The sequence below is a fragment of the Lepus europaeus genome, chromosome 9 (assembly GCF_033115175.1).
Source record: "Lepus europaeus isolate LE1 chromosome 9, mLepTim1.pri, whole genome shotgun sequence".
NCBI lineage: Eukaryota > Metazoa > Chordata > Mammalia > Lagomorpha > Leporidae > Lepus > Lepus europaeus.
Genome location: NC_084835.1, coordinates 713,485 through 1,001,842, shown reverse-complemented (window position 1 = coordinate 1,001,842; position 288,358 = coordinate 713,485). Strand labels below are relative to the sequence as shown.

At 51.4% G+C, this 288,358-nt stretch overlaps 1 protein-coding gene across 1 annotated transcript; it reads right to left on the bottom strand.

The window, feature by feature from the left end:
* Positions 1-86,000: 86,000 nt before the first annotated feature.
* Positions 86,001-207,962, bottom strand: CNTN6 (contactin 6). Its single transcript, XM_062200334.1, has 22 exons — positions 207,953-207,962; positions 207,745-207,871; positions 202,679-202,854; positions 171,166-171,261; positions 162,509-162,712; positions 160,740-160,842; positions 137,568-137,752; positions 133,880-134,016; positions 132,658-132,787; positions 131,010-131,160; positions 113,373-113,500; positions 100,520-100,695; positions 100,061-100,178; positions 99,397-99,555; positions 99,153-99,302; positions 96,975-97,045; positions 95,589-95,823; positions 95,390-95,505; positions 93,480-93,666; positions 87,569-87,681; positions 86,759-86,927; positions 86,001-86,104 (listed from the first exon to the last, which is right to left on the bottom strand). Exons 1-22 carry the CDS (start codon positions 207,960-207,962, stop codon positions 86,001-86,003), a joined length of 3,045 nt encoding a protein of 1,014 aa, XP_062056318.1.
* Between the last annotated feature and the right edge of the window lie 80,396 nt (positions 207,963-288,358).

Below are 288,358 nucleotides of genomic sequence, written 5' to 3'. Positions count from 1 at the left end.
TGGAGTTACAGTACGTAGAACTTCAGGAGAACATGGAGTTATCATATGATCATATGTAGAACTTCAGGAGAATATGGAGTTACCGTATGTAGAACTTCAGGAGAACATGGAGTTACCGTATATAGAACTTCAGGAGAACATGGAGTTATCGTATGTAGAACTTCAGGAGAACATGGACTTGCCATATGTAGAACTTCAGGAGAACATGGACTTGCCATATGTAGAACTTCAGGAGAACATGGAGTTACCATATGTAGAACTTCAGGAGAACATGGAGTTACCGTATGTAGAACTTCAGGAGAACATGGAGTTACCGTATGTAGAACTTCAGGAGAACATGGAGTTATCGTATGTAGAACTTCAGGAGAACATGGAGTTACCATATGATCATATGTAGAACTTCAGGAGAATATGGAGTTACCATATGTAGAACTTCAGGAGAACATGGAGTTACCGTATGTAGAACTTCAGGAGAACATGGAGTTACCGTATGTAGAACTTCAGGAGAACATGGAGTTATCGTATGTAGAACTTCAGGAGAACATGGACTTGCCATATGTAGAACTTCAGGAGAACATGGAGTTACCGTATGTAGAACTTCAGGAGAACATGGAGTTATCGTATGTAGAACTTCAGGAGAACATGGAGTTACCGTATGTAGAACTTCAGGAGAACATGGAGTTACCGTATGTAGAACTTCAGGAGAACATGGAGTTACCATATGTAGAACTTCAGGAGAACATGGAGTTAAAGTATGTAGAACTTCAGGAGAACATGGAGTTATCGTATGTAGAACTTCAGGAGAACATGGACTTGCCATATGTAGAACTTCAGGAGAACATGGAGTTACCATATGTAGAACTTCAGGAGAACATGGAGTTACAGTACGTAGAACTTCAGGAGAACATGGAGTTATCATATGGAGAACTTCAGGAGAACATGGAGTTACAGTACGTAGAACTTCAGGAGAACATGGAGTTATCATATGGAGAACTTCAGGAGAACATGGAGTTAAAGTATGTAGAACTTCAGGAGAACATGGAGTTACAGTACGTAGAACTTCAGGAGAACATGGAGTTATCATATGATCATATGTAGAACTTCAGGAGAATATGGAGTTACCGTATGTAGAACTTCAGGAGAACATGGAGTTACCGTATATAGAACTTCAGGAGAACATGGAGTTATCGTATGTAGAACTTCAGGAGAACATGGACTTGCCATATGTAGAACTTCAGGAGAACATGGACTTGCCATATGTAGAACTTCAGGAGAACATGGAGTTACCATATGTAGAACTTCAGGAGAACATGGAGTTACCGTATGTAGAACTTCAGGAGAACATGGAGTTATCGTATGTAGAACTTCAGGAGAACATGGACTTGCCATATGTAGAACTTCAGGAGAACATGGAGTTATCGTATGTAGAACTTCAGGAGAACATGGAGTTAAAGTATGTAGAACTTCAGGAGAACATGGAGTTACCATATGTAGAACTTCAGGAGAACATGGAGTTACCGTATGTAGAACTTCAGGAGAACATGGAGTTATCATATGGAGAACTTCAGGAGAACATGGAGTTACAGTACGTAGAACTTCAGGAGAACATGGAGTTATCGTATGTAGAACTTCAGGAGAACATGGAGTTAAAGTATGTAGAACTTCAGGAGAACATGGAGTTACAGTACGTAGAACTTCAGGAGAACATGGAGTTATCATATGATCATATGTAGAACTTCAGGAGAATATGGAGTTACCGTATGTAGAACTTCAGGAGAACATGGAGTTACCGTATGTAGAACTTCAGGAGAACATGGAGTTATCGTATGTAGAACTTCAGGAGAACATGGAGTTACCATATGTAGAACTTCAGGAGAACATGGAGTTAAAGTATGTAGAACTTCAGGAGAACATGGAGTTATCGTATGTAGAACTTCAGGAGAACATGGAGTTACAGTACGTAGAACTTCAGGAGAACATGGAGTTATCATATGATCATATGCAGAACTTCAGGAGAACATGGAGTTATCGTATGTAGAACTTCAGGAGAAAATGAGTTACCATATGTAGATCATCAGGAGAACATGGCATTATCATATGATCATATGTAGAACTCCAGGAGAAGATGGAGTTATCATATGTAGAACTTCAGGAGAACATGGATTTATCGTATGTAGAACTTTAGGAGAACATGGAGTTATCATATGATCATATGTAGAACTGCAGGAAATCATGGAGTTTCCATATGTAGAACTGCAGGAGAATATGGAGTTTTCATATGATCATATGTAGAACTCCAGGAGAACATGGATTTATCATATGTAGAACTCCAGGAGGACATGGATTTATCATATGTAGAACTTCACTTGTTTGGAGACAGATCAGCTTTTGGTGACTGCCTTAGCGACCTTACTGTGTGACTTTGAAATCTAGAGTGGGTTTGGTTATGAGCATTTGGTTTTGTTCAGCTTTTAGCAAGATAGTTTCCTTGCTCATTTTCTGAGACTGAACGCACCAGCAGTTGGCTGCTAGCTCCCCTGCAGTGGACAGGGATCAGCAGGGCTGCAGATAGCCTGGCTGCTAGGTCTATAGCGGATACCTGTGGGAGTTGGAATTGCGAGAGGTCTTTCCGGGGACATTCTGCAACATGGGACTTAGGCCATTTCACCCTTCTTTAAGCAGGGCTCCAAGGTGGAAGAACACTTTGTCATTTTCCTGTCTGGGTTTCAAGCTGAGTTAAGGATTCCATTTCCATATGAGGTTGCAGGAGGCAGTATGCAAATGCGGTTCATGTCTGTAGGGGAGAAATCACAGACAGAAAAGCATGGCCTTGGGTGTAGAGGCAGGAAAGCGCCACTCTGTGGTCTCTGAGTGTGTGCAGACTTCCACTTCAACACTGGCACGTGTGTCAACACAGGGCCTGCTCCTGAGGCTGTGGGTTACCTAAGCCCAGTCTCTGAAGAGCGCTTTCCTGCACAAAACATGGTTTTATGTCTGTAGCTCATTATACTGACAGTGTTGTCACTAAAGTGAACTAAGCTGAACTGACTGTGTAGAAATGTTTGCAATGGCAAAAAGAAAAAAAGGAATAGTGATCCTCGGATTACTTGAAGTAGTTAGTTTGCTTCTGGCCTGAGCAGGCCTGTCTGTGTGAGCACCCACGGGCTCCATCGTCTGTGATGTGACTCCATAGAGCAGGCCTGTCTGTGTGAGCACCCACGGGCTCCATCGTCTGTGATGTGACTCCATAGAGCAGGCCTGTCTGTGTCAGCACCCACAGACTCCGTTGTCTGTGATGTGACTCCATAGAGCAGGCCTGTCTGTGTGAGCACCCACGGGCTCCATCGTCTGTGATGTGACTCCATAGAGCAGGCCTGTCTGTGTGAGCACCCACGGACTCCGTTGTCTGTGATGTGACTCCATAGAGCAGGCCTGTCTGTGTCTGCACCCACGGGCTCCATCGTCTGTGATGTGACTCCATACTCCATAGAGCAGGCCTGTCTGTGTGAGCACCCACGGGCTCCATCGTCTGTGATGTGACTCCATAGAGCAGGCCTGTCTGTGTGAGCACCCACGGGCTCCATCGTCTGTGATGTGACTCCATAGAGCAGGCCTGTCTGTGTGAGCACCCATGGGCTCCATCGTCTGTGATGTGACTCCATAGAGCAGGCCTGTCTGTGTGAGCACCCACAGACTCCGTTGTCTGTGATGTGACTCCATAGAGCAGGCCTGTCTGTGTCAGCACCCATGGGCTCCATTGTCTGTGATGTGACTCCATAGAGCAGGCCTGTCTGTGTGAGCACCCACGGGCTCCATCGTCTGTGATGTGACTCCATACTCCATAGAGCAGGCCTGTCTGTGTGAGCACCCATGGGCTCCATTGTCTGTGATGTGACTCCATAGAGCAGGCCTGTCTGTGTGAGCACCCACGGGCTCCATCGTCTGTGATGTGACTCCATACTCCATAGAGCAGGCCTGTCTGTGTGAGCACCCATGGGCTCCATCATCTGTGATGTGACTCCATAGAGCAGGCCTGTCTGTGTGAGCACCCACGGGCTCCATCGTCTGTGATGTGACTCCATACTCCATAGAGCAGGCCTGTCTGTGTGAGCACCCATGGGCTTCATCGTCTGTGATGTGACTCCATAGAGCAGGCCTGTCTGTGTCAGCACCCACAGACTCCGTTGTCTGTGATGTGACTCATAGAGCAGGCCTGTCTGTGTGAGCACCCACGGGCTCCGTTGTCTGTGATGTGACTCCATAGAGCAGGCCTGTCTGTGTGAGCACCCATGGGCTCCGTTGTCTGTGATGTGACTCCATAGAGCAGGCCTGTCTGTGTCAGCACCCACAGACTCCGTTGTCTGTGATGTGACTCATAGAGCAGGTCTGTCTGTGTCTGCACCCATGGGCTCCATTGTCTGTGATGTGACTCCATACTCCATAGAGCAGGCCTGTCTGTGTGAGCACCCATGGGCTCCGTTGTCTGTGATGTGACTCCATAGAGCAGGCCTGTCTGTGTGAGCACCCACGGGCTCCATCGTCTGTGATGTGACTCCATAGAGCAGGCCTGTCTGTGTCAGCACCCACAGACTCCGTTGTCTGTGATGTGACTCATAGAGCAGGTCTGTCTGTGTGAGCACCCACGGGCTCCGTTGTCTGTGATGTGACTCATAGAGCAGGCCTGTCTGTGTGAGCACCCACAGACTCCGTTGTCTGTGATGTGACTCATAGAGCAGGCCTGTCTGTGTCTGTACCCACAGACTCCGTTGTCTGTGATGTGACTCATAGAGCAGGCCTGTCTGTGTGAGCACCCACGGGCTCCGTTGTCTGTGATGTGACTCCATAGAGCAGGCCTGTCTGTGTGAGCACCCACGGGCTCCATCGTCTGTGATGTGACTCCATACTCCATAGAGCAGGCCTGTCTGTGTGAGCACCCACAGACTCCGTTGTCTGTGATGTGACTCCATAGAGCAGGCCTGTCTGTGTGAGCACCCACGGGCTCCATCGTCTGTGATGTGACTCCATAGAGCAGGCCTGTCTGTGTGAGCACCCACAGACTCCGTTGTCTGTGATGTGACTCATAGAGCAGGCCTGTCTGTGTCTGCACCCACGGGCTCCGTTGTCTGTGATGTGACTCATAGAGCAGGCCTGTCTGTGTGAGCACCCACGGGCTCCATTGTCTGTGATGTGACTCATAGAGCAGGCCTGTCTGTGTGAGCACCCACGGGCTCCGTTGTCTGTGATGTGACTCATAGAGCAGGCCTGTCTGTGTGAGCACCCACGGGCTCCATTGTCTGTGATGTGACTCCATACTCCATAGAGCAGGCCTGTCTGTGTCTGCACCCACAGACTCCATTGTCTGTGATGTGACTCCATAGAGCAGGCCTGTCTGTGTCAGCACCCACAGACTCCATTGTCTGTGATGTGACTACATAGAGCAGGCCTGTCTGTGTGAGCACCCACGGACTCCGTTGTCTGTGATGTGACTCATAGAGCAGGCCTGTCTGTGTCTGCACCCATGGGCTCCATTGTCTGTGATGTGACTCCATACTCCATAGAGCAGGCCTGTCTGTGTCTGCACCCATGGGCTCCATTGTCTGTGATGTGACTCCATACTCCATAGAGCAGGCCTGTCTGTGTGAGCACCCACGGGCTCCGTTGTCTGTGATGTGACTCATAGAGCAGGCCTGTCTGTGTGAGCACCCACAGACTCCGTTGTCTGTGATGTGACTCCATAGAGCAGGCCTGTCTGTGTGAGCACCCATGGGCTCCATTGTCTGTGATGTGACTCCATAGAGCAGGCCTGTCTGTGTGAGCACCCATGGGCTCCATTGTCTGTGATGTGACTCCATACTCCATAGAGCAGGCCTGTCTGTGTGAGCACCCACGGGCTCCGTTGTCTGTGATGTGACTCATAGAGCAGGCCTGTCTGTGTGAGCACCCACGGGCTCCGTTGTCTGTGATGTGACTCATAGAGCAGGCCTGTCTGTGTGAGCACCCACGGGCTCCGTTGTCTGTGATGTGACTCCATAGAGCAGGCCTGTCTGTGTGAGCACCCACGGGCTCCATCATCTGTGATGTGACTCCATACTCCATAGAGCAGGCCTGTCTGTGTGAGCACCCACAGACTCCGTTGTCTGTGATGTGACTCATAGAGCAGGTCTGTCTGTGTGAGCACCCATGGGCTCCGTTGTCTGTGATGTGAATCCATAGAGCAGGCCTGTCTGTGTGAGCACCCATGGGCTTCATCGTCTGTGATGTGACTCCATAGAGCAGGCCTGTCTGTGTGAGCACCCATGGGCTCCGTCGTCTGTGATGTGACTCATAGAGCAGGCCTGTCTGTGTGAGCACCCACGGGCTCCGTTGTCTGTGATGTGACTCCATAGAGCAGGCCTGTCTGTGTGAGCACCCACAGACTCCGTTGTCTGTGATGTGACTCCATAGAGCAGGCCTGTCTGTGTGAGCACCCACAGACTCCGTTGTCTGTGATGTGACTCCATAGAGCAGGCCTGTCTGTGTGAGCACCCACGGGCTCCGTTGTCTGTGATGTGACTCATAGAGCAGGCCTGTCTGTGTGAGCACCCACGGGCTCCGTTGTCTGTGATGTGACTCCATACTCCATAGAGCAGGCCTGTCTGTGTTGCACCCACAGACTCCGTTGTCTGTGATGTGACTCCATAGAGCAGGCCTGTCTGTGTGAGCACCCACGGGCTCCGTTGTCTGTGATGTGACTCATAGAGCAGGCCTGTCTGTGTGAGCACCCACGGACTCCGTTGTCTGTGATGTGACTCCATACTCCATAGAGCAGGCCTGTCTGTGTGAGCACCCACGGGCTCCGTTGTCTGTGATGTGACTCCATAGAGCAGGCCTGTCTGTGTCTGCACCCACGGGCTCCGTTGTCTGTGATGTGACTCATAGAGCAGGCCTGTCTGTGTGAGCACCCACGGGCTCCGTTGTCTGTGATGTGACTCCATAGAGCAGGCCTGTCTGTGTGAGCACCCATGGGCTTCATCGTCTGTGATGTGACTCCATAGAGCAGGCCTGTCTGTGTGAGCACCCATGGGCTTCGTCGTCTGTGATGTGACTCCATACTCCACAGAGCCTTCCCGTCTCTAGGGACCATGGCTTCTGAGCTCTTGATGGCTCCATGAAACAGCTGTGCAGCAAACCTTCTGGAGCAAAACGCTCAAGCAGGAACGGTGGAATTAACTGTGGAGAATACAAACTAGCTACCAGATTTACTGCTCACGCTGCCATGATAAACAAATATTGATGACTTCCTGTGGTGCAGTGCATCCTCCCAGAACTCAAAGTTTCTTCATTTTCTCTTCATTGCTCTGGATGTGAGAATCAGCCTGTATTTCTTGAAATATTAGTCTGTTTACCGTCTCTGGTTACCCTACAGATTGCGTATCATTAAAGCAGCTCTCTGATGGCCTTCACAATCGATTGTTCTTTTTCATTTTATATGTTGTTTTTCACTTCTCCATATTTTAAAAAAAGAAGAGGGGCCGGCACTGTGGAGCAGCGGGTTAACGCCCTGGCCTGAAGCGCTGGCATCCCATGTGAGCACCGATTCGAGACCTGGCTGCTCCACTTCTGATCGAACTCTCAGCTGTGGCCTGGGAAAGCAGTAGAAGATGGCCCAAGGGCTTCGGCCCCTACACCCACATGGGCGACCCAGAAGAAGCTCCTGGCTCCCGGCTTCAAACTGGCACAGCTCCGGACGTTGCAGCTAATTGGAGAGTGAACCATCGGATGGAAGACCTCTCTGTCTCTCTTTCTCTCTCTCTCTCTGCCTCTCCTCTCTCTGTGTAACTCTGACTTGCAAATAAGTAAATCTTTAAAAAAAGAAGAAAATAGACAGAATCTTTTTACATAGCAATATGTTTTGATCACAATTTTTCATTTCAAAAATATAACTGGCGTGGATAAAAAATATGAGCTGTTCAGTGTAAAAGCTTTTGCCCTCAGTTTCATTTAGTTATAGTGGAACCCACCACAGGGAGCATGCCATCCTTTCTGTTTTACCACGATGGGATTGAGAAGGCTACTTTTAAAAAAAAGATTTATTTTATTTATTTGAAGGAGTTACAGAGAGACAGACAGAGACAGAAAGAGAGAGAGGTCTTCCATCCACTGGTTCACTCCCCGGATGGCTACAGTGGGCTGAGCCAAGCCTAGCCTATCCTATTCAAAACCAGGAGCTTCTTCCAGGTCTCTCATGTGGATGCGGGGGCCCAAGGACCTGGCCCATCTTCTACTGCTTTCCCAGGCCATAGCAGAGAGCTGGATCGGAAGTGGGGCGGCCAGGACTTGAACCAGTGCTGGTGCTGCAGGCCAGGGTTTTAACCTGCTACGCCACTGCGCCAGCCCCGAGGAAGGCTACTGTCTTCTGAATTCTTTTATTTATGTGAATTAGATTTTCACATTTCTCTATCATGAACAAGACAGTACTAGAGTATTTAAGAATGCTAAAGGCAGCGTCTTGATGTGGAAGTCGTGGATCGAGCTCGCTTCCTCCTTTCCGTGCTGGTTGTCGGTTGAGCTGACTCAGCTGTGCCCTTTTGGATTCCACAGTGGAATCACAAGAACGTCTGTCCGCTAATATTTGTAACTGAACTGAACATATGTTGGTGTTTGCACTCATCTGCGTTCTGAAAGATCTCTTTCTACAGGGCTCCCGGTTCTAAATTCTCATTACATGTGTCTTATGGTGGGAAATGGCTTTTAGGCCTGGTGCAGTAAGGGTCTGGTAGTCGCTGTAGTTGGAACCCACAAGTATGCCAGCATGAACTTTGTAGAGCGGCGCACGTTTTCACCATCGGCTCTCCGCTTGCCGCAGCTGAGGATTTTGCCATCTGATGTTGCAGCTCAGCACCCGAGAACCCCCACCGGCCCCTGCTCCTTGGTAATAAGATGTGGGGGAGGCCCACCCAGTCTCCTGTGAAGGGCGTCATTGGCATTCTGTGCCCTAGTATCATTACCCGCTGTGCCATACTGCCAGGCACCAACAGGTAGTAAGGTGATTGGTAGGATGTTCACACTTGGGTCAGAAACAGTTTGGAAACAAACTGCATATGACATGTGAATTGACCCAGCCTCACGTATCCAGGACCCGCACGAGGGGACCTCCATGTGCCAGGGATTGGCAGAATGGCAGAATGGCAGAATGGCAGAATGGAAGAGCTAGGTTTTGACTCAGAACCCCCGGAGTTTGACTTGGGTCTGCTGTGTGCTGTGCTGGACGGCAGGCAGACCCCACGCCCTCTCTGCTCTGCAATTCCAGCCCTTGTGAAGTGTGATGCAGAGGAGTTCACAGGCTCATTGTGTAAGGCAGTGCACAGGAAACCCGCTGCAAGCTGTGCTTATATTATGAGACAGAATCTCAGTGTGGGTATGTGCGGTGTGCAGGGCCATTGCCACATTCTCCTGGCCACAGTTCCTACCCTGCAGCACTGAGTCCCTCCCAGGTACAGGGAAGGAAGCACAGGACTGGGTCAGAGGACAGCGAGGAGCAGAGGAGGCATCCCCAGTACCCCGGGACACTGGATGTTTTTATTTTCTTAGGTAAAAATGAGAAAAAATAAACCTTTATAGCTGCTGAATAGACTGGAAATCATGTGCTGTGATAGAACAGCTCCTGCCATTGGCAGTGACTCTGTGCCCCATCTTGCTGAGAAGGGGTGACTGCAGCCATACGTTGTTATCCGGAGTTTGCTGTTCCCCCTCACGGCTCCGGTGTAAAAGCACAGAGGGGCCTGGTAAGGCAGCTTCTCTCTGTGACCACATTCTTGTAGGGCAGTCCAGAGCCCCACAGCTGAAGATGTGGTCAGCTGTACACACTCCAACCTTGTTTTCTCGGTGCTGGGTATCCTGCTGAGGGGTGCAGGGCTGTCCTGTTGTTACATTCCTGGGGTTTCATCCCTGGAGGCATGCGCTTTGCTAGGTCATGGACTCTGTTTATTACATCTGAAGGATTCATCCCCTCGAGTCTCAGTGTTGAGGTGGACTGTGCTGTGCTGTTGCACTCACATATCATCTGAGCAGGTTCTGGACTGTCCCACTGCTCCATACCTGATGACGTCATCCGCTCGTGTGGGGGTGGGCACCTCTGAGATCACTTGGTCTGGCCCTGTCCACACAGCCACAGGTGGGACTTGAAGTTCAATGAATCTGCCATTGGCTGAGTTGTACATTTATAGCTACCTGTGTCCTGCGAATGCTGCTATAAATATCCATTTGCCAGCAGCAAGTTCTCCCACCCCTGCCCTAGTGGAGCACTGGGAGGTACAGTCATTCTCTATGCTCGCTTATCACACACACAAACACACACACACACAAAGTGACACAGAGCGACATGGACACACCCACAGATGCACAGATACACACAAAGAGACACAGAGATGGACACATACATAGAGTGACACAGATACACACAGACACACAGATATACACACTCACATAGACAAACATACAAGTGGCATGCACACACAAACACCGCGATACAGAAGCACATTGTGACACACAAGCGCACATGGAGACACACACAGACACACAAAGAATGACATAGACACAAAGAGACACATAGAAACAAAGAGTAACACAGATATACACAGTGACACACAGAGGCAGAGACACACAAACACACAGACACACAGCAATACAGATACACAGACACAGAATGACTTGCACAAACACACAGAGATACACAATGATGCAGACACAGTGACACAAGCATAACAGAGATACACAAAGAACAACACAGACACAGGGAGACACAGATACACAGAGACAAACACATAAACACACAAAGAGCAACACACACACAGTGGCACACACATAAACACAGTGATGTGTACACACACAGAGACACACAGTGATACAGACACAGTGATGCACACAGGCATAAGCAGACATACAAACAGCGACACAGACACACACATATGGTGCCAGAAACAGACGCACATGACAGTTTTCGCAGGACTTTCAAGTGGTGTTCACCTCAGTGACTTCTCTGTGGTAAAGGTGAGCAGTCTGACTCCGAGAAGGGAGGTGATTTTCCTACATCCAGCACTGCTGAGTAACAGAACAAGGAGAGGAACGAGTTATTTGCCACTCTCTTCATTTTGCAGTATGCACTAGATAATCCCGGGGATTTAGTTAATAGTCATATACTTTACTGACAAATGTGGAGATCTATGTTTAGGCTTAAAAATTAAGTATTTATATGCACTGTTAAAGAATTTCAAATCAGATTGCTCTAACTAGAGTAACTTCTAAAATCTTTTGGACACTATGTTGCAATGTCTGCTACATTGTTCGCTGTAATTCATCAAGATTATGCCTGTGCCTTCTAACTACTTAAGGTGGAGGGCTTGTATAATTTACTGCTTCCTGACTGTTTCTTACAAAACCAATTTGCTCAACAAACTGAATGTCATAGGACCTTTTTTCTTTTAACTGAGTTGCTGGAATTTCATGTTTTATTTAAATTTGTAATTTCTTCCTGCTAAATTGAAACCTTTATCATTATTTATTATTAATCTGTGCTTGTGCTGGTGATGAACTGTTATGGTTATTGATTCCCTGAAATGCCATTTTTTGAAGATTTTTTGTATTTGAATGGCAGAATGATGGAAAGACAGTAGAAGCAAGAGAGAAAGATGTACTGCTCCCTGGTTCACTCCCTCAGTGAGCACAGCAGCCAGGGCTGGGCCAGGCCAAACCCAGGTGCCAGGAACCCCAGTCCTTGTGCCGCCCTTGGACCCACTGCTCCCCAGATAGCTTAGCAAGATTCTGGACTGGGAGTGGTGTATCCAGAACTTGAACTGGCACTCTGATACCAGATGTGGGCAGCACAGTGCCAGCCAAATCCCCTGTGCCATGCACCCAGCCTTCAAATGCCATTCTTGACATATTTTCCGTGGTTGGAGGAAGCAAGGTTGCCGTATCCTGGGCTTTCCCAGGAGCCCAGTCCTAGTTCAAACTGCACTGTTTGCTTGCTGTGCAAACCCCCGGAGAGGTCCCTGAGTCCCCTGTCTGACACTGGTTTTTCTGCCGCTCGTCAGCAGTACCCCATTTGGGCTCCCATCTCTCAGGACGTCATGAGGTGACCACTCCTCTGCTCCCCACCCCGTGTCTCACCTCGAGGTAGGGGTTCGGCAGGGGCCCAGCCTTGCGGTAGAGCCCTGTAGTGATGGAGTCTTCCCCCCACGCCCCAGCATCTGTCACTGTGGGGGTCGGGAGCTGTCAGTCCCCTTATCTTCTGCTTCTGTCACGCTTTGTCCCTTACCGCAGGTCACCCCTGAGTCCCTCTTCCGGGTTCAGCCCGGGGGGGGGGGGTAAAGGAGTGAGCAAGGCGGCGGTCATGCTTGCTGCGCGAGCTTACGTTGTGGTTGGGGGATGGCAGCAGGTTGGGCTGTGCTCTGTGAGTCGTGGGCGTGGAAGGAGCGCCTGGCCAGGCTGTGTGCTTTACTAGTGGCAGAGAATGCAAAGGGGCAGCCATTCAAAGGCCTGGGGGGAGAAATGGGTGGGAGCCCTGGGCCAGGAGACCGCTGGTCAGGACAAAGGGCTGCCCTGGCCCACAGAAGGCTCTGGGTGTCCTGGTGGCGCGGGCATGCCGTGGCCTCGTGTGCGGCCTTGGACTGCGTTCTCACCGCACTGAGCAGATCCTCAGTGATTATGTAGATTTACTCTTTTTGTAAATTTTGGCTAAAGAGAGTGGATTCCATGTATTTCGTAGGTGTAATCTAAGAAGGTAAGCACGCTTCCCTCCCTCGCTGACACTGAGAGAGCTACTCCTGCTCCTTTTTCATTTCCGTTTGCGTGGACTATCTTCTCCATCTGTGACTTCCAGTCTGTGTTATCTTTGTTGATGAGGTGTGTTTCTTGTAGGCAACAGATGAGTGGGTCTTGCTTTTTAAACCATGCAGCCAGTCTGTATCCTTTAACTGGAGATTTCAGTCCATTTGCTTTCAAGGATTTCATTGGTAAGTAATGAACTGCTCTCGCCACGTGTGTGTAAATATTTCAGTTGTTTGTTTTGGATCTCCTTTGGATTTTATGAGGAGGTTTTCTGCCTTCTACTTTCTTTCACAGTGTGGTTCCCTCTGTTTCTGTGTAGTACATCCTTAGGTATCATTTGCAAGGCTGGCCAAGTGGTGACAAATTCTTTGTATTTTTGTTTGTTTTGAAAGGTCTTTATTTCACCTTCATTTATAATTAGAGCTTTGCTGGGTACAGTATTCTGGGCTATTTTTCTTAAGTACTTGGACTATGCCTCTCCATTCTCTCCTAGCGTATAGGGTTTCTGATGAGGAATCTGCCAGCAGTCTAATTGCAGATCCTTTAAAGAGAATCTGGCATTTCTCTCTTGTACATTTTCAGGTCTTTTCTTTGTGTTTTACTTTAGAAAGTTTACATAGAATGTGTTGCGGTGAACATACTCTGAGATCATGTCCATTTGGGGCTCTGTGTGATTCCTGCACTTGGATGTCCATAACTCTGTCCAAATTGTCTATGGTTATTTCACGCAGTAAGTTTTCTAAGCCACTCTGCTTTTCCATTCCTTCAGGAATGCCTAATATGCATGTATTTTGTCACTACAATGCGACCTTTCCCAGGCCATTAGAAGGGAGCTGGATTGGAAGTGGAGCAGCCAGGACCCAGAACGGTGTTCTTATGGGATGGTGGCACTGCGGGCACTGTGCCCCGTGAACAGTGCTTGTCACAAGGCATCTACTCTGAGAGCAGTGTGCTAGGCCTGGTGCAGAGTGCCTTCGGCAGCCACGGTTGTCTGCCCTGAGTCGCTTCCGTCTCTCTGGGTGGTGACCCAGTGTGGGCAGACGTGGGCACATGACCCTTGTTGAGACAGACTCTTGTGTCCCCAGTCCTTTTCTTGGGGAGTGCTTTCCCTGACACCTGCAGTGCCTCCGGAGATAAAAGCAGACATGTAAACAGTGCAGAGATGAGGGGCTCGGAGCTGACATCAGACAAACCTGAAAACTCGGGCGGTTCCTTGTTCTTGGATCTCAGTGTTCCCTGATCCGGGAGCTTTCTTGGTTCCTGCCCCTCCTGATGCCATCTCTCCCTCTGCACATTGTCTTGCTCAAGATGAGTCACATTATATTTCTGCCCACCAGCAGAGGAGGGCAGATCCACCCCAGGTCTCCCTGCGTTACCTGGTTCAGTGAGCACCTTCTCTCACAGTTCACAGAACAGGAAGCAGAACTCAGAAGCCTGGGGGAATCGTCCAACACACTCACCTGTGGTTCTCACCTGACATCTGCACAGGCAGCCAACCTGGGAGTTGTGGTCATTCTGTGTCAGTACCAGTGCTGCTACCCCTGTGTGATAGGGGGCCCTGTATACCAAGTGAAAATGGGTGTGTGTGGTCAGTGGGGGAAGAAGCAAAACCCAGGCAGGGGTAGCTCCTGGCCTCGGGGACATCAGAATGCCATAAACACAGCCTGTAAATGATAACGGAGTGGACAGGAGGTCAGTGTGGTGGTACAAGTACGGTGGGAGAGGCGGGGAAGGGTGACTGACCTCACACATGACATGGGCAAGGCCTTTTAGCTGGATCTCTGTGTTCGCAGGTCTCCTGTGGTGTAGCAGCTCTGATTTTTCTCAAAACACACCCAGCTTCGGTGGGTCAAGTGCAGGTTGTCCTACCATTTCTCCTCCCTATGTGGGCTGCAGGCTTGAATCCCACTGTGTGTGGGTCCCACATGGGAACCCTGGCAGCCACCAGCTCATTGGACCCAGGGCGACCAAGGGAAGGACCCTCAGAGCTGCACCTTCTTCTGGGGGAGAGGTGAATTCTCAGCTTCCCACTGACCTTCATAGATGATCTCCCACAGCAATCTCTTGTCTCAGTCTCCACTGTGTTTCTCATCTTCTGCTGCTTTGCTCTGTTTGTGATGCTATCTCTGTGTCTTTCTCTTTGCAGTGTGTGCTGACTGTGCTGACTTCTCGGGGTGATGCCTGGACAGTGGTACCAGCTCTGTGTAGGGCAATGGCAGTGTACGACATGGTGTGATCTGTGCTAAGGGTGACACTGAGTGTGTAGGATTCATCATACAACGCAGCGTTATCTCGGCTAAGGATAGTGGTGGCTCTGTGTAGGGTATTGTCGTCATACAAAATGATGTCAGCTGCGGATAGCACTGGCTCCGTGTAGGATGTTGTCATACAAGGTGCTGTGTGTGCTAAAGAGAAATGAGAAACCACACGTGAAGTGTGAAATTTCCTTCATCGAAATTTGACAGTTTACGTATTTTTCAAAGGTTACCCTCCCAAGCAAGTTTTCAGTTTTGCCTCTGTCACTGATTAATAATAATAAATGTTAGCAATTGATACAAAGGTCCCTAGATCATCCTGCACATCTCGCATTGCCCCTGGCTTCCATGGGTGACCCCATTTTGTGCCTAAGTTTCAGATTCTCCTGAGGGGAGGTGAGGACAGGAATTGCTCCTGGGACTTTGTGGACAAAGAGCAAACTCCCCCCACCAGGCGACTGTCTCTGCTGCCGCTCTGCTGTTGTCCTTTGCCCCATCCCTCCCCTGCCTGGTGACTGTCTCTGCTGCCGCTCTGCTGTTGTCCTTTGCCCCATCCCTCCAGGACTCCGTGCTCTCCAGCCTGTTACTCTCACGTGATAAAATTCCAGTCTTCCTCTTTATGACACAAAGTCCGACCAAGCGATCCCCGGATGCAGACTCTCAGGAAGGGGCAAGATAGGGGAAGGGTGCAGGAGGATTCTGAGTGTCTCCCGCAGCACCTGGCCTGTGTCGCTGCCCTGCTGTCCTCCGTACAAAGCTCGTGCACAGCTGGACCATCATGTCGTGTCACTGGTGTTTGGGGTGTCAGGAAGGCAGTGTGTCTTCCACTCTCCCAGCCACCCACCAAACAGAAGTCATGCTTTCTCCTCTTTCTTGCTGACTGCACAACTCTCTATCATTGCAGTGAAGTAGAGAAGGGTGGAAACTGGGCTTTCTGGGTTCTTTTCTACACATAGTGAGAACCTAATCCTCGCAGGAACTACTCGCGGATCCCTCAGAAACGGTTCTGAATCTTGCAGTTGAGCCGTTTCCGCGCTGTTACTTCAGTGGATGAATCCTCCTGAGTCGGCCCTCGCTTGCTGTGGTGGCCTGGAGTCGCTCTTCATCAGTGGGTGGACAGCAGAATATCTGTCCAGAAAACGCACTTAGCCTGTGGACTCACTTCACCCTGTGTAAAAGCTTCGTCTTGTAGCCAAGAAGAAGAAATGAACAGGGGTGGGATTTGACCTGGGGCCAGCCTTGGACGCTTCCTGGGGTCTCCATCCCACACTGGGCCGAACTCTGCTTAGCTCTGGGTCCTCAGGAGCCTTCTGGGCCTCGACTGCGCCCAGGAACCTGGACAGCACCCATCACAGGGTCACATTCTCCATTTTAGGTATCTTCTTTTCCCAAAGATAAAATACGTAGGAGAGGTGTTCTGTTTATCCACTTCCATGGGATTTGCTTACCTAAACTGGCTCATTCACATGTCATATGGAGAAGGAAGTTAATCTTTGACCCTCAGCTCACTCCAGGTCTCTGCAGTTGGTAACACAAGTGTAAAATACAGACCCCAGACAAGCTGACCCCAAAGCACAACACTGTCTCCTCCAGGATGTGGCTTGGAAGGCCCCACCTGTGGCCTGCAGCAGCACCTGTGAATGGGATAGTGTGTTTGCATCTAGTGAAGCGCTGCTGGTTCTTAATAAGGAAATGCAGATTAAAACAGCCGTCAGTTAGCAGCTCACACCCACTTGAATGGTGAACGCAGAACGACCGTTGACCTGTGTGATGGGGATGTGGAGGGCCGGCAGCACTCACACCTTGATGGGGGCACCAGTGGTCGGCCCCTTGGGAAGAGCCATGTGGATGGTGGATCCCTCAGAGATTCGTGCACAGACTTAGCACACGGTTTCCTCCTGGGACGAGTGGAAACGCACAGTGCTTACATGAAAACATGAGTGAAGGGTCGTTCGAGGGCCCCGGGTGGGGAGAGATGAACATCACGACGGAGTACACGGAGCATGGCACCTCTCGTGACGGAGCACTGGCTGTCACTGCTGACCGTGCTCCAGCAGGGGTGGGCCTGAGAGCATGCTCAGTGACAGAGCCAGGTGCTGCAGGTGACAGGTGGAGAAACCCCGCTCAAGAAACGCCCATAGCCACGTTGACAGAGACGGCAAGGGAATAGTGGCTGTGTGCGGTTGGGGTGGGCTGGGGTGCAGTGGGGGTTGCCTGTCACCGGGTATGGGGGCCTTTTCTAGGGAAAAGGCCATGCCCCAAATCCAGACTGTGCACTTAGGAAGGTCCGGACTGCGGCCTGTGAGCCACAGTTGGGTGAAGCTTCAGCACAAAGGCTTCTCTACACCCCTGTGCCCCCTCAGCCTCACACCTGCAGGGCTCTTCCCAGCAGAGCCTGTTCCCTGGGTCACCTGCCCGCACTGGACCGTGGCCCGGGCACCCTCCCCAGAGCAGCAGGTAATTAACGCTTGCGGCTTTGTGGGCCAGCTGGCAGCTCTGCCATCGCGGAGCAGAGGCAGGCAGGGCAGCAGCTCTGGTCAGGCTTGAGGGGAGCCGACTCTGACGGGAGCTATTCCGGGAGACAGACTCAGCCCCTGCTGGAGACTGGGCTCAGCACCCTAATCCAAAACACCCTCACAGTCGGAACTCTAAACAGCAGCATGACACCACGAGTGGAAACTTCCTCTCCTACTTCATGGGATGGGTCAAATCGCCTCCCAGCCGTGTGGAAAGGTGTGCACGGAGCAAAAATGTGCTTCTTCATTATCTGGTACACAGACATCCCCAAACCCTGAAGCATGTGAAACCCTGAGCACGTCTGGTCCCACGGGTTCCAGGTAACAGCTCCCAGCCTGGGGCGACCTTTGACCTCGGGTAAGAGCTGAAGCTGTGGAGGATTCTGTCCCAGAGCCCCAGGGAGCGGGGGCCTCCCCCGAGGCTCGCAGTTGTGCCTGGTCTAGTCCCCGTGCCCTGCACTTTGGGGAGAGGTTCCAGGACTCCAAGGCTAGCGTGAGGGCAGGTGTCCACTGCTGCATGGCCTCCAGTGGCCTGGCCCGTCTCAGGACACCGTGGTCATCACCTCTCTGCCACGGGGAGGGCTGAGCTTTCTCAGCCCGTGGCTGGGAGGTGGTAGGAGCAGGACACAGGCAGGACGGGCTCACGCCAGCAGCCGCAGCGCCTGGGCACGGCACAGCTGCACACTGGGCCTGACGGGAAGAACATGAAGCGTCTCCTTGGGCCCTGTGGTTAGGCCCTGGGGCCTGTCGAGCCTCATGCAGGCTGGATTTCCGCTGAGTCAGCTCTGCTCCTCATTAGGGCACTCCTTGGTTCTCCAGCGAAAGGCACGTGAAGGTGGGTTTTGGGTAAGAGAATGAATTGTGATTTCAGCCATCGGTCGACTGCTTGGGAGCCGTCGTCTGCCTGGCTGTTTCCAACGTGTGACACCTTAGTGCCAGCCAGTCCTCGCTGCTGACGTGGGACAAGTGACCAGTTCCAAAGCAGCTTGGTTTCACAAGCTCCAGCATGGGTTAAATTCAAGAACACACCTATTTTGTTTACCAGACACAATTGGATATTTGTAAGTCATTCACGAAATGAAGCATCCCCAAGGCAGTGTTAATCCTGTGATGTGAGGTGGGGGGGGGGGGGGGCACTGTGCCGTGCAGCACAGTGGTAAGGCAAGCGTCCAGGGAGGGAAGTGCTCGGAGCCACAGCGGGCTTGTGGATCGGACCCAGATGTGGGACAGGAATGTAGCCAGTCTTCTGGAGGGCTCCCGTTGTTAACATCTGTGTCAGTCTGTAAGAGGTTGTAATTAATGGGCCAGTACTGATGTACCTGACATCCACAGTTTATGTGGGGTTTTCTCCTTATTTAAAAACATAGTTTCATTTTATTTGAAAGGCAGACAAATAGAGATATACCTGCTAGTTCACTCCCAAATGCCCAGAACAACAGAGGCAGGGCCAGGCTGAAGCTGGGAGCCAGAACTCTATCAGGGTCTCCCATGGGGGTGGCAGTCAGCCGAGTTCCTGCGTCCTCACTGCTGCCTCTCAGGGTGCCCGTTAGCCGGCAGCTGGATTGGAACTGGGAGGAGTCCTGATCCCAGATGCTCCTAGAAGGGACCTAGCATCAGCAGCAGCTGCTGAGCCTGCTGGCCCACAATGCCTGCCCCTTGCATGTAGGTTTTTATGTAGGCTATTTCAGTGCATTTGCTCACTTGCTAAGGATGACGTATTTATGTTTAGATTAGAAAATGTTGTTAAAGCTATTCTAACAAAACAGAAAAGACGTCAAAATGAAAGCACAGCTCAGGGGCCTCCACAGAGCCGGTCAGCACAGTAAGCAGCCTTGGGTTGGTCCACTGCCTAGGGACAGGTCAAGTTCTTACCGGAACAGGTAAGAGAGCTCTGGAGAACCCGGGCATGTTGACAAAACCAGCTGACTGCGAGAGTTCCATTTAGCAAAGAAAGTGTAACCAGGGTGCGCTGGGGTGCACTGATTCAAAACAACAACTTGGTTTTAGCGAGGTCCGCCAGGCCCCACTTCCTGACCTCAGCGTGGGGTACCGCATGGGCAGTGCAGGCCAGGGCCCCTGACCGGAATCCTGCTCCACTCCTGGTCCTGCCCAGGGTCCAGCTAAGTGGTGGTCTTCTCCAGTTTCAGTTGGTTTTAATCGGTTGTTCACCACCTAGGATGTATCTGTCTTGTCCTCTGGAGAGTCAGCAACTGAGGAATTTGGTGCAGGAGAGCGTTTCCTGGGACGTCCCGACGCCCCTTTGTTCCAGGGTGTGCTGACCTTTAACCTCCGTTCTCTCTCTAGTGCTCTCCGTGGCAGTGGACGGTGAGTGTGTCAGGAGCACTGCCCGGCCCAAGAAGTCCACTGTGCCAGCCCACACCTCCACTTTCTGATGGTGTAATCCCTGTTGTAGCATGACATCATCCTGTTAGCAAGAGTAGCCAGTTCTCAAAGGTAATGAAAATAAGATTGGAATGACCTTGTGCCACACCAGCTGTGTATGTTTTTCAGAAAAGAATTGGAATTAAATGTAGGCATGTCTATTTTCACACTCAGAGGCAGAGTTTTATTTTTAAAAATTTGGATCCAATTGTTTTTCACACTTTAATTGAATATTATCAAGTCTCAAACTATTTTTAAAAACATGTGATGTGATAGCTTCATACGTTTCCCATCATCCAAATAAGTCATAATTTTGCCTCCATACTCTACTGATGGAAATCAGATAATTGCAGTGGTTTATTGGAGTAAAAGCCCAGGCATACCCTGTTGTTTTTCTGTGTGTAACTTCCTGAGAATAGTGTTTAGAGTCAGAGTAGGGCTGTTGTGTGCAGTGTCTGCACCCAGACAAAGCCAGTTCTGCCCTGGTCACAGGACATTTGCCCTCGATTAGTAGGGAGATTGTGTAGTTGAATAACGTTGACACAAACTTACTGCACAGCTTCTTAATTAGGGGCTGGGTTATCTGCTTTATACGCGAATCACATGCCATTCCTGACAAACAAAATGGATACTTGGCACCTGTCCACTCTGTTTCTGCCGCAGGCTGGAGAGAAGGACCTGGAGATGCACAGGTGTGGGGGAGCCTTGACTGGCGGTGCCGGGGGCCTCAGCAGCTGGGCGGTTGGAAGACCTGACCTGAGCAGAGTGGTGCTCGGGTGGGAGTGCGGTCAGACACAGCCTGTACTCCCAGGAACCACTGTCTGCTTGTGCCAGTTCCACACGCGTGGCTGTGTTCTCCCCAGCTGTAAAGGTCACATGACTCCTTCTAACACTCCCCAGCCCTGTTCCATGAACTTCAGGTCAGGCAATTAACTCCCATGATTCACTACATAGACATTCTCTCTGCATTTGTACCGAAAGGTGTTTTAATTATAAATTCATTGTCGGCAATGCAATAACAAATCTAAATAGAAGGTATCAATGCTGGTTACTGTGGCTGTAACTCAGCACCTCTCCGAGTGAGTTTGCATTTTATGTTCAGTATGAATAAGGGACCTCCTTGAGTTCCTGTGCCCTAATGAGCTACAGCTTGACAAATACTGGTTGGAGAAACAGACAGAAGTCAGCATGCAGCCCTCGGGGTGAGAGGAGCTAGAATCCTCAGACATCGGCTGCTGCATAAAGCAATCTAAGGTTTAGCATTGCTGGGAGCCCTCATGGCCTGCAGCACTTCTCCAGGAATTTGATAATCATACAGTTCGACACACTTTGCGTGTTCGCACTTACATGTGGGAACAAACTCAATGTTTGGTTTTGCCATTTGTGAACTAACATGTCCACAATTGGAAACAAGGTTTTAAATATATTACTTTAATCTTTCAAATAAGAGAGTGAATTTTATTTGTTAAACTTCATTTTTATTTGAAAGGCAGAGTCCAAGTTACAGCTTAACTTGCTGTGCCTCCAGTCCACCCCGAGTCTCTGTTTTTATAGGACTCAGCCTCTGTCTTCTCATCTGAGAATATAAATGGTGGTTTGTGTTATGATTAGTTGTGGAGTTGTTGTCTTTTCTGCCAAAATGCTCCTTTTACAACGTTACACACAGAGTTACAGATTTGTTTTCTTCTGTCCTGCAAAGCTATCAGCACATGGAAAGGCTTCATTCCTGATTTTAGAGTTTGTTGTGTTCGACTGCAGATCTGGTTTTTCCGCTTTCCTTGACGTACATTCCGTATTAGAGCCCAGCGTGAAAGTCTGTATCAGGTGGATAATGAACATCCTCTGAAGCAGTGAAACAAGGGTTCAGGCCAGCGATTCTTGAGTGTTAATCTGTGCACCTCAGTGGGTGGAAATGTTATGGAATTCCAGTAAGATATTTTGAATTTAGGGCATACATGGGCCTTCTAATATCTCTGATAAGAAATTTTCCAAGAGCGGTGAGTTGTTGGGGTGGCCACCATATCCTTGACAGGGGTGCCCGCTCCGTCGTGAAAGGCAGTCCCAGGGCAGAGCAGAGACCTGAGCGCTCTCTCCCGTGGCCCTTCCTCTCCTTGGAGGCCTTGTTGAGTGCCTCCAACACTGCTCTCTCTCTCTCTCTCTTTTTTTTTTTTGGTTGATCTATCTTTAATATTGTAAATAAATTTCATCTCTACATCTCCTCAGCTTGACATTTTTATTCTTTTTTTAAAAACTTTTGTTTAGTAAATATAAATTTCCAAAATACAGTTTATGGATTACAATGGCTTTTTCCCCCCATAACTCCCATCTCCCACTCTGTCTCCCATTTCATTCACATCAAGATTCATTTTCAATTATCTTTGTATACAGAAGATCGATTTAGTATATATTAAGTAATGATTTCATCAGTTTGCACCCACACAGAACATAAAGTGTAAAATATTGTTTCAGTACTAGTTATAGCATTAATTCACATTGAACAACACATTAAGGACAGAGATCCCGCATGAGGAGTAAGTACACAGTGACTCCTGTTGTTGACTTAACAATTTGACACTCTTGTTTATAGCGTCAGTAATCTCCCTAGGCTCTAGTCATGAGTTGCCAAGGCTATGGAAGCCTTTTGAGTTCGCTGACTTCGATTTTATTCAGACAGGGTCATAGTCAAAGTGGAAGTTCTCTCCTCCCTTCAGAGAAAGGTACCTCCTTCTTTGATGGCCTGGTCTTTCCACTGGGATCTCACTCACAGAGATCTTTCATTTAGGTCCTCTTTTTTTTTTTTCCCAGAGTGTCTTGGCTTTCCATGCCTAAAGTACTCTCATGGGCTCTTCAGCCAGATCCGAATGCCTTAAGGGCTGATTCTGAGGCCAGAGTGCTATTTAGGACATCTGCCATTCTATGAGTCTGCTGTGTCTCCCGCTTCCCATGCTGGATCATTCTCTCCCTTTTTTATTCTATCAGTTAGTATTAGCAGACACTAGTCTTGTTTGTGTGATCCCTTTGACTCTTAGACCTATCAAGTATGATCAATTGTGAACTGAAATTGATCACTTGGACTAGTGAGATTGCATTGGTACGTGCCACTTTGATGGGATTGTATTGGAATCCCCTGGCACATTTCTTTTTTTCTTTTCTTTTTTTTTTTTTTTTACAGGCAGAGTGGGCAGTGAGAAAGAGAGACAGAGAAAAAGGTCTTCCTTTGCCGTTGGTTCGCCCTCCAATGGCCGCCACGGCCGGCACACTGCGCTGATCCAAAGGCAGGAGCCAGGTGCTTCTCCTGGTCTCCCATGGGGTGCAGGGCCCAAGTACTTGGGCCATCCTCCACTGCACTCCCGGGCCACAGCAGAGAGCTGGCCTGGAAGAGGGGCAACCAGTACAGAATCCGGCGCCCTGCCCGGGACTAGAACCCTGGTGTGCCAGCACCGCAAGGCGGAGGATTAGCCTATTGAGCTGCAGCGCCGGCCATCACATTTCTAAATCCACCATTTGGGGCAAGTCCGATTGAGCATGTCCCAAATTGTACATCTCCTCCCTCTCTTATTCCCACTCTTATATTTCACAGGGATCACTTTTCAGTTAAATTTAAACACCTAAGAATAAATGTGTGTTAATTACAGAGTTCAACTAATAGTATTAAGTAAAACAAAAAATACTAAAAGGGATAAAGTATTAAATTGTACATCAACAGTCAGGAAAGGGCTGATCAAGTCACTGTTTCTCATAGTGTCCATTTCACTTCACCAGGTTTCCTTTTTGGTGCTAGTTTAGTTGTCACCAATCAGGGAGAACATATGATATTTGTCCCTTTGGGACTGGCTTAATTCACTCAGCATCATGTTTTCCAGATTCCTCCATTTTGTTGCAAATGACCGGATTTCATTGTTTTTGACTGCTGTATAGTATTCTATAGAGTACATGTCCCATAATTTCTTTATCCAGTCTACTGTTGATGGGCATTTGGGTCTTAGCTATTGTGAATTGAGCTGTAATAAACATTAATGTGCAGACAGCTTTTTTGTTTGCCAATTTAATTTCCTTTGGGTAAATTCCAAGGAGTGGTATAGCTGGGGTGAATGCTATGGTTATATTCAGGTTTCTGAGGAATATCCAGACTGACTTTCATAGTGGCTTAACCAGTTTGCATTCCCACCAACAGTGGGTTAGTGTCCCTTTTTCCTCACATCCTCTGCAGCATCTGTTGTTGGTAGATTTCTGAATGTGGGCCATCCTAACTGGGGTGAGGTGAAGCCTCATTGTGGTTTTGATTTGCATTTCCCTCATTGCTAGTGTTCCTGAACATTTTTACATGTGTCTGTTGGCCATTTGGATTTCCTCTTTAGAAAAATGTCTGTTTAAGTCCTTGGACCATCTCTTAAGTGGGTTGTTTGTTTTGATGTTGTGGAGTTTCTTGATCTCTTTGTAGATTCTGGTTATTAACCCTTTATCTGTTGCATAGTTTGCAAATATTTTTCCCATTCTGTCGGTTGCCTCTTCACTCTCCTGACTGTTTCTTTTGCAGTACAGAAACTTCTCAATTTGATGCAATCCCAAATGTTAATTTTGGCTTTGACTGCCTGTGCCTCCAGAGTCTTTTCCAAGATGTCTTTGCCTGTACCTATATCTTTCATGGTTTCTCCAGTGCTCTCTAATAATCTGATGGTGTTGGGTCATAGATTTAGGTCTTTAATCCATATGGAGTGGATTTTTGTGTAAGGTAGGGGTCTTGCTTCATGCTTCTGCACGTGGAAATTCAGTTTTCCCAGCACCGTTTGTTGAATAGACTGTCCTTGCTCCAGGAATTGGTTTTAGATCCTTGATCAAATATAAGTTGGCTGTAGATGTTTGGATTGATTTCCGGTGTTTCTATTCTGTTCCATTGGTCTGTCCATCTGTTTCTGTACCAGTACCATGCTGTTTTGATAACAACTGCCCTGTAGTATGTCCTGAAATCTGGTATTGTGATGCCTCCGGCTTTCTTTTTGTTGTACAATATTGCTTTAGCTATTCGAGGTTTCCTGCATCTCCATATGAATTTCAGCATCATTTTTTCCAGATCTGAGAAGAATGTCTTTGGTATTTTGATTGCTATCACATTGAATCTGTAAATTGCTTTTGGGCGAATGGACATGTTGATGATATTCATTCTTCCAATCCATGAGCATGGAAGATTTTTCCATTTTTTGGTATCCTCTTCTATTTCTTTCTTTAATGTTTTGTAATTCTCATTGTAGATATCTTTAACATCCTTGGTTAAGTTTGTTCCAAGGTATTTGATTGTTTTTGTGGCTATTGTGAATGGGATGGATCTTAGAAGTTCTTTCTCAGCCATGGCATTGCCTGTGTATACAAAGGATGTTGATTTTTGTGCATTGATTTTATATCCTGCTACTTTGCCAAACTCTTCTATGAATTCAAATAGTCTCTTAGTAGAGTTCTTTGGATCCCCTAAATAAAGAATCATATCATCTGCAAAGAGGGATAGTTTGACTTCCTCCTTCCCAATTTGTATCCCTTTAATTTCTTTTTCTTGCCTAATTGCTCTGGCTAAAACTTCCAGAACTGTATTGAATAGCAATGGTGAGAGTGGGCATCCCTGTCTGGTACCAGATCTCACTGGAAATGCTTCCAACTTTTCCCCATTCAACAGGATGCTGGCTATGGATTTTTCATAAATTGTTTTGATTGTATTGAGGAATGTTCCTTCTATACCCAGTTTGCTTTGGGTTTTCATCATGAAAGGGTGTTGTATTTTATCAAATGCTTTCTCTACATCTAATGAGATAATCATATGGTTTTTCTTCTGCAGTCTGTTAATGTGGTATATCACATTGATTGTTTTGTGAACATTGATCCATCCCTGCATACCAGGGATAAATCCCACTTGGTCTGGTTGGATGATCTTTCTGATGTGTTGTTGCATTCCATTGGCCAGTATTTTATTGAGGATTTTTGCATCTATGTTCATCAGGGATATTGGTCTGTAATTTTCTTTCAATGCTGCATCTTTTTCCGGCTTAGGAATTAAAGTGATGCTGGCTTCATAGAAAGAATTTGGGAGGATTCCCTCTTTTTCGATTGTTCTGAATAGTTTGAGAAGAATTGGATTTAGTTTGGCTGATTTTTTGTAATATTTTTTTGGATTCAATCCTATTGATTTCTTCTCTGATTTTAATTATTTCTCTTCTACTAGATTTGGGTCTGGCTTGCTGCAGTTTTTCTAGATTCTTGAGATGCTTTGAAAGCCCATTTATTTGGTGCCTTTCCAATTTCTTGATATAGGCACCTATTGCTATAAACTTTCCTCTTAACACTGCTTTTGCCATATCCCATAAGTTTTGGTATGTTGTGCTGTTATCCTCATTTACTTCCAGAAATTTTTTTATTTCTTCTATGACCCAGTGTTCATTCAGGAGCATGTTGTTCAATCTCCATGTGTTTGCATATGTTCTAGGGATTCCTGAGTTGTTAATTTCCAACTTCATTTCACTGTGGTCTGAGAAGCTGCATCGTATGATTCTAATTCTTTTGAATTTGCTGAGACTTGCTTTATAACCTAGTATGTGGTCAATCCTAGAGAAGGCTCCATGTACTGCTGAGAGGAATGTAAATGTTTCTGTGTAGGATGAAAAGCTCTGTAGATATCTGCCAGATCCATTTGGGCAATAGTGTCATTTAAATCCACTGTTTCCTTATTGATCTTCTGTCCAGGTGATCTGTCTATTTCTGAGTGGAGTATTGAAGTCCCTCAGTACTATTGTATTAGAGTCTAAGTCTCCCTTTAAGTCGCTTAACAAATCTTTTAAATTGGTGCCCTGTAATTAGGTGCATATATATTAATAATCATTATATCTTCCTGTTGAATTGATCCCTTAATCATTATATAGTGCCCCTCTTTGTCTCTCTTAACAGTTTTTGTGTTAAAGTTTATGTTGTCCGATATTAAGATGGCTACACCTGCTCTTTTTTCATTTCTGTTAGCATGGTATATCTTTTTCCAGCCTTTCACTTTCAGTCTCTATGCATCTTTGTTGGAAAGATGTGTTTCTTGTAAGCAGCAAATAGATGGATTTTTGTTCCTCAACCCATTCAGCCAATCTGTGTCTTTTAACTGGACCATTCAGGCCATTAACGTTCAATGTGACTATTAATAAGTAGTAACTTTGCCCTGCCATTTCCCAAAGATATTTTCTAACATATGTTTTGAGCTTCCTGTGATCTTTTGCTGTGAGGTTTCCTTCCTTTACCTTCTTTCATATTGATGACCGTGTTTCTGTGTTTCTGTGTGTAATACCTCTTTAAGCATCTTTTGCAGGGCTGGACGAGTGGCGACAAATTCTTGCAATTTCTGTTTGCTGTGAAAGGTCTTTATTTTACCTTCATTCACAAATGAGAGCTTTGCAGGATATAATATTCTGGGCTGGCAGTTTTTCTCTCTTAGGACCTGGGCTATGTCTCGCCATTCCCTTCTAGCCTGTAGGGTTTCTGATGAGAAATCTGTTGTGAGTCTAATTGGAGATCCTCTGAGAGTAATCTGATGTTTCTCTCTTGCACATTTTAGAATCTTTTCTTTATGTTTCACTGTGGTGAGTTTGATTACTACGTGTCATGGTGAGGATCTCTTGTGGTCATGTTTACTAGGGGTTCTATGAGCTTCCTGTACTAGGATGTCTCTGTCCTTCTCCAGACCCAGGAAGTTCTCTGCTAGTATCTCACTAAAAAGGCCTTCTAATCCTTTCTGTCTCTCCATGCCTTCAAGAACTCCTAGAACCCGAATGTTGGTTTTTTTAATAGTATCCTGTAGATTCCCAAGAATATTTTTTAGATTTCTAATTTTCTCTTCTCTTCTCTTGTTTGACTGTATACTTTCCTGTGCTCTGTCTTCTAAGTCTGATATTCTCTCTTCAGTTTCACTGACTCTGTTTTTAAGGCTCTCTAATGTGTTTGTCATTTGATCTATTGAGTTCTTCATTTCATTTTGATTTCTCTTCACTATCACACTTTCCTGTTCTACTAGTTTCTGTGTTTCATTTTGATTCCTCATTAAGATTTCATTTTCTTGAAGGAGATTTTCTATCCTGTCCTGTCCAGTAAGGATTTCTGTAGTTCAATAATTTGTTTTTGAAAACTTCTAAATGTTCTTATCATAAATTTTTTGAAATCCATATCTTGCATTTCTTCCATCTCATCATCTTCATAATCTTGGCTTGGGGTGTCTTGTTCATTTGGGGGTATCATAATTTCTTCCTTGTTCTTGTTTCCTTGGTTTCTGCATTTGTTGCTTGGCATTGTAGAGATATTCTTTGGATTCTCCTTCCCTCACTCTGGTGTTTCTTCTTGTTATACTATGACTGTATTAAGTGGACTGTCTGCTTTTGGAGGAGCCTTAGAGGCTTGAGATGGGTGTGGCCAGAGAGCTCTGTTTGGTTCCTCAGTGTTAAGGGTGTGCCAAAGGTGACACTCCCAGGTTAGGCGTGGTAAATTCTCTCTCTCTCTCTCTCTCTCTCTCTCTCTCTCTCTCTCTCTCTCTTTAATTCAGAAGGGAAGTAATTCCTCACAGCTGAGCGGAATTGAACGTAGTCAGCTTCCATTCTCCTTCCCAAGGACCACACAAACAATCTGTGCTGCTCTCAGTGTGGGCTCAAATTCTCCTGCAGTTTCCCACTGAGTTGCCAAGGTTACTGAATTGTAGCGTCTCTGGAGAGTACTCACATGAACTCTGTGAGTTCCCTCCGCTACCGTCTCTTTTTTCACAGTCTCAGTTCATTAGCTGCACACATTCACTAGGTCCTAACCTCCTGTTATTTCACCCGCCCCCCAGAGTCAGGTTTTTCTGCTTGGCTGAGGGTAGGCACAGCTGAGGTCACACAGCCTTTACATATGTCCAAAATGGCACCTGCTCTTTGCCTTGCTTGCCTTTGAGAAGTGAGCAGAGAGAGACTCATGTCCATACCGGTACCCCCCCCCCTTTTTTTCCTCTCTCCTCTAGTTAGCCTGGAGAACTTTACCCCATGGGGCTTCAAGCCTCGTTCCCTCTAGGCTCCTCCTTCCGCTTTCCCGCCGGTGTCTAGGGCTACTGAGGTTCAGCTCACCTCGTGTTCCAGCGCTGGTGCGTAGATTCCACAGCTGGTGTCCGGAGCTGTGGGCTCCCATGCCCTCCACGCAGGTCTGCTGTGAATCACTAGTTCCTGAAGAGTTTCCTCTGCTGTTTCTTCCCCAACTCTTCCTTGAACCTGTAGTCTCTCAGCTTTTATTAAACTGTCTCTTCCCGGACTCTCAGTGTGCTCCCTTCCTTTTCCGCCTTCTTGCCACTCTCCCTGCCTCCAGCACTTCTCACCACCACCCTCTCTCCTGCTGGCAGAGAACAGCACCAGCGTTTCCCAGGACACACAGGGTGGAGTGCCTCCCTGGAATATAGCCCTTGGCAGTTAGGGAAAAGCCCATTCTGCAGTCGCATGCGCTGTACGAATTCCAGTTAGCATGCGTTTGCTTGTATTGGCAGTGCCTGCATGGACTTTCCCTAAGCAGTGCTCAAATGAAAGGATCTTTCTTAGAAAGTGATCATTCAGCCCGTTTAAAGTGTGATGGTCAACATGTGTTTGTATGAGATTCATGACAGATATCTCGTCACTGCCCAGTCGTTGGATTTTGTGTGATGGGAGTTAATCTGCTCTCTGGCATTGCCTTACAAAAAGCCAGCGCGCTGTAAAACCTGCACCTTTCATAGGCCCGGGCGGGGCTGCACTGTTTGGAATCCTCAGAGAGCTGAGACTCAGGGCAGGTGACCCCAGGGTCCTTCTCTACAGAGCCCGACTCCGTTCTTCTGGGGCCCCCAGCAGACCGGAGGGGCAGCCACTGGCTTGCCGTTCTATCCTCAGAGACACAGTGCTTCTCGTCCCAAAGCAAAGCAAATAAAACAGGAGCTTATGCAAACCAGGACTTCATGATTTCATTGAGAAAAAGTAGTTGATGTGTTTGTTGTCGCATATTTATGGTTTAATAGAACTTGCCCTAGAAGTGATAAAACAATTTAATCTTTGTCATGTGGTAAATAGTACATAATCTCACTCAAATTCCAGATACAGGCCTTACAGTCTTTACATCAGTCTTAGAGATGTTGGCGCACGGCCAGTTAATGCGCCGTAGCCTCTGGGGTTCCAGGTGATGGTCAGGGTTTCCACAACCACGCAGCCCTGCTCTGTGCCGTGAGATGCCGTTGCCTGATGGTGGGCCCGCCTGTCTGGAGGGCGTCCGAGCAAGCCCTACACCCTCCTCCTTCAGACTGTGGGTATCCGAGAACGTGCCCTTCAGGCAGCCTCTCACAGTCTGAGTACGTCAGGCTTGGTAAATTATTTCATGAAACACCTCGTGCAGCACATATTGGATAAACCAGTAGCGCCTGGGCTTGCAGCTGGGGGTTTGGGGGCTGACTGTTCCTGCCTGGCTCAGGAACAGGCCCCTGTGAAGGTGTTCTGGCCAGTGGCCTCAGTGGTGTGGAGGGAACCACGAGTTTGTCATGAGACCCTCTGTGGCCAGCTGGGGTCCCCTCAGGCACCTGTGTCACCGTCTCATTAGGATGTACAGGAAACGTCTGCTTGTTCGTCAGCGGACAGTGTGGCAAGATCTAGGGTGAGCACTCGCACAACCATGCTAAAGCAGCTCCCAGGGGGAAGAGAGACCTGTTCAGGGCACCCAGGTTCGGGGGCAGCTGCTCACCCCGTGGGAGGCAGCGTCATTAGTGCTGTGCTCTCCTCTGCTCAAGCCCTGGGTTTATTCGTTAGGATGCCATGCGTTGATGGGACATACGCTTCCCCAGCTCCAGCACAGAGCCCCTAAAACCGGAACTTCTAAGGATGGGAATGAGAGGGTGTCCCTTGGAGTCTTCATAAGCCTCTTTGACAACACCTGAGGTTACTCAGAGCTGGTGACTCTGTGTGACCCAGGTGGCTTCAGGCACCACAGCCCAACCATTGTGTGTCAGCTGTGTTCCTAGGGAACGGCTCTCCACCTACTGTGAAACAGCCAGAATGCAGACCTGACACCTGCTCAGATCCCGCTTCACGTCTTGGCCTCTCCGCTCGCCCTCAGCAGCCTGGACGGTGAAATCTGAAACTTCTCATTTTTGTGTTCTAGGCTAAGCAGCTTGCCTGCTTTCTGAGATAGAGTTTGTATGAAAAAATGTACATTTAAGAAATTGCAATGGATTTGACAGAATGATAATGCCATACAGATATTTATTAAATCCTAAGTGTCTTTAAGAATGGGTTTACCTAAATGTTGTTATACAGTCAATGGGATGCAATGAAAACATTGAAACTAATGGTGTAGCACACAGTGAGACACATGAAAAGGTGTTAATAAATAAGTTTTGTTTTACTTAAAGATATTTTCCCAAGCATTTGGGGAGTGAACCAGCAGATGGAAAATCAGTCTCTCTCTGTCTCCCTCTCAGTCACTCCACCTTCCAAGTAGGTGAAAAATAAACACTTAAACATTAAAAAAAGATTTTTTCCACTGAATTGTACACTTCAAAAGGGTGATTTTATAGTAAGTTGATTACCTGTCAACAAAAAGTGTATTTTTGATTACAAAAGTCCATTCTTCTGTGGCACAAATTAAAACAGGGGAATGACTGACCGAGCTATTAATTACAGAGTTTGCTGTAAGGCCAGCATGTGGCATAGTGAGTAGGCACTTCCTGCAGCACCAGCATCCCATGTGGGCGCTGGTTCAGGCTCTGGCTGCTCTGCCTGTGATGCAGCTCGGTGTTAATGTGTCTGGGAAAGCAGCAGAGAATGGTCCAATTGCTTGGGCCCCTGCACACACATCAGGGACCAGGATAGAGTTCCTGGCTCCTGGCTTCAGCCTAGCCCTGCTCTGGCCACTGTGGCTATTTAGGGAGTGAATCAGCATTTAGAAGATTCCTCCCTCCCTCTCCCCCTCCCTCCCTCCCCCCTCCCTCCCTCCCTCCCTCCCTCCCTCCCTCCCTCCCTCCCTCCCTCCCTTCCTTCCTTCCTTCCTTCCTTCCTTCCTTCCTTCCTTCCTTCCTTCCTTCTTTTCTCTTTCTTTCTGCCTTCTCCCTTTTTCTCTCTCTCTGTCTCTCTCTCTTTCTTTGTTTCTCTCTCTCTTTCATTAACTCTGCCTTTCAAATAAATAAATCTTTAAAAAATTAACTGAACCTTTCTGTCCATTTACCAAATGGGATGAGATGACCTCACAGTTTTGTGCTTGGCACAGGACACACCCGGAGCGCACAGGTAGAAAGAACACCACAGTTGGGAAGAGCACCGCGTGGCGCCGTCTGCCCCCCGTCCTGGAAGGCTCCTGTGTGACTGGCTATTTTAATTTCCATGTAAATCTGCCTTCAGCTTTTTGATGTTGTCATTCTTATTAAGGAATATATTCTGCAAAATTCTGTTTTTCTCGTAAACCTTCCCACCAGAAGTTCTCGCATTGCTGGGAGTGGGATCCTCCATCATGGAGGTTTTGTTTATTTGCTCTTTTATTTATTTTTTAACTTTTATTTAATGAATATAAATTTCCAAAGTACAGCTCATGGGTTACAATGGCTTCCCCCTCCCAAAACTTCCCTCCCACCCACAACCCTCCCCTTTCCCGCTCCCTCTCCCCTTCCAATCACATCATGATTAGCATTTCTAGTGTTTTGCCTAAACGAACCTGGCAGTGCCTGTCTGTTCTGTGGCCAGACACAGGTGACCGCTGGGGCAGCGGTGGGGAGGGGGATGTGGCAGGGGCCACATTCCCCACATCCCCACATGGAGCTCATGGCCCCGTTCTCTTCTCTGTGCCTTTGTTTGCAGCAAATAACAGACAGACTTTGTCCTTACTGAGCTGGATTCTCTGAAATTCTTCTATTGGGCAAATTCAAACAAGGGGACAATCCTGGGAATTACTCCTTTTTCCTGCTTGGAAGTAACGAGTTCATTGTTCCTCCTGATCTGTAATGGGAATTAAAAGCCATGCATCCCAGGATGAGCTGGGGTTTCACCGGAAGCCGTGTGTGTCAGGGGTGCTACCCGGGTGCAGCTGCTCAGCTGCTCCGGTGCTCAGTTCGGAGTGCGCCGTGGTGGGGACGGCAGTTGGGCCCATCTTAAGAGTCCTTAGAGTCTCCTTTGGGACACCCTGAGAAACGTGGCCTCTGCACATTAACCCTTGGTGCTTCTGTCTTTTAAAAGTTCCTGGAGTTAAAACTTTCCAGTGCTGGTCCTTAAATTATGTCTTGAAAAGCCTTCACTGTATCTCGGCTTCATCTGCAGAATCATTTAGAATTCACAGTGCCCTGCTTTATCGCACATCAAATGTCACAGTCTGGCACTTAATCTTGCTGAAAGGTTAGTTATGTGCAGCACCTGCAAAGGTGTCTGAACCGCCGAGTCCCAGGATTGGATGGTAAGGTGGGGATGAGGGGAAAATTAAGTTGGGGACTGAGAAGGCAGCGTGATGTACCTGACTCCGGGTGTCTCAGCCTTGTGAAACTTCGGCAGCAGTTCCTTGGTTGCCAGTGGCAACCGTAATGCCAACATATGCACAAGAGACTGACCTTATCTTTCTAAAAACAAGGGGGCGTGTGGGCTTGCTTCCTTCTGCATGGTTTTGTAACACTGAAAGCTGTCATTAGACACTAATCTCAGGGTTTCTTCTCTGAGGACATAGAGGGCTGTGCACCCTCAGTTGGAATGTGTGAGTGGGGCCTGGGCGCAGGGGAGCTGCAGCGTCAGCCTGGCGCATTGCACAGGGTCTGCGGCACAGGTGCTCTGGGGATGTCGTTCTTGATGTTTGACTCACTCCAAATAGAATTAGGCTGTGGGAACCGGGGGAAAGGGCAAAGCAGCCCTTCAGGACATGACTTAGGGACACAAGTGCCAAGGACAGGCCAGAAGCAGAAGTGTGGTGGAGGCCCGCCCTGGGGTGCGTGTCCCATCCCGTGGGCCTGGCTGCCCCCACTTCCATTCACATGAGCAGGGATAGGAAGCCACTATCCCTCCTTGAAAACAGCGTGAAGGTTAAGTCCAGGCCTGGTAGGGACGGAACATAGCCCACAGCTCCCGAAGGCTGCTCAGAGAGAGGACAGTCCCTGCTTGGTGAGCACTGGGACAGCTCCATGTTCCGTGGGGACGGTTTGCCATGAAGACAGACACTGCCAGTGCTTCACCAAGAGGCCGCCTGTCTCCTCGTGTGACTGAGGCACCAGTGTCCACCAGTGGCCCTGGAGAGGGGACCATGCAGTCCTACCAGGCTACACGCGTCCCTGGGGTGGGGGTCCCGTGTTGTCTGTGCCCCATACACCACCCCTCCCTGCCCAGCTGGAGCCAGAAGCTGTTTCAAGTGCCTGGGACTCCCCGGAGTAAAACTGATGAATATTTTGGTGTTGTTTGAAGACATCTCTGCTACGAGGCAAAACTAAAAAAGCTTTTACGGGGCTTCCCTCGCTGAAAGCGGGAGAACCGAGGCTGCGGATGCCCGCACCCTTGTTCTGCGTCAGGTGCAGCTCCTGCTGCTGCAGCCTCACCCCAGCACCTGCCAGGGCCTGCACTGCTCCCTGCTGACTCCCCAGACTCAGGAGTCCGGAGGGTCCTGTGTCATTTCCCCCCCTGAGTCCGTCCAGCAAAATGCTTCTCTTCACCTTCCTGCTCTGGGAGGGTGGGCTCCCCATCTGGACGCAGAGTGAGTTGTGCAGGTGGGGTAGGGGGTGCGCCCAGCAAACCAGGGCGGGCGCCTCGGGCTCTCTGAATACCCCATGCTTTGTGCACACACAGCTTGGGGCTGCTTCAGCCTGACAGTGCCTCCTGCCTCAGCAATGTCCCCGAGAGTGCACGGGGCTTGGAGATGGCCCAGTGGACTGGCCAGAGGTGGTCAGACCGGAGCACGGGGGCACTCGCCCTCTCAGGGGCAGCCTACCTTGGAGTCACAGACTTGGGGCCCGCGGCTCTCTCTGCCGATCCCTGCCCCCTCCTATTTCTCCTCCTCGGGCCTTTTCTCCAATACATCTCTTGAAGGAAGGGTCTGGCTTGCAGGCATCCAAAGCCATGTCTTAACCACGGCACCAGATGCCTGCCCTTCCTTTGTAATGTGAAGGTCATTTAGAAGTGAAGTAATTCTCAATGCGTGATCTGATGTAAACATCCTTCTATTTTCTTTATAATTATCAGGAAAATTAGGTCTGCAATGAATAGACACCAAGAAAGAGGAAAAAATAGATGGGATTTAAGAAATCATTGGTCACGGCACGGTTTTCCATGGAGGTTCTGCACAGGGCTGTAATTACTGAGGGGGAGCTGGTTGTTGGGGTGCTGTGTCGAGTGCATGGGGAGGTTCTGTTGCCAACTACAGAAGGCATTCAGGAGGGCAGTCGCCAGCAGGTGAGCCGCCTCCAGTGACTTAATATTAGTTTAACCGCTGGAAGGGTCTGGCTGTTTAAATATTAATCCTGTGTTCAATTATTAAAGTCGCCACTCTTTTATGATTATGAGAACTGTGTGGAAACAGCATGAATACCAGGTGAAGCCAGTGTGGCCAGATGCACCTCCGTGCGATGTCACCTGTGTCAGAGTTTCTCTCTCTGGGGCACTAAACCAGGGCTCACCGAGATGGAAATCTTGTGAGAAGGCATTGGCGACCTGCTGCCAGCAGTTTCTGTGGCACGTGGACCGTGCCCAGGAAAGAGGTGCAGGTTGCTGCTCACGGCAAGCCGCCTGCAGGATCTCTTCTTGCCCTCAATATGATAGGAAAGAATTCCCAGCTAAGGAACCCCGGGAAGGAGCCTCCCTAAGGGAATCAAGACCACTCCCACCCCTGCTCTGCCTGGAACATGAGTGAGACTGGCAGTAAGTCCTGAGGGTCATTAAAATGAGAAAGGAGGCAAGGAGGAATTCCTGGATAGTTAACAGTCTCCCATAATTTCAACTCAGACAGGTAATGAATGAAGCTAAATACTTGAGCATCTTTGAACATCATATTATCATGGAATTTAAAAGCCGAAGGGACATACTGAACCTGGAATTACTTGAATGATTTTCACAACACAAGTTCTGTCATCCCAGTGTCTGGTTCCCATAATTCTGGAGCTCCTTGGTATTTCTTAACAGATCACATGACCCATAAATAGACATAAAACCTGCTTGCTTTACTCTGTTCTTATAGAAAATGGGAGAGGGTCCTTTTGGGACACGAGATTCAGAAACGCGCCATCTCGATTCCGAGGCCACTTCCCAGCATGCTCTGCGTGCAGGTGCATCCGGCTGCCTCGCAAGGTTAGAGCAGATGTACTGGAAGCCGAAACTGGAGTGAGGTCAGCCCAGTGAAGAGCAGGTTGTGTGTTGTGTGACAGGTGTTGGCCCGAGCCTTCACGTGTAGAAAAACGTCCAGAGGAGAGATGCTGTGCGCCCCTCCGGGACTGGGCGGTCCACGTCCTGGGTTGAGGACAGCACTGCTGAACCCCAGCCTGCCCTTCGGTCTACACCAGGTGCTCTGGGTGGCCCCTCCCACAGAAGACGGGCTGTGGGCTGAGTGCTCTCCTGTGCCTTCTCACGGGAATATGCGGGCACACAGGCTGGTGGAGGAAAGTGGGACCGAGGGAACAGGCTCTGCTGATGCGAACGTCCCGGCACTGGCCTTGCGAGGCAGTGCTCTTCCTGCAGGACACTGCTGTCGTGTTGACAGTCTCCTGGGTGAGAGGTAACACCCTCTTCCCTTTCCAGGTCACACCGCATGGTAGAGAGGTCCAGCGACATAGATGCCTGCCTGAGATGATGAGGAATTCCTCAGGAGTTAAAAAAGAAAGGAGAGGCTGTGTCTTAGGGACAAAGAATGTGACCATCCCCGGGCTCCAGCGAGCATCCCGTGAGTGAGTGCTTGTTTTGTGCCTTCCGGTTGTGTCTGAGACTGTGCGCTGCAGAGGAGTGGGACAGCACAGTCCCTGCCCCGAGGAAGCGTCCTGTGTGGCCAGTGCTCCACGTGGTGTCCTGCTTCCCTGCAGGGAAGTGTGCAGACAGCACAGAGGCCATGCTGCCAGCACCCAGGAGGGGAGCCTCGTGGCCCAGTGAAAAAGCAGGGACGTGAGAAAGGCCAGGGCTGTTGAGATGCTGCGATCCTAGATGTCCATCAGGGTGCAGAATGGTGGTACCGGACGTCCTCCCCGTTTGCCTCCTAAGACAGCTTCTGGTGTGGTGTGGTGTTGCTGTGCCATGGTAGCACCGCCGTGAGGACTGGACAGAGGCTTGTACTCTGTGACCAAGGTCCCCAGACAGAGCAGCACCTGAGCAGCACACCCCAGCCCTGCTGTGGTTGGCACACAGAGAATCCCTGCTCGATTCCGCATTGCTCAGTCTGTGCCGCCACAGCCAAACCCGGCTGGACCGAGAACCATGACTGACTGGCTGTGAGGCCACTCCCTGCCCCCCTGCGGAGCCTGGGCTGGGTCAGAACATGCCTGTGCCAGAGCGGAGTGAGGAGAGGCGGGCACAGCAGGGGCTCTGAAACACCTCTGCACCTGCAGCCAGCTGGGCTGAGGAGCTGTGGTTCTGGTGAGGATTTTCCACATGAAGTACTGCATGCGTGTTCAGCATGAAGTACTGCATGCGTGTTCATGAAGTACTGCATGCGTGTTCAGCATGAAGTACTGCATGCATGTACCTGAGACGGTGAGAGGGAAGCAGCAGTCCCAAGGGCCCCCTGCCCTCCTCTTCCCAGGTCTCTGCAGTGATGAGGCCTGGGACCCTCCGCTTGTTCTCCTGCATACACAAGCATGTGTGTGTGTATGTGTGTCCCTGTGTGTGTGCAGGTGTGTCCTCCTGTGTGCCCATGTGTGTGTATATGTGTTCCCGTGTGTGCATACATGTGCCCGTGTGTGTATGCATGCCCCTGTGTATGCCCATGTGTATGTATGTGTGTCCCCGTGTGTGTGCACATGTGCCGTGCGTGTATGTGTGTCCCCGTGTGTGCATGTGTGTCCCCATGGGTGTGCACATGTGCTGTGTGTGTATGTGTGTCCCTGTGTGTGTGCCCATGTGTGTATGTGTGTCCCTGTGTGTGCACATGTGCCGTGTGTATGTGTGTGTCCCTGTGTGTGCCCATGTGTGTATGTGTGTCCCATGTGCCGGGTGTATGCATGTGTGTCCCCGTGTGTGCACATGTGCCGTGTGTGTATGTGTGTCCCTGTGTGTGTGCCCATATGTGTATGTGTGTCCCTGTGTGTGCACATGTGCCATGTGTGTATGTGTGTCCCCATGTGTGCATGTTTGTCCCCATGTGTGTGCACATGTGCCGTGTGTGTATGTGTGTCCCTGTGTGTGCCCATGTGTGCATGTGTGTCCCCATGTGTGTGCACATGTGCCATGTGTGTATGTGTGTCCCCGTGTGTGCATGTGTGTCCCCATGTGTGTGTGCACATGTGCCGTGTGTGTATGTGTGTCCCCGTGTGTGCATGTGTGTCCCCATGTGTGTGCTCATGTGCCCGTGTGTGCATGCGTGTCTCTCTGTGTGTGTATACATGTGTGTTCTGGTTGGTGGGCAGCCGCTCAGCAATACTCCCGCTCTGTTGTTTACTGACTCGTCAGTCTGTTCAGTTTCCCCTCCTATTCCCCTGTATTTCATTTCTTTGTTGTTTTTATTCTGCTTTCTGGAACATTCCTCAACTGTGATGGCGCCATTCAGCTTTTCTGCCTGCGTTCCCCATTCTTTAGATTGCGAGAATGGTCTCTGTTCTCTGCTCACTTTCTCCCCCTCTCAGTCTCTTACGCATCCCAGGGTGCAGGTGTGAGCTTTCGGAAGCCTTTGCTCTCGGGTGTTCTGTGTCATCGGCCTTCCCTCTTTCTGGTTTGGCCATTCTTTTTTCCACACTGGAGACTTTGTCTGCTCTTGGTGCTGCGACCTGGGGACCCCTCTTTGCCTTCGAGTAGCAGCTGGTGTGGCCTCTGACTGATGACTCACCTGAGTCTCCTCACTGCGACAGTGCCATGGGCATCAGGGTTATAACTGAGTCTATATTCAGGGCGAAAAACAAGGAGTAAATGTTTTACATTAGGCAACGTGCGTGGGTCATTTTAAAGCATAATTTTCAGGTTTGAAGTCATGTGCACGGCTGATGTTTAAGTGTTAGAACACAGAAATGACTTTTTTATAGTTTGAAAAGTGAATTGAGCCGAGTCCCTGAGCACGGAACATGGAGGTAACTGGGCTCGGAGCGGTAGCTTTGGAGTCCAGTGCTGGGCCTGAATGGAGGCGCTGCCCTTCAGTGGGCGTGTGACCGTGGGCGGGGGGGTCAGTGTCCGCTCTGTGCCTGTTTTTTCTTTGCTCTGAAATGGGGATGAATGCAGTAAAATGCTTCTCCATAGCACTGTGAGGAAGGTTTTCTGAGACAATCAGGTTTGTCTGTAAACAAAGGACTGACGTCAACTGCACGTCAGGAGTCCGGGGTGCTGTTGCTGACAGGTCTCTGTAACGGGTGCCGTTGAGTAGTGAGTCTCTCCTGGATGCTGGAATGGGGTCCCGTGAGACATGAAACTGTTAGGGCACCAGAACGGGCGCCCCGCAGAAAGGCAGCCAGAGCCACTTCTGTGAGGGACAAAGGAACACATCAGCCACGTGCGGTCATCGTTGCACAGCCAGCACTGGGAACTGGGGAGAGCGATTCACGGGTCAGCTGTTCCAGCCGCGGCTCTCGGAGGTGAGGCAGTGTGAGAGTGACACTCAGCTCGCATTAAATCCGTGAGTAGCCCCCGTCGCACTCGGGCTAGGCCAGCATTACTGGGCACAGCAGCTGCCCTGACCATGCAGGAAGCGGCTTCTCCCGTGCTTGGTCGACACCTGCTTTCTATGGAAAACGCTGCTCCCCGGCTCCGTCTCTTCATGTTCACAACTTCAGAATGATCTTGGAAAAGTCGCTATGTCACCATCTCCTGTGCCTTGATGGAGACTGATGGGAGCACTGACTTCAGAGGCAGGCAGGAAGTCCCTGAAAATACAAAATGAGCTAAATGTCAAAGAACAGGAGCTTCAGCGTGGGGTGAACCCTGGTGTGCAGCAGGTGTAACTGCGTGGCTTGGGTGCTGGCTTCCAAGTCACATAGAAGTGACCCAGCTCACGGTCAGCAAGTGTCCCTCGGGGTCTGCTCCTCCCCCAGGGTCCCCTGGAGGGGTGGGGAGGGGGAAGCAGCCATGCCAGTCCTGCAGGAGCCCCGGCCGCCCCTGGGCAGCCGGGATCCAAGCATAGAGGGGGAAGGAACCGCCCCAATTTGAAGTCTGGCTTCTCGTTCCCCAGCTGTGTTTAAAATGTGAGATGGTTCTGCCTCCCATCAGAATGGCAGATCTGGAATAATCCGACCTCCAACTTGACTAAAATCGTTCTGATGCACTTATGACGCTGAGCCCCAAGCAGTATGTTGTGTTTTCTTTACTTCTCGTCATTCCTGGGAAGGGTGTTTGGCTTGGCTCATCGCAGACCCTCAGCCTATAAGCAGTATGTTGTGTTTTCTTTACTTCTCGTCATTCCTGGGAAGGGTGTTTGGCTTGGCTCATTGCAGACCCTCAGCCTGTTTCTTGTACTGGACTGCACTGAGCAGGTGCAGAGACTTGGGAATTAGCCCAGAGTGAACATGGTGGGGGCTGTGTGGAAGCTGGGCGGGGACTGGGTAGACATTTTGTTTAGCAAACTCAAAATGATTGCTATGTGTGTCAGAAGTCCTGCTGCGGCCCCACATTGTGCTTGGTGCTGAGAGAACAGCCTGGAACAAGGCCTGTGAGGCCACTGCTGAGGGTCTCAGGGGAGCCAGGTACCCCAGCATGGCCAGGAGCGGGCAGCCACAGGTGAGGGAGAGTGCTTAGCTCCTAGACTGAGTCCCAGGTGGGGGAAGGGCATTCCCAGAAGAGTGAGCCTGGGCAGCCCCCGTGCAAAGGTATGGGTGATGCACACACCACACGCGTGCTGCAGCGTCCCCGAGCAGAGAGCTGCCAGCGAGGCGAGGTGAGGGCGTGAATGTCTGCGTTCTAGAGAGCGACCCACAGGGGCGGACATGTTCTAATTACTCATCTGACACCTGGCCCTGGCCACGTGGGGCTCGGGAGCACTGGAAGTGCAGCTGGTGGGGCGCCAGGTCTGAATTCTAAGGTAATTTAATTTGGTTTACCTTGTCGTGTGCGGCTTCTGTTTGGGGGAAAGCGTGATGCTTATGGAAGCGTGTGCAGGCAGAAATGGTGGCATAACTGACCACAGCCGAGTCTTCCGTGGTTCTCGGACAGGGAGCTGCCCTCACGGGGGTTGTGTCGTGGCCGAGCTGTGCTAGCAGGAGCATGGCGGGTGGGTCTGGGGCCACAGTGACAGCGATGAGCACATTTGAACACCTGAGGAGAAGGGTGTTTGTAGCAGGAGTGCCGCTGACACCGCTGCTCCTCCAGCCCCAGATAGGTCCTGGCCGAGGAAGTGGACGGCAGCACTGACCTCGCCCCCTTCCAGCGCTTCTGCCGCCTTCGGCTAGAACCACGTGGAACACACGTGGTGCAGGCCTGGTGCCCTTCTGTGCTTGCACGGAGGGCACTCCTGCTTCCTGCTACGGCTGCTTCTGTGCAGGAGCCCATCTTGTTCATTTTTCCCGTGTTCTACTGAGAAAAATGTGAAGTTCGGCACCACTGAATTTATAGTGAGTGTCGTGCAGCCCCCGCGCAGCCGTCTGTCCTGGTCACGTCAGCGCGTGCTCACGTGGTACAGAGCCAGGCCCCGCCCTCTGTTTGCAGGAAGAGCTGAGGCTGTGGCTTAGGAGAGTCAGTGGCAGAGCTGCTGGCTGCATCCAGGCTAGGAGCTGCAGTGGCTGAGCCCTGAACACCCACAGGGAATGGGGGAGCCGGCCCGGCCCAGGACCAGGGCCCTCCCAGGTGTGCAGCCCTCCTCCTGCTGGAAGGAGCGTGCACAGCAGAGAGCGTGGCAACCCCACTGGGGCAGGGGTGGGAGTGCGTAAGGACAGGGAAATCACTGGGTCTGGCCCTGCCAAGGCAACCGCGGGCAGGACTCGAAGTCCAGTCCATCTGCTGCAGGCTGATGTGGGTAATTGTGTATGACCCACACGTGGTGTTGTTGGTATCCAGAGGGTGTGTGAGTGCATCGGTGGCAGGATGACCGTTGTGCACCCCACAAGAGACAGCAGTCCCGGAGGCACACCTCAGAGACAGGGTGACGCTGCCACATGAGCAGGGGGCATTACTCCCAGGGCGACTCAGAGGCCCTCCTTCATCACCTTCCTCCTCCTCTGTGGCGTGGCCCGTCCGCCCAAGCTGCTGCCCCCAGTGGATCCGGCAGCTGCTGCTCTGCCAGGGGCTTCTGTCCTCCAGGATCCCTGGGGTGGAGGCTCAGACCCGAGTGCCCCTGAGCTTCTCCCTGTGCCTGGCGGGTTGGCAGTATCGCTCTCCTGTACTCGCCAACACGTGGAGGGATGCTGGAGCAGACCGCGGTCTCCCCAGGCACCACGAGGGATGCCAGTGGCTCACGGCCGCTCTGAGGCAGTCCTGAGCCTCCGCAAGACAGGATCTGCCAGCAGTGGTCTGAGTGGTCGTTTCCGCCAACTGTAATTCCCATGGAATTTCCTGCTGCTTTTACAAATACCAGAAAGGACTCAGGTTGTCTCAGAGATGAGGAGCCTGATCCGGACATGGCAGCTTCTCCTTACCCGCTTTATCTCTGATCTCCGTCCTGTGCCGTCGCTGGCTTCCCTGACGTACAGTTAATTGTTTTGGGGAGAGCAACCCCATGTCCTGCTTTGCAAAGTCAGAGCAGATGAGGAGCCAGGACCCCTGCAGCACGGGACTCACCGCGGCGCAGAGGGACATGGGTGCCTCTCTGGTCCCAGTGGCCAGGTATTCCAGGGGACTTCAGAAAGTTCGTGGAAAATGGAATTGTAATTTAAGCTCATTTGGGGATAAGAAGTTTTGAAGTCTGCACACAGATGCATTTCCACGAACTTTCTGAAGTCTTCCTGTGTGTGTGGGTTTACTTCTGTGTTCTTGGTACCAAAATAAAGTTGTTTCTAATGCTTTTCCCATAAACATTTGAAGATCCCTCGTATTCCACAGCTTCTTGTCACATGAGTTTTATCCTGTAATTCTAGGCCAAGACAAGAAGCAGAAGTTGAGAAACAGGTGTAGTGAGCTTGGCCCAGATATGCTGGCCGGGTCTGACCTACACAGGGGTTGAATGGCAGTGTCTGATGGCTCGTGGGTGGATGTGCCGTGTGAGCACTGGCTGGCTCTCGGGGCTTTGAGATACAGAGGCCGCCCTTCAGCTGGCTGAAACGCTGAAATGAGCCCGGGAAACCGAACAGCAGGCTGCGGCTGCAGGCGATTTGCACACAGCAGGCCCAGGAATCTCCCTGGCTGCATTTCTGCCTCCACCTCTCATCCCGTTTTCACAGCTTCTCCTCGGGATGCAGAGGCCACCTGCGTGTGGCTCTGATGCCTGTGCAGGTTCCCATCCAAGATCCTCGGGATGCAGGAGGCCACCTACGTGTGGCTCTGATGCCTGTGCAGGTTCCCATCCAAGATCCTCGGGATGCAGGATGGCCACCTACGTGTGGCTCTGATGCCTGTGCAGGTTCCCATCCAAGATCCTCGGGATGCAGGATGGCCACCTGCGTGTGGCTCTGATGCCTGTGCAGGTTCCCATCCAAAGAAAATTCTCCAGCCCAGGCTGTGCATGACCCTGGTACATAGCGCCTGGTACACAGCGCCGGAGCAGAGAATGGGGCACAGGTGGCTGAAGCCAGATTCATGCACTCAGTCCTCCTCAGTGAGGCCCTGCCAGCGTGAGGGCTGAGATTGATGTGGCAAGAGATCAGAGGGCCACGGTCAAGACCTTAGCCAGAGGCAGGTTTGGGCGTGCATGGAGGACCAGGCGAGGGGGACTGTGCACTGCATGGTCGGCAGGGAAAAATGGCTGGAGCCGAGGGCAGGAGGTGGCCATGGCAGAGCTGACCCTGGGACTGAGGGGATGGGCACGCGCCCGGTGAGAGGAGACAACTGGATGATAAGTAAGGAATCGGGGGACACCCAGGACCACCAGGAATTCTGTTGGCATCTTTTCCACTGTCCATCTCTCTCACAGGACAAGCCAGACTAGAGATGTTTCCAGCATTTTCTACTGTGCATGGAGATAGGAAAATGCAGTCACTCCAGCCCATAAGCAGGGTATAAGTTGCAAAGCCAGAGTCCTCACCAGAGGGTAGGGAAGCTCTGTGTGTGAGTCAGGAGCGCGGTGGTCTCAGTGGCTGCGGGTCAGGCCGCTCGTGCTGCTCCTGGTTTCCATTCTCTAGCTGAGGTCGCTGAGCGGAGCTCTGGGGGAGGAAAGGCCCCCTCAGCCTGCAGTTGACGGTTACGCTTCATGGCCGGCAGCCCTGAAACAGCACCCGTGAGGCTGCTCGCAGGGACACAAGGGGATGCACACGGCTGAGTTGGGAAGCAGAGTGAGAGCAGCGCGGACAAACCTGAGCTCCAAACATGCTTCCGTCTCATGGGAACCTGCCCCGTGCACTCCCCACCGCCCACAGCAGCCAGGTGCAGAGCCAGGCTCCACCCTCCACCCATCAGCCATTGGCAGGAAGCACCTCTGTGTCGTGCCCCCGCTCCAAGGCAGACAGAGCAGTCAGGGAGATGAACCCGGGGCAGGGTGCAGCCGCTGGTGCAGGAGACACCGGAGTGAGGAGCAGAGAAGCTGCAGCAGGCTCGGTGGGGTTGTCTCTGGAGCACCCTCCTGTGCAGTTGACACAGAGTTTGGCAGAAAGCAGAGAGTGGAGAACGGGGGCGTGGGAGCTGAAACTGTGGCGTTTGTCTGTGTGGGACATGTCTGAGTCCAGTCAGCACATTTGGGAAATGAGCCTCTGCTCATACTGCTTGGGTGCAGGCCAGCTGTTCTGAGCCCTGACAACCTGGAACTTGCTCAGTAAGGCTCGGAAGAAGTCTCTCCTCCGAGTGGGTGGGTACCCAGGGGTGCTTCATGCACAGGTGGGGCCGAGAGCCCCCGGGTCAGTGGAAGGACGTACGAGCAGCAACTCAGTGGCTTCATTTCTGGCCCAAGCACTGCTGGAACCGCCGCCACCATACATGGGGCAACTGTGGACAGTGCAGGGCTGAAGCAGCTTCCTGGCTCTGCCCGGAACCAGACCTGTCTTCTGTGTCCGTGAGAGAGCCCGGACACGGTATCCTGACACGCACAGAAGATGGTGCAAGGAGAGACGGGACTGGCGCAGGAACTCAGGGCTGCCAGGCACCACCCCAGCACCCAGATCCTCTGCAGGCAGGAGGACTGGGCCCAGGGCAGTGATGGCATGTTCGAGCCTGTTTCCAGAGGTGCACAGTGGTGAGGTTTGTCACGTGGTCTCTTCCAGATACACATGAGCTGCAGGATGCATTGTTGGTTGCTCAGTGTGTCCGAGCAGTGTTGTTCCCTGTGAAGCCTAGGAACCAGAGTGGTCCAGTGACGTGTCTGAGACCACACAGCTGCTTAGTGCAGCTGCTGGGAACCCTCACCGTCAGCCAGCGCCCTGTGTTGCTCAGGCCCACGTGTGTGCACGGGGTCAGGGCCGGTACACTTGGCTGGAACGGCTGCCGCAGAGCCTGCGCTCGAGGGAAGGCCGTGCTGTGTGGGCAGGATCCCTGCCCCTGCAGCCTCTTCCTGCACAGGGCTCCAGGCCATTTCCTCTTCCTGGAGTGCTGCCTCTCACCTGACGTGCTTTCCAAAGGCCCTGGAATCAGCTTCCACACGGACGTGGCTGGAGTGAGCAGAGGACTGTAGGTGGATCTGCTCCCTTGCACACCCGTCACGGCAGCAGCCACTGCAGAGCAGACGATACGAGAAGATAAGACTCCACCACCACGCTGAGCATCTGCTGGAACCCGAATGGGGAGAGCTCGGATCTCTTGTCATTTGGGATTTGCCACCAGCCCTGTGATGGATCCTGCACTCGTGAGTGGTGCTGCCCCCTTCCCCTACTCCCGAGAGCGCTCCAGCTGTGTGCCCTCAGACACACCTCTGCAGTGTTGTGCTGGTGAAGGTGAACACCAACAGCACCTACGGGGACAGAGAATCTCCTGGGCCATCTTTCGTCCGGATGACCCCACGTAACCTGGGACTGGAGTGACTTCACTGGCCCTCTCCTTGGGTACGAGGGGCATCTCAAAGATGTTGGACAGACTCCGTTCTCTGAACCCTCAGAGCAAGAGAGCTGGGCCATGGCAGGCAGATACATGGGACAGGGGCTTCCTGGCAAGACAGAGAACCCCACGGCAGATTCTGCTGATAAGCAAAACCCTCAAGGTCAAGGTATGAACACTTGTATGGGAATCGACTGAGGAACACGTCATCATGCGTGGTCCACGTGTGCAGTCCCCAACACATGAAGAAGCCCGGCTCACAAACAGTCGTATCTGCAGACTCTCATCATGGAGTCGCTCGGGAGGACTCCCAGAGGCACTGACGTCACAGCCGCTTCTCCTGTCCCGTCAGCTGATGCAGGTGTGGAGGGAAGAGTATGAAGACGGGGCATTCGCTGGGTTTACGTTTTTATCTGTGTAGTGAGAACAGACTTCACATACCTCATAGATACAGTCTTAGGCTCGTGACGCTGCTTCCCCCCCGCCCTCCCTCCTCCTTCCTTTCTTTTCTGCTTTTAATTTTTACAGTGACATTCTTTCAATTTACTAGATAGTCACAGGCTTAATAAAGAATTCAACTAAATAAAGAATTCACGTAGGAAGTAGGAAGGCCTCTGTTCTCAGAAGTATCAACAAGGGCTACAAACAGTAGTCACATCTCAAGATGGTAGCTTCACTCATATACATTACATTTTCCATTCTCAGTATGTTAGCTACAGCAAAGGAAATATACAGTGTTCTTTGTGGGACTGGCTCATTGCACTAGGCGTAATGGTCTCCATTCACATTTATTTTGGTGTCAAAGACAGGATTTCATTCTTCTCTTTTATGGCTGAGTAGTATCGCATCGTGTGTGTGTACCACATTGTCTTTATCGGTCATTGGTTGATGGACACCTGTGTTGATTCTGTGTCTCTGTTCTTCTGAGTTGCGCTCCTGTAAGCCTTTCCTGTTCAGGTGCAGTGTCTAGCAGCAGTCACTGTCAGCACCCTGCCCCCGCCTGCTCCCCTTGGGCATCATCGGGGTCCACTTCATGTCTGCCTTAGGGATACGGAGTGAGCATTTGCAACGGGGTTCTGTGGAGCCAGTTTATGAGGAGTTCCATCTGCCATGCTGTATCTGCCTGAACACCCACACCAGGATCTGAGCAGGAGGAAGCTCCCCAAGGCCACATGCTCACCCTAGACCAGGATGAACACCAAGTGAACACACATTGAGTTTATCCAGAAATCAACAGCGACCGTTCTGTGTGCTGCCTCCGCTGCTCCCTGCTCCCCCCGAGACTCTGCCCACTGCGCAGGTGCACAGCACCTCTACTGCAACTAGACCTCCTGGGTCTGCCCCGCAGTGAGATGACCTGGAGTCCTGCAGCTCTCCCACCGTTCCCCTGAGAAGTGCCACCCGGGCCCCTCTTCCCTTCCCCGTCAGACATCTCCCCAGCCAGGGGAGGATGCCCTTGGGATGGCTGCACCCCAAGTAAACATGGCTTCTCCTGCTAGAGCGATTGCAGCTTCTGAGGAAAGTGTTACATGTGATGTGAACACGAAGTCGTTGAGAGGGAGCCGGCAGGTAGCCATCGTGTTGTGTCTTCTGGTGGACCTAGTCCAGATTCTCCCAGGACTGATCGACTCAGCCAGAAATCAGACAGGTTATAAAGCATAGCTACAGAATGGAACCTGCATTTAAAAACATGATTGAGATATCTGACCTTAAACAGTGAATCCGAGGACTAAGATTGATTTATTACAGTCTTTGTAAGTAATTTTAATTCAAGGAAGAATCCATTTATTTATTCAGAAATAGAGCACTAGGCTTTGTTACTGGGGAGACAAGACTTTAAAATTCTACGAAGCTGTAAATGCCAAATGTCCACTTGTCTTCAAAAGAAATCAAATAGATTATTTTCAAGGAAGAAAATGGAAGAAAACACTTTAAATTCTACTTATTCTTTCTTAAATATGTATTCCTTTGTAAGGCAAAAGAATGAAACACTCTGAAAGCCTGCTGGATTGATTCATACAGGGCGTCAAGCTGTTGTTTACTGGCTCCTTGGAACACAGCTGTGGTTGGGATGCACACTTGGGCCCGGGAGCATCTCCAGTCCTCCAGTTCAAGAAGGGGCACTGACCGCTGTCGCTGCACCTTGGCTGGACTGCTGAGGTGGGAACGCAAGGCCCATTCCTGCCTTATTCCTACATAATTCTGGAGCAGATGAAGAAGGAGACCTAGGTACAGCTTGAATCCAGTCCCCGTGTCTGTGGTCAACATGTGGGACAGAGCTCGTGTCCGTGGTGGTCAAGAGAGAGCAGGAAGAGCACTGGGGCAATGCACGCACAGGGGCACAGCCTGGGCCTGGAGCGAGGGAGCTGGCACCACTGGAGCCCAAGTTCTGGCAGCTCTGGGGAGGTGTGCAGGGAGTCGCGCCGTGACTCAGGTAGTTTGGTGTGGATGACTCCATCAGCGTCAGGTGGGGGACACAGTCTGTCCTTACCCTGGCAAGGACGGTGCAGGGCGCTGGGGGTGAGGCTGCAGCAGAATGTACCTGTGCAGTCGGGACATCCTGGTTAGTGGATGGAGACGGGAAAGGGTGGACATGGCCAGGCACTCCCACACATACAGTCACACGCTCACACTCACACAGACACAGCCATACATGCACACACACACAGAGGCCCGTGCTCACACGCTCATGCACACATATGTGCACTCATACACACTCATGTATACACACTGGTATTTGCCCACACTCAGTCACATGTACAGATACGGGTACATAGCAACAAACATGCATGCACATAGGCATATACTCATACAAACATGCACATACACACACACACAGCCACACATGCACACAGTAACAGGCACATGCACATTCATACTCATACTCAAGGTGCACACACACTGGCACATGCTCACACGGAAACAAGTGGAGACAAGTACGTGCTTACACACAAATACACATGAAGACAGGTGAGTGCACACACATAATGAGGCACATACAGGCACATGCACACATGTATACATGGACACATGGATGCACATGTACACACTGATGTGCACAGAGATATGCACACACATAGGCAGATTTCCACAGTCACACAGGCCCACGCACAAGCACACATGCATACACACAGAAGGCACTTTCACATAGAAGCAGCCATGCACTCACTAACATATTCGTACACACAAGGCACACTTGTACTCGTTGCACATGCTCACAGTGCACACACAGAGATGCATGCATACAGTAACAGCCACACAGAGCACACACTCACAGAAACACATTTACACGCATACACAAGCACACACATGTAAACACACATGTACGTGTTCACCACTGGAAATGCAGAGATCAGCAGGAGGAAGGGCTGTTTCACACCGTGGTGGTATGGAGAACTGTTAATTAAGAAAACTGTAGTCCCCGTGGGGTTTCCAGAGTTGATTGTCGACGTGCGTCGTCACGTCGTTGAGTGCGCACACATCATACGCGGTCTCTTGTCTCAGAAGGCCAGCGTGCGCACCACCATCTTCTGACGCAGAGTGAGAATTACCAGGGACTTTGGAAGTGAGTAAATGAGCGTCTTCCCTGACTGTGTGAGAAAGTTTGCTTCTGTGAAATGTCAGAGCCGGGGTGGGCATTGTGGTACCGTGGGTCCAGTTGCCACTTGGCATGCCCACGTCGCACATCAGAGTCCCTGGGACAGAGTCCTCCCCCCACGTCCCTGCCGCTCGGAGAGACTCCTGGCTCCTCGGTTCAGCCTGGCCCAGTGCTGGCTGTTGTGGGCATTTCTCATTTCTGAGTGAACCAATGGAAAGAAGACTCTCTCTCTCTCTCTCTCTCTCTCTCTCTCTCTCTCTCTCTCTCCGTGTTTCTTCCTCTTTTTCTGTCACTCTGCCTTTCAAGCAAATGAATAAAAAGACTTTGAGAAAACATAGCTGCATTTCTATGGCCAAATAAATTCGTTTAATAGTGGGAAAAGATTCTTATAGGATAATTGTAGCTTTATTTTGATCGCATGCAGGGGGTACAGGAGGATCAGCCATGCACCAAGCGCTACTCCCCGGGCGAGTCTGACCCTGTGGGTGTCCAGGAGACTGACCACGTCCAGCATAGCCCTGGGTTTTGGTCAAGTCCAGGTGGCCGTGTTTTACCTCCCAGGCAGCTGTGTGACGGAGACGTGCCGTCTGACTGCCTGAGGGCGGTCAGTGAGGGCAGGCACGAGGTTGAAGGGGAGGTGGGCAGGAAAGGGTTGAGCCCTGTGGACATTGCGTTTTCGCTGATGGAACATAAGTAGCTAGTGTTCCTCAGGAAAGCAGTCACACCCCAACCAGGAGGGCCATGGACACACTGGGCCCTCTGGTGCCTGTGGGCCTCTGACTGGTCCCTGGGTGCCGCCATGCCCAGCGCCTCTCATGGGCCCCACTTGGAAATTCTTTTTTTTAAGATTTATTTATTTATTTAAAAGGCAGATTTATAGAGAGGCAGAGAGAGAGAGAGGTCCTCCATCCACTGGTTCACTCCCCAGATGCCCACAATGGCTAGAGCTGAGCTGATCCAAAGCCAGGAGCCAGGAGCTTCTTCCAGGTCTCCCGTGGGGGTGCAGGGACCCAAGGACTTGGGCCATCTTCTAGTGCTTTCTCAGGCTATAGCAGAGAGCTGGATCAGAAGAGGAGCAGCTGGGACTTGAACCAGTGCCCATATGGGATGCCAACACTGCAGGCATTGGCTTTACCCACTGCACCACAGTGCCAGCCCCTGGAAATTGTCTCTTCCTCACCTGGAGGGGAAGCCCCATGTCACAGTGAAAGAAGAGGCTCAGAGAAGGAAAGGACAAAGAAGGCGGGGTGAGCAGGGGGAGAGAGAGAGAATGGGAGAGAGAGAGAGAATGCAGGAGAGAATGGGAGAGAGAGAGAGAGAATGGGGGAGAGAGAGAGAGAGAAAGCGAATGGGAGAGAGAGAGAGAATGCGGGAGAGAATGGGGGAGAGAGAGAGAGAATGGGAGAGAGAATGGGAGAGAATGGGAGAGAGAGAATGGGAGAGAGAATGGGGGAGAGAGAGAGAGAATGGGAGAGAGAATGGGGGAGAGAGAGAGAGAGAGAGAATGGGAGAGAGAATGGGAGAGATAGAGAGAATGCGGGAGAGAATGGGGGAGAGAGAGAGAGAATGGGAGAGAGAGAGAGAGAGAGAAAGCAAATGGGAGAGAGAGAGAGAGAGAATGGGTAGGCAGACAGTGCTGTGTTCTTCAGGGAGTGTGAGATGCGCCCCCAGTTGCCCCGCCGGATGGAGGAGCAGGCCGCCTCTGCAGACTCAGGAGTGGAGAGCGGGGAGGGGCGTGTTTGGCCTTGGTGAGCATGGGGGTTTGTTCTGTGTCTCAGTGTTTTAGCAGCTGCCTTAAGTACATTCCCCAGAGAATTCCACTCTGTTTGCCGTTGAGTAAGCAGGGTGAGGCACTTCTGCGCTGACCCAAACCACCAAGTGTCACGGATTTCTAAAGAGTCTTCACTGAGAAAGGATGAGAGAGAGAAAACAGGTGTGCGAGAGCGGTCGGGTGGACGTGCTGGGCGCTCAGTGTGCTTCCAGAGCGGTGCTGGCAAACGTGGTCGTCCCCAGACCTGACACAGACGTGGCACAGCAGAGCTGCGGAGGAGCTACAGCCCTCGGAGCTAGACCCTGCCCAGGACGGACTTCTGCCCCGGGGGTGTCCAGGGCTGGGCCAGGGCATCCTTGTGCAGAAGCCCGTGCTGTGCAGCCAGAGAAGCTCAGAAGCCCAGGGAGGGAGGTGGACCAGCGCCAGTGCCCAGGTCGCTCAGCAGGAGATGCTGGAGGGCACCGGGCTCAGCACTGAGCACTCAGCACAGGCGGTTCTGCCTCATTCCCCAGGGGACTTCTTAGGGATTGTAGGGTGGAGGCCGGAAGAATGTTCACCTCGCCCAAGTGCACACGTTCTGTGTCTGCCGGCCCTGTGCTTGCCCTGCCTCTGTGGGGATGCAGGTGAGACCTGGCCCTCCCGGGGACTCCGACAGCCATGGCTCCTGTGTCTTCTCATGTCTGCCATCATGGCTGTGAACTCACAACCTCATCCCAGTTACCTCTCATTCTTTCTTGTCTTAGGAAAAAAACGCCTTGTTCACCTGTCACCAGCAGTTTGTCAGACCCAGAGAAGTGGGTGAAAATGGAGACTTTGGGCTGCTGCTCCAGAACTCTAGTAGTTCTGTGTTTGTGTGGTCCTGGAGTTCGGCCACATCCCCGATGAGGTTTCTGTCTTCCACCCACTGTGTTCACTAAATCCTTCCTTTAGATTTTACTTAAAACTCTGGATTAAAATACAAAGTTCTGTTGCACAATAACAAAGGACTCTGCTTAGCCCAACAAGCAATTGTGAAGAACTCAAGACTAAAGCGGGACAACAGAATTGTGTTCCCCGTGCTCACCGTTCACCTCAAAAATGAGGGGCAGCCGGGAAGACTGTCATTACTCCCCTGTAGCGTTGGCGTCATCACGACTTGGAAGTCTCTAGTGTCTGTGATTACAGGAACATCATGCTGTTTCGCCAGAGTGTTGGGATGTAAATGGCCTCTTCTTAGGCTCTGAGCCGTGTTGCCTTTGGCTGCGGACACCAGCATTGTCCTCCAGTGGTCTGCGTTGACTTTAAAAGACACCTTTTCCAATCGATCTGTTCTTGAAGGACCTTAGCTGACTACTATTATAAAATTCACAGAAAATCTCTTCCACCCAGCAATTGAATCAGTAAAAAGTGGGCCGTGAGCACACGCAGCTGGGGACGCTGCCCCACTGCCTTAGCACCGCCTCCAGCAGCCCCAGGGCGGGCCTTGGTCAGCAGCCCCTGAGGGCCTGACCCACTGATGCGCCACTGCTGGTGGGGGAGGGGAGTCAGGAAACTTGTCCTTTTGGCTTCCTCAGTGTTTTTCGTTCCTGCTCTTTGAACTCTAGTCATTGCGTTAGTCAGCTGCTCATTACTTTAATGTATCTGGAGGAACTTTTTTAGGAAAGAAAAGGTTTATTCGGGCTTACATGTTTGGTTCACAGTTCAGGATTGGTGGCCCCGTCAGTGTGGTGTCTGGGTGATTGGCAGTGGTGAGTGTGTGCAGAGCAGCGACCACACGGTGAGGCTGGGCCACAGCCTCTCCCTTGCCTTGTCCCCAGGCTGACGTTCCATGCTGCTCTGTGCGCACTGGCCAGGTAGGGAGTCTGGGAGGTGCACATTTCAAAGGGAAGCCAGCCTGGGCTCAGCTCCTGTCTTTCCTGTCAGACCCAGCCGGAGCCCTCAGGAGCAGACAGGGGTAGGGCTGTCCCTGTGACACCAGAATCCTCCACGGGGCCTGGCCCAGGGTGCTGGTTGGGAGCTGGAAACACAGGGGGGTCGGTGGGGTCCGGTGTGTGCACCAGGGGCCGTGGTCTTCCTATGTAAGACCCCTGCTAAAAGTAAATATTAAAATAATTTTAGCAAGGGTTTAAAAGTTTGGCTGCTGACAGTAGCCATTCCTTAAGATAACTGTGTCTCCACCTGCCTACAGAATAACCTTGGGAAACTGCCTTGTGAAACTGATCTGTGTAACTGTCTCACGCGATAACACTTGCAGGAGTCCGGAAAAGAGTTGCAATAAGGTTCTGTGACCATTGTATAAATTTACCCCTTCCCTCACTAAAATCGCAACAAGAGTTTGCCCAATCACCAAATGCCCCGCATACATATGTTAATCAGGTGGCTATTGTCTTTAAAAACTGCTGTAACCCCTGCTCGGGGCTCTCTCTCTCTCTGGACTGCCTGAGGTGCTGGGGAGCCCGTTTGCGCAAACGTATTAATAAATATCCTCTTGCTTTTGCATCTACTGGGCTGGAGTTTTGGGTCTTTGGGCGACCACCCAAGCACGTTGGATTCCCAGATTTGGGGTCCTTCACCTGGAGGGCAGTGGGGAGGGGAGGATCGCCTCTCCTTGTGAGCAGGAGTCACTGCTGCCCCAGCTCCTCCACCCCCGGCCCCGGGCTTCGGGGCCAGCTCTCAGGAGCCAGTTTGGCTTTTCTGCGTTGCACACATTGGTGGGAACCAGGCGCCTTGTCACCAAAGCTGAGAATAACATGAAGGGGATTGGTGCTCCTGCTGCCCTTTCATGCTGAAGAATGGGCATTGCACTGTGGACAGCAGTGGCCAAGCTGTGAATCCAGTCAGAGGGAAGCGCAGGGCCCCCATGGATCAGGACTGACACCATGGTGTGGGTGGTGTGGCCCAGCGCCAGCACTCACACAGTGGGCACCTGAGCCTTTCACACCCTGGGCAGCCCGTCAGCTCCCTGAAGGGTCCCCTCTCTCCTTTTCATGATATTGGTCACACAAATCTGGTAGAAGAGGCCCAGCCACCGCTCATCTTTCCAGGTCCTTCTGCTGGGGACACCAGCTACACAGGGGGTCAGGGAGAGCCCACAGCTACACAGGGGGTCAGGGAGAGCCCACAGCTACACAGGGGGTCAGGGAGAGCCCACAGCTACACAGGGGGTTAGGGAGAGCCCACAGCTACAGAGGAGATCAGGGAGCGCCCACAGCTACACAGGGGGTCAGGGAGAGCCCACAGCTACACAGGGGGTCAGGGAGCACCCACAGCTACACAGGGGGTCAGGGAGAGCCCACAGCTACAGAGGGGATCAGGGAGAGCCCACAGCTACAGAGGGGATCAGGGAGAGCCCACAGCTACACAGGGGGTCAGGGAGAGCCCACAGCTATACAGGGGGTCAGGGAGCGCCCACAGCTACACAGGGGGTCAGGGAGAGCCCACAGCTACACAGGGGGTCAGGGAGAGCCCACAGCTACACAGGGGGTCAGGGAGAGCCCACAGCTACACAGGGGGTCAGGGAGAGCCCACAGCTACAGAGGGGATCAGGGAGAGCCCACAGCTACAGAGGGGATCAGGGAGAGCCCACAGCTACAGAGGGGGTCAGGGAGAGCCCACAGCTACACAGGGGGTCAGGGAGCGCCCACAGCTACACAGGGGGTCAGGGAGAGACCACAACGACAGAGGGGATCAGGGAGAGCCCACAGCTACACAGGGGGTCAGGGAGCGCCCACAGCTACACAGGGGGTCAGGGAGAGCCCACAGCTACAGAGGGGGTCAGGGAGAGCCCACAGCTACACAGGGGGTCAGGGAGAGCCCACAGCTACACAGGGGATCAGGGAGAGCCCACAGCTACAGAGGGGATCAGGGAGAGCCCACAGCTACACAGGGGGTCAGGGAGAGCCCACAGCTATACAGGAGGTCAGGGAGAGCCCACAGCTACACAGGGGGTCAGGGAGCGCCCACAGCTACACAGGGGGTCAGGGAGAGACCACAACGACAGAGGGGATCAGGGAGAGCCCACAGCTACACAGGGGGTCAGGGAGCGCCCACAGCTACAGAGGGGATCAGGGAGAGCCCACAGCTACAGAGGGGGTCAGGGAGCGCCCACAGCTACACAGGGGGTCAGGGAGAGACCACAACGACAGAGGGGATCAGGGAGAGCCCACAGCTACAGAGGGGGTCAGGGAGCGCCCACAGCTACAGAGGGGATCAGGGAGAGCCCACAGCTACACAGGGGGTCAGGGAGAGCCCACAGCTACACAGGGGGTCAGGGAGCGCCCACAGCTACAGAGGGGGTCAGGGAGAGCCCACAGCTATACAGGGGGTCAGGGAGAGCCCACAGCTACAGAGGGGATCAGGGAGAGCCCACAGCTACACAGGGGGTCAGGGAGCACCCACAGCTACAGAGGGGATCAGGGAGCGCCCACAGCTACAGAGGGGGTCAGGGAAAGCTCACAGCTACAGAGGGGATCAGGGAGAGCCCACAGCTACAGAGGGGTCAGGGAGCGCCCACAGCTACAGAGGGGGTCAGGGAAAGCTCACAGCTACAGAGGGGGTCAGGGAAAGCTCACAGCTACACAGGGCGTCAGGGAGCGCCTGAGCATTCTAGAACGTGTGTGTGTGTGTGTGTGCATATGCACATGGGTTCTGAGTAGACCTATTCCCTAAAGTGCAGAGTGTTTATTCCACTGTGGGAGGGTGGGCACTTAACATGACAACTTGAATTGGAGCTACAGCTACGTTTGCTCTCAACAAAAACAGGTTTCTCTTTTTCACTCAGGGTGTATAAATTTGAATTTCAAAAACAAGTCATCCTTAGTGTGCTTTGCTTGATTTCCCATGATATTGAGAGATGAGTAAAACTAGATATTGCTGATACTTACTAATCTTCTGGAGTCTAGATACAGAGGGGAACATATTTTCATCAAGATCTTGCAACCTTGTTCTGATTACCTAGTGAGCACGGTTAGTGCTCACTGCCCAGGCACCTGTGGCCCACTCACCAACAAGCCTCCTGCTGCGTGGCACTGGCCTGTTTTCAGTGCACCGTGCTCTTTATGATAATTGATCCTCTTGATGGCAGTCGTCATTGCCGATGTTGACCCCTCACCCCTAGCACGTCAGCTGGGTTACTGAGGAGCGTGTTGTGTTTCTGTGACGACAGAAAGCATGGTGGTTTTGGGCTGGCTCTGGGACCTGCCGTAGTCCAGAGAGTCCAGCTGTGCAGCGAGCGTGCCTGGAAAGGTGCGTCTTCCTGCCTCCTATGTTTCAGTTCCTCACCTTCCATTTTCCTGTACTGCACTAACAAAGACGTTTGCCAGGAAAGTGCCTTCCTGCGATTAACCCTGTTGACTGAAATGGCATCAGCATCTACAGACAGGTTTACTTCTCTCTCGTACCTGAGACAGACAGAAACACAGAGACCTGAAGGGTCGTCTTCAGTGAGTCCTGGTGTCTATGAGGGAACTCCAGACGTCTCATGGAAACTTGGAACTAAAACATGAGTGGTTTTTTAACACAGAAAAAGTTGAAATTCACGCACAGTTCTTTTCATAACAAGCATCTTCCATGAACCTTTTGAATCCCCTACTTGTGTGTGAACATGGGTGTGCGTGTATGTTGGTGCGTGTGTGCACACGTGCCCTGGCTGTTCCCATGACCAAAGTCAAGCTCGAGAAACCGCCAGCCCTGCTTGCAGATCCTGCTACCTGCAGAGCCCCCCTGAACTTTAATCTCCTGCTGTTGATTAATTTTCTACGTTCCTGTGGGACATTAGTGTGTGCATTGATTTGGTTAGCTACTTTGGTTTTAACCTACTGAAGAAGTGAATCCATGTTGCACAGTGAGCAGGGCGCTCCTTTTGTTCCTGAGTCGTACTCTGTTTTATAGATAATTTATTCACCCGCTACACTGATGGGAATTCAGGATGTCAGTCCCGCGAAGCTCTCATAGCAACAGTCTTATGTGCATCTTTTATGGAAGTAACGTTCAGTATCCCCTAGGGACCCATTTACAGGTGCAGTTTCTGGATCCTAAGATGCTGTTTCTGTCAGAAGCTGTAAACAGGTTTTCTGTTGTGGGTGCATCGTCCTACACCCTGTCTTCCTTCTCTGGTTTGCACATCCTCACCAGGACTCACAGTCGTTAGACTTTGTTACTATTAACCGTGCTAGTGGACATGAAGTGATGTCTCCCTTGGGTTTTAGCTCGCCCTTTGCACTGTGAGTAGAGCTACATTTTAACAGAACACAAATTAATGGTGCCAATTGCTAAAACACTGTGAGGGACTAGTGTTCTGCTTTGGCGTTGGGAGAGCAGCTCAGGAGTCTGTGGCCACAGTGAGTGCAGCTGTGAAATCCAGTCCGAGGAAAGGTGGCAGCCCGGGGGCAGGATGAGGTGAGAGGCGGCACTTGCACTCACACGTGCAAACGCACACTTCCACCTGGCTTTGCACCACCACCGTCATAATGAAAATACCATTCTGAAGCGTAATTCCCAAGTGATTGGTGTCTGTGTCTCAGTTACTTGTCTGCACACACGCAACTGCTTTTCTCTTTTCTAACATCTGACGTTCTCTGCTGTCGCCACATGAGCCTCTGCTCCACTCGGACCCCGAGACTGCAGAGCTCCCGGCCTGAGAGCAGGGCTCACGGGGCTGCGCAGGCTTGGGGTGGCTCTGCTCACAGAGCCTCACCACACACTTTGGAAGTTGTGTGGTTGGCTTGTTACAGTTGTTTCCTGCCCTGGCTAATGTGGTCTCCAGCTTAGGGTCTGCCCTTCATTCTCCCAAGTTGGCTTTGTGACCAGCAGAGGTTTCATTTGCTGCTATTGGATTTATCAACTCTCTTCTATGGCTGTTGTTGAAGCAAAATTTTAAATATTTTGTGCCCATGCTAAAGCTGTGAACATCTTCTGTTTGCTTCTGGAAGCGTCCTGGGTTTAGCTTTCATGTTTAGGTCTATGACTGATCTAAAATTATTTTTGAATGGTGAGAAGATTCATATTTTCTCCAAAATATATGTTACTGTGGTGTCAAGTGTCAGCAGAACATTTCATTGATCTATGATGTTGCCTTGATGCTTAGAACAGAATTAGCTCACCCTGGGGGCTGTCCTGTGTCAGCTTTATGTGCCCACGATGACTTGTGCGTCATCACACAGGCACTCACTGCCCAGTGCCCTGGGGCCCAGCAGCTACAGCAGGGCCTCAGTTGGGTAGCATTGCGGCAGCATGCCTCACATGTTCCAGGCACTTCGGCCTTGCATATAGTTGTGACAGTGTGCTTGTTCATTCTATTTTAGGAAGGCCTTTGGGATTTTTATTGGTCACACTGGTTCTGCAGATCCACTTAAGGAGAATTGGTGTCTTAGTATTGAGCCCTGTGAGTCATGCCAGGTCAGTTCTGCAAGTGTTTTGTTCTTCTATCAGTAGTATTTTTGTAGCTTTTTGTATACTGTCTTCTTGCACATTTTTCATTGTTTTTATTCCGACTACACTCGCTTCATTTTTGATGCTGCTGTAAAAGGTATCTTAAAACTTTTTTTCATTTGTTGATTGTATACATGTGAATAGTAAGTCGACTGTGTAGTATATTGTGTGTATAGTACATTGTGTTTTATTGTGTTGTCTATTACATTAGCTGCGTGTGGTTGTCTTTGTGTATTACATTGTATGGTTGTGGTTTTTGTGTGTAGTTCATTGGCTGTGTGTAGTATGTTGACTGTGTGTCTGTTACATTAACTGTGATTTTCTTTGTGTGTGTAGTACATTGTGTGTGTAGTACATTGTGTGTGTAGTACATTGACTGTGTAGTATGTTGACTGTGTGTATAGTATATTGACTGTGTAGTACATCGTGGGTGTGGTACATTGATTGTGTGTGTAGTACATTGACCATGTGACTATTATATGTATGTATGACATTTACTTACTAGGTTTGTCAGTTTGTTTAGATTTGTTTTAATGTACACAATCCTGTTGTCTCCCTGTGTTATAGATATTTGTATTTGCTTTTATATTATCCAGGACTTGCATCACAATGCTTAATATAAGTTTTATGAGAATACATCTTTGCCTTTTTTTGGGGGAAAAAATTGATGTTTCAACATTCAGTGTGATACTAGCATTAGGATATCTGTAGATGCTTTGAAAGCTGGTCTGTATTTTGCTTGCTGAGTGTATTTATTTACCGTGCATAAGCGCAGCATTTTATCAGATGCTTTCTCCCCAACTAGTGGTTTGATCTGATTGTTCCTCCTAACTATGTTAATAGGGTGATTGCATTAACTGACTTTGAGTATTAACCCAAACTTGCATTCCACTTGGTTATACTCATAAACAGCTGTGGACTAGATAAGCTCATACTTTAGTGGATTGTTGTGTCTATGGTCATCAGTAGTCCTTAGTATTCTTACTGTAGTTTCACAGTATATTTTAATGGAACATGTCATAGGTAAATTTCTGTAATTATCCATTGTTACATATGGGGTATGTGGCCAAGTGCTGTGCATGACATTTGTGTTAAGCATACAGAGTACACAGTCCTTTGTTTTCTGTACACTGATCTCATCGGCAGACACAGCAGGCAGTCACTTTCTTCTGTCTGAATAAAGTCACAGTTAGTATTATTATTCCTTAATCATTTTGTGAAGTTGATGCATTGTAGCCCTCAGAGAGCTGAGGAGGGTGAGCCCTGGAGCTGCAGAGCTTGGAGTCTACGTACCCGTGGCATCCGTGCAGCTCAGTGGGGTGCACAGTCACCTGGGCTTAGGATACTGAGAAGCTTCACCTGCCTGGCTACTTCCTTGTCACTTTCTGTTCAAGGAAGAAGTTTGGAGGCTTCCATAGTTGGGTCAGTGGCAGTCCTTGGAGCAGAATAGGATGGGGCCTCAGGTGACTTGGATGGGCTTTCCTGAGAGGTGGGGCTCTCGGAGAAGGAGAGCAAGTGCTGGGGGAGGAGGGGAGAGTCACACTGCGTCACCAATTAGTCTGGGGCTATTTTATGAATAGTCCTGTATAAACCACAATGAACTGTCATGGTTGTGGGAGCTGGAAAGAGGGTGGGGGCCAGGCGTCTGGGGAGAGGGCTCATTTCCATAAATCTGCACTGAGGTGCTAATTAAACCACAGCCATTCCCAAAGCCTTGTTGGTGGGAAATGGTTGTTTCCTGAAGAGGCTGTGTCCGCAGCAGCCACGCTGGAGTATTTGGGTACCCTTAGCAACCTGTGCTTTCCAAACCTCAAACACCTGCAGTGTTTTAATTGCTGAAGTCACTGGAGTTAATTCTCCAGTCACTCTGCAGCCATTGTTGTAAATGCTAATCTCCGTTAATGCAATGACACCAAGCACTAATCTCTTAACTCACAGTGCAGTTTACAAGGAGAGCATAAAGAGAGTTATGCAACAGAAAAAATAAGCTAAACATGTTCTGAACATTTCAAATCTCACATCTAAGAAGAATCTCCCACAGTATTTAAATATTTAATATTTTCATAGCATACATGACACTAAAGTTTTAAAAATCACATTCATAAGAAATGGGTTTTTCACACTCTTTAGTTTTATCTCCCTGAGGCTGTAAATTAACTTTTCTACCAAGCAAGGAATAGAGTCACTCACATTTCAGTCATTCAGCTTTGTGAGGTCTTTGTGAGGTGGGTACTAAGGAATCGGCAAGTGGAGCTAACGGGTCTGGGGTCCCCTGGGACTGCCTGAGGCTCCTGGGTCGCAGGAGTCATGGACTTCGCCAGCTCTCGGTCTGTGCTCTGCCGTGTGGACCCGCAGGCAGGTGAGCCTTCCCAGGGGGTGGGAGTTGTGTTCTCAGTGTAGCTAGAGCCCTGTTCATCATATGACACATCTGTGTGCTCTCAGACTCGGCGAGAAGTCACGGTTGTGCCGTGTGCAGTGCCTATGCTAGCTGAGACAGGATCTTTGTGTCTCATTCCAGCCCTGTTCACATCTGATCTCCAGCAACAGCTGTGGGGATTTTACTGTCATTTTCTTCCTCTGTGATATTCACAGAAAATGGTTTCTCTATCTTTTCGTTTTTATTTATTTATTTTTTATTTGAAAATCAGAGTTACACACAGAGAGAAGGAGAGGCAGAGAGAGAGAAAGAGAGGTCTTCCATTCGCTGGTTCACTCCCCAGATGGCCACAACGGCTGGAGCTGAGCCTATCTGAAGCCAGGAGCCAGGAGCTTCCTCCAGGTCTCCCACTCAGGTGCAGGGGCCCAAGGACTTGGGCCATCTTCTGCTGCTTTCCCAGGACATAGCAGAGAGCTGGATTGGAAGTGGAGCAGTGGGGATTTGAACCGGCACCCACATGGGATGCTGGTACTGCAGGCAGCGGTTTTACTTGCTACGCCACAGCGCTGACCACACAGAAAGTGTTTTGCTTGGACACGGACTTTGGGACCTGCGACACCTCAGACAATGAACAGCGAGGCCAGGCAGGGTATGGTGAGCACCAGCAGCCCTGACCTGGCGTTGTCCCAGGACTGTGGCGTTGAGGTGTCTGAGAAGAAATGCTGTGAGAGCTGGAACCACAGGTGCACCCCGGAAGGCAGGAGAGGACTGTGTGGGCCAGAGGGTGGTCAGCGCCCCTCCTGCTCTCCCGTCAGAGCAGAAGGGCAGCCACAGGGTAGATCCAGCTACAAACCGTTCTAGCTGTTTCTACCTAAATTACATGAAATGTAGGCAAGGACAGGGACTTTCAAGTTTAGACATGAGCTATACTTTAAGAAACAGAGAGAGGCCTATGAAAAAATGAAAAGTTGTCAGACAGAAGATTGGTGATGGGGAGAGCAGCTGAGCCAGCCTGGAAGTCTTAGATTTGGCCACAGGAGCTAAACTCCTGCGTGGGTGGGACCGATGGATGCCCACGCTCATCTTGAGGTTCTCTGGGGCTGTGTTGCAGGAACAGGGTTTGATAACTCTGGCCAGTGTTCCACGACCCCACAAATCTCTTGTCCAGAGAACACTGCAGGGCTGTGTGTCCTCAGAAACGCTGCTGACACAGCCAGGGCTGCGCCCGACCCTGGAGTGTCTGCCACCATTCTCTCTGAGATGACCACCTAGGGCAAGTCCTTTATTCCTCCAAGGTGATTTTTCAATGGCTATGAACTTTTTTTAAAAAACAATTATGTATGTGTTTGTTTATTTACTTGAAAGGCACAGTTACAGAGAGAGGCACTGCTGGTTCACTCCCCAAATGTCTGCAACGGCCAGAGCTGAGCTGAACTGAAGCCAGGAGCCAGGAGCTTCTTCTGTTCTCCTGTGTGGGTTCAGGGGTTCAAGCACTTGGGCTGACTCCCACTGCCTCCCCAGGCCATAGCAGGTAGCTGGATCAGAAGTCGAGCAGTTAGGACTTGAACCGGCGCTGCTGTGGGATGCCAGCACTGCAGGCAAAGGCCTAGCCCGCTACACCACAGTGCTGGCCCCGCGAACTTTTGAAGCAGCAGTGTCTTCCTGTCCATTGTCAGGTTCCTAGGAAAATTCTGATAGCTGCATTGGCACAGTTCTTCGGGGTGTGTCAGTCGTTTCCCCTGTGTCATCCTGTGAGATCCACGACACCACCCCTGTTAATTAAGTAGACAGTAGACCTGACTGGCATTTCAGGATTAGGCAAACAGAGCACATTCCTGAGGGCTGCGTCCTGCGAAACAAAGCCAGCGACAGCACTGAGGCCTGGACCCGCCGGACACAGAGCTGTCTGCTGGGTCACACGGTTTCAGGTGTTTCGCTGCCTGCAGCGTTTTTCAGATGAAACATGCACTCTACAGTTAGAAATGTGGATTTGATTGTATTCATTGTAGGTGTTTTTCTAGGCACCACACAGCTGGTCAGGCCGAGAGCTGGGCTTGGAAGTGAGTGAAGTGCAGAGATTGCCCTGGCTTTCTCGGCCAAGAGAGGAAGAAACCACGACTTGGGCAACTCGGGTCATTTGTGAACTCGTGCTTGAGACAGCGTCCATGACGTGGTCTTCTCAGCCGGTTAGCTGTGAAGATGATGAGGGTGATGATGATGATGTTAGGATTACCTGCATATTAAGGGTGCTGAGGTGGAGGTGGACGCGCGTCTAATTTAAGTCCCATAACTCTTTCCTAAATCTTAGAAAAATTATAGTGCTCACACTGCGATTCAGGGTGCTTAGGGGAATCTTGAGAATGGCCTCCAGGTCTGGAATCCCACGGTAAGACATGGGACATTCACGAGACCACAGCGGCCTGGTCCTCGGCGCCAGGCAGCACCTGTGTTGGAGAGCTGTGCTGTGAATGCCAGAGATGGAAGCCCTGCAGTGGACGTGGGCCACAACGCCTGCTGCTGGGAAGTGTCTGATATCTCACAATCCGCCCTTTGATTTTTCTCTCAGAAAAATAGTGAATAATTTATTCCTCTCCTGTCTGCGGGCATCATTGTGTGATACTTCTGCAAGAAGGGCTGCTCGCTCTTAACCTTTTGCTCTCAGAAACGGTCCAGTGGCACAAGAAGTGCTGCTCTCGGGGCCCAGAGAACTCAAGGCGATTTTTCCCTCTTACTGCCTTTGCCCCTTGCACCAAGGGGAAGGAGGTGGCTGCTGTGCTTCTCTGGGGTAGGCTCCTGGGATCCACGTGGCCCTCGATGATGGAGTCATTAAAATAGTTTTTCTGTTCCAGTGCCAAATGCCAGGCCCTGCAGGTGCTGCAGTTGTGTGAGTTGGGACAGTGAAGGCACTTGGGAAATCATGACCTTGTTCCAGAGAGTCGACACGGCCTTGAGCCTTTAACCGGGAGGGTTCTGCTTGGTGTGTAAGCCAGCACATCTGTGCACCGATCAGCCCTGTGTCCTCTTTCTTCCCTTTGCTTTGTTCAGCACCATGTTTGTCTGCAAAGCTCATGTCCTGAGTCAGAAACTCGGGTCCTGAGATGCTTGTTGTGTGCAGGCTGAGGTGGTCGTCCTCACGTGTGTGCAGGCTGAGGTGGTCGTCCTCACGTGTGTGCAGGCTGAGGGGGTCGTCCTCACTCGTGTCCAGGCTGAGGGGGTCGTCCTCACGTGTGTCCAGGCTGAGGGGGTCGTCCGCACGTGTGTGCGGGCTGAGGGGGTCGTCCTCACGTGTGTGCAGGCTGAGGGGGTCGTCCTCACGTGTGTGCAGGCTGAGGTGGTCGTCCTCACGTGTGTGCAGGCTGAGGGGGTCGTCCTCACTCGTGTCCAGGCTGAGGGGGTCGTCCTCACGTGTGTCCAGGCTGAGGGGGTCGTCCTCACGTGTGTGCAGGCTGAGGGGGTCGTCCTCACGTGTGTGCAGGCTGAGGGGGTCGTCCTCACGTGTGTGCAGGCTGAGGGGGTCGTCCTCACGTGTGTGCAGGCTGAGGGGGTCGTCCTCACCCGTGTCCAGGCTGAGGGGGTCATCCTCACATGTGTCCAGGCTGAGGGGGTCGTCCTCACTCGTGTCCAGGCTGAGGGGGTCGTCCTCACGTGTGTGCAGGCTGAGGTGGTCGTCCTCACGTGTGTCCAGGCTGAGGTGGTCGTCCTCACGTGTGTGCAGGCTGAGGGGGTCGTCCTCACGTGTGTCCAGGCTGAGGGGGTCGTCCTCACCCGTGTCCAGGCTGAGGGGGTCGTCCTCACATGTGTCCAGGCTGAGGGGGTCGTCCTCACTCGTGTCCAGGCTGAGGGGGTCGTCCTCACGTGTGTGCAGGCTGAGGGGGTCGCCCTCACTCGTGTCCAGGCTGAGGGGGTCGTCCTCACGTGTGTGCAGGCTGAGGGGGTCGTCCTCACTCGTGTCCAGGCTGAGGGGGTCGCCCTCACGTGTGTCCAGGCTGAGGGGGTCGTCCTTACGTGTGTCCAGGCTGAGGGGGTCGTCCTCACGTGTGTGCAGGCTGAGGTGGTCGTCTTCACGTGTGTCCAGGCTGAGGGGGTCGTCCTCACGTGTGTCCAGGCTGAGGGGGTCGTCCTCACGTGTGTGCAGGCTGAGGGGGTCGTCCTCACGTGTGTGCAGGCTGAGGTGGTCGCCCTCACGTGTGTGCAGGCTGAGGGGGTCGTCCTTACGTGTGTGCAGGCTGAGGGGGTCGTCCTCACGTGTGTCCAGGCTGAGGGGGTCGTCCTCACTCGTGTCCAGGCTGAGGGGGTCGTCCTCACGTGTGTGCAGGCTGAGGGGGTCGTCCTCACGTGTGTGCAGGCTGAGGGGGTCGTCCTCACGTGTGTGCAGGCTGAGGTGGTCGTCCTCACGTGTGTGCAGGCTGAGAGGGTCGTCCTCACTCGTGTCCAGGCTGAGGGGGTCGTCCTCACGTGTGTCCAGGCTGAGGGGGTCGTCCTCACGTGTGTGCAGGCTGAGGGGGTCGTCCTCACGTGTGTCCAGGCTGAGGGGGTCGTCCTCACGTGTGTCCAGGCTGAGGGGGTCGTCCTCACGTGTGTCCAGGCTGAGGGGGTCGTCCTCACTCGTGTCCAGGCTGAGGGGGTCGCCCTCACGTGTGTGTAGGCTGAGGGGGTCGCCCTCACTCGTGTCCAGGCTGAGGGGGTCGTCCTCACGTGTGTGCAGGCTGAGGGGGTCGCCCTCACGTGTGTCCAGGCTGAGGGGGTCGTCCTCACGTGTGTGCAGGCTGAGGTGGTCGTCCTCACGTGTGTGCAGGCTGAGGGGGTCGTCCTCACGTGTGTCCAGGCTGAGGGGGTCGTCCTCACGTGTGTCCAGGCTGAGGGTGTCGCCCTCACGTGTGTCCAGGCTGAGGGGGTCGCCCTCACGTGTGTCCAGGCTGAGGGGGTCGTCCTCACGTGTGTCCAGGCTGAGGGGGTCGTCCTCACTCGTGTCCAGGCTGAGGGGGTCGTCCTCACTCGTGTCCAGGCTGAGGGGGTCGTCCTCACTCGTGTCCAGGCTGAGGGGGTCGTCCTCACATGTGTCCAGGCTGAGGGGGTCGCCCTCACTCGTGTCCAGGCTGAGGGGGTCGTCCTCACTCGTGTCCAGGCTGAGGGGGTCGTCCTCACGTGTGTCCAGGCTGAGGTGGTCGTCCTCACGTGTGTGCAGGCTGAGGGGGTCGTCCTCACGTGTGTGCAGGCTGAGGGGGTCGTCCTCACGTGTGTCCAGGCTGAGGTGGTCGTCCTCACGTGTGTGCAGGCTGAGGTGGTCATCTTCACGTGTGTCCAGGCTGAGGGGGTCGTCCTCACGTGTGTGCAGGCTGAGGGGGTCGTCCTCACGTGTGTCCAGGCTGAGGGGGTCGTCCTCACGTGTGTGCAGGCTGAGGGGGTCGTCCTCACGTGTGTGCAGGCTGAGGGGGTCGTCCTCACGTGTGTCCAGGCTGAGGGGGTCGTCCTCACGTGTGTGCAGGCTGAGGGGGTCGTCCTCACGTGTGTCCAGGCTGAGGGGGTCGTCCTCACGTGTGTCCACGCTGAGGGGGTCGTCCTCACGTGTGTCCAGGCTGAGGGGGTCGCCCTCACGTGTGTGCAGGCTGAGGGGGTCGTCCTCACGTGTGTGCAGGCTGAGGGGGTCGTCCTCACTTGTGTCCAGGCTGAGGGGTCGTCCTCACGTGTGTGCAGGCTGAGGGGGTCGTCCTCACGTGTGTCCAGGCTGAGGTGGTCGTCCTCACGTGTGTGCAGGCTGAGGTGGTCATCTTCACGTGTGTCCAGGCTGAGGGGGTCGTCCTCACGTGTGTGCAGGCTGAGGGGGTCGTCCTCACGTGTGTGCAGGCTGAGGTGGTCGTCCTCACGTGTGTCCAGGCTGAGGGGGTCGTCCTCACGTGTGTCCAGGCTGAGGGGGTCGTCCTCACGTGTGTGCAGGCTGAGGGGGTCGTCCTCACGTGTGTGCAGGCTGAGGTGGTCGCCCTCACGTGTGTGCAGGCTGAGGGGGTCGTCCTCACGTGTGTGCAGGCTGAGGGGGTCGTCCTCACGTGTGTCCAGGCTGAGGGGGTCGCCCTCACTCGTGTCCAGGCTGAGGGGGTCGTCCTCACGTGTGTGCAGGCTGAGGGGGTCGTCCTCACTCGTGTCCAGGCTGAGGGGGTCGTCCTCACGTGTGTGCAGGCTGAGGGGGTCGTCCTCACGTGTGTGCAGGCTGAGGGGGTCGTCCTCACGTGTGTGCAGGCTGAGGTGGTCGTCCTCACGTGTGTGCAGGCTGAGAGGGTCGTCCTCACTCGTGTCCAGGCTGAGGGGGTCGTCCTCACGTGTGTCCAGGCTGAGGGGGTCGTCCTCACGTGTGTGCAGGCTGAGGGGGTCGTCCTCACGTGTGTCCAGGCTGAGGGGGTCGTCCTCACGTGTGTCCAGGCTGAGGGGGTCGTCCTCACGTGTGTCCAGGCTGAGGGGGTCGTCCTCACTCGTGTCCAGGCTGAGGGGGTCGCCCTCACGTGTGTGCAGGCTGAGGGGGTCGCCCTCACTCGTGTCCAGGCTGAGGGGGTCGTCCTCACGTGTGTGCAGGCTGAGGGTGTCGCCCTCACGTGTGTCCAGGCTGAGGGGGTCGTCCTCACGTGTGTGCAGGCTGAGGTGGTCGTCCTCACGTGTGTGCAGGCTGAGGGGGTCGTCCTCACGTGTGTGCAGGCTGAGGGGGTCGTCCTCACGTGTGTCCAGGCTGAGGGTGTCGCCCTCACGTGTGTCCAGGCTGAGGGGGTCGCCCTCACGTGTGTCCAGGCTGAGGGGGTCGTCCTCACGTGTGTGCAGGCTGAGGGGGTCGTCCTCACTCGTGTCCAGGCTGAGGGGGTCGTCCTCACTCGTGTCCAGGCTGAGGGGGTCGTCCTCACATGTGTCCAGGCTGAGGGGGTCGCCCTCACTCGTGTCCAGGCTGAGGGGGTCGTCCTCACGTGTGTGCAGGCTGAGGTGGTTGTCCTCACGTGTGTGCAGGCTGAGGTGGTCGTCCTCACGTGTGTCCAGGCTGAGGGGGTTGTCCTCACGTGTGTGCAGGCTGAGGGGGTCGTCCTCACGTGTGTGCAGGCTGAGGGGGTCGTCCTCACGTGTGTCCAGGCTGAGGGGGTCGTCCTCACGTGTGTGCAGGCTGAGGTGGTCGTCCTCACTCGTGTCCAGGCTGAGGGGGTCGTCCTCACGTGTGTGCAGGCTGAGGGGGTCGTCCTCACTCGTGTCCAGGCTGAGGGGTCGTCCTCACGTGTGTGCAGGCTGAGGGGGTCGTCCTCACGTGTGTCCAGGCTGAGGTGGTCGTCCTCACGTGTGTGCAGGCTGAGGTGGTCATCTTCACGTGTGTCCAGGCTGAGGGGGTCGTCCTCACGTGTGTGCAGGCTGAGGGGGTCGTCCTCACGTGTGTCCAGGCTGAGGGGGTCGTCCTCACGTGTGTGCAGGCTGAGGGGGTCGTCCTCACGTGTGTGCAGGCTGAGGGGGTCGTCCTCACGTGTGTCCAGGCTGAGGGGGTCGTCCTCACGTGTGTGCAGGCTGAGGGGGTCGTCCTCACGTGTGTCCAGGCTGAGGGGGTCGTCCTCACGTGTGTCCACGCTGAGGGGGTCGTCCTCACGTGTGTCCAGGCTGAGGGGGTCGCCCTCACGTGTGTGCAGGCTGAGGGGGTCGTCCTCACGTGTGTGCAGGCTGAGGGGGTCGTCCTCACGTCCTCACGTGTGTCCAGGCTGAGGTGGTCGCCCTCACTTCTCTGGCCTCTGGCTCCTTGGTGGCACTGCCGGTTTTCAGGCTACGTGTGGACATTTCCATTGCATTGAGTGCACCGCACAGATGGCCTCACTGTCCCCTCATATGCCACCAAGCACACGGTCTTCATGACATGAGCATGTACACAGCATCCCCACAAACCCACACCTCTGCAGGCGTTGTGTGAACAATCGGCCTCACTCTCCCTCCCAGCGGACACCGTGACAGACAGGAATAGGCCCCCCGGCCCACACCCATGCGCTACGAACCAAACTTAGGTGGCCAGGCATCCACCACCACTTCACCCACCCGGCTCCATGTCCTGCACCTGCTCGGTGGCTCCCAGCCCCTGAAAGCCCTGTCATGGCCACCTGCCTAGGTGATGGGCTGTGCAGGTACTGCCACCTCTTTTGAGGTCAACTGCATTAGACTTGGAAGATGATTCGATGCCTGCCGTTGTAAGACCTGCAATACCTCAAGAAGTCCGAGGCTTTGCTCCTGCATTTGTGGGGAGGGGAGTATTGGCATGTGTGTCTATGCAGAGGGCTTGTCACTTAGTAATTTCACAGGTGTGGCATTTTACTGAAACAGAGGTTTGGCTACTACAGGCTGGAAGTGGCACCTCTAGTTGATTATCCCCACCAAGGCCATCTGCTCAGGAGCCCGAGGTCCCTGGGGCCTGGCCCTGCTGACCAGTGGGCATTGGCTGTGCATCTCTCTGCATGTGCAGGTGCTGTCCGCCTTGGACACCTTATCCACCCCGAGTGTTTCCGAGTCACTTGTGAGGGGGCCTCGTCATCACTGCCCTGTCTGCGCGCCGGTCCCCCACGTTGCGTTGAATCCTGGCTTTCCGCACGGTGTGCTGCATCTCCCATTACAGTTGCACTCACGGGCGCTCCTCCTGTTTCTTTTTTTAAGATTTATTTACTTATTTGAAAGTCAGAATTACACAGAGAGAGAAGAGGCAGAGAGAGAGAGGTCTTCCATCTGATGATCCATCCCCAATTGGCCGCAACAGCAGGAGCTGCACTGATCCGGAGCCAGGAGCTTCTTCCAGGTCTCCCACCCAGGTGCAGGGGCCCAAAGACGGAGGCCATCTTCTGCTTTCCCAGGCCACAGCAGAGAGCTGGATGGGAATTGGAGTAGCCGGGACTAGAACCAGTGCCCATATGGGATGCCGGCGTTTCAGGCCCGGGCATTAACCTGCTGCGCCACAGTGCCGGCCCCTCCTGCTGTTTCTCCACACCTCTTGTCAGGGAGCCCATCAGGAAGACTTTAGCAGCAGTCACTAGTTGCAGTGAGCAATAAACATTCCCACTGCTTTCAAAGAAGACACACGCATGTGCACACATGAGGTGAGGTAAGTTCTTGAACCATGATCGGCTGGCGAGCTGAGGACCTCACTGGCACTGCTGGTGTTGATTTTAGGTGTTATTCTGGCAGTGCATTTTAGAACAGGCTGTATAAACCGCGCTTTGTACCACTTTGATTCCAAGTGTTAGGTATGATCTTCCATTACCAGAGTGCTGTTTTCAAATAATCCAACCTTGGCAATGGCGTATCCATGTGTAAACACACACATGTGCATTACACGTATGTAGTACAGCCCCAGGCGTCCGTGACACGGCCCTGTGCATATGTGCATCTGTGCTGTGTTATGTAAGCATTTCCATGTGTGTGCAGTTTTGGCTGTGTTGACACTGGCAGTCCGGTAAACTGTGTTCTCAGCCGGCATTCTGTTTCTGACGAGCCCAGCCCTGTGTGAAGCTGGCAGCTTATCACACCCACTGCTGGGCCCACAGCGTGGTAGCTTACAGAAGCACAAAGTGGGGACCGGCGTAGTGGCACCGTGTGCTGGCATCCCTCATCAGAGAGCCAGTTTGGGTCCTGCACCGCACTTCCACTCCAGCTCTCTGCTGTGGCCAGGGAAGCAGCAGAAGATGGCCCCGTGCTTGGGCCCCTGCACCCACGTGGGAGACCAGAGGACGCTCCTGGCCTCTGTTTTCAGCCTAGACCAGCCCTGATTTTGCAGTCATTTGGGGAGTGAACCAGTGGATAGAAGCACGCTCGCTCTCTCTTTCCCTCTCTGTCACTTTCAATCAATCAATCAGCGTTTTCTTTTTAAAGCACAAAGTGGATTTCCCTGGGTGAAATCAGGGCTGAGGCCACGTCCTCCCGGGACTGCAGATGAAACTGTTTCTCATCCTTTCGTCCTTGGGCTGTGACCCCTTCCTCAGAGCCAGGGACCCTCAGAGCCAGGGACAGCCCCGGCTGTCCCCACCTGTGTCCACCTCCGCAGACCCTGGAGACGATACTGAGGCCCTAGAGTAACCCAGGGCGCACTTCCCACAGCAAGACCCTCATCTACCGCATTGTTAACATCCCTTTGGCCATGAAAGACAAGACACCCCCAGGTTCTGTGTGGGCCACAGGTACCTTCGGGGTGACCCACCACCGTTCTGTCCTAAGACTTCCCGTTGTCTCTCCCAAGTGCACGCTCAGAAGAGAGAGACAAAGCTAAAGACGCTTTGTGAAACCTTAATTTGTTTGGAAGGCAGAGCGACAGAGAGACAAGAGACAAGGAGACACAGAGATAGAAAGAGGTCTTCCATCTTCCACATGGCCGCAGCTGCCAGTTCTGTGCCATGTCAAAGCAGGAGCCAGGAACTCCATCTGGATCTTAGGGTGGCAGGGGCCCAAGTCCTTGGGTGGCCGTCTGCTGCCATCCCGGGCACACTGTCAGGAGCTGGATCAGAAGCAGAATGGCCAGGGCCTGCACAAGTGCTCTGATACGGACACAGACGTGGCACACGGCGGCTGAACCCACTGGGCCACAGTGCTGGCCCGTGAAAGCTTTGGATGACACAGCTTTAGAACAATCTTAAAGCTATTCTTGCTGTGTGGACACAACCAAAGCCACGAGAACAGTCAGGAAGTGGGTCCCCACCGTGTTTCCCTGGTGCAGTTTGTCTCGCTGCGAACTCAAGGAGGGGCCTTCTGCACGTCTTGTCGGGGCTGCACGTCACACCCTCTGCAGGGCCCTGAGCGGTCAGGGACCCTTGCCTGCAGCGCCGTGCTGAGACGCACTCTGGTCACGGGCCCAGGCCGAGTTGCAGGGCAGCTGATGGACGTCTCTGCACTGGACTAGAAACAGCAGTGCATTGTGGGTGAGTGTGGAAAGGGGCCTTTCAGTAACAGGAAGTGAAAACTGCTCTTAGTTTGCACTGTTTTCTGTACTGTAAAAATGACAAACTGCTAGACAAGGTATCTACGTGTTCTGGAGATCGGTCAGCAGAAGCCTTGACTGGAGTCCTGTGCAGTGAGGTCTCGAAGACAAGGAGCAAGTGCTGGTCACTGGCTCCTGGAGCGGCCCCTGCGCTTGCAACGATGTCGTAGATCTACTGTGGGATGTTTGTGATGGTTTCTCATTGTATGTGAGCGAAGCCCATGTGCTGAGAGCTTCCCACTTTATATTATCTCTCTTACGTTTTTTTTCTGAATTGACATGGCAGTTGTATTTGGCTGTGTTGACACTGGCAGTCAGGTAAACTGTGTTCTCAGCCGGCATTCTGTTTCTGACGAGCCCATACGTGTGAATACATATGGACTGACATACGTATTTGTTGTGTACAAGGTGATGTTTTCAAGACTATTTCAGTGTGGAAAGGCTAACCCTGGTTACTTCAGATGATCAGGAATTTTGTGGGGAGGACACCGTACAACTACTGCCTCATTCCTGCCTGACGATGCCACACCTCCGTACTGCAGTCACTGGACTCTACAACTCGTTTCCTTTCCCGCTGACACTTTGTGTCCTTTGTCCTGCCCACACCACCCCAGCCTCTGGCCTCCCCCGTTCTCTCTGCCTCTCTGAGGTCATGTTTGAAGTCCACGTGTGCGTGAGATCACGCAGTGCGTGTCTTCCTGTGCCTCCCGTATTCTGCTGCACACGGATTCCTCCAGCTCCACCCCTGTTGTCACGAGTTACAGGATCGCTGTCTGTGCTATGGCTGAGTGGTTTTCTGTCGCGCATGTGAAATGTTTCTGAGCACCTCGTAGGTGAAATCCGTGTTTAAGCTGGATGAAGTAGGAGAGAGAGAGTACTTGGAATTGTTCTGATGGCTGATTCAGGCTCTCGCAGTATTTGCAGGTTCTTGTCTTAGAGCCCCGATGCCCATCACTTACACAACTTAGATCACACCAAGTTGCTCAGAGTTTGCCAGACCAAACAGTGCGTTATATGGCAGCAGCCTGAGACCTGTGATCATGGCAGTGGTCCACTCAGGGGCCGGGGTCACTGCTCTCCATTAGTAAAGGAGCCAGAGCCTCTGAGGGAACGGATGGCCTGACCCCACTTCGGGGGAGCTGACCCCTGGCATGTACCCCACCCCGCCAGGGTGCTGCGAGAAAGCTTCAGTCCCCACCCAGCGGTGCCCCGGCCTCTTGTGGGTAGCTCTGACTTTTCCACTCACACCTCCCAGACCTCTTGCAGGTCTCCCCAGCTTGCACTGGATGTGACCCCTGACCTCTCAGAGCTCTCTCCACCTTACAGCTGCACACAGAAGTTCTCGATTCCCTTCCCGCTGCATTGCTAGGTGCTTTCCTTCCGTGATACAGTAACACTGAAAATAAACCTCGGGCATCCATCGCCCGCCTTGCAGCCCGCCGGTGGGCGACTCTCAGCAGGTCTGCGGAGTGCATCATAGCACCAGCCGCCGGCCACACTCCTTTATCCTAGGACAGTGCCAAGGTTCGTCCATTTACACGGGAGTGGAGAGGCCCCCTTCTGACTCTCTCCTCTCACACCCACGGTCCCCCAGGAGCCGGAGCGTTTGTGGGGACGGTTCTCCGGAGCAGGCTTCTCTTCTGTCAGTGCCCAGCTTCTTCCACTCGGCCCTGCCTTTGTGCGCAGAAACGTTCCCTAGGCAGGCAGCGCCGCCGTGCAGTGCTGGTCCCCTGCACCCGCTGCCGGCTCTGAATTCCTTCATGTTGGCGACGGCGTTGGCTGGGCCATGACTTGTCCCCGTCTCAGCAGCACGTTTCTCCTCTTTCAGTTTTCTACTGAGCCACGCACAGCGTACAGAACGTGGTAAACAAGGAATGTTTCAGCAGTGTTTATTACTGGGCTTTTGAAAACAAAGAGTATAATTAGGTATTTACATGATTGAAGTGGCAACAGAATCTGTTTGGAAAGTCACCACAGGGCTTCTCCCCATCACCACACTTCATCTGGAACAGTGGATTGGAAGGAACTTGTAGCCATTACACTTGCTCTTTTTAAAAACCACCAACTTATTTATTTATTTGCAAGAAGTAGTGACCGAGCAAGAGTGAGAGCGAGCGAGCGAGCGAGAGCGAGCGTGTTTCATTCCCTGCTTCAGCCTGAGATGCCCACAACCCCCAGGTCTAGGCCAGGCCAGAGCCAGGAGCCAGTCTCCGTTCCGATCCCCTTGTGGCCAGCAAGCTCCCCAACACTTGGGCCGCCATCCACTGCCTTCCCAGGCACGTCAGCAGGTTGCTGGTGTCCCAAGTGCTGGCTCAGCCCACTCTGTCCCAACTCGGTGCTTAGTATGTATCTAAGTATGGATCAAAACCACTTAGACTGTATTGTATTTTATGTTTCCCCAGGACAGTCCTATGAAGTATTACGGAGGAAGGCGTGTGATCCTCACTCGCAGATGAAGAACTGAAGTGCAGAACAAATACGGATCTTGCTTAAGGTACGTGAGTAAGGGTTTGCTACTCCAGTGGCCTTTCTACCATATACAGTGTTGTTGTCTGAATACACTACACGACACACGACGGAGAGTCGGGACTCCGGTGAGTACAGGGGCCAGCTCGGGGTGATGGTGCAGGGAAGAGGATCCCTGCCCCTGGGTGAGGGCCATGTGGGCAGGTGGGATGGTGTGCAAGCTGCACCCAGACACAGAGACGTTCCATCTTCGCACACATACACACGTGCACACACACACTGGAGACTTCTACCTTGGCTCTGCGGGTTCTGGCCCAGGGCTAAAAGTTTGCATCTTCTCAAATGCAGAAGAACTATTTGTTTCTGATATTGTTAAGAAGTCCATCAGCTATTTTCAGCTTTTAAAAATAAAACTGACTGAATCTTATGGTATGACTTAGGGAAGCAGTGCCATGAACAGGCAGGCAGGGCTCTGAGTTACAACCGCCAACTGCAAGTACTCTCCAGACTGACTGGTGGTGGACTTGACATTGAGACATGCACGTTCCGTTCATTGTTGACGCATGCACGTTCCGGTCGTACTGTGTAGATTTTAGCTGATGTCCTTCAGGACTAAGAGCTGGAGACGCTGCACCAGGCTTCCAACCCCAGGGAGCTGCTGTGCGGCAGGCTGGTGTTACAGCTCCAGGGGTCTTGTTTCTCTCCAAGAAGCTCTGAATAGTTTGTGTGATAAAAATCTTGCAGAAGTCGCTTTTATGTATTACATAGTGTTTTCTGTTTTTAAAAAAGTTGCCCTTAAAATTCACTTTAATTTTAGAAGGTTTTAAAAATTAAAATACAGGCAGGAAGGCACCAATATGCATCACATGAAGTGGTAAAATTTCATCACAGAAGCTTTACTTAGAAGGCCGCCCTCTTCAGGTAGCCCTGTGACTTGTAGGGGCGGAGCAGTGAGTCTCTGGTTTTACGCAGAGCTCTCCCTCTGGCTGCTTTTCATTAAGAGCCAGGCTGTTGGCAGGCGCTGGCTGTCACCCTGCCCTGGTGGAGAGGGAGGCAGGGAGGAGTGGGACGCCTGTTCTGGGTGAGATGGGAGATGAACACGCAGGCCCAGCCGTGCCTCGGTCACTGCCGTGTGAGATGGGACCTCCATGCACGGAGCTTCCTGACAAAGGGCATTGACGCCAGACAAACGCATTTTGTTAACTGTTACAAACGTTCACATACTGTTGTTCTGTTGACAAGTTATGAGAGTTCAAATCGTCTTTGGTCGCAGCATTCTTCAGCTGCAGTCTAGCTTGAAACTTTAAGTGGTTGCAAACACTGCCGGAGGCCAGTTGAGCTGCATCCGTGTGCTGGGGTCTCTCGAAAGCCCCCTAAACTGTACTCTCCTAAGGACTCAGAGTCTGGAAACAGCGCCGTGGGCATTGGTTGGCATAAATACACTAATGTAGATGACAGCAGGTAAGAAAAATGATCTGACTTAGAAGGCTGGATGTACTCGGCTGTGCTCTGCTCCCAGACAAAGCAGGCTGAGATCTCCCACTTCACGGTGGTGCTCTGAAGTCCCTGAGAGCAGCCGGTGCCTGTTAGGCCTGTGTGTCATGTAAGGAACACATGTGTCGCTGCTGTTCTTAGTGACATGGAGAGCACTCAGTCACGAGCAGGCGATGTTACTTCAGGTTGGAAGTAAAACTGTTGCCCTGGGTGGTCTGTTAGGAAGTCATCTGGATCTTCATCGTCTCCAAACTGGCCTCTGACTTGAGCCAGGTCCACTTCCTCCGGGCTCAGTGCCTGGCTTCAGTCACGGAAGCACACTGCCCATGGTGCCAGTGCAGAAGTCAGCATTCTTGTGGGGAAAATCACATAAACGTTAGAATTTATGTACTGCTTTTCATCTTCATACTGACTTATAAATATCAGTTGATCTCTATGAGCCAGGACCCTGCCCTGTAGGCCACTCTGCTGCAGGAATAATGGGACAAAGCTGCAGGTATCCCAGCCAGCAGCCTCGGGCAGTGGCTGGCGTGCCAGGGCCCACTGGCCTCTGCACAGCCTCTCCAGTCACCGTGTTTGCTTCTCTGTCGCCCGCAATCTGAACTGAATGAGCACCTCTAAGGCATTGCAAAGAAGATTTTGATGTGCATGTCATCAAAAACCAAAATCATTTGTCATTTCTGGTGTTTTCTCAAAAACTGATATATCCCCAGAATTTTATTTTCATTTCATTTGCTTCAAGGATATGTTACTTCCCAAGCAAAACCTGCAGCTTAGGTTAGCTTACTTTTCAGTCCGGCCTAAAAAAGAGAGTAACTTACTTCCTCAGGAAAACAGGAAACTAAGGGAAAGCAAACTGTGCCCACAATTGGCTAAATAAGGCAGTCCAGAAAGCAGGTGTGTGTTGGAAGCCTCATTCTCTGTCCCCAGGACTTTGTAGAGTGTGCTAACACAGGGTTTTAAAAATATAGCGACTCTCTTGTTTCTTTTCTGATCATGGAAATCTTATACCTTTTAAAAGCACTGGGAAAAATGCTTTTATATTTTTTAGAAAGCTTGTATTTAATAAATATAAATTTCATAGGTACAGCTTTAGGAATATAGTGGTTCTTCTCCCCATACCTGCCCTCCTACCCCAACTGCTGTCCCACCTCCTACTCCCTCTCCCATCCCATTCTTCATTAAGATTCATTTTTAATTATCTTTATGTACGGAAGACCAACTCTATACTCAGTGAAGATTTCCACAGTTTGCACCCACACAGACACACACCGTAGAAAGCACTGTGCAAAGACAGGTTTGACCATTGATTCTCATAGTGCAGCTCAATAAGGACTGAGGTCCTACATGGGGAGTAAGTGACTCCTGCTGTTGATTTAACAATTGACACTCTTATTTATGAGGTCGGTGATCACTGGAGGCCCTTGTCATGAGCTGCCAAGGCTATGGAAGCCTTTTGAGTCCACAAATATTGTCAGTATCTAGAAAGGGCCATAAGCAAAGTGGAAGTTCTCTCCTCCCTTCAGAGAAAGGTACCTCCTTCTTTGATGGCCTGTTCCTTCCATCGGGTGCTCATTCACAGAAATCCTTAATATAGATCATTTTTTGCCACAGTGTCTTGGCTTTCCACGCCTAATTACTCTCATGGACTTCTTAGCCAGATCCAAATGCCTTAAGGGCTGATTCTGGGGTCAGAGTGCTGTTTAGGGCGTTTGTCATTCCGTGAGTCTGCTGTGTGGCCAGCTTCCCATGTTGGATTGTTCTCTCCTTTTTAAGTCTATCAATTGTTATTAGCAGACACTTGGTCTTATTTATGTGATCCCTTTGACACTTACTCCTATCTATATGATCAGCTACACTCTCAAAGTGATCACTTTAACTAGTAAGATGGCCTTGGTACCTGACAACTTAATGGGATTTGGAAAGCTATGGCAAGTTTTTAGCTTTACCCTTAGGGGTAAGTCCACGGGAACATGTGCCAAACTGTACATCTCCCCCCTCTCTTATTCCCACTCTTATTTGTAACAGGGATCAATTTGCAATTGGATTTAAACACTTAAGAATAATTCTTTGTTAAGTAAAGAGTTCAACCAATGGTAATAAGTAGAAAAAGAAAATACTAAAAAGAATTAAATAGTAAGTTATTTCTTGACAGTCAAGACAAGGGATGATCAAGTCACTGTTTCTCACAGTGTCAGTTTCACTTCTACAGGTTTCCTTTTAGGTGCTCAGTTAGTTATCACAGATCAGGGAGAACATATGCTATTTGTCCGTTTGGGATTGGCTTATTCCATTAAGTATGTTTTCAGGGTTCATCCATTTTGCTGAAAATGACCAGATTTCATTGTTTGTTTGTTTGTTTTTTACTGCTGTGTAGTATTCCATACATACCTATCCCATAATTTCTTTATCCAGTCTAAAGTTGATGGGTATTTAGGTTGATTCCATGTCTTAGCTATTATGAATTGAGCTGCAATAAACATGGAGGTGTAGATAGCTCTTTTATTTGCCAATTTAATTCCCCTTGGGTAAATTCCGGGGAATGGGATGAGTGGGTCGTATGGTAGGACTATATTCAGATTTCTGAGGTATCTCCAAACTGTCTTCCATAGTGGCTTTACCAGTTCGCATTCCCACCAACAGTGGATTAGGGTACCTTTTTCCCCACATCCTCGCCAGCATCTGTTGTTTGTTGATTTCTGTATGAAAGCCATTCTAACGGGTGAGGTGAAACCTCATTGTGGTTTTCATTTGCATTTCCCTGATTGCTAGTGATCCTGAACATTTTTTCATGTGTCTGTTGGCCATTTGGATTTCCTCTTTTGAAAAATGTCTGTTTAAGTCCTTGGCCCATCTCTTAAGTGGGTTGTTTGTTTTGTTGTAGAATTTCTTGATCACTTTGTAGATTCTGGTTATTAATGCTTTATCAATTGCATGATTTGAAAATAACTTCCCCCATTCTGTCATTTGCCTCTTCACTTTCCTGTTTCTTTTGTCATACAGAAACTTCTCAATTTGATGTAATCTCAATTGTTAATTTTGGCTTTGACTGCCTGTGCCTCTGAGGTCTTTTCCAAGAAGTCTTTGCCTGTGCCTTGCAGAGTTTCTTGATTTTGTCTGATAGTTTGATGGTGTTGGGTTGTAGATTTAGATCTTTAATCCATGTGAGTGGTTTTTTGTGTAAGGTGCAAGGTAGGGAAATCCAGTTTTCCCAGCACCATTTGTTGAATAGACTGTCATTGCTCCAGGGATTGATTTTAGCTCCTTGATCAAATATAAGTTGGTTGCAGCTATTTAGATTGATTTTCTGGTGTTTCTATTCTGTTCCATTCACCTATCCATCTGTTTCTGTACCAGTACCATGCTGTTTTGATTATAACTGCTCTGTAGTATGTCTTGAAATCTCGTATTGTGATGGCCTCTGGCTCTGTTTTTGTTGTGGAAGATTGTTTTAGATATTCGAGGTCTCCTGTGCCTGCATATGAATTTCAGCATCATTTTTTCTAGATCTAAGAAAAATGTCTTTGGCAATTTGATTGGTATCCCATTGAATCTGCAAGTTGCTTTTGGAAGAATGGCCATTTTGATGATATTGGTTTTTCTAACCCATGAACATGGAAGATTTTTCCATTTTTTTTTGTATCTTCTTCTGTTGCTTTCTTTAATGTTTTGTAATTCTCGTTGTAGAGATCTTTGACATCCTTGGTTACATTTCTTCCAAGGTGTTAGATTCTTTTTTGTAGCTTTTGTGAATGAGACTGATCTTTAAAGGTCTTTCCCAGCCATGGCATTGTCTGTGTATACAAAGGCTGTTGATTTTTTGTGTATTGTCTTTATATTCTGCCATTTTACCAAAGTCTTCTATGAGTTCCAGTAGTCAATTAGTGGAGTTATTTGGATCCCTTCTCTATAGAATCATGCCGTCTGTAACTAGGGATAGCTTGATTTCCTCCTTCCCCATTTGTATCCCTTTGATTTATTTTTCTTGCCTAATGGCTCTGGCTGAAACTTCCAGGACTATATAGAATAGCAGTGGTGAGAGTGGGCATCCCTCTCTGGTACTGGATCTCAGTGGGAATGCTTCCAACTTTTCCCCATTCAGTACAAAGCTAGCTTCGTGGGATTGTCATAAATTGCCTTGATTGTGTTGAGGAATGTTCCTTCTATACCCAATTTGCTTACAGTTTTCATCATGAAAGGGTGTTGTATTTTATCAAATGGTTTCTCTGCATCTATTGAGATAATCATATGGTTTTGTTAAGCAGTTTGTTAATATGATGTATCCCATTGATTGATTTGCAAATGTTGAAGCATCCCTGCATTCCTGGGCTACATCCCACATGGTCTGGGTGGTTGATCTTTATGATATTTTGTTGGAGTCAATTGGCTAGAATTTTATTGAGGATTTTAGTGTCTATGTTCATGAGAGAAATTGGTCTGTAATTTTCTTTCTCTGTTGCATCTTTTTCAGGTTTAGGAATTAAGGTGATGCTGGTTTCATAGAATTTGGGAGGATTCCCTCTGTTTCAATTGTTTTGAATAGCTTGAGAAGAATTAGAGTTAGTTCTTTAAATGTCTGGTAGAATTCAGCAGTGAATCCATCCAGTCCTGGGCTTTTCTTTGTTAGGAGGGCCTTTATTACTGATTCAATTTCTGTGTTGGTTATAGGTTTGTTTAGGTTTTCTGTGTGTTCATGGCTCTATTTAGGTAGGTTGTATGTGTCTAGGAATCTATCCGTTTCTTCCACGTTTCCCAGTTTGTTGGCATACAACTCTTTGTAATAATTTCTGATGACTCTCTATCTCTGTGGTGTCTGTTGTTACATTTCCTTTTTCATCTCTAATTTTATTGATTTGGGTCTTCTCTCTCCTTTTTGTTTGGTTAGTTGGGCCAATGGTGTGTCAGTTTTGCTTATTTTTTTTCGAAAAAGCAGCTCTTCATTTTGCTGATCTTTTGTGTGTTTTTTTAAGTCAATTTTGTTGATTTCTTCTCTAATTTTCACTATTCCTCTGCTCCTACTAGTTTTAGGCTTGGTTTGCTGTTATTTTTCTGTCTCGTTGAGGTGCACTAATAGCTCATTTATGTGGTGCTTTTCCAGTTTCTTGATGTAGGCACCTTTTACTATAAACTTTCCTCTTAACACAGTTTTTGCTGTATCCCATTAAGTTTTGATATGTTGTCAACTTCATTTGTTTCCAGAAAGTTTTTGCTTTCTCTTTTGATTTCTCTTGTGACCCACTGTTCATTCAGGAGCATGCCGTTCAGTCTCCACGTGTTTGCACATGCTCTAGGGATTCCTGAGTTGCTGATTCCAGCTTGATTCCATTGTGGTCTGAGAAGGTGCGTGGTATGATTTCGATGTTTTTTAATTTGCTGAGACTTGCTTTATGGCCTAGTATGTGGTCAATTGTAGAAAAAGTTCCATGCAATACTGAGTAGAATGTGTATTCTTCAAGTGTAGGATGAAAAGTTCTGTAGATATCTGTTAGATCCATTTGGTCTGTATTGTCAATTAAATCTACTCTTTCCTCATTGGGTTTCTGTCTGGTTGATCTGTCCATTGCTGAAAGTGGAGTATTGAAGTCCCCCAATACTATTGTAGTAGAGTCTAAGTGTCACTTTAAATCCTTTAACATTTCTTTTAAATAGCCAGGTGCCCTGTAATTAGGTGCATATACATTTATAATAGTTCTATCTTCCTCTTGAATAGATCCCTTAATCATTATATAGTGCCCTTCTTTGTCTCTTTTAACAGTTTCTGTGTTACAGTCTATTTTGTCTGATATTAGGATGGCTACAGTAACTCTATTTTGTTGGCGTGGAATGTCTTTTTCCATCCTTTCACTTTCAGTCTGTGTGCATCTTTGTTGGTGAGATGTGTTTCTTGTAAGCAGCAAATAGATGGGTTTTGTTTTTTAATCCATTCTTCCAGTCTGTGTCTTTGTACTGGGGAGCTGAGGTCTTTTACATTCAAGGTGACTATTGATAAGTAATGACTTTGCTTTGTCATTTTTCCAAAAATATTCCCATTTTTTACTTTTAATTTCCTTTGAACTTTTACTGAGAGATTTTCTTCCTTTTCTTCCTTCTTTCGTACTGATAACCATGTTTGTGTTTCTGTGTGCAATACCTCCTTAAGCATCTTTTGTAGGGCTAGTCAAATGGTGACAAATTCTTTCAATTACTGTTTGTTATGGAAGGTCTTTATTTCACCTTTATTCACAAATGAGAGCCTTGCAGGGTATAATATTCTGGGTTGACAGTTTTTTTCTCTTAAGACTTGGACTATGTCTCGCACTTCTCTCCCGCCCTGTAGGGTTTCTGATGAGAAATCACTGTGAATCTAATTGGAGATCCTCTGAAAGTAACCTGGTGTTTCTCTCATGCACATTTTAGAGTCTTCTCTATGTTTTACTGTGGTGAGTTTGATTACAGTGTGTTGTGGCAAAGACCTTTCTGGTCGTGTCTATTAGGAGTTCTGTGTGCTTCCTGTACTTGGATGTCCCTTTCTTTGTCCCAACCGGGAACGTTTTCTGCTATTATTTCACTAAAAAGGCTTTCTAATCCTTTCTCTTTCCATGCCTTCAGGAACGCGTAGAACCCATATGTTCGTCTTTTTATAGCATCTTGTAGATTGCCAACAGTGTTTTCCAGTTGTATTATAGCTTCCTCTTGTCTTTCGTTTAACTGTCAACTTTACTCTGCTTTGTCTTCTGATTTTCTTTCTGCTGCTTTGGCCGATTCTGTTGTTAAGGCTCTCAACTGTATTTTTTATTTGTTCTGTTGAATTCTTCATTTCATTTTGCTTTCTTTTTAAGATCTCAATTTCATGGGAGAAAAGTTTCTTTCATGTCCTGTATGGATTTCAGACGTTTGTGCATTTGCTTCTGATTACTTCTGTGCAATCTTACAAATTTTTAGAATTCCACTTCTTGCTTTTCTTCAATCTCATTATCTTCACAATCTAGTATTGAAGTGCCATGTTCTTCTAGGGCGTCACGTTGTTGTCTTTTTTATTCTTGTTTGTTGAATTGGTGTTTGTTGTTTGGCATTTGCAGACAGAGCTACTCCGTTTCTTTTTTTTTCCCCCCTGTGGCTGTTTTTATCATTGTGCTCTGACTCTGTAGATAAGTGGAATGTCTGCTTTCAGTGAATCTCTAGAGGCTTGTAGTGGGTGTGGCCAGAGAGCTCTGCTCAGTTCTTCAGGGTTAAGGCCGTGCCTCGGGTGACACACCCAGGTTTGGCGTGGTCAATCTTCTCTCTCTTTTTTTAATTAGAAGGGAAGTTTATTCTGCTCAGCTGAGCTCCTCTCCTCAGTGGAGACCACTGCTTGAGTGACAGCCCCGATGGGTATAATACTCATGTGCTCTGCCCCAGGACCACACTAAGGATCTGTGCAGTCCTCAGTGTAAGGTCAGTTCCCCAGCAACATCTCTCACTGAGTAGCCAGGAACCCCTTACTTGTGGTGTCCCCACTGAGACTGCCCAAAGTGCCAGCCACACCATGCGCCCTCCCACACCCCCTTGGATTTTCACAGTCCCAGTACAGAAACCTTACACAGGCTCCCAGCCCCCTGTTTGTTCTCCCTACCAGAGTCAGGAGTCTTGGCTGGTTGCTGGGCACAGACACGGGCTGGCGCAGGTGTTACGTATGTCCAAAATGGTGCCCACCACTGTGCAGTGATTGGAGAGTAACATGTCTGTCCTACCTTTCTCTGTTTTTCCTCCTCTAGTTCAGCTGGTACACGTCCCCCCCCATGGGGCTCCAAGCTGGGTTCCCTCTTGGCTCTTCTTGCAGCTTTCTTGGCAGTGGCTTGGGATACTGGGGTCTGGTCTCACCTCACTTTCCAACGCTGGTGTGTAGGCTCTTGGCTGTTGGACTCCCAAGTCGTGGGCACCCACGCCCTCCACGTAGGTCTGCTGTGCCCCTCTAATTTCACTAGTTTCCTCTGCCATTTTCTCCCTAATTCTATCTGAGACGACACTATCTCCACATTTTTAAGATATCTTCTCCTGGGCTAGACCAGTAAGATCCCTCCCTACTCTGCCATCTTGGTACCCACTTTTACATTTTTATAGAAACTATTTTTCCATGTAAAGATTTTGATATTGAGATGAACTACTGAATTTGCTTTAGATTTATTAGAACCAGAGAAACGCAGTGAATTAAAAAATCAGGGCTTTCATTCAGAGCGGCGGAGACAGCAGCTCTGTTTAGACAACGTCCAGTGCCCTGCTCTGTGTCCTGCAATCCCAGTGTTGGCGAAGTGGAGCTGTTCCGGGGCCTGCCCCTGGCTTGCCGGCGGTGGAGGTCTGAAACGAGCCGAGCACATCCTGCTGAACGTTTACGCCAGGTTACATCCTGAGAAGTGCAGAGTGAACTGAGGACATAGCAGGAATCTTGCAGCTAGTGAGTAGATGTAAGGATTCACAACTCACGGAGCAGAGCGCACTCTGCAGACACTAAGAGTTACGAGGAAGAACCACGGCAGCTGTCAGAGCCACGCACACATGCCTGTGCCCCTGACGCACCAGTCACGGGGAGGAAGACACACATCCTGTCTCTCACCACGTATGGACACTGCCTGGGTGAGTCTGGGACAGACAGCAGCTTTTAACACGAGTGTTTGCTCTTGTTGCTTCTTAGTTTGCAACACTGGGGAGAGGCAGGCGTGGAACTTGTGCTGTGTTTGCCGGGCCGTTCCGACGAGGAGCGTGTCCTGGGTGGTTCACAGAGTCGTGGGTACTTTAGAAGTAAAGAGGACAGAATCCAGTGTTGAGAACTGTGTGATCTGAGGGCTGTGGGTACGGTTCAGGTGTTTTCATCATAACTGAAATTTGCACCATGCTAAGAAGGCAACACTAGTGAGCCCACTTCTCACCCGATGCCCAGGACAGCAAAGCTGGCTGTGGGGCGGCACAGCAGGACCCACGCCCTGAGGCACTGTGTAGGAAGATGGTGGCCACAAAGTGGCCTTGTCTAGACCGTCTCCAGAGTGTGTGATCCTGAACACTCAAGGTTAACCCTGGACAGAACCAAGTCACAAAACCCTAAGCTCTCGTTCTTGTTGTCTGTTACTTTATAGCTGCACAAAGGTATTGAGACCAAAGCATAGCAAACCTGGTCCAGTAGTTCTGCTCCCAGACTTCTTTGGTTCATAGAGTGAGGCCACACACTCTGCTCTCAGTTCTTAATAATCGCCTGAGACACATCCATGCCTCTTGTAAGTCGGGAGTGCATGGGGTCAGTGGAAAGCTGAGCTCTGCAGTGAGAAGTGGCCGCCGTGCCCAAGCCTTGCGGGGAGTCTCCAGGAGGTGTCTGTTTCTCCTCACTCGCTCTGCACCTTCGGAAGCGGGTTCAGACGGACGCTGCACAGTGATGGGCTGCCGGCAGTTACCTTGCTGCAGCTCAGTTCAGAGGCAGAAGCTCATCGTGCGTTAGCAGGCTTACATTTTTAAATAATCTCAACTAAAAACAAAGAGTTATACTGTATTTGTGAGTAGGGTGCAGCACGGGGGGTGCACCCCCGGCAGTGGTGACTGGAGACTGAGTTTCCATCATCGCCATCATCAGGGGACACTGAGACCACCACCCCCAGGCTGGTTACCCAATGTCCCAGCTGCCACTGCTCCTCGGGCCATGTGGCACCTTTGGATGTATGCGATCAGAATCCAAACATGTTTAAAATCTGTTTATTAATGTGCCACAGATATTTACAAGATCTTCATAATATACACTTTCTTTCCAAACAAGTCCGTATTAAGAATGTGTCAGAGCTAACTGCTTTCAAAAATGCAGGTTTGTGGTTCATTCGTCAGAGAAGTGGCTGAACAGCAAGACAGCAGGAATCAGCACGGTTGACAGGAGACGGGCACTGGAGCCCAAGACCCGAATTCCTCTGGAACTCAAACCTGCAGAACAGGAAAATCAAACAAGATCATCTTGAGGGAAAGTCAAGTTGCTTGTTATATTCTCTCTAGGAACTTACCCTGTTGCACCTGTTTCATTGGTATTTTATTTAATTTTAGGAAGTGCCTTGACCCTCTGTCCTTTGATATCTGTTTCCAGTATAAAAATGCAAACGAACAACGCCGGCATCGGTACAGTTGGCCTGACGGGCAGTGCCCGTGACCAGCAGGCGCAGCGGTTACCTCTGTACGCCCGCTCTGACTGAGGGTGCTGGCACACTCAGGATTGGGGAGCTGGGGTGGGCTGAGTGACCGCCGTGAGCCAGGAGTGTCGAAGGGGCCTGTGCACCAGGGGCTGTAGGGGTCCCCCGATCCCTGCTCGGGGAGGCTCGCTGTGCCGGTGCTGACAGAAGTCACAATGCTCCAAGGACCCACAGTGGAGTCCCTTAGAGTTGCAGTGAAGACACAGAACACTGGCTGTGTACACGGTGCACACGTGACAGGTCAGTTAGGGGACCAGGTCACTGCCTCCTACACACACTGCGCCTAGAGACACGGACCTCTGACGTTGTCACCCCACATGTAAACACAGTCTGACAGCTCCCAGGGCAGCGGTGTGGATTAGGAACCTGCAGCGGCGGCGGGGGCTGCACTCACTGGACATTCTGGGGATCCTGATCTCCTGGCTGCTGCTCCCGTCCCCACCGTCGCTCACGGTTCTTATTTCTATCAAGTAATCCTCTTCGAAGGGAACCAGCAGCTCTGCCGAGGTGTTGTTGGTTTCCAGAATGTGCATCTTGCTCTGTCTGCTTTGCCTGTAGAGAATCTGAGATGGTGACGTTCTATTAGCATGAGCACGTGGCTGTTCCCGGGGCAGACGAGGCCTCGCGGACGGAGACCTGAGTGTTCCTGCTAGGGACAAGGTTGTCTGCTCAGCCAGTGGCTCCGGGATGAAAGCCGAGTTCTCTCTGTTAGGTGAATAGCTGAGGCCCTCATCTTTGGAGCTTGCTGCGGAAGTGATTACTTGGTTTGGACTCTGCTCAGATGTCCCCATGTGTGCACCTGACAAGAGGTGACATCCATCACCTCCAGTGGAAATGTCTGCTCTCCACTCGTCCTAGATTCCTGTCTTAGTGCTGCTAGAAACTCCATCTGTACTGAGAGGCGTAGCCTCGTCTCTGACCTCATCCTCATCTCCCACCTGCCATCACGTGCACTGCCATCTGTGGCAGGGGGGCCTAACTGGCATCTGCCCGATTTCACTTCATGACGCCAGAGGACACATTACTGGACTTAGCTCCAAAACCTCTCCTGTGGGCACTTTGGGATCAGCAGCGATTGGTATCTTTGACACCATTTGGTAAGGATTCTGATTTCCATGTGCATAAAACCTGTTTTCTGTTTGCTGTGACACTCTTGGTTCTCGAGTAATTTAACGGCTGTATTTAAAAAGAAGGAAATACTCACCTTGTAGCCTAACACTTCCGATTCATTTTCCATGGTTTTCACATGCTCCCAGTTCAAGCACAGTTTAGAGTTTGAGAGCTTCCAGGCGATGTTTGCTGGTGGTTGGCTTGGGGCTTGAAAAAGATAATCAGAGATCCAAATGAATATTAATCAGCTCATGGTCACTGTGTGATGCATCAACATGAAAAGGAGAAACAAGTCCTCAGTGGGTAGTGTAGAAGGAGCTGAAATGTTTTCAGTCATTTGAAATAACATATTAATTCTAATCAGAGGAAGCAAATTTATTCAAATGCTGGTCATTTGAGAATGCCTCATGACAGACATGAATTAGTAATGACTTGCTAAATGTCCAGTGTTAATCGCTGCTGGTGAGCTTGTGTACTGCGTGCACAGCAGTGGGTGGAGGGGCCATTCTGTGCTCCGCTGGATTTCAGTCCGTGTGCAGGAGACGCGCACTGCGGCCGACACTCCATCTAGGACAGGCTGCAGGTGTTCATGCCTCCACACTGCAGTAGTTGGGGTTCTTAGATACAGCTGACACCTCCAAGACATGTCACGAGAAACCTGAGTGAAGGATTCGGGAGCGTCTGCTAGAATCCGTGGCAGAGGCAACAGCGGCTCAGGAGAGGTGGAGACGGCGTCCTGCACCAAGAAGGGCCCTTCTTCCACGGTGCCTACGGCAGGCATCACATCTACCACCACACCTGCCGAGTGACAGCTCCTCTCCCCAGAGGCAGTGCACTCTGCAGTACCCAGGAGACAGCTGATGATTGACACAGTTTGGCCATATGTCTACCTTAGGCCAATCAAATGTGTGTGTATCATAGGAAAGATACAGACCATTTAATATACAGAGAGCTGCTGGGGAAAACGAACACAAACTATCAGTCATCCCAAAGATGCCCACTGCAAATCCAGACTGGCTGTTCGCTCTCTGACATGAATGGAGAGAGAATGGCGAGGAAGGGAGGAAGGACTTAGAATATGCCATTGCAAGCAGAGGACGCGCGCAGCTAGAGAATGGTCATATTTATGTAGAGGGAAGAGACTTGGTGTGTTTCTTATGTACACTTTTAAGTACATAATGCTTTTCCCCACACTTACTTGTTCCCTCCTCTTTGCTTCCTTATTTTATTTGAATTTTTGTGATGACATACTCTCAATGTATCTTGTACTCACAAGTTTCCACTAAATACAGAATTCAACAAGTAGAAAGAGCACGGTCCCTCAGGAATATGGACAAGCGCTGTAAACAGTCGTCAAACCTCAGGGTGTCACTTTCACTCACATACATTGTTGTACTCTATAGTTAGCACACATCAGAGAAAACATGTTTTCTGTCTTTTGGGGGACTGGCTTACTTCACTCAGCATAATGATCTCCAACTGCAACCATTTTGCTGCAGAAGATGGGATTTCATTGTTTTTATGGCTAAGTAGTATTCCCTCGTGTTTATACGCCACACTCTGTCCAGCCATCAGTTGATGGACTTCTGGGTTCATGCCATACGTCATCTGTTGTGAGTTGAGCTGCTGTAACATGGGGGCACAGCTAACTCTTTCATATGCTGATTTAGTTTCCTTTGGGACAGACTGTCTCCCATGGTGGCTGTGCTAGCTCACATTCCCTGCAGAGTATTAGGGCAGCTTCCTTCCACGTCCTTGCCAGCATCTGTTATTTTTAGATTTGTGTGTGACAGCAGTTCTAACCAGGGTGGTGGTTATTTGCATTTCCTTGAGGACTAGTGATCCTGAGCATCTTTGCAGCTTTCCGTGTATCTGTTGGCTATTTGCAGTGCATCATTTGAAAAATGCGTATTCCTATCTTTAGCACATGGCTTTTAAAAAATATGTATTTATTTGAAAGAGTAACAGAGAGAGAAGGAGAGAGCAAGAATCTTTATCTGCTGGTTTATTCCCCCGATGGCACCGGGCCAAGGTGAAGCCAGGCATGTCACATAGGTCTCCCACGTGGGTGGCAGGGGTCCAAGCACTTGGGTCATCTTCCACTGCTGTTCTCAGGCCATTAGTGGGGATCGGAAGCAGAAGTGGAGCAGCTGGGACACAAACATTGGGATACCAGTGTCACAGGGGACAGCGTTATCCACCAGGCCACAGCACCAGCACCCCTTAAGCCCATTCCTTAACTAGATTGTGTTGTTGGTGTTGTAGAGCTGCTTGAGATCTTATATATTCTGGATAGTAGTCCTTTATCAGATTTTGCAGGCGTGGCTTCCAGAGTGCAGCTCAGGACTCTGTGTCTGTGTGAGTGAGTGAGTGGCTGAGCTGGATCTGAGTCGTGCTGCACTGCCTTCCAGCCTGGTGTTTCTCTGGGACAGCAGGCTGCTCTCACAATGCCAGTCCACCAGACTGTTTTTGAAATTTTAAGAAACTGAAAAGATTAACAATAGTTCATCTGGAAAGCAGCAGCAAAGATAAAACTGCCCAGTAAGATATTCCGGGCACCTTTTTTTCAGTTTGTGAGACTGAATGAATGTCATAGTCCACTCATTACCAATGGAAATGGCGACATTTCTTTCCGAGATCTGACGCAGCTGCTGCAAATCTCCTGAGTCCGGTCGTCTCCTGTCTCAGGAGCAGTGATTGGTTATTTGGAGCGTTTGCTTCTTCTGCCAGCTACAAGGTGGAAAGAATAGAGCTTCGCTGTCAGGGAGATCCATTCAGTCTTTTCCAAGGACCCAGGTTTCCCATTTTTGAAGTGAGACTAAAACTATCAAACTGTCCTCACTCAGCAACTGTTCACTTCCTGAGAACAGAAGTTCTCCTCTGTGATGTTAGGACTTAATCAGCTTTCCAACTCTGTTCAAATGGTTTGTTCCTAGTAATCATATTCCGAAGTTTGCAAATGATTTCATTTACTAGTACAGTCAGGCTGGATTCAAGATTGCCCCTTCAGTATATTGCTTTTACTGGGATTCTGTGTGCCTTCTTCAGGGAGATGGAATTGGAGAGTTTCAGCTGAGAGCCCTCGTTGTCCACAGGCTTTAGCTGTATCCATGCTCATCTCTCCCATGCCAATGCCCTACGTGCCCTATTTAAAAAGTTTGACAGAATTCAAAAGGAGCGAATGATCCAACATGGGAAGCAGGATACACAGCAGACTCATAGAATGACAAATGCCCTAAACAGCACTCTGGCCTCAGAATCAGCCCTTAAGGCATTTGGATCTGGCTAAAAAGCCCATGAGAGTTTCTCAGGCATGAAAAGCCAAGACATTGTGGCAAAAAAAAAAAAAAAAAAAAAAAATTTAACCTAAATGAAAGATCTCTGTGAGATCCCAACAGAAAGAATGGGCCATCAAAGGCAGTACCTTTCTCTGAAGGGAGGAGAGAACTTCCACTTTGACTATGGCCTTGTCTAAATAAGATCAGAGTTTGTGAACTCAAGAGGCTTCCATAGCCTTGGCAACTCATGACAAGAGCCTCGGGGAATCTCTGATGTCATAAATAAGAGTGTCAATTGTTAAATCAACAACTGGAGTCACTGGGCACCTGCTCCCCATGTAGGACCTCTGTCCTTAATGTGTTGTATTATGATAATTAATGGTAAAACTAGTACTCAAACAGTATTCTATATGTGTCTGTGTGGGTGCAGTCTGTTGAAATCTTTACTTAGTCTATACTAAGTTGATCTTCTGTATACATGGTGAAGAATGAGATGGGAGAGGGAGTGGAAGATGGGAGGGAGGCTATGGGGGGAAAAGCCGCTATAATTCAAAAGTTATACTTTCAAAATTTATATTCATTAAATCAAAGTTTTTTTAAAAAGCCTCTGAAAGCTGTATTGTAAGGGCCCTCACTTAAATATTAGCTCTATTAGCAGTTTTGGCTTGATGGGATCACAAATGTCTGTTGTGGAATTCACATTTCCATTTCCTTGAACAACCAGAATGTCACCACATGGATAATACGACAGCCACGTCACGATGCCTGTACCAGATGTGTCAGGGGAAAACTCGAAAACAGTTTCGTAAATTTATGTCCTTCCAGTCAATTTCCAAAGACTCAGTTGTTTTCTGCTCAATGACAGAGCAACACACACTGGCCCTGGGCAGCTCTGATGGGTCCCTGTAATCAGGGCCTCTGTAGACGGCATTTATATTCAACCGCAGTGCCCACTGTGAACTCAATTCAGAACCAAGCTCCTGGTGAGACTACGGAGAAACAGCATGGGGCTGACATTTGGGCAGGCGAGAAAGAACATGAGTGTAAGGCAGAATCAAAGCCTAATGCTCCTTTTATGTCTAAATACAGATTGATTGCATATTTACAGCAAGCAAGAATCTAGTGCAGAGTGACAGTCAGTCAACACCAGGCGCCAAATTAAGGCAGGAGCTGCAAACAGCCGCAGTTATTATGTCTGATACTTTTTTTCTGTAGAAGCAGTGATGTGTTTTTCCTGTCTCTCTCAGAATTGATGGAAATATTGTTCTTCCTTGAGTGGAGCCTCTGTGGACTATGGTGTGTGCACAGAGACTCTCAGCTGTCTTTGGAAACATCACTTCCACCAGGCTGCGGTGCTTGTGGTGGAATCACCGTCTATGGGAGAACAACACTGCCACCAGCACCGTCAGCATCAACAGCAGACATCTAGGAAGGGCTGCACCTGCTCTGCTGCTGAGAGGCCCCTACTTTTCTTTCTTCGTCTCTCTTTCAAGAGTTCAGGTTGTTGCTGCGGCTCACTTGGCTAATCCTCCGCCTGCAGCGCCGGCACCCCAGGTTCTAGTCCTGGTCGGGGCGCCAGATTCTGTCCCGGTTGCTCTTCTTCCAGTCCAGCTCTCTGCTGTGGCCTAGGAAGGCAGTGGAGGATGGCCCAAGTGCTTGGGCCCTGCACCCACATAGGAGACCAGGAGGACGCTCCTGGCTTCAGATTGGCGCAGCACACCAGCCGTAGCCGTCATTTGTGGGGTGAACCAACGGAAGGAAGACCTTTCTCTCTCTCTCTCTCTCTCTCTGTCTATAACTCTACCTCTCAAATATCTTCTTTTGGGGCCACCTCTCCCTAATGGAAACAGCCTAAAACCAAGGGTCTCCCTGTGTCATCATCATCTCTCAGGGCCCAGGGGAGGATGACTGGGTGGCTCAGAGACCAGAGAATGTGCTCTGCACGACTGTTGGCACAGGTGACTCCTGTTCATCTCCCATCGATCACACAGAACACTGCAGGTGCTGCCATCCTGCATGGTGAAACCTGACCCAGTTTCTTTCTGTGCCTCAAAGCATGGGAGAGTTGTGCAAAACCAGACTCGGGTACCAAAGCAGCAACAGTCACCATTCACCTCTTACTCAGTAGGTGCCGAATAGGAGACTGACGGTCAGAGGAGAGGAGACGTGTACGGCTCACTGGTGGACCTCAGGCGCCCCCAGGTCAGCCATGGGGATACAGCCCCTAGGAGGGACGTCTGACAGAGCAAGGCCTGCTCCAGGAGAGACATGTGAACAAAACCCAGTGAAAACACACAAGCCTACTCAGTACTGAGCATGAGCTGGCCACTTGTTATCAGACCCCTTCCACAGTGGATGAAACCCTGTGAGGGCACAGCTGCTTCGGGGCCTTCAAGTTCCAGGCGAGGCTGCTGAGTGTCAGGAGGTTAGACCACCACCTGGCATCTCGGGGCTGAGCGCCCCTTGGCTAGGGCAGCAGGACCCGTGTTCTTGAACATGTCCCGCCACTGTCTCTCAGCTTGGTGCTCAGACTGGGAATTCTGGAAAGATCCAAGTGGGCTGACTGATGGTTACCAGAGGGTCAACAGTTATCCTTATGTAAGAGAGAAATCGTCTAATTGAGCCAAGCAGCTGGTACGTGGTGAGGCAAGGGAAGGAAAGGGACGGTGAGCACGAGAATGTGGCGGCCACACTGCGCCGCCCTCCCCAGAGCGTAGCCATACTTACGAGACTTCTTGGTGGTGACGTTGACCGGGGGGCTGGAGGGCCCTGTCCCACCCGTGTTGTAGGCTCTCACGGAAGCAAAGTAGATGGTGTTCGCCTTCAGCCCAGTGATGTTCTTGGTGGTGATGTTTCCACTAACTCTAGCTTTGCCAATCATGGGTTCTCTGGCGTCTTCTGTCCAGTACAAGACCTGGTCATCAAAAACAGACTGTGGGACAAGGCAGCAGCACAAAGGACAACATGCGTTTCTGAACAAAATGTTACACAAGAGTACATCAAAGTCTAATATTTATGAGCAGTAAAATGCAACACAGTGTGTGCACAGACATTCTCAGTGGACAGCAGAGGAAGCGACTCCATGGGCAGCTGAAGTCCCGCGCTCTAGCACGGGCACCGGGAGTCAGGCCCAAGCCGATTTCACAACTCAGCCAGGGATTCCGGCCGTGCCGCTGCCCTTTCTTCCAGAACAGTTTGAATCGTGGCTAATAATCAACTCACACGGACCCCTTCTCCTGCAGTAGCAGTGTTTGAGGTAGATCAGAAAAGGCGAAGAGAATTAACTTCCACAGACATGTCAAGTCCTTTACAGTCTATTGAAGAAGGTGGAACGTGGAGTTAAAGCTTATTTTTGTGCAAAACATTTTGAAATTCACGCATGTGAAGGATCTTGATAAAGTTCGTAGAAAATGTGTATGATGAAACGTTCAGATTTCAACGTTCTGCACAAAAATAAGCATCTTTTCTTTCAGTTTCTCACAAACCTCTCGAATCACCGTCCCACATGGGAAAAGCAAGCACAGGTATACTGCAGAGAACTGGCGGGGGAAGAGTGGTCCGGGAGTGTGAGGGAGGCCGCCTGGGACCGAGCGGGGGCGGGGGGGGGGGGGTTGCAGACGTGTTCTGAGAAGGGAGCCGTGTTCAGACAGGAGCAAGACCTCCCAAAGACGCCCACAGGTGAGCAGGACTTGCTGCCTGGACCAGGAGCTTCCTCTAGAAGAAGTACAGGAAGAAATCTAACAGGTAGAATTAGGCACATTTTTAAATATTTATTGTATTTATTTGAAGGGCAGAGTTAGAGAAGGAGAGGTACTCTTCTGTCTGCTGCTGCACTTCCCAAATGGCCGCCAGGGCTGGGTCAGGCTGCAGCCAGGAGCTTCATCCGGGTGTCCCACGTGAGTGCAGGGGCACAACGACCTGGGCTGTCCTCTACTGCTTCCTCAGGTGCATCAGAGGCAGAAGAGCCAGGACTCTAACCGGGCACCCCATACAGGATGCAGGTGTTGCAGCTGGTGGCTTACCTGGCTACAACACAAGGCACGCCCCAGAATTACTCTGATGCCAAAGGAAACCAAACCATCCACTTTGTGACTCGGGGGACTTGGAATTTCTAAAGCAGGGAGCCACTGATAGCCTTCCCAGGCCTACAAATGTGAGCTGCCTCGGAGTGGATTTAGGAGAACCTACTTTGTTTTTTGTTTTTTCAATAAGCTACTTGACTGCTTTTTGCAGGGTGGTCCAGGTCCCAGAGCAGGTTTGCCTGTGCAATTCTCCAGTGTGTGGTGGGGGGGGGGGGGGGGGGGAGAGTTAGACTTTACCCCTTCCAGAACAAAATGGCCACAATCTGAATAATTAAATAAGTATGCTGCTCCCTTCAAAATCGTATTGTGGTGAGAACACTTCAGGTGAGGTGATCTTAGCAAGCACCCACGTGCAGGGTACTGCAGGGCTGCCGACCACAGTGGGGACACTGTACCGTTCAGACACTGCCCATCTCAACAGGAAATGCATACTGAAGGGGCTGTCATTTGTGAATTTGCTTTCCCAAGATCCCCAGGAAGACCTCCTCCTCGTGCCCCTCTCCTACGGTGCACACAGACATGCACGGTCACAGGACAGCAAAGCTGGGGTGTTACCTCGTAGCCCAGCACTCTTCCCGTGTTTCTGTTCCAGGCAATGGCGTTCCATGAAACCTCCACTTCAGAAGCCGAAAAGCTTTGGACAGAAGTTCCCCGAGGGGCCAGCTGAGGTTCTACCTCCAGAGAAAGACATGGCCGTCTTCAGCACACACAAGTACAGAGACAGAAACCCAGCCCCGAGCCCCAGAAAACTCACCGTCCTCCCCGGAGTAGATGATGGACACGGGGCTCAGCGACCCTTCCCCCTGGTCATTGTACACGCCCACTTTGACCTCAAAGGGAGACAGGGGGGCGATGCTCTCATTCCTGTAGACAAACCTGGAGGATTCCACGGATGCCACACTGGCCTTGGTCCAGGCTGTCGAGCCCAATGGCCGGAACATGACCAGGTACCCAAATCCGTCTCCACTCTGTAGCTCTTCTGCAATGGGCTTGAGAGAGGGTGGTCAGTCAGCCACTCAGCTCTTGAAAAGTCTGTTATTGAGCTGTGATACTGTTTATGGACAAGTTGGCATCCCTCTGCACAAACATATCCTGTTTAATGATGTATTAAAATACTCTTACTTGGAATGTCAATTAGGAAAATGTTTAAAGGACTCAGAAAAATAGCTGAAGATTTCAGGTAGAAATAGAACATAGGCTTTGCATATTTATATCTTTTCCCTTGATCATTCATACAGTGTAATAAAATGGTTTAGAAGATTGCAAGGGTTTATGATAAAATCTGATACATAATTTTGGTATTGATTTTTTAAATCCGACAACATTAACTTACTAGCTGTGTATTTCAAGGCTAGCCCAGTAGCGCTCTGTGTGATGTGGCTGAAGCAGCTTTGCTGGAACAGCAGGTGCTCTGGTGCTCAGAGCTGTGCAGCCCAGCCAGAGGCTTTCTCCACTGCTGACCCCAGCAAGGGCAAGCTCTGTAATAGACATTCACATTTTAAAAATTATCAAAATTTAAAAAAATAGGATTACATAGTCCACCAGAGCTCTGAAGCAGTGAAAAAATATAAATAACCACATAAACGAAGCCAATGAAAATGAATTTGTGCTTTCATTTAGGCAAACATTCCACCTGATTACAAAAAACTTGTATTTAAAAATCAGTGGAATTTGCTTTTTTGAGATGTGCCGTTTGTTTTCCAGGGAGCCACTGGGTCGGTACTGTGGGCGCAGAATGTGTGCACTGTGCTGTTACAGCTCTGTGTGTCTCTGCGTAGCTCTGCAGCACCGGTGGAGCCGACAGCTTACGGGGGCCGTGTGTGGACGTGGAATGGTGCAGTGTTAGAGGGCAGGGGGCAGACATGAGCAGGGACAGAGAGAAAGCAGAACTCTCTACTGGGCAGGCAGCCAGGGAGGAGAGGTGCCAGCGAGGGCCTCCAGGACGAAGCCCGGCTGGCCGAGGCTGCCCCCACTCCAGGACAGACGGCTGGCTTCCGGCGCCTGCTCTCGGGGCTCAGCACCAGGACCGATCGTAGGCGCCTGCGGATTCCCACCAGCGGCCACGTCAGGTGAGTGTTTCCTTGTTCCTGGCCAGCTCAGTCCCCTTCCTTCACAGTAACTCGGTGGGACATGGACTCACCTCCCAGGTGACAACGAGCTCAGAGCGGCTCCCGCCACCGCCTTCGATGTTGACAGGAGCCACAGCAGGCACTGGAGGGAGGGGAGAAAGGGCGGGGTTCTGGAATCTGTCCTCAGAGCGGGGTGGGGGGCACCCCATCTCAGGCAGGCACCTGTGAGATCTGCCCCTGTTACCAGGCTTCCCAGGGGACACAGCTGTGTTGGATGCACAGTGGCCTGGCTCCGCGGCTGAGCGTGGGCGGCTGCCTGGCTCGGGGGCGCTCCCTCTGGCGGGGTGGTGCCGCTGCCACGTGAACCCCGACTGCAGCAGTGCGCAGCAGGTAGGAGGGAGAGCATTGGCTTGCTCGTTACCTTTGTCAGTGAGCAAACTGGTACTCTTCCTCTCTATTAGCCATCAGGATATCTTCCTATTTAAAGCTGAATCCTAGAAAATGTGTAGATAAATTCTCACCCTGCAGCCCCCTCAAGAGGAGCCCAGGGACCCTATGGAGTCCCCTGCAGCATGACTGCTCCCTGTCGCTCTGTGTCCTCGGGAACCTGCAATGCTGATGGCTCCGGAAGAGCGCAGGGCGAGCCGCGCGGCCGAGGGCGCCACGTGTGTGAGCACACACGCCCCACCGCACAGACCGTCGTCCCTGATGCGCTGAGGCAGGAGCCCAGGTCCTGAGGTGTGCTGAGACCTGGCGGCCACAGGTTAAGACACTAACATCTGATTGCTCACTTCAGCCTTGTTCCCGTCATAGGTAGGATCGGAATAAACCCATGTCATTTAATTTATTATTCCCATTTCATACAGATGCTTGGCCCTATACATTAACAGATTATTACGTCACTGTATTTTTTTCATAACAGCATTCATTAGATGTGTTTTCCATATTCAGATTTACCCTTACCTTTGCCTGCTTTGCTATTCCTAAGTGTGTTTCAAAGATCACCTGAATCTAACCCTTCCTTCCTAACTTGGGCAGGAGCAGCAGGAGGCAGGGTAGCTGCTGGGTCTCTCACGCCTGACAGTGGCCAAGGACCCTGTGCCAGGAGCTTTGAGTGGTTGGCTCTGTAAGGAAAATGACTCTGTGACATTTACAGTGTTCTCAGAAAGAGAATGTTTCTTTTCTAATTAACCATGCTGAAATCTAAAAACCGTATTGAGAAGCCAGTGTACCCAGCAGAGCAGCAAAGTCAGAGAGAACCCCTGGGGCAGTCAGGGTGCCTGGCTCCCATCTTCCCACGCTCAGAGGGGAGTGGGGACGGTCAGCAGCAAGGGCATAGAGCTTTACCAAAAACCACCAGGTCGGGACCACCCAGCTCAATGTATCCGAAATACAAATGAGCTGGAGACAGACAAGGAGAACCTGAAGATCGTCCTCCAGAGTCTGGGACAGTGGGCCCGGGCCTGGCCATCTGCACTGTCTCTGGCCAGGACAGACTGCACCCATGTTCAACTGTGAGATTGGGACCTGGAGGTGGGAGTCCAGGGGTCCAGGTTCAAATCCTGGCCCTGTCAGGGACAGTCAGCTGACACCTGGTCTTCATTGTCCACCCCTGTGACAGCACAGAGCTCCCAGCCTGACTGAACCGGACGCCACCGCTGTCACCTTTGGGGCTTTGCCTCAATCCAGGGCCACAAGTGTGACATTGCCTTGACTTTGAACCTATCTGAGCGTGGTGGGCACTCTGTGAGGGAGCCCTGTTTGTTCAACTAGGCCAGCACCAGCAAAGGGGTCCTGGTGCACGGGACAGAGAGAAACCGAACCTGCTGAGCTGCGGCCAGAGGCAGCCCCGGCTCTGGGGACCTCCCCAGGCTCCTCCCACGCAGCTGTGAGGCCGGGACCCACCTCATTTGCACAGGGAGAAGTTAAGTGACTGCTCAGCAGAGCTGTGCACAGCCCAGTGTGGAGAAACGGGTGCACATGTCTAGCTGACGCCTGACCCTCTGTGACCTCTCAGACCATTTTGATAAAAACAGCAGTAACTCCTTGTTATCCTCAAATCCACAGGTGTGAGCAAACAGCTCAGATGCAGACAGCTTCCCAGGAAGCCTTGCTGTGCTACGGCCATGAGTGGAGATGGCCCCTGGGGACCCCACGCCCCGGGGAGCAGCACCGGTGCTGGCTCACTGCTGCGCAGTCGGAAAGCCCCTGGGAATCCTGCTTGTGTTCCGGAGACAGTGAGTGTTTACCTGAGGCTCTTGTTCTCAACAGTTCTGAAGGTTTGCTCGGCTCGCCAATGCCAATGCTGTTCCCGGCAACAACTCGAAATTCGTACTCCACCCAAGGACTCAGCCCCACCACTGTGGCGTTGTACGTCTGCCCGCTGAGGATCTCTGGGTCTACAAAGAGTGGGACACTCACGCCATCTAAGTCAGCTCTAGTCAGAACCACAGACCAGTGTCAGAACGCCGCCCAGAGACGCCGCCGGCTCACCTGTCCCCACAGCCTGCCAGCCCACGGAGAACGGCGTCCGCGTCTGCACCGTGAATATCTGGATGGGGCTGTTGTTGTCGGGGCCTGGCCGCCAGCGAATGTGGGAGCTGGTGCTGGAGACGTGCTCCACGCTCACGCCCTCCGGCGGACCTGGGGGGCCTGGACAAACAGGGCTCCAGTAGCTGCTCAGATTCATGATTTGGGACAAGCTTGGGTTCGTGGCTCATTTTTACTTGTTATGCTTAGAAAACACAGCATTGAACAGAAAGAACTGGTAGCGTGTAATTAGAAATTCAGGTCGTATTAATCAGCTCACGTGGTAGAACACTGACTTAGAAATGTTTTCTTTGGAGGACAGAAAACGCCAGGCACCAGATGGCTGACAACCACCCAGGAGGGAGCCACGCTCACAGACGGGAAGACCTGCGCTCTTTCATTTCTCCTCAACTCTGTCCAGTAAACGCAGGGAGTGTGGCCTCTGCTCCGAGGGAGGGCTTTGTGTTGCACGGACCTGACTCCACAGGCCAAGCATTCACTGCCCACACAGGACCCACACGAGGCAGCGTGCACGCCCTCACTCCACACCCCTCAGTCTGTGGTGAGGCCACACTGGTGCCTGTGACTGGGCAGGAGCACCAAGGTCGCGGCTGCCCCTCCCACTCACCTCTGACAGTGACGTCAGCCGCAGCAGACAGACTTTCCAGGGGCGTCTGCACGGTGCACAGGTACCTCCCCGAGTGCCGAAGCTGGATATTCCGTATCATCAGATCCCCAGCAGATTCCTGCAGACAGAACGCCAGAAATGGATACAAGCATCACTACACACAGCAAGCCCCTTTCTCTACGCTGGATAAATAGGAAACGAAGACGGCTTTGAAATTAGGAGATGGACTCGTGCCAGGACAGCTTCTCCTATCTGATCGCTTGTATTGTCCCTTCTCTTATACTTGCACATAGGAACTAGTATTGCCGTGAAAGGCATAAAATAAACACCAGAAGCAGCTCCGTGAACACACAGCAATTATCCATGCACAGACGACGGGGGAGTGACTATGAATGATGGCGATTCATGGGCCATGCTCAATTCGTGTTACTGGGCGTTTTGAAATATTCCGCTACTCACTCCTCCAACCCTCTCAAAGTGAGTGGCTCCGTCCCTCAGGTCTATGAGGTCGCCGTTGAACAACCACAGGAATGCCACCATGATGGAGGGGTCGCGGGACACCTGGCAGGGCAGGATGATGCTCTCGCCGACGGTAACGTCCATGTCGGATGGCGGCACGGTAATGACGGTCCTCTCTGTGGGGAGAAAACATTCCTTACAAACACATCTAAAACGCCAGCACAGGGACGTAAAGTCACACCTGCAAGGTTTGCAATCCTCTGAAACTGTCCACACAGCAGGGCACTCTACCACGTTCAGCCGGAGAGGCGCCTCGCTGTACTTACCAGCCTGGCTTGTTACGTAGTGGAATTACACACACAGTCCCACTGACACCCTCGGAACACGGCATTCCCTACACGTGCAGTGCACGTGTTCTTGCTGTGTTTGCTTTCTAAATGCGAGGTGCAGCATGACCACCGACACTCAGGTGCATCTCCAGCGAGCCCACGTCGGCTTCACACACCCGCGCCAGAGACAGCACGTACCTTCCACCTCTGAGTATCAGTGCAGTGCAGTGACCCTCTTAATGCAGTTCTGATCAGACTTCCCATGTTAGCTCAAGATGCAACATGCATGGGAAAGACCAAAGTTGCCCATTTTCATTCAGATTCTGCCGTGTTAGAATTTGACTTTCATCATAAACTACTGCCTTCTAGAAACGCCACCTCAGTGTCAAACCCTGTTCCCCACGTGCTGGCCTTTTACTCACGGGCACTTCAAGGGACAATTCTAAGATGTTACAGTTGTACTTGAAGAGTTCTGCGTTGTTTTGATGACTTATTTATTATAAAGTACATGGCTTCATTTCCGGAGCAATGACCACGGAGCAGAAGAGCGAGCCCGTGTGCAGCGGGTGCAGAGCTGAGCCGTCTTACTAAGAATGAAGAAGGTCTTGAGGGATTTAAGGTGAGAATTTAGCTCTAAGGCAAATGATTGTGAAAGAAATACGGTACAGGAAGAAGTTTCAAAATAGGAGGATGACCCTGGAGAACTCCTGTGTCTGCAGAACACCGTGGGATAAAGCCAACACTGCCCGTCCCCCAGCGGCTTCCCACTCTGAACGCCAAACCAAACCAGCACCGACCGGGTTGAGTGCCTGCCTTCTGCCTTCAGAGTCTCCGGTTACCATTCACGTGAGAGACGTCAGCCGAGCCCATCAGAGATCGGGGAAGCAAAGCAGGAGGACTCCCCTTGCTCAGGGCACAGTGGGTAAAGAATGTTCCATTCTGAAGTTAACGGAGATAAAGCTAACTGTTCCTCTAAGCTCTGTCTTCCTGCTTTATTTCTGTTCGATGAACGCACTGTTTAATGTACTGTTTTCTAGGGAGACGTTTGAAGAATGGTTTTGTGGGCGCTGGCCATTTCAAATTCCCAGCTGATTATTCCTCTTAAAGTAAGGAATTACATTATTCCTAAATAAGGGAAATGACATCTGGGGTTTCAAGAGAACCATTTAGACTAGAAAGAATCTTTTCTTCTTACGGGTTCTCGGAAAAAACAGTAACAGTTCTTTCCGTTTATGGAAGGATGAGCAGGCTAATTGGATTGGGGTGTGTTGACAGACCAACGCTGCCCCGATGGACAGTTTCAGATCTGCACTCACAATACTGCTCCTCCACTCAGGACACCCCAGGCTGGCAACACGGAAGGGTTCCCTACACACGTGGCCCACGGGCAGCACAGCAACTATCTCTAAACCACCACGAATAAGGAAGCGTGTGTTCTAGTTTAGACTGCTCGTGCTTCACCGGCTACGTCATTTATAACTTAGGTGAGTTAGTGCCCACCTGAGTACCCAGTGCGTGTCCATCCCTGCCCTGAGTAGTACAGACGCCGTGGTGAGGGAGATGAGGAAAAACGGCACAAAAAAGAAAGAAGTGTTGGGGCTGGCACTGTGGCGTAGCACGAAAAGCTACCGCCTGCAGCGCCAGCATCCCATATAGGCGCCAGTTTGAGCCCCGGCTGCTCCACTTCCAATCCAGATCTGTACCATGGCCTGGGAAAGAAGCAGAAGATGGCCCAAGTTCTTGTGGGAGACGCGGAAGAAGCTCTGGCACCTGGCTTTGGATCAGCACAGCTCCAGCCGTTGTGGCCAATTAGGAAGTGAACCAGCGGATGGAAGACCTTTCTCTCCCTCTATGCCTCTCCTTCTCTCTCTGTGTAACTCTCTCAAATAAATAAATGATTCTTAAAAAAATAAAGAAGATGTGTCTGTTTCACAGTTTATGCCTAGAGAGTGGGGCCAGCATTGAGCAAGTGGGTGGCCTTGGGGCTGGCCTTGTGTTGCAGTGGGTTAGCCATCCGCTGGCAATGCTGGCATACCATACGAGCGCCACTTCAAGTCCCTGCCGCTCCACTTCTGATCCAGCTTCCTGCTAATGCACCTGGGAATCCACTCAGCACGTGGGAGACCTTCGTGGAGTTGCAGTCTCCGGGCTTGCCTGGCCAACCCCAGTCATCTGGGCAGTGACCCATCAAGGAAAGATCTGTCTGTCTCCTCTCTACCTCTGCCTTTCCTATACATAGAGAAATCGTAAACAAAGCGGCCAGCCCCGATCAAGTACATTTTGTAATTCAGAACCCTCTAAGAGACACATAAAAATGTACGGGTTTATGGGATATCTTGCAATGTTCTAATCCAGAAATACCTCCTGCAGTAGCCAATCAGGATAAATGTATCCATTTCTTCAAACATTTAACATTTCTTTAAGAAGAAAATATTCGAAGTCCCATCTTAATATTTTTCATAGAGAAATACACGTTAACATTACAGTCACCCTGCCTGTGCAACACACCCACCACGTCTTGCTCCAGTCTGACCTCAGCATAGGGTCTGGAAGTCAACCTTCCCGTGTCCCATCTCTTGACATGTGAACTTTAGGACATGTTCTCATGGAATTATTTTACCTCAAGAGGTTGAACTCTTCGTATAAATCTGTGTTGAGTACATCTTGTAACTTACAAGCGAAGGTGATGGGACTCTGCTGTGTGCTCTGACCCTGGCTGTGGGGCTGCACAGCGGGCACGGGGCGGCTGCCTGTCCGCACACCTTCAGCTGCACGGAAGAACTCAGAGTTGTTTGCTCTGAAGCTCCGTATACAACCAGTAATCTGTACGTCTAGTTTCTGCTTCCGAGCCAGTGGATATTAGCTTTGCCGTGTTGAAGGAATTCCTGACTCTGGACTCTGAAGGACTGAGTAAGTCTGTGGCTTGCTTTACTGCAATGTCCGTGTGAACACTATTATTTCCTCAGAACTGATTGAAAACTCCTGTCCTGCCACTTGAACTGGAGGAGCCAGCATGTCTGTGCACACTGCTGGCACAGCCCCCAGAGACAGAAGGGCCAGTGGCACCACCCCAGACTCTCACCCTGACCTCTCAGCCCCTCCCTCCCTGGAGCTTTGCTGACGTTCCCTGCTGCTGCCACCACCACTGCCTCCTCTGGGGGCCCAGGCCCTGATGTGGCCCTGCTGTCACCAACTGCTGTGAGATCAGCACCTGCACACCTGTGTACCGAAACCCCATGTGTGCACATGTGCACTCCTGGGCTAGCCACACACCTGCACACCTGTGCCAGCTGCACACCTGTGTACCGAAACCCCATGTCTGCACATGTGCACTCCTGGGCTAGCCACACACCTGCACACCTGTGCCAGCTGCACACCTGTGTACCGAAACCCCATGTCTGCACATGTGCACTCCTGGGCTAGCCACACACCTGCACACCTGTGCCAGCTGCACACCTGTGTACCGAAACCCATGTCTGCACATGTGCACTCCTGGGCTAGCCACACACCTGCACACCTGTGCCAGCTGCACACCTGTGTACCGAAACCCCATGTCTGCACATGTGCACTCCTGGGCTAGCCACACACCTGCACACTTACACACTGCACACCTGTGTACCAAAACCCCATGTCTGCACATATACACTCCTGGGTTAACCACACACCTGCACACTTACACACTGCACACCTGTGCACCGAAAACCCCATGTCTGCACATGTGCACTCCTGGGCTACCTGCACACACTGCACGTGTGTGTGCTGAGAACTCACGTCTGCTTGTGCACTCCTGTGCTATCTGCACTCACACTGCATACCTGCTCTTTGCAGCCCTTTGCATGTGCCCCGTCCTCACCAACACAAGTTCAGAGATGTGACCCTTAGGCCCACGAAGCCCAGCAAGACCCTCCTCAGCAGGGGCCATGCGTGAGTGAGTGGCACTCCAGGAGCCCACCTCATGGAAAGTTCTCACATAACATGAGTCATCGTGCACAGCAGAGCGAGGCAACGGGGCCAGGGCAGGCGCGTGGCTTCTGTTAGCCTGCAGAGGTCAGTTTAAGTGATCTGTCTGGGTGTCTGTTCCTGGGCGTGCACAGGGTGCTCAGACCAGAACATCTCCATCTGCTGCTTCCGTCCTCTGCAAGCAGACTGAAGCCACCCAAGGCGGCTGACGACCGTCCTGAGGGGCTCACTTGCACAACCGAGCCCGGCCCTGGCTCAGAATTCCAAGTGCATGCCCGGATAGACACGCCTCAGAGGCTGGCAGAGTGGTGCACAGGCAGCAGAAACCCACCCCGATGCTCACTTTGAGGGTGTTAACAAGAACTCTGTCCGATTCCATTAATTCACTCCATGCATAGACCATCAGTCCTGGGAGACTCAGGCCTCTGAGAGATGCCTTCACGCCCTCAGATGACCAACTGGGGTGTACACACACAGACCCGCTCCACGCCAGCAGCGTGGACACAGCGACCAGGGGCTCCTGCACATGGGAAAACTTGGTATTTATGGTACGGGAGACCATGAAGCTCTGGCTTACAACACAATATAATGGAGAGAAATCTACCATGCTAGACTTTATCATTTGTGAAACCTTTGAGATTTTTTTAGCCTCTTTCTCATGAAATAAAATAGATCTTTACTCCATTCCATTTCCTTCTTCCTGCTTATTCATGCTGTACTGTAGGAAGGCTGGTGTGATGCTTTCAAAATTTCGGCATGCACCAGAATTCCCTGGAGAATTTGTTCCAAATGTGAATTCTGGGGCTCTTGCCAGAAATGCTTAACTGGTCGATCCGTAGGGGACATGGGAACATGGGCCTGGCCAGGGGGCGGGGGCACTGTGGCACAGGTTCAACTGCATCTTGGGGTGTCCTCATCCCATACTCCTGGGACACCAGGGCTGAGTTCCTGGCTTTGACACCAGCCCTGGCCATGGTGGGTATCTGGAGAGTGACCCAGCAAACGGGAGCTCTCCGTCTCTGTCTCTGTCCCTCTGACTTGCAATTAAATACATTTCACTTTTTTTTAAGTTAATAATGACATTTTCAGAAAAAACAACATAGAAAAATCTGAAATGACTGAAGAAGGTATTCTAGGGCCAAGAAGCATGAGTGTCTGGAGTGGGCCCACCCAGCCCCCACCCAGCGTGAGGGCTGGCAGTGGATGCAGGCCAGCCACGCATGGTCACTGGGTGCAGGGGAGGCCACAGGCACCTCCCGCAGGAGCCTTCACAGCAGCAAAGCGCCCGAGGTTCTCTGAAGAAGAATGATTGCCAATCTGGAATCCTCCCAACCAAACCATCATTGAAATGGAAGCATCGGATAAAGACATCTTCAAACATGAAAGATCTCAAATAGGTGTACAGCTCTTGAATTCTTCCTCCAAAACTCATTGAGAGATTTGCTCTAACAAAATGAAGGGGGCTTTCAGAAAGAGAAGGAAACAGTGTTTGCGCAATGGAGTCCCGACGCACGCGCAGGGCTGAAATCAGAGGCGATGAGGGCAGCTGGGATGGAGCTCTGTGCACGCACAGACGCTGAGCAGCACGCGGAACACAGGAAAATCAGAGCAACCCAGGCGCGGCACAAACCAACCAACGAGGAGACGGAGGAGGATGCCTTTCTTTCCCTCCCCCCAGGATGCAGCAACGGCTGGGGTTTTAGGAAGGAGAAGTACTTTTCCTCTCCATCACACGATGTTTTGTCTCTTAGCCAAGTGTGGGATCACCTCACCTTAAGTACAGATGAAAATCTACACGTGCGCCTGTCACCGTAAACCACCACAGGCAACATATAATGAATTTCAGCGCACAGAACCTTTGCCGTTTACCTGCAGGTCCCATTGCCCATTTATCCTGCACCACAACGTGTAAGCACAGTAGAGAAGACTGCCAAGAACCGCAGAGTGAACGGAAAGCAGCCACGTCAAAGTCGAGATGCCTAGCAGAAATGGGAGTTCGTGCACGGTGGGGGGAGCCTCTGCTGGCTGTAGCACGGTGTGAGGCGGGCGAGCCCGGCTTGGTAAACGGCAGGGCTGAAGCCCCTGCAGGTTTCAAGCTGCTGCCCTGAGGACACTGTCCTTGGGCCTGGCTGTAGGATCCAACAGACTGGGAAGAAAAAACACTGCTCCTTACAGACACAGGGGCTGGGTGGGGCTGTGAGAACCTCTGCTCCCCTCCCCTGCAGTCAGCTTCCACCTCAAAGCACCACCCTGAGGCCTCCATCAGACACTGGCTAAGTGCCTGGCACGCGTATGCAGTCCAAAACGCTGACTGGGGCAGACACAAGGTCCTCGGTGACAGCAACAATCATAGGGACCACACAAGGAGACATGAGCCCTTCGCTAAGAAACAGCCCGAGTCCACGCCCAGGGACACACGGTCGGAGACACGAGCCCTTTGCTAACACACGCCCGAGTCCATGCCCCTGGACACATGGTCCTCGAAGACAGGAGCCCTTCACTAACAGCCTGAGTCCACGCCCAGAGACACACGGTCCTCGGAGACATGAGCCCTTCACTAACAGCCCGAGTCCACGCCCAGGGACACACAAGACACGAGCCCTTCACTAACACACAGCCCAAGTCCACGCCCGAGGACACATGGTCAGAGACACGAGGCGTCTGCTAACAGCCCGAGCCCACGCCCAGGGACGCATGGTCGGAGACACGAGCCCTGTGCTAACAAACAGCCCAAGTCCACACCTGTGGATGCATGGTCAGAGACACGAGCCCTTCACTAACAGCCCGAGTCCACGCCCAGGGACACGTGGTTGGAGACACAAGCCCTTCGCTAACAAACAGCCCGAGTCCATGCCCCTGGACACATGGTCCTCGGAGACCATAAGCGGGGTGGCACCCTCTGAATGGACCCAAGCTCTTCGGGCTCCATGCTCATCAGCAGGGCCAGGCCTTGCGACTCCTGGCTGAGAAGTGACTGGGACCCCCATGTCCCTGGCCCCTCTCTTGGCATATACTCCTGTGTTCATTAAAGCTAAACAATGAAATGCAACTCTTAACCCCTACGATAACGATTACAACAGAAAAGGCACGCATCCCCTCCACACTGGAGAACTCTGCTGTATGGTACACATTCGAAATGTAATCAGAGTGGTGAGAAGCACCGATTTGAGAGGATATGGGCTACACTGTATAAAGGCCAAGATAACGCTGATGCCAGCAGGTGTGCTTACACGGATGCACCTGTGTGCTTGTTCCTGAACGTGCCCTGGAACTCAAGTCTCCGGGGTCCACTGAGCATCACTGTCTGCGTGGAAAGAGCAGGAGCTGCCCGGCCCCAGTGTAGGAATTCCTAATTCATGTTCTCTACTTGAAAATAACTCTCCCCATCATGTTAAGTCAAGGCCCCCTTTCTGTTTAAACGTCCTCGTGAATTCTTTGTAGAACACGGGGCTGTGGCACAGAGAACTGGGGTGGGGGTGGTGGCAGTCCTCAGCGCTGTCCCCCACCGCAGGGTGACTGGTGCGCTCTAGCAGGTCCTCGCCTCTGTGTTACTCAGGCTGGGCTTCCTGACACAGCTGCCCCCATGCTCAAGTCCTTTAGTGGCCACCGGCACAGAGCCCAGGATTCTGCTCATCTCTGGGGCTGCTCCTGGCAGGGTGGCCACCCTGGTGAGGACCCTGGGCCACTGCACAGCGTGAAGAGGCCACTCTCTGTGCTGGTATAATAAAGTCTTCGAGCACAAAGAATAAACAACAAAACGAGCAGCAATAAACTTAATTTGCACATTAGATATGCTTTTCCAAGTTCCGACATTTCAGTAGCAAATAATGCTGAGGCAATGAGCCCTGTAATTGAACATGCAGAACTTCTCCGGTGGGGAGGCACAGACAAATGCTGCCTGCAAACGAGATCCCTTCTACAGCCTGCTGCTACTCTGCTTTTCAATAATGTGCTGAGTGCCAAAGCAAATAATTCCCCCTTTTAGGCGGTTTTCATCTCTCTCTCGCTGTATGCAGACATCGTGATTTCAATCCGTGTCCTCTGACGTGAAAACCCTGGAACGCTGCGTCTCTTCGCGCAGCACACGTCCGTGGGTGCCTCTGGGCGTCTTCCGAGGCTCAGGCAAGCCTGCTGCTAATTGCTCTCGGGAGTCTGCGTGGAAGACGGCCTCGCCCAGCTGCATTAGGGAAACAGACATTCCCGACACGCAGTGCAGAGAGCTTCAGAATCCTCTTAACACAGATAAGCCATATCAGCCAAAAACTAAGCTGCGAAATATCTGACTCTTGTAACTATTATCTTTTTACATGTTATCTAACAACAACATTTCTCGCATGACCGAGGCTGATAAGTAAATTCAAAGAGAGATGATTGCTTTATCAGCTTTACTGAAATTTCTCATTTGCTCCTTAGCACCCTATTGCTGTTAAGGTCATGATGTGATGATTCTGGTTTGAGACTCCAAATTACATTTGACTTTGTTATGAAAATCAGAACGTTACAGTCTGAGAGCATGCACACATACGGCCATCCTAGCACGGAACCAGAAGGCTACTCATGCAAGAGATGAGGAAGTGGTGGAAACATTCCTCCCCAGACGAAAGCTCAGATTTGCAGGTTGCAAATAGGAATTCTTGGATAAGAGGCGGACGTGGGACAGAGGTTGAGACACTGCTTGGGACGCCTGCGTCCTAGGCCGAGAACCTGGATCTGAGTCCCTTCCTGCTGCTGACCCTGTTCTGCTGATGCACACCCTGAGAGGCATCAGGGAACAGCTCGCATCCTGAGTCCCTGCCCACCTGGGAAACAGGGAATGGGGTTCCCGGGTCCCACTTCAGCCTGGCTCAGTCCTGGCTGTTACAGCAATGTGGGGAGTGAACCAGCAGGTGGTCTTCTCCCTCTGTCTCTTTCTCTCTGCCTTTCAGTTAACGAAAGAAAATGAGTGTCCCTGCGCAGGACTAAGCAGCAGCATTCCTGCGTGGGGCAGAAGCAGGTGGCCTCTGGCCAAGAGGAAGTGCGGACAACAGCCAGGCGTGTGCTGTGTCTGCGTGGCGGCCAGGAGGCTGAGAAAGCACAGTGCACTCACTCGTGCTGTGCCCACGTTCTGTGCCCAGATAGATGTTTCATTCATTTGGGTGTTCACATGATGGCCTGTGTACACATGTTCACACTGTGATGTGTCCATGTTTGCGATGTGTGATACGTGTACATGGTTGCTTTTGTGTGATATGCACATGCCTACTTTGTGTAATGATGTGTGTCCATGGTTACTTTGTGTGATGTGTGTATGTTTATGTGGTGTGATAATATATGTAATTTTATATGATGTTTGCATGTTTACAATGTATGATGTGTGTATGTTTATGTTGTAATGTGTGTACGTTTATATTGTCTGATGTATATATCGTGTGATGTGTGTATTGTAAGATACATGCACGTTTGCATTGTGTGATGCTGTGTGTATGTGTTTGCATTGTGTGATGTGTGTCCATGTTTGCACTGTGTGATGCTGTATGTCCATTTTTGCATTGTGTGATGAAGTGTGTAATGTTTATAATACGTGATGTTTGTGATGTGTGTCCATGTCTGCACTGTGTGATGTGTGTACATTTACATTGTGTGATGCTGGGTGTCCATGTTTACATTGTGTGACATGTGTACATGTTTACATTGTGATGTGTGTATGTTTACACTGTGTGCTGTATGTTTATATTGTGTGATCTGTGTATTGTATGATATCTGTGCATATATGCATTGTGTGATATGTGTCCATGTTTGCATTGTGTGATGTGTCCATGTTTGCAGTGTGTGATGTGTCCATGTTTGCAGTGTGTGATGCTGTGTGTAATGTTTAGCATACGTGATGATTGTGACATGTGTCCATGTTTGCGTTGTGTTATGTGTGTCCATGTTTGCAGTGTGTGATGCTGTAATGTTTACCATACGTGATGATTATGACATGTGTCCATGTTTGCGTTGTTATGTGTGTCCATGTTTGCATTGTGTGATGTGTGTCCACGTTTGCATTGTGTGATGTGTCCATGTTTGCATTGTGTGGTGTGTCCATGTTTGCATTGTGTGATGCTGTGTGTAATGTTTACCATACGTGATGCTTGTGGTACGTGTCCATGTTTGCGTTGTGTGGTGATATGCGTAATGCTTATCATATGTGATGGTTGCGATGTGTGATGTGTGCAGCATTATGCTGCGTGGTGTGAGTTCTTGTCAATGGCAAAGACGACAAGGGCTCCACATTCCCTGAGATGGGGAGTGGAGACTTCGTGAAGGTTAAAAAACAGCCAAATTTCCTCCCTGAATTAGAAACGAGTGACCCAGCACGTGGAAACTGTGCACACTGACGTCAGCTGTGTCCCTGAGTGGCGCCGCTGCACGGTGCTGCAGATGGCAGCTCTGCAGCCCCATGAAGCCGTAGGGTCTTTGTGCAGCTGCCCGCCCCTCCCACACCAGAGCACAACCGTGTGGGAAGGCAAAGCGACAGGTCTGCGCTGCTCTTTTGCCAGATGCACTAAGAGGCTTCTACCCTGAGAAACAGGATGGAGGCCACGTCCGTGAGCTCTGGGTGCTGTCCATCAGCAGGACCTGGGCACATGGTCCCCAGGGACATTCTAGACTTGCCACTTATCACCTGTCCCCTGCCCCCTGGGTGCCCTGTGCCTGGTGGGGCGGGAGGTGAACACTAAGGAGGTGGTCGTGAGAGGGTTCAGTGGTCTGCAAGGGCCGGCCCGTGAGCAGCAGGGTGGGCCGGTTCTTTCAACAGCCCCACAGAGAACACTCGTATCAGAACAGCAAGTCGGTTGGTGTTTTCCCTGAGCCATCTCATTTGCGACTGAGGACACAGGGGAGCGCAGAACCCCCCAGACCAGCTGGTCTCCACGGCGAGAGGACCTCACGGGATGCTCTACGCCGGGAATACATGGCGTGCGTCCAGAACCAGCACGGCCCAGCATGGCCCAGCCCAGCCGCTTCCAGGTTCTCGGTTCACGTGTACATGAGTCTCTGCCTTTTATTCACTTATTTTTCTTCACAATTACTGGTGGGCAGCAAACCTCATGTTGGCAGAATCTTTGCCAAGACTGGGAAGGGGGCCCTGCGCCCCGAGGCTGCGCAGTCACTGCTCTGCCCGGCCTCTGGGAAACGGGTGTGGTCACTGGGCTTTGCCGCCTCCTGTGCTCCTGGAGCGCACGCTCTACATGGCACGCTGGCGACCCCGGGGATTCTCCCGACCTGGTGCCTGTAATTGCAGTGCTTTCTGTCTTCTGCCAGTCCTCACCTGCTGCGTAATAAAACGCACGCACACTGCCTGCATCGTCATCACCTGGGGTGACATGGTCCTCTGCATCCGCTCACTGCACACAGTACCATTCAGTCTGCTCACTGCACACGGTACCATTCATTCCGCTCACTGCACACGGTACCATTAAGGTACCAAGGACGCACACCTTTCAGTACGGGAGGCCTTCCAGAAAACTCGGGAGAGATACCCTGTTGTTACATTTAGCCACAGTGGGGCTGTGGCGTAGCGGGTAAAGCCACAGCCTGCAGTGCCAGCATCCCATGTGGGCACCGGTTCAGGTCCCCGCTGCTCCACTTCCCATCCAGCTCTCTGCTGTGGCCTGGGAAGGCAGTAGAAGATGGCCCAAATGCTTGGGCCCTGCACCCACATGGGAGACCTGGAAGAAGCTCCTGGCTCCTGGCTTTGGATCAGTGTAGCTCCGCTGCTGCGGCCACCAGGAACTGAACCAACCAATGGAAGACATTGCTCTGCCTCTCCTCTCTCTCTGGAACCCTAACTCAAATAAATAAATAAATCTTTAAAAGAAAATTTAGCCACGGCACATATCTTGAACACGAAGCCCACCTCTGTGGTAGAAACCGAGGACAACGCAATCGGAGGCAGTGCAGCGTCCGGTGCACCAGGCCGGGGCAAGGTGTGTCAGGCACGCGTGGCTGCAGGTGGCAAGCAGGAGGAGCTCTGTGAGCTGAGCCTAAGTGAACGTGGGGAGCAGCCTCTCTAACCCCAGTCACGCCCCTCAGTGGGGCCTCTGGATGACCCAGGGCGGGCAGCTTCACCGCGGAACCGTGCGGCCTGTCTGCCTGCCTGAGTTCAGCTTTTCTCCCTGACAAGACCTGCTTTCTAACGTGGCAGCATGAGACCCCCGCGCCCCGACTCCAGCGCCTAGGCCTCCATAACTGAGTGAACTGATGACGCACCCGGCACCTTACCAACGCACACGCAAGCATTTCCGGTCACGGGATGGCTTCTGAGTGAGGACCGAGAAAACCATTACCCAGTGATTCTGTTCAACGAGCCCGGTCCACATCCAAGTGGTTTTGGTACTGGTTTTGTAACACTGATGGCACTTCAACTGCCAACGTTCACATCGACCGTGGTACCCACCAGCCCAGGTGCATCCTAGGAGAGGTCTTAGCAAACCCAGGCCTTTCCATGCACAGCATGATGCACTTCACAGGGTCACAGAGGGCACAGCACACATGTGTCTCTGACACGCATGCATCAAGAACAGATCAAGACAACGAAATACCTTTCACAATCAGCTGGCTGGTGTCCCTGGCTGTGCCGAACTGGTTTGTGGCTAGGCACGTGTACGGCCCAGCGTCCGACCTGGTGACGTTGTGTATCTTGAGGCCGCCGTCCTCCAAGAGAAACACCCTACAAAGAAAACAGGCAGTGACCCGGAGAAGGCGCTTCGCGTGGGTAAAGCCACGGCGTGTTCTCAGGTTAAGGCACCACCACACTCCTGGGTGCCTGCAATCCCACAGTCACACCCGTGTTCCTCCTTATCACCTCTGAATCCTTGACTAGGACACTGGGGAGGGAGTCAGCAGACGGGAGACTTTTCTGTCTCAGAATAAATAAATCGTACAAAAGCAAGTGGTTATCTCTTGAGTTCAGTGAGTCAGTGCATCTCAAGTGCCTGCTACTGTTTCAGGATTCAGACAAGTGAAAACCTGCTCTAGCTGAGGCTCTGTGCAGAGCCAGCTGCCCGACTCGCACAACCCTGGTTCTGCATGAGGACTGTGATGCCAGCATCTGTGCTGGGCCATCCCTGGGCATCTGCGCCTGGAAGGGTGGCCTGGTCTCGGGCCCTCCCAGTCATGCCGGCCCCTTCAGCAGAGGCAGCCCACCATGGAGTGGAGCAGTGCTGGGCTCCTCAGTGCGACCCATAAGAGCTCACTTCATTCCTGAGGTTCATCCTATTTCCATAAAATCAATCTGCACAATTTTTTAAACAATAAAAAAAGGTTTTAAATGTTTTATGAAAAACAAACTAGTAACCAATTTCATTTATAACATGTTAGAATGAATGGTTAAAAAAGTCTCTGCTGACCTAGCACATAGAAATCCAGAGATCAAACCATAACGAATTTTATGGCATGCTAAGTTGTATGAATATTGCAATTTATCACTTACTTTTCCTTTAGTTAATAGATGTAAAAAGACAGTAATAAAACTTAATATTACTAAAATGTAAATGGAACAAAACCATCCAATCATTTTCCTAGCTTAATACAAAATAATTAAGCAAAAATACAAAAGAAAAGTGAAAATTTCCTGTTGCTTCCTGCACGTGTCGACATGCGGTGCACAGCTACGATTTACAGAAGAGGAAGAAACACCCTCTAAGATCAAACTGCCCAGCAGCTGGTCTCTCCAGATAGGCAGGGCACACACAAAGAATCAACAGAATGCTGTAATTGATGCTTCTGATGACATTCGTAGAGAAAGATCAAGACTGATCTCCCCACACTTCTTCTGGTATGTTCAAAAGTTTACTACAACGTATCGATAAGCTGTATTGGAATATTCCATCTTCACTACACGTGAGCTTTGCTGGCATTGACAGACAGAGGCCTGCCATGGGCACAGGGGCGCCTGGCTACCTGTGACTGGGAAACACCGCTGACGAGTGGAGATCTGCATGGATTGTTACCAAAGCCAATGAGGTTGTTGGGAAGAAAGTAGAAGGCAATGAAGTGATTGCTTACATGTGTTTTAAGGATTAATGCTGAGGTTATACTACAAAGACAGAACACACATCATAATGTGCGGGTGCAAATACATGAGTGGGCACCTTGGAACTGTGCAGTGGGTTCCAAAAATTTTGTAGTAGTTTGGATATGTGATTGGAAATGTAGCAATGTTGAAATATTGTTTCCATCTTAATTTATTCAGGAAATATGTACTCAATGCCTACAGTGTTTGGTGCAATATGTGTTGCTACAAGGGTATGGAAAATCAAGTGTGACATACCCAGGGGGGCTTTCCCATGATCGGGAGGCGGCACCGAGTAATCACCTGGAGTGAACTCCGCTCAGACCCTCCGCAGAATGGAACGGCTGTCAGCCCGCGAAACCCTGAGAGCACGCACAGAGCAACCAGTGACCCCATTAGCAGTGGGCGGTGCGGGGCTGACTTCTCACCCATCCTTCTCCTCGGGCCAGGAAGCACTCAACTTTGCAAGTGTTTTCTAACTTCAGGCTTCCAAAGCATAGTTTCCTGAGTGTGCCATTAGCAGAGCAGCAAACACGTCACGTGTCTATCACGCACCTGTCATCCATCATCTCTCTCATCTGACAGCTACCTGTTTATCAGCTAGGATTTTATTGCAACGAACGACACTTAATGTTGGACATTCCTAATCTGACCTCCAGGGAGTCCCTCACTTGCCTGCAGTCTGCTGCAGCAGCTGTGTGTGTACAGGAGAGCTCTTCACAAAGGTCTTGGACAGTGGAATTAGAGGCTGTTTATTTCAATGCAAAATATTTCCAAGCACAGAAGGGGCCTCAAAGTTCATGGAAAATCCATGCAGTACAAAAACCTAAATGTAGATTTCTGGATTTTTTCCCATCCATACTCATCTTTTAAATCTAACCTTCCACAACATTTTTTATGTGCATTTTCTCAGGAGTCTTCGGTCTGTGAGGCCTAAGGGCGGACTTGGCGTGCCCATCATGGGGGAGTCTGAGCTACAGAGGTGACTCGCGCGACACTGCTAAAGGTGACGCCAGTACGGAGACTCCCTCCAGTCGTGCCCCACGCAACCTCAGTGCTAGCAGCACAGCAGGGAGGGAGCCTGCTCTGACGTCCAACCGCTCGCAGCTGAATAGGAGCGCTACTATTAAATATCACTGTGTAACACTAGGGCCAAGCTACTTAGCGTCCAGGCCCCGAGTTTACACCCCGTGGCGTGCGGACACACATCTCTGCGGCGTAGAGTCAGGAGGACTGAGTGGCAGCAGCGCTTTAGACGCTCACACTGGACCTGGGCCCCGTGCAGCAGCCAGTGGCCACAACGTCCACGTGGATTCCTCACTGTGCTTTGGCGCTACGCACTGGTCAGCTCCACGCACGGGTGCCTCGCCCTGCTGTGGACATGCGCGTTTCCAGTTCCACGAGGAGCAGCAGCACAGGGGAACACCCAGGCCCAGCACAGTTTGCGCAAAGGGGCAGAGGGTGTAGGCCAGGCCTCGGCCAGGAGCCGGGTACCAGGGAGACGTCCTCAGCACTGGGTTTTCCTGTTCAACCCCTCCCGGGACTCATACACTTGCTGCCAGTGTCCTTGGCGACTGTATCTTTCTGACCCACGTGAAATGAATTAATATGGCCACTCATGCGGTTCTTTCTGTCTGTTGTTAACAGTTAACCTTTGTTCCCCTTGACTCAGCTCCTGTTTCTCATCCTCTTCCGGTTGTAGCTCCTGCCTGAAACCTGGATGTACTGAGCGACAGGTCCCGTGGCTGTAGCCCAGCTGTGGTCATCGTCCCTGGACTGTGCTGGTTTTGGTGTCACTGACAGACACTCGACCCCTCCTTCACCCTGGTCCTTTCTCAGGGCAGTGGCCTTCTTCTCAGCCTGTACCCTCAGCCGCTCAGTGAGAACGTCCCAGCCATTCATGGGCTTGAGTAGAAAACCGTCCCCAGGGACCAAAGCCTCGAATTCTGGAGACGACGCAGCTACACCTGAGACACGGGCACTGAAGGTCTTCCCTGACAGCTAAATGGAAGGATGGTTACACGCGCACATGTTGGTGCCTGCTCACCTGAGGGAACATAAGTTAGCAGCTTAACAGACCACACAGCTCCCCCCATGGCGCTGTGGCTATAAAAACAAGGCATTCAGAATGCCGGTGAACCTGGGCAAGGCTTTGTGTCCGGTGGCTTTGGGAAACGGGCAGGGAGAAATGGGAGCCAGCAGCACACCGCGTGCGGGGGCACAGACAAGCTGGAGGCAGGCTCCACGGTGCCATGGAGCAGGCAGCATGGCAGCCGTCTCACCTTCAGGGAAGGGGTAGCACGAGGGACACAGACGTCGTGGGTACCCTTAGATGCCCGAGTCACGGCTTTTCCTCGCACCTGACGCAGTGAAGGCAGGGAATCCCACCGTGCCCACTTGCCCTACTCCAGGGTATCACACCGTGCCCACTTGCCCTACTCCAGGGTATCACACCGTGCCCACTTGCCCTACTCTAGGGTATCACACCGTGCCCACTTGCCCTACTCCAGGGTATCACACCGTGCTGACTTGCCCAATGCAAGGGTATCACACCGTGCCCACTTGCCCTACTCCAGGGTATCACACCGTGCCCACTTGCCCTACTCCAGGGTATCACACCATGCCGACTTGCCCAATGCAAGGGTATCACACCGTGCCCACTTGCCCTACTCCAGGGTATCACACCATGCCCACTTGCCTACTCCAGGGTATCACACCGTGCCCACTTGCCCCACTCCAGGGTTTCACACCGTGCCCACTTGCCTACTCCAGGGTATCACACCGTGCCCACTTGCCCAGCTCCAGGGTATCACACCGTGCCCACTTGCCCTACTCCAGGGTATCACACCGTGCCGACTTGCCCAATGCAAGGGTATCACACCGTGCCCACTTGCCCTACTCCAGGGTATCACACCATGCCCACTTGCCTACTCCAGGGTATCACACCGTGCCCACTTGCCCCACTCCAGGGTTTCACACCGTGCCCACTTGCCTACTCCAGGGTATCACACCGTGCCCACTTGCCCAGCTCCAGGGTATCACACCGTGCCCACTTGCCCTACTCCAGGGTATCACACCATGCCCAGCTGCGCAGCTCCAGGGTATGACACCATGCTGACTTGGCCAAGCCCTACCTAGAACAGGTGCTTCCAGCCTGGTGCCTTTACACTCTTGCTTTCCTGGGCTGCATGTGAGCTTACTCATCACGAATGAGACAAATATAATGGAGACCAACACTCACAGTATTCATACACAGCTAATTCCATGGAAAGATTAGGTAGGCCTTTCACTTACAGAAGAGTAATCTCTCTACGTCGATGCTAAAGTGTGCAATGCAAGTGAAAGGCTGTGACATGTGTGCCATCAGCCACCCTCCATGACAAAGTTTGAGGGCAAAGAAGTGAGCAACAGCTAAATTCCTTAAAATAAGAAAAATTAGGACACCGAGTGATTCTCACTTCTTACTGCTGAAACCAGAGAACTAGAACAGTACTGCTATTTTTATAGTTAGATTATTAACTGGAGTATTGCTTCCAGTTCTGTCTAAAGATAATACTGTGGACCATGAAATTTTAATTGAATCTCTAATTTCACTGGTATCTTGAAAATGTAAAATAGATTGGATTAAAATGAGTTAGATAAGAAGCAGAAAAGTGTGTATAAATTTTTACTCTTCACAATTCAGGTTTTAGGTAAATGTCCCACTGGAATCCATTGTAGATCAAATATTGATACTGTGTTTTAATGACTTTTGCACCTGATTATCATATTTAAGGTGCAATATCTGTGCTAGTCCCACTATCATTTATAAGCTTTCTTTCAAAAAGTCCTTACTTTCAGAAGCTACAAAACGCGCATGGGTAACATGTTGATCTACAAACAAGGAAATGCACTGGCTCGCTCAGTTCCCCAAGCGTACAGGCTGTCCTTGCCACACTCTTTAACTCAATCATTCACAACAGCATTAAAGGAGGTTCGAGCTTATCTGATGCCTCTGGCCAGGCCAAACTTAACGATTTACTCGACAAATCAATGACCAAACAATTCTTCCCTCCTTATAAGGTCATCAGCGTAGTAAACAGGAGAAAGCCGGGAAGAGGGACGCAGACCACGGGAGGGAAGCCCACGAAGCGTGGCTTCAGCCTCGCGAGACCCCAGGCAGCTCTCGTCAGGCAGGAGCGTGAGGAACAGACCCAATGTCAGGAACACTCGCGTAGCCACGCAGAGCGCGGGTATCCACTGCCTGCATCCTGTCTGACTTCTGGGAGGGCGCAGTCTTTACAGCAAAAGGGTCGTGCGACCTGAGCAGGACACCGCCGCTCGGGGTCCGCCCACCTGCCCCTGCCTCCTGCTGAGCCCGGGGACTCTCCACGCCATCCCCCAGGAGTAGGACATTCAGGACCAGCTGCCCAGAGCGCCTGGCAGTCCCCTCCGTCCCCCAACACAGACCGGGCGGGCGGCCCTGTGGCTCCACATGTCTCACCTGCGCCACTCTTGCTGCCTGCCCGCGAACACGCTCAGGAGCCCAGCTTTCCCGCCACTGCAGCCCTCCCTCCCCCTGACGCAGCAGGTGCTGTGAGCCCACGCAGGATTCAGGACGCCATCACAGCCCGAGCAGGGGGCCTTCCCACGCTTCCTGTTTTCACTGAGTCTGTTCGCTGGCTGCGCTAGAAAGCCACGTGGTTTCCTGTTTGTTTTCGAGGCAGGTGGTCAGGGAAAGGGGAGGCCACCTGAGTGCTGACCTCACACTATGCCGGGGCCACGTCCGGCCCCACGCCGTGGCCACCCACGTTAGGGAGCACCTGGCTGACTGGTGTGTGAACCTGACGGGGGCGGGGGGAGGGCACTGGTCCCATGCTCAGCTTGTTCGCGAAGAAACAAACACAGGGGCACTTGTCCTGCTGCGCTTCTCTGAACGACTGTCATGCGAAAACATCAGGAGAGACACTCCATCTGTACCGAGCGTCTTCTTGTTGTCGTTCCCAAACAACACAGTACCACTACGCACGCAGCACTGATGTTGCATCAGGCTTTGTAAGTACCCAAGAGATGACTTAACACACGTGGCTGCACTGCTGGGCCTCGTGCGAACAGGGGGCCATTTTGCACACACAGCTGGGCACCTATGGATTCTGCTCTCTGTGCTTTGGGGCATCCTGCAGAATCAGCCCTCTGCAGCTACAAGGACGCCTGCATTCAAATGTGTGTGTACATGTCACACATCACATGTTACATGTCATCCATACACCACTCAGAAAATATACCACCAACACGAGGCTGCCCGCATATATGTATGTATGTCACACATCACACGTTACATGTCATCCATACACCACTCAGAAAATATACCACCAACACGAGGCTGCCCGCATATATGTGTGTATATGTATGTCGCACATCACATGTTACATGTCATCTAACACCACTCAGAAAATATACCACCAACACGAGGTTGCCCTCATATACGTGTGTATATGTATGTCACACATCACACGTTACATGTCATCCATACACCACTCAGAAAATATACTACCAACACGAGGCTGCCCTCATATATGTGCGTATATGTATGTCACACATCACACGTTACATGTCATCCATACACCACTCACAAAATATACCACCAACACGAGGCTGCCCGCATATACGTGTGTATATGTATGTCACACATCACATGTTACATGTCATCTATACACCACTCAGAAAATATACCACCAACACGAGGCTGCCCGCATATATGTGCGTATATGTATGTCACACATCACACGTTACATGTCATCTATACACCACTCAGAAAATATACCACCAACACAAGGCCGCCCGCATATATGTGTGTATATGTATGTCACACATCACATGTTACATGTCATCTATACACCACACAGTAAATATACCACCAACACGAGGCTGCCCTCATATATGTGTGTATATGTATGTCACACATCACATGTTACATGTCATCTAACACCACACAGTAAATATACTTCCATCAACACGAGACTGCATTCATATATGTGTGTGTCATATCACACATTACATGTCATCTAACACCACACAGAAAATATACTATCACCAACATGAGACTGTAGTATGTCACATATCACACATACTCCATGTCATCTATATGCTACATAGTAAATATCATACTACCACCAACATGAGACTGCATTCATATATTGTGTGTATATGTATGTCACATACCACACACACTCCATGCTATCTACATGCCACATAATAAATGTCCTATTACCAACACGACACTGCATTCATATATGTGCATATATATCACATATCACATGTTACCTATCATCTATACACCACATAGTAAATATTGTATTACACCTACTCTGCATATATGTCATATATCACACACTCCATGCCATCTATATGCCACATAGTAAATATCATACTACCACCAACACAAGACTGTGTTCATGTCTGCCACATATCACTCATATCCACATCTATATGACACATAGTAAATACACCAACACAATATGAGACAACATTCATACACATGTGCATATGTGTCACATATCATACTCGTTACATGTCATCCATATGCCACAAAGTAAATATACTATGATTCACACAATGAGACTACATTCATGTACATGCACATATGTCACATACCACACCCATGTCATCTATATGCTGCATAGGAAACCTCATACTACACCAACCCAATATGAGACTGTATCATACATGTGCATGTCTGTCACATACCACATGTTACATGCCATCTATTCACCACACTGTAAACACCATACAACATGACTGCATTCATATATATGTGCATATGTCACATGTCATACATATTACATGGCACCCATATGCCACATAGTAAAAAATCATACTATCACCAACACAAGACTGCACTTATATGTATGTGTACTTAGGTCACATATCACACACTCTACATGTCATCTGAATGCCACCTATTATATACCATATTGCCACAAATAGTATCACAAACATCATGTATAGGTCACATGTCACATATCGTACCATCATACATACAGTGTGAAGCCGGGAGGTGGATGAGCGCCCCAGGTGGTAGCTGGTATTAGGTGGTATTTGCATTCTCTTAACACACAGATGTTTTCTGATTGTATTCTCTCAACTATTCAGCCTTTTCTTTGTAGACCCAATCACGTCTTGACTCGTGTTATCACCAGGTCCAGCATAGGACACGCTGAAGACAGGGGCTGGACACAGGAATACACAGCATGCGCCTGCTGGCGTCCTCTGACTGCCAACGCTCTCTGGACACTGATGTAGGAGCTGAAGCAGAGGAATGAATGAGGCAGCAGGAGAGCCCTGAACACAGCAGCTGAGTCCCTGTCACTCTCAGACAGTTCTGACAGTGACACTGAAGGTCCAGCTCCAGCCACAGCACACACTCTGGTGGTCACAATCAAGTGCATTCTGTATGTGTGCAGGGGTCCTAAATATGAAAGTGACCACAGACAGTGGGCAGTGCTGCCCCAGCACACGCCTGGCCTCTGCCCAGCCCCGGGAAGGTGGCAGTGCTGCTCTGGGGTGGTGCACTTAGCCGCACTGGCCACAGAGAGAATCAACCTGCTGGGGCGACGGCAGTGCACACCCACGAGACGTGGTGGTGCAAACAGGTGGCACATAAGCTCAGCTTCCCCGTGTTGTCAGAACACAGGGTTTTCTCAGGTGCCTGTGACAGAACCAGACAGGCCGGGGTGCCTGACTCCACCCCGACACACACCCCGCCCTCCACAGCCGAGAGGAAGATGTACGGTAAGCAGACTGCAGAGCTAAGGGTGCACGCCCCATGCCCGGGGAATCTGGAGATGGCTTAGGTCTTCCCGTGTGTGAGTGAGCAGGCCTCATCAGTGCAGGGTTGTTTGGACGTGCTGTGTGGAGGCCAGAGATGGGCTAAAACTCTTACTGCCGCCTGCGTCTCATGTCTCAGGATTCCTGGTTTCTGCGGTTGGATTTTGTGCCAAATGTGACTTAGCTGCTGTGAGCAGTGAGAAGATTCAAAGGCAAGGCTTGGGCTCAGCTGTGCCGAGTGCCAATGCGGAAGCCAGGCACCAAGTCCCCAGCTTCACAGCTCATCAGCGTGAGCCTGCCTGTTTAACCCACGTGAGTATTCCAGCCTCGGGGGCAGGACACGACCCCGGGGCCGAGGGCGGACACACACCGCCCCTAAATCACATGGGAGCTGGGCGTGGTGCCTGATGTCCAGCCGGGGAGGGACACGTGCAGCCTCGCAGGCCCGAGGTGGGGCAGGGACAGGTCAGGAAAAGCATCCTTGTTGGCTATGGGACCCTGAGATGCCCGACAGTCACAGAGGGGAACGGGCACGGACCCCAGTGCTGAACCGATACAGCTGACGAAGGGCAAGCAGAGAAATGTGAGAGAGAAAACGTACGCCCCTGAAATAACCATAGGAGAACGTACTGGCAAGGCACAGAGCAGGTGAAACCACAGAGCAGCGGGGCATGAGGAGGGCGCGGTGCTGGGAGTCGCGCCGTCTGGCCTCATCTTCCTCACCAGCAAGCCCAGAGCCCGTGAAATGTTAGGGATGCAAAGTGTGGCAGGTGCAGGCTTCAGGACAGAGGCGTGTCAGACACGGCTGGGGACATGGCGGGCTCCCTCGGTGAGCTGGGCTGGAGCGCTCCCGGAGCTCCACGCCATCAGCAAGTGCAGGGTCAGCCCCGCCCTGCTGTCCTGAGTCGGCGGCGGAGGCTGCTGGGAGCTCCAGGGCCAGATGCCACTCGGAGCCTGAGACACAGACGTGGGGAGCAGCTGAGACTAGGGGACGCGCGTGGACCCGGCGTCCCTGTCACAGTCACACAACCAGGTCAGCTCTTTGTTGAATCTGCACAGTCTGACATCAGACATCCATGATGTCTGAGGGTGCAGGAGGCTAACTCACTGAAAGGACTTGTTTACTTATTTCATTGATGTGAATCAGTCAGACTCTCACCAGTATCAGTGTCTGACACCACAGAGACCCAGTATGTCCCTCTTATTGGTACAAGCATAGAGCTTGAGTGGCCGGCGCTGTGGCGCAGCGGGCTAAGCCATGGTCTGTAGTGCTGGCATCCCATACAGGTAGCGGTTCGAGCCCTAGCTGCTCCACTCTCGACCCAGCTAGCTCCCTACTGATGGCCTGGGAAAGCAGCAGAGGATGGCCTGAGTCCCTGGGCACACGGCCCTCCGTGGGAGACCCAGAATGAGCTCCTGGCTCCTGTTTTTAGCCCAGCTCCAATCATTGTGCTTTCTCTCCCTCTCCCTCTCCATCTCCCTCTCCCTCTCCTCTACTCTGCCTTTCAAATAAATAAATAAATTTAAACAAATAGAACTTGACTGCTATGTGGGTATTTTAACAAGTTTGTGGGAAAATGTTTATAAGAATATATTATTTTTGTGTCAGTTTGAAAGCCATGCATAGTTTCTTGTTTTAACAATGCACCATTTTTCATTAACTTTTGCAAGACCCACTATACGGATGAATCTCAAAATACTGTGCACCAGGCTAGAGCTATTTTTAACTGCATTTCCCACAAACATTTTGAAGCACCCTAATACATCAGCACTTGCAGAAGACTTTCTAAACTAAGTCTGGGGAAAAAAAAAAAAAAGAAAGAAAGAAAAAGAAGAAATACTGTGCAGTGTGGAGGCCTGCCTGCAGTTCCACAGACGGCCTGCAGGGCGGCGGGGGAGAGCAGATGGGGCTGTTCCCAACGGCTGCTTTCCTGCTGCTCCCACAACGTTGTGACTGAGAGTGTGACACTCAGCTACCTAAGCGTGAAGGTTTAGTTTTATCCATCTGAAAAGACGAATGCAGCGTCTTAGATGTTACAAACCACATGGCATGGCATGTGTAACATCTACACACGCTGTCTGCTCACGACAGGTGCTGTGCCACCAGATACCATCATGGGCATCACTGTTCTCTGCCTGCAACTCCAGGCCAGGGATGGAGGATGCATGCCAGGTGTTTCCAGGCTTCCCCCATGGAGGCGGCACAAAGCCATGTCCACTGCTTACTGAGCAGGGTCCTGCGGACACGTGTGTTCTCTCGATGCGGGGACATCTCCCTCTGCACCTGCACGGTGTGGCGTTCCCCTCCAGGTGTGGAGTCGCCACACACACGCCTACCCCTCCCACTTCTCGTCATGGGAGGAACTCTGGACAGTGCTTCCAGCGCCAGCTCCGTCACCTCCCGCCAGCTGTGGCTTCTCGGGATCTGGGGACCCGTGAGTGAAACACGCCCCGTCACCCCCGTGGGCGGTATCACCCGGGCTACCACACTGCCTCTCCAGGAGCAGCGCTGGGTCAGGCTCACTGAGAAGCCCAGACCCATCATACAGCCTGGACCATGGGTCTGCCACTGGCTTCCACACGGATGGGCCGCCCAGCACATGTCACTCAAGAACCAGTTCTGTCACTTCAGCGGTCCCCACACCGTGTCCTGTGGAGACCTGGGGTTCTGGGGGCACATGGATGGCTCCAGGGAGGGAGGAAGTGGGAAGGGGCCCCAGACCAGTGCGGTACAAATGCATCTGTGCCTGAATTTAAAACCTGCCCCAGCAAGAACAAAGAATGAGACTGGAATCCCGTGGCCACAGCCAGCACTGTTCTCGCTCCACGAGAGAAAACGAAGCCTCTGTTCTCCCTGGAGAGACGGTGGCAGCGAGGCTCGCTCCAGCGGCCGTGGCCCAGCCGCTGTGCTTGGCGTTTGTTGGTCCGCGCACACGGCCGGGCAGCAGCCCCCGTCTCTGTAGCTGCGAGGCAGCCCACACTCCACTTCAGACACATTGAGGAGTCACTTCCTGTCTCCAACATTAAACCAAGAACAAAAGGTCATTTGTATAAATTACAGGAATAATTGACCTTTTCCGTCTATAAAATTATTGCTGTGGAATACGTATGTAAATGCGGAAGAGGTAAATGTCACTCACAGATTAGAAGCCGGCACTGAGGTAAGTGGACACATCCGAGGGTCACTTACACCCCTACCTTCGGAGGGCAGGTGGCTGGGGGAGGGTGAAGAACGAGCTTCCATCGGAGGGACGCTGGAACAGGAAGCAGAGTGCGGGGGCCGCAGTGGGGGTGAAGCGGCAGCCCTCAGGGGCAGGTGGAGTGCGTGGAGGTCACGTGACGGCCTTGCTGCTCCTGGCGGCAGAAGCGGTGAACTCACGGGGTGCAGCTTCCTCGCCCGGCCTCACAGCTACGGAGTCAGAGCCTGTGCCTCTCCTGGGGTTCTTGTGATGCGAGGCCGAGTCTGAGGTCTGCAGGGATGGACTGAATTCTCGGCTCCTCCCCTGCAGAGCTCGCCCGCCCTGTGTCCGGGGGGGCAGGCTGGGTGTCTGGAGGGTGCCGTGCAAGGCTGCTCTGGCAGAGCTCGGGATGCAGCTGCGCATGACCAACACGTTGGGAAGAGGGAAGCGGCGCCGTCCCCAGCCACCCCAGGCAGGACGGTCTCCAGGTGAGCTTCCTCTGCCGTGAGCCTGTAGGCAGGTGCCGCTGACACAGTGTCTGAAGGGGGAGCGCCCCAGGCCAGGCAGGCAGGTGGCAGAGAGAGGGCAGGGTCGGGCGGCAGCAGCGAGGACCGAGGGCGAGACAGACGGGCACGCCTGGGTCTGGCGGGCTGCCTCTCCGTGGGACGGCTCCTGACGCCTGGACAGGCTCTCCGTAACAAGGCTCTGAGGAGTGGTGGTGAAGAGCTGAAAATGGTATTACCGGGGAGCTGCACAGAGGGAGGCTGCATCACGCAGGCTGTCACTGCTCCTGCGACAGGGCCAGATGGCCCATCTGCCTGGGCTCGTGCTGCCTGACTGTGGAGCACCATGACACCAAGGCGGTGGGGACACAGAACAGAATTAGGTTTGTTCGCTCGTTCCATTAGGAACCTCCACAAGGAGGAGGCAGGGGCAGAGAGGCAGGCCTGTTCTCCCCGCCGCCTGGGGCTCCTGATTTCGGGAAGCTGATGCCCCACGGGGGAAGGTGGATGCACAGGGCTCCAGGGAGAAGGTGCAGCTGTCTGTGCAGGTGTTCGGCGTGCGTGGGAGGGAGACGGACTCCCAGAGTCACAGGGTGGAGCCCCGGCCCCTCTCACCCTTTCTCAGCTGCCGCTGCTGACCCTCCTGGACTAGTGCGTCCCAGAGGGAGGTCCCCCGTTGCTGTCAGGCAGACAGAAGTGACGTTATTCTATTTCATATCCAGGGCTTGAGGCAAGGATATGGAAGGAGCACCACTCACCGCATCACTGAAGATGGCCCCACGGCACCTTCCGGGCTCACCTGTTTACGGCACATGCGTGTGTGGTACCCCAGGGTCTGTGCGCAGATGCTCAGCACAGGGCGGCCGCAGGTGCAGGCGGTGGAACTGGTTCTGGAGCTCCCTCAGCCTGAGAGCAGCATTCCTGAGGGGGTGCGCTGCTTCCACGTGGATTCCAAGGGGACTTTGCAGAGTTTACCCCTTGGGGAGCACTGGGGCAAAAGTCCTACAGACACAGCACACACCACTGCCCCACATGTGCAGCACTGTGAGATGAGCAAACGAGGCCCACGCGCACTGCTGGTCCAGTCTCTGTCGCACGGTCAGCACACGGACGTGTGGTGCCAGGCGTCCCAGCCCACCTGCACCTGCAGTCCCGCAGGCCGTGTGAGGGTCCGCGTGAACAGGACTCTTCTGTGCCAGGGACTCGAGCATCCAGAGTTGGTGTCCACGGTGGGTCCACACCGCGCTCTGACATCTCTCATCTTTAGAAACGCAGGCATTGTGGCCCAGCGGGTTAACTCGCACTCAAGATATCTCCATCCTGTATCGGAGCCCCTGGGACGGAGTTCCTCCTCCAAATCCGATCCAGCTTCCTGTTAACCCTAACCCTGGAAGGCTCAGCAGATGACGGAAGTGCTTGGGGGCACTGACACCCACATGTGAGGCCTGGACTGAGCGCCAGCTCCTGACTTCAGCCTGGCTCAGCCCTGGCTGTCACAGTCATTTGGAGATTAAACCAGCAGATGGGAGATCACTCTCTGTCTCTCTTTACCTGCCAAATACATAAATAAAACTGAAAAACTAGCGCTGAATATGGAAAATGAGCTTCCCTGTTTGAGAGCCATTGCGTTCCCAGTGTACTGCCAGGCACACAGGAGGTGTTCGGCTGCTTATTTTAAATACTGACAATTGGCCTGACATGCGTGGATATGGTTTTATTCTTTAAGGACATAAGGGAGAAATGCTGTGCCTTCTTCATGGCTTTGGTTACTCTTCTTCCCATCACAGGATGAAATTCCCCGTCTGCATTCCTCCTGTTCGGAGTCCACCGTGGCCCAACTAGTTCAGGGGTTGTCTCGGACAATGCCTGCCAGGGCATGGCCTGGCGCTGTGTGTCCAGCGGGTTCACATGTCCTGTGACTCGGGAGCTGATCCCTGCCGAGGCAGCCAGCGGTCGCTGGCCCTAGAGGCAGATCAGGGTCTTCAATGCTGTCGGCTCACCTGCTAAGCAGATCCACAGGAGAAGAAGTGACTGATCACACTCAGCAGATGTGGACGGCCTCCGTCACTGCCTCAGAACGGTGCACATAGAGAAGCTCCATCTTCCTGGGCTGTGGTTCCCAAGTGAGGCTTGGGGTGCTGCTCCGACTGCCAGCGGCCAGCCTGCACAGCTGCGGTCTGCGTGCAGGTGTCCAGGGCAGTGGTCACGGGTGGGCCACCTCCCTTTCACTGCAATGTCACCTGAGTCCCATCAGGTCCCTTGGAAATACAAGCTCTGAGCTGCTTGCTCCGTGGTGACCAACTGAGATCCAATGTGGTTCAAGAACAGACTAGGAGTTATCCATGGAGCGAGAAGGAGAACTGGGGCTGGAGCCCAGAGCTGCCATTGCAGCAGGGCAGGGGAAAGTCTATCACCTCAGCACGGAGCAGCTGGGTCGAACGGGTGCTGAGCAGTTGTGTGCAGTGATAAACACCACAGCTGTATTAGTTACTGAGGCTGTGGGCCCAACTGTGCAGTCTCTACACTCCGTCACAGCAAGTGGGCTTCAACTCACTGATCTAACAGCACAGGGTGTCGGGCTTTGTGCAGGGTGCTGGGCCTCTGGGGAGTGTGCTGTGTCTTCAGTTCTCAGCCACTGTCACGTTTGGCACAGGCGCCTGGTCCACTGAGCGAATCGCCCAAGTGCACACACAGTTATAGCTAAGACAAGCTCGCAGCTCCACTGCACCACGTCATGCTTTCCACTGATTCTGTCTGTGCAGCATGGACGCATGGTTAATTTTCCCCAACGTTGTTTTCATAACATTAACCTTCACATACATCCAACAGTGACTTCCAAGCCATAGGCAGCCTGGCGATTTCGCCAGAGGCCATGCTGCACGTCCACAAGGAGACCCTAGCCCAGGCCCCCTGCACAGCGTGCTGGCTGTGCCCATGGGACCATTCCAAGCTGTTCTCAGTTTTCGTGGCACTGCTGAGCCCAGCGAGGGTGAGGCAGATGTCACGTGGCCACGTTCCCAACAGGAAACCAAGTAGCCTCGGACTGGGCCACACCTCTGCTTATCTTTAGTTCTAGGACAACTTCCTCCCCCCAAAGCTGCTATGCACACAGAGAGCTCCCAGGAAGGCACAGATATTGATGATGGCGCACGGCTAACCAGAAACACATCAATCACTTTGAGATCCACAGTCTGACCTCAATAACCAACTCCCCAGGACAGGGGAAGTGCGAAGGTGGGATGGCAGACCTGGCACCAAGCCAAGCTCTGTCCTCACTGGCTGTCACCTCACGGAAGCCCCAAACACATGCACTGCGCACTGGCTGTGAGCAGACACTCAGTCAGCACCATGGGTGGAGGTCCCCCCAGCCGCCCACACTGTGCCAGGAGAGCTGGTGACACTGCCAGTTCAAAGCAGACAGCACCGTGCTTATAACAGTCACTGCAAATACATGTTTTCCTGCATAGCTATCTCCAAGGCCAAGAGAAAGACCACTTCTACTTGGAAGCATTGTGAAGTCACCAGGTGGGTCCTCACCTCCCGGAACCTCCCCGGGACCAGCTTTCTCTAGAGCCCACAGCCCTTCCCATGGGGGTTTGCTGCTTCCTTGGTCCTGCCCTGGGGAGAGCCTCGGCGCAGGGGCTGCAGGGCACCTGGAGGCGGGCAGAGTGAGGCAGGAGGGCACCAGGGGACGCACGCTCCGTCCGATCAAGTGTGGGTCAGTCCACACCCCCAGGCACCCGCACGCACGCCACACAGCCAGGGCCTTAAGCGGTTTTAACCCGGCTTACTCTCTTCCTCGGCCACAAAGCACTTTTGAGTTTGTAAACAGAGCAGAGTCCCCACTTCCAGCCCCAGGTGTTCTGTTTCTGGCTCATGGGATTCACGACCCACATCCTGGTTTTCCCTGAGATGTCGGAAGCTTGCCTGCTGTGTCTGCCTGCGGCCAACCACAGCAGGTGGCGGGATTCCGAGCTGGTGCCGAACGCACTCTCCTGCCTGTCACAGCCCTCCTCCCAAGACTGACAGCTGCCGCTGCTCAGCACATGCTACTTGCTTTGGTTCCACCTGCCTGGCTAGCTGTGCACACGCTGCACTGAACGAAGGCCCCGTGTCACGTGTGTGGAACGGCGGCCCTCCCTGCTGGGACCGCAGCACACCTCTGGGTGCACAGCAGCGAGCAGAGCTGGGCTGAGCAGTCACGTCTGGACGCAGGTCCAGTGAGTGAAGCAGCGGAGTGTGTGCTGTGGAGCACAGCACCGGCTCTGTCTTGGCTCCCCAGCTGCAGCCACGCCGGGCCCCTGCCTGCACTCTCCCTGTGGAGAATGCGCTCTGCCACCAGGTGAAGGCCATGCGACTCTCTGGAATCGGCAACGCCAGGGAGTACACCCAGGTGAGCCTCCTCTGTGGAACATTCCCACCACTGATTTCTCAGCAGGCTGGGGGAGAAGCCTTCACAGTGAATACAGGAAAGGTTTGATGGGTTTCTGAAACACGTTACGGGCGCGTGCACTGAGGATGTGACAGCAAACGTGCCAGCAGGTCACAGCGTCCCAAGATCCCGCTGTTCTCTGCCCCGTGAAACGTCGGTGTCTCGTGAACAGCTGCCATGGAGAGAGCCTCGGCAGGCCCGGCAAACCCTGCGCCGTGGGAAGATGTCGCCTGGCGCCCACTCACCTCCTGCTCTGTCTCAGGCCCTCTGCCCCTCTTCTCCAGGAGACAGCTGCTCTGGGGAAAGCTCTCGGCCTGCACTCGATGGTGACGTCCCCACCGATGTGAACAACGGAGTGTCTCTTGATGGGATTTCTGGAGAAATCTGGAGCTGAGGCTAACGACAAAATTTACAAATGTCACGTTACTCATTAGTCTAACAGCCACAGACTGAAGCGGTAACTGGGACCCCGGGTGCACTCTCGTAAGAACAACCAGAGCCACCCCAAGCCAGGAGCGGGTCCCTGAGCTAGCCCACTGGGGGCTGCTTCCCTCTGCGACGTGAAGTGGACAGCAGCGATCAGCTCAGGCAGTTGGGGGGCACCGACGACACTCAGCTCACTCACACTCACTCACTCAGTCGTCAGAGCACAGAGGACATTCACCACGCGGGCTACCGGCAACCGCCCACTTGACGATGGAACCGCCGAGCTTCAGATCTGACAAAAAAGCCTATTACGTGGAGTGCGTGGCACGCGGCGTGCTCCCTGACCTAGCCCGCCGGGGGGTGCTGGTGGTCGTGAGGAGGGAGGAGGCTGTTAGGGAGAAGCTTGCTCCTGAAGTGTTTACTGCAGCAGGTGAGGGGACTGTCCCAGAGGATGTTAACCCTGGGCAGAAGGAATACCCGTCAACGTTACAGTCCTGATCGGGGTGAGATAACCTTTTTCTGACAAGGGCCAGGTGGACATTTACAACACCATCTGCAGTCCACTCAAAATTACCCACTTAAAAAGCAGCCCACGCAGACTGGTGGGACGCTGAGTCCCGCCAGCGTCTGCCTTGGCAAGGCCAGAGCACGTGCCCTGCAGGCTGTGTAGGCCCACGGGCCAGACGCCCCACTTGGACCAGATGTTCACACAGGGGAGAGGTAACCACGGAAGCCCCACGCGTTCCTCTAGGTCACCTTCGATCACCAAAATGCAGTCTGTCCTCCGCAGAGGCACAGTAAACAGGGCGGCTCAGCCCTGTCCCTACCCTGTAACTGCTGGACACAGTGCAGCTCAGGTGGGGGAGGGTGTGTACATCGCCGGGCGCATCGAGTCCTCCCACGGCTGTGCACGCGGGACACAGCATCCTGCCTCCATCCCTGACCCTGCCCTGCAGTTCCAGCAGCTGACCTGCAGACAGGCCACGCCCCCGGCACCAGCCTGCCCAGGCCTCGCTGTGCCCTTCAGCTGGCCTGCAGGGACATCTGCCGTGCCCTCGGAGCACAGAGGACGTTCACCACGCGGGCTGCCGACAACCACCCACTTGATGATGGAACCTCCATGCTTCAGATCTGACTCTTCTCACGCCAAGTCACGGGCCCTCTTGTGAAGAGAGAAAATACGTGGGTGCTCTGATGTCACTGTAGACTGTGACAGTCTACCCTTGCTGTAGCAGGTGCTGCTGGGAACATTCCTGATGGACTCCACACCATGGGCCTGGAGCTGTGCCAGAGCCTGGGCTCTCCCGCAAGCCCAAGCAGAGTAACAGCCACCCTGAGTTCAGACGTGGCCCGCAGTTTCCAGAGAAAGCAGCGTGTAAGCTCCAGGAAACAACTGGGTTTAGGTTCTGTCTGCCACAGCTTGCTGAGTGTCACCCTGCGCGCTCTGGTCACAGGGGAACGACTTACCTAAAACCCTCAGCTCCGCGTTTGTGGCGATGACCCCGTGCTGGTTTTCTGCGGCGCACTGGTACACGGCAGAGTCAGACACGTTGAGCATGGTTATGATGAGCGTCCCGTTTTCTATCTGAATCCTCTCCTGACAGAGGACAGGCATGAAGACCACGTGTTAGGCGACATGACACCACGAGATCTCACACTGGAGCACTCGTCCCAAGCAGCTTTTGTGAGGTATTTACTTTTTTAAAGTTTATTTAAGTGAAAGAATTAAACAGAGAGAGAGACAATCTTCCATCTGCTGATTCACTCCCCAAATGGTGCAACAGCTGGGACAGAGCAGGCCAAGCAAGGAGCCCAGCACTCCATCTGGGTCTCCCAAGCAGTTGGACCAACTTCTTCTGCCTTCCCAGGCACATGAGCGAAGCAAGAAGCTCCATCTGAAGTGGAGCAACCAGGACGCTAACCTGCACTCCCACGGGGGAAGCTGGTGTCACAAGTAGCTTAACCCACTGCACCATGACTCCAGCCCCATTTAAGTTCAAAACACAGAAGTACACTTGCCGTAACTTAGTGCTTAATATATTTTACATTATGCCATTTCTCTAAAAATGGTAGCTGTCTCCATAGAATGCACATTAACTCTGTCAGGTGTCGTAGAATAGCATAGCACACTCCACCCTCCCTTAGTGTCACCTTGGTGGCACTGGTGTTGGGTGTGGACACCACGCTGAGGTTGGGGCCTCGCATCCTAGCACTGGGACTCCCGAAGCCTGAAATGTGGTGGCCTCGGCTCGCCCCGAGTCCCCAGCTGGAGACCCAGGAGTCCCTGCACCCCACTATTCTCTCTGCCTGCAGTTGTCCTGACAAGACCACACCCAGCGATTCCACGGGCCTTCTAGGGCCTGTGGTCTGATGTCCCCGACCCCTGATGGGAAGGGATAATAACTGTGGCTCTCTTCTAAGTCGCTACAAGAATACAAGCAAATGCACGAGAGGAAGTTTAGGATAGGGCCTGGAAACCACACAAGTTCCATGAAGTCAGCCGGGATGAGGGTGAGGCTGACATTAATGAGGACGTCTGACCCGCTGAGTGGCCTCCTACGGGTCTCACGCGTCTTCTCTACACTTCCTCTCCTCACCGAAAGGTGAGAATGAGAGCAGGTGCTCTGTTTGCTTGAGGGTGAAGGAAATCTGCGCACCTCCCATGCTTCCGCGAACATGAGCTGCTCACCTCAGGGTGGAGGGGCTCCCCGTTCTTGAACCAGGTGTACCACGGGCTCGGCTTTCCACTTGCTCTGCACTCCCAGAACAAGCTGTCGTAGATGGAGAGGTGTGTATTGTGGATCTTTTGTTCCCATTCTGGAGGGGCTGAATAGAAAAAGGCAAGGGAATTATCAGCTCTAAACTACCTTCCAAAGGCTGTAGACCCTGGCAGGGTAAGGTTCATGGCCGGCGAGGCCACAACCACGCACTGAAGGTAGAACCCCAGGCGCTCCCAGGTGGGCGACAGGACTCCTGCCACACACCTCACTGGGCACTGGTTCACACTAAGTGCCATCTCTGCACCTTTGTAACAACGTGGCAGTGGTGGCAAAGATCAAAATGGAGAAGAGGGCAGAGAAGAATTCTACACTAAATTTAGTGCATGGTCCAGTAGGAAAAGTGACCCAAACCCAGATCCTCGGCAGCCACATGTGGCTCCACCGGACACCGTCACTCCCCACAGCACCACGCATGAACCACCGTGAGCCACGTCACGTTCTGATAGGGTGAGGATTCAGGGCCCTCCGAGATAATGCTTCACAGCAAACGGGAACTTCTGGGGTTGGATCAAGGTTCAGGAACAAACTTTAATTCAGGTCATACATTTTTCAAAATCATGTTTTTTTTCATCTGAGAAATTTCTGCATAGAATGGGGCAAAAGAACAGTGGCACAGCTGACGTGACCCACACACGCTGTTATCCTTAGGTCATCCAGGGGAGCAGGTGAGCGTCGCATGCATCTGAACCCGGGCATCGTCCCCATGGAGGTGAACGGAGACTGCGGGGTGTGCCGGCCATGCTCCCCCTTCCTCAGGCCCCGGGGACGTCCCAGCACCTGGTCTCCCCGTGGAGGCTCAGGCTGGGCCAAGCCAGAGGCTTCACTGGCACCTGAGTCTCCCACAGCCCTCTGCTATGGGGTTTTGTGGAGATACTAGGTGCCCTGCTCCAGGGGACGCGCTCAGAAACTAGAGGATCCCTAGGGTGAGGGACTGAGCTGGCCATCCCCGCGGGCCGTTTCACTCTGTCCCCTGTGAAGAATCAGGAGGGTTAGTAACTGTGCACCTGGGGACGGGGTGGGGGCATTCACTCCGTGCTCCCAACACTCAGCACCTCCAGGCTGGGGCTGCCGAGGGACTGAGCTGGCCATCCCCGCGGGCCGTTTCACTCTGTCCCCTGTGAAGAATCAGGAGGGTTAGTGACTGTGCACCTGGGGACGGGGTGGGGGCATTCACTCCGTGCTCCCAACACTCAGCACCTCCAGGCTGGGGCTGCCGAGGGACTGAGGGGCCAAAGGAGCTGAGAGGAGGCAGGAGGTGCTCGAGGTGGCACCCACAGAGGGCGCTGCTGAGCTGGCCCCCGCTTGGCGGTGGGACCAGAAGAGCACTCATTGCGAATGTGAAGTGGTGTCCGCAGGAGACCCACTTCTGCCTGTCTCCTGGGCATTTCACCCTGCAAACCCCGCCTCCCCTAAGGTAGCAGCCCCTTCCAGAGTCGGGGGAACTGTGCTGTCACCAGGTGTGGGGGGCGGGAAGGAGGTCTTAGGCCAGCTCTGTCCAGTCTCTGAACAGCCTTGAGGGACAAACGAGGAAAGACCCAGAGGAACTGGGTGTATCGGCGACACTGAACCACTCGCTGGATTTTATTAACAGCATTTTACTGGTAGTAGATAGTTTATCTATTTATTTCGAAATGTCCCTAATGTATGTTTGACCTAGGATAAGAAATACATGCTCAGATATAATTTAAATGGCTTACAAAGGTCTGAGATGTACCTGATTTTTTTGCTCAGTGCAGTATTTTAACTTTAAGACATTTTTTAAACACGCACATCCTTTGGTGTCTAGGATCCTGAAGAGCGAAGTTTCAGATCTTCAAATACATGGGACATTTGAGCACCAGCGAGAAAGAACTTAGGATCTGAGGTCTATTAGACAGGCTCGAAGTTTAGATTTCTGTTTCTAAAGTTCAGCTCTCTGAGCGTCCTCTGTATTCTGTCACGCTAAGAGCACCTCATAGGTTTCTTTTAGGGTCTATAAAATACACAATACAGACAGTTATATAAGATTACGTGATTCTGAGTTGTAACGTAAACCCAGTAATATAACAAAACAGAGGGACTCTCTCCTGAATTTTCCAGGTATTATTCCGCTCTGAGGTAATTAAGCCAAATCTCTTCTCTTTCGGGAGCACTTTGGCAAATCAGTGAGCATGTGACTGAGGGTGTAATGATTGTCCTTCTGATCAGTTATCCACCGCTCCCGCAAGGACCACTCGGGCTCACGGGCTGGCTAACGAGGTGGTGGGCCGTGCCGCGTGACTGTGCTGGGACAGCACGCCCGGAAGCAGGCCAGACAGAGGCGCCTCCGGGGCCCCTCTGGGGGCTCACAGCCATGGCGTAGCTCATGCAGGGTCCTCGTCCATTTATCTCCCACAGTTATTTGATAATGCCTCTTAGCATCATCAGAAAAATCCTACGAGTTATTATTTTCAGGTTTCTCTGTGAGCTAATGGTGGCAGGAAGGGTGCAGAGGAAATCCCTCTTCGTGGGTTTCCCGTTTGTATGCACCTGTGTGTCCCAGCGCATCTCTGGGTTCTATCTCTGTCGTTGAAAAGAAACACAGAAAATTACCCATTGCAAACAATCCAAAGCCTTTTAATATCTTGGTTCTCCTGGAAACTCTATGCTGCTTTCTTACTACTTTATTTGCAAACGATGCTGAATTCCAAGGACTTTGCTTAACAAGTAGATATTACTGAAAAGAATATTTTTCTCTCGGCTCATTGCTTAAACTGTAGGGGAATAATTGGTAGGAAATCACATATTGTATATAAAATAGTACTTTTCATTTCAGGCTAAAATTGGAAATTCTAAAGGAAATGGGAAGTAATAGAACCAAGGCGCACAGTGGTCTCCCCAGCAGACGCCCAGCCAGCACTGCGGGGAGGTCGGTATGGTGTCCGACACTTCACTTGTTTTCCAGAAAATGGCTATTTGCTTCAGCTACTTCATCACTGACTATAAATATGTCACACAGAGTAACTCTGACTGTGTGTAACACACGCTTCTAAAACATTCTGGATGCAGGTGCATTGGATTTACTATTTAAAAACACAAAATGTTTTCGTAACTTGGAGGAGTTATGTGGCTTATTTTATGTGAAACAGAACAAAATTTCAGGCAAGGATGTATTTGGTCTGGATGAAGGGAGACGTCAGAGGACTTGTAGACATTATACAGCCATCACCTCCCAAGTCCATGGCAGGCTCAAACACCTGAGACACACAGTGTCCTCCTTTGTCCATGACCTCTACATGGGTGGGCAGGGCCTGCCGAGCAGGAGCCCCTGCTGCACACCACCCTGGGACACCCCTCTTCCTGTCACTTCTCCTCCACTTGTAAATTCTGCTCACTCACAGCTAGGAGCGCCGCAGGCTGATCCACGGGACTTCACGGGATCAGCTTTATAGCCTTATCCCAGCAGCTGGGACAGCACCAGCCCCTGCGGAACACCTAGGCTGAACGCCGCCCCCACCCGCCATCTCGGCAAGGCATCCGAGGAGGAAGTGTGCCTCCCCGAGGCCAGGCTCAGCACTGTCAGAGTGTACTACAAAGGGCAGCACCAAACATTTCGCACACTTTTTGAAGTTCGCTCACCGTAGAAAACCAGTTGACCTTTCGCAAGGTTTCTTCCTCGCAGGTTGCCTGCCGTGCACTCATAGACGCCTTCGTCTTCTTGCTGGAAGTTCGGGATTTCCAGGAGAGCTTGGGACTTGCTGAAGCGGACTTTGCCTGGCAACGGGCTTCCGTCCAACCTCCTCCAGCTAATATCAGGGACCGGACTAAACAGTGAGACCTCATCAGAGCAGAAGGCAGCTTTGTTGTACAACAGCAGAATACAGTAGGACCATCCTCAAAGACGACTCCCAGGGAAACAATTCAACCCACTGCGCTGCCACTCACGCTGGGTCAGGCAGCCAGTCATTCACCATGCACGCAGCTGTGGTTTGCTTAAGCCTTGGTCGGGGCTGCCGTGGGCAGTCACCGTACTGTGGGCAGGGGACACACCCGGTGAGAACACACGGCATGTTCTCTGTCCTCCTGTTTGCTTACAGACCAGGAGAGAGACATTTCCTGGACAAACAATAGAAGCAGATAAATCTGCAAATTGAACTCAGTGATCAAAAGGAAACAGGGTGAAAAGACAGGAGACGAAGTTGGTTTAAATGTGGTGGCCAAGAACATCCTTTGTGGGGGCCAGACATGCCTCTGCAGGTACGTATAGACTCAAAGGACAAGGTGCAGACTCCTCTACAGCTGAATCTACAGGACACGCGCACCATTAGCCGGTCTGCACAAGCTGTGAACAATGTACCCACTGCTGTCCGTCTTGTTACTTTCTTGGAGGACGCCAGTCTCATATCCTCAGCCTAAAGTGGTATCTTCAAAAGTCACGAATGTAAACTTTGTAACATGCAACCAAGTGTCTAACAATAAGCAAGGGAAGCCCACGGTTCGCAAAGCCCCAAACACAGGCCATAGGCCAAGTCCCCACAGGTACACCCTAACAGGTGACGCTTTGTAGGGTGTGGCGGCTGTCTATTTACGCTCTCTTCCTATGGTCAAGCCTTCCCGCACTTCCCTCTAGACCTTCAGATGATGTGAACAGCTCCCCCCAGTGATGATCCTAATTACGCCTCAGATCAATAACAAAGACAGCAGTGAGTTTGCAAAGTCGGCGAGGAAGCCCTGCAGAGGACCAGGGTCTCCTCCATCGTCAGAGGCGGCAGGGGCGGCCACAGCACAGGAGAAGCAGCAGGACCGGCAAGAACCACAGTGGGCAGTGAACGACTACAGGAAGGGGCGGGACCAGACGGGCTCCAGCCGCACCTGAGCTGAGGAAGCCCAGGGACAGGGACTGACACACACAGGGGACCGTGCAGAAACTTCATCACACACATCTGTCAAATATCCGCGTGTGAGAATTAGCAGAGAGTGAAAGACAGAACAAAGCAAATGATCAAGCCAAGTTTAGATTTCGTCCCTTTAGAAAGCCTCGCGGCCCACCGCAAATCCAGGCTGACATTCAGTCAACCGGCATATTCCAGGCAACAGCTACCCTCAGGAACGGATTTTCTTATCCACTGGCTTTACCAAACCTCTAAAGGAAAACAGGCTCCCAAACAGAGGTGTTCACCAAGCCTGGTGAATTCTGCGGCGTGCACGGTGGTGCTCAGCTTTCAAACGCATGTGTGGGCTCTGGGTGTGAACCCAGAGCCGCTGTCAGCAATGGGTGTTGCAATTTCAATGCCTTTTAATTTCCTCTCCGTGCTTATTTCTGCTTCCTATTATGCTCCCACAATGCAAATGCATTACCTGTGTAGTAAAAATGTTCTAAGAGAATCAATTCACCCAGAGAAAAATAAACAGCGGCTCTGAGGCTCGTCTGAATTCATGGTTGTGGTATCTGTTGATGATAGTATTTCTGCCGTTTATGACAAACACAATGAGAATATTTAACTAAAAAGCTTTTAACCTACAACAGTCCAACAAAAATTTAAGTAAAAATTGAGTATTCTTTCCACAGTTGCCTATTTTTATTTTGTTTATTTATTTGAAGACAGAGAGATCCCATCTGTTGCTTATTTCCCAAGTCCCCACAACAAGCTGGGGCTAGGCTGGGACTACAGCCAGGAACCAGGAACTCAATCCAGGCCTGCATGGAGGGGGCAGGGACCCCACTATTGGAACCATCAGTGCTGCCCCCCACCAGGGTGTACACTAGCAGGAAGCTGCGGTCAGCAGCTGAAGCTGGGACTGAATCCAGGCACCTTAGCCAAAACCTACAGGCCCACTGCTCCCTATCTGTAGCCATCTACATTAGGATTGTGAAGACGGACGTCAACTACTTTGCACAAGCAGATACCTAAATAACGGACAGGTACTGTGCCTGTGCAGGCTGCACACCTGCTCTCTCCGTTGCTGCGCGACAGACCGGGACAGAGCTTAACTCAGAAGCTTGGCTGAGGTCAGTCACAGGCAACGCCCACCCCACACCGTGGGTGCATCCCCACAGACTGTGCCAAAGAGGATCTTCACCGTGAGCAACCCACGTGTGCAAGCAAAATGAACGACTTCCACCAGTTCCAACTATTCCCATCTCCCCAAAGAACAGAGCTCGGGGACAGCACTGGAGCCTCACGGACAGGGACCTCTCAGGAGGAGCAGGGGGTGCCCCAGAAAGGCCCACCCCCCACAGGGGAGTGGACAGCAAGGGTCCCAGTGAGCTTTCACCCTCCACAGCAGCACCTGCATGTTCGCCTGGCCACTGCCCACGGGCTGCCATGGTCAGCCTTACCCTCCCAGAGAGCTGAAGGCACCCGGGGTTCAGTGGCCCCAGCAGCCCCTCCTGACAGCCTGGTGGCCTCCTGGGGTCCCTGCTCCACGTCTCTGGCTGTGACCCCTGCCTCGTCCCAGTTCCCACTGTCCCGGGCAGACACAGAGAAGTCTGCAGGGCTGAACTGCAATGTCACACACGACAGCAAAGGGGTAGTACAGCCCTCGAAGGAGCCAGAGGAGCTCACGAGAGACAGTGAGGCTGGAAGCTGGCCTGCTTCGGGGAGAGCTGTGAGAGGGGACGTCTCCCGAAGCATCCGGGCAGCAGTGCCCCTCAGACGGGAGAGCAGCTTCCAAAGCCGGAACTGACACAGAAGAACCTTGGAGTGCGTTCTTCACACACACCTCGAGCAAGTCCTGCCTGATGACAAAGCAAATTAAATACATCTTTCTTTGAACATCTCCGTCAATACATTCCATTTTTGTCTTATGCCCAATTGATTCATTTTCCTGCCGCTCTCAGCTCAAAGAGACCTGGCAAATAGACTCAGAACGCCTCAGTCCAAACACTGGTGAGGCCAGGGTCCGTCGGACGAATGCACCGCCCGGTGTGGGGGCCCCTTCCCTCCTAGGGTTTATGCTCTGGGTACTCTAGGATCCTGCAGCCACTAAATCATCAAAAACAATGATTCAAGAAGCTGTGGAAGACGTAGCAAGTGTATTTAGTGGCTAAATTTCATGGCAAGAAAATATCTAATGGGAGAAAAATTGAGCAGTTTTGAAGATGTCATGGTTCCTAATTAAACATTCAGATGTTTTCTATTACTGCACAATATACATGCCACTTTCTCCTTGACCATCACTGGTAATGCAGAATAGAGAGTAAATGCAAAACACAAGATATTTAAGTGTTTATGCCTTCTAATAAATATCCCACATTTTATCCCCGAGACAACGATGAACTCTAAATTTTGACCCTGTGCTGAAAGACTGCCAAAGGGGAGTGAGGGAGGAATTGGAGCCCATGAACAACTTGTCTCGGTGGTGAGCTTTAACATTTTTAAGGCGGAATTATTTTAAATGCAGAGTGACAGCGAGGGACACACACAGATGCACGAAAGAGAAAGACAGAGAGACGGAGATCTTGCATTTAGCAAATCACTCCCCAGAAGCCCAAAACAACCGGCTCATTAGATCATTAATGCAAGTTAATTTTTCCAAGATTGGCCGTTCTACATAAACAATAATTGTAATAAAGTCCAAACAGTATAATACTAATTAGGTAAGCAGAAGGGATGTGGCTGTTACCCTTAGAGACATTTTGTTGCAGGTTGTACTGAATTTAAAAACCACAGAATGCAATTAACACCACTCAGTAACCCACAGGAGCACTGTGAGGACCGCTAGGTGACCCACAGGAGTACTGTGATGACTACTAGGTGACCCACAGGAGTACTGTGTCGACCACTAGGTAACCGCATGAGCACTGTGAGGACTCTAGGTAACGCACAGGAGTACTGTGAGGACTCTAGGTAACCCACAGGAGTACTGTAAGAACTCTAGGTAACCCCCAGGAGTACTGTGAGGACTCTAGGTAACCCACAGGAGTACTGTGAGGACCACTAGGTAACCCACAGGAGTACTGTGAGGACCACTAGGTGACCCACAGGAGTACTGTGAGGAACACTAGGTAACCCACAGGAGTACTGTGAGGACCACTAGGTAACCACAGGAGTACCGTGAGGACTACTAGGTAACCACAGGAGTACTGTGAGGACCACTAGGTGACCCACAGGAGTACCGTGAGGAACACTAGGTGACCCACAGTACTGTAAGGACTCTAGGTAACCCACAGGAGTACCGTGAGGACCACTAGGTAACCCACAGGAATACTGTGAGGACCACTAGGTAACCCACAGGAGTACTGTAAGAACTCTAGGTAACCCACAGGAGTACTGTGAGGACTCTAGGTAACCCACAGGAGTACTGTAAGAACTCTAGGTAACCCACAGGAGTACTGTGACGACCACTAGGTAACACACAGGAGTACTGTAAGAACTCTAGGTAACCCTCAGGAGTACTGTGAGGACTCTAGGTAACCACAGGAGTACTGTGAGGACTACTAGGTAACCCACAGGAGCACTGAGAGGACCACTAGGTGACCCACAGGAGCACTGAGAGGACTACTAGGTAACCCACAGGAGTACTGTGAGGACTCTAGGTAACCCACAGGAGTACTGTGAGGACCACTAGGTAACACACAGGAGTACTGTAAGAACTCTAGGTAACCCACAGGAGTACTGTGAGGACTTTAGGTAACCCTCAGGAGTACTGTGACGACCACTAGGTGACCCACAGGAGTATTGTGGGGACTCTAGGTGACCCACAGGAGTACTGAGAGGACTCTAGGTGACCCACAGGAGCACTGAGAGGACTCTAGGTAACCCACAGGAGTACTGTAAGAACTCTAGGTAACCCACAGGAGTACTGTGACGACCACTAGGTAACACACAGGAGTACTGTAAGAACTCTAGGTAACTCTCAGGAGTACTGTGAGGACTCTAGGTAACCCACAGGAGTACTGTGAGGACTTTAGGTAACCCTCAGGAGTACTGTGACGACCACTAGGTGACCCACAGGAGTATTGTGGGGACTCTAGGTGACCCACAGGAGTACTGTGACGACTACTAGGTGACCCACAGGAGTACTGTGAGGACTCTAGGTAACCCCCCAGGAGTACTGTGAGGACCACTAGGTAACCCACAGGAGTACTGTGAGGACTTTAGGTAACCCTCAGGAGTACTGTGACGACCACTAGGTGACCCACAGGAGTATTGTGAGGACTTTAGGTAACCCCCCAGGAGTACAGTGAGGACCACTAGGTAACCCCCCAGGAGTACTGTGAGGACTCTAGGTAACCCACAGGAGTACTGTGAGGACCACTAGGTAACCACAGGAGCACTGTGAGGACCACTAGTTAACCCAGAGGAGCACCGTGAGGACCACTAGGTAACCCACAGGAGTACTACTAGGTAACCCACAGGAGTACTGTGAGGACTCTAGGTAACCCCCCAGGAGTACTGTGAGGACCACTAGGTAACCCACAGGAGTACTGTGAGGACTTTAGGTAACCCTCAGGAGTACTGCGACGACCACTAGGTGACCCACAGGAGCACTGAGAGGACTCTAGGTGACCCCCCAGGAGTACTGTGAGGACCACTAGGTAACCCACAGGAGTACTGTGAGGACTTCAGGTAACCCTCAGGAGTACTGCGACGACCACTAGGTGACCCACAGGAGTATTGTGAGGACCACTAGGTGACCCACAGGAGTACTGTGACGACTACTAGGTGACCCACAGAAGTACTGTGACGACCACTAGGTGGCCCACAGGAGTACTGTGAGGACTCTAGGTAACCCGTCATGTACTTAACTCACTGTTCAGCACACGTGAAATCATGTCTGAGTGTTGACGGTTCCACTGATGAAACAGTCCAGGACCTCTACAATGTGACCGCCATCATCTGAAAGCATGGATTGGCTTACTGCATCTACTGTCATGCACTATATGTATTTATATGCGTTTGTTTGCTGCTCTGTTAAGAGCCTCACATGACAGGCATCATTCACAGACTGGAGCCACATCTCCACACCATGAACACAGGGCTACCCATGCTGCTCCCTGCCTGCTGCTGTCTGATGCCATGGCTGCTCTGACACAAGGCCAACACAATGGGCGTGTTCACTGTCCACGGCGAGGGATCCTGGGTGAGACATCTGTGCTGCTATGGAGCACATTACATCCCCCTGGCTGACGGGCTCAGGACTGTTGCCGTGGGCGAAGGGAATGAGACAGGCTCCCCCAAAGCAGAGCACAGCCTGTGCAAGGCGGTTGGGTGTCTTCACAGCAATGGTAACCATGCACTGGGCTGTACTCTGGCCCTGGCTTCATCCTCTTGTCTGAGATGAACACTCCCGGGCAGGTGCAGGCAAAGCTAACGCCCTCTGGGACGGGTTCTCACACTAGACACACAGTGTCTGCCAGTCACCGCCTGGGAGCCCCTCTGCTCAGGGGTGCAGGGCAAGCTACTCTGTGCACCACTCCTGTCCTGGGTGGCACTCCCAGACACTGCTGAGTGTGTCAGCATTCTTGGGAGGCTCAGCCTGGTTTCTCCATGTCCATCTCACCAGCAATACAATATTCACTTTATTTCAGAAAGTTAATGTATTAAGCACACTAAGAGTGCCATGGAGCAAGTGTGAGAGACTACTGACAAGGCTGTGGGAACTCTGCCTGATGGAGCCAAAACACAGGGCTGCTCCATCAGCCCAACTGCAGAGGGCAGCCTTCTCTGCCAACATCCCCCCTTCAGTTCCAACGCCCCCTGCCCCGCACCCCTCCCCGCATCCCCTTTTTTAAAAAAAAAAAAAAAGGAGCTAGGATGCAGATCTTGGTGTAGACGTTCAACCTGAAGCAAGTGTCTCACCCAGCAGTTTGCTCAGACCTTGGATGATGGACTGACGGATTCAGGAGCGTTGTGCTCTCAAAGGAACAATGCGAAGTCCTTCCTGCCTGGGCTCCTACTTTCTCTATCAAGTGTGCCTGAAATGTGAGTCCTCACAGTTGGGAAATCCTGATAGGTGATAAAAACAAGGTTTTCTCCAACTCTGGTGTTGGGCTTCTTAAACAAACAGTGCCATAACTAAGGGCTTCCACTCCTCTGACATCATAACTAAGGGCTTCCACTCCTCTGACATCGCTGCTTTTATAGACCAAGCGTCCTAGTAATGTTATCTGAACACAGGGAAGACATTTGTTAGCCACCTGGCCCAGTCCACCCTGACTTGGAAGTTTAATTCAAGCTCTCCACACTGTAGGAGGAACTGAGCTTCCATTCCATACTTTAAGACCATAAACAGAATTGTCATTGCTAGTGTCATTTGAGAAAGCTTGTTTCTCCCCTGGATTTCTTTCTTCTTTTTTTAAATATTTTTTTATTTTATTTATTTGACAGGTAGAACTACAGACAGTGAGAGGGAGAGACAGAGAGAAAGGTCTTCCTTCCATTGGTTCACCCCCTAAATGGCTGCTACGGCCAGCGCACTGTGCCGACCTGAAGCCAGGAGCTTCTTCCTGGTCTCCCAAGCGGGTGCAAGCACCCAAGTACTTGGGCCATCCTCCACTGCCTTCCCAGGCCACAGCAGAGAGCTGGACTGGAAGAGGAGCAACTGGGACTAGAACCCGGGGCCCATATGGGATTCTGGCACTGCAGGTAGAGGATTAACCAAGTGAGCCCCGGCGCCGGCCCCGGCTGGATTTCTTAAACCTCATTATCCACGGCTTAAATACAGGCCACATTGAGTTTTTAACTAGAGACTGGTACAGAGAACCACTTTACTTATTTATTCTTTTTGTTTGTTTTTATTTTTGACAGGCAGAGTGGACAGTGAGAGAGAGAGAGAGACAGACAGAAAGGTGTTCCTTTGCCGTTGGTTCACCCTCCAATGGCCGCTGCGGCCGGCGCATCTCGCTGATCCGAAGCCAGGAGCCAGGTGCTTCTCCTGGTCTCCCATGCGGGTGCAGGGCCCAAGCACTTGGGCCATCCTCCACTGCACTCCCGGGCCATAGCAGAGAGCTGGCCTGGAAGAGGGGTAACCGGGACAGAATCCAGCACCTCGACCGGGACTAGAACCGGTGTGCCGGCGCCGCTAGGCGGAGGATTAGCCTGTTGAGCCACAGCGCCAGCCTGGGGTTATTCTTAACTTGAATCTCATTTCAGGAAATCCTGTCCGTAGCTATTTTCAGTCTCAGAGAGTGAAACAGAATGACAAAAACCAGCGAAGAATGCCTCTGTTAAATTCTTGGATGTTTCAGCCCTAAGCCTTCATTTCCTCAACTTGAAATATTCACACCCGGAGCCTGGAGTGCAAGGCCGTCCTACGGGGAGACAACGTGGACTCACTCATGAGCTCCACATAGAGCAATCTCACGGCTAGAGACAGAGGACACCACTGAGCAGTCTAAAGGAACTTCTCATTCTGCACTGCTGTGGGTTAAACACTTGTGTGCCCCCACCATGGACAGAATCAGCACCCTTAGGAAGCAGGCCCTGGGTGGCTCGGCACTTCCACCAGGAGGGAATATCTAGAGTAGGCTCTGTCCATGAACGCGAGCAGGACCCTCCAGACTCCGAGCCGCGGATGCTCCGCTCCGGGACTTCTAGTCTCAGAACCATGACAAACACCTTGCTGTCTGGAGACGCCACACAGTGCAGACCCTGCTTCGTGCAGGAGGAAAGCTGACGAGGTGCACGCCTTAGCCTGCACTGGACACCCAGTTCCTATGGACAACTGAAAAGCCACAGATGGTCCACTCAGACCAACAGGGGCAGCAGGACAGCACCGTGGCTGGGAGTGACAGGACGCTGGCGAAGCAAGCGGCTGCTTTAGAGGCATCAACCTGCTCTGAGCCTGCGTTTTCCCTAGACAGCAACAGCCACAGAAGAAGATGCAAAGGAATGACACTGGGAGCACACTCGCAAGGCCACGCTCACCATCTGAAACCTGATCATCATCAACCCTGACAGAGGGAAGCAAAGGAGACACTGCACATGCACGTTCACATTTCCGTGCTCCACCCTTGCTGTATCTCACGTCTTCTGAGCATGTGTCACATGTGAGCACTGTGCCGGGGGCTCCACCAAGACCACACCGACCCCAGGAAACCGAACGGCTGCCCTCGTGTGCAGATGAATGGACTGGGACCAGCACAGAGGGTGATGTGCCCAGTGCCACGGAATAGATTCAGTACAAGAATCTGAGCCGAAGTCTGCCAGTAGATACTGGACCGTAAACCAAGGTTAGCGTGCTCCCACAGGCACTGATGGTTACAGACGGGAGTGAGCCTCACCAGTAAGCATGGAAACCACAGGTGCTTGGCAATCATTCCTCGCCGAATCCACCAGGGTGCTCTGTGACCAGCACAGAGAATTAATTGTGTCCGAGTAAGGATGTGAAGTCATAGAATTGTATTGTTGTTGTTTTTTAAACATCTTGAGACAACTCCAAATTCCAGTAAAGCTGAGAGATGGGCTGCAGGTGAGCTACAAAAGAAGAAACTAGTGGCTTGCTCTTTGCCACATCTTCCAGCCTGGACGTGCAGTCTTTCTCCCCTGCTACTACCAGCATCTTAGAAGGAAAAAGGAGAGAGGAGGAAGGGCTGCTTCTGAATCTGTGTAGACTCTCATTTGGTAAAGAATGTCTCCCATATGAGCACCAGTTGGAGTCCTGGCTGCTCCACTTCTGATCAGCTCCCTGCTAATGCACCTGGGAAATCAGCAGAGACGGCCCAAGTCCTTGGACCCCTGTACCCACATGGGAGACCCAAACGGAATTCCAGGCTCTGGATCCTGGCTTGAGCTGGGTCTAGCCCCAGCTGCTGTGGCGATTTGCAGAGTGAATTAGTGGATGGAAGATATTCTCTCTGTGTCTCTCCCTCTTTCTCTGTAACTCTGCCTTTCAAATGAATCTGAAACAATAATGTCTGACAAAGCAACGCAGAGAAACCTTGATGCGTGCTGGCAAGGAACTGGACTTCACCCAAAGTTACGGGGAAGGCAGGCAGGCCAGCTCTCTCACAGTCAACACCGTGTCGGGGACCTCCCGGTACAGTAGCACAGGAACAGGAAACAACACTACAGACATGGGAGAGGAAGAAACTGAGCTGCTTTTGCTCACAGATGCCAACATAAAGCTCTAGACAGCAACGGAAAATAATTTCAGAACTAATAAGCCATTTTCTCAAGGTCGCAAGATACAAGGTTAATATAACAAAGTCAATTACTTTCCTTTACTCTAGCAATGAACCACCGGAATTTGAATTAAACAGTTAAAGTGCAATTAAAAATACAATTTGTATTAACACTATAAAATAAAATACTTAGGTTTAATTATAACATAACACATATAGAATCTGTATGTAGGAAACCACAAAACGGCCATGAAAGCAATGAAAGAGATCTAATTAAATAGAGAATTACTCTGTGTTCATGAACTGGAAAACTCAATACTGTTAGCATGTTATGTCTTCCAAGCAGATCAATGAATTCAATGCAATTCTAAGCAAAACTCCAGCCACCTATTTTATGGATAAAGATAAAGTGATTCTAAACTCTGCACAAGAAAAAAAACAGCATGAAGAAAGAATGGGCCACACAGTACCACAGAACAATAAACCCGGAGCCCTGCCAGCATTCCGCTGCGAGAACTTCATGAAGCCACAGCAGTGCAGACAGGGTCAGGACAGCAGCGGCACAAGGAGCAGCCCAGGAACAGACGGACACAGACACAGACAACACACATTTGGAAAGCGAGCAAAGGAAGCCCAATGAAGAAAAAAGTTCTCAACTCACACTGGAACAATTAGACGTTCATATGCTGTGAAGTCAGCCTAAACACGGATTTCACATCTTTCACAAAAAAATGCAAAATGGGCCATAGCCCAAGAGGTAAAACACAAAATTATAAACGCCTAGAGGATGACAGAGAAGTCTAGGTGACACTAGACAGTGTGATGAGCTTTTACATTAAATATCAAAATTATGATCATTAAAGAAAAAATGCTATGTTAGACCCCAGTAAAATTTTCAAAAATATGTAGTGCAAAGGATGCTGTTAAGAGAAAGAAAACACAACTCACAGATCAGGAGAAATAGCTGATAAAACAAAGACTTGTATCCAAATATACAGAGAACTCTTAAAATTCGACAACAAGAAAATAAATGGGGCCAGCACTGTGGCACAGCAGGTAAAGCCACCACCTGAAGTGCCAACAACCTATATGGGCACTGGTTCGAGTCCCGGCTACTCCACTTCCTGTCCAGCTCCCTGCTCACACATCTGGAAAAGCAGAAGATGGCCCAAGTGCTTGGGCCCCTGCACCCACATGGGAGACCAGGAAGAAGCTCCTGGCTCCTGGCTTTGGTCTGGCCCAGCCCTGGCTGTTGCAGCCATTTGGGGAATGAATCAGCGGATAAAGATCTCTCTCTCTTTCTCTCTCCCACTTTCTCCATAATTCTTTCAATTAAGTTAATAAAAAAATTTTAAAGAAGTAAATGTCCCAATGAGAAAGTAGGTAAGAAATCTGAACAAACATTTTACCAAAGCAGATCCACAGATGGCAGAGAAGCATATTAAAATATGTTTGACATCCTTCAGCTTCCAAGAATTCCAAATTAAATTAACAGTGAGGAAGTACCCACCCATTGGAGTGAATCAAGTTTTAAAAACACAGTGTGAAAGGCTGGTGTGGTGTGCAGTAACAGGGCTCCAGTTCATTGGGTGTGCCGAGTGGGGTGCCGAGCAGCGCGGCCCTGGGAGTGGACATAGTGCATGTCCACTCTCAGGAGGGAGAAGGGCAGAGTGGCCCCGTGGAGGGAACAGGACTGGAGGCCCAGCAGCAGCGCTGATCTAGCCTACTGCAGCCCAGTCAGCCACGCAGAGACGCTGGCTGGTGTGCGCCGTGACAGGCAGTGCAGGCACACAGTACCCCGCTCTGCCATCTGGGGGGGCACGGAAATGGCCCTGCTTAGCGAAGATGCCAGAGCACCCAGAGACTGGTTCCCAACACCATTCTCCAATCTGTTCAACCAGAGGTCCGGAGAGGTCCATGAGAAATCATGGCTCCCTGTCTGGGGCAGGAAATAAACAAGGTACGCCCAGGCCGACTTGCGGGAAGATCATGAGGGCCCTGAGGGCACCCCCACGGGACCCAGGACAGCAGAAAGGGCTCCCAGCAGCAAACCTGAAATAACCTGAGAAGCAAACACTGGATAATACTGGATCACAAGCGAAGTATGAAATACGTGTTCGCAGGCGAGTCTCCGTGGTAGAGCACTGAGAATCAGCGGGTGGGGGAGACGGACAGCGGTGGGTGGGGAGTGCCAGCTCCCCTCACGAGGTGCGGGCTGCACACGTCACGTCTTCCCAAGCCATCTGACGGTGGAGACCCTGACAGAACTCCTCCCACCGGGGAGCAAGGCCAAGGGCAGTGCACAGGCATCTGCCTGACAGAGCTGCGCCCCTGCGGTGCCTTACCGTGCATCTTCTTCCTCCTCAAAACCTGCTGGAAAAATCCCAGCAGCAGGGCCCGCCTTCCTCCAAAGTGCCACGACCAGGAGAAGCCGATCAGCCAAAGGAGACTTCGGGGACAACTAAACCCTAGGCGGCGTGGGTGGGACCCTGGACCTTCCGCAGCAGCCACGCACACGTGAACAAGCTAGCACGAGTTCAGCTACACAGGCTCATCAGTTCTAATGAAGGCCACACCACGCGTGCTGCGGGAAAGAGGGGAACCTCTGCACTGCTGGCTCGCTCTTCTCCTCTGGAGCTGTTGTCAAAAAGTGTACTCACAGGAATTATTAGGCAAAGGGGAAAAAAGAAAGGAAAAAAATGCCCCTGTGTTAAGATACAAAGGAGCCCTGAAATAACAGCCTGATAGTCACTCTACCCAAGGAGCTGAGAGAGACCTTCACCAGCCTGCTCTGAACAACAGCAGCCTGGGAAAGGGACCCACGAAGCCCAGGGACAGACGCTGGCAGCGCCAGCCGTGAGGTCTGGAAGTGAAGAGCTGCACCCTTGAGAAACACGTGGTCACACGTCGTCAGCATCCGCGCTGCTTCCTTCTGCCGGCACGCCCCCAGGCCTGCACCGACTCTCCATTTCCCAGGGACGCCTGGCACCTCGCACGCCCCCAGGCCTGCACCGACTCTCAATTTCCCAGGGACACCTGGCACCTCGCACGCCCCCAGGCCTGCACCGACCCTCCATTTCCCAGGGACACCTGGCACCTCGCACGCCCCCAGGCCTGCACCGACCCTCCATTTCCCAGGGACACCTGGCACCTCGCACGCCCCCAGGCCTGCACCGACCCTCCATTTCCCAGGGACACCTGGCACCTCGCACGCCCCCAGGCCTGCACCGACCCTCCATTTCCCAGGGACACCTGGCACCTCGCACGCCCCCAGGCCTGCACCGACCCTCCATTTCCCAGGGACACCTGGCACCTCACACGCCCCCAGGCCTGCACCGACCCTCCATTTCCCAGGGACACCTGGCACCTCGCACGCCCCCAGGCCTGCACCGACCCTCCATTTCCCAGGGACACCTGGCACCTCGCACGCCCCCAGGCCTGCACCGACTCTCCATTTCCCAGGGACACCTGGCACCTCGCACGCCCCCAGGCCTGCACCGACTCTCCATTTCCCAGGGACGCCTGGCACCCCCTCGAGGAATCCCTCCATGCCAACTGACTAAGTGAAGAAACACTCAGGAGACACCTGATTCTTACCATAATATCTACCTGCTTAGAAAAAAAGGTCTAAGACCTGAAAAGTGCCCACACACCTAACTCCTCTGAAAACACGAGCATCGGTGAAATAGGAGACATTCCTGAGGCTTAATCTGCAAAACATCCACGCACGTAGGAAGGAAAGCAGGCGCAGTGTTGCAGCTCACCAGGTAAAGCCACCGCCTGCGATGCCAGCATCCCACATGGGCACAGGTTCAAGCCCTGGCTGCTCCACTTCCAATCCAGGTTCCTGTTAGTGTGCCTGGGAAAGCAATGGAAGATGACTGGGGAATGGATGGGAGGATGGAGGATCTGTTTCTCCCTCTCTCTAATGCTGCCTTTTAGATGCAGAAAAGAAGAGGGGGAGGAAGAAGAAGAGGAAGAGGAGGAGGAGGAAGAAAAGCAAACACTGTATGAGTTCCCTGACCTCAGAAAGTTCTGGAACACCTAAAATACCACGAGACTTCAAATGTACTGTTTGGCATTAATGGCCAAGCCGGGTACAACTGTCTTTATAAATAAGAAAAATGAGAAGGACGTAGACGCGCACACGAAGCAGTCCTTGGTGCGAGGTTCCCCAGCACACAGGGACACTCAGCGCAGCTGCGAATTCTACTTACATTCCAGAGCACTGGCAGCAAAGTTACCAAATGAAGATTCTTGAGACCGGAAGCTCCGTCCAGCTGTATACCACAGCAACCAGGGCTACGGGGACACTGATGTGGCTTCTTCATGAAATGCAAAGGCCCACTGTTCCCTCCACGGGTCCCGTCAGTGAGCCTGCCTTTGGGTGGCCCCCGTATGCAGGGTTTCATGGGAAATTTCACAACAACACTGGTTCGCAGGTCGCATAATTAAGAGGCTGTCATGTTAAACCAGTAGGACAAAACCAGGAGTCGTGAGTTCTGACCGTGTCAGCTCTGAAGTCCCAGTGTAGAAAGTGAGCTCCATATCCCTAGAGTTGTGCAAAGGAGGCTCACACAGCTGGAAGTGTGTCTGAGTGAGTTCATGTTCACATTAGGCCTGGAACACCTGAGGCAGGCTCCCGAGGGCTCCCCACTCTGCACTCCCCATCTGCACGTCACAGCCGCCTCCCCTGCCACACACGGTGTCTCCCAGCTGCCCTCAGCCGTATGACACAGTGTCCACTGCCACCCTCACATATAACCCAGTGGGCTGTGTGCCCCTCGGGAGCCCTGAGCAACCCTACCACACACTCAAGGCTTCTCATTAAAACACTGCTTTGAGGTTTATCTTTTGAATTTTTGTTATATTTAATATACAGAATTAAAATTCGCTTGTTGCTGAAATATTGAATATAACACAATTGGTCAACACTTCCATCACCCCATTTCCCAGATAAAAAATGTCTCAATTTTGTGGGAACTTTGAAGCTCTTTCTAGTATCCTGTTTCCACACTGAAGGCCCCAGTACCTCTGCATACGAAGGGCTAACCTACAGAGCAAAAGGCAAATTCAAGGTAAGTGGCACCAGATTATGAGCATGAATTTTGAAGTCAGAATCCAGGAGGTGTGAATTTGAATCCCAGATCTGCGACTTAGGTGTGTCAGTGCACTTTCCTGGTTGCTCTACTTGCCTTCACATTTTTCATTAAAAAAATCATTCCTGACTTTGAGCCCTGTGGGTGCACCTGAGACTGTGCCTGTCCTTGTGCTGCAAAGAGCAGAAAGCGGGCCAGTATGTGAGCCAAAGCCTCTCCAGAGGTGCCACCCCCGGCAGCACGAGGCCGTGGTGCCTGTGGCAGGGAGCAGATGAAGTCCTCGGTGGCCGTGGCTTGCCATCTGGAGGCATTTCGAGACCAGGGTAGTGCCGGATGGCTGCACGGAGTTGTGGAGCTGACCGCAGCTGGGAACTGCAGGACAGAATTGAGGACAGGCTGTGACACAAGGGAGCACATCCCAGAGGGCTGCCCGGGAGTCTCCCATGAAGCACAGAGCTCACGCAGGGCCAGAAGGTGCCAGAGCTCCACCACGCCTAGAAGAGATGTTTGCCAATGTCTGGGGGGGGGGGGGGGCTCAGTGAGCAGACAGCACAGTACATTGCCTGAGCGCTGTCTCTAATCCACTCGGAAAGCTCAGGACCGTCAGGTGGAGGCACAGTTTCCAGATTTTCAATCAGAGCAAAGTTCAACAATCTTATATAAATTAGCCATCATCCAGCACTTAATGACAGGACAATTTGCACATCTATATTGCAATAAAAATTACCAGATATCCAAATGAGCAGGTAAAATGAGACCCATGAGTAGCAGCAAACATAGCCCATGGACACAGACGTACAGCTGCTGGAAATGATGGAATTAGCAAGGCCTTTCTCCTCATCGAAACAGCTCCGTGCGATGGCAAGGAAGCGTAGCTCAGATAACTGCTGTCCTCAGCCTCACAACACAGCACACAAAATCGCCAGTTCCAGAAGAAATTCTAGTCCCTGACACCGCAGCTGCCAAAGACCTCTGCCTGGTGCACCACGTCAGTTTCATAGAAACCTTCTAGGCATGTTGAGGAAAGCTGTCTGAAGAGACAAGGTGGCCATCAAAATCAGACCTCAGACGGGTTTTCCAACGAAATCAGTCATTATCAGATACAAAGTTGCTATTATCAGACACGGCCACTAAAGCTGTTACATTTACCATGCTGTCCTATGGGACGGAGCAGAGAAGGAAACCCTGCGAAAGGACCCAAAGGAGAGCAGAAACAAAATTCACTGCAAGGCAAACCAGGAGAGCCCCTGAGGGATCCGATGGGGCTGGACAGGGGAAGGGGAGCCAAGGGGGAGGAGAGGAGACAGCACTGGAGCTCCCCCAACTCAACTGCAAAACGACAGTGAAGGAAACAAACAACCAGATTACATCTGCACTGGATGAACCACATACTGGGAAAACCAGAGGTGGGAGAAAAGGAGAAAGTAACTACTTGGAGCAATGGCTGAAATATTTCCAAAATTAAAGACAGAGAGATATAAAACCAGGGACCCAGGTAGTGCCAAGAACAGCAAGCAGAGTGAGTGAATGCCGGAACAGGAAAAAAAGGGGTATTTCCTATGACGCGAGCAGATCTGTGGGGAACATGCACTCCCCTGAACTTCAGACTGCTTTTTTTTTATTATTCAAACAAAGCTTTTAGAACACTGAGCTCTGGCACCAAGTCAGCTACCTTTGCCTCTCCCCTCCTGTCCAGGTGCTCACAGCCTGACTTCCTCCCCCTCCTCTCCCCTCCTGTCCAGGTGTTCACACCCTGACTTTCTTCCCCTCCTCTCTCCTCCTGTCCAGGTGTTCACAGCCTGACTCCCTCCCTCCCCCTCCTCTCCCCTCCTGTCCAGGTGTTCACAGCCTGACTTCCTCCCTCCCTCCCCCTCTTCTCCCCTCCTGTCTAGGTGTTCACACCCTGACTTCCTCCCTCCCTCCCCCTCCTCTCCCCTCCTGTCCAGTTGTTCACACCCTTTCTTCCCCTCCTCTCTCCTCCTGTCCAGGTGTTCACAGCCTGACTTCCTCCCTCCCCCTCCTCTCCCCTCCTGTCTGCATGTTCACAGCCTGACTTCCTCCCTCCCCCTCCTCTCCCCTCCTGTCCGCATGTTCACAGCCTTTCTCCCTGCCACTCCTGTCCAGGTGTTCACAGCCTGACTTCCTCCCTCCCCCTCCTCTCGCCTCCTGTCCAGGTGTTCACAGCCTGACTTCCTCCCTCCCTCCCCCTCCTCTCCCCTCCTGTCTAGGTGTTCACACCCTGACTTCCTCCCTCCCTCCCCCTCCTCTCCCCTCCTGTCCAGGTGTTCACAGCCTGACTTCCTCTCTCCCCCTCCTCTCCCCTCCTGTCCAGGTGTTCACAGCCTGACTTCCTCCCTCCCCCTCCTCTCGCCTCCTGTCCAGGTGTTCACAGCCTGACTTCCTCCCTCCCTCCCCCTCTTCTCCCCTCCTGTACAGGTGTTCACACACTGACTTCCTCCCTCCCTCTTCTCTCCTGTCTGGGTGTTTACACCCTGACTTCCTCCCTCCCTGCCCCTCCTCTCCCCTCTTGTCCAGGTGTTCATAGCCTGACTTCCTCCCTCCCCCTCCTCTCGCCTCCTGTCCAGGTGTTCACAGCCTGACTTCCTCCCTCCCTCCCCCTCTTCTCCCCTCCTGTCCAGGTGTTCACACCCTGACTTCCTCCCTCCCTCTTCTCTCCTGTCTGGGTGTTCACACCCTGACTTCCTCCCTCCCTCCTTTCTCCTCTGCCCTCCTGTCTGGGTGTTCACACCCTGACTTCCTCCCTCCCTGCCCCTCCTCTCCCCTCCTGTCCGGGTGTTCACAGCCTGACTTCCTCCTCCCTCCCCTCCTCTGCCCTCCTGTCTGGGTGTTCACACCCTGACTTCCTCCTCCCTCTCCTCTCCTTCCAGCCATCTAATAACATATGCAACCCTTGTTTAGTGACTGTTCCGAGACACCACTGATGCTGGTCGTGAGCTGGTTAGGAAATGTAACGAGAGAAAATACAGCTGATTTCCTCCCCACACAAAGCAATCAATGTCGCTGAGGTCTGAGTTGATGGAGCATCTCTCAGGGGTGAAGAACTTCACTCTGATGGAACAGGACAGAGATGCTCCACATTTGGGGAAAAATACAACCAACGCCAAATATCACACAGTGACATCTTCACAAAGAGATGTCAGAGATAGTGATTTATAACTACATGCAACTGAAACTGAGTCTCCAGAAACACTTGGCAGTAAGCCTGTAAGTGCAGATGTAGAACTGGAAAAGCAGGAAGTATGATTTTCCTATTTTGGGATTGCCAGTTATACCAATAACATAATTTTCTAGCAAATGTGTTGTTTTTAATATTTGTTCATTTTAGATTTGCAATTTTGAAAAAGTTGGTTTACTTGTATTTGGTATATGTCAAAATTTACCATGGGCTAAGAAACATTTTCAGTATTTTTCAATGTTTCAAACACAGTTGAGGTGTTTTGTGAAAATTCTGCACAAGCCAGACAAAACCCTTGGGTGACAGCTCACATTTGCAGGTTTGTCAGAAGACACACAGCATTTTCACACAGCTTGTCCATCTGCAGATGTGAGGACCGCATCTGTGCTCCTGTCCCACGAAGCCCAGGTCTCTTGTGCTGAGCATCTTAGTACAAGCACCTGGCCCAGGGGCTCCCAGGACCTCCACTCTCCATCAGTGATGGAGTCCCAGACGCTGCCAGCACGCATCAGATCTCCAGGTCTCAGGGGCAGCCTGTGCAGCACTGAGTCTCTGGATTGCCTGCTGATGTTCTGTGACGTGCAGGGAGTCTCCGCCAGCATCTTCCTCGACGGTTTAATGTTGCTCCCTATGCAAGGTTCTTTCAGGCTAGGCCCAACAACAAGCGCCTGCTCTATCAACCAGGGTTCCTTTGGACAGATTCATCAGATTTTACGTTCTAAGAGTTCTCTTAAGATAGTATTTTCCCAACTCAAATTTTCCTAGGTCATACATTGCTAGTTCAAATTTTATCAGTAAATTTAGGCACCACCAGAGGCTTTTTTTTTTTTTTTGACAGGCAGAGTGGACAGTGAGAGAGAGAGACAGAGAGAAAAGTCTTCCTTTTGCCATTGGTTCACCCTCCAATGGCCGCCATGGCCAGCGTGCTGCGGCTGGCACATCACGCTGACAAGAACAGGACAAGAACCCGGTGTGCCGGCGCAGCAGGTGGAGGACTAGCCTATTCAGCTGCGGCGCCGGCCACGCCAGAGGCTTTTAAGATTTTAAATTTAGCCGGCGCCGTGGCTCAACAGGCTAATCATCCGCCTAGCGGTGCCGGCACACTGGGTTCTAATCCCGGTCAGGGCACCAGATTCTGTCCCGGTTGCCCCTCTTCCAGGCCAGCTCTCTGCTGTGGCCAGGGAGTGCAGTGGAGGATGGCCCAAGTGCTTGGGCCCTGCACCCCATGGGAGACCAGGAGAAGCACCTGGCTCCTGCCATTGGATCAGCACGGTGCGCCGGCCGCAGCGTGCCGGCCACGGCAGCCATTGGAGGGTGAACCAATGGCAAAGGAAGACCTTTCTTTCTGTCTCTCTCTCTCACTGTCCACTCTCCTGTCAAAAAGGGAAAAAAAAAAAGATTTAAAATTTTACCTTTAGCGAATTAATTGTATGCCAGTTTTTAATGTGTTGACTGTTTCTACCTTCTTTTATTTAACATTTCATTGGAAAACCATATGTTTACCAAGAAATGCACACATAAATGAGCTCTTGGTCCTCTGACCATACTCATATCTACCATCCACCTTCAGATCAGCACTTTCCTTGTCCCCAGGAGTCCTCACCACTCCCCCCCTTCTCACTTCTTCCCAAGTCACTTCTGTTCCTCACATATCCCAGGGCTCCAATGGTCTTCCCTGGGAGGCCAACCCACTCCTCCACATCCTTCCAGAACATTCTTTGTGCTCAGTGTGGGTCAAAACGGGGAAGTCAAAGGGCACTTCTCAACGGCAGGGTCCGAGTGTGCTGGCTCTGTTTTCTTCCTCCGTTCTGTCCCCAATTATACAATTTCACAGCAAGTCAAGCACCACAGAGCATGTGGATGTTTAACAACATTCTGAGGGGAATAAATATATTCCCCAAAGTACTGGCTAAGTTATGACTTGTCACCCATCTGCGCGCGTGTGTGTGTGTGTGTGTGTAGACAGAGAGAGAATGGATATGAATACAGCAGAGTGTCGCAGCCAGCACTCACCTCTCCCATGGGTCTGCAGAATGTGCAAATACATGAGATTACAGGGACCAACGCCGAGCAGGGCCACAACTGCAGCCAGCTGCTCTCGCCTTCTGCTCACCTTTCACCCAGATTCACCTCTGCCCGCCCTGCAAGGTGGTCATCACTCAGGTAATGGAGGAGGGGTGGGCAGTGAGGAGAATTAGAGTTGCCCTAGTCTGATCACCCTGGAACTTGGAGGGAACTTCCCGTCTGGGTTCAGAATCAGTCAGTCCCCACTCACAGCCTGAACCCCAGCCCAGGGCTACAGGGCTCTGCATTCACAGCATGCGTGTAGGTGCCCTGCTGATGCCCGTGGGTTGTGAATATGGAAATTCATGTTTCCCAGCAACCACACAGCTCCTGAGAAAATCAGGAATTGAATCTGCCTCTGGTCATTTCAAAAGCAGTTATCTTACCATTTACTCCAAAGTTCCTAAATTCAGAATTTAAAATCAAGTGGGCCTACACTTGAATCCTTCTCCCTCCTCTTAATAGAAGCAGGAAGCTGAATAGGTTACACATCCATGCAGAGCCTCAGGTTCTCCCATCTAATGAAAGATAACACAGCGCACCCTGCAGGCATCTGAGCAGACACATGTGTTGTCAGGTTTAATCACACGCTTCATGAATGACGCTGTCTGCATTAGACGCTGGAGAGGGGGCCCCAATACTTTCCAAGTCACTGCCTATGTCAGAGCACCCCCAGTAATGTACGCTTCCCGACACCAACTATGATGGAATAAGCTGTGGAAATTCCCTTCAGACGCTGCTTTAAATGAATTTTCTTTTTAAAGGACTCATCTGATTCTCCAAGTATTTTGCTGGCAAACATCTGACATTCTGTCAACCTTAATTTCTAGGGAGGCTTATAAACAGTGAAAGTGCACCATGTCCTAGGAGGCAAGCAAATAAAAACTGACTTAAAAACCTTTAAGTTCCTTTCTTTAAAAAAGAAAAAAAAAGAATTAGTTGTTTGTAAGTCAGAATTACAGAGATCAGTAGAGGGGAGAAACCGATCTTGCACCCACTGGCTCACTTCCCAGATGGCCATAATGGCCAGGGCTGGGCCATGCTGAAGCCCAGAGCCAGGCGCTTCATCCAGGTCTCCCATGTAGGTGGCAGAGGTCCAAACACTTAGGCCATCATTTTTCCCCAGGCCACTTGCAGGGAGCTGGATTGCAAGTGGAGCAGCCAGGACACAGACCGGTGTTCATACAGGATGCCGGCATCGCATACAGTCGCTTTATCTGCTAGGCCACAATGCCAGCCCCCAACTGTCAGCTCCTTAAGAATCATTTAATCAATAAGTTATTACCTACTGGTCAAGTACCATGAGACCAGCACTGCATGAAAATAAAACCCTGTTTCCAAAATGAACAACCTGAGACATCTGATTCAAAGGCACACAAAATTCATCCACAGGAAAGAACTCAAAGACTGAGCACCCAGAGGTACTGGAAGGCCTGAGCCTATCTGGCTGATAAACACAGATCTCTAAGGCTGCTTCCCAGGGTTTGGAAAATAAGTCACTAAATCAGTGTTTCTGGCTGTGAGGGCCACACCTGGGGCTGAAAGACGGCCCTCAAGCCCAGGGGGAGTGGCTGCTCTTGCCACGCGGAGCGTGTCATGTGGACAGTCCCGTCCCTCAGCGTGGAATGCACTGCATTGACAAGCGGTGAGGCTGGCCTGGGAGTGCGCAAGAGATGGAGAAATTAAACCCAGCCGGGGCCCACAGAGCCAGCATCGGAACCAGCGACGTCCCAGTTACCCGCACACGCACACCAGCGCCACCATGGCCAGCTCCAGTCTGTCTGCTCTTCTCCCCTGCTGCCTACTGACCTCCACGGGCATGAACATGAAACCTGAACATCACCAACAGGCACAGAGACATCCTCCATACTCACACGAGACACAGAACCCAGCCCCGTGCCCGAGAGGCGTCTCCCAGAGCCACACACCACGCCCCACAGCCAGGCAGCTGGGCCCGGTTCTCCTGAGGCCCAGCGACCCTGGATTGTTACCAGGCTTATCTTGGAGCTGAGCACTGAGGGTCTGCTGAGAATTGAGAGACAGCCCAGGCCCCGAGTGTCAGGATGGGGTGAGTGCAGGGAAGGGTGTGTGGGAGGCCTCCTGGCTGGCCCACGGCTTACCCAGCCCCCGTGCTCCACCCTCTGCACTCCCTACATGGGTCTCAGCAGCTCAAACCACAGGAAAATCAGCACATGTAAGGGAAAATGCAGCTGATCATTTGCGAAGCATCAGATGCGCTTGTTGAGATTCCAATCAGAAGGCTGCACTGCTGCCCAGCATTTGAAATCTACTCTGATTTATCTTAGACCAATGTTTGAATAACGAAAAGGTTTAAAAAAATTAAAGGAACCAGAAACAAAAAACAAAACCAGAAACCACCTTACTTTCCAAGGGCAAAGCATTCCAGTTTTACAGACGAATCCTTTGCGGCTGGGACAGTGTCGGGAAAACGCACTTCAATCTTTGGCTCATACTCCCCCATCACACCTGTTAAATATCAAAAGAGCTAGCAGCATTTCTGGAGAAGAGAGGTTTTCTGAGACGTAAACGCTTCATCACCCCACATCTGGCCATTTGCTCGTAACAAGAACGTACTTTTCCAATTAAGGACAGAACACATGCTTCTGAGTTTTCAAAAACACTTTTGTCCTGGAGACCCTGGCCTTGATCCCATGACAGGAGCCCGGGGAGGGGCGTCCTGGGAGTGAGGGAGCTTCCCGGGCACCCACAGCAGGTCTGGGGCAGCCCCACTTCATCCACAAGTCAGTATTTCCACAGCAAAGCAGGCAAAGGGCACACAGCCGTCAGCCGTGCACGTGGGGGAGCACTGGGATTTTGCTGCCGATTTTGTTGGCTGTACACCAACAGAAATTTCTATTTCATGGAGGTCTGCCTGCAGCACACATCTCCTCCCAGGGAGGGGTGACGGCCTCCCAAATTCAGCCAACCACAGCCCGAGGTCTTAGCAGCATTTGATCACCACTGGTTTCCAGACCAATCGCCTGCAGGCTTACAGTGAACAGAGTGCTGGGGGCCAGCGCCCTGCAGACAGGACAGAGCGGGGCCCTGGAGTGTCCAGGAGGTCTGGGACTGCCGTGGAGGGAGCTACGTGCTTCAGGTATCGGCAGAGGCTCTGCGTTGGGTGGTGTTTCATTGCCCTGACATCTGACATCTCCTGCACGCTGACGTGCAGAAGAGGTTGGATTTGTTTACTTTCTGTGCAACACTGCCGGCCTGTGTTGACATAAATGTGCTGGAGGGAGCAGAGGGGATGGACGGAGGGATTAAGTAGGGCAGAAAGAGAGATTGGGCAGGGGCGATGAATGATGGAAGAATGGGCAGTCTCCGCGCAGCCTGGAACAGAGGTCAGCAAGGGAGACGGTCACTGAGGAACATGGCCCTGTGATGGGGGGTGGGGGGACAGTGGCCGTGACGGGCTGTCAGCAGACTCCCTCTGGTAGGGAGGGGGTCCACAGCTCCAGCCATCATCAGTGCTATGGCCCTGCTCTGCTTACACCCTCAGACAGCAGGAAATCCCATGTGGTATTGCAGTTCAAGTCCCAAGTCTGACCTCACAATGCACCTGGCGTGCCCACTGTGACTGTTTAATTAAATGATCCTCCTGGCCATCCCAGTCTCCTACCAGCCACCAGTGACTAAGCTACACAGCTCCGTCAGAGGCCAGGCTGGGTGTGTTCCTTCAAAGAAATACAATCAGCGTGAACCTTGCGCCGCTGGTTTGCTTTGCTTTCCTTCGACAGGAACTTTCCCCCACTGTGCCAGCCAGGTAAATCGTAAAAGGAGACCGTAAGAATCAGTGTGTGGAAGAAAGGAGACCATGGACAGGTTGCAGTGTATGCTCCGGAAGGTGAAGTAGACCGGGCGGCACCCACACGTCACACACACAGCCAGCCCCTCCCCAGGTCACTTTCACAGCATGTCCTTGAACAAAGAGGAGGCTCCGGGACACCCCAAGCACGTGGGTGGACCGCAGGCTGCTGCCCCTCCCCTCTGCCAGTGTGCGGCTGCCCTCTTGTCTCTGAGCGTCGCCTACACTCCCGGGTGCTGTGGCTCCCGCAGCAAGAGGGAGCGGACAGCTCTGCACCCCGGCTTTCACAGCCACACGCACAGGCGGGACAACGCGAGCTCTTACCATCGGCTCGCTGCACCAAGGGGCTGGGCGGGCCTCGCACGCTCCTCCTGGCCTCCCTGTTGGTGACGAAGCAGGTGTAGTTGCCGACGTCCGACGGCTGCACCTTGGCGATGTACAGGTTTCCCGTCTGCTGGGATATGAACCGCCTCCTGTCCTCGTGCACACTCAAGGGGCTGTCGTTGAACGCCCATGCATAAGACAAATCTGAAAAACAGAACACATCCTGTTGTCCTTGCTGCATTCGCCCGGATCTGTGATTTCTGTGTCCGGCTGCTCTGTAAGTGGACTAGAACCAGCACCCTCGCGGCCAGGTTATGAGGATCACCTGGCACAACCCCAGCATTCACTTGCATTGCTGTGCACCCCAGGTGGGTGGTAGAGCACCACTCCACCCTCGCTGGCTTCTCCGGGGATGAAGGGGCTGAGGATGGGACACTCAAGGGTGTGAGTGTGCGAGTTCGTTAGGTAGAGCCGTGAGACACAAAAGGGCGCTTCAGAAAGTTCATGGAACGTGCGGGTTTCGAAACATGATGCAAGCAGTTCAACACTTCTCACACAAAAACAAACATGTAACTGTGTTCCCTCTCTCAGGACTACTTTGAAAGCCCCGCACATGAGCCTCATGGACCGGGCCCCTCAAGGCAGCTTGTTCTGAAGCTGAGTTTCCTGCTGTGCGTTCAGAAGGATCCAACACACCGAGGGCACTTGCTCAAGTTCAAGGATCATACCACAGACCTTGGGTTCACTCACTGAACGTTCCGGAACTCCTGAGCGCCTCTTCCGGGGCAACCTGGGGACGTGGTGTGCAGAAACCCGAACCACACCAAGGCCCTGCCTGTCCCTGCCAGTGCTACTCGTGTGCATCACCACGACGTAGAATGAAACGTCCTGGGACAGAGGCAGGGAGCCCAGGGAAGGAGCCCAGAGGGAGCTGTGACCAAGAAAAGGAACCCCATGTTGAAAGCAGCTGGGTGCAGACAGCTGCCCACAAACAGAAGGGCACGGGCCAGAGCCGCCCCCAGGGCTGTGGGGCCGAGCTGAGCGGTGAGGAGCGGACTGAGGGCTCTGCCCTGTGTCCCTCCAGCCCCTCCCCTGCTCCTCAGACACCCTGCATCCAGGCAAGCACAGCCCGACGCCGTCATGACAGTCCTTCACAGCCACCGGTGCCAGGAAGACGGAGCCCGACGGCACGGACACTTCACGGCTTGTCTGAGATTTTCCCCAGCTGCCCTTCTGAGCCTCAGCACTGTTCCTTTTCACTGAGTCGCTTCCGTCCTGTGATGACGTCACCACGTCCTTGGACACATGCCCGGCGTCTGCCTGGATCTTCCACGCCAGGCGAAGCCCGAGTCTCGTCTGAGGCCGTGGGTGCGTTTTCTTCTCTCCTGGGGAAGTGGCCAGCAGTGAGCTGTGGGACCTACAGGAGCTGCCCCGGTGGCCGGGGGTTACAACTGTCCAGGTCCTACAGAAATCACACAGTGTCGTTTTTGAAAAGATTTTTGTCCAGAAATCTCCGCACCAGACAATGTTCTCATACATTACAGCTCTGTACGTGCGGTTCCGTCTGAGGTCAAGGAGATGAGGTTGACTGTGGAAACCAGAGGGCAGGGAGCCAGGTCTACAAAGGGCAAGAACACAGCTGGTTCAAAAGGGAACCCCAAGTAAGTGTGGGGTGGGACCCCGTTGAGGCATGGTCATCAGGTGGAAAGGTCTTTGCCTGGGCATCCACACACAGCTCACAGGAGAGCGGTGTGTGCAGCCAAGGCCTCAGCTCGTGTCTGTCCTCTGCACTTACGTTAAAACTGCACAGAAGTCAGACGCCAGGAGACGGAACACTCCCACCCGGCTTGTTCTTAGTCTCCCCCGCTGGGGGCACAGCAAAAACTAACAATTCTCAGAAGCGTGAGGCTGGGATGCAGCCCAGCAGCCGCTCTGAACCTCAATGAGACCCAACGGAACGCTCAGGGAGGCAGAAGGGGGGTGGCGCCATGTTTTCTCCCTTCTGCCAAGGCAGTGGGAGGGCAGGGATATACATAAAATCAAGAACACTGTGTATGATGTATAATCTGATGTGTAACACAGAGTGTGCACAATACACAGAGGGCGGCAGATTCTATAAAGAAGGAAAACAAGGGGAGGAAGGCGCGTGTCTCCCAAGATAAAGGCGGTTAACCCCTGGAGGAACAAAGGATCCAGCAACAGAAATGCAGTGCACAAACTCCACTGTCTCTCCCAAGAGTGAAGACGACACGAGGTGAGGACACGACAAGGAACAATCGCAGGAAAAGTGCCACTTGGGCCTGAAGTGTGCGAACGCCAAACGTGGCACTGGGCCTACGAGATGGGAACTCCTCATATCAGTACTCACGGCTTTAGTTTTGTAAATTCAAAAATAATCTGAAATAAATTCTGAAATAAAAAATCAGGCCAGGTACCAAAAAAACCAAGTTGTACTGTTCTGTGAAAAGCACTGTAGATCAGGCATTCGCTCTCCCCTTCCTGTTCCCGTCACCAGATCTGGGGATTTCTGTGACTCATCCAGACACCGGAGCAATAAGGAGGTCGAGGGCAGGCTGAAGGCCAGGCGAGGGAGAGGGTCGCCGGTCAGGACTCGGCTTCACCCAGGCCCCAGTTCCCACCCCCAGGTGAGGGAATCTCTAAGGGGATTTGCTCCTGTGCAGCCCGAGCCTCCACACCCTCCCTGGAGACTTCGAGAGGCAGACGACAAAGTGCAGCCGAGGCTACGTCGAGAGGGAATGTGGGAAAAGGCCATCGTGACCCAGAGACAAGGATTTCGGAGAAGGGTACAGCTGCTGTCACGCACAGCAGGGTGCCCAGTGCAGCGGGCGCTAGGGAACCTCTCTGTGCCCACACCCAGCGGGCAGGAGCAGGGCCTGGGGCAGCTGGGCTCCGAACAGCTTCGACCCTCACCACCCTGAGCCTCAGACGCCAGCTGATGCCGGCAGAGTGCGGGTGACCGCAGTGGGAGGCTGGACACAGACACAGAGACTTGGGTTTGCAGCGTGGGAGGTGGGTAGAGGGGTTGGCTGAGGCCCTGTGAACCTCTGACCTGGCTTCACCTCCCTGGACCCCAGGCCACAGGTGCACAGCTGCCTCTCACCCCTCATTCCTTCCACCCTTCCCTGCCCCTGCTCTCAGCTCCCTCCCTGGTGCCCTCTGCTGCGTCATGTCCCAGCCTGTCACTTTGTCCCCAACAGTTGCTCAGGAGGCTTCTGACTGAGGACAGTCTGGACACGGCGCTCCTCACCGTCAGGAGGGGAGACGGGAGTTCCGAGGGCCCTGTTGTCGCTGCCTCCCCGCAGTGTCGACTTCTGTGAAATACAGATGAAGAGTAAGCTCCCGGGCCACGTGTCTGCGCAGGGGGCCCCATTCCATCCCATCTGGCGAGAGTAATAAGGTTCTACTTTCTGAAATCGAACACAGCCCCTCCACGTAACGGAAATTACAGGTTGCCACTGGTGCCTGTGAAACCTTTGTATTCTTCAACCTGCAATCCAGGCCCTGAAGCTGTGATTTCCACCTCTCCCTTAGTGAATTCATCTTTATCTTAGCTGCTAACACTTTTCAGCCCTTCCCTACAGTGGTGTGTCTTTCTTCGGTAGGGGACTATTTAGAACTCACTGGAAGACTCTAGCCATACACTGGGACAATCCCATGAAAAACACTGCTTTGTGGGGTTAACTGGGTATTGCTGACGTGCGCAGTATGCACAGAGGGTCCTGGATCTGTGAGCTTCATTTCCCCAAACTCTGCCATTGGCTTGTTCTGGGTCTTTCCGATGTCAGACTGTTGCTCTCTCCGAGGCCTCTACATGCTCCTGTGCACCAACCCCTTGTCCTCTGTCAGCAACCCCCTTCCTGTCTGTGGTCCCCCTGCCTCCCCTGCTTGTCCCCAAGCCCCCTGGTGGTCCCAGCCCCTCACAGTCAAAGGCAAGGCTGCACAGCCTGTCCACATTGCCCACCCTCTGTCCATCTGCTAAGGCTCTCCTGGACACCCCCCCACCCACCCGCCCCTCTGCCAGCTGCATGGGGCTGTCCCTCTCTGTCCCCATCGCCAACGGCTGCTGCTGCTCCATTTCTGTACGTTTAATGGGAGGAAGAACACTAATGTCCCCCAAACCGGAAGTTTACGAGCCTCCCCACTTGGCTTTTCAGAACTGCTGTGTAAGTCACGAGCGGCTCAGGCTGAAACCCTTGATTTCTTTAGTGTTTTCTCCACCTGAGCCATGAATGCCTGTGACAGGGCTGCTGCAATGACCGAGCAGCCATGTGGACCCTCAGGGTGAGGGTCCCCCGGGTGGTCCTCTGTGGGTCACGCCGATAGCACTCACCTGCACCCTGACGCTTTTGCTGGGTCAGAGATAGCAAAGCTGCAGCGAGTGTGAGCACGCGGCCGACTGTCCATGAGCAGCCACATGGACCCTTGGGGTGAGGGTCCCCCGGGTGGTCCTCTGTGGGTCACACCGACAGCACTCACCTGCACCCTGATGCTTTTGCTGGGTCAGAGACAGCAAAGCTGCAGCGAGTGTGAGCACGCGGCCGACTGTCCCCGAGCAGATGTGGCCAGGACACTTACAGCCCTGACTGCTGCCCTGCGGCAGCTCCAGCACACACACACACGAGACACCCACGACTCTACCCACTACATGGGACGCGGCTTCCGGGAGGGGAATGTGGGGATGGGCGTGGACACCTGCTTTTGGTGCTACAGGATGGACCCGGCAGAGTGGGCAGCAAGTTTCTCCAGGTAGAAAATAAACGAGTAGAATGAAGAATTTGGAGTACAGTGCTGAGCGTTAGTGGACAGATCCCCCTTCGGAATATTCCAGAATGAGTACTTTACTGCAGACCTGGTGCAGTGCTTCAGGGCTAAACACCGGTGCTAAGTCCTGGTTATGCTACTGCAGCAGCAAACCTAACGAAAGCCCAAACACCACGTTCCGGCTGCACTCAGAGCAGGGTCACGACCCACCAGAGACCTGCAACCCACCCACTGTGACGATCCACCCTGTGTGAGTGCACATTCACTCCACAAGGGATCCAGGACCACCTGCATTTCACCCCCATGTACCACACAGCTTTTGAACTGTTCTTATATAGGATAAATTGCAAGTTCATCTCTTCAAACCAGACTCTCAGTAGACAAGTACAAGAAACAAAAGGGAAGCACTTTTCACAGTGCCACAGTTATAATTCAATCATTGATAGCTGCTATTACTAATGGTGTGTTTTCCTCTGACTAATCAATCTCTAGGTGGTTAATTGGATCCATGAATGTTGGTCAATACCCTCCTCAGTTCTGATCTAGGACAGCAATAAAGAACAAAAGAACATTGTTCCAACACTCCTGACCTCAGGAGATCACTCAGGTGACACTGGATGTCACACAGCAATGCACCAGGACCATGGGTAACGCACCTTGTGACAAGCGTATGCTCCATACAATGACAAGTACCCCCAGGACCATGGGTAATGCTCCAACACTGGGTGTCACCAACACTCACAAGTACCCCCAGGGCCATGGGTAACGCTCCTTGTGACATCGGGTGTTACCAACACTCACAAGTAGCCCCAGTACCATGGATAATGTTCTAATACTGGGTGTCACCAACACTGACAAATACCCTCAGGGCTATGGGTAATGCTCCTTCGAACACCAGGTGTCACCAGCACTAACAAGTATCCCTAGTACCATGGGTAATGCTCCTTCTAACACCAGGTGTCACCAACACTGACAAATACCCTCAGGGCTATGGGTAATGCTCCTTCTAACACCTGGTGTCTCCAACACTGACAAGTACCCCCAGGGCCATGGGTAACGCTCCTTGTGACATTGGGTGTTACCAACATTCACAAGTAGCCCCAGTACCATGGATAATGTTCTAATACTGGGTGTCACCAACACTGACAAATACCCTCAGGGCTATGGGTAATGCTCCTTCGAACACCAGGTATCACCAACACTGACAAGTATCCCTAGTACCATGGGTAATGCTCCTTCTACCACCAGGTGTCACCAACACTGACAAGTACCCCCAGTACCATGGGTAATGCTCCTTCTAACACCTGGTGTCTCCAACACTGACAAGTACCCCCAGGGCCATGGGTAACGCTCCTTGTGACATTGGGTGTTACCAACACTCACAAGTAGCCCCAGTACCATGGATAATGTTCTAATACTGGGTGTCACCAACACTGACAAATACCCTCAGGGCTATGGGTAATGCTCCTTCGAACACCAGGTATCACCAACACTGACAAGTATCCCTAGTACCATGGGTAATGCTCCTTCTACCACCAGGTGTCTCCAACACTGACAAGTACCCCCAGTACCGTGGGTAATGCTCCTTCTAACACCTGGTGTCTCCAACACTGACAAGTACCCCCAGGGCCATGGGTAACACTCCTTGTGACATCGGGTGTTACCAACATTCACAAGTAGCCCCAGTACCATGGATAATGTTCTAATACTGGGTGTCACCAACACTGACAAATACCCTCAGGGCTATGGGTAATGCTCCTTCGAACACCAGGTATCACCAACACTGACAAGTATCCCTAGTACCATGGGTAATGCTCCTTCTACCACCAGGTGTCACCAACACTGACAAGTACCCCCAGTACGTGAGTAATGCTCCTTCGAACACCAGGTGTCTCCAACGCTGACAGGTACGCCAGGGCCATGGGGATGCCTCCTAGGACATCACTTGAGGACACCACTCCTCCCACACAAGGGACCAGTGGTCCAGTTCCAAGGTCTTCATGGATGGAGGTATGGGCTGGTCTGGGACTTCGTTTCGTGGCATGCATCTGAGGACACATTCTTGCTGTGCACAGGTGAGGTGGCAGTGGGGGATGCTCTTTGATATGTGTACCTGACTCACGGTACCAATGTGTTATGTTTCTGTTATCCTCGATTAGAGTAAACAACGTTGAAAGCGAGCTCCGAATGCGTCAAGACTCCTTGAACAATGTCAGGGCACAAGTGTCACAGGTAGCACAGATAATTCTGCATAGCTTATCCTTGATGATGGTCCTGGATAAAATACGAGTACCAGCAGAAAGCCTGAGCAACTTGTGCATGTCCCGCAATACAGTTATCCTGAAGACGGCACTGACAGCATGGCTCCTCTCCCTCCCACTTCAGGGAGAGCCACCACGCATACCATGGGGCTAACTTCCAGTCTGCTTCCTTTTCCTTTTGAATTGATATTTTACAATGTTGTATAAAAGTGAAAACATAAGAAATATCTTGTGGGGGTTGGCACTTGGGACACCCGCATTCACATCGAATCCCAGCCTCCGGCTAATGTGCGCCCTGGGAGGCAGCAGGGGACTGCTTCAGCTGCTGGGGCCCTGTCACCCAGTGGAAGGCCTTGACGGAGCTCCTTGCTTCTGGCTTCAGCCTGGCCCAGCCTCAACAGCTGCAGACATTCGGGGAGTGAACCAGTGGGGAGGGTCACTCTCTCTCTCTCCCTGCCACTGCTTTTCAAATACACATACTCTCACACACATGTGTATGTGTATTCTCAGGTTTTTAAAGGCTTAAAAATGATAGTTGAGGGCTGACATTGTGGCGTAATGGTTCAAGCTATTGCCTACAATGCCAGAATCCCATACGGATGCTGGTTCAACTCCCAGCCGCTCCAATTCCAGTGCAGCTCCCTGCTAATGCTCCTGGGAAAGCAGCAGAAGATGGCCCAAGCCCTTGGGCCCCTGCCTCCATGTGAGAGATGCAGATGAGGTTCCTAGGTGCTGGCTTCAGCCTGCCCCAATCCTGGCTGTTTCTGCCATCTAGGAAGTAAACCAGCAGATTGAAGGTCTCTATGTATCTCTCCCTCCTTCTCTCTGTAACTCTGCCTCTCAAATAAATAAAATAGATCTTTTTTAAAAAATAAAATTTGGCTTAATATTACAAAAAAGTTGCCTGCATTTTATTTGAAAACACCTGGCCCGTCTGTTTTGAAAATTTTCCTCTTGCAGAGTGGACATCCACTAGGTCACGGGCAGTGGTGGCAAAGACCTAAGGGCTGGATTTGAAAGCTGGCTGCACTGCCCGGGGGTCCTCTCTGCACTGCATTGCTCTTGCAAACGACCGGCACAGAGTGGCCTCCGAGGCTGCTGTGAGGATTCAGAGTGTGATCCAGGCCCAGTGCTCTGATCTCTGCTGTGTGTGCCCACTCTGCTGTTATCATGGTGTGAACAACAGTGCAGTGCGATTCTGCGGGCACCAAAGGAGACCAGAGTGAATACCTCCTCCAGTTCACTGTCGGGAGTCATGACCCAATTTACCCAATCTCCTGCAATCTGAGAAATGTGGAGCCCCGAGGGGACGAGCACCCACGGAGTCCTGGATCCCTGGCAAGAAGCTGGTGCTTGGAGCAGTGCTGACTCCTCTGGGGCAGAGGCCGGCACAAGCCGCCTGCCAGCCAGCAGAACGCAGGTTCCTGTGCTATGCACGCCCAGCTCCCTCTCTACTCCTGAGGCCAGGTGGAGGCCAGAGTGCACATCTCTGGGGAGCCCAACAATGAGAGGGCCGGGCATTCTTAGTGTTCCTCATGTGATCCAGAAGGAGCACGGGCCTGGGCTCCGTGCCACCCCCGAGCAAGCCCACAGTGCTGCCCAACCCCGGCCTACCTCCGACGTGGGGCGGCTGGCCGCACAGGAGCACCACACCCTGGCCTTCTCGCACGGACACGGCGCTTCTGGCCTTGGCTTCAAAGTCTTCGATATCTTGGGAAACAGAGAGAAGCAGGTTTAGAGTGAGTTTCTCTGCAGAAGAAAGCTGCTGCGTGTACTGCAGCATCATGGGTCACAGATGCCCGTGCCTGGCTGACTACAAGGTTTCAGGGACAATTTGTTTGCACTGATCACTCTGCCTCAACCCATGTGTAGCATTGCACCCTTCCTTCAGCATGAAACGGACGACATGGTCAAGATGCTGTGAGGCCCTCACTAAAGCTCACCACCTGCTCTTCCACACGACCACTGCCCCGTGATCTAGGACAGGTTTGCAGGAAGCTGCTGCAACTCACGGCCGGCTGCTCCGTGGGCACGAGGAGGGGTCTGCGGCGAGAGGGAGGGCTGGAGACAGAACCAATGAGGCAGAACATCTGCTCTCTCCTGATGCGTCCCTTCACAAAGCCACCGTAAGACCTTATGTGGAATACTGTGATTGCCTGTATCAGAAGTCTAAAGTCAGAGTCGAGACAGCATACTGTCTCGTTGGAACACCCACGTTCCTGGAGAACGGTCGCCCAGCCTCCGGGATGGAGATGCTGCTTCATTTCTTAGTTTCTTTACCTGTAAAAAACCTCCCACTCATTCAGCCAATCATCCACTCAATGGGTTGGGTGTCTACCACAAGTCTGGAATGCTTCTGGGAACAAAAACAAGAAAGGCATGCACCTGCCCTTACAGGAGAACCCGACGAGGGGTTAGAACAAGCAGCAGGTCAGCTACACGCTGTGGTCAGCATCCCGAGACGGAGCCTACCACGTGCCCCGCCCACTCTTCCACACGTCCCTTGCATGGCCACAGACTCTGACCATCTCCCTTGCTGACCAGCAGACATCCCCCAGACTCTGGCAGCCAAACCTGGGGGACAGATGAGACGAGCGCAGCCCCCTCCCAGCCCTCCAGCACCACCCAGGAGGCAGTGATGAGGGAGACCTTGGCACCCATTGGCTGGTCTCCAAAGAGCCCGGATACTGGCAGGAGTGTGTGCAGCAGAGCCACAGCATATCCGGAACACAAATCTCGAAGTGAGAGAGACGTAAACCTCTGTCCCACTGCAGGCATTTATCTCAGGGTGACCTCGTCACAGGAGACATCTCAGGAGGAAAACAGAGAACACGGCTGATGGCTGGGGTAAACGGCGCCCAGTCAAAGGCAGGACCAGAGTGCCCCGTGTGGAGAAGTCGAAGCTGACACACCCCGGCCCAGGTTCACTGACAACCACGGAGAGCAGGCAGGGGGGGCTTTCAGAGCGTGGGTGCACTGTGTAAGGCACCGAGGGAAAGTGGGCCTGAGTGACGGCACGTCCAAGCCAACGGCCGAATGACAGAAGGGGACATGAACGAGCCGAGCGCCACCCAGGATCACTGGGGATGTGAACGAGCCAAGCACCACCCAGGATCACAGGGGATGCGCTAGGTCTAAATGAACTGACCTGCCAAGTTCCTAATGTTGTCCTGCTGAGAAAACATCAGTAAAAAGTCTACATTATTCCATTAGGGGGAAAACGGCCGAAATCTGAACAGCAGCTTCTTGTTAGGTTGGAGCAGAAAATTACAGAACGGAGTCTTAAAATATTTTCATCGATTTTCTTAGAGGAGTGGATGTGAGATGTGGAAGTGGAGATCAACAAACCTCTCCCTACACTCGTGCATCTTTCAAAATGTTATAGATTTTAGGTGGGGGGTAGGGTGTGTATATGTGTGTGTGTGTATGTGTGAGATATGTATGTGTGTGGGGTGTACGGGTAAGGGTATGTGTCTGTGGGGGGGGGATGTGAGGGGTGTGTATGTGGTGCGGTGTATGTATGAGGTATGTGTGTGTTTGTATGTGTTTGTGTGTATGTGTGGGATATGTGTATGTATGTATATGTGCGGGGGTATAGGTGAGGGTGTGTGGGGATGTATATGTGGTGGGGTGTATTAGGTATGTGTATATGCATGCGCATTTGCATGTGTGTGTGTATATGTGTGGGGGGTTATGTGTATGTATGTAGGGTGTGTGTGTGTGTGAGGGGTATGTAATGTGTATTTGTAGGGGTATGTATGTGTAGGGGGAGTGTATGTGTGTGTGTGAGGGGTATGTAATGTGTATGCGTAGGGGGAGTGTATGTGTGAGGTATGTTTGTGATGGGTGTGTAATGTGTGTATGTGTGAGGGTATGTGTATGTGAGGGGTGTGTACATGTGCGGAGAAAGTATATGTATGAGGTATTTGTGTATATGTAGGGGAATGCATGAGGGGTATGTGTGTGTATGTATGTGGGAGGTTTATATGTGACAGGTGTGTATGTGTGTGGAGAGTGTGTGTGTGTATGTATGTGGGTGTTTATGTATGTAGGTGGTGTGTTTGTGTGTGGGGGTGTATGGGGTTTATGTGTGTATCTGTGTGGGTGTGTATGTGGCTATATGGGTAAGGGTGTGTGTGTATGTAGGGGAGTGCATGGGTGAGTCGTGTGCGTGTATGTAGGGCAGTGTATGTGCGAGGTGTGTGTGTGTGTGTGTGTGTGGGTATGGGGGATGGTGTCGGGGGAGCGGTATGTGTGGGAAGTGATGTGATCTAACAGTCTTGTGGTCTAACCGGAGTAAATTATTAGCATGATTCAGGAGAACTCAGGAACCCTGTTGGGGACCTCTTGAACGTGTGTTATCCAGGAAGCAGCTCAGGGGCTGTGGGCTGAGTGGACGGCGTTCATCAGTCCACGGACAGAGACTGACGCTGAGGGGCTTGAGGAAGAAGTGGTGAGAGCCGAGGAGCAGGTGGGCAGGGCATGAGGCCGGCGGCCCCAGTGCCCAGGGAGAAGAGGTTCAGGGAGAACAGGTGTGGTTGTGAAGGGGAGGGCCCTCCACTGGCAGACAGGTCCGGGGGAGGAGTGAGACTAAGGTCCTGGTAGAGCCGCAGAGCATGCTGGGGCTGCAGGGCAGGCCTGGTGCAAGGAGGAAGAGGAGGAGGAAGAGGGCCGGGGCTGGGAAGCCATGCAGCGCCGCTGCTGCTGCTGCTGAGCTGAGCACGCAGCACCTGCAGCGCTGGGGACGGGCAGGTGCGACTCTGCGGAAACAGGCAGCACACACACGGCGGCAGTAGACGACCTACGGGGATGTGAAGTCTCTGGGCCGCGGCCTGGGACAGAGCGGTGAGGACCCTGACTGTGGCGCTCTGGGTGGTCAGGGCAAACTGTTTTATTTTTCTCTGACAGAACATTCAGACACACTGACCCACAAGACAAGTTGACTACAGCAGCGCAGGTCTCACAACATCTTTGCAGGGAGATGATTCCATCCGAAATAACCACAACCTGTGACTCCCCTAAGTACAGCATTTCCCAAATAATGTTCACTATCAGCGAGAAGGAGGTTAATGAAGTACATGCACTAGCTCTAAATTTAGCAACTCACATATTCTTTACTTTTTAAAAATATGTACTTATTCACTTGAAACGCAGAGTTACAGGGTGGGGAGGAGGAAGGGGGAGAGGGGGGAGGGGGAGAAGGACAGAGAGGAGAGGGGGAGGAAGAGACCACAGTCAGGGTTCTGATCAGCTCCCAGATGGATGCCCAAGCCACAGGGGTGGCTTAACCTCATGCGCCATAATGTGTGTCCCTCACCCTGCACCTGATTGGCAGTTGTGAGCTTTGACTGGCACCTGGCATACCTGGCCTGTGTCTCGGAGTGTTTCTAACAAATTCTCTTTCTTCTTTGGTTGTGGAAAAATGGAATCAGCCTACACGTGTTGGCTCCTTGCCAGTAGTTCCTCATGCCTTTGCATCCAGTTAAACGTGACCGCTAACAGACACCAGCCTGATCGTATCTGAAATCGGAAAGCCGACCTACGGAACTCTCTGTTTCTATTTCTAGTCATAAGAACAGGTGACGAGGTTAATGTTTTTTCCTTACCATCATTTTTGAAAGGTCTCATTAGATTGTCATTACTTGTTAATTGTAAAAAAAAAAAAACAAAAACAAAAAACAAAAAACAAAAAAAAAACCACTGTCATGTAGAAATAATAAGAAATTGAATGATTCCACGGGATTAACCAGCTCTGGACTGAATTCTCACAATGCCACATTCCCAGGAACAACAATCATGTCTCGGTGTTGATCATAGCACACCGTCGATGAGACCAGGGACCGGTAACCCACTCTGTGTGCAATTCCACCCGGCAGCAGGCCCGTGGGACACAATCGCTCTGGGCCGTGCAGGGCACAACGCTGTTTCCATGGGCTGATGTGAAAGGAAATCCACCTGCCTCATCAGGCACACGAGGCCTGCTCAGCCTCAAGTCCAGTCGTCCCAGAACGCCCCTAGTTGGTGGTGTCAGTGATCGACATAAGGTTGCACGTTGTTTAACCCTTTCCTCACATGAGAGAGAGGCCCGCTCCGATGAGTATGAAGATCCACTGGCTAGAAATGCGGCTAAGCCAGGGAGTTTTTGAGGTGAGGTTACATGAACCACATAGCCACATGAGCATCCAGTGTGGGTTTTCATTGCTTCGAAAATTCTAGATTTTTTCTTCTACAGGAAGAGGCCAGAGACACCCCTGGGTTGCTATTTTTGTCCTATTCATTTTTGCTTAAGAGGAAAACGGCTTTGTGTGAGCTCACTCCCTGTGATGGTCTCAAACCCTGTGATATTTGGAGATATTTCCACAGGCCACAGAGGTGACCTGCCCAGGCTGTGCCTGCACTGGAGCGCGGGTCCTGCCATGCTGCTGGCTGTTACAGGCTCTGGCTGTTGTGGTCGCTCTCATTAAGCCTTTCTGATGGACAGGGCTTACTGGGTCCTGTGGTTTATTGCTGGTTCTGGAGGAAGCATTCGGCAGAAGCGGAAGCAAAACTGCAGTCACACACAGGCTCTGCTCCAAGGGCCAGCAGGAGACGCCAGGGAATGGCTGGTAGAGCAGGTCTGGCAGGCTCACGGGGCCCTGAGCTCTCTCCTGGAGCAGCTAGGTGAGCAGCAGGGGCAGGGCCGCCAGGATGTCGGTGCAAGGCCCATGCCTGCCTGCAAAGCCTGCCTGGACCCTGCCCCGCTGTAACCACGGGGGCACAGGGAATGGACCGTGCTCAGCTCCTCATGTCCTTCTCTGAAGACTGACAGTGCCAGGGAACTCGGGGACTCCACATCCCATGCGACTGACACGGCTCCTGGAGCCCCAGCTGACTCTGCATGCCAGAAATGAGAATGTCGACTTTCTATTGGACACGAGTCATTTAATCTGTTCTAAATTCCCACGTGGGACCCCTGTCCTCAGAGCTGTGTCACCATGGGAGTCAATGGCGCGGTCCACTCCTCACAACTGCCCCCCAGCATGCCAGAGGACACATCCTCATCTCCCACCAGCTTTTGGTGATGCCAGAAGGCCCCACTCTTTCACTCGGCAGAGGACTGCTTGTCCCCTTGGGTACTGTGCTCAGGTTAATCACCCCTAAATCTGAATCTTTCGCTATGATGTTCATGAGTCCTGAGAAATCCCATCTTGCCTGACGCCCCCGCTGAGATCCTATACGGGCGTTAGGGCACAGAGAAGGCTGCACTTGCTGCTCCAGTCACAGCCCTTCCAAAAAAATGAGACAGAAACTCCTCATCAACACCAATATCCCTCGCAACCAGAGCCGGGTAGAGGCTCCAACTTCCGATGGGTGAATTTCACAATCATAGGTCTTCCTTCCCCATCAGTGCTCTCGGCCGTAGTGAGGCTCTCGTCTCCCTCACACACTACATCGATCACCACACGATGCTGCCCAGAGCCCTGGAGGCAGCACATCCTCTCAGTCCTGGCCCAAACACGCCTCCTTCTGCACAACCTTCTGTCCAGAGTCCCCGCTGGGACTCAACAGCTCACCTGCACAGCCCTTCCTCACAGACCCCGTTTGCTGCAACAGCCTTGCCAAGGGCCTTAGGAAGCTCCAGTCAAACCCGGGAGCCATTGTACAGTGCAAAGCTGACAGTCTGATCTATAGTCCCTCTAGGAGAACTAGAAGGAAAACAACTCAGGTTCCAAATTTTAGGGGTGCAGGGAACAAAATGGTTTGCCCGGATGAAAGCCCAGATCTGCAAACAGGGAGTAGGCTACCTGGGCTATGTCCTTAGCACAGAGAATCATGGATTCTCACTTAAATGAATGGAAGCAGTCAAGGACATACCTGATAATGGCAGATTTAGGCAGGATCCGGATTCCAAGATTTCAACTGATAGCAAACCCCCGACGGGAGGCCTCACAGGGCCCGAGTCTGACCCAGAGGCACAAGGCCTTTCGGATCAGCAAGGCTCTGCTGCCAAGGCCCCTGCAGCAGTTTGCTCACTGAGACAAGCCCTGCACCCGGCCAGTGTGCAGAAGGCAAGTGGCAGCCCTGGGTGAACTTACCCCGCACGCGGCCTGCTTGCCACACACACCACGTAGAGCTGGACAAAGTGTCTCCACATCAGCCGACAGGCGCCCTGACTCCTCGGAATCCTTGCTTCTCCAGGCATCCGCACCCTCATGTCAGTGCGAATGTGGGACTCAGCCTGATGCTCTGCCTGCACAGACATGCACCCACAACAGACCGGGGCACATGGAGCACCCCGAGGCATCACCACACACTGTGCCTGTGTCAGGCTTACTGACTTAGGGAAATGCTAGCCCAACATCCTAAAAGGCGGGTGTGTGTCATTCCTCGAAGCCCTCCGCCCCTCCTTTGAGTGCAGGGCTTCTCCTCCCCCATTTGCCTCTCCATCAGCCTCTGCTGCCCCGACCACCTGCCGCTGCCTGAGCCCCTCCCACTCACAGGCATGGAGCCTCCTCCCTGCACCCTGCCTAGGACCTGGGACACTGCTCGGTTTCTGTCTTCCCACATCTCAGAAGCAAAGCCAGCTGTTCATCACTTTGAGGGTATCAGATCTGATCTTCATCTCCAGGGCTGACGTTCTCTGCTTTCCACCCAGTGCCATTTTCCCTTTGAGTGCTTCTCCCTTGGAGAATCTGCCCCCAGCTTCTATGTTTGGGGAGCAGAAAAGGCATTTTTCTGGGCAAAAAAAATGTGAACACCCTGCCCAGCAAAAGACACCACAAAGCCCCTCTGCCTTGCTTCAGTCTCTCCATGATCCGAGTGTAAAGCCTGTAACTTCCTGAGCAGGGGCAGTGGCGAATCTCAGGCCCTGCAGGTGTGCTGTGGGGTCGCTGCCCCACCTGCTGCCCTCTGCTGGAGGGGTGTGTGCTGCTCCTTCCTGCTCCTGGAGTGCTTTGGATGGAGGGGATCTGCAGTTCTGAGTTCTGCATTGAAGGCCTCAGGCGTTCATTAAGTGGCATAGAAAAATGTCTCCACTGAGCCAGTTCATCTCGACCTGGGCAGTTCCTGGGCGCCGCACACTCCCTCAGTGCCCGTGTGTTCCTGCCTTTCCCAGTGTAACTCAGTAACTGAACATGGCATAACCTGACAGCCACAACGCTATCGCCATATCCACCAACAGAGGCAACGGCTAAATCCTGATGTTGGACATTAATTTGAAACGCTCATACCCAGGAAGGAAGTTAGAAGGTATCTTCCGATCTTCAGGTGCCAAATCCATTAAAGTAAAATCCATCCAAGTAAAATTTTCGCCTTTTCTGTAGTAAGAGGATTTTCACAAAACATCATAAATACATGGAGGCTGAGTTGTTCCTTCAGAACAACAAATTCACTGACAACCATTTCCCCATGATGTGGAAGACAAATATAACCATGAGAGGGTGATTCCTCCTTGGGTATCAGCGCAGCACCTGGGTTTCCAGAGAGACAAGCATTCCATATTTAGAAGTAGTGGCCCAGTGCCCAACAATGAAGGCCGCTACCCAGGTAAGCCTAGTGTGCTTTTCCCTGATGGATCCATTGGTCTGCTGAACAGTGGTGATGAGAGCGGGCACCTACAACAAACAGGAACAGAAACCTGACACAAAGTATCCTGCACACCCCATGATTACCCCTGTACCCCTCCAGGACAGCACTGTACCTGCTCCTCACCACACCCCCCCTCCAGGACAGCCCTGCACCACCCGCTCCTCATCAGACCTATACCACCTCAAGGACCGGCTAATCACAACTGCACCTCTCAAGGACAGCCCTACACCTGCTGATCACACCTGCACCCCTCCAGGTTGGTCCCGCACCTCTCACCACACCTGCAACCCTCCAGGGTGGTCCCGCACCTGCTCATCACACCTGCACCACCTACAGCATGGTCCCGCACCTCTCACCACACCTGCACCCCTCCAGGGTGGTCCCGCACCTCTCACCACACCTGCAACACTCCAGGGTGGTCCTGCACCTGCTCATCACACCTGCACCACCTACAGCATGGTCCCGCACCTCTCACCACACCTGCAACCCTCCAGGGTGGTCCTGCACCTGCTCATCACACCTGCACCACCTACAGCATGGTCCCGCACCTCTCACCACACCTGCAACCCTCCAGGGTGGTCCTGCACCTGCTCATCACACCTGCACCACCTACAGCATGGTCCCGCACCTCTCACCACACCTGCAACCCTCCAGGGTGGTCCTGCACCTGCTCATCACACCTGCACCACCTACAGGATGGTCCCGCACCTCTCACCACACCTGCAACCCTCCAGGGTGGTCCTGCACCTGCTCATCACACCTGCACCACCTACAGCATGGTCCCGCACCTCTCACCACACCTGCAACCCTCCAGGGTGGTCCTGCACCTGCTCATCACACCTGCACCACCTACAGGATGGTCCCGCACCTCTCACCACACCTGCAACCCTCCAGGGTGGCCCTGCACCTGCTCATCACACCTGCACCACCTACAGGATGGTCCCGCACCTCTCACCACACCTGCAACCCTCCAGGGTGGTCCTGCACCTGCTCATCACACCTGCACCACCTACAGCATGGTCCCGCACCTCTCACCACACCTGCAACCCTCCAGGGTGGTCCTGCACCTGCTCATCACACCTGCACCACCTACAGGATGGTCCTGCACCTCTCACCACACCTGCAACCCTCCAGGGTGGCCCTGCACCTGCACTTCACACCTTCACTTTTCCAGTTCAGCCTTGGTGACAGGCAGAGCACTGTGTAGCCGCATAGGTTTCCTAGCCCAGGACAGACCCAGATGCCAGATCACATGACTACAACATTAGTGTTCTTAAAATAAACAGATGTACTCTAGACGGGCATGCAGACATTACACAGATGGCCTGCTGAGGCTGTGAGAAGTCGAACGATCAAGGGCACAGGTGTAGGGCCAGATGACGTGAGTGCAAATGCTAGCCTGGCCCTGCTCTCGGTTCCATTTAGGGCAGGCTGGTGCGCTGCTTCTGCTCAGTGCTCCCCACTGCGGAGAGGAAGCTAACGAGGGCACCTGCTGCAGAATGCGCAGACGGACTCGGAGGCTCCCACATGGCAGCCAGGCCCTCACGGAGGACAGCAGTGACGGCCTTCTTCAGCACTGGGCCCCTCAGCTCTGCACTTCATTTACCTTAGGGGTAGAGTAAGTGCAGCCCGGCCAGCCGGTACCAACTCAACCCAAGTATTCACTCGGCAAGTCTAGAGCCTGCGTGGGGGTGGTGCTACTGCGGGTTAAGCTGGGACACCTGCACCCTACACTGGATGGCCTGGGTTCCAGCTGTACCTCTTCTGCTTAGGATCCAGCTTCCTGCGAATGTGCCTACGAGGCAACAGATGACAGTTCAAGTGCTTGGGCCTTGCCACCCACGTGGGAGACCCAGATGGAGTTGCTGGCTCCTGGCTTCAGCCTCGCCAAGCCTTGGCTGTTGGAGGTCCTTTGGGAGTGAACCCGAGATGGAAGAGCTATCGGTGCCTCACGCGTCTCCCCTTTTCCTCTCTCTCTCACTGTAGCTCTAGCTCTCTCCTACCACTCACTCTAGCTTTGAAATAAACAAACATGTGAAAAAGAAAAGGAAAGAGAAACTTAGGCTCAGGATACAGAAAAACCACGAGACCACGAGACAGCCGCTGAACCTGCATGGGGCACTTCACGTTTTCCCACAAGCAGCTCCGAGCCTTCCTCTCCAGCTGTGGGACAAAGGCGGGTTCCCTGCACCGTGACCATGGTCCTATCAGACCTGCCCACGGCAGTCAGTGCCCGCATCCACTGGGGGAGGCCTGGCTGCATGCAGCACCCGGGGTCCTGCCTGAGGTCCCTCAGGGCTGTGCCCTCTGAGACCACAGCAGGCCAGTGAGCACCTCCACCTGGGAAGTGGGGAGAGGGCGGCTCCTGGACGGCGGGGTCACCCAAGGTGCCCTCTTGGGTAGCCAGCTGCAGCGAGGACCCCCTACACCACTTGACCCCTCACCTGGGGGTCTGCCCCCAGCTGCTTGCACACTTCCTGAGGTGCAGCCCAGATGCATCGCGTAACCCACAGCTCTGCTAGATCTGCCTCTAAGGACAGCCGAGAGAAGGCGTGAGCCACAGACATGCACAGCGAGCCTCACCCGTGTGACCAGCAGCTCCATGGTCCCCCGCCCTGCTCCAGCAGCCGAACACGCAGCGACAGGCTAAACGACAACACTGACCCGTCTTCTGCAGCAATCAATGTCGGTCTAATACGTTTTCCCATGGCGCACACGGAGTCTCCTGAAACCCCACACTAAGTCTGAAAGTCAATTTCCTTAATCATTCTTCATAAAGCAGAGAATGTTCGCCACAGAAACACATCAATTTCTGTCTCTCTGTGAATTCTTACCTGAAGCACCAATGATCAAGGGAATGATGTCATTGTGGTTACCATCGTGAAAACGTCCAAGACAGGCAAAGAAACTCACCACGATTCCCTGAGCCCACCTCTGGGTCTCCACGGTGCTCAGCACGGATGCACTCCTCGGCCTGCAGTTGCCGGGCTGCACATCATATGCCGGGAGCCTCTGACATTCGGAGTCGAAGCCCTGTCTGAAAGCCACAGACACACAAGGCAATGGCTTCACCGAAGCCAAGCGTCTCTGATGTTCTGCCTCCGAAGCTCATCACGTCGCTAGAAACCTGGGAGCTGCTTCGAATCCAGGAGCTTCTCTTTCTAACCACAAATGGTCCCACTGTCACAAAACTGCGTCTGTGAAAGCAGCAGACAGGGCTGCACCTGCGTGGGCCTGAGGACATCTCCCCCAGAAGACGGAGGACTGGTCAGATGACCCAGCGAACCCCACGGGCCGCAGGATCTGAGACCTCCTCTAAACACCGGCTGCCAAGTCAAAGCCTTTCACTCAGCATCTTTGTGCAGGACCTCTGCCACTGAAGGAAAAGGTGACTCTGGTGCCACAGGAGCACACACTACAGGACCGAAAGGAGCAGCATGCACAACGCTGGACCCAGGGCCTGGGAGGGTGCGCAGGGGTCAGAGAGAGGAAGGACAGCGGGTGCGGCGGGAATAACCACAACCTGCAGCACAGCAGGGTGCCTGTGGCGGCCCACCGCTGGGACAGCTGGGGTCAGGGAGACTTTGAACATTCCCGATGACCTGACCAGGTCATTATACAGTGGTCACTATACATGCACTAAAGCATCCCACTGTACCCAAGAAATACGCACACTTGCCGTGTCCCAATTCAAGAAGATTACAGGAAATCAAAGGTGACCTTTCAGCACTTTGTGTCCTGTGTGTGGGGACAGGTAGATATTCACCTTTATCTAATTACACAGGCGTGTTCTGTGACCCAGCATGTATGATTATCACTCACTAACCCACCTGCACAAGCAACTAGCCATTTAGTAACTCAGCAGACACATAAAATACTTTTTAATGTAAATATATAGAGCCAGTGCTTCTCGAAGTTCACATGCAATATCATCAAGGCTCTGAGGCAACCTGGCCAAAGCCGAGCATCTCAGAGCCTGCAGCCAGGACAAGGGCCAGCTCACTGCGCCCCGCAGTCCTGTCTCCTCCCATGCGACTTTCCGTGTCTCGCACCAGGTTTTCTGTGCTTCCTACAAGAGCAGGCAGGATGAATCTTCTCTATGTGACCACTTCAACTAACCGCAGTTGGTTCACAGCAATCTAGCATCCTGTGACAATAACCCGGAACACGTGCGGCACTTCATGTGTCAAAACTAAAAAAATATTCATACATAGGAGCACCCTTCCACAACCAGTTTCCACGGAATTTAAATTGCTGCTGGCAGCTGGAGAACCGTGAGGCAGAGGTGACGGGCACAAAGGCCCACGAGCTCTCCCTCGCAGGGCGCGTGCTGTCGGCTCATTTACTAATCTGTAAAGTGGGCTCACGAGGGCGCACACCTTGCAGGTTTGCTGACCGACATGGCACAGGAGACGAAGCAGACCTCTGCAGAAGCCCGGGGGGTGCTGGCTGCCATCCTCGCCACAGTCTGCTCCCAGGCTCAGCAACCTGAACCCAGGAACCACCGCAGTCCCTGCCTTGGCACACTAACCCTGTCGGCATGGAACCACACCACGCGGCTACCTGTGCCCTTCACGCGGAGGCCCTGGGCAGCATCTCCCACACGCTCCTCCTAGCCCCTCGCACAGGAGCCTTGCCTGTCAGCACAGCCCCACAGCCCCATCAGGCTGCCTGCTGGCTGGGGCACGGCCCATGAGAGAAACCAAAGGGATGCTCCCGCACAGGCCCTGACGTGTGCTAGGAGCCCTGAGCCTGGGCAACAGGGCTGCTGGGCACGGGGCTTGGCAGGGGAAAGAGTGGGAGAAGCCGGTGCTTCTCAGGGGTGACTCCAGACACAAACGGAACGTCTTTCCTTTGAGGTTAGGCTGCTTGGCTCACTCTTTCTTCAAAGGCATCTGTCAGCACATGTCCCATTTACGTGCACATAAACCCCACCCCAGCAGAGCCACGGCACCCCCTGGGAAGTCAGATCTACCTGCGTTACGACAGCGAAAGGCACATAAACTGGTGACTTCATTCGTTTCTGTTCCATGGAATCCTCATTTTTATTGCAAAGCTTTGACATGTTTTCAAGAAACCCGACGATCCTTACTCAGCCAGTGACAAAGGGCAGCGCCCCGAGAACCCCGCAGACACAGGGATACAGCACTCAGTAGCTCAGGGGGCTTCAGTCCTCCTCCACAAAGGGCAAAACGGGCTTCAGCGCCACTACAAACCAGTCACCCGCAGTCATCACTGCTCCCTCCCTTCCCCCAGAAGATTAAACTTTGTCAGAATCCACGAGCCGTGCAGCCAAAGCTGGCTCCACTGTGCACAGCATCCCAACCGCACCCAGCGCTGTGCCCAAGTGCAGGGGATAGGTTAGTGACGAGGCTGACAGAGGAGACGCAGAGGGCACACTTGTGGCAAACACAGCACAGGAGCCTGCAGACGGGAGGACGGCTCGCCCGGCCCGACCCGCCAGGTCTGCAGTAGACCAGCTGCCTTTGCAAGCCCCGATCTGAACTCTTCACGGGAAAGCACCCAGACCAAGGCAGCGCTGCCCTAGTCAAAGTTTGGCCCTGAGTTTACAGAAAGTGGGTGGCTTCCTGCCTGCCAGGCCAGGGGAGTAAGTCCCTCACTCCACCCCACTGCCACCAAGGAGCCACGTGGTATCACGTGGGCAGGGGCTGTGTCCACACTAAATAGAGCTGAGAAAGTCTCCCCGTGTGGGAGGAGGCCTGGTGGACGCCGCAGACTCACCAGGTACGTGATGGTGGGAGAAGCAGTTGGTGCAGCAGCGGAAACATCGGGTGGACACCGGCATCCCACACCAGAGTGCCTGGCTTTGAGGTTCCATTTCCCAGCCCCTGCTAATGCGCACCCTGAGAGGCAGCAGGGGATGGGCCAAGTGTTCAGGTCCCTGCCACCCACAGGGGAGATCTGGATTGCGTTAGGGGATCCTGGCTTGAGTCTGACACATCCATGGCCACTGTGGGCATCTGGGGAATTAACCAGTGGGTGGCAGATCAGCCCTTCTGCCTTTGAAATGAATAAGTATGAATAAGTACATGTGTGTATACATACACACACATATATACACACACATATATATACACATACACACATATATATATACACATACATATATATATACACACACATACACACACATACACACATATATACACACACATATATACACACATACACACATATATACACACATACATATATGTATATACACACATACACATATATATACACATACACACACATATATATACATATACACACACATATATATACACATACACACACATATATATACACACACATACACACACATATATATACACACATACACACATATATATATACACATACATATATATATACACACACATACACACACATACACACATATATACACACACATATATACACACATACACACATATATACACACATACATATATGTATATACACACATACACATATATATACACATACACACACATATATATACATATACACACACATATATATACACATACACACACATATATATACACACACATACACACACATATATATACACACATACACACATATATATACACACACATATATACACACACATACACACACATACATATTTAAGTTTAGGTGAATCAGAAGCTTTGACATAATCCATGAAATTGCACAAGTACCTCACAAAAATACTTTCATTATCCTGGGACTGATAAAAGACATCTGTTGTGATAGAAAATACAAATAATAAAGGAAATTAGAGTTGAACTGAAATAAAAAAACCAATTTACATGCTGAAGATTTCTGTATGACAAAAATACCACTAGCAGATTTAGAATAAAAATAGAAACATTTTGCATAATTTATGGCAGAAAAGTATTAATATGTTTAAAGCGTAATTTCTGAAATGAGTATAAAATCTTAAACAGAAAACTAGGCAACCACTGTGTACAGGAGATCCGCGAGCGCATCTGGGACTTCCAGTGAGCACAGGAGAGAGGTGGGATTATATCAAGAACGCAAGGAATCCAAGCAAAAGCAGCAGTCATGCGCCTCTGCCTGTGCAGACCGAACCCAGTGAACAATGAGCCAGGTGGGAGGCCGCTGCTCAAGCGTAATGTGGCACGGCCATGTGGTAGCGCCACGGTGTCTCCACGCTTACATACATCACCCAGTCCTACCAGAGTCAACCTCCCAGCATCTACTCTGAGGTTGCAGTGGCCAGATGAGTAAAGGAACACACAACAGATAATGCTGTCACTGTCTGGAGGAATCCAGGGACAGCCAATTATTTAAAATAATTTTGGTAGAGTCAACGAGTGCAAACATTTAAAGGCACGAGCACAGCTATCTAGATGCTTTGACGTCTAAGCACCACGGTTCTTTTGGATTTATTTCCGGGCCTTCTTTTCTCTTTGAGTGAAAATTCTACTCCAGGTAACAAATGATTCCCCTGGCTGCAGGTAACACTGTCATGAAGATCATGGTCAGGTTCACCCGGCAGAGTGCGGTGACAGAGTGCAGTGAGTCGGATCTCTGCAGAGCAGCCCTTACACCCACCTCCACTGCCCCTGGAGTGAGTGGACGCACGTGAGCGGCCAGCGCTGTTCACACCAGGGAGGAGAGCCTGCGTCAGCGCCTGCACAGACTCAGCTTCTAGCGAACAGAGAGTGCAGGCGCTCCGCTCCGCACCTGGCTCGGGAGGAGAGGGTGTGAGGACCCAGCCTTGCTGCCGCCCTGCTGGGAGCCTGGAAAACAACCCGGGCACCTGGAGGGGCTCTGAGTGCCCGGAGAGTCGGACGAGGACTGGCCCTGTCAGCGGGGCCAGAGCACCCACTCTGGCCAGAGGAAGGAGACGCAGAACGCCAGCACAGGGCCCTCCCGGGGCTGCCCTGGCCATCCTCCCGCTCAGCAGGGATTCCTTGTTCAGGAAGCACCATGAGGGCCTCCCTCCCGCCTGGGCTGGGCCAGCACCAGGAGGACTGGGGTGGCCCCCCTGGGGTTTCCCATGCACCCCTCACCCACTGCTGGGCTCCCTCTGGGGAGTGGGCCATCCTACTCCTCAGTCTGGAGACCCAGACACTTAATCAGCAGACTTGGATTTTACGAGAACCCTAAGCCTTTACTCCCCATGCTATATTAACAATTTCCTTCCTTGTTAAAATGAGAAACTTGTTTTAAAATGTTTATTATGTTATTTTTGTAAAGTGAATGAGTTGTCAAAGATAACACAGATCTTTGTGTCTGTGCGTCTAATTTGCATGAGAAAGAACAGGGCAGAATCTACCAGTGTTAATAATGGTTGTCGCTGGTTTGGGTGAGATTAACAGCTTTTCTTTATTTTCTAATTGCTCCTCACCATCAAGAACCATGCTGGTTGCAGAAACAGACAACCGGGAAGTCTCAGAAGAGGAGCAGTCCTTGGGCATGACCTTGGCGGGTGGGGCAGTGAGCAGGAGTCCTCCCACAACTGCACCTAGGGAGGCAGGGGTCAGCGGCCCCTGAGTGGCAGTGGCGGTTCTAGGTCTATGCTGTGGGACCAGCATGGGCCCAGCACTTCTGGGGCTGGCTTTGTCTGGCACAGAGGCCCGAGGGGGGAACGGGAGGAAGCTGTCTCTGCAGCGCGGGGACAGTAGGGCCCTGGGGCCGCTGCCAGTGGCTGCCTAGGGGCCCAGGGACCCAGAGAGAACTTCACATGGCAGCTAAGGTAGGGAAATGGGTTCAGATCCAGGGCAGACAAGGCTCTGTGTAGACCTGGCCATGGGCCACGAGGACTGAGGTGACACGCTATGTGCCCAGGAGAGGGGCGGACGCCCAGGCGAGGGCGACACGGTCATGTGTGCTGGCAGTGTTTGGCGGCATCCTCCCCAGGCCCCCTCCTCACTCCTGCTGTCAGCCGCAGCCAGAGCATTGGCAAGTCCCCCACTCACCCCGCGGAAAGTGCGGAGAGGGGGGCTGAGCTGACGGAGCCTCGGGCACAGGGCAGGTGCTTCTCGGGGAGATGCTATGCCCTCAGCCCTTGCAGCCAGTCAGCCCCAGTTTGGGTCCCGGCTGTGCCAGTTGCCACGTGGCACCCAGGGAGGCCTGGAGCGCCATGCACCTGCACTCCCACCAACACTGGCATCCGACCCACCTGGGCCCTGTGGCCCTAGGGCAGGGAGACAGCTGCCGAGTCACATCCGGGGCTTCAAAGGTCCCCCAACTCTCGTCTTGTAAGACGAAAACGCTTGGGTTTCCTTCAAAACGGGCACTGGAAACAGGGCGGAGCCTTCCAGAAGCCTGAGGGCTGCAGAGGGGCAGCATTCCAGCACAGCTGTTCCGATCTGATGACTTTGCTGAAAAAATTCACATCCACCCTGGGAACTCGCGGGGCAGACCCCAGCGAGAATGACTCCGGGAGGTGTTTGGGTGGATTTCTGGAAGAATTGGAGGAGGGTTATCAATCCTCCATTCACAAGACAGTTCTGACGGACAGCTCCTTAAACAGGCGCCTGCAGGCAGCTCTCTCGGCTGTGCTCTAGTGTGGGAAATGCTCTGCGACTGACTCCTTACATCCCAAGCAGAGACTGCCTGGGAGCAACGTATTTCTCATTAGGGACTGAATGCTTTATCGATTGCTCCAGTCCACCTGTATCTTCTTTACTACAATGGCACTCATACGTTTGCTTGACTTTTGTTAAGTGCATCTGTAGTTATAGCTGGGTAGATGCATAAACACAGAAGTTAGAATTATTATTCCTGATGTGTAACTTGTGTTTGGGGCACTGTGGCACCGTGGGGTAAGTCCCTGTTTGCCCTGACGGCACCTACACAGGCAGCAGTTTCAGTCTTGGCTGCTCTGCTTCTGATCCAGGTCCCTGCCAATGCAGAAGACGGCATGAGTACCGTGGCCCCTGCCACCCACGCGGAAGACCCGGGTAGAGTTCCAGCCTCCTGGCTTCAGCCAGATCTGGACCCAGCCACCGTGCCGCTGGAGAGTGAACCAGTGGCTGGAAGATCAAGCCCTCTCCTCTCCCTCTCTCCTTTCTTTCACTCTGACCCTTTCAAGTAAATAAAGAAATCTAAAAACAATAAACAAACGTGACTGGCACAGAGAAGGACCTCAGGGCATGCGCATCACTTCACGTGCGGGCAGACTCCGTCTGCAGCGGCAGCCCGACGTCTGCTCTTCCCCTGGACTGCACGGAGCAGGGCCGTGCTGCCCCCCGCACCTCCTTGGTGTCACCCAGCAGAAACATAGCTATGCACTGCTGAGGGCACCAGCCCAAGGCCTATTTCTGAAGCTTTCTGCCGCTCACGGGCCGGCAATGAGGCCAGAACCATGAGCGTCACCGAGGAATGCCTCCTGCTAGCCCAGCCTCTGAGCTAACTGAACCAGAGTTTGACTGGACAGGACCTGTGGACGTGCGAGAAGCTCCACACGCAGAGTGAATCGGAAGCACTGGTCCAACAGCCACACAGCGGTTAGAACGGAGGGGGCAGCAAGCCCCAGCCTCAGCATTTCCTGCTGTCTTGCAGCAAATCCACTCAACGCTCTGAGCTTCGATCTCTTCATGTGTAAGACTGCGGTTAGAACCCGAGGTCTTACTTGGTGTTGTGGTCGGGAGCATGGAAGGAGATAATCCTGCTTAGTTATGACTACCGTGGGAGCTGCGGTTGAAGAAAATGAATCTGCACTGCCAATCACAGGGCACACACCCACAGCATCCATCACTGGGGACACACCCAGAGTGTCCATCACAGGACACACCCACAGCATCCATCACAGGACACACCCACAGCATCCTTCACAGGACACACCCACAGCGTCCATCACAGGACACACCCACAGCATCCTTCACAGGACACACCCACAGTGTCCATCACAGAGGACACACCCACAGCGTCCATCACAGGACACACCCACAGCATCCTTCACAGGGCACACCCACAGCATCCATCACAGGGCACACCCACAGTGTCCATCACAGGGCACACCCACAGCATCCATCACAGGGCACACCCACAGCATCCATCAAAGGGGACACACCCACAGCGTCCATCACAGGGCACACACCCACAGCGTCCATCACAGGACACACCCACAGTGTCCATCACAGGGCACACCCACAGCATCCATCACGGGGGACACACCCAGAGTGTCAATCACAGGACACACCCACAGCATCCATCACAGGACACACCCACAGCATCCATCACAGGGCACACACCCACAGCGTCCATCACAGGGCACACCCACAGCATCCATCACAGGGCACACACCCACAGCGTCCATCACAGGGCACACCCACAGCGTCCATCACAGGGCACACACCCACAGCGTCCATCACAGGACACACCCACAGTGTCCATCACAGGGCACACCCACAGCATCCATCAAAGGGGACACACCCACAGTGTCCATCACAGGACACACCCACAGTGTCCATCACAGGACACACCCAGAGTGTCCATCACGGGACACACCCAGAGTGTCCATCACAGGACACAACCATAGCGTCCTTCACAGGGCACACCCACAGTGTCCATCACAGGGCACACCCACAGCGTCCATCACAGGGCACACCCACAGCATCCATCAAAGGGGACACACCCATAGCGTCCATCACAGGACACACCCACAGCGTCCATCACAGGGCACACACCCACAGCGTCCATCACAGGACACACCCACAGCGTCCATCACAGGGCACACCCACAGCATCCATCAAAGGGGGCACACCCACAGCATCCATCAAAGGGGAAACACCCATAGCGTCCATCACAGGACACACCCACAGCATCCTTCACAGGGCACACCCACAGCATCCATCACAGGGCACACCCACAGTGTCCATCACATGGGAAACCCACAGCATCCATCACAGGGCACACCCACAATGTCCATCACAGGGCACACCCACAGCATCCTTCACAGGGCACACCCACAGCATCCATCACAGGATACACCCACAGTGTCCATCACGGGAGACACACCCACAGTGTCCATCACAGGACACACCCACAGTGTCCATCACAGGACACACCCACAGTGTCCATCACATGGCACACCCACAGTGTCCATCACAGGGCACACACCCACAGCATCCATCACATGGCAAACCCACAGCATCCATCACAGGGCACACCCACAGCATCCTTCACAGGGCACACCCACAGCGTCCATCACAGGACACACCCACAGTGTCCATCACATGGCACACCCACAGTGTCCATCACAGGGCACACACCCACAGCATCCATCACATGGCAAACCCACAGCGTCCATCACAGGGCACACCCACAGCATCCTTCACAGGGCACACCCACAGCGTCCATCACAGGACACACCCACAGTGTCCATCACGGGAGACACACCCACTGTGTCCATCACAGGACACACCCACAGTGTCCATCACAGGACACACCCACTGTGTCCATCACGGGAGACACACCCACAGCGTCCTTCACAGGACACACCCACAGCATCCATCACAGGGCACACCCACAGCGTCCATCACAGGGCACACCCACAGCGTCCATCACAGGGCACACACCCACAGCGTCCATCACAGGACACACCCACAGCATCCATCACAGAGGACACACCCACAGTGTCCATCACAGGACACACCCACAGCGTCCATCATAGGACACGGACACCCACAGCATCCATCACAGGGCACCTACAGTGCCCATCACAGGGCACCCACAGCATCTATCATGGTGGACACACACAGTGTCCATCACAGGACACACCCACAGTGTCCATCACAGGACATGGACACCCACAGTGTCCATCAAAGGGCACCCACAGCGTCCATCACAGGACACACACTGCGTCCATCACAGGACACACCCACAGTGTCCATCACAGGACATGGACACCCACAGTGTCCATCACAGGACACCCACAGCGTCCATCACAGGACACACACTGCGTCCATCAGGGTGGACACACACAGTGTCCATCACAGGAAACACAACGTCCATCATGGGGGACACAGCCACAGCATCAATCACAGGACACACCCACAGCGTCCATCACAGGACACCCACAGCGTCCATCACAGGACACCCACAGCGTCCATCACAGGACACACACAGCGTCCATCACAGGACACACCCACGCGTCCATCACAGGACATGGACACCCACAGCATCCATCACAGGACACCCACAGCGTTCATCCCGTGTGCTCAGCGTCACAGCACTGGAAACACTGCTTCACTGCTGCCAATCCCCCTCAACCCGCCCCCACACAGAACGTGGTGGCCGTCACAAACCCGCATCAGCCCTGGCTCAGGAAGCTGAGCACCTACCTCTCCACAGCACCTCCCCCAGGTGTGTGGACAGAGGCCTGTCTACAGCAGAGGGATGCCCATGGGCAATGCTCTAGCCCTGGTTTCCAAAACCTGCAGGCAGAAGCTTATGTCAGCCACTCGCGAGTGAGCCTTCCACCACGACAGGCCACATCACAAGTAAGTAAACCAAGCACCAGGCGCACTGGATGTCTGATGGACGGAGGACGCATCCCTCCCACCTGTCACGTGCAGGGTCTACTGATCCTTTGACAGGTGCATCTGGGAATTTGTGGGTTCCCAACAGGGCATGGCCCTGGCCACAGTGGTGGAAAACTAAGGCACAGTTTGGGATGTCACATAACAAATATCTTGGCTAAAGCTTAACAAGTACCTAACAAACAGTAGCTATTAATTTCCACATGTGACAGAAGTAGCCACCATGAGACCCAACACTGTGTGTCTTGCCATGTTAGCAAGGGGCCTCTGCCCCCTGAATCGCCCTCTTTGCTCTGGGTAAGGATCACAGGAGAAATTTTTCCCAGGTTTGGAGTCCTGGCGACCGGGCTCTCAGGGACAGCAGGCCTATCTCCCATGTGAGATAGGTACCCTCTTTGCCTTGGTCACTAGGAAGCTCAAATTTAGCAAATCATTATCACATAATGGTAGAGACTTCTGTTTTCCTTTTATTCTCTTGATTTCTTCCTCTATGGCTTATCTTACAATTGAATCTCTTTTTAAAAAGTAATATTTACTTGAAAGGTAGAGAGAAAGACAGATAGAGCTCCCATCCACTGGTTAACTGCCCAGATGTCCAAAAGGGCCCTGAGCGGAGCCACGGGAAGGACCTGGGATCCCAATCCTGCTCTCGTACAGGTGGCTGGGCCTCAACTACTTGACCAGCAGTGCTGCCACCGCGGTCTGCACTAGCAGGAAGCTGTAGTGAGGATCTGCTGCCACACTCAGATCCTCTGATACAGAATGTGGGATCGTAACCCGCAGGGTAAACCCTGCCCTTAAGCCTCCTTGTCTTTTCTCCAAGTCACGTGACCCAATAGTTCTAGTGCGCCTACGACTGCATCAAGTAGCTTGGCATAGAATCTGAGCCAGCACAGACACATTCAGCCAAGGAAGGGAGGGGGGAGGGACAAAGCCTGCTCCACAGCCACGCTTGCCTTCAGAGGTGGCACTGGGGGCCACACGGCTGAGACTCGCTTCTGGTGTGAGAACTGGCTCATTCAGGTCTCTGTGAAACCACCTCCAAGCACTCACCAGCCACAGATCAAAATACTTGCACAAGGGAAGCTGCACCTGTAGTGAACACAGGCAGACATGTTTCCTTGTCAGCATTCCCTAACAACACAGTACAACACCTATTTACACATTGTTCACACTGTCTCAGGCACTGCAGGCAATCCAGAGATGATATGGAGCGCAAAGGAGATGTGCGCAGGTTCTGTGCAAATCCTGTCCCAGTTCACAGCGGGGACTCGAGGAATGGCAATTTTGGTTTCCACGGGGATCCTGCAATGGATTCCTGAGAGACAAGACAAATACTGCATATTGAACTAGTCTCACGTTACACAAACGTGATGTCAGGTGCACCGCCATGTTAAATATCAAGGACAAAACACTACGACCTGCACTACAGAAGACACACACGTATCTTCATGCTCTCGGCGTGGGGAGCCACCTCTCAATGTTTATATCACAAATATCAACCTATATGGTAAAAGGTCACTAAACTGGGCTATCCTGGCTTTTAAACTTTCTGTTTACCAAAAGGTCTGATTGCCTTTTAAGAGTAAAAAGACAAAAGGCAAAGTGGGCTTGTGTGTGTGTGTGTGTGTTGGCTTAAAAGCAACAATGTGCTCGAATCTAGAATCAACATGCAGGGATTTTTCTACAGAAAAACAGAAAAGTAGTTAAGCTGTCTCTATAACAGGCACCAGGGCAGGGCACACACCAGCATGTTCACAGAATTGCACCTCACTGTCCCACAGGTAACCTGCACTGCTGATGGCAGCCGCAGTCACGTGTTCACACACGAGCATGCTTGGCAGCCACGGGAGCCAGGACCTGCCGAGAGGACGGAGACCCTGGCAAACACCGCTGGAAGCCATGAAGGAATACGTACTGTCGGGTTCGCAGTAAAACATTCCAAGAGCCACACATCTAGTCAAACGTTCACAGGTCCAGCAGACTCATCTTTGGGGCGGAAGAACACAGTAGCGGCTGGAAGGGGCGAAGGGCAGCACCCAGGGCTGCGGCCGGCTGTGCTACCCCTGCACCTGCCTTCGTGACGCTTTGCTGAGCTTCTCTTGTGCTCTTTGCACATATCTGTGAGCGTGTCAGCTCCAGGACAAAGTAGGCTATGAGTTAAAACCTTAAAACACAAGGGTGATTTCCAGGGCTTTACAGTAAAGCTCGAAGCTATTCTTAAGCATATTTTATACATCTGATGCTAACTAAGCTTTTAGATAGCATCTGATACGCATTCAAAATATATGCTGGGAACAGCACTGTGGTGTAGCGGGTAAGGCCCCCACCTGCAGTGCCAGCATCCCAGTTCAAATCCCAGCTGCTCTACTTCCGATCCAGTTCTCTGCTATGGCCTGGGAAAGCAGCGGAAGATGGCCCAAGTGCTTGGGCCCCTGCACTGTGTGGGAGACCCGGAAGAAGCTCCCAGCTCCTGGCTTCGGATCGGCCCAGCTCCGGCTGTTGTGGCCAGTTGGGGACTGAACCAGCGGATGGAAGACCTTTCTCTGCCTCTCCTTCTCTGTGTAACTCTTTCAAATAAATAAATACATCTTTATATATACATATATATATATATGTATATATACGTGCCACAGTGTTTTTATCTGATCCTCTTATGCAAATAAGTATTTTAAAATCATTATTAATTGCTGAGAGAGAGACAGACAGATCAGTCGACTGCCGTTCACAACCCACATGGCTGCAATGCCAGGACTCGGCCAGACCAAAGCCAGGAGCTGGGAACCCAGTGCTTGTCTCCACATGCGTGACAGATCTCAACTACCCGAGTTGGCACCTGCGACTTCCCAAGGTGCACACGATCAAAAAGCCAGACTGGGAGCAGAGCTGGGACTCAAACCAGGCATACCACCGGATACTTAACCTCCAGGCCAAACACACACCCCCACATAAGGACTGTGAACCACCTTTATAAATCTCAAAAACAAAACCTGTGTGGGTTCTGTTGACTTCCTTAAAGCTGTCTGTTTAGTAGCACACAAGTGATGAGCAAGCATTTCGGCTTCATGTTTGTTTGGGTTTTATATAAAAAACAAAAAACCTCTTAGAGTTTAGAAAATGAGTCCCTTACTTTCTCACATGTACCCTCCTGCTCCAGCTCAGCCTGGGCAGCCAGAAGGTACAGTTTTATTCAAATAGATCAAAAAGATCAGGTTCTGCTCGATGGAAGCACAGGGGGCACTGGGAGAAGGCCTGGTGTTGAGAAAGCATTGTTTCTGATAAGACACACAAACAGGTCTTCCCGCAGCGATGATGTGGAGTGACAAGGCCAGAGTAGCACACAATCTACTTCTGTGTTGATTTAAAAAATAAACATAATAGTGGTTTGCTGTAATTCTATCATGTGACCATGCACAATCTGTTTAAGATTTAAATTACATTTAAAGGCTCCAAGTTTTCTCCTTGATATGATACCAGTTGTCAGTTACGCTATTATTACATGAACACAGATCCAGAACATTAAGTCATTACAAAGTTGGTTACTGCTATTTCAAAATGAGAATGAAAATTCAATGCTAATTTCTCAACTGTCTTTTAAGAAATTAAAGAAAACACACTTCTTTGTGCATTTTGTTTTGCTAGTTCTTTTCTCATGTACAAAAAGGCTAAAAGGCACTTAGCATTTTCATTTATAATTACATATGCATTGCCCACTTAATACATACTTCACAATTATCAGACACTTGACAATTTCTAAATGCATTTTTAAGTGTTACTTTTAAAACTCCTTCTCCTGGGTCTTAATTTCTTTTCCAGAAGTGAATGCACTTTATCACTGTATCATCCAAATCAGCTATGACTATTTTTAAGCTTCCTATATAAGAAAGAATTTTAAAGGCATTTGGAAGTGATTAGAGCCCACGAAGTTTTTAAAATTCTTATCTAGATGCAAGAGCATCTCCCCCACCCAGAAAGACCTTGGCTGTGATAAATGGGGAAAGTGGGGGTGGGTGTGGCGGGGTGTTAAGACCCCTCTGTCCCACACAGCACTGTTTGATTTCATTCCTGGCTCCACTGCCAACTCCAGCTTCCTGCTACTGCAGGCCCGGGTGATGTGGCAATTAATGTACTAATTTCCCCCCGCCCAGGCTCTGGCGTTGTGTGCAAAGTTTTCCTGGCAGTTGGAGAATAAACACCCATTCGTGCCCGTGTGTGGGCCATCCTGCACACACACACAACTCAAATGAGCCAGCAAGCTGCCTGGAAACCAGGGAGGAAGGGGAAACCAAACGCAACCTATGCTTAGGAAGCTCTGCCATGAACAGGGGCGGGCAGTGGGACAGCTCCATCTAAGCACCAAAGACGGCACAGCAGCACCTCTGGGGGAGGTCCAAGGATAAAAGAGATTGCTCCCGCCTCCCGTCTCCTTCTACCTCACCTACACCCAGGGCTCCACACCACAGATGGATCACAGAACGGTGGAACTTGGACTGACAAATAGGAGGACATACTGTGGGGAGAGGCTTTGACTGTCAGCTCCAAAGACCCAAGGAGCTGCTTGCCAAGCCCTTATCATCCAGAGGCTGCAGGTGGTGGATGGCGCAAGTAGTGGGATTCCTGCCCTGCAGGTGGGAGACCGAGAACGCATTTCTGGCTCCCAGCTTTGGTCTGGCCCAGTCCTGGCTGTCGTGGGCATTTGGGGACTGAATCAGAGACGAAAGAACTGTGTGTGTGTGTGTGTGTGTGTTTTTGTCTATTTCTCTGCCTCCCAACTATATCTTTAAAAATTAAATACAAGTTAAAATCCTTATCACTTTCAAACACACAGGTACCCTGCAAGTCCTGCAACTCCTCCTTCTGTGTTGACTTCTCCCTTTTTGATATTCTGTGACCGGAGATTTCGATTCTTGGGAATTCTGTGTTACTTGTTCTATCTTCAAAATAAATATGCATTTTAAAATTTGTCTTGAGACAGAGATGGGAGAAGTTCTAGACTGCTGCGGGGTGGGTGGTCTTGGTCCCAGCATGCTTCTCCCGTATCCACACATGGTGGCGAGCATGGCACAGGTCCACAGCTCGGCATCACCTTCTGCGTCCCTAGGGAGCAGTTGGCCAGGACTGGTGATGCCTGCATGCGCACCGTCACTGCACATCACCTGCAGGCACGGGCGGTCACTGCTGTGGCGAGCGCCCAGGGCTCTCCCGCCTCATCATACACATTGCTGTAGCAACGCAAGAGGTCGGGACGCCCGGCACGCGTGTTCTGCAGAGTTAATAACATACGAATCTTGCCAATGTGTCAGATGACACTTAAAGGGGCAGTACGTGGCATCTCCAGATACATTTTATACACAACGTTGCCATCCCTGACTTGGTTCGCATGGCTCCACTGCTCACAGGACAAAGAGCGATGCACCCAAGGTCCCCAGTGAGGGACGCGAGGCCAGGCCCCTTGCCCACTCGCCCCCTTCTCTCTACACACAGTGTCACACTGAGGGATGAGCGTCCCTCCCCTCTTGAACCCCCAGGCCCCTGCTGACAAGTGTGGTGTCACGGGTCACTGCCCCGTTCTCTGGTACCTTATGTACCACTCAGTCATCCCATCACCACACACCATGCTTGACTTACAGAGCTTCCCATACTCACTCCAAATCAGCTGTTCAGTCTCCCTCAGCAAACCCAGTCATTTCCCGAAGGAAGCCTTCTGTGTTCCATTGCCACGCCTGGATGCTGCCCACCTCCTTACGTTCCTATAGTACGCGAGCCTAGTGCACGCACCTGCTTCTGCCGTCACTCTCCCCACCTCACTCCTCCAACCAGCCTGCCTGTCTGTAACACAAGCCCAGTGTCCCTGCAGGACTCCAGCCTGGAGAAACGTGGCCACTCCCAGCTCAGGCGCGGCTCCGTGTTGCAGTTCCCCAGCTCACCCATGCTTTCTGAAGCAGTGCAGGTGGCAGTAGAAGCACGGAGTCCTCTGAACTCGGGTTTGGAAACGGACTCTGGCACCAGCCCGCGAAGATGTTAGGCAGCTCAGTTCATTTTCCACGCCTGCACCTGCTCCTCTGAAATTGGGCTGCGACAATGCCAGGGGGCTGCTGAGGGACCCGTGGGGTAATGCCAGGGACCCGTGGGGTAACGCTGAGGGACCCATGGGGTAATGCTGAGGGACCCATGGGGTAAGTCCCCACAGGCACCCCGCAACTGCGCCTGCACATAATACGCACCGTGCAAGTGCTGGCCAGGCTGCGTCACTGCTTCTGTTTCGTTTGGGTCATGACTGCACCTGGGTCCTCACCTGTCTGCCCTGAGAGGACAGCGGACAGCAGCTTCTCTCTGGCATCCCATGTGCAGGACCCAGCATGAGGCCGGGCACACACAGACTAGGTGTCTGGTCACAAGCTAAACGAGCAAATTAACAGTGGGCGAGGCAGCTCTGGTCTAGCTGCTTTTCCTTCTGCGATAATGGAACAAACTTACTTGAAATGGGGTCTGTGATTAAAGATTAAATAGCGCAGGATGAACAAGCCCTACTCACGACTCACTGTTATCCTACATGTTTGTCTTTCCAGGGGTACAGTTCTGTTAAGAGCCTCCAGATAAAACACAGCTCAGCGGAGTCACAGGCTTCCTGAACAATCCTAGCGCATTTTCTCAAGGATGGCATTTTCTCACAGCAGTGACAAGTGCCGTGCCCCTCACAGGCGCCCAGAGTAATTCATTAGCATACATATGAAAGAAAGAAGTCTACATCCAACCTTCACCACCGAAGTCCTTGAGAAAAAAAGAAAGAAAGAAAATCAAAGCAGCTACAAGTGATTTAAGAAGTCAAATTGGTTTTATCACTCAAGCACGCCAGGGTGCTACCAGGAGCCTTGCAGAACGACACCTGCTGAACCTGCTCTGGGGTTGAGTGAAGGGAGCAGGGTTTAAGTGAAAATGCAAGCAAGTATCTGAAAGGAGGGAATCCTATGCTGAGGAGCTGGGGAGGTCTTTTTTGATCAAATCTTGCAACATATGTCTTTATGAGCAAAGGACTTGTATCAGTTCCTTAGCTGGGGGTTTCTGCACACGCGCCACATTCCACAATGCCCTCGCGCAGGGTGAGTCACAGAGGGAGTGGAGCAACCCCAAGCCTGCCTCTGCACTGCCAAACACCAGCGCAAAGAAAACAGCCACCAGCTACTGAGAGGTGCACCTGCAGTCTCCCATGCACGGCTTAGCTTCTGAAAAGCGGCTCCCAAGTCCGTTTGTGCAAAGTGACTCCATACAATGGGCTCACCACAGCCAGGAAGCAGAGGAGCTGGCGGTTTTTATTTGGATGCACAGCCTTTTCTGCATCTGTGGACGTCCATATGAGTGGGGTTTCTAATTCAATGTTTCTATCAATAAGCAGACCAACACCTCACCTTCAAAGTAATGTCTGTCTGTCGATGAATTCCTTGCAAGCAGAACCTGAGGCAGGGATTCCTGTGCGTGAGAAAGGCCAGGAGAGAGCAGAGAGGGCAGAGCGAGTGCAGAGGCAAAGTAAGGCTCTTTCAAGGTCATCCAGTTCCTGCCGGCACCACTGGGGAGCTGTGGGCATGGAACACGGAGAAGGGGCAGCCACAGCATGGACAGCTGGGTATTTGGACAGAGCACAGCCACACTTGCCACCTGGCTGACTGCAGACCGCCCCATCCTGCAGATGAGGTTTACCGCACGGACAACAGCTGTGCCCACAGCAATGAAACGCAGCCCAGAGGCCCACGTGACTTGGTGCCCAGTGTTTGGGCAGGACTCCACATGGTGACTCAGGGGGCAAGTTTGAGAGTCAGACCTCAAGCAGCGCAAGTCAGTAAAGCTGAGATCTCTGGGAAGAACAAGAACGTCAGAGCCAGTTCAAGGGAGAGGCCACTCACACAGGCCAGAGCACCACCCGTGCAGGCTCCAGAAACCAGCAAAGATGCGGGTCTAGAGGAGAGTTCAAGGAACACTAGACGTTTTCCACGAGAAACTTCAGCAGCTTGAAATGTGGAGATGCTGGGCGGGGTTGAGAGAGGCCAGACACCTAACAGGAGGAAGAGGTCGAGCTGTCAATCAACTCCTCGTGAGCCCGGTGTCGTGGGTGCAGCCACAGTTCTCACATCACGCATTGCTTAGCAATGCTCCGAGCCGTTAAGAGAACCCCATTCCAAAGTGCCAGGCACTTGACAGACATAGAGCAGGAACTGCGGTTGGTGTGTACTGGAAAACCTCAGCTTTCCCCACCAGGCTTTCCCCAAAGGCCCTTTCTACCCCATTACACCTCACTGGGATTTGTGAAGCTGGTGCTGAGGAACTAAGCTGAAGATGAAGATGAGGCTGTGCATGCCCACAACTCCCTGTGGTCTGAGGTGTGCCTTCTGGCCTGTCCATTTCTCAAGGCTGGCACCCCAGCAACTCCTTCAGACTCACGCGGGCCCCCTCTGACGTGTGCAGCGCTGCCACGGGCACTCAGCAGCAGAGGCGTGTGGGGCGGCCTAGGGTGCTCTCAATGCAGGCAGCATCCGAGGGCCTGCCCTTCGCAGGAGAGAGAGCAGCTAACAGACGTGAGCCCCACACTTCTGCATGAACTGTAAGAGGAATGGTGTTGAGGATCAACAGTCGCACACCCTGCGCCCAGAGAGGAAAAGCTCACCAGGAGACAGGAGAGTGAGCAAGCACGGAGGCGACCCCTTCACTGAGAGCCAGCGCGTTCTTGACTTCACCTCTCTCTCTATGGCCAAGACAAAACACATTTCAGCTAGGGGAATTTCTAGATGCACGCCTTTTTTAACATGGGAGAAAGGCTGTTATAGAAACGTTTCTTAAGTGGGAAGAAGAAATACGTGGGTGGCAAGAAGGAGAAATTGAGTTCTATCATGTTTTTACCCTCATCTCAAAACAGCCACCAGACTTTATCCGGATTCCATTCAGGCCATGAAACTCTTCATCCTGTTGTGGTTTCCACAGAAGCAAATGCACTCAGAGACACTCAGCAGAGTGTGCATGTACATACGTGTACGTGTGTGTATACATGTATGTGTGTGCATGTATTGGATGTACTGAGTGTCTATGTATCTGTATGTGTGTACAAAACCAGAAACAAGGTCAAGATAAGCCAGCCCCTGAGGACGTGGGTGAAGAGCGAGCTGTGGCACACGAGGTCGGCAGTGAGGAACATGCCCAATTCTTACTCCCTCTACCTGCCAGGGACTAGGGCAAGCCCTGCAGGCAGGTGCAGAGCAGACAGTAATTCGGGACACTTCCTCTTTCCAGTGGACGGCGTGGACGCCGAGCGAGCCCTGAAGGAAGTGCAGCCACCTCTCTCTGGCCGCCTGATCTCTGCCGTGGTGCACGGCAGTGGCGCTAAGGGAGACATGCGAGGCTCGCACTTCGTTCACATCAGCAGATGTAATTACTCTCCACAAGACTTTCAAGGCATCACATCAGAAACATCCCCGGCCCCGGAAACGCCACCCAGAAAGGGCACAAGAGGCAGTGTGTCCATTGTCCATCTGTGAATGCCACCTGGTCATTTCCTGCGTGACATTTATGACGCAGCTGAGCGATGTTGGCAGCCCCTTGACTCCCACCTGCACCACATGCTGGGTGCACGATCCCTTCTCCCAGAGAGCATCAGCCTTGCCCAAATGTCACCTGTGCCCTGCTTTTATTTCCGTGATCTACACACCACTACACATCACCAAAGAAAAGTTCAAGTATCGTACACGTTCATCTTCACAATTCCATCTGGAACTTTTAGAGATGCTTTTAAAAATAATTCACACTGCAGTAACAAATGCACACAGTGGCACACGCATACACGCATACATACGTGTGTACACACATGTGCACACATTTCTTTCTGAAATAGGTTTCCATTATCCCGAGGCATCTACATGCACAAAACACACGTTGTCAAACTTCTTACAGACATCGGATTAAAGTGTTTTGGAAAGCAGGTGACTCTCAGGCTGCGTTTTCCTGCCATGCGCACAGTAAGAACATCCTACGCTCAGCACAGGGGAGCACAAGGTTCCCACACTCACAGGCAAACTGAAGTCTCGCCTCCCGGCTCACAGTGGTCCCCAGGAGATTGGTGGCCAGGCACTGGTATACACCTGCATCTTGATCCGCGCGGGGGCTCCCGATGGCCAGGCTCCCTCCCTCCAGCCTGTAGCGATCACTCACGGCAAAATCAATGGCGGTGCCATTGTGCTTCCACCTTCAAAGGAAAAACATCACATTATACTGATAATGTTTAGAGCTGACAACCATTTGTCTTCAACAACTGCAGTTTTAACTCCTGCAGCCAGGAAAGAACCAAAGACGAAGGACACGTCACGGCAGGCAAGTGTCTCGAGCTCAGTGACATCAGTATCTAGCATCTCGAAAGATTTTCTGCTCTTTACAAGCCACAAACATTCACCCACATCTGTACAAAGGGGCAACAGGACTCTTGACATGAGAAATTAAAATAAGACATCCAGTCAAAAATACCGGCCAATCCTGTTCTTTTAGAGATGTTTCTAGTAACACAACAGCAGCTGAACACCCACAACTGATCCTGCAAAATTGAATGCCAAAACGATTTAGAGATCCTAGTCCAAGAAGCATGCATTGCAAGTGGCAAGAAGAATGGCAGCCAAGACTGAACAGTGCCAACCTGCGGCTGTCAGCACACCAGTGATCGCCTGACTACACGAAAACACAGCTGTGTCTGTTCCTAGGTCCCTCGGATAGTTAATCCCACTGCAAAGATTTCAGGGGTCCTGAGAAGTGCCGACCTGACATCTTATGTTAGCGAAAACATGCACTGTGAGAAGGGTTTCTATTAGGAGGACACCACCTGATCTTGGTTATTAGTCAACAATCCTGCAGCACACGAATTAACAGAAGAGCTTTAAAGTCAATTTATTTTCAAAGAACTGAAAATAGTTTTAAAAATTCCCTTTGGTCAATTCAAGACAAACAAGTAGCAGGTAACTGTTTCTAACCAGACTGCACGTCCCAAGTCCACCACACTCTCTTAAGACGGTGAGGTGTGCATGTAGTGTGTTTAAGGCGATGCATTCCAGGGCACGGGCTGTGTGGAGTCAAAGCATTTGGGGAGGACCCTAGGAAGCACGTGGGATGACAGCCAGTGGTCAGGGTGGAAAAGCAGCTCCCCTCACTCACTGCGCGCTCACGGCCGCAGCCTCGGTCACAAAGGGCAGATCAGCTGGAGACAAGCACCCAGTTCTGCTCGACAGAAACCTCCCGAGTGGGAGCCTTCAGAAACCAGGACCTAAAGGAGGACGGAAGCTGCGTTTGGTGAAGAGGTCGGCAGGGCAGTGGTGAGACAGGACAGAGCGGGGGACAGACGCTGATGAGCGGGGGGTACGGTGACGTCGGTGTCCGTGTCTTTGAGGGCAGAGACGCTCCTGTCCCCTCTGGAGGAGGTCTCCACGAACTCGGGGAACCTGGTGCAGGACCTGCTCTGACCTCGGGGAAACTCGCTCTCTATGAGCTTTCCATGGCCTTAGGGCAGGAGGGTGAGGGGAAGGCAGGACTGACCTCCCTGGTTCTGTGTTCTCAAATGACCGACTGCTGACCCTGGCATGTCCCGAACCACATCACAACCACTTAGAGGAACACGTTTAGGGCCTGTTCCTGGGGAACACACTCAGTTTCCACACCGTCTTGTAGGTCTACATTGGCTTTGCTGTGGCTCTCCCATCTGCACTGAAGCCATGTTGGATTACTGGGGTGGGGTGGCTGTCAGAAACGAATGGCATTTTTCACCTCCTCTGCAGTTGTCCCAGTGTTGTAAATGCTTCCCACAGCACAGCAGGGTCTGTATTCAGGGAACATATGACCCTGAGGACTGAACCCCAAATCAATCCCAGTTTGGGAACCACCTTTCTCACTTGTCAGTGGGTTAGCCGTTCCTGTGCACAACTTCCCCACACTGGCAGGAAGTGGGAAGGCAGCAGCTAGGAGTGGCTTCTGACCACGGTTTCCTACGGGAGTCTGTTCTGAGGCCAACGGGCTCCCTGCCAGCCCTGCCACAGGGTCTTTCTCAGTCTGCTTCCAGGGCACGGCCTTTGGAACCCCAAGTCCCCCCTTGCTTTCAAAGCAAAGGATACTTGGTGCGTAATTTGCCAGCTCTCTTTAACTCTGGAATCAATCATCGAAATAACTGCTGTCATTGTTACACGTTCCTAATTAAGCCCAGTAATTGTTTTCCAACACATATTCAAAGTTGTGGGCTTAGTCTCAGAGAATGAGTTTTCCACAGTGTCCCATAATCATTCTAATCACGGTGGTGCAATGATCATTAAACTCTGCACACACATCAGGGGTCGACTCCTGCCTGGTGTGCACTTTGTCCCAACTAACGTGTCAAAGTCAATGGAGGAGCAGCACAGACAAACTCAAGTAATCATCGCACGCATGGTTCCGGTCGCATTGCGTTCCTAGGATGCAAAGCAGGGAATAGATCTTGAAAGGTTATTTAAGCATTTGAATTAATATCACAAGAACTTCAGGAAACAGAACTGACTTGATGTGACGTCCTGACCTACTGCTGGGGGGCCTCCTGCACTGCTAAGTACTTCGGTCACATCATGACTGAGGCAGTGTTTGCTGTGCTCCACACGTGTGAGTGCAGGCTGCTGCTGTCAACACGGGCTCACGTCAGAACTGCCCGGAGTGCGTGGTAGCAGCGCCTGTTTCTGAGCCCCTCCCCTGACCTCTGAAGAAGAAAGGACCAGACCTCAGGTTTGCGTCTGCCTAGGGAGTTTCGATGCACACCACCTGCGAGCACTGCCCCTGTGGGCAGAGGCGGGGCCCTGCATATTTGCGACTCAAATTCCACAATTTTTTGCTAATGCTCGTTATCTCGGATACTTCTGCCTCTTGCCTTACTATCAGTGGAAGTGGGCCCGAGTCTGACGTTTAAGTATTACAAACGTCATTTTTTCCTCGCTATTTCCAAAGCCCCTTGAGTTTTTAAAATACACAATTAGACATGAGCTGACCCACCATGGGCTGGAAATAAACTAAACAGCTTGTTCTCAGTGTCTGGTTGTGTCTGGTTCACTCCTGTCTTAGCAACAACAGCACCTTAGCCTGTGGAATCTGCAGTCTCCCTCGTTGCTGGGGTCCTCCAGAGATAAACGGGTTATCCTGGGAATCACTTCCTGTCTACTCCTAGTTGGCACACACACAATGCACGGTTGACTGATTTATATTTAGCGCCCCTAAGAAGAGATGTGCTGGTCTTCTCCAGCAAATCTCTCAACCCTATGGTCAGCTCAACCAGCTCTCAAAAATACAGCCATAAAACCACAACTTTGTGTGTCAGTGATCTGAAAAATGTCTGAATCAGATTTTTATATATTTAATGATGTATTCAATTAAATAAGACAGCTCACTGGCTAAGGAAAACAAATCTTGGATTGAGTGAGCCAGCGTGTAAAGCAGGATCCTGTCTTTCGGGGTGAGGATGGGCCTGACTGGGCATCCCGAGGGCAACAGGGTACATGAGACAGAGACTCAGCTCTGAGCTCTTTCCCTGGGAGGAGACGGCACCACGCTCAGCTCCACACAGTACAAATGGGGAAGCTTTGTGCACTGAAGTCACCTAACAGATTCACCTAGAAATCTTAAGATCAAAGTAATTATGCTTGTAAATAATATATATTTTGCTGCAATTTAAAAATTAGGCAAAAGAGACTATTTTTCCAAAGCACGCTCTAAGTGTTCCTTTGTGCGTGCCCATTCAACTTCACATTTAAAGTATAAGACCTTGGGGCCAGCGCTGTGGCACAGCGGGGAAGCCGCTGCCTGGGACTCTGGCATCCCACTCACGTCACCGGTTAGAGTCTCAGTGCTCTGCTACGGGTCCAGCTCCACGCTGATGTGACACAGAAGGCAGTGGGCACCTGTCACCCACAAGGCAGACCTGAGTGGAGTTCTGGGCTCCTGGCTTAGGCCTGGCTCCACCCCAGCCACTGCAACTATTTGCAAAATGAACCAGCAGATAGGACACTCCTCTCTCAGTCTCTGTCACTTTGCATTTCAAATAAATAAAAAATAAATAAAATTTTTTAAAAATAGATAAATGTAAAAAGAACCTAAAAGATTATCTTAAAACCAAATGCATCATTTTGATGTTTGCAGTTTTCCTATATTCACACCACACACACAATTCTCCTTAGAAAAATATCCTCACTGTTGACACCGTAGTAACTGCTTCATGCGTGTATTTTTAAATGTGTGAATTCCACTCACAACATGGAGAACACCCTGCCTTTATTGCAACTGCATAAACAACAAACACATGGCTGACCCTTCCTCTCTTCTGCTCCACAGGTAATACGTGAGAAACAATTCTTTTTCCTATTTTCCCTGAATAAAAAGTCTCATTCTGCCTTAGAGCCACACGCTGTCTTTGGCACATTTTCCCAAAATGCTGTTTTAGTGATGGGACACTCTCCCCACCCCAGTGGAGTCACAGAATTGCATCACACAGAACTGCTACATTTCCACCTTGGAGATTCCCTAGTAGGGGACGTTCAGAGACAACCAAGCCTGGGGAGAAGGAGGCCAAGCAGGTGCACCTTAGGGCTTCCAGTGAGGAAGCAAGTCCCCCTTTCCTTTCCTCTTCCAGGCTCTGGTCCTTTCTCTCCCTCTCTCTACACAACGTGCACTACTGAGCATCCTTCCCATGAATCAATGGTGTCAACCTAGCCAGTAAGACAGAGGTACAGCCGGGGGCACCTGGAGGTCGGCTGTGGTGATGACTGCCTGGGGAGTGGCATGAAGAGGCGCTCCGAACTGAACTGTCCACGTCTGTGTCTGAGTGGCAGGCACACGACTGTACAGCTATGGAAGAGTTTGTGGATTGTACCTGTCAGCCTAGGACACTTTGATAGTGTGTTATTGTGCATCTGTGTGTGTGCACATGTGTGTGTGTGCATGTCCACGTGTGTCCGTGTGTGTTTGTGTGTGTGTCCGTGTGTGTGTCTATTGGCGTGTGGCCATGTGTGTGCATGTATGCATGTGTGTCCGTGCGTGCGTTACATCAACGGCAGAGGAAAACAGAGTGTAAGCCGGGGTCAGACATCACCTGTAATGAGGTGCAGGGTGACCGGCAGCAGCACAGCTCAGGATGACTTCAGATGCTGATGAACCCAAAGGGAAAATGACGTCCTGTGGCTCCTGGGTAAAGGTAGGGCAACTCACAGCACCATCACCTGTGAAAGCAAAGAGCCTCACGTGAGCACCTGGGCCCTGCTTTGAGCACAGGCTGTGCTACCCAGCAGGTCGGCACGCACTGGCTTCCATGTTGGAATACGCTCAGCCTCACAGAAAATGCTGCAAGAATTTTTCTTCCAGAACCGTTTAGAGTAACTTCAGACTGACCCCCTATTGAACCAAATGAGTATTTCTACTTCGACAAACAAAGGGACATTCTCCCACACAACCCAAGTGAAAGTAATATTAAGAGACTGATGGTGTCTCAGCGCTAGCACTGGCACCGTAGGCCCTATTTTACCACCTTCCTCGTAACGTCTTTCACAGCCAGAGGACGTGTCTGAGAACCACCAGTGTCCTTGAACTGCTCTGTCTCCGAGCCTCTCTCTGGACCAGCCCCGCCATCTCCCCCTGATTTCCTGACTCTGAGGCTGTGTGAGATTACAAGGCGGTTGGCTGCCATGGTCCCCTCTGCCTGGGTCTGGGCGTCAGGAACTAGGGACAGGGACAGCCTCAGGGGAGCTGCATGTGACAAGTTTGACAAGTTCCCCCGGCCACACTCCTTTTCTGCCTCGTGATTGGAATTTCGTGCTCATGGCCTCTGATGACACAGACAGTTCTTTCCTAATTCTCTTCTTCACATATTTCCTTCAGTGTGGTTTACTCAACCAGGATGACGCCAATTTCTTACTTGACTGGCAGAGTTATAATCCACTACTGTTTGTGTGGCGTGGCCAGGGGAGCCCGTCCACACTGGCCTCCCTGTGCCTGGACACACCTCTCACTCTCTGAGCAGCCCTTTCTTGAAGTTCTGGGGCTCTGCCCTCCTTTGTCCACCCGCACCTGACCCCAGCCCAGCATACATCTTTTGTCTCGTGCCCAGCTTGGCCACATGGCTGTCGACGCCTGGACACCTGGACAGGTGCCCACCTTACCTGCTTCCACTCCAAGGTGTTGGGCCTGAAATGTTGTAAAAGGCAGAAAAGGGGAGGGGGTGCTCAGCGCTCAGGTCTGAAATTCAGTGTTTGTGTGCAAATGCACCACAGGACGCACAAACCTGGCTACACCTGGACTTAACTTCAGGACACGCAGTTCCTGATTCCCACAGTCATACCTGAGGGGCGCCTGAGGCCCAGCCATTCCCTGTGACACCAACCACAGCAATGGGGAGGCTCAAGGGTTGACATCACTCAAGCCAGGCTTTGTGGTTTGCAAAGAAAACGGGACAGAGAAAAGAGCAGGTCTGGTGACTGGAGCACATCTCTTGTCCTCACTGGTGAGAAGATGTGACACTCACATCAGAGGATCTGTGTTATGCCACATGATGCCTAGCACGGACATCAAATTACACACACAGCATCGTCATCACCACCATCGTCGTCATCACATTACCACTACAGATTAGGAAATAAATTCACAGCCACGAAGTTGAGTTAGGATTTCCAAAGTCCCCCCCTGCTTTAAGACCAAGAAGTAACTTCGGTTCTGGAAGTTCCTTCCTTCTTGTTGTCCCCATGCACTCAGACCACTGCCTGCACGAGCGTCCTAACACAGGTGCACCTGTGAGATAAACCCTTCTGTTCGCTTGATCTTCACAGGTCACCGCAGTGCCCTCCACTCTTGGCCTGGAGTTGTGGACAAATACCGTTTCCCCCTCAGCCAGTCCAGGATTAGCTCCACCCGGCCGAGCAAGCCCCCTGGCCACTGAGCTCTGGTGCAGCCCAGGCCTGCTGATGGAGAAAGGGGACCCAGGCTCTTCTTACTCCAACGCCTGGTAAGACGTGCAGGGCCTCAGAAGCACACAAGAAACACTAATGCCTGAGCGAGCAAAGGGACAGTGCCCGTGACACTGACTGAGAGACTGTCAAAGCCGGCAGAGACACAAGAGGCAGAGCTGCAGTGTAGGACGTGGGCAGCTGGCCCAGGAGCGAGAGCCTGACTCCCTCAGCTCGTCTCCCCGTGAGAGGCAGAGGAAGAGCCACCTGGGAATTCTCCCCACAGCCTCCACACTTGGGCCTGAGCAGGTCGGATGCCCGTGGACTGTGTTTCTCATCTTTGTCCTCCTGTGGCAGGAAGGGGTGGAGAGAGAAGAGGAACAGGAGCGGTGGAGCAGACTCTGTTTAACAGACGCTCACTCAGCAAAGAATCCAGGGCCTGGGACACCCACTGTACCATTCCCATTATGCACGCCGGACCCCGTACAGGATCACTCTGATCCAATAAGGAATGTTTCAGAACACAGACCACCCAGGGTTTCTTAGAAACGGCTGAGTCTCCCTCAACACCACCGTGGCTCCAGGCTACAGAATGTGAGTCCCATGGGACATGTGTTCTCCAAGCTGTAGAAAAAAAACTGGCTGGAGATGTGATGAAAACAAAGGTAAAAGAAAAAAACCTTCCACTGGGCGCTAAGTGTGTCATTCTCTAAGCATGACAAAAAGAAAACTGGAACAGCAGCTGTGCGAATGCAAGGCAACAGCACGAGAGGGAAGCACATGGCTGAAGGCAGGTGTCTCACCCGCTCTAGAAGAGAGCAGAAGTCGAGCAACCCAGGGAGCTTCTCAAAGTGCCTCCATGCTACAGAGTACGAACACGAATTTCCAAAAATAACATTACAACAGCAGGTGAAAGGTATACACACACACTAGGATTAGATACGGTAGAGGCTGCAAACCTAAGGATCAAATCGCACCCCGAGCAGCGCCATTCAAGAACCAACCCATTAGACCCAGCAAGACACAACGCCAGCGTCTTCAAGTGTACTGACAAAGATGTGAGATAATGACCATGAACGTGCCTGAGAAAGCACGGACCATAAAGCGCAGAAGGAGTGATGGGTAAGAATGACAGATAACTGCCATCCCACATGAAGATCCCCGGCGTCAGAGAATCAGAAGCCGACGAGGAAACACACTCCGTGTCCCCGGAAATAGTCGGAGTGAGCAAGGGGCACAGGCAACGTGCTGGGCGACGGTCTCCACACCGGAGCAACACTGAACAAGAGACCAGGCTGAGGGGCGAGGCACACAGGACAGTGAAAGGCAAAGTCACCGTAAGCTGATTTTCAACAGCAGTGGTCCATGCCTGAAGAAAATGAAGGAAGTCTACCAGATGCTGAACGGAACAGTGACCGAGTGTTTTCTACAGATCCTCAGATGGATGGTGTGCAAGACATTTCTGAATATCAGTAATATGTAAGAAAAAAACAGCAAAATAATCTAACAAAATAACGTGAATAACTATTCTTAAAGAGGTCACTTAAAAATAAAATCCCTGCAATTCAAAATGAACTGTTCTACAGATCACAAAAATAATGGAGGGGGGGCCAGCGCCATGGCTCACTTGGTTAATCCTCCGCCTGCGGCGCCAGCATCCCATATGGGCTGCGGGTTCTAGTCCCGGTTGCTCCTTTTCCAGTCCAGCTCTCTGCTGTGGCCCAGGAGGGCAGTGGAGGATGGCCCAAGTGCTTGGGCCCAGTACCCACGTGGGAGACCAGGAAGAGGCACCTGGCTCCTGGCTTCAGATTGGCGCAGCACTAGCAGAAGCAGCCATTTGTGGAGTGAACCAACGCAAGGAAGACATTTCTCTCTGTCTGTCTCTCTGTCTATAACTATGCCTCTCAAATAAAAAAAATGGAGGAATGAGATGCATTTTGAATATAAAAACGTATATCCTAGCAAGACTGATCTCACAGTGGGCATTGTGGCACACTGGTGTTGTCCACTCTTGGAGCTCATGTTCCAGTCCCGGCAACTACCCCCAGGAAGCAGCAGGAGAAGGCTCAACAAAGACAAGAAGAGGGAAAGCAAGAGACAGACTCTGAGATTCTGATCCCCGGTTCACGCCCCAGGTACCCACAAGAGCGAGCGCTGGGCTCAGCCAAAGCCGGGATGCAGAATTCAATTCAGGTCTCCCGTCTGGTGGCTCTCGTCACTGGCTGCCTCTCGGGGTACACGCAAGCAGAACTTGGAATCAAGCCTGGGGCCAGTGGGACAAGCACCCAGGCACCTGACATGACACGCAGGCATCCCAAGTGCACCAAATGTCTGCCCCTCAGTGCCATGCTGACGGGTGCTGTGTGGACTATGGGAACTGCATCGGGTACTATGGGCAGTTTAACACTAATGATCTATGCATTTATTTGAGAGGTAGAGAAACCCAAGAACTCTGGCCACCACCACTCTAGCTCAGCGTGCATTCACACTGTCGGGAAGCTAGAATCAGAAAGCGGAGACAGGAGCAGGCCAGAGGCACTCAGATCTGGGGTGCCCTGAGGTGCCTGCATTTCATGGTGGGGATACACAACCTTTCAGTTCTGTTTTCTGTATTTAAGTAACTTGAATTTTTTTTAGGCTTCCCTTCCCTGCTTAAAAGGCAAACAACTGAAATCATGCATACTAAGGAACAAGCACCACGCCAGGCAGAGAACAGGCACACAGCCGACATTTCACTCCTGTTCCTTGACTTTCCTCAAAGTCCTGCTCACGCTGCCGGCAGTCCGAACTCCACATGCACCCTGGCTCAGCAGCAACCTGTCTGCAGCAGCCGTGTGTGATTCTCAAAGGACCGTTAGCGTGCCAGGGCCAAGTGAGGTCCCTGCGGCACTCCTGTGAGAGGCAGGCAGCCTCTCCCTGGGACAGGTGTAGACTCGGACTGCAGGAACCAGCATTCCTGATAAACTCTGGCTCACTCTGGGAGACACAGAACCCAGTCGTGGTGAGTCAGCACCAGTCATGCCACTGCATTTAACTTGGATTTTTACTTGTTTGTAAGAGGTTACATTCATGTCACACAGGAAGTAAACAGTCTAGCTATTCGCCTAGTTACTTGATTTCTTCTGGTACATTGCTAGTTTTTGTCATACCATAGTGAAAATATTAAATAAGAACTGGTGTTTATGGCTGTGTGTACACCTTGAGAAAGCAAGGACAATGTTGGTTTTTTGTAGAACAGCCAAAAACAAGGCAGTAGGATATCAAAACAAGCAATCAGCAGGTTTTCCAAGCACTTTTGCTTTAAGAACGTGTTGGATAGTAAACAGGGTGTTGGCGTTTTGAGCTTCTCCAACAACCAAGGGATCCGACACTTGAGGCAGAAGCACAGCTAGAATGTAGCGGTGTGAACACGACCTGTCCCCTAGACTCACACAGCAATTCTCACCCCGAAGTCCTGAGCCCACGGTGCTGAGAGGGTGGGAATGTCCCTGGGTTATGGGGCTCAGAGAGGGGCATTCAGAAGGGGTTGGGGTCTGGCTTTAGAGCGGAGCCCTCTCAATGGATGCCACTGTCCTTATGAAGAGAGGTGCCACACAGACAGGCGCCCTGGCTCTGAGCACGTGGTGCTCCACTGCCACCTTGCAAGTCCGCCAGGAGCCACCACCAGAGGCCCGCCAGGAGGTTGATGGTGAACCTCTGAAACTGTCAGCCATATAAACCCCTCTTCCTCGCAAAGTGAGATGGCCTTTGGTATCCGTTTTAACACAATCACCTAAGGTTACATTGGTACTCCATAAAAACATTTCACCTGGCAGTAAATCAGGAATTCAGCAAGGGGTGAACACTGAAAACCAAATGCTGGTAAGTGATAACTGAAAAGAAACTACACAAGGCTACTGAAAACCGGTGTTGGATTCTGCCCCTACCTTTGCTCTTCCAATACGCGGCATGGAATTAAAACTATAGCCCTGCACTGGAACAGACCTACGGGGCTCAAGTTCATCCTCATTCCTGAACTCTGGGGACTTTTCAATTGTACCCAATGCAGCCAACAGTCTCGCATCTTTGCACTGCCGAGGGTCACTTCCCGGGGAAGCGGCTCTCAACAGCGTTCCTGCAGCCAAGGCTGCCGGGAACACAGGCACTGCTTCCCCAGGGGCTGCTGCGCTGCTGAGAACTTGTCCGAAACACCCAGAGGTGCTGCTGCTGCTAATGGAACAGAGATGAGGCTGTTGGCAGACATAACACCTCCCTCCCACGCAACTCTCCAAGGGCAGAGGCTGATGTAGAGACACAGGGCACAGGCAGCAGACTGTCAGGGAGGAAGAGGAACTAGGGGAAGACAGGCATCGACCCTAGGGGTCTGCGTCCTTGGTCCTGGGTTCACCTGAGCCACCAACTGCAGTTTGCTTATCAGAACGAGGACAGCCCTGAGGGCACCCCCACAACCACACCGAGGGACTGGTGTCCGTTCCATTTCTTCTCTCCACAGTCACAAACCCCAGACTGCTAGGGCAGGCAAAACCCATGTTGAGAGGAGGTTGTTGGGCACGTTCAAGCTCTTCATCTAAAAACACAGAGCTGAGAGCCCCACCAGCAACAGTTCTACTTGAATGCTCCCGTTCGGGACTGGGTAACTTTCAAGTTTTACTGAAGATAGACTGGAGTTGTGAAGGTCACACGAAGACGTCAAGTGCACAGATGCACCCACAGGAGGCCTGCTGCTTCCATACAACACATGCACCCAGCATATCTTGTGTGTCTCCACACACCACATATACACAGCACACCCTGTGTGTCTCCATACACCACAGGCACCCAAAACACCCTGTGTGTACCCACACCACATGCACCCAGCACACCCTGTGTGTACCCACACCCCACATTCACCCAGCACACCCTGTGTGTCTCCACACACCACATACACACAGCACACCCTGTGTGTCTCCACACACCACATGCACCCAGCACACCCTGTGTGTACCCACACACCACAGGCACCCAGCACACCCTGTGTGTCTCCACACCCCACATGCACCCAGCACACCTTGTGTGTCTCCACACACCACATGCACCCAGCACACCCTGTGTGTCTCCACACACCACAGGCACCCAGCACACCCTGTGTGTACCCACACACACCCTGTGTGTACCCACACCACAGTGCCCCCACACACCCTGTGTCTCCATACACCACATGCACCCAGCACACCCTGTGTGTCTCCATACACCACAGGCACCCAGCACACCCTGTGTGTACCCACACACCACATACACACAGCACACCCTGTGTGTCTCCACACACCACATACACACAGCACACCCTGTGTGTCTCCACACACCACATACACACAGCACACCCTGTGTGTCTCCACACACCACAGGCACCCAGCACACCCTGTGTGTCTCCACACCCCACATGCACCCAGCACACCTTGTGTGTCTCCACACACCACATGCACCCAGCACACCCTGTGTGTCTCCACACACCACAGGCACCCAGCACACCCTGTGTGTACCCACACACACCATGTGTGTACCCACACCACAGTGCCCCCACACACCCTGTGTCTCCATACACCACATGCACCCAGCACACCCTGTGTGTCTCCGCACACCACATACACACAGCACACCCTGTGTGTCTCCACACACCACATACACACAGCACACCCTGTGTGTCTCCACACACCACATGCACCCAGCACACCCTGTGTGTACCCACACCCCACATGCACCCAGCACACCCTGTGTGTACCCACACACCACATGCACCCAGCACACCCTGTGTGTCTCCACACACCACAGGCACCCAGCACACCCTGTGTGTCTCCGCACACCACATGCACCCAGCACACCCTGTGTGTCTCCACACACCACATACACACAGCACACCCTGTGTGTCTCCACACACCACATACACACAGCACACCCTGTGTGTCTCCACACACCACATGCACCCAGCACACCCTGTGTGTCTCCACACACCACATGCACCCAGCATACCTTGTGTGTCTCCACACACCACATGCACCCAGCACACCCTGTGTGTACCCACACACCACATACACACAGCACACCCTGTGTGTCTCCACACACCACAGGCACCCAGCACACCCTGTGTGTCTCCACACACCACAGGCACCCAGCACACCCTGTGTGTCTCCATACACCACATGCACCCAGCATACCTTGTGTGTCTCCAAACACCACATGCACCCAGCATACCTTGTGTGTCTCCACACACCACATGCACCCAGCACACCCTGTGTGTACCCACACACCACATACACACAGCACACCCTGTGTGTCTCCACACACCACATGCACCCAGCACACCCTGTGTGTACCCACACCCCATATGCACCCAGCACACCCTGTGTGTCTCCACATACCACATGCACCCAACATACTCTGTGTGTTTGCACACACCACATGCACACAGCATACCCCGTGTGTACCCACACCGCACATGCACCCAGCACACCATGTGTGTCTCCACACCCCACCTGCACCCAGCACATCCTGTGTCTCCACACGTCACATGCACCCAGCACACCCTGTGTGTCTCTACACACCACATGCACCCAGCACACCCTGTGTGTCTCCATACACCACAGGCACCCAGCACACCCTGTGTGTCTCCATACACCACATGCACCCAGCACACCCTGTGTGTCTCCACACACCACATGCACCCAGCATACCTTGTGTGTCTCCATACACCACATGCACCCAGCACACCCTGTGTGTACCCACACACCACATACACACAGCACACCCTGTGTGTCTCCACACACCACATACACACAGCACACCCTGTGTGTCTCCACACACCACATGCACCCAGCACACCCTGTGTGTCTCCACACACCACATGCACCCAGCACACCCTGTGTGTACCCACACCCCAAATGCACCCAGCACACCCTGTGTGTCTCCACATACCACATGCACCCAACATACTCTGTGTGTTTGCACACACCACATGCACACAGCATACCCCGTGTGTACCCACACCGCACATGCACCCAGCACACCCTGTGTGTCTCCACACCCCACCTGCACCCAGCACATCCTGTGTCTCCACACGTCACATGTACCCAGCACACCCTGTGTGTCTCCACACACCACATACACACAGCACACACTGTGTGTCTCCACACCCCACATGCACCCAGCACACCCTGTGTGTCTCCACACACCACATGCACCCAGCACACCCTGTGTGTACCCACACCCCATATGCACCCAGCACACCCTGTGTCTCCACACACCACATGCACCCAACATATTCTGTGTGTTTGCACACACCACATGCACACAGCACACCCTGTGTGTCTCTCTACACCACAGTGTACCTAGCACACCCTGTGTGTCTGCAAACCACAGGCGCCCACACACCCTGTGTGTCCATAGGACTTGGTGTCTGTACCTTCCCTGGCTGTGTTTTCCTTCCATCACTAGACTTCCCCTTTGCTTTGCAAACCAAGTCTTCTAAGGTACGGAGCTTATCCCAGCTAAGATCAAGCACGTCTTTTGTGGAATTCACGTTCTCCACAAAGAACTCTTTCTTCCTTTTTTTCTCTCCCTCTCCCTCTCACCTACCCAGTTGCGCTTGTATTACGAGGAGACCTACATTTCAGAAAAAGAAAGAAATGCCTGTGAAATCCCCACTCACAGGGAAGGTCCAGTGTACTACTGAAGGCCTGGAGGGAGAGCTGCGTCCTGACTGGAGGCCGTGCTCGGGCCTGGGATCCCACCATCTGTCGTGTGTAGCTCTGACAGATCTCACGCAGGGAAGACATGCCAGGCTTACTTTGTAGGGGCAACAAGCAACAAATAAGAAAAACTATTCTTCAGCTATATTTGACAATAAAGGCAATAAAATCAGAATTTAAAAATAGTTGTGAGGTTACCCTAACAACCCAAGTGGAGATATAGGTCTCAACCTGCAGTTGTGGGAGTAAGAATTTAAAACAAAACTCGAGATTTACAACTGAATAAATTAGAGGACAATTAAAGGAAAAGAGACATTAAGGGTTCCTTGGAGATTCACTGTTTTTCAAAACCGAGCAAAAAGCAAGGAGGAAGGTTTGTAACTAGCAGAACGAGGCTGATCGGGTAACCTGGGGACGTGGGTTCCAGGGTGCATGGTTATGGCTGTCTCAGCGTGAGCTGCGTCTCCTGCTGGGCTTCAGTGGTGAGGGCCGGACTGCAGTCACCACCCTGCACTCCACGAAAACGAGAGGCTGTTCTAGTGCTGGTCTGATGACCCCACATTCCACCAGCACAAGTGAGGTTATTTCACGAGCATGCATGCAGAATAGCCGGAACTACAGTCAAGCCGAAGTCGGGAATTGGCACTTGTCCTGCAGGACGCACAGCCGGGGGTGTGAGTGGCTGCAGGGAACACGTCACAGCACCTGGTGGTGGCCGGGACCACAGGACTCTCAGGCGATCGACGTCTGTGAAGACAGTCTTAGAAAAGCTTCATTTAAGAGAATTAAACACCATTCTGATTAAACCAGGGGCACTGGTGGAGTGAACTGAGTATCACTCATGGCGTAGAGTTAGAAGTCTGTGTGCATCAGACTTCAGGACGTCAGGGCTCAGCGTTAGGCCTGACATGCTGGTGGTGGCACGCAGGGCACAAAACAGACTGCAACAAGATGTGCACAGACTTCCTGCTGTGGACCTTGTCAAGGGAAGGCCACCACAGAACGGGATTCTACAACGTAGCCGCCTGTGTGGATGCTGCCAGCGCCCTGGTCACTCCAACCTCAGTCAGCTCACTGGACTCGCATCAGGTCCGACTGTGGCGATGCCAAAACACGTGTGTGCATTGCCCTGAAGACGCTGCCACAAGACGAGCGACTCCGGCACAGCCCATGCCAGAGGTACGGGGGATCTGTGCATGATGTACACTGCTTGTCTGTCAGAGAACTCTGGCAGAAGGCCCTGACACTCCCAGGTGTGGTGGCGTCCCCAACCCCGGAGCCGTTCTCTAAATCACTGCGATGCTCGCTCCAGAAAGGGAGACCCACGGCACACAGTGGACGCGCTGAAATATCATGGGTAAGAATCAGCCACAGCCGAAATCTGATTTTCACGGAGTCCAGAGGAGGAAGCATTGAATTCTACATCAAGCTTGTGGAAGAAAGCCGAAAGGGCGATACCTGAGCTCTATGTAAAAGAAGGAAAGTAAGACTCCCACTGAAAGGCACAGCGTGGAAGTTCCAAGAAGAAAATTCCAAATAAAGCCATGAGAACGTGTGCGGTTCCGGAACTCTAACCAGTCTGGGGGCAGGAGGGTGACTGACGTCCAGGTGGGTGGGAGTTGGAGGCAGGAGGGTATGGGACCTATGGAGTGGGTGGGAAATGCAGGCAGGAGGGTGACGGATGTGCGGGTGGGTGGGGAACCGCAGGCAGGAGGATGATGGGACCTACAGGATGGGTGGGGACTGTATCAGCTGTGCCACGTGCACTCAGTCTGCATGCAGGAAGCGCAGACCGCGTGCTCTCAGTTTAAGGCGGGGTGAGGCCACACTTAGATCCACGGATCCCCGGAGGGTAATGGGGACGAGGAAGCACACACTGGAAGGCTGCTGATGAAACCGAAAACGTGGAGGAAACTGGGCGCTGTCAGAGGCATGAGGGGAGGAGAGCAAAGAGAGAGCTATTTTGAAGTGCACAGAAACAACGCCCGCAAAATGCGACAGCAGACTGGTGTTGGGGGCAGGGCAGTCAGCAGTAGAGATACTCTGGGGAACCTGATGGATGAACGAGAGCACCTGCACCCACCTGCTCAGGGTAAACGCTGGAGGAGGAAGACGACAAAGGGGAGGCAGTGAGGAGCGAGAGGAGGAAGAACATGTAAGCTGAACTTGTGTTTAATTTATTTGAAAGGCAGACTGAGAGAGAGAGAGAGAGAGAGGGAGAGAGGGAGGGAGGGAGGGGGGAGGGAGGAAGGGAGGGAGGAAGGGAGGGAGAGAGAATCTTCCTCTACTGGTCATTTCCAAAATGTCTTCAATAACCAGGAGCCAGAACTCCATCTGGTCTCCCACACCGATGGCAGGGACCCGGGCATCTGAACCACCATCTGCTCTTCCAGGTGCATTAGCAGGGAGCTGGATCAGAAGTGTAACCAGAGCTGGAACTGGAATTCCAGGTGGCAGCATAATCACTGCACTACAATGCCCCCCCCAATTAATTTACTGAACAGTTATTGAACAGCCTATAAAATTCAAGAAATATCTTAGGGTCTGAAACTATGGCAGCAGAAACCACTCTTCCTGCTGTTGTGACAGGCATGTGTTCCCACTGGGACAGGCACCAGAGAAATCAGCCACAAGGCAGCTGATGCAGGGGGTTGTTGTAGATGACAGGGCAGGGAGCGAGGGTTGTGGGGTGCGGGGAGTTCAGGCTTCTAAAAGCAGGGAGCACAGCAATCGCTGCTCTGCTGGGTCTTCACGGAGAGGCAGCAGGTGCCAAGGACCTGTGGCTGCAGGTACGAGCTTGGCTAAAGTGGACGTGATGGCGCTGTGTCCACCATTATCTGCAGGAACTAGAACCTGGCTACCTGTGTGTGTCCATCATTATCTAGAGGAACTGGATCCTGGCTACGTGCGTGTGTCCATCTCTATCTGCAGGAACTGGATCCTGGCTACATGTGTGTGCTCATCATTATCTAGAGGAACTGGATCCTGGCTACTTGTGTGAGTCCATCGTTATCTAGAGGAACTGGATCCTGGCTACCTGTGTGTGTCCATCATTATCTAGAGGAACTGGATCCTGGCTACCTGTGTGAGTCCATCGTTATCTAGAGGAACTGGATCCTGGCTACCTGTGTGTGTCCATCATTATCTAGAGGAACTGGATCATGGCTACCTGTGTGTGTCCATCATTATCTAGAGGAACTGGATCCTGGCTACCTGTGTGAGTCCATCATTATCTGGAGGAACTGGATCCTGGCTACCTGTGTGTGTCCATCATTATCTAGAGGAACTGGATCCTGGCTACATGTGTGTGTCCATCTCTATCTGCAGGAACTGGATCCTGGCTACGTGTGTGTGTCCATCTCTATCTGCAGGAACTGGAACCCGGCTACCTGTATGCGTCCATCATTATCTGCAGGAATTGGAACCCGGCTACGTGTGTGCCTGCACGTATACTAGACTGACGCAATGACACCCGTGATGTGTTGGATGTTGTGGGTAAGGGTAAAGTATTCAGGATCAGGCAGGAAAATGCAAGCACAGGTTCCATTTTCTGGGGAGAAGAGGCCCTGCACTAGGCTGTCCCTGGGGAGCTGAGATAATGTCAAACGTGAGGTTTCTGTTCCACATTCTGATGATAATCTAAGGTGCCATTTGATATACAAGTCTGGAGTTCTGGAAAGGATTCTGCACTGAAAACATATGCACTGAAGGGTCTTCGGGAATAATGTAAGAAAAAAGATCAGGGAAAGATGCGAGAGTGTCTCATAGCGTAATTCTGTTGGATGAACTCTCCCTTTCAAGGACTTTAATTACCTTACAACAAAGTGAGGAGAAAACTATAATGAATGCAAATGCTTCTTGGCCATTGAAATGCAAATTAACTGTGTGCATGGAAAGCCAGTGATTTCTCCCCCCTTTCTCCCTTATGGATAAACTGGGCTTTTTGTTTGTTTTGTAGCAGCTTTCTTGAACTATAATTCACATATAATGCAAGTCACCCATGATAAACTTGTTTTGCATCTATTTACACATTCATTTTAGCAACCCTTATTGCCTATGCATAAGTGGTTCTCTCAATTCTCCTTTGAATAATTTGCAATATTTTGCTGGTTTCCTTATTAATCAGTTAAACCAAACCTTTCATATGTGTCAATACATGCATGTTTGAGATTCATGCTATTTTAAAAATATACCATTACAGCAGGTACAACCCCTGCAGGTGTAGACACAGTAGGAAGCCACAAAGAGGATTGTGTCTGGGAGGGAGGCAGAGTCGGTGGCTCTGCACGTAGAAGGTGAGAGAAGTGTGGCACTGAATAAAGACAAAGCTGCAGTTGGAGACGGGAGACCAGCAGCACAATGGACTTGACAAACAGGAGACAAGGGCCGGGCTTGTAAAAGAGACATAGAGAGCGCTTCCTAAGGATGCCACCTCAAGTCTCCCATTGGCGCTGCAACAAGCCGCCTCCCTCTGTGGTGTAGAGCAACACGTGCCTATCTTGTGACCCTGTGGTCAGAATTCCCAGTGGGTTTCACAGAGCAGAAATCTAGGGTCGGCCCAGCTGTGTTCTCTGGAGCCTCCGGGATGCCTTATCCACCTCTACAGTCAGCCCCACCACGTCCCTCCGTGCTGACGTGTCCCTCCTGCACTGTGTCCACTTCCTGACTCCACCTATGGGCCCAGCCACTGACCTGGGCCCCCCAGCTGGCCCAGGACAACCCTGTTATTTATCTTTAGATCACAGCTGATGCGTGACCTCAATCCCACTGTCTGGCACCTAACACAATGACAGGTTCCATGGACCAGGGCGTGGGCAATTGGGGAGCTGTTGTGGTGCCTACGCTTTCCAACATATGGGAGTTCATAAATGAGAGATTTTAACACAGACGGCACAGTGAAGAGTCACGCTTGCTCTATAAGATTAAGACTTGTATATGAGGCCGGCGCCGCGGCTCAATAGGCTAATCCTCCGCCTGCGGCGCCGGCACACTGGGTTCTAGTCCTGGTCGGGGCGCCGGATTCTGTCCCGGTTGCCCCTCTTCCAGGCCAGCTCTCTGCTGTGGCCTGGGAGTGCAGTGGAGGATGGCCCAAGTCCTTGGGCCCTGCACCCACATGGGAGACCAGGAGAAGCACCTGGCTCCTGGCTTCGGATCAGCGCGGTGCACCGGCCGCAGCGCACCAACTGTGGCGGCCATTGGAGAGTGAACCAAGGGCAAAAGGAAGATCTTTCTCTCTGTCTCTCTCTCTCTCACTATCCATTCTGCCTGTCCAAAAAAAAAAAAAAAAAAAAAAAAAAAAAGACTTGTAGATGGTAGAAAGCACAAAAATGGAAAACAAACACAACACAAAACCAACCACCAGTGTTGGTAATTAGGGAGCCTCGTGCCTGTTCTGTGTGAGAAATTCCATTATCAGAATCGAGACAGATTGATACACACAGGCAACCTCAAGGGGAACTCAGGGCTGGTGGCTGCGCCACGGTTTACAGATCTCTATGAAGGAGCCAGTTGGCCAGCAGGAGGACAGCAGGGTCTGGAGAATCTGTAGTACATATATGTGTCATGTATGTGCACCCGTGCATGTATCACATGTGTGTGGATACAGTGCGTGCCATGTGTGCACAGGTGTGTGTGTGTACACACATGTGCTGTGTGTGCATAGGTGTGTATGTGTATGCAGATGTGTTGTGTGGGTATGCACATGCATGTGTCGTGTGTGTGTGTGCCGGTGTAGATGCAGGCTTGTGTGTTCCATGTTGATGTAGGTGAGCCTACATGCAGGCTGATGCTAAGAGGCAAACTGGGCAGGAAACAGCTTCTTCTGAAGCCATGTGTACTTGACCCCATTACTTTCCCAATTTTGAACATTTCAGCATGAACCTTTGAAAACCAGCAGCACACCGTCAAGTACACAAAGCACCGGAAAGCACTTTCCTGAAACGTTCTGGAGTGAAGACGCTGGGAAGCCCGTAAAACCTGTCGTCATCACTGAGATTCTACGGTGGCCAGTGGGCCATTCAGATAGGAGTAAGCCTCCCTGGAGAGACACGGCCTCCAAGTCCGCACCAAGAACCAACCAGACGGAGAACACATGGAAAGAACGTAACTGAGGGGCGCGCCCTACGAAACCTGCAGGTAGCAGAACTGGGTTCGCCTCAAGCATGTGCTGTCTGGGGACAGCAGGGTGATTCTCGTGACATGGTGGATGGCTGAGCACCCAACCCCAGTCCTGCTTCCCACTCCGCCCTCGCCAAGGACCTGAACAAAACTGTTGGGGGATAGTAAATGTCATCCAGTGCCACCTCTGGAAACCTGGATGTACCTCACCACAGCGCTGTGCTCTCTCTAGTTCCAGCTGTCCCTCCTCTGCCCTCTGAACCATCCAGGGAGCCCAGCACACCTGGGAGAGAAGACGCGCTGCGCTCTCTGAGAAACCTGCCGCCTCCTTCCGGATTGCTGACCACCCAGGGCATTCCTGTCCTGTCCTGTCCCTACCCCAGCTGGGGATAAGGTTCTCCTGTTGTTTTTCCCCTTGTCAAACTCCCTGCAAGTGTGAAACAGTTCCACTAGTCTTGTCGTCAGGGGTGTTTAAATGTATTTGTTTAGACACACACATCACACGTCGATTTTTGCAGCAAATACCGTGAGAGTTTCTTATAAGCAACAATGACTGGCTGATGAAACGTGCCACACATGAGCGCTTCTTGGTCTCCTTGAGCAGTTCCTCCGACAGCAGTGGGAAGGCAGGCACTGACCCCGTGTCTCTCTTGCTCATCCCGTAAACTCCGTCAGCGCTGTGATGCTGCTGCACTGGTGCAAACACGAGGATAGACTGTGAGGCTGCACCCCATCCGTCCACGGTGCTGTCTTCCTCCCAGTGTGGACGGGAAGGTGTGAGGACAGCTCATGGACCTGGCGCACCTGAGGGCGTGCACACTCAGACTCACAACCAGCAAAGGTTTTGCGTTGTTTTGTTCTGTTTTTCTTTTCCTTTTTTATGCGCAGGAAAACCAGCCTTGTGGGGCAAATGCCTTGACATTTTCATTCTACTCCTTGAAGGTACAGCCAGTTCTGAATTTTGGTTCCTGCTTCTCTTGCTTCTGGGCTTGAACAACAAGTCTCCAGGAGACCTTCCCCACCACGGCCAACATCTCACAAGGACGAGTGTGCCTCACATCTCCCTGCCTGTCCTGCCTCCCTGTTCTGTCTCAGTGCCCAGCCTGGTCTCCCCAGGTCAAGTCAGACCACAGGATCCTCTGCCCCTGCTGGCTGTCAGGTGCTGTCACACCGTACAGAATGCTACATTCACTCAACCAGCACGTCCTGAAGTTCGAGTTATTATTTCAAGCTGTCATAAAATAATTGACTGGGGTTATGGGCTTTGTGGCACGGCAGGCTATGCTGCTGCCTGCAATGTCAGCATCCCACAGGAGCACCATCTGAGTCCTGGCTGCTCCACTTCTGATCCAGCTCCCTGCTAATGTGTCTGGGAAGGCAGAAGATGAAGAAGAGGCCCCAAGTTCTTGGACCCCTGCCACCGACATGAGATACCGTGAAGCAGTTCCAGGCTCCTGGCTTCAGCCTGACTTAGTCCCAGTCATTGCAATCATTTGGGAAGTGAAGCAGTGAATGGAACATTGATCTCTCTCTCTCTCTCCCTGCCTCCTCTGGCAACCGCCTTTCAAATCTAAAAATTGTTAATACATAATTGATGAGTCCAGCTTTGTAGCACACTGTGCTACCAGCATCCCCAATCAGAGCACTGGTTACAGACCCAGCTCCCTGCTAACGCACGGGGAGCAGCAGCAAACGGCCCAAGTCTGCCATCCACATGGGAGACCAGAACGAAGCTCCTGCTCCGGGTTTTGGCCTGGCCCAGCCCTGCTTCTGCGCCCACTTGAGGGAATGGAAGATGCTCTCTCTCTGCCGCCGCCTCTGCCTTGCTCTGTCACTCTGCCTCCCAGTTTCTAAACAGTAACTGCTGCTCCTGATCGACTACGCACAAGCTCAGAAAACTGAACAGCGCTGCCCGAGGGTGACTCCGCAGGTAACCACCAGGACGATGGCGTCTCTGAACTCCAGGATTTCCATTCGATGCTATCAGTGCTTAGTCATTGTGGTTACTCAGTTAACCACGCAGCAGAAGTGTCTTCTCTTCTGTTCACTGGCCTTTGGAAAACTTTATTTTTAGTAGATTAGTAAATTTCAAAAACTTTACAATCTACCTGGTGATCAATACATCAAAATGAAGCGCTCATGCTGCCCCATGTTTTTGTTTCTGTTTATGAACAGTGCAGTGGTAAATACCTTTCCATAATTTAGAATTATTTCCACTTTTCTACAAGTGGAACTCCTGGAACAAGGAAATTCAGTTTGGGGTGTTCTGGTAGTTACTGCTCATCTTCGCCTTACGAATCCCGTGAGAGCAGGAAGTTCTTCCCAGGGCAATGATCTGCAAGCTGGGTGTGGCAGCTGCGGGTGGGGATGGCAATTCCGACACCTTGCTGAGTTCACCCACTAACTCCTCCTATCTGCATGAGAAAATGCCAATTTCCCATTTTACAGAGAGTAGAATTCAAAACCACTCAGTCGACCACTGGAAGCCATGGTCTAGACAACCCAAGAGTAGCAGAGCTGGGTCCAGGAAGCCTTGGGAGCCCAGCCGCAGGTGTCTGGGATTGACAGAAACCAAGCACGGCTGCAGAACCCAGTGACCCTTGTCATTCAGCAAGATGATGAGAGGTGGGCCGGAGCCCCAGGGTGCCACGGAGCCCCTGCCGTGGGCCACTGTGAAGAACAGGGCTGACCCTGAGGGCTGTGGGTGCTGTGGTGTGTCTTCCACTGTGTTCACCTTAGAATCTGAAAGACATGTTTGGGAAGTAACAGGCTCCAGGCCGGCCTTTAAGGAGGTCAAACATTCTGGATACCAGGTGACTCCAGACAAGGAGGAAAGCAGCTGGGGAAAATCCATCGCCCCTGGGGTCCAGATGCCACAGTCTCGTGGGTGCTGGCAGGGGCTGTGCTGCTGCCCCGGCGGCTCCCAGCGCCCCCCGCCCCCACCATGGTCAGGTGCCTGTGAGCCTGCCTCTCCCACGGCACTTCCTGCATGAACATCTTCAAGGAGCACAGTCACAAAGGAGCTGGCTTTTACGTTCTCGGTCAAGAAACAAATGCAGGCCTGGTGTGGGCCTGGCTCACATCACTCAGGGCAGCTCTGCGCCGGTGCACACACAGGCCTCCACCCTGGCTTCTGCACCAACTCCACAGCTCAGCAGAGAGAACAGCGCCTGTTGGCACCTTGCTGCTGCAAGCTGGCTTTCCTGATGTCACGATTCCTCATTTGTCTCTTCTCAGATAGCGTGGTGACCGCCTCCAACTCTCTCACCAACACGAGTGCTTCACACAGGGTCAGTTTTTTAGTGAGAAGTGTTTGAGTGCTACCAGGAAAATAATGGAGCATCTGGACCTGGGAGGGAGCCCTCCTGGGACTGTGCAGCCCTTAGTCTTCTCTTCCCCCTACACCTCTCTTCCCACCCCCAGCTCCAATCTCCAGAAACCAAAGAAACCGGCAAACACAGAGAAACCCACTGGGATTATGGGACAGAGCCTTCCACAGTTGGAGTGCGTGCTCAGAACTCAGTCCCTGGGTCTGCCCTGCGTGGCTAACACACGCACCGGGCAGCTCCAACCATCACGTGTGCTGTTTTACCATCCATGTGGCGAGAGGCCGGCAGCTGAGCTGTGTGCAGGGCTGATCCCCTGATAGGACTCCCTCTGAGCTCCCAGAAGCTTCAGCTCCCTTGGTGTCCCTATGCTGTCATCACACGGCCACCTTCTTAGTGCTGCCTCCTCTCTTCTCCACACCAGTCTTTTGGACCAGACTCTCCTGGCCTTCAGGGAGACAGGACTTCCATGCAGGCTTCTCTTCCCCAGCACACTGCAATACCGTGTGCGGTCACAGACAGCACACGGGCTGTCAGGCACAGCACACGGGCTGTCACACACAGCACACGGGCTATCAGGCACAGCACATGGGCTGTCACGCACAGCACACGGGCTGTCACACACAGCACACGGGCTGTCATGCACAGCACACGAGCTGTCACACACAGCACATGGGCTATCAGGCACAGCACACAGGCTATCAGGCACAGCACATGGGCTGTCACACGCACACGGGCTGTCACATGCAGCACACGGGCTGTCACACACACAGCACACGGGCTGTCACATGCAGCACATGGGCTGTCACACACAGCATATGGGCTGTCACACACAGCACACGAGCTGTCACACACAGCACATGGGCTGTCACATGCAGCACATGGGCTATCACACACAGCACACGGGCTGTCCCACCCAGCACACGGACTGTCAGGCAGAAGTGATGCTCACAGATTGAAAGCTGCTCCTTTTTCCTCTTATTCCAGCATTTCCCAATTTCTCAGGCTCCTCAAACAGCAAAGTAAAATTAGGATTCTTTCCTGGGAAGTCTGATATTCAGTGTGTTTCACACTTATGTGAATATAGACCTTTTTGGTAGCATCTCGGGAACACCTGTTTTCGTGGAAGGTTCTTTGTAGGAGGCAGGGGAAAAGCGGGAGGGCAGGCCCCAGGCTTGCAGACAGCTTTTGTGTCTCCCAGGATTCTGGACCTGGCTGCAGCCCGGGGTGACCTCATCTGCTCCTGCCTTTCACTCTAACTCCCTGAAGTCCTCGTCCAAGGGCTCTCAGTGCGATCACAGCATGATTACTATTCACAATAATTCCAATGTGAACTATCACAAGACATTCACTGTTTCTTTGTGTGGGTTGGGCCTAGAGTAGTCCTGACTACTGTGTGAGCAACACAGGCCATGGAGCAGCTGCAAACACCCTATCCCACACTGTACTCTGTAAAACTCGATCTTGCACAGCTCAGTCCAGCATTGATACAGCTCCCCTTCCCAGTCATGGGGGCCCTCGGGCAGGGCCCACGTGGCTGCCTCCCCAGCCTTGTGGCCTGGAGTGGGCCTGGCTCACATCACTCAGGGCAGCACATGCTGGGCTGCTCGTTCACTTCTGCTTCCTAACATTCTGAATTTCCTGGGCTTCATTACACATGTGCACCTGACATGGAGATAAAGATGACCCTCACTCACAGCCTCTCCCAGCAACTGGCTTTACCAGCTCCAACAGGGGCACCCCCGGTGGATCACAAATGCTAATGAACAAGGTCTCGGGGCTCTGCACGCAGCCACTTCTGCCTCCAGACAATGGTCACGGTTAGAGACAGAAGCGCATGACGATCCAGGAGCTGCTCTGACAGCCCCAGGACCAGCCACAGATTAATCAGCAATCAGGGCCTTGCTTCCCAGGAGGCTGGGACACACCGTGGGCCGCCTGTCAGGAACAGCAGCTCTGGCACGACCAACAGCCAGTTCTGTCCAGAGCCCAAAACAGTCCTCTGGCAGACGTGGTAACGGAGGACAGGCTCGGGAATGCTTCTGTATTTCCTGCACTTTCGAGAAGCCAACAGATCCACAGAGGGCAGCAGCAGCAGAGGTCCTGACCTGCGGGCCCTGCCGTTCCTCCCACGCAACATCTCCCTCCGCACTGGGTTGGGGCACACATCTGGGCCCTCGGCTCCACCCTGGGAATTCCATCCTCCACTTGGGATTTCTGTTTGCTTCTCACTCTCTAACACCTGCGACAGTGCATGTAATAAGGGCTCGACATACATCTGGTGAATCAACCAACAACCCAAAGCATAGTTTTAGTATTATAATTGGTATATTCCCTGCAAACCCACCACCAAACCCTCTATTGAGTAAAAGGTGTGATTGCTGGTGGGTGTGCCTCTCAGCTTGCCCACATCCCCTATCAGACTGCCCAGGGGTCAAGTCCAGCCTGGGATCCTCTTGCTAATCGCACGTGGTGGGGCAGCAGACAACCAATCAGATACTTGGGACCCTGCCACCCAGGTGGACTCCCAGGCCTCTGCCTTGAGCCTGGCCCCACCTTGACTGCTGTGGCCACTTCAGGAGTGAACTATCAGAAGGAATATCTCTTTCTCTGTTTTCCTTTCTCACTGTCACTCTGCCCTTCACATAAACAAATTGGATTTCATCTCAGCCCAGTGTTCTGCACAACTATTTCCCGAGGGCTCAGGGTGAACCAAGCCCTGTTCCAGGGGCCTACACGCAGGATGTCAGTTAATCCTCGGCAGGATGCTCACTCATTGCACAACACGCACATCCTGTACCGCTCCACCAACCACTCTCACAAGAAGAGCCTACAGCCGAGCACAGAGCAAGAAAGAAATGCCCTTTCGTCTCACAGAACTGGAGATGAAAGCGACATCAGCACTGTCCCACTTTTAGCAGAGTTTGTAAGCAGCTTGATGAGCCTCAGGTAGCCTGGATTCAGGGTAAACCGAGGCCTCACTGCTGAGCCCTTTCCACTTAGAAAGCGCACCTGCTCCCCACCAGGCCACTGGGCTCAAGGTTCCGGCACTGCCCTCCCTGTGTCATTTCTGCCCACACTGGAGATGGAAACGCAGCTCAGAGTCTGCATGAACTCGGCCTGAGAAATGATAAATGCTGTTAGCAATGCCCATCTCTACGGCAAATTCCTCTGATGAGTCACCAAGGTTACAGGAGACATTTCCATAAGCACAAGCAGATTAGTTTGGAGTTTCACAACAACAATAACGAGATGGGATGATGAGAGCCTAACCTTTCATTCTGTCTATTGCTTTGTGGCAAAGAGGGCACCTATTCAGAACGGGGAAAAGCTAAGTTTTATGCAAAACTCTGTGTTGTCTGATGAAAATGTCTTCTCTTCGGCTGCTGAGATACTTGGCATAGGTCTCAGGTGGACTACGGAAGGCTGCAATGATGTGTCATTCCCCAACAATGTGGAGATAAGATGGCCTACAGGTGAGAACGTCGGATCCAATGCATAATGAATGAGACCAATCCTGGACCACACGGCCCCAGGGGTCTACGATAAATCTGTGCCTGGGAAGGTCTGCGGATGTCAGGCTTTCTCAAGGGGTACACTGAGAAGACAGCACAGCGTGCATCTAACCAAAGGCTCCTCGTAGTCAGCTGTGCATTTCCGTGAACGCCTGCAAAGCCTGTGAAGGGGGGGAGGCGCTGGCGCTGAGGCAGAGAAGAGCAGCACGAGCAAGGGCCAGGCAGACTCTGGCTATGCTCCTCGGCAAGCAAGCTGCTTGCATGATGGCCACACAAGCCCTCAGACCAGTGCCTGTGCTGCCCCTGTTGATCTGGGCTATTCTAGGTGCTCGCCCAGTGGAAGGTTACCCTAGGACAGCTGCTGTTTGACGTCCTCTCCCAGTCCTTGGATTCTCCTGCCTGACAGACCATGTGCCATGGCACACACTGTGCCAACTGTGTGATGCACAGTGGGGTCCTGGGTTAGACTGCATGGTCCACTCCATCAGTACTACAGTGGGTCCTGGGTTAGACTGCATGGTCCTCTCCATCAGTACTACCGTGGGTCCTGGGTTAGACTGCATGGTCCACTCCATCAGTACTACAGTGGGTCCTGGGTTAGACTGCATGGTCCTCTCCATCAGTACTACCGTGGGTCCTGGGTTAGACTGCATGGTCCACTCCATCAGTACTCAAAGTGGGTCCTGGTTTAGACTGCATGGTCCACTCCATCGGTACTACAGTGTGGTCCTGGGTTAGACTGCATGGTCCACTGCATCAGTACTACAGTGGGTCCTGGGTTAGACTGCATGGTCCACTCCATCGGTACTACAGTGTGGTCCTGGGTTAGACTGCATGGTCCACTCCATCGGTACTACAGTGTGGTCCTGGTTTAGACTGCATGGTCCACTCCATCGGTACTACAGTGTGGTCCTGGTTTAGACTGCATGGTCCACTCCATCGGTACTACAGTGGGGTCCTGGGTTAGACTGCATGGTCCACTCCATTGGTACTCACAGTGGGTCCTGGGTTAGACTACATGGTCCTCTCCATCAGTACTACCGTGGGTCCTGGGTTAGACTGTATGGTCCACTCCATCAGTACTCAAAGTGGGTCCTGGTTTAGACTGCATGGTCCACTCCATCGGTACTACAGTGTGGTCCTGGGTTAGACTGCATGGTCTACTCCATCAGTACTCACAGTGGGTCCTGGGTTAGACTGCATGATCCACTCCATCGGTACTACAGGGGATCCTAGGTTAGACTACATGGTCCTCTCCATCAGTACTACAGTGGGTCCTGGGTTAGACTGCATGGTCCACTCCATCGGTACTACAGTGGGTCCTGGGTTAGACTGCATGGTCCACTCCATCGGTACTACAGTGGGTCCTGGGTTAGACTGCATGGTCCACTCCATCGGTACTACAGTGGGTCCTGGGTTAGACTGCATGGTCCACTCCATCGGTACTATAGTGGGGTCCTGGGTTAGACTGCATGGTCCACTCCATCGGTACTACAGTGTGGTCCTGGGTTAGACTGCATGGTCCACTCCATCGGTACTACAGTGGGTCCTGGGTTAGACTGCATGGTCCACTCCATCAGTACTCACAGTGGGTCCTGGGTTAGACCGCATGGTCCACTCCATCAGAGTGACTCACACTGGCCATTTTGGTCTACACAGGATGGTCTCTGCAAATGGCATGATTTATGGTGGTAGTTCTGGTCTACTGGGTAGTTTATGCCAGTGGTATGGTCTACGTTGTCGGTGTGCTCTCTGGAGCACCTGGAGATGAGGTTCAGCCAGGAGGGCAGCCAACATGTCGATGTGAACATCAAGGCTCAGGTGGGCTTCGCTGTGCTGTCAGTCTCTGCAGGCAAGGGTAAGCCCTGTCTGCACGGCTGCACCAGCAGGGACCGTGGGGGGCTGCACACCTGGCTATGCGCACTTCTTCTTCTTTGAGTCGATGCCATTCCTTCCATGGTCGTAAACTCTATCTGTGAGCACAGTGGTTCTGCTTAGTTGAGTAAATCTGTCCAGCAAACGTAAGCGTGGTCCTGAGGGCATCTCCTGAACTTGCTGTTCGTGTCCCTAACATAGTTGACACGTGTTGTTTGGTGCTCACAGAAAACCCATGCAATGGGCCCAGTTCCGATCGCCCTTCACAGATGAGGACCTGAGGCAGTGACTTGCTGTGCAGCTGCAGGGTGGCGCTGACGCTGTGGACCACTGTGCACCTCTGTCCACCAGCGGGGTGCATGAGCCAGCATTCTGGCACTCTAAGGAAACCCCTGAGACAACCTAACCACACAAAGTGCACTTCAGTTCCTGGTTCAGGAGGTCCAGGGCCTAGAGGCCCATCAGGTGACCAACACAGTGAACCACATGGATGATGGGGACACACACATCCACGCCCCTGTGGTGCCTCCCCTCTCCATACAAGCCCACCAGGATTCATCACTGACCTGAACCAATGGAATCACTTTCCAAAGACTCTACCTACACACACCATAGTCAGACTTTTCAATCCTTTTGTACCCCTACTGTAAAACTTTAGGTATTAAACTGGATGAATTCAGAGCCATAAGCCATACTGAACTCACAGTACAGAGGAACTGAGAATCCTGTGACCTTGGCAACACCAGCATTAGTTCTGCCCCTGGGGAAGGAGGGGGTTTCCCAGGCACATAAGGACCTGGGGTATTATTGTTCCACATATGAGGACCTGGGGCAGGATTCCACATGTGGAAGGATTGTGGGTGCTACGATTCCTCATCCAAGGACCTGGGTATTATTATTCCACATGTGGAAGGATTGTGGGTGCTACGACTCCTCATCTAAGGACCTGGGTATTATTATTCCACATATGAGGACCTGGGCACTGTTAGTCAATATACAAGGATGTGGGGTATGATTCTACATACAAGGATGTGGGTATGACTCCTTATTAAGGACTAGGGAGGTATAATTTTACTCACATCTTCTGGGTAAGTTGATCCATCATCCACTCAGGAGATTTTTAACATGATGTTATGAGGCCATCAACAGTATTCACTTTTAACATGACCCTGTTTGTCCTTTTCTCATTTTTCGTTGTTGGGCTTGTTGAAATATAAAGTATTTTACACACCTCAAGTGACAGATTTGCTTTCTATACAAGAATCCCGTTCTCTGAAACCACAGAAAGGCACATGTGCACTAAGATGGCCAATTCTGTAGATCAGTATTTTTTTTTCTAATGCAGTTAACTTTTAAACTTTAAAGCTGTTATTGTACGATCAACTACAAACTCCAAATAGCTGCAATCCTTACTCATTACCCCAGCAGAACAGCATAAGTGGTCACCACTTCTGGTACAGACACCCCCTTTTTGGGGAGAGGTTACAGGAAGTCTTTTAGCCCACTCTGGGGTGGGGGGTGTGGCTTAGAAGAAGAAATGTAAACCTCCCCTCGTTGGTGTTCTGAGTTCAGAGAGCCCACGGAGCAGGGGCAGCCACAGCTTCCTCTCTCTGCCTGAGGCGGGCATGTGCCTCTTTTTCAGATACTGCTGAGCACGGCTTGGCTGTCCACTCTGGGTCGTCGTCCTGGATTCTGTGTGTGTGCTGTGGATAAGCAAGCCTTGGACAGCAAGGCGCGGAGCATCTGGCAGAGCGGAGAGTGGTCCAGCATGGAGCATGGGAGGTGGCGTGCGGTGGCGGGGTGGGGCAGCGTCTTGGACATCTAAGCTGCTCAGCCTCTCTGCTTGGAAGGAACAGAGATTTATGAACAAGGGACTTGCGTTTGCTGGGCAGACAGCTGTGGGTGTGGGCAGCACAGGGCCCCTGCGTGACACTTCAGAGCACTCCAGTGGCCTGCTGTCCCTGCAGGAGAAGTGAGGCCAGACGTGCTGGGCTGCAGGGAGCAAGCTGCTGCCTATGTCCTGGGAGCTCATGGAGGGGGCTCTGGATCTGGGGAAATGGAGCCTCTGGAGCCTGAGCCGTGGGCCTGCAGCTGCACGAACACTGCCCCTCCACACCGGAGCAGCAGAGCAGTGCCTCTGCAGACTCCAACATAACACGTGCAGACCTTAACACGGTCAAAGGGGGGCTATGCAGGGGGAGAAGCAGCAGAAAAGCAGAACACAAGATGACCAGGCAGCACCAGCCGGGGCCACGGAGGACATCGCGCCTGTCACATCACGCCCACCCGGCGTTCAGACCGGCCCGGGCACCAGCTCTGGGGTCTATCATGGGGAGCCTGTGCACACCCAACAGCAGCGAGGCTTCCTGGGGGCCAGGCGAGGTGCTCACACAGGCCTTCCTGAGGACACGCCCGGTCTCCTTACCACCTCGACCCTCACCTCCGTTTCCTGGTGGGCAATAAGACCCCCACCTCTGAGGCTGGCTTGGCCTCTCGCATCTGGATCTGAGCAGGCGAGGAGGAACCACACTCTCCAGGGCAATTTATCTCACTTCTTTCTTTAATCCCTCTATTAGCAAGAAATTAGAACAGAACTGACTTCAGAAAGGCAAGAGAACGGCCGACCGCCAGCCCGGGTGAGCGGGTTGTACCCATGATCGCCCGCAGCCCGCAGCCCGAGGGACCAGGAGCTGCTCTACCTGCTCCAGAAACTCCTGAGGAGCTAGGAGGTGCCAGCACTCCTTCTCAGACACAAACAGAAGACGCAAGAGTCCTAAGCCACAGGCAACACTCAGAAAGCAACACACACCCCGGGGGGACAGAGCGGTGGAAGGATTGGCCTAGGAACTGCACTGCGCCAGCCAGTCCCAAGGCCTGGCATTCTAAATTACAGATGCTGGTGTGTCAAAGTTTCTCAGAGTAGCCAGCATGAAACAAGCCATTTTCTGCCCCATTTCTGGAGAGTGGCTGGAGCGTGCAGTGGGCGGCAGTAACGGGTCTGAAGGGGCGGTGCTCACCCCTGTCCATCCGAGGCCCCCAGCCCTGTCCAGAGCACTTAGGAACACTTCCCGTGGAGTCCATCATCTCCGTGCCTCGGTTCTGAACACCTCCCTGGTACCGCTCAAAATGACTTCTTATGTGTATACAGAGAATCAACCTGTTCCCTCTCTGAGAAATTAGCCTCATGCATTGTCTCTCAGTCTCCTCCAAGGGTCAGTAACACCCGCACAAGTGTTTTCTATGCTAATAATAAATACTTCCAACACAAAGCCACAGCTCACTCCTTTGCATATCCCTTTGACTATTTGTCACAATGCCTTGAACTTTGTAGATAAATCAATTAATATTTGTTCAGCCAATCAAAGTAACAAAGGCCTACAGTTTATTTGTAAGATTATATCTCTAGGAACTACAGTAATTTTAAAAATTACATAGTTGTAGCGTGTGCAGGAGCTGTTTAGTTTATATAATCCCCACTATAACAACTTGAGTTGTTAAATTACCAAGGGAGGGCAAAGCAGGATGCAAACCAGGGTGCTCCCTGTCTAGGCTCTGAGGTCTCCCGCTGTAACACTGACCATGTGTCCTGCAAGCACCCTGTCACCTGCTCAGTCTCAATCCTGTTTATGGACGTGTGCTACACAGCTGGGCATGCAATACACACTCATGGGTCTGGACCCTCACAAGCCCAGCTTGAACCTTTTATGTCTCCAAGGTTTTTCTCCAAAGTGGCAACTGTCAAACCCAAGTGGGAACCCCTGAGGTTCCTAGCACCCCTTAGCCCGTCTGGGACTCAAATCTCTCTTTGTTGCCAAACTGTTTTGTGCTTTTTCCTCTTTATCTCTTCACATGTTTTCTAAACATCAATTTAAACAAATGATTCTCACTATGGAAGAACTAAGGAAGCCCAAAGTCTAAAAAGTACAGCAAATGAACCCAAAACTAAAACATAAATCGCAGAGCGCCTTCTAAAGCCCAGTAACCTAAGGAGAAGGGACTGGAGTGTCTGCTAGGCTTACTTTGCTGAGTTCTGAAACGGCTCATTAGGCTGACTGCACAAGCGACAACGATTCCACAGACTTAAGTGATTCAATGCCGGCATGCCCCCGACAGAGAGGCGACACGAAGCCTGCATGGCACCACGCCCTGATTTGGAAACACGCACTCCTCTCACACACACCAGATGTAAATGAATGTCATTCATATCCCCCTGGGACCTTCGGACTTGAACTCAGTCTGAATCGAATGGTGACAGTGGCACTAAGAAACACACTGCTTCACAAGGTCCGTTCAGCCCCGGCAGCTTCACTCAGTGTGACGTTAACTACTGGCATCATTTTTATGGGCCACTAACATAACTTGTACTTATTCTTAAACATATATCATTATTGTATTCCAGTGTAATCAAAACATATGTTAAGGTACCAGAACTAGTTCCACACTAGGGTTTTGATTTAATATTTTAACACTATTTAGTTTTTTATAACTAATTTAAAATTTATAAAACATAAACTGTGAAGTAGTAATACAATGTGTATTCCATGTATATAAACTGACTTTATTCCTCCCACCCCTTCCAGACTCCTATGTTCAACATTCTGTGTTTAGAAGGAGGCTTTTACTTATTTACTTTGTTTTAAATTTTAGCTCTCACATAGCAGGGAGAACATGTGGTATTTATCTCCCTGTTTCTGGCATATTTCACTCAACATGATGTCCTCTGGTTCCATCCATTTTTCCGCAAATATCAGAATTTCATTCTTTTAAATAACTGAATAGTGTGATTTTATGTATATGTACCACCATTTTTTTATCCGTTCATTTGATGATGGACACCTTGGTTAACTCCTTATTTTGCCTACTGTATTGGGAACAGCGATGCTATCAACACAGTGCCTCAGGTATCTCTGACAGACTAAGCGCACGTCTTTGGATAGACACCCACTAGGCGGCTTACCGTATCACACGGCAGTTCCATTTCTAGTCTCTCATTTTAAAGCAATCTCCCTGTTTTCCACAGCGGCAGCACTGGCTCACATTCCCATCGATGCTTCGTACGAGTTCTCATCTCTCCACACCCTCCTCAGCATTGGACACCCTCAGTCTTTCTGATAAAGGGGTGAGGGGGTAACTGTCATTTGGATTTGCATCTCCTGATACCTAGTGATCCTGAGAATTTTTCGTCTTTTTGTTGGTCATTTACATTCCTCCTGTTGAGAGCTGTCTACTCGGGGCTGCCCATTGCTCAGCTGTATTGATGGCTGCTTTGCTGCTGCTGTTGAGGCTTTTGTGCGACTGATCTATTTCGAATATTAATCCCTGGTCACACAAGCGTCTTCTCCTACGCCTTACTCTGCTGGCAGAAGCTTCTGAGTGTGTGCAGTGTTGCTCTGTGGCCTTTGAAGTCACCACAGACACCCATGTCTTGAAGGACGTCCCCCACGCTTCCTCCTGCGATTTCATCGTCTCAGGTTGTATATTGAGGTCCCTGGTCCACTCTGAGTTCATCTCTGAGCGTGGCGAGAGGCAGGGGTCTAACTTCACTCTTCTCAATGCCATGCAGCCAGCCTGGCCAGCACTCCTCACTGAAGACTGCCTTTTCTCCAGTGGGTGTGGCTGACACCTTTCTCAAACACCAGCATCGGGGTTATTTTCTGAATTGCTGTTTCATGGACCCATGCGCCGTCTGGTTTTAGTATAAACACGTGCACAGTACCTCGCTGTTGTAATGACCTCCGTAGTACACCTGGAGATCAGACACTGCAATGCCTCTGGCTTCGTTACTTTTCTCCCTCAGGATTACTTTGGGTATTCTGTGTCTCTTCTGATTCCATATGTAGTTTGGGATTTTTTTCTAAAGATTTATCTACTTATTTGGAAAGCAGAATTACAGAGAGACAGTGAGACATAGAATGAGGAATCTTCAATCCATTAGTTCACTCCCTAAATGGCTGTACTGGCCAGGGCTGTGCCAGGCCGAAGCCAGAAATTAGAACTCCATCTGGATCTCCCACGTGGGTGGAAGTGGCCCAGCCCTGGTGGCATCTTCCACTGCCTTTCCCTGCAGGTTAATGGGTAACTGGATTCAAGGGGAGCAGCCAGGACTGGAAGAGGCACTCCCACAGGTGATGCCTGCATAGCAGATGGTGGCCTAACCTGCTGCATGACAAGCTGGCCCCTAGGGTTGTTTTTTAAATTCTACAAAGAATGTCATTTGCATTTTCATGGGGACTGCATTGAATCTAGAGAGGGCTTTAGGTAGCATAGACTGTAAAAGACATGAATTTTTCCAATCCATGAGCAAAAAATATCTTTGCATGCTTTGCTTGTGTCTTTCATTATAATTTTCATTCTAGTGATCTTTCAGGTCCTTGGTTAAATTTCTTCCTAAAAATTTTTGTGGCTATTGTGGGTGAGATTTCTTTTTCAATGAGATCATTATTGATGTATAAAAAGGTTAGCAACTGGGGCTGGCACTGTGGCATAGCAGGCTAAGCCTCTGCGGCAGCGCTGCAATCCCATATGGGCACTGGGTCACGTCGCAGCTGCTCTCTGCTGATGGCCTGAGAAAGCAGGAGATGGCCCAAGTGCTTGGGCCCCTGCACCCACATGAGTGAGCCAGAAGCAGCTCTGGGCTCCTGGCTTTGGATTCGCTCAGCTCCAGCGTTTGCAGCTGGAGAGTGAACCAGCAGAGTGAAGAGCTCTCTCCCTTTCTCTCCTCTCTCTGTGTATGTAACTCTACTCCTCAAGTAAGTGTAACCTTTTTTAACAAGTGCTAGCTATTTTGTATATTGATTTTATATCCCATGGCTTTCCTCAACTGTTTTATCAGTTTCTTGGAGAAGTGTCTTTTCATACAGAAAGTACTGGCATCTGCAAGTACAGGGATTCATAGCTCCCCTTCCAGTTCCCATGCCCCTTCCTTCTTCCTCCTCCCTAACTGCTCTTGCGAACATTTACAACACTGCACTGAGCCGGAGTGGCAGAAGAACCGAGGAGAAATGCTTCCACCTCCCTGTCCAGGAGGACACTGGCTGCTGCACCTTCACGTATAACCTTTATAATTGAGGTTTGTTCCTCCTATACCTAATTTCTTGAGTTTGTTTGTTTATAACCAAGAAGGGAGTCTTATCAAGTGGTATCTCTGCATCTCTGAGATGACCACAGGCTTTTGTTCTTCATTCTGTGCATGTGACTAATGCCCTGTATTGATCTGCACATTGTGAACCACCCTTGTATCTCTGGGATAAATTCCACTGGATCTGCTATCAATACATAATGACTAAAATCTGTCTTATCTGATATGGGTGTAGATACGCCTGCCTGTTTTCAGTTTCCATGTGCATGGCCTATTTTCCCAGGGTTTCACGATCAATCAGTGTGTGCCTTTACTTCAGAACTGTGTTTCTTATAGGCAGCAAAAAAATGGGTGATTTTTAACCCATTCATGGCCAGCCTTGAGCATTTGACTGGAGAATTTTATCTATTTGCAGTCACAGACAATGACAGAGGAAAAGCAACTCCTTTCAGTAGCTACTGATGATGTCTGCTCTGCTGGTGAGCTGGGCGCCCTCATGTTTTCAGGGTGCTTACCTCTAATGCAGGACTTTCTTCAACAGTTTATGTGAGGCTGGTCTCGTGGCTACGAATTCACTGTTCTTGTTTGTCCAGGAAATATTTTAATTCTTCTAAGGTCAGTTTCAACAGATTGGACTCTTAGCTGGATTTTTTTTTTTTTTTTCCTTTCAAGACCTTTCTACTCTTTCGGCCTGACGGGCTTCTGCTGAGACGTCTGCTGTTCGTCCAACAGCTTTTAGAAGTAGGAAGGTGATGGTTTGCTTCTTACTGTCTTCAGATTGCTTCCTTGTCCCTAACTGACCATTTCACAACAACAACCTGGGAAGCTCTTTCTTGGTTGAGTCATCTTGGGGTCTTTAGAGCTTCCGGTATCTGCATGTCCCTATCGCTTCCAAAACATGGGAAGCTGTAACTGTTACTTCATTCATAGATTCTCAATGCCCTTTCCCCCTTCTATTCTCCTTCAGGCATCCCTATAACACAAATACTTGCTCACTTAAGAGTATCCCCGATTTCATGTAGGCTTTCTTCATTCTTTTTAATTCTGAGCTCTTTATTTCCGATTGACTGAGTTACGTCCAAAGTTTTGCTCTCCATATCACAGTCTTTTTCTTCTACCTGGTCTATTCCGCTGCTGAACCTCTCAACTATATTTTTTATCTCCTTGTTTGAAGTTTTCTGTCCAAAAATTCCTATCTGGCTCTTTTTAATATTTTCTGTCTCTTTAATGAACTTTTGATTTTTGCCATCCAATGGTTTCCCTGTCTCTTTAAACTGTCTGTCTATAATCTCCTTGAGTTTCCTTAGGGCCGTTATTTTGAACTCTTTTCCAGCATCTCACACAATACCAGCAGGTCAGGACCTGCTTCTGGAGAACTACTGTGTTCTTTTGGAAGTGCCTTCATGTTTCCTGTACTGACATCTGCACATCCGGCATAATTCCTTTTTTCATGCCATAGTTTTCATTGAAAAAGACTTTTATTTAGATGGGATGTAGAGCACCACTTGGGTTGTTTCTCTCTGTGATTCTTTGTGAGCCCAGAGATGCAGACTCTGAATGACTTACTCAGCAGTCGTCAGTGTTACCAGTGCCTGCAAGTGCCACAGCTGTCCAGTGCACCAGTTTTTGGATGCGGTGATATCACTTTGAAGTGGACATGAGCTTTCACAGGTGTGCGCCTTTAGTTCTCAGGGAATTAAGCATCAATCACACTGCAGTTCATGATGTCTGTAGTCGTATTTCTGATGCTGTGGGACCCAGAGGAGGCTGTCTCATATGGTGACAGGCATGCCTGTATGATGCTAGGGATAAGGACCCTGGAGCTATATGGGAACAAAACCTTCCCAATCAGCCACTTAAAGCAGAGGAATATAGGTAGGGCCTGCAAGATCCCACAGATGGGTACAAGTTACCCCAGGACAGCAGCTGCACAAACATCCCCAGAGTTGCAGGGAACAGAGGGACTGCCTCCAATTACTGGAGGGCATGCATGGGTGATGCCTGGGCTTGTGCCATGAGCCCTCAGAGCCACAGAGGGGCTTCCACTGTCTGGGATTATACATGGGCTGCTGCTGGCAACTAGCCCCAGGAGCCAGTGAGACTTCCCTGCATTGCACAGAGGAAGCAGAGGAGCCCCAGGGCTTGTGCCCAGAGCTCCCACCCAGGCAGAGGCCTGCCCTCTGCCCTTGTTGTCTCCTCAGGGGCTTCTGGTACTGAACGGGTGCTTACTCCCCTGGTAGTTGCAATTGAACAGCATCCTGACAGTAGCTCATGTGTGGTGCTTCAGGGGTGCAGGGAGGCTCCTTCTTTGGAGGGAAACATTCGCTCAGACCCAGTCAGCTCTGTAAACGGACTTTCTACCAGTGAGGGCTGTGGCACTCTCCTGAAGTTAGGGTTCACTGTGGTGGCGTTTCCTGCTTACATCTTCCCTGCCTGGGAGCTTGGAAAGGAATGGTGGAGAAAACAGCAGGCCACGTGCTCTTCTCTCTCTAATGGCCACTGGCATCTCTGTGCTGCTGGCAGACACAGTCACTTCTTACTGCAGTTTCACCCTCAGTCCTAACCTTTTATACACAGAACCCTTTCCTGGTGATGGCGTCCTCTGGCCAGGGAACCAGGTCGGCAGTGGCTCCAACAACAAACCCGTCCTTGATTAAGGCATTGGCTCCTCCCCGCCCTCTCAACACCAGTGCGCTCAGGACTAAACTTGCAACACACGGACTTTGGGGTGCACGCTTGGACCACAGCAGGCCATCACCTGCACAATCTGTTTGGGGAAACTGCACCTTCCTGATGGTGGCCTCTCACCCTGAACCTCACACTACAATGAAACAGGTACAGTGCAGCAGGCACGGCCAGAAGCAGCAGCTAGGAGCCAGATGTCTCCGCCTGACAACCCTCAGGGGACTGAGCTCCGCCAAGGACCACGTTGGTTTTAAAGAAGAGCCCTCCCCAGTGCAGTCTTCAGATGAAAAGCCAGCCAGACATGGAAGCACGGGACCCAGTGCAGTGTGCTCAGCCCACGGAGCCCAGAAATGGTGAGGTGCTAGACACATGCTTTACGTCTGTCTGTCTGTGGTGATGTCAGCAGGCAGCAACACAAAATCCACACGCTGGCTCAGACAACAGTTCTCTTGAATCCAAGAAGCCCTCTCCTTGCACAAGTAAGGAAAATGCAGCTGGGAAGGCAGTGGAAGATGGCCCCAGCACCAGGGCCCCTGCCCCCCCACCAGGGGGGAGACCAAGATGGAATTTCTGGCTCCTGGCTTCAGCCGGCCCAAATCTGGCTGGAGATTTGTAGAGTGAACCGGTGATGGAAGATCAATTTCTCTCCCCCCTCTCCTTCTGTGTGTGTGTGTGTGTGTGTCCCTCTCTGTCATTCTGCCATTAAAGAATCTTTTTTAAAAAGCTGACAATTAATCAATAATAGATATTAAAGTTCAGTGTTTATCTGAATGAATGCATTGTCTTCCAATGGAAGAATGTGTCAGATGATATTTTCACGCTCACAGGTAGCTTTGATTTGACTCCGATATTTATTTTACCACATTCATGTTCTGAAGACAATCTTGATATTACCGTGAATTCCGTCTCTCTGAAAGCAGTAAATTCCACTGTGAAGTTAACAATGTATGTTGCTTTCAAAGTTCTATGGCTCCTGTACAGAAGACTTCATCTTGGCCTTTTAAAAAACCACATAGGGGCCAGCGTTGTGATGCAGCGGGAAAAGCCGCCACCTGCGGTGCCAGCATCCCACATGAATGCCAGTTCGGGTCCCAGCTGCTCCACTTCTGATCCAACTCTATGCTATCGTCTGGGAAAAAAGAAGAAGATAGCCCAACTCCTTGGCCCCTGCATGCCTGTGGGAGACCCGGAGGAGGCTCCCGGCTCCTGGCTTCAGATTGGTGCAGCTCCGACCATCATGGCCATTTGGGGAATGAGGCAGAGGATGGGAGATCGACCTCCCTCCCTCCCTCCCTCTCTCTCCCTCTCTGGATCTGCCTCTCTGTAACTCTGTCTTGTCAAATAAATGAATAAATCTTTAAAAAAATAAAACACCACATCATTAGCTCACGCAGGACAGACTCAAAGAGGCCATGCACATGAACACTGCAATTGTCCCTCAGTATATTTAGGTGACAACACAAGTCAAACAAAAATAACTGTTTGAGACCATAGATTCTATGCATTCAGCTTAGATTCACATCACGTTGGTTTGCAGTTGTACCTCTTGAGAAGATACAGAGCGATTCCAAGATTACTATTAAAATAAATTAAATTGTCCATGCAATACTATTATGAATGCAGGAAAAATATATGCACATGTGATAAACATGCAAAATGGATCACACTTTTATAGCTGGACCTGAAACACGACTTTATGCCACAAGCACGCAGACATATTTTCTGTTCTTTTACCCACAGAAGATGTATGAGACATGAAATAAACACATGCACACTTCCCAGATGAGTCACACTTCTGAAATTAAAACAGGAAAACTAGGGAAAATGGCAAGAACATAGGAGCGAATGCCTGCCTGTGTTCAGTCCAGAATGCTAATTAACACTGTGTTGATACTCGCAGGTGCTGTCCTAGCGCCAGATGATCACACTGCTGAGTCAGTTACATTCAACCAGACAGGCTCTCAGTGAGCGAGAACACCCCCACACACACACACACACACAGGTCCCCAGACAGCACCCCTGACCTCTGCGGCTCACTCCTCTAGCACTCGGGAAACCCATGTGTGGGAGTCAGGGCACCACAGTAGCTCTGTGCAAACTGGGGAAGGAAGCTGCTCACCATTGACTCAACCTGGTAGGAAATATAAAGATTCAGCCCACGCCAGACTCGCCACTGGAGCCATTTCACCCTCGGGGACGTGGAGGCAGAACCACCGGTGGGCTGTTCCCCGTACGGAAGAGTTCTGGGAGCAGGTGAGGAGACACCAGTGGAGAGGAACACGGCATCTCTGAGGGGCAGGTTTTGGCACAGCAGTCAAGACGCGGCATGGGACACCCACATGCCACGCCAGAGTGCCCGGATTAGAGTCCTGGCTCTGTTCTTTCCAGTGTCCTATGAAGCATGCCCCGGCAGGCAGTATGTGACAGTTTAGGTGCTTGAGTTCCTGATACCCACGTGAGAGACGGCTTGAACTCCCGGCTCTTGGCTTTGACTTGGCCCAGGGCCAGCTGTCATGGGCATTTGGGAGTGGGAACGACTGATGGAAAAATCTCTGTTTTTCAAATAAATAAAAATAAATACTCTAAAAAGCAATGCCTTCAACTTGTTCAGTATATACTGAGTGTCTAGAAAGTATAAAGTTTTGAAAGTAGATTTCAGAAGACAAAAGCACAGTCCCTGGACGATAGGAAGGGAGATGCTGGGGTTGACTGCAGAGCAGACAGGGCAGTGAGACGCTGGGGTGGGGGAGAAGGTGTCACGGGGGGGGGGGTATATGGAAAGGTATGGGAGTGCAGAACAGAGACTCATCAAATATCCTGTTAAGTAGCGTTTTGTAAATGCCATTATTGTTTGGCCTCCTAATAAAAAAATAAGCCTGAGCAGAATAAAATGAGCTCAAATATCCATGTTCCACACCATGAATCACCTAGCTGCTCAAGCCATGAGTCATTACATGACACAAACAAGTCACAAAGACAGGGCTCTCACGCACCATGCACAAAGCAGCTAGAACTGAGTAACCTTGCAAATTCCAACCTGCACACAGGGACCCCTGGACACGCACGTGCACACAAGCGTGTGGAAGTATGCATGTATGTATGAAGTACGTATGGACCACTTTGTACTCCTAACACAGAGGTGCCTGCACAATCAGACCCCAAAACACAAAAGCAGACACTATACTTTTTATTGCAAAAACTTTTGCTATTCAATTTTCTGTAAAAAATATGAAATGTCAAAAAGCTAGGATTTGGATTACCGAATGAAGCAGCTTGCATAATCGGACAACGTGCATATCCTCACAGCCCCTGAGCAGTCAGATCGCGTGAGATGACCTCCATGCAAGAGAAGCCGGAGACTCCCTCCTCTGGATGCTGCTGCGTGAGGGGTGGGGGAGCCTGCTTCACTCATTCTCCCTCTCTGGAGAACAACAGGTCACCTTCAGCCATCTTATCAGTAATGGAAGGGAATTGAAATGCATGCAAAGCCCTGAGACGCCCAGATCAGAGGGAACAGGGTCAGATCAGGCAGAGCCTGTTGCCTTCTCCTGGAATGCGCGCCTTTGATCAATGTGAAGTTGTAAAGAGCTGTAACACTGTAAGCAGCTGGAATAAAACAGAGAAACAAAGGCCAGCAACACTGCAGTGACACAGGAAGACGTCAACAACAATTCTAACAAGCAACATGCGTGAGGGTAATCTGCTATGATTGTCAAGTACTTCAGCATCTTCCAGGGACCGTCATGCTCAGGGACGCCCTCGGACATGGAGACGGTGGCCGAGTCGGCACGAGCTCGCCAGGGCAAAGCGGAAACAGAGCTGCAGGAGCTGCTGCGTCTCCAGCCTCTCCACAAACACCTGGGCAAGGCGAAGCCTCTGTCAGCGTCTGTAAACAAGCCTGCAGGTGCCCGTTTCCTTCTAATTCCAATCCGGTGAGTGAGACACTGATGGGAGGTGATCGGCAGCACATTTAGTAAACTTGGGTTTTTAAAACAGAAGGAGCAGCAGTAATGTCTTATAGCGACAATGTCAAACTGGAAAGGAAAAAAGTGACTCACTCACTTTGGTTGGAATAAACCAATATTGCCCCTCAACAGACTACACAGCAGTGATGTTTAAGGCACTAGGGGGCGCCGTGTTTTGACAGAGAAACAAAGTGTCATGAACACACACATTCTTGCCATCTTTATCTTTTACTGTCTCCCTCTCTAGTTCTATTTATTTCTTTCTTTTTTTGTTTGTTTGTTTGTTTGTCTAATGAACTATTTAAAAGTGAGGTGCAGAGAACTCCAGTTTTTACCTGGATGCACAAACACAGATAAATGCCTTAATCAAACTTCAGAATAAAGGAGGTGGACAAACTGCAAATACACTACTTTTCCTACCAAGGAATAGTGAACTGAAGAGAGGAGGTGTATGTGGGGGGGACGGAAGCCTGCAGGGACTCCCCTGGTGGCGCACTGGGAAAGGAGGAGTTTGGTTCACTGGGCTGCAAGCACAAACCCAGCAGGGGCTCACCCAGAGAGTCTCCCCACACGGACCCTGGGGACTAGAGACACAAAGGAAACTTTCTCCCAGTTACAAGCTCTTCCCTCGGATCTCACCCAAATTCCACAAAAAAGTGGCTGTGAGGAGATCTTCACTGTAGGAGACAAGGAGAGCAGAGTGGTAGCCATGCCAGAAAAGGCCGGAAACCTGCTGCCAAGCCCCCTCCCTACTCCACTTCTCCCTGGAAGATGCTTGAATCTCTAGGCAGGCGAAGCTCTGGGGGGCACGATGAGCGGCCCTGCTGCTGGAGAAAGCCGGTCCAGACCCCATCCCCACCTAGAATCAGGGAGGGTACACAGGGACACCAGGCAGCCACATCCCGAACTGAGGACCCAGCATTTGCCAGACTCCAAAGCTCGCTCAGAACACAATGCTGCTCCCAGCACTGGATCTCCAGGCTGAAAAGTCTGCAGTGACATCGAGTATTGGAAAACAGCTTTGGGGGTTGCAAAAGCGAGTGGGTAGAGACCCTGTGTAGGGTGAAGTGGGAAGAGAAGACCTCCTCACCGTCAACACAAGGATCACCAAGGGAAGTTGAGGCCGGGGTAGGCACGATGAACAGCAAATCCCAGACCCTGCACACATCTTGACCAAACTGATTCCAACACTCTAAGCATGCAACTACTGTGGCATCCAAGGCATCCAACATCTGCCCAAAGTTACAGAGCACAGGAAAGAAGCAAGGGGAAACACCACTAAGACACACAGCAAGCCACAGAACCAGGGTCAGAAAGGACCCAGGTACAGACACTGTCACACAGACAATGTCAAATAACCACAGTAACACAGTAAAGCTCTCCTAGGAAACACAGCAGCAGGAGCAAGCAGAATTCAGTAGACAGAAAACACAGGTGTGTCAGAGGAGAGAAGTGCAGTCCCAGTGCTGGAGACGGCCTTCCAGGCTCTCACCAGCACACGTGGCGTGCCCAGGAAAGGACAGGAGCCGATACAGCTCCCTGAACACCCACCGAGGGAGAAGCAGCTGAACAAAGCAGGGCAGAAAATCCAGGAGCTGTGAGAGGCTACGCTGTTACCCCGGTAAATGCACTCCCGGAAGACACTCCGAAGGAAGAAGCAACAGAAAGAACCAACTTTCTTTTTTTTAAAATTAATGAAAGCCACAAAATCAAAGATCCAGAAAACTTAGAGAACATCAACCAGAGTTTAAAACACTCAGGTAAGTTATATTCAGACTGAAAACCAACACAAGCAAGAATCTTAACAATAAACAAAGAAAAATGACCCAGGCATCAAAAATTAAAAAAAAAAAAAAAAAAAAAAAAAAAACATTACGCGGCTATGGCTCTGAAGAGCGGCCTGAGAAATGCCCGTCCAGCCCCAAGTCTAAGCCTGCTGAAAACAGCTTTCAAATAGAGAGAAATAGACTTTTCTCAGACAAACACAATCTCCACTGTCAGCAGACTGGTACTAAACTAAGTATTTTAAAAGTTCCTTAGGCAGAAAAAAGTGAGAGTTCCAAGAATGGAGTATGGAGAGTAAACACGCATGGTGAGGCCTCTGAAGGTAGGCTGTGGGTATCACCGCGCACCCCCCAAGGAAGAGAACAGTAAGACACCTCGTGTTATCGCCAGATTGGTCCAAGTGAGAGCCCACAATCTTGTATCTCTGATTTGGTTTTTTAATATGGAAATCTGATTGTACTTCCACTGTGACATCTGGTTTGTCTCAACCTAGGACAGTTCTCTCATGTGTGACCTTTGCCACCACAGCATCCAGAAGAGCAGAGGCCAGGGGCCGCTCCCCACGCCAAGCTCCATGGTTCTTCCTCAAATCAGGCTCAGGAGAAACATGGCAGCAAACAACATGACAGAGGTCATGTGACACCGCTCCCCTGTACCTCAGCGAGGGGACCCTGTGAGTGCGTTCTATCTGTGGTGATGCAGAGTTTGACTGCTTGGTTACAGTGGGATGCACGGATCTTTTCATTATGTGGGTCCCTTTCTGTGTTTGTCATTAGGAAATAACCTGTGGTGACCATTTGAAGTTGTGTGTAGTACACTTCAATACTGATACATCATACGCATTTTAATTCCCACCCACACTCACTGCCCCTGTGTCTGCATTTCTGGTCATTAAGTTTGGTTTTACTTATCCTTGGAGATAAGACACAGTTAAGGTCACACAGGACAGCATCACAACTATAGACTTTTTCATTTTTTTATTTGAAAAGCACACAGACATGAAGAGACAGAGGTCTACTGCCTACTTATTCACTCCTCCAAATGCCTCCAACAGCTAGAGTCAGGCCAGTGCGCAGCTCGGAGCCAGGAACTCTGCAGGTTTGCCATGTAGGAGCCAGAGAGAGCAAGTACTTCAGCCATCACTTCCCGCCTCCCAGGGCTCACATTAACAGGAAGTTGGAGTTGGGAGAGGGACAAGAATTAGGCTTACGACAAGGCTTCTTAAACTCTCCACCAAATGCCACTCAGCTGGAAGGTTTCAGGTTCTCCCTCTACCCGGCTGACCCATCGCCATAGACCCCTCCCATGTGCGGGCTGCTGTCTGTGCTTCCCCTCCTCCTCCACCCTGCATGCTACTCTCCCCACCAGCATGCGTCAGAGTGCCCCAGGTCCCAGCACAGCGCCCTCTGCTTTGCTTCAGTCACACCCAGGACAAGGCGGCTCCCACGTTCTCCGTGACCACACACACGGACTCTTCCTGTGCCACAGGGCATTTACACAAATGCAAAGCCACCTCAGATGCACCTGTGGAAGAAGGAACTCACGCGCTAACTCAGTTCTGGTTCTCCTTTTCTATTTCAGAAATGCCGCCGCTGATGAAATTGCCGAAGCCCAACTTTCAGTTCTTCAATTAGATCCCAAAGGCACTCAAGTAGCATGAGTGCTGCATCCAGTCAGACCCCTACGTCATACTACTGATTTTCTGCCTTGATTGCCATGGCTGCCTTGAAACTCTTACCTCGTGCATTCAGACCACGCAGCCACGAAGAGCTGAAGGTCTCTTTCCAACGCAGATCTGATTTGCCTTTGTGCCTCTGCTCATGCTGCCTTCCTCTTCCAGTTAGAAATTCTTGAGTGAAATGCACGGCCTTGGACAGAATGAGGTGTCTTCAACAGCTGGCGGAAGCCCTCTGAGACGACTCCTGGGTGCCGCAGCTGCTCTGCCATGGCACCCCGATGACCGTCAGTAATCTGTGTCCGCCTCTGCACAGCTGCGCTTCCTGGCTCACGTCCTGTGCATCTCACATTCCTCCACACCACATCTGCCCAAGGATGAGGTTCTGTTCAGAACACCGATACAAAGCCCATTCCTCAGGACACGCTCTTAGAGGTGCCCATCTCTGGAGTAACAGTCTGACGTCAGCCGTGTGTGTGTGTGTGTGTGAATACACAACCACTGGACCAGCAGCTCCCGAAGACGTGGCTCGGTGCTGGTTTGGCTCAGTACTTTACCTACAGCACAGGACTGGGCCCTCTGCATAATTCAGGGTGAGTCCCTGGGTGCTTTCTATGAGCCCCTCACTGGCTTAGGCGAATGACAGCAAGGCATGTGGCTAATTGTGACTGCTGGGCAGATGACCGGAGTTTCACAAGGTCAGTGTCACTGAAGTCTGTGCCAATGGTTTCTGACTGTATTTCCTACCACAGTCTGTCCTGAGGGACAGGGAGAGACTCAGAGGCTGTCATTCCCATTGCCCACGACAGGAGACCTGATGGGGAACAGCCAACCTGGGCAGCTCCACGAGGTTGCTGAGCCACTGCTGTCTGGAGGGCAGTCCGTGCCACCACGTGTGAGAAGGTTCAGCCAGGAGACACCTCCCTCACGCCTCTGTCATTAAGGAAACCATTCTTCCCTGTGTCGCAGAGGGCACTCCACAGGCTCCCATGGCAATCAGCGAATCAGGGCACTCAAGAGATGTGCAGATTTGCGAGCTCTACCTCTGGCTGTCGCTAAATGAACAGGAAGAAAATAACTTCTGTAAAAGTGAACGTATGGTGTGGGTATCGAGAAATGCCTCCAGCTGAGATCTGCAGAGACCCATTTCATAAAGGACTGAGTTAAATTAAGTAAGCACTCGAGTCTCTAGGGAGATGCAGAACAGAGATACTGGAAGGAGCACGATGCTAAGCGGCAGTGGATTTGGAAATCTTGAATCCTGGTGTTTTCTCCAGCAAATTTTCTGTGCCTTTTGTGAGGCAGAAATACCTTCTGCATTAGGAAACCATAGAATGTCAGAGTCAGAAAGGAATGAAGAATCCATAATAAGGGGCTAGCGCTGTGGTGTAGTGGGCTAAGACTTCTCCTGCAGCATCGGCATCCCATATGGGCGCCTGCTCATGTCCCGGCTGCGCCACTTCCAATCTAGCTCTTTGCTATAGCCTGGGAAAGCAGTGGAAGATGGCCCAAGTCCTTGGACCCCTGCACTACGTGGGAGACCTGGAAGAAGCTCCTGGCTTCAGACTGCCCCAGCTCCGGCTGCTGTGGCCATTTGGGGAGTACTGAACCAGTGGATGGAAGACCTCTCTCTGTCTCTCCCTCTGTCTATAGCTCCACCCTCAAATAAACAAAAATCTTTTAAAAATTCATAATTCTAACCCCACCCATTTACAAATAAAGAAACTGAAATCTAGCGAGCTATGTGTCCTTTCTGGGGTCAGAGAACAAGCAGTGGCCTAGCTGAGATCAGATCTCTCATCTCGTTGGCTAATTCCTGGTTCCTCCCTCAGCAAATGGACAATTTCAGAGACCCCTTTACTCATAAAAGCATCCTAGAAGTGCACTGATTCTGCCCACCACCAAAGAAAACGAAGACGTCCAGGCAAGACAAGAAAATCCCAACAGACACTAGTGGGGAGCTGTGATAAAGTGAAACAACCTCGGGCCCTGGGACTGGACAGCTCTGAGTTTAAGCTCAGCTCTGCCACATACACTGACCATGTTAACATTGGCTGGCTGCCCCACACGGGCCACGTGACAACGGGCAGCGGTAATAGTGCCCCATAAATAGCTCTCTTTATCTGCGGTCTGTACTATCTGCCAAGAGAGTTGAGGGCACTTAGCATCAAGGCTGGGTTTCCAATGAAGAAGCCAGAGAGGAGGCTGAAACAGACCAATGCCATCCCACTGCCCAGAAGGAATAGGGTGGGATGCACACCACTGGGAATGCCGGGAGAAGCCAGATGGATTGAGGACGGGGCGGAGAAGGTGATCCTTGCCAGTGTTCCCTCCTGGGGTTGCCTGTGAGCTCAGAGCTGGCAGGGAAGCTGGAAGAGAGGGAGCATCGCTGGCGGACAGGCAGTTAGGCGGGCAGTGGCACTGCGTCAGTACGGCCGTGATAAAACAGGGCCGAGTTCCGTCTGTATTTTGAGAGCAGAGAGCATGGCCTGGACCTGGCCCCTCCTGGACAGAGATCTTTCAGGAGGCAGAGGCATACTTTAGGTGAGATATTGATGAATGGCCAAGCGAGCCTGGCACTCAGTCAGGAGAGGCCAGCGGCCAGAGAGAGCTCACCTCAGGACAGGCCTGCGCACAGACAGGCCTTCATGCCCCTGTGCACAGAGGCTGCTTCCTGAGGATCCGACCGTCCTGTGACTCGCAGGGATAGTGCTCACTCAGGATTCCAGCGTGAAAATGATCCTTCAGATTCAGCTGTGAGAGGCACACACATGTACAGATCTGTTAATACAACAACTCCTGTGCGCTGTTAGGAAAATGGATCCCAAGGTGGGCTGCAGGTAGACAATCGAGGAATTGCGACTCCCCAGTCTCAGCTGGGCGATTTCTGCTGGCACACAGCAGGGACCCAGGCCCGGGTGGCTCCTGGCTGCCTTCTTCGTGTACTGCTTTAATGTTAAAGGTCTGTTTCAATTTTACTTCTTCCTAAGCAGCAGCATCTGCAGATGGCAACATGACCCTGCTGTTTTCAGACTTCGAGAGAGTTGGAGAAGAGTGAGCAGAGGCTCACAGAGAGCACCTCTGAGAAAGCAGGTCCGCAGCGGGCAGGTGGGAGGACGGAGTGTGCGTGGACACGCTGCCCACAGCGCTGGGTGCAGGGCTGATGGGGAAGTTCCCGGGGTGCCCAGGCTACAGAACCCCAGGGCCACAGTTGGTCCGCACAGGGAGCAGTGGATGCTGTGGGCCCAGTGGAAGCAGAGTGGACCTGGCCGGTGGTCAGAACTAGAGTTCTTCCATCAGGGGTGCCCAGCAGCTGCTCTCCACAGGGGCGCGAGGGCTGTCCATACAGTCATTTCTTATTTGTCATGACCTGGGCACAGCCCCACCCAGCAAAGAACAGGGCCGCTAATAGGATCATCAGTGCTAAGGTGGCAATCCCTGGCTTACAGATAGGGTATTAGTCAAAATTACGAAGTTAAACTTTGGGTTAATGTATCTGTGTTTCTCCCATCTTTTTCTGGCTTCTGCAACTATTCCTTTATTTACATTTAGGGTTTGTCCTAAGGTCCAGAAAATTCTTATTCACTGAACATGACAACTGCCCATTTTAACGTTGAATATTTGGCTCAATGGCAGTAAGAAGCACCACCCACCATCCAGCGTTCAAAGACAGAATGTTTCCAGCAAGGTCAATCTCACAGCCAGGCCTTTAGAGTCACAAACAGAATCCAGGGTGACAGGCACTCTTAGCCTTTGCACAAATGTGTACACGAACACCACTACAACCCTTCTGGCTATCCTATGTGGAATGCTATGCTGAGTGTTCTACAGTGTGTACCTGTGGATGCCAACAAGAAAACTCACCTGGAAAGTGAGCACACTGAAGCTGGAGAAGCCCAGCCAACAAGAGGCAGAGACAGGTCTGAGCCCAGGAGGGCTCTCTTGCAGCTGCACTGTCACCAGAGAAAACAGGACATGGGCAGGGGGCAGGGGCAGGAGTGGGAGCGAGGGCACAGGAAGCGCTCAGAATCCAGGGTGCTGAGCTTTGCTTCTGGTTTTGGACACTGTCTGGCACTTGGTGTTCCTTCGCTGACCGGCTCAGACAAGCTCCACCACAGAGAGGGTGTGCCTGTGCCCGTGTCTCACGGTATACACTCAGTGTCCTTATTTTTGCTGGCTTCTCAATCTATCTTTCTGAGATATCAAATCCATGAAGTCAAGAGCTCCTGAAAATGATAATTATCTGATTTGATTCCATTGTGCTGTACATCTGGGTTGAAATACTGCACTGTGCCCTGTGCAAATGCCCAAATATTAGAGGTTAATTAGAAGACAGAAAAAAAATAGTTTCCAGAGAGCAAGCATTTCCCCCCAAAGAGGCAGGCGATTTAAACAGACACCTGGGATCCAGACCCAGTTTGAGCACTGACTGCAGGTCTTACGTTTTTAATGATTATTAGCAATCATGAAATTAAGGAACTTTGAGCGGTGTAAGTGGAAAAGAATATTAAACGAGCTCCTTTCTGGATAAAACTTAACACGGGCATGATTTGGGCAACACACGTCATTGGATCATTGAAAGAAAACGCACGGAGAACTTGGTGTGTGATGATTTACCGCAGCAGATCCCCGGGTTCCTGCTATGGGCCAGTTCAGAATGACCCGCGTCTACGGCACAGAGGCAGCATGGGACAGCTACCAGATCACTCTTACGGGATAAGGCAGAGTGTGGTTCAGGCGTCGCACCAGTTCTATGGAATAAGAAGGAGTGTGGATGAGCTGAGGAGCCTCTTCTATGGAATAAGGATGAGTGGGCGTCAGTAAGCATTTCAGTACGTTGAAGAGACACCGCCACTGCTCAGGCCAACTTTTAAAATTGTTTGCTTTAAAAATAATTTTAAAATCTACTTAGAAAATCTACAAGCATAAGAACAACAGGAGAAAGAGAACAGCGTTCTGCCACAGCTGGAAAAGCCACTGCCTGCGATGCCGCCCCCCAACATGGGCATCGGCTGGTGTCCTTGCTGTCCCACTTCCGATTCTGCTCCTTGCTAACGGCCTGGGAAAGCGGCAGCAGATGCCCCAGGTGTGACCCAGACGAAGCTCCTGCCTCTGGCCTGGTCCAGCCCTGGCCTTGCAGCCATCTGGGAAGTGAACCAGTGGATAGAAGATCTCTTTCTCCCTCTCTGTAACTCTGACTTTCAAATAAAGAAATCTTAAAAATAAATAAAAAGCGGGACAGAAAGCATGCTGAATTCCCTGTTCTTATTACTGTTCCAATTTAGCTCTGACACCTGACCACCCAGCCTATTTACACAATTTCTAGTCTCGTGTTCAACACAGTTATGGTAAAGAAAGTGAGTCATTGTCATACTATGTGTAGCATCCCTCAAGAGCTGAAATCCTGCTCAGCTCATAAGCTCTGCAGCCTGGAGTTGGATGTGGACAGAACCAGGAGCTGCGTCTGTCCAGCACAGACCACTGCCCTTGGTCAGCTGGTACCTCCCATTCACAGTATTGTCTCCTGGATTAAAGATTCAGAAATCTCTAAATTCCATCTGGATGCCTGTTGGGCTAAACATAAGAAACCATTCCACACACTCCTGGCACTGAGAATTACATCCCAACTTGGTCCCAAGGCTGCAGAGCCCAGCATGTTCTGACCCCAACGTCCTCTCAGGCCACACTTCTCAGTCACTCCCCGTCCTGGCCACAGCAGCCCTTCGGGGTTCACAAATGGGAATTCCGTTTCCGCTCATCAGGCATTCTCTCCAAATGCCCTGCGACACCTCCACCCAGTTAACTTGCTGCGATTCCTTTAAAACAGATTTAGAAACCTGTACCTCTGTTTGTTTCTAATTGTTAAAGACTGTTTATGTGAAAGGCAGACACACACACGGCTTTGCTAGACACTGGTTCACTCCCAAATGTCGGCTACAATCAGGCTGGACCAGGATCAAGTCCGAGCTGGGAGCCCAGACCAGGTCTCCCACGTTGGTGGCAGGGCCGCAGGTAACTGAGCCATCACCTGCTGCCTACCAGGGTGTGCGTGAGCAGGAAGCTGACGGGACAGAGGGCAGGCACCTGAACAGCAGGTACTCCGCCGTCAGAGAGGGGCATTCTATCCACTAGGATAAACGCTCCCCCCCGCCGGAAGTGAGTGATCCCAGAGGTGCAGTGACGGGAAGCACCCTCATTCTTAATTTTTATGAGTTAACACATCCCTGAGCTAACGTTTGACACTGGGCAGCTTTTGTACCATGGTGACAGAACCTTAGCAAGACTGGACACACTCCTGATCTAATGTATGCACTGGGCAAGTTTTGTGTGTGAGTTAGCAGACCTCTTATTAATACACAGCAGTGATGAGGGGTTTTTTTTTTTTTTTTTGAAGATTTCATATATTTGAAAGGTACAGTTAGAGAGAAAGATTTCCCATCCACTGATTCACTCCCCATATGGCCCCAACCAGGTGGAAGCCAGGAGCCCAGGGCTTCTTCTGGGTCTCCCACATGGGTCAGGGGCCCAAGAATTTAGGCCGTCTTCCTCTGCTTTCCAGGCACACGTGCATGGAGCTGGACAGGAAGCAGAGCAGCCGGGACTCGAACCAGCATCCGTGAGATGCTGGTGCCACAGGCAACGGCTTTACCTGCTCCACCACCACGACAGCACAAACTGAGCAGGCTTTGTGCATGAGGCTGACTTAGCTGACGTGTGGCCCTGCGCAGATTTGCACGTGTAATTACACGCCCCATAGCTAACACATGGCAATGGGCGATTTGTGTCCATGACTTAAAATGCTTCCTCAGCTAGTGGCATTGAGCACTTACAGCCAAGCCTGGCTTGGAGGTGGTGAATGGCACAAAGGAAGTTGGGCCATAAGCTTAGGAAGTGCTGCCAGGCAATGCATGGACCCAGGAGTGAGCTTCTCAGCAGAGAGGAAGAGACGGTACTACATGTGCTGGGCGCCCAGCGAACCTGCCGGAGGTGTCTTCAGCCCACCACCGCACACTGCAGGGAAACCACAGCTTTCATGGCACCCCTCCTCCAAACCTGCCATGCATCATCCAATTCAGCCGGACAGAAAAGCCATAGAGGGGGACCTGGGGAGGGGGAAGGGCTTCACACAGAGAGGACATGAAAGGTCCCCGCGATAGGACCAACGAGCCCTCCTTGTCCCTGGAGCACATGGACAGGTCCCACCTCGGCCTCTGGAACACATGCAATCCCAGCTGGCAGAATGAGCTGTGCTGGACACGTGTGGCCTGTGGCCAGTGATGCTGGGTGGGCCTGGGTTCACTGATAGCCAGTGGTGCCAGGTACATGGGCATCTCCCTCCCAGATACGTCAGCATGCAGAACGCAGTGCGGCTCAGCCCCGTGACTCACTCACAATGCCCTTTGGGTGAGCTCCTGTAGGGCAAACGGAGTTAGAGCTTAGCCAAGGCTGCAGCCCCAATAGCTCTTTGTGTTTCCTGATGCAGCTTTCTCCTGATTTTAATCAGTTTTCCACTAAACACAAGTAACAGTGCAAACCAAAAACAGTGATTACAGATGACTGTTTACATCTCTTCATGTCAGCTGGGAGACATGCGCTTCCTGCATTAAGAGCTTCTTGCTGAGGTGCGTCTGTACACCTCACGGCTTCTACTGATCGACCACCTTACAGTCAGGCAACCTGATCAATAGGCTTTGAAGCCTGGGATGTGGCACAGTCTCGCCCCAGGACACTGGCATTCGATGACAGCACAGGATTCAGTGAGCAGCTCCTATCTGCTCACAGCCACAACTTCAGAGCAACACTCACAAGTGTCTGGTGAAAGCAACATGAGAATCCACTCATTATCACCCACAGGAACCGCAGAAGAAGGACAAATAACACTGCGGATGGGTCCCACGGGGAGCTCTAACTCAACAAAACTGTCTTTTATCAGAACTCCTCAAAAAAAGGTCAAACTGTGACTGTTCTTCCTCTTCATGGCACGGAAGGTCAGAACTGGAGGGGACCACAAGGGGGACAAACCCCACTTCTCCAAGGGACAACAGGGAGTGGCACGCAGGAGCCGTTCCATACACGGATTATTTTCCATTAGCTCCTCCGGTCTACTCCACTCCTTGGTTTTCAGTCAGAGTGATTTAGACTGTACAGACTGCAACAATACAAGCGAAAGCACAGAATGTGCAACCGACGGGACGGACCTGCAGAGCTGGACCACCTATGCTGCCATACTCCCAGGTCCTGGCCTCTGGAAATGCGTCCTGCAAGGCAAGGCATGGTCCAGCTCCCAGGAACCCATCACAGTGGCATCACTCAACAGACTGTCCACTACAGCTAAGGAGGCACAGGGTGGCCATTACGTAGGTGCAGCAGACAGCAGCTATGACTGGGATTCAGCTCAGCCACGTGCTCATGGGAGCAGGACAGGACAATGGGCCGTGACTAAGAGATGCTGTACCTGCACAAGCCGACCTCCATGATTTGTGCATGGGCAGCACATTCCCCCAACTGTCCCATCTGAACCTGACGCCTGCAAAGGGGCTGAACCCTGCCTCCCCTATGGAACAGCCCTGGCGGTGTCAGTTCCCAGGGGCAGGGCAGCTCTCTGTGTGCCCTGATGCCCCACGCATGCAAATAACGGTGAGCACACAAGGGAAAACAAGACCCCAATCCATCCCTGTTCCCGGCTCAGTGCTGAGAACCCATCAGGATACCTGAGGAGGGCTCTGTTCTTTGCCCAAAGGCTGTTTTTATGACTGCATGCACCAGATCTTTTCCTTGTGGCTTCTGCCAAAGTTAGGATGCACCTGTTGAGCTGCTACCTTAGAAAAGCCAAGTTTAATTTTTAATTATGTGGGAATAGAGAAATTCTTTAGGTATCTTTCTGGTAACCTATTATGCAGATCTTCAGACTGAGATAAAAAATAACAATCAAAACCTATCATCTTTGTTTCTGAATTTAGACGCATTTTGTTAGGTAAACCAAATCTCAAAATGTAAGTTAATCTGGGTCCTCAGTTCTTTATCTTATCTTCTGCATGCAATATGTAAAAATCTCATACTAACTCCAATAAAAATGACTACAAAGTAAAAAGTTGCTGGAGTGGCATTAAATTACTTAACCACCAGTTCTCTGAAAAACAGCTGTGCACCCATGTATACATGTGTGTGCATACACATATTATCACTCCTAATGCAACGGATATGTAGCACACTATTAAGAATGTTAAACAACTCCTGGTTGAAGTCAACTGGTTCTCAGTGAGGTACTTGTCTAGCTTCACTGAGCACAGGTATCCCTAGCCAATCTACAGCTCCCCGCAACCTGAAGGCTGCACTTACATCCCAGGTCACTGGCCATGTCCAGTAAACCCACTGCTACTGCACCTGGTATGTGGTCAAGTCCTTAACTATTCTCACCCTCAGAAAACTGGCTCTCTCACTTGTACACCTGCCAGTGTGCACGGCTGCCTCCCAGCTGACCCCGTGACAGAACAGGGTGGGGGCTCGCAAGGTGCGCAGGAGTCCCCAGAATTCAGTACTACCTCCATGCAGACACAAACAGATGTAAACAACCCCTAAACCTAACAGTGAGATGTACTAAAATAACTTGGAAGTAACGAGTTTTAAACACACTGACTTTTCAATATCACTGTAAGTTTACATGATTTAATGTTTAATAACGACTGTGATTAACACCTTGCATACAAAATTCCTGAAAGTAACGCTCAGCTCTCCCATGCTGCTACAAGGCAGCTTCCACATACCCCAGCTGATTATTTCGGAGATACTGACAATGGGTAAAAACGGTAAGGGTGGAAGGTCTAGGATAGTACCGCAGGTTCCACAGAGTGCGAACCAAATCTCAACTCAGCTTGGGTTGTCTGTCTCTTCACTTCCACATCTCTGGTGGTGTAGAGCCAACAAAACAATCGCACACGAAAGATCACACAGCCACACAATCACACATATGTCCTGCAACACCAACTGGTGTGCCTGGAACTGGAGGCGGGGACTGAAAGGGCCCCTCCCGGGGCTGTGTGGCCATGCTCCGAATCTCGTTTGGGCAGGGGTCACCCTTCTGCATCAGCTCTGATGGCAAAGAATGGGGACCTGGCCACGGTCTCAATCCTGAACCTGGCGTCGCGGGGGTGGCTTCGGCTTGTGAACATTCACTGAGCAGACACCTGTGACGTATGCATGTTTTAATTGTTGAGGTATCCTGGATTTCTTTAAGAATCTGAATGAACAGGTGAACCAAGTAAATCTAAAACACTGGTTGTGAAGCTCTGGCACCAGAATTTAAAGTGTCTCGGGCAAACTCATGTGTGAGCAGCGGAAATTTTCCATGGAAATTAACTGGTCACCAAAGGGAAAGAAAGTTTTAAAGTGAGAATATAATTTTCCTCATGGGCATTGTCTACCTTAGAAAAACTACTACAGAACATGCCTGTGACTATAGACTTGTAGTTCAGGCCACTGAAGATTAGAGATGGGACTTGGGCACTCCCTTGACTTGCATCCTCTGGTCTGCTTTAACACAAACCAGGAGGAAAAGAAAGCTAGGCATCAGAAGCAATGGGTGGCAGGCCTATTAATGGCTGATCTGTACAGTGAGCTGCCCTCAAGGAGACCCAACAGGCCAGTCCACTGCAGTGGCTTTCAATGTGGTAAGCCTGGGCTTCAGCAGAAGTCAGCTTGTGAAGAGCCCTGGCAGCTCTGCCAAGAGTTGGATCACCGGAAATGGACCTGCCCTGGAGTCAAAGGATGCCCAGGTCAGAGCCACAGATCTCATTGGCTCTAAGCTGAAAAGCCCTTCACTCAGCCCAGCTTCCAAAGTGACCACTGCAGCTGAGGGGGTGGTCAAGTAGGGTCAGCAACATTGCAGGCAGAACTGTAAATTTCTTGTTAGAGATGCCACCTGCCTTTACCTGGCCAGCTCTCCTCCCAGGCCAGCCAAGTAATGAAAGTCAACAGAGTGCCTTCCCCTAGGAGGTTCACACCTCCCTTAGGATATACCCCATGTGAAGAGATAGATAGGTCTGGGTCTCTTAACTTACAAGGCCTAAAGCCCACCAGATTATTATCAAGCCCCTTCTACCAGGTTCTATTTGCCTCTCAATCAGAAAACTTAACTGTAGCTTAGACAGCACCTTTCTTAGCTCCTCTAATAATGACTCTGTCCTTTGTTCTAGACCCTGTCTAGCGCACTTGGGCCTCATTCCTTTGTAATCATAACCTCTACTCTACCACCAATGGCTCTACTCCCAACCTGTGTGTACTGATGGTCCTCTTCCCCACTTAATGCTGTATAATTGTTCAAACCTGGTAAATGCCACTCTTAGGATCATTGGTTACTATCCTCACTCTGTCTTTTATGACCTTGTCTAAATATGAGCAGAGTCTGCAAACTTGGAAGGCTTCCATAGCCTTGGCAACTCATGACGAGAGCCTAGGGTGGTTACTGGCGCCATAAACTAGAGTGTCAATTTGTTGGGTTAACAACAGGAGCCACTGTGCAGTTGCTCCTCATGCGGGATCTCTGTCCTTAATGTGCTGTACATTTTGATTTAATGCTATAACTAGTACTCAGACAGTATGTTTCACTTTGTGTTTCTTTGTGGGTGCAAACTGTTGAAATCTTTACACTAAATTGATCTTCTGTATATAAAGAGAATTGAAAATGAATCTTGATGCAAATGGAAGGGGAGAGGGAGCGGGAGAGGGGAGGGTTGCGGGTGGGAGGGAAGTTATGGGAGGGGGAAGCCATTGTAATCCATAAGCTGTACACTGGAAATTTATATTCATTAAATAAAAGTTTAAAAAAAAAGAAATTAACTGGTCACTATTTCAGTTCACAATAGTTATAATTATACTTTATTTTTCAAAAGAAAAAGAACACAATTTCTGCCAAAATTCCCTACAATTAGGAAACACTGCAGGAAAGCCAGCTCAGCTGACATAGGAGGCCTACAGAGATATCACTCTCACCTCCCACTCTGCCTCCCTGTTCCCTGATTCCATTCAGAGAAGCTTCTAGAAAAAGTAGGGAAGAATCTATTAAAATCCAACGAGGTGCTGTTGGAAAGTGTTGATGTGCGGAGGTGGGCAGTTACACACTACTCATGACCAACACGGACATGTGCAGTTTTAAATGACGTCTTTAGAATTGCGAACGTGTTCTCAAGGTTCGCATAATGTGTCACTGAAATGAGCACATTGAATCCAGTTTGCCCAAGTTTTACCTGTTTCACTTCACTTGTGATTTTACGGTCCGTTACCCTTCTGGTGCCACGGAACCCCCAAGAATGCGTGGTGTCACGACTCCCTGCCCACCCCCACGGCAGGTACTCTCATTGTTTCCAGCAGTCTCCCAATGGATTATACTTCGCAGGTGTGGGGCATACAAAAGGGTCCACTGATACTGAAGACAGAAACTGCTAGGCATTTTATATGCTTATTTCAATACCTTTAAATCTATTTTGAATGTTTTGTAAGGAACATAATGTAGAACTCGGTATACTGAGTTTATGTATCCTTAAATACTTTTCCTTTATTTGCTAATCGACTACTGCTTAAGCCAAATTTTACTCTATAAAGAAGCTGCTCCCTAAGAACATTCACCCTAACTCTGAAGAAATAATTACATGGGCATTCACTACGAACACCAGGCAGTTACTGGATGCTGGTTTGGTGGACATCTCACTAAGCATAGGCACGCTCTCCTTCACGTCTCGGGGCCACACGACTGGAGAGATGGCTCTTGTTCTCAATCCCACCTGGAGTGTTCACACAACACAACAGCTGCTTTGCAGTATGCTCACTACACCCACCCTCCGATGTGGAGCTCCCTAAGCCTGTTTCCCAAGTCACAATTCTTAAGGCCCCAAATAAAGCCTCGCATTCTTTCTCAAATAAACAAATAAACTAAATAAAACGCTAACTGCCACGTCAACCCATTCTGTCAGGAAGCCGTGTCTTCAACTCCACAGAACGCTCATTCCGGTCTCGATTTCCACCCCGAATGCTGCCACGTGCAGCCCTGTGGGCACTGCTCTGTGCCCCTTTCAGTTTCCTCAAGCACAGAGGCAGGCGATACCCACACCGCTGCCCGCTGTCAAGCCCAGGGAAACACGGCATAAACCGCTCAGCAGCACCAGGCACCAGGCGGCAGTGACGGAACAGCAAAGCTCAGGCTCCGCCCCCTTCACACGGAGCACAGGGCAGCTGTGAACTGGGTTTCACCGAGAGCAGGTGCTATGCTCCGCTACTGCGCAGAACGAGCACCTGCTCGAGAGGAACAGGGCCTGGTTCTCAGCAAAGAAGGTGAAGGCACCACATTCTTCTCCGTGGATCACTTTGAGGAGGAGGGGACACTGATGGGTGCTGGGAATGTTGCTGGGGTGGGCAGAGCATTTGCAGCGGTCTGTGATGGTGGGGACCGGGGGACCGAGGCCGGTGAGGGATCTTTGTGGCCGCAGGGTTGAGACTGAAAGACGGGTGCGGGACAGTGAGGAAGGCAAGGCTCATGGCTTGAGCTACCGTGAATTCATCAGAGAACGTTCAGTACTTGCTGAAGGAAACTGGTTTTGAACGCTTGATAATGCACTCGGGATTGCGCACAAATGGGGTCTGCAAAGGTCTGGACACGCAGAACAACACAACCAGCCAGGCTATCGCTTCTCGGCCTTTAGGCCAAGATCAAGTGTAGAATCAGCCGGGCTTTATGAAGGTTTGCATGCCTAGGGCTGGCTGTGAAGAGCTGCGTCCTGGACAGGCGGAGCTCTTAGGAGGCAGGACAGACACTCTGGGGAGAAAAGAAGGGGTTAACTCGGTTGCTCACACTGGACCAGGCAGGAAGGAAAACATACGGCCTGGGATAAACATGGCCGGATGGCTTTCCATGGACAGACCACCGGCAATACCGTGCCGGGGCATGTGCTGCTGGCGACACTGAAATAGCACTGGTCGTCTGTTAAATGCACAGCTCCCTGAACCTACCACACTAAAAGTTGTGCTGGTACAGCTCAAGCATGTCTGAGCAAACTGGACTCTTATCTTAAAAATTAGGACTCGCTTTGTGCTGTCAATATACATGATATTTTACGTAAAAAAAAAAAAAAAAAAAAAAAAAAAAACAAAAAACCTCTAGACCCAATGCTAAATTTTGATTAAAACATTTGTACCTAAAAGACTATTTCTCTAGGTGGATACATTTTGTTGCAAAAGATAGAATTTCATTCTTTGTGATGGCTTAGTAGTGTTTCATAGTGTATTTACACCAAATTTTCTTTATCCAGTCATCAGTTGATAGATGCCTTGGTTGACTCTGTATGTCAGCTATTGTGAATTGAGCTGCTACATACACAGTGGTACAGGTAACTCTTTGATAGGCTGATTTCATTTCCTCTGGGTATATTCCCAGGAGTGCGACGGCTGGATCACACAGATCTATTTTCAGATTTTTTTGTAGCAACCTCTACAATGATTTTCACAATGGTTGTACTAGTTTACATTCTCACCAATAGTGTCTTAAAGTACCCTTTTTTCCATATCCTCACCACCATTTGCTGGTTTTTTTTTTTTTAATTTTTAGATGATAGCCATTCTAACTGTGGGTTTTACTTGCATTTCTCTGATGACTAATGATCTAGAGCATTTTTTTTCATCTGTTTGCCATTTGTATTTCATATCCTTTGCCTGTTGCTTAACTGGATTGTCTATTTTGTTGTTTTTTAGTTTCTTGAGCTCTTTATATATTTTAGATATTAATCCCTTATCAGATGCACAGTTTGCAAATAAGCCAGACCCAAAAAGGCAAATATCACGTTTTCTTTGATTTGTGATAGCTAATATATGGAGTACAAAAAACAATGTATATGAGTGAAACTGACATACTGGGACCTGACTATTGTTTAGATCTCTTGTTTATACTGCAATGGAACAGCTTTTGTCTTGTTGAACTCTCAGTTAGTGGGAAATTAGCCTGTGATTATAAAGTAAATTTAAAATGTTTCTGCAAGAGCTAAAAAACAGGAACAAAAGGAAAGAAGAGAAAGGGAAGAAGGGGAGTGTCATATTTTTATGATTTTATCTATGAACTCCATGAAATCTTTTCTCTCTATATTAATAAAGAAAAAATACAGGTGCATTTTAATAATACCCATTTAAATTGCTAAAAATGCTTGGAAATTAGTCACAAATAGTCCTATGACCTAGTTTGAACAGCAGTTTATTCACTGATTTTTAAGACTTATTGACTGATTTTCAGCTACTTTAAAGGCAGAGCAAAAGGAGAGATAGACAGAGAAACAGACATAGAGAGAGATTTGGCTCACTGTCCAAATGGTAGCAACAGCAAGTGCTATGCAAGGCTGGAGCCAGAATCCTGGAACTCCATCAGCATCTCCCATGTGGGTGGCAGGAGCCAAACACTTGATCCATTATCTGTTGCCTTCCAGGCTCATTAGCAGGAAGTTGGATCAGAATCAGAGCAACTCAGACTCAAACCAGTGCTCTAATATGGGATGTGGGCAGCCCCAGCGTGGCCTAACCCCCTGCACCACAACACCTGTGCGTGCTCACGGGTCCTAAACATTTACTGAACACTCAGAATGAGAGACAGGGTGTTAGACGCAGGGGGTAGGGACTCGTGTATGAGAGCAAAATTTTCACCTGCAGTCTTTACGTTCCACAGACAGGAAATGAACTTTAGGCAAATACATAAATAAGCTAACTGCAGACAGTGACAGGAGAACCAATGCAGAAACAGGCTGATGAGAGTGGCTGGCACCAATGGAGGGGCCACACGCTGGCTGCCCAGACTGCGCTCTCAGCAAAGATTCTGCTCGAAGGTGGCTGATCTGAGACGGAGTTGTAAAGAATATTCCACACCACAGGACAGCAAGAGAAAACTGAGCAGGGAACCATCATGATACTGCCACGAGCATAAGAAAGAAGTGTGGCTGCAGTGCAATGGACAAGGGCTCTGTGCACATGGAGTCGGAGAGGCAGATCAAGGCAAGACTGTCTTGCTGCTTGCTAGTCATATGCAAGGGTCTGCATTTAAACCTCAGCGAAGTTGTAAGCAGCTCCAGCACCTCTTACGTTAGTCCAAGTGTTAGCACAGCTGTATATGAGAAATCTGACACTCAAAGCGTCCCCTGGTTCTGTCACCTCCACAGAAGCTGGCCCTGTCTACGGCTTCACAGTGAAGTCACTGCTTCTCACACAGCTTCTGCTGAGAGGCCACAGCTCCCACACCAGTCTAGGCTGCAGACCACTCCCCTCCTGCCACTGCTGGCACAGCAGAACGTATTTCTCTACACTGATATCAGTCCTAGAAACATTTTCACTTAGAGTTTAAGAATCAATTACCTGGGAGAAGGTTTGATGATCATAAAACCACCTTATCAGTGGGCTTTGCATAAAATGGCATTTTCAGTATTTCTAAACTGGGCCATCTCTATTAAGAACTGCAAAGATGTCACCTGGTTAAAAATACAGCCCAGCTTTGCATCCCTAAAGGCGCTGTTATGCTAAGCATATATTTGAACAAGAGCACAGGCAAAGTGGGCTTACTGCGCTCTGACCCAAAGGAATATCAGCTCTGTGCATGGGGTTTCTCCACCTGCCAGTTCTCATGGACTTCTCATGGGATGCAGCGCTTTCTGTTAGGAAATCTCGGTCAGAGTGAGCACTTCCATTCTCGCAGCTTCTCCCTCAGTGGTCCATTTGCTCTGGCTCTCAGTCCAATGCAGTAAAAGGCTAAGACTGAAGCAGAATGAAACCTAGGCAGTGGTAACTACCTCCCAGGAAGCCCTTATCTCAGGCACTGACTGTATTTAGGAGGTACACTGTGTCCCCTGTTTGTTTTCAGGGCATCCCGTTATAAAATGCTAAGCTATGTCAACATGCTAGCAAAATACTTTTTTCTTTACTGGTATTGACCCTAAAAACAACTTCATTCAAGTTTTAAGAAACCTTTCCTTTGGGAGAAGTTTTGAGAGTGAGATAACCACCTCTGTCATTAGATACGGCATCACAATGGCATCAGGAAAGAGTTCCTGTGATTTCTGAACTCGGTCTGTTGGTTAGGAGTCATTAACACATAGGGAAACCAGGCCCTCAGCCCTGCCCCGTGGCTCCATGTTAGAACACCTGCTCAGGCCCTCACTTCCATTCCGCTTCCTGCTCATTCCCTGGATTACCGAGTTTCTTCCTTAAAACTCCAAGCCTCATGGTGAATCACCAGACCAAAGAGATGCTCAGTTCCTGATTTTATGAGCTATAAACAAAGCTGGTCAACCCATAGCAAAACAAGTACAAATGGCACAGAAATAAAGGACTCACACAAACCAACTATACTCAGAAAAGAATCCTGCCAAAGAACAAAGTCGGGACACAAGAGGCAGAAATTATTAAGATAAGGACACCAAATGTCAAGGACGTCACCATCATTCTAACTACCGAGGTGTGCTGTTAGCTCTCATGCCTGAGTCTGTAACACCAGCCGTAGGTTTTCTTCATGGAACTACTTGGCCATTTAGACTTACAATAGAACATTTTTCTACACTTACTAATTTGCTTCTGCAAATTATACCATTAACATATGTATTTTTCTACCCTAAGACACATACACAATCCAGTAACTTGGAGCTCAAAGCACACTTTCTAAGTCTCAGTGACACCTCTTGATGCCTGTTCTGTACAGAAAGTTGTGCCTTTGTCCTTTCTTAATTTGCTGATTTTCACTCCCTTTATTTATCCCAGAGGAATTCCATTTCCAACCTAACGCCAGAGCATTTAGTCCTTTACATGAAAACAACTTCCCAGCCGGTGTTAGGACACTTTCTGGGGGGACAGAACCTCAAGTGGATTAGGCTGAACGAGGAGGAGCACACCTCACCAGCGTGCACAGCCCAGCCGGGGTCCACGCACAGGCATTGCTGCCTCCTGCCCCGCATCGCCCTGCTTCTGTGTCAGTCTTGCTTCCATTCCAGGCAGGCCCTTCCCTGGTGGCATCGCAGCAGCACCAGCAGGGCACGTCTCTGCAGCTTTATTTTTAGCCAAAGTCAGGGATATACTCAGAGACAATGGTCCCGGGGCAGTCAGTACAGCAGGGGCTGATGGGAAATGCTGGCTGGCTGGCTCACACAGTTGCGCCCACCTCACTCAAACCACAGAGGCTCGTAGCCTGGAGTGGCTGCCCCAGGAACAGCACATGTTGGGATCAGAGAGCAGAAAGAGCCCGTCCCACATCCTGCCGCTTGGCTCTGCATGGTGCTATCGCAGGGCAGCTGGGACTTTCTCCCATTATTGCCAGTGGCAGAGGGCAGGACCAAGGCCCTTCACCGTGGGAGCCCAGCACTCCGTCCAGCGCCTGGCCCAGCAGAGGAAGCACTGTGCCTCCACACCGGCTTTCACTGAGCTGGCAAGCACACAGTCGCCAGCGGGATGCAGAAACCATCCCTGTAACTCAAGGACAGCACCACAGGCCTGGAGCTTGGAACCTCATGTTCAATCTCTGGCTGCCCCGGAAGCTCGAAGTCCCCGGGGAAAGCAGGCGGGACAGGCAGTGCCCACACACAGAGCACAGGGCTGTCTTCTCGCCGCTCCAACTCCCAGGGCCGTCTTCCTCAGTCTGCCGCAGCCTCGAGACCAGCGAGGGCACACTGGGTCCACGTTCCATTGCCTTCTCCTGTGTCAGACCCAACCCAGCTCCTCTCTCCAGCACACACGGGACTGGCACTGGTCTCGCCACCCCAACCCTTACCTGGGGCACATCGCAGAACCCAGCTTCAGATTCCCTGACACACAGGGCCTAGCTATTTTGGGAGTGATCATATGGCCTACCATAGATAGCAATGAAGTAATTTAATAATGGATAACGAGTAACTGTGTTTCTTAATTATATGAACCTTGGTTTTCCCTTAATAATTTAAAAAAAAATACCAAAGTAGAACAAACTTTTAAATAATCAAAACTTCAAAAATGTCCCAGAAGCAGGGCTGTACGCCTGGACGGGTCAAGAGTCACTGCACAGGCGCCAGAGCTGGTGAAGGTAGTGTGGAAGTCAAACAACGCACAGCAGAGGCGGGGGCGGGGGGCGGGGGGTGGGGAGAGAATGTGAAGTTTAGTTGAGAACCTCAGGAGACCTTAAACTGTCAGCAAATTCCAACGATTATAACAGTCAGAGTAGGAAGGAAAAACATGTCACTGCGAAGCATTTGCTGGCCTTGCAGTGCAAACAAGAAGTAAGTTTTGGGAACGCACGCTATCATGCCCATGCAAAGACACAGAATACTCCCATCAGGTGATCTAATGTTCCAAACTCACATAGTTATCTGCAGGTCGCAGACACATCACTGGCAGACGCAAAGCAGCGCTCCCCGGGGCACACCTGGGCAGCATTCTCACCCCGGGGCAGTGCTCAGCTTCGATTATCTTACTCAGATAGTTAGGACATAGAAAAGCAGGCTCAATCTGTTCTTTCACAACAGGATTTTGTGACAAGAATATCTGATTATTCCTCCCTTTGGAATAAAGCAAAATGTCATGAGAATCACATCAACAATTTGGAAAAATAAAAGTTAATAGAAGTTTTGGGGTATTTGCCAGACATGGTATGTGTTCCGAGAACAAGAATTTATTTTAACACAGAAGGTCTTTTAAGATACACACACACATTTAAAGGGTGAAGTGTTACTGTTACAAATCAAAGGGTAGGAATAGAGTTCTAATGCACACATGTATAATGTGGGGGCACCTTGGTGACTCTACTCTGGTTTTTCTCAATTTATTACAAAAAAGAAAACTATTATTAATTTTTGTCCCAGGGTAAGAAGTGACACAAGTCAAAACAATGAAGTCATTTTGGACAAATGAAACTATAGCATTTCCAGCTGCTGGATCCAGTAGCAGGCAACGTATCTTCCTCTGCAGCGTTTCCTAATATTTCTGATTTCTGCACAACTTATCACTCTAATTGCTGTTAACCTAGGCTACGGTTGTTTTTGGGATTGTCACTCAATGCATGTCTGTTACAGTTCCTATTTCAGACTGTAAATTATGACATCTAACCCGTGTTTCTCCCGATGTATTGCTGCTTAGATGTGAACGTGTGCATTGCCAAGGGAAGCGAGGGCCTCGCTGACAATCAGACTGTCCAGCCAGGCACACTCTGTGACAAGGCCCACAGGCGAGCTGGCGGGGAGCTCCAGGGTCTCTACCAATGAGGCTATTTATCTGCAAACAGTCACTGCTGTCCCCTTGACTGTCTCCATGTCCCTGGCAGCCTGTCTGACATGCGAGGAGTGTGCGTCCCCATCCCCAGAAGCTGACCGGTCACAAGCGCACACAGAAACAATGCTGAGGCAGCATCCAGAGACACAGCGCACTCTGAGCAGCTACCACGTCACAGAGCCCATGAGCACAGAACAGGGGAGGCCATTTTAGGCCAGAGCCACGGCAGCCCAGCTCTGTGCACCGGTCCATCCCAGCCCATCCCCTGCAGACCGTCAGTGGCCTTGCTTGCCACGCAGGCGACTCACTCAGCCTGGGTGGCTCCATCACAAGGCAACACATCCAAGCTCTGGCCTTTTTTTTTTTAAGAACTTAAATGTAAAGAAAAAAGTCCTAAGATAGTGCCGAGGTCAACTTTTACCTCATGTTTTCTTCTTCTTCATCACAGCGTTTGTTTCGCAATACCACCTGATGAAGTTTAAAGATCAACTCCCCCTGCAGTAACCAGAAATCTTTACAACTTCACCACTCAGTCTCTCAAGTAGCAGCTGTATTGTACATTCTGAAAACTGCCTCACCTCCAGATAGAGATACAATGCCGATATATTTATCAATCAAAACTCATAATAATAGAACACTTTACCTGCACAAGAGCTTATGAGTGGCAGCAGAATTACCAGTTTCCATAGCAACCTCATCTCCACTTGCTAAGGTCAAAAATTTCTCCCATACAATCAGCAGGAAAAATGTCTGCCTTCCAGTCTGTGTCTTGAGAATCTGAAAGAAAACAAAATTGCCATGAAATGACAAACATACTGTTATGCCCGCGATCCGTGGTCCCCCGAAAATCATACCACCAGAGACCAAAGTTGAAGCCAATTCGCAGGGTCGTTTTTATTACAAGTTCAAACCCGGGCCTCTCAGTGCCTCCAGGAGAGGAAGCCCCCCGAGAAGCCCCAAGCCCAATTCTTACAGAGCTTTTATTATCATGTACAAGCAGGCTTTAGGGGAATGCTTAGGTCAAGTTGACACTTCTGAGAAGTCCCAACATCGCTGCAGACTCCAGGGTAGGGGCTGGTTGTCATCTCAAGCTTTAAACCTCCCTTTTACATTCCTGGACCTGGGTCAGGGTAGGGTCGCATCTGGCCAGGTGGAGGGAAGGGGGAGTGTACGATAGCGAGGGCCAGGAACGGGCAGTGGTGCGGGTCATACAATAATCAACTTAATGTAGTTACTGGGTTACTTAGCTCAACATCTAACATAATACATATATAAAGTCAAAGACACTTAGCATTGCTTATTCTTACTACTAGTAGCCTAATAAGCTAATGTGATTACACTTTAGGTTACATTAAAATAATGATAATATTTTCTAGCACTATTACAATGGATAATAAGAGCATAGTAAAAGCTGGTTGTGCAGGTGTCTTCTCAATACAAACAGGAATACTTTAATATGTATATTGGTTGTTAGGTATTGATCCAATTTAGTATTAAAATGTTATCCAAAAAATTTAAATGTCTGAGTTTCACATATACACATCTGGCAGGTTTTCGGTGATTTCAGTTCCTGTTTCCATGATTTCAGTTCATACATGAAGCCCAGTAAGCACTGCGCAACGATGTCTTAGCGTATAGGACGACTCCTTCAACAACCATGGAGAGGACCACCCACTGCCTGAGTGACATGGGCACCAGGGGCCGAGTGCACAAACACGCCCCCACACTGTGAGTCCTGGAACAGCACAGTCAGGTGTACCGGATTGCACTTGACAATGAAAATCAACACCTAGGCATTTACCAGGCCACAGCTTCCACTGTTAGTGTGCCGCTTCCTGTAAGTTACAAATCGCCTATTGTACAACAGACTGCCACCTGTGCCAGCAGCAGACTCGTCCATCTCCTGCCCACCCGGCCTCTTAGTTACAGCACTTCCTCCTGCGCTTGACTCTGTTCATCAAAACCGTAGAAGCAGAGAGCTACACCCTACTCCAAAAAGTTCACAGAAAAGTTCAAATTAAATAAACTTATCCTTGAGTTCCATTTTCCATGAACTTTTTGAAGCATCCCCTTATAGTTTAGAATGAGAATATATTAACATTATTAACAATATTTCATGTATTATTAACAATATTTCATGTAATATTAACAATGCTTCATGGATTGTCTAAGTTTTTTTAACATTATTGGGAATACATGTCAGAAAAAATATTTTCCCATGTTACTACAGCTAAAATTATCATTGTGCTACAAAATTCCTGCAAGAAATCAACCCCTGGCAGTGTAAGCTTTTAGGTCTGAGATTTTCCTAAGGGTTTATATCATAATCCTCTCTAATTTATTTTGACATTTAGGCCATCTGGTGATAAATGAAATCAAGACAAACTCAGTTTGGCCTTTACTCCAGAAGAGCAATCTAATGAGAGGCACATAAAATGGCTAACTGCATATAAAAGTAGAGTAAGCTCATTCATGCTATGTCTAATGAAACTGTTACATATCAAAGGATAAGATTCCTTGGAAATTTTTAACACAGTGGAAATATATTTTCCTGAAACCTGAAATACTTTTTGGAAGCTTGTGGATTTAAAGAAAAAAGATAGTAAATAATGAATTTCTCATCATTTTCTGATTTATTTTTAAATTTTTAAAACTCTAATTTCTTTGTCACTAGTTTGTTCAGCTTACACCCAAAACATTGATTGTATTCAACTTTTTTATAAACCTCGAGTAGACTGCTTTGAAAATGTAACTAAAGATCAAAGCTACACACAAAACCCATCATATTCAAGTCAGCACAGTCAACTGAGCCAATTGGGTCCTTTCACAAATTATCTTGTACGATGCATCAGCGTCCCACTGCCTTATACGTTTAAATCAAATCATTTTGTATATCCATGCACTTTTGTCATTTTTCAACAAATATTTATTAATTCAATTATTTGCTCCTTTTCATCCTAAGACATCAGGGACTAGAGCGCCCCATGAGTCCAGAGCCTTTCACTCTCTTCCCAGAGGTCTTGTTATGTTGTGAGAGAGAGGTCTAACAAAACAGCAGGGAACCAACCCAAAGCAGAAACCCTACACACACACACACACGTGCACACATTCACACTAAACCAACCCAAAGCAGAAACCCTACACACACACTCACACTAAACCAACCCAAAGCAGAAACCCTACACACACACACACACACACTAAACCAACCCAAAGCAGAAACCCTACACACACACACACTCACACTAGAACAACCCAAAGCAAAAACCCTACACACACACACACACATTCACACTAAACCAACCCAAAGCAGAAACCCTACACACACACACACACACACTCACACTAAACCAACCCAAAGCAGAAACCCTACACACACACGCACACGAAACCAACCCAAAGCAGAAACCCTACACACACACACACACTCACACTCACACTCAACCAACCCAAAGCAGAAACCCTACACACACACGCGCATGCACACACATTCACACTAAACCAACCCAAAGCAGAAACCCTACACACACACGCGCGCGCACACTCACACTAAACCAACCCAAAGCAGAAACCCTACACACACACACACACACTCACACTCACACTAGACCAACCCAAAGCAGAAACCCTACACACACACACACACACACACAGTTCTCTGGGGTGAATTCAGTGGCACTTCAGGAAGACATTCTTCAAGAAGAAACAGGCAATCTTTGGGTCCTGTAGAGCAAGGGAGGAGTGCAGACAGGGAATGCGCTGGGCCCCAGGCAGGGATGGGTTTGCAGGTCCAAGACCTGAGAGAAGCCCAGCTGAGCAATCACCGGAACAGAGGAACAATCAGAAAGTAAAGAATGGCTGTCAGGACAGAGCATCAGCGAAGATTCGAAGCGCAGGGAATCAAGATTTCACTGGGGCTCTGGCTGCTGCGAGGATGGAAGACAAGGGTGCAGAGGGGAATCACACACGTGAAGCAGAGCCACTCCTGGAAGCCAGGAAAAGGTAACGGCAGCTTTGGCCAGAGTAGCAGCTTGGAAGTTAAAGAAAATCAGGCTCTGAAGAGACTCCCTCCTCGGATCTCCTATCCTTTCGACCCCTTGGCATGGCATCAACAAAACCATCTTCCTGTAGTGAAGAACTGGTCAATGTTGCCAATATTCTAAGACCTCCATTGCGCCCTGTGGCACAAACATCCCAAAGTCCTTGGAATGGTGTTCAAGGTCATACACACTAAGTTTCTGACCCTCTGTTTCAAATTCTGTTTCTTAGTAAACACTTCTGATCTGAAGCAAACTCCCAGTCCCTATCCACTTACCACCTGCATCAGATATTATCTACACAGATGCTAATTTGTTGAGATGTGATGGAATCCCCACCAGCCCCTCCCCAGGAGCAGGCATCTCCCTTCAAAACCACAATAATGGCACAAAAATACATCCCGGCTTTCCCCGACAGTTAACAAAACATGCCGTTATCCCCCACACACCCCATAAAAGCCCCAATTTACAAGATGAATTACACAGTCCACTTACTCGAGGATATTCACACTTTTGATCCCACCCTAAAATTCACCCTCTCCTTAAGATAAAGCTCTGAGAATTCTGAGCAACCCCCTCCCTGCAAGCCTGGAGCTGTGATGACGCTGCCTCCAGCTCCCCGCTCTGGGCTCTGCCCTCAGGGATTGGTTCCCACAGCCACTGTGCTTTGTGAGAGTGAATATACACACCTACCTGAATCCAGAGAGTCCAAGCCAGGACCTTTGTCAATATTAGGGCCAGAGCGCAGTTTTCCTGCTGAATCACTATGGTACGCGCCCGTTTGATCTGGTGTAGTTTTCTACCCACGAGTTACTGACCCAGTATGAAGCAATGGTTAGAAACTCCCCACTACCTTTGCAGAAACTGTGCTAAACACACCCTCCCACCCTCCTATGAGATGAGCAATTTGAGTTGTAACACCCAGTCAGCCACCACAGGTAGCCACACACCCGGCACCCAGTGGATGATGGAACTGGGGGTCAACTTGACTGTTCAAGGACACCTCCAGAACTGACCAATCACTGCTTCTGGGTGTGTCTGTGAGAGATTTCCACACGAGATTGGCACGGGGGTCACAGAACTGAAGCAGACAGGCAGCATCCAGTCCACAGGGAACCAGGAAGGGCAGGTATGACTTCCCTGTGCTCCCTCGCTCGCTCTCGCTAGCTCTCTCTGGTCTTTCCTCCAAAGGCAGCATTTTCTGCTGCTGCCACCCTTAGAATCAGACTGCGGGTTCTTGGACCTCTGGACGCTGGGGCTTGTCCCAGCTGCCCTCTGGGGCTTGCAGGTTTCTGGCCTGGGGCCAGAAGTTGCACCGAGGTCTCTGTGTGGGAGCTCCTGGCTCCTGAACGGCCAGTTTGCAGCGGGGCCTTCTCGAGACGTCTCAGCCTGGGCCTGCATGAGTCCATCTAGCAACTCTGTGCGCAGGCCTGTTCTATCTGCAGAACACTGGCTGACGCACCCTTCCTCCTGTGCTGGCCACGCCAAGCTGACCCTGGCTGTCCCAGATGCTGCTGTCCTGTTTCTGGGTGCAGCCCCCTGTGCAGCCTTTCTCTCGTTCTGTGTTTATGCGTCCATGTGTCATCACTGTGGTGGATTCCATGTCCACAGAGACAATCATCACATGTGCAATCAAGAAAAGTGCAGCCTGCCCATGTCCTTGGAATGCTGAAATGCGTGAGCCAATAGAACCAATTTTCCATAATCCTGCTCATCGGCTTTCTCGCTACTAGAAATGAAATAACCTGACTGGTACCTTCGCTCTTCACCCTGAGTTTGCATGAAGTTTTTCTCAAAGCCTCTAGAGCAAACAGGTCCTTATCAACAGATCCGCTACATTACACTTTCCACACTACCTGGAAGTGAACAGCATGTGTGACCCCTGCTTGCTCACCTGGTGTGGTGTCCCACGCACGGGTCACTCACTGCGTGTGTACCTGATTTGCACTTGGCAGTGGGACAGCCTGGTAGTGGGGCGGAACGGGTTCGAGCAGGCCTGGACACTCTGCTTCTACAATTCTTAAGCAGATGAAAGACATTGGGGGACTCATTTATAATCACACTGGTTTGGTTTCCCCTTTTGAAAATTGAAAGGTCTGACCTACAAATTACTTTTAAATTTCTTCCAGCTCTCGTGTTCAGTCCCATGGATAAGTTCACAGCAGTAGTGCCACATTATCATCTAATTACTTATCTGTGAGCTGCACCTCACTGGCCTTGCTCTGCGCACAGCCCTTTGTACCTGTGTGAGCACCCAAGGAAAGGGCCTGCGGTCTTCATGAGAACAGCCCAGAAGAGAGTCTGCCTCTTAAAACACAGCAGAATGAAACAGAAACATTAAGCAGGAACAGTTTATGCTGGCCACTGACAAGCAGAATAGTCCTAGGAATTACTTTCAGGTCCTGGAATCTTGCAGATCCCTGGAGGCAAGTGGACAAACAAAGGAAGCTCAGGACACACCTCCAACCTATGGGACCTTGCAGGAACTCTCAGGAACTTTCCAAAGTGCAGCCCAGCATTTGCTTTCAGATGATGTCACAGGGCACATAATCTTCCGAAAGACGCTTCGGCCCAGGGAGAGGCGGCACCGGTTCCTGACCTGACCGCGAGGGTTACCTGGACTACTCTGCCCCAGCTGCACCAAGGCTGACATCCCCCCAGGATTTTCACTGCAAAAGTGACAATTTCCAAAGCTTCAGGAGAACAACACCAACAGGCCCACAACCCCCTCCCTGCTGTTCAGGAGCCATCTCTCGAAGCTGCAGGACACAGGGATGTTTGATGGCAAAACTCACTTGGTGGCAAGACCTGTTCCAAAAGAATGTGTGGCTGAGGAGACTGCTTAGCCCAGCTCAGTGCAAGCATTGATGTTTTTCTGCTAAACCAGAAGTGCTAGTTGAAGACAGGGGTCTTGCGCACTGGGCATATACACTCATACATGTGAACACTTACGTGTGCATGCACATGTGTACACACAAAGGCACACACATGTACATGTGCACACTCATACAAGGGATCTGCAGAACATTTGTGAAAATGTGTAGTATGAAAAAACCACACGGAGAAGCCAACACCGTGCTGCAGTAAGACAGACTCATCGTGACCTGCTGTGACATGTGTGAACAGGTTCCTGTCTGAGGCACTAAGAAGAAGCCATCCATTTGAAAAGCCTTCCCATCGGAACCATGATCCTGGTCAAACTGACCCAGGGTGAGACCGTGTGCGAGGGTGCGGTCACTGATGGGGACGATGGCACGGAACATCAGTGCAATGGGACACTCCTCTCCAAGGAGACAGGAGACTGACGACGGAACCCACAGCAGCGCTCATCAACCTGGGAGGAAACTTCATCTTGCTTGTGCCCTCGCTGAAAGGAGCAGATGGAAAAACGGAGTGGAGCAAGCTCTCTGCCCGACAGACACCACTGTCGCCCCAGATGAGCGGCAGTGGGAGCGTTCCCAGCAGGAGAAGGAGAGCCTGCAGCGTCTCCTCATGGCTGAGAGGACACGAGCGTGGCTTCCCCGAACACCTGAGCAAGGGCACGGCCGGGCAGCGCCCTCCGCCCCACAGGCCTTCTGCGGCTCCCCCCACACTTTTTTTTCCTAATTAAAAGTACTCATTTTCCTTCAGTTAATAATATAAAAAAGACTGTGCTGACCTGGCTAAATGCTCAGAACCCCCAGTTTTTTAAGGAAGGGATAAAGGCTGGTATGATCACTAACAGGAGCACCTCGACCTTGAATGGGCTTATGTTGATAAACAAAGCTTATAGTCTGCTACCTTTTATTCCATTTTCCATCAACTGTTTGAAATCCCCTCATGCATATACACATAAATACACTTTGTAAAGACACAAATTTGAAATACACAAATCTGTAGTACACTGTTTTTGTAAAGGGCTCAGCTGACAAACCCAGCCTACTTCAGTGAGCAAAGCTTGGCTGGAATGCAGAAAAAAGTGGGGTCCTGCGTTCAGAACGGGCTTCAGAGTGAACCCTGTTATGAAATGACTCCTTTTTACCATGCCATTTACAGGAGGGCCGTGACAAGGGATTAGGAAACCAAGTCTGGGACAGCAAGGTCACACCCTATGCTAACTGCCCTTAACCCAGACAACACTAACCACTTCTGTGGTTTGGAATAATCATTGTTTAGAAATGGAAAATGGTCACTCACCCCACCTCTGGCCTTAAAGCCACGCTTCAGTCTGTGAATGTGCACCAACTCCAGCAACCCAGGCAGCAATGGCAACAATTCTAGGGGGCTGTTTGCGTGTTACACTTTGGCATCCCCGGCGAGCATGGGAGACGGTGGGACAGAGACAGCCCCTCTGTGCTTCAGCATTTACCCAGCAGTTTCCCCGTTTTCTTTTCCCTGAGAACTAGGCACAATTTGCTCGAATACAAAGGCAGTGACCGTGAACGCACTGGCTGCAGTAAGTGTGGGAAGGGCTCATGAAGGAGCCGGCGGGCGCTCACCCCCCATGCTCACAAACACCAACAATACCTGGGGTGACTGCAGAGATCACAGAGTGACGGGGAAAACAGGGAATCATTCCCGACCACTCCTGCACAACCTGCGCTCCTACGCAAAATCATCCTGGTGACACCAGCCGCGGTGAGGGAGAATTGGGGGCACTGATGCACACTGTTTAGTGGAAATCCTCAGGTCAATTCCAAGTTAAACTCATCTCTCGCCCCTCGGCATGACTCCAAATGGCATTTGGAGAGAAGGAAGCAGTACTATGGGTTAGCTACTGCTCTCGGGGCCGGGGCGGGGGATGACTTCGAGACACTGGCTATCAGGGCCCCTGGCTGCAGGTGCATGACTCCCTGGGGACTCCTTCCTCCCCAAGGATCAGCCAACTCGCTTGCACACTGAAAACCGGTGTGGCAGAGACCAGGACCAGCCCCAGGCACCACGGCCAACTCGAGAACAGGGGGCATTCCCAGAGGACGCAGCTCTCTCCAGAGCACAGGGCGTGCTATTCACTATCCTTTCGCTAGCAATCGAAAAGTTAATCAACTATCAGACAATCCGAAAGCTCTGCATTCATTTTCTCCAGGTAGTGCCACTGCTTTACTTCCGTATGGTAAGAATCCACGGGCAGAAGGAAGGAAAGATTCTTAATAAGTTTTATAACAGATTTCCACCCTCAGCATTCATGGAGTTATTTACTGCCTCACTATATCAATAATAAACTAAAAGGTGAAATATTTATGTTCTGAACACATCTCGTTTCGGCTAGGAAGTCCCAGCTGCCATGAAGCCAGCTGAAGCAGCGAGATAGATGGTGCTGCCTGCTCTTTGTTTTCAGAACACGCTGCCATCGCTGTGATAATTGTTACGCTGAGCTCTCGGAGCAGGTGGCCATAATGGACGGCAGGACAGACAGCACAGCACATGTGATCATGGAGGAAGCGGGGCTTCCTGCCTTAGGAGGCAGGATGACACGTCAAGTCGTTAACAACAGGAGATAATGCAAATACGCTTGCTGTGGAGGTGGTCAGAATCATTTACACTTTTTTTTTTTTAAAATCAGAGAAACCAAGCTATAGCACCCAACTCAGTCATCCCATGTGTTTCTCACTTGCCTTTAGTTGGGGGACACAGGGCCTTCTAGAAAGAGACCAGGGTAAAGAATCTGACTTGAGGCAGCTAAAAACCAATAGTAGTCAAGACTTCTGGAATGGAAACAATCGCAAGTGTATGAATAATGGAGGTCAGCCCTACACTTCCACAGCTGAGGAAACCAGGCGTGGAGGAGGCAGATCTCAGAACAATTCAGTTCTTAACCCCCAATGCAGTCCACTCACTGAGGGTCCTCCCCACTAGTCCCTCCTGATCTGTGACCACGGACACCTCGCTGCAGCACAGCACCAGCCGCCTGCGTGTGAGCACTGATGCGCATGCTCACTGCAGACCACTGCCCCTCACGGAAATAATCCGTGTTTATACTGACCCTAACCAGAAGGTGTGTGTGAGTGACACGCATACAATTTGAAACTCTCTACTCCCAAAAAGGTGAGAAGAAATACCTGTAGGTCAGCAATCTCAGTCTACTTGAGGTAGTATGATCAGGGAGAGCTCAGCTTGGCCTAATTCCAGCATTTTCCCAGAAGACGAAGATGTGGGTGATATTTGTACAGTTTTATGACCTGCACTGAGTCTGTTCTTGCAAAATCAGAGACTGTAGGACTGAGCAGGACCACGGCACAGTGGATTCACGTCAGCAGACACAGTGGGGTAAGGCTCTCCATGCCCATCTTGAAAAGTGAACTTTATCCTCTGGGGCAAGTCCAAGATACTTCCAAAGTTTCATGGAAGAGCAGGTGTTCATCCTATATTCGGTACACCCATTAAGATGCTACTGGAGACACCCAGATGGGACCACACTGCAGTGCCTGGGTTTGTTCCCAGCTCCATGCCTAACCCCACCCTCCTGCCGACGGACTACCCAGGAGGTGGGAAGAGACTGCTGGAGCAGCTGGGTCCCTGCCACCACGTGGGAGACTCTCATGGAGTCTCCAGCTCCCAGCTTCCGCCTGGCCCTGACCTGGCCTTGGTGGGTGTGTAGGAAGTGCACCAGTGGGTGGGAGCTCTCTGTTTCTGTGTGTCTTGCTTGCTTTCAACCACAGAAAATAAACTTCGTGGAACAACAGTGAAAAATGGAAGTAGGAGGCGAGTTTCAGCCTCAGGATGACCTCGACAGAATGCGTGGGCGCCTCACAGCCCCAAGGCAGAGCTGGGGACTGCGGGACAGCCGAGGAGCAGAGCGCACACCTCACGAGGCGGCGCCCTGCTGGCTGCATCCCCGCGGCTCGGACGCTGCTGCAGACACGATGCCGAGCGGCAGTGGCTCTGTCTCAATACAACTCCAGGGGTCACACCCTGGCGAGGGCGCATCGATCCACGGCCACAGTCAGCCGAGTCAACACTGGCCAGGAGAGGAGCTTCTGACGATGTCTGAGGCCCAGCCAGCAGCACGCGCCTGACCTCTGGGGTGACACAGCAGAGAGCACACCAGTGCACACGTGTGGAAGACAAGCACGTCATGTATGCCATCCATGTAACACACAGCATGTGTATTTAACTAAGGGAGCAAGCAACAGATTTATTTTTTATTTTTTGTTTCTTCCTATGTTACAATTAAGTAAAACTCTAAACAATCTGCAGGCCAGCGCCGCGGCTCAATAGGCTAATCCTCCGCCTTGCGGCGCCGGCATACCGGGTTCTAGTCCCGGTCAGGGTGCCGGATTCTGTCCTGGTTGCCCCTCTTTCAAGCCAGCTCTCTGCTATGGCCCGGGAGTGCAGTGGAAGATGGCCCAAGTGCTTGGGCCCTGCACCCCATGGGAGACCAGGAGAAGCACCTGGCTCCTGGCTTCGGATCAGCATGGTGCACCGGCCGCGGTGGCCATTGGAGGGTGAACCAACGGCAAAGGAAGACCTTTCTCTCTGTCTCTCTCTCTCACTGTCCACTCTGCCTGTCCAAAAAAAAAAAAAATCCGCAGAGAAAGCTCTCATTAAAACAAGTAAATGTGGAAAACATTTTTCTATTTTGAGAGAAATACACGTGGAAGTCACTGAGTAGCACCAGAGCAGGAGAGAAGAAAGAACTTCTAGGGTTAAGCCGCGGCTTGTGATGCCAACGTCCCACAGTGCAGCGCAGTCCAAAGCCTGGGCTCTGCTTCTGATCCAGCTCCCTGCTGGTGTGCCTGGAAGGGAAACAGAATCTGCCCTGATTGCCTGGGCCCCTGCCACTCATGTGGAGATCCTGAGGGAGTTCTGGGCTCCTGGCCTCTGCCTGGCCCAGCCCAGGCCATGGCAGCCAATGGGGAGTGGACCATGGGATAGGACCTCTCCCTCTCTCGTCACTCTGCCTTTCAGGTCAATGAATAAATCTTTAAAAAAAAAAAGAATGATAAATAAAAAGTGATACAAGTAAGTCAAGGACAATATTCAATAGCTGTTTATATTTTAAAATAGTTGCCAGAGCCCATGTCGCCCAGGCTGCATGAATCAAAGCAGGGTGACCCAGCCAAGGGCAGTGTTCCAGCCTGACCGTGGCCGGCAGGCACAGAGGTCTAGAATGAACCCGACAAATAGAAACCCTCTCCTGGGGAACGGGCAGGCATGATGGAGTGGCTGGGAGGCTGGCTCAGGAGGGCTGGGGAGAAGCAATGAGTGTGTTCAGCCTGCAGAAGGCAGAGAGAGCCATCCTCACAGAGCTGAAAGGATGCCTCGCGGAAGATAGATTACCCTTATTATTGTGTCTCAGGAGAGCAGAGCTGGGACCAAGTGCGGACACGTCAGGGCAGCAAATTCCAGCCTGCTACCAGCCCTGAGCCCTTGAACAAGCGGCACCGGTCACCAGGGGTTAAAGGCACTGGCAGTGCACTGAGATAGCCGAGCATTCTATCCTTCAGACCTACAGACACCCAGCTTTGGGACACACAGAAAGCCAGCAGCTTTCTGATCCTTGCAGTGTGAGCAGCAGACGCTGCCTCACAGGGCTCACCAGGGGATGTGCTGAGATGGTACACAGCACCAGGAAAAGCTCAAGGCTGCTCTGAGACACACCAGCCTCCCTGACAAGGAGCACAGGAGGAGTAGCCATTGGCACCTTTCCTGGGACACCACACGGAACATTTCTGAACACACAAAAGCTACACTGTGTGACCCCCTCCGTGCCTCAAAGCCTGGAGCTTCCTATTTCTAAGTAAGAACAGGAAGCCAGGACTCCTCGAGCCTCAGGGCCCTGACGTGCTGGTCCAATCCTTAGCTTCATCTGGACGAGTGTTTAAAACTTGGGGAATCCATACAGAAAAGAGCATTCTAGCTTCTCCCAAGCTGAAGAGCTGACATCAGAGTCCACGTTTGCCAGCAGTAAAACCACCACTATCAGGAGTTCAGAGCAACAAGCATCAGGAACCAGTTGCCTCAGCAGCACCACCAGCCAAAGTCTGGGGACACTCGTGCCCCACAGCCGTCCCACGAGGCTCCCGTCAGCAGCAGCCCTGTCTGGAGGCTTCGTGCCAGCACCCTCGGGAGTCCCGAGGACTGCACTACAGGGCAGCAACAGGAGCAGGAAGAGACACAACCAGGCACCAGGAGGCGGGCAGGGGCCGCTAACACAGACAACAACAGGAGTGTGACGATTCACGGCACACTGAACAGCCAGACTGTGCCGAGTGTGGTACACGCATCACGTAGTACACAGATGGAAGTGGGTGGCGTAGGCCAAGCTGACCAAGTGCACACAGCTGGCTAACAGGTGCCAGGACAACCTTGCATGGGACCACTGCTGTCCACAGCCCAGACCTGGGCTTTCACCACAGTGGCCGACCTAACACTGTACGACCATGTCAAGAGCTTATTCTGGGAGACTTTGCCCAAAGCTCACAGTAGAAAAGCAGCTCCTGTGCCTAGGAGAGCTGCAAGCAGAAGCCTCCTTCACTGGACACGGCCTGAACCACTGACTGTTGGATGGCACTGCTCACGAGCCCCCGTTATGTGCTTCTGGGACAGAGTAGCTTAAAATCCCACAGTAAGCACAATGCACGCTGCAGAGGGCAAAGGCCTCCCAGCATCTCATGTTCTTGGGATTCCGTTTTGTTGAGTGTCTTTCCAAGGGTGACAGTCCCACAGAACACACTTAGGGAAAACTGGATGCAGGAAAAGCCCTCCACAGGAACCCCAGAGGTCTCAGTGTCCCAGTCATGCGCCGGCTGGATGTCACCTGAGTCAGTCTTGGGCTGCTCACTGTGCACACTGAGGAACAAGACCTGTCCGCGCACTGGGCCTAATTTTTAAAGGAGTCAACTAACAAACACTGTGATTGAGTCCAAGGTGTTCACACGAGGTTACATGACTAAATTCTCTCCTTCCTGAAAACCGGGTCAAGAAACTGGGTGGATTCTAACCCCTCTCATGTGAATCAGGATGCTCTGACCCCGGGTGCTGGTGTCTCCCCTGCACAGGTGGAAACGTGAGCTGAGCAACCGCTGTCCTCAGTACTGCCATGGAGACGCTGCAGCCATGCAGTGTGGGGTCTGTGCTGAGACAGACAGGCTTTCCTGCCAGACGGCCAGCACAGCCCTGGCCTGCAGTCGCCCCATCGCCTCCTCTCCCTCAGATGTTCTCTGGGGTGGTCACGTCCATTGCAGTGCTGACCGCCCACAAACAGAGTCTCCTGGGGCGGGGGGTGGGGGTGGGGATGTGGATTCCTGTCAACGGTGATGTGCAGAACTCGGACAAGTTCCCTGTGGCTGCGATGTGGAAGTCTCAGAGACAACAGGAGTACCAAAGAGAAAGTGGGGGCAGCAGCTCGCTGGGGAGCAGGCAGGGCCACGGCAGCTGCAGATCCCCATGCCTGCCGTTTTGTGCAGAAGCTGCAGAGATGTAGCCTGGTTGCACTTGCCATTCACTGGGGCAGAGATGTTTTCCCACTACCTGCATGGTCGCGGTCAGAGATGCAGTGACATCACGGGGCACAGGGCTGCCTCTCCCCAGTCCTTGGCCAACTGTTGCCAACGGACATACAATCTCTGGGCAGAATAATCCTCCTGCTAACCCGATTAGACACCTCCCAAGGGTGGAGGATTAAGACATCGTTTTGGGTTTTCCTCCACTCTGTTTGCTTCCTGCATTCTCACTGCCCTCCGATATCCAGAATCTGTGTTTACACAAGACCCCATTTTGTAGACTGATGTGGGTTGTAAAAGGTACCTTCAAGTATGACGTGTCATTATGATTTTTAGAATTTCCCAGAGAGAAGCAAACTGCTCATCTGAGTCAGAGATTAGCTCACTTGCGTGGACAGAGCACTCCCCACGGACAAAGTGCTCACCCTCTGGATGCAGGTGACTTAAGACAAACCAGGATCCTTATTCGTGCCCAGATGTAGCAAGAGTATTATGGGCTGTCACCAGTGTGAAGGGGAAAGGGCGGGTGTTAAACCACACTTTGCATGAAGCAGAGAGCCATCAATAGAGCTTGTCCAGGGTGAAGGCCCCAGAGGACATATTGAGGGAAGACTCAGTAGGGCCCTGGGCCAGGTACCTGGGGCTCAGTGACCCATAGTGATGGTCCCTGTCACTTACAGTCAGCAACGTAATTTGAATCAACTGTGCCACATCTAGCAGGAGGCTCACCACAGACGAGAGTGACAACCAGATGCTGGGGGCCACAGGAGGCGGCAGCTGGCCCAAGGTGCCTGTGCTCCCAAGAGCAGACGGAAAGCACAGAGACCTTCCAGCATCGAGCTGGCCCACAGAGCTGTCCTTTGCTATCACTTACACAGTGTGAAAGTGTGGTCAGGTCCCCAAGCACGCTTCCTTGGCATCACTGTAGACAGCACGACTAACTGACTCACAGCACGGGAGGCTGAATGTGCAGCGCTGTGCTGAGATCAAGGAAGGGCCTGCTCTAGAAGCTGCAGTAGAGGGAGACAAGGACAGCACCCACGTTTCTGAAAGAGCAGCCCCTGCCCACAGCTCAGTTATCCACATTGGCACTGACTGTCACGAGGAGATCCTGTTCTGAGCCGACACGTCCACACCGGCAGAACAGAACAGGGCGTCTGAGCCGACATGTCCACACTGGCAGAACAGAACAGGGCATCTGAGCTGACATGTCTACACTGGCAGACTGTGCCATAGGTACACCCAGTTCTGAGCTCACATGTCCATGCTGGCACTGATGTCATGGTTGGATCATGCCCAGAGCATACATGTCCATGCAGGTGGGGATTTTTTAGCCCATCTGTGTCTGAGTAATGGAAACAAAGGGACACGCTGAGCAACTCTGGGAGCACTCAGGAGGAGGTGGTGATGGCCGAGCCCAGACGTGGAAGCCAGGCTGCCTTCATCAGAGACCAGCCACCGCCTCCTCGAGTGGCAGCACTTAGTGTGAGCTGAGGGCCAACTGCCATGGAAGCTGCCTGGAGCAGCATCTGCCATGCCCTCGGTGCCCTGTCAGCTGTAGGCGCCGCAGCTGTTGCCCTCAGCGCCCCACCAGCTGTAGGTGCCACACCTGCTGCCCTCGGCACCCCGTCAGCTGTAGGTGCCACACCTGCTGCCCTCAGCGCCCCACCAGCTGTAGGTGCTGCACCTGTTGCCATCAGCATTCCATTGGCTACAGGTGCTACAGCTGGTGCCACAATAGGGATTACTGCACAGACAGCAGCATTTCACCGATGCCAGGTCCTGCTTCTCTCGGTCTTCCTGGAATTTTCCACTGGCAGCCTTCTACCAAGACTCAGCAGCCTAACCTCATGAAGTTTTCCATTATGCCTCTGTTTCTAAGGTTTTTACTTCCCTTTCAATTTCTGATCCCTTCACCTCTGCTGAAGGGTGAACAGGTATTTGCGGTGTGTCCCCAACAGACTGTGCAGGTCTATTTGTCAGGGTCTTGTGTGTGAATTCAGTAGGTGCCTGAGAAGTTTCTCCCTACTTAGGAGTATGCTAAATACATTTCAGGTGTAGTTACACAGAATCCTTCAGCGGCAGTACACTGTGAGTGAGTGTTCTTTTTGCTACCGTGGTAGAATTCTGCAGTCTCCGGGAAAGGTGACACACCAGACCTTGCCAACGAGGGCACACTGAAGTAAGCAGACTTCACGGGCACTGCCACAAAGTGACTGCTATTCCAATTCCCGGACAGGAAAGTGAGGGAAAGGACTGGGAGCACGAAACTGACCCTGGGCAAATACGCTGCCCGCCTTCACCCTCACATGTACAGAGTACACAGCCACGTCCTGCACGTGCGTTCTCAGCCAAGGGCTGGCCCCACCCGAGTGTCATAGAGATGGCCAATTCTTACCACCCAACGACCTCAGAGCCATCACTGCCTCGTGGCGGAGCAGGTGATGCTGGGCGAATGCAGCCGCAGCACTGCTAGTCACAGCGAGCAGAGCACAGGCACACACAGCACGTCACCTCGGATCGGTGTACACATTTACCTTATGCATGTTTCTGTCGCTACTTCAAAGTGTACTCCTATTTACAAATGAAGTGGGCTAGCGTACCCCACCGAAAGCAGCCCCATGTACCTCAGGTTCCCCATGTCTCCTGATGGCACCAGGGGCCAGGTTAAGTGACAGACCTATGCTATCTGGGCTTCTGTCAGTGCACTCTGTGACGGTCACACAGCAACCAAGTCACCCGAGGCAGCGTTTCTCAGAGCATGCCCCTGCTTTACGTGACACATGACTGCACATGTCGCAGCCTCCGTGCCTGGTGTGTCACCAAGGGGAGGGCCCATCTGTAGAAGAGGGCGACGACGCTGGAGTCTGTCAGGGAATCTCTCGGGAAATCAACCAAGCTCCCAAGTGCACAGCAATGCCTGGGCAGAGCCTACTTTTGGGTTTTGGTTGTAAACGGTCATTAAAAAGACATGAGTCTGAAAACGCACTGAGCGTTCTGCAGCCCGCTATTCAGACGTTTAGAGTGAGGGAATATAAGCACAACCACAGGCCACAGAACTTTCCGGCCTAATCCAGCTGCGAGCCTTCAGCACAGGCCGGTTTCTCGGCAGACGTGTGCTCACGAATGCAGGCAGCGTGTGCAGGCAGCACACACAAATGCCCTTGCTTCCCTCCACCCCCGCCCCGCCCCGCACGCAGAGGTATTTTTGGCACAACACTGTTCCTGATCCCTGTACTGCCTCCTGGGGACCTGCCTTTCAAACATCTAATGTGAGTTTCTCATGAATGCCAATGATATGCAGCTACATTTTTCCTTCTAACTCTTCATCCCCCAGGCACTCCAAGTGCTCCGTGACTGCTGTTAAGATATCCGTAACTGGATGAATGGCAATTCCTGCTAACAGGCTAGACAAGGCTAAGGGCACTTCCTGGTTCCAGGGGGATTTCACTGCATGGGCACAATGCTTGCTGGAAACCCCATCACCCCAGAGGCTGGGTGAGTGACCTTCTCCTCTCAGCTCTGCCCTGGGGAGCCCCAGGTGCTAAGTGCCCCAAAAGCCCCCTTGCCACACAGAGATGTGTTCTCCATCCCCCAATGTTCACTTCAGTTGAACTTACTCAGCACTGAACACTTTATTCTCGTTCAATTCCAGTAAAAACAAGGGTTTCATTTGCTTGTCCGCTTTCTAGGGTCACCAGCCTTCCTCGAACACTCACACCCCATGAACTCAAGGAGAACAACCTGCAAGAACCTATGATGTGGGCTGTGAGGGAGACTAGGTTCTGCTGGAAGCCTGCACACTGCCTCCGCTGGCATCGAGAACCTCCCCAGGGTGTCCCACACACCGGGGCATCGAGAACCTCCCCAGGGTGTCGCACACACCGGGGTATCGAGAACCTCCCCAGGATGTCCGACACGCCAGGGCATCGAGAACCTCCCCAAGGTATCCCACAGGCCGGGGCATCCAGAACCTCCCCAAGGTATCCCACAGGCCGGGGCATCCAGAACCTCCCCGGGGTGTCCCACAAGCCGGGGCATCCAGAACCTCCCCAGGGTGTCCCACACACCGGGGCATCCAGAACCTCCCCAGGGTGTCCCACACGCCGGGGCATCCAGAACCTCCCCGGGGTGTCCCACATGCCGGGGCATCCAGAACCTCCCCAGGGTGTCCCACACGCCGGGGCATTGAGAACCTCCCCAGGGTGTCCCACATGGCAGGGCATTGAGAACCTCCCCAGGGTGTCCCACACGCCGGGGTATCGAGAACCTCCCCAGGATGTCCGACACGCCGGGGCATTGAGAACATCCCCAAGGTGTCCCACAG

Bases quoted from the DNA above. Each gene is read 5' to 3' on its own strand.
- CNTN6 (XM_062200334.1), bottom strand. The intron at 134,017-137,567 runs GTGAGCGAACTT...TTTTCTATTCAG, and splicing joins AGGTCAACTGGTTTTCTACG to CCCCTCCAGAATGGGAACAA. The intron at 99,303-99,396 runs GTGAGCCGGCGG...CACTCTTTGTAG, and splicing joins CTGGCAGGCTGTGGGGACAG to ACCCAGAGATCCTCAGCGGG.